Genomic DNA, 288,358 nt, shown 5'->3' with positions numbered 1-288,358 from the left:
GTTATACTACAGCCTGAAGATAATTCTGCATGGGTGTTTGAGGGGAGGAGCCTGGAAGATGGCAACCCCCTGTCTAATCGTAAAACAAATAACAAATTGACAGAGGTCCCTCTGTAATGATAACAGGGAGGAGACAAGTTGAAATGTAAATCACCTGTGGCTTGATAGATACAGTAGCAGAACACTGGCGTATCAAAATCTCGGGTTGAGGTACTAGAAAGAAAAGTATTCAGTGCAACTGTAGAGCCTTTCTCTTATTAGGGCCAGTGATAACAGCAACTACTACAGACTCATTAAGAGCCATTTGGAGTAGAGCATTCTAACATTTAGCTCAAAAGCTTTGAAATCAGGATAAGAATTCTAAGAGCTCACAGGCACACATGACAAATAAGATGGTGGAGATAGGCAAAGTGGACATACTGCTCCTAAATCTGCAAGTTTCATGTCTAACAGGCACTTAATGAGTGGTGACATTCTCATACAGGCTTACCTGGCTGTGATAAAAATAAAACCCAAGCATCAAATGTTTGTCACTGATGAAGAAACACATAAATCAAAAAATGGTGATCATTTTAAACCTTCATTAAGGGCCATATGTCAGCTATTTCACACTAAGTGGACTGAGACTCAATCTCATTAAGAAGAATTCAAACCTGTTAGCTGAAAAACAGCATTTTGTACAATGAATTTTCAGATCGGATGACTGAACTTGAAAGGAGAACTACTGAAACTGATGTAGTGACTACTCACATTCACGTCAACTGGAAGTTCAAGTATAAGCTAAGTATAAGCTATGCATGATTTAGTAATATTGGAGCACGGAGACTACTATGCTGTTATTCAAATCTGAATAAGTTTGGATTAGTAAACTAATATAGTGAGCCTATGCTTAATTGTAGGAGGTTTTATCTCCTTACTGTGGAATGTTCATAGTCCTATTCTGCCATCTTTCCTTCAACAGCAATAATCAGGCTGAGTTTTCACAATGATTGACTGCTGTAATAACGCTGTAATAATGAACTTCATTAGAAGAAATGTAGATTATATAAGATGAAGTATTGATCTTAGTTGCGGGTAAGTATATTTATAGGTTCTTAGCTTAGATCTTAGGATAGCCCCACCAGGAGGAGCAGCCTCACTGCTGCTCAGGCCTTGCTCCAACTGGTACTCTGAACCCCACAGGCACCCCTGCATTCCATTGTATCACCATGCACTCCAACTTTCCACCCAGCACATTCATACTTACTGAGCAGCAAGTAGCAGAGAGAGCATCAGGGAACTTGCAAAGTAAAACACAAGATATAACAGCTGCGAACACTTCAAACCAGGAAGTGTTGGCAGCTATCTTGGGACTCGGCTTGAGCCGAATCCTACAAAAAACGTTAAATGAAAAGAGAAGGGGGCAGGGTAGGACTCTTGGTGGGGTCCCAGAGAAATCCTTCCAGATCAAAAAGAATTAAAAAAATATATAAAGAAAGAGAAGCATGGGCTTCCGCGCTTCTTTATTATTTAGCCCCTGAGAGGGCCAGCTCCCGGGGACATGCAGGGTTAAATGAAAAGTAAGGAGGGGTCACATACCTCCACCTCCCTGGGGCTAATAGAAAAGAAATCTGGGGTTTTGTGGACCCTCATGCCCAGGGGATCACCACCTCCCGGGGCTAATTTATTTGCTATGGGGGGCCTTACAGACCCCCAGGCCCCAGAGACCACCACATCCCGGGGCCAAAAGCATTTTTAAAATAGGTGAGGGGGCACGCTGCCCCCCTCCTGGGCCATTCTCGGCTCCGGGGACTGCCACCTTCCCGGGGCCGGCCCTATTGAGTGAAGTGAGGGGGGCCATGCAGCCCCCTGCTGGAGCTGTAGTTGGACCTTGCAGCTCCTGCTATGTCCCAGGAAACCCACCAGGGGGCATAGGTGTTTGCTGTGGCTTGGCCAGAGCTTTAACCACTCCTGCCACAGCAAATGCTCAGCTTCCAGCAAGCAAGAGCAGTGAAAAAGCTCTCACTTGCTAAAAGCAGAGCATTCGTCTGTTTCGCTACCCGCTGTCAAGTGAGCAGGAAAAAATTATTAATTGCTTTTACACGCAGGGGAGCTTGCATTGCTGGGCCCCGGGGTTGTGGTTTCTGGGGCTGAAATTGGCTCAGCTAAGGGGGCTGTAAGGCCCCCTCCCCCATTTGATAATGGCTGAGCCCTGGGGGATGGAGTCACCAGGACCAAAATCGGCCTGGGCAGGGGGGGCGCGGGTCCCTCCTCCCCCGAAGCGGTTCTTTCTTGTCATTTGCTGCTGAGACCAAAGAACGTGTTTTTAACTTTTATAAACTAGAAGTTTGTAAACCGGCCTACCGGCCCAGCCCCTTAGACTTTGGCGATATGCAACATCTTCCTGCCCTTTACCGAGGATGATAGACAGCTTACTAAAATAACTCTTAAGTGCATTTCCTGCCCATTTTGGAGATGCGTGTCAGGGTTCCGTCCTCGGAGTGCCGCTGTCCGCGCAATGCGTGACAAACGGCACGCCGCTCGGACCGAACTACAGTACCCAGCAGCATTGCGGTGACGTAGCGCAAGGACGTCCCTCACGCACGCACACCAGGAATCAAATGGAGAGGCGGAAGCACAGGAAGACGCCGATAATTCTAGCCGTGAAGGTGCCTTGGTCGGTAAGAGGGTTGGATGCGTGACCGTGAGTACATTACCCCTCGTTGTGTTTTGACTGCCTTGAGTGACGCCCGGCTGGGTGTCGCAGATAGAGAAAACCGGCAGGTTCGGGATACACGCGGATGCGTGTATCGGGTTCAGTATAACGGACTTGGTTATACGGGTAAAGTCTGTGGTTGTTTCCCTGTTGGACGAGATGAGCGGCGGCTCTCTCATGCAGGAAACATAACTTGGAAATCCAGTAAAGGAGACGGCATTAGTCCGTTTCAGCGCCCTATGGTTGGGCACAATTTAGACATTGCTTTTTTGGTTCAGGCGATATCCACAACAAAGGGATTAACTACACCTTGCCTCATTTGTGCAACAGTGTCTAATAATATAAGAAGGCTTCTTGCTTCTTAAACGAACATTGTGTGAAGCAAGACAGGATCGTTGGTGATTTCAACCTACAGTGTCCTCTGTCTTTTCTTTATGTGCACAACCTTTTTTGCCTTCTTTTATCCAGTACAGGAGAGAACATTCCTTGGGGGGTAGTACACAGAGCACATGAGCAGCCCAAGTCAGAACACAGCAGTATGTGGTAGGTTCTGTATGAAAGAGGCTGTGTATGTAACCCTATGGCTATTCTAAATTGCTATATCTTGTTTATTGTTCTTTTATAGTTGGTTGCAGTCCCTGGTAATACCCTACACCTATCTCTCCTGTCTACAACGCCTACATTATTTTCCTTTTCAGGTAGGGGTTAGGTGATAGAAGTGATTTCATACAAATTGGTAGTGTTAGGAATCCACTGAGGTTACGAAGGGGGGGTTTCTTCTAATTGTAGTGTTTTTATCGTTACAGATCTCCCTCCCCGCTGTCCCCTTCCTTTCCCGGGCCCGCGGAATAGTTCCGTGAGTCTGTGTACAAAAACAGGCTCCGGAATTGTTGTGTGGGTGTGGGTTTGGGCTTTTCTGCACAGTCCCGAGGAGTATCGAAGGAGCCTGACAATGCGTTCCTTATGGCTAAGAATTTGATTGCATCTCCACCAAACAGAAGCACTTCTGCAAAGTAAAATTATCCAAGTGTGTTTTCTTTGCTGTTCCACAATTGTAAAGACATCTGGTGAAGACGCTTGAAGGAACAATCACATTGGCAAAGTTACAGACACACAAGATCACAGGAGACATTTTCTCTACATCCTTTATGCAGTTGCAATGTAGGAGATGCACTATACATTTACCCAAACAGGTAGTAGTTACTAATTATCCAGTAGAAAGTACTCCACTTGGGTCGAGGTTTGCACAAAACAGTAGGCTCTTCTTCGATAAATATGCAGGGAAGGATTGATTCTGCATGATGCTCATTCCACAGAAATTAAGCCTCAATGGGAACTACTCACAGAAATAAACAAAGCAGGTGCACGAGAGGACGCTCCACTTCTGTAAAGTACTAATCATCCTAACTTTGTGCGCATGGCCAAGGCAAAGCAAGTATGATTTCTCTGCATTTCCACAGTGAAAAGTTATCTGCAGTCCATGATGGAGGTGTTTGCATCCTTTCTTTTTTCAACCCTAATATATCATGTAGTGACTGTGACAAGGGGATTCTTTCTTGTCATATGCTGCTGGGAGAAGAGTCCATGGATCGCCCTTTTAAATGCCTTAAGTAATGGCCAAAATCCTTAGGACCATTCACACATCCACTTACAGATACACAGGCACTCACACACCAACTCACATATCCACACAGCCACTCATGCGCCCACTCACAGAAACACAGACCCATTCACAGACCCACACAGGCACTCACACAACCACTCACAGACCCATACAGACACTCACACACCCACTCACAGACCCACACAGGCACTTACATACCCACTCATGCCTAAGAATACGATCGCATCTCCACCAAACAGAAGCACTTCTGCAAAGTAAAATTATCCAAGTGTGTTTTCTTTGCAGTTCCCCAATTGTAAAGATATCTGGTGAAGACATTTGAGGAACAATCACATTGGTAACGTTACAGACACACAAGATCACTGAAGACATTTTCTCAGCATCCTTTATGCAATTGTAGTGTAGGAGATTCACTATACATTTACCCAATCAGGTAGCAGTTACTAATTATCCAGTAGAAAATAATCCACTTGAGTTGTTGCACAGAACAGTGAGCTCTTTTTGGATAAATATGCAGGGCAGGATTGAGTCTGCACGATGCTCATTCCACAGAAATGAAACCTCAACAGGAACTACTCACAGATATAAACAAAGCAGGTGCACAAGAAGACGATCCACTTCTGTAAAGTACTAATCATCCTAACTTTGTGCCCAGGGAAAGGCAAAGCAAGTGTGATTTCTCTACATTTCCACAGTGAAAAGCTATCTGCAATCCATGACGAAGGTGTTTGCATCCTTGCTTTTTTCAATTGTAATATATCATGTAGTGACTGTGACCGTGACAAGGCGGTTCTTTCTTGTCATCTACTGCTGAGAGCAGAGTCCATGGATCTCCCTTTTAAATGCCTTAAGTAATGGCTGAAATCCATAGCATCATCCACACACCCACTTACAGACACACAGGCACTCACACCCCCGTTCACAGATCCACAGAGCCACTCATGCGCCCACTCACAGACCCACAGACCCATTCACAGACCCACACAGGCACTCACACAACTACTCACAGACCCACACAGACACTCACACACCTATTCACAGTCCCACACAGGCACTCACATATCCACTCATACTCCCACTCAAAGACCCACTCACACACTCGTAGACCCTCTCACACACTCACAGACTCACGCACCCATCAACAGACCTACTCAGACACTCATGCACTCACTGACACACTCACTGTCAATGGTCAGTGATTATAGTCAAGAGATAAAATACAAAAATCCTTATAAATGTACTTAAAAAAACCAAAGGTTTCAGAGATGTGATAGTTAGGAAACAACATTCATAAAACCTTGGAAATTCACTGAAAAAAACAAAGGTTATAGGGATATTACAGTTAGGCTCCAATTTCACTCGTACAAAGCCATAGAAATTCAGTAGTTATAGTTACCTACGCCCTAATTTACGCCCCACAATGAACTGCTTATGCCCTCACATATTATATCACTCATGACATGACATACCATCCACCGAACATTTAATCCGTTTTAGAGCTATAAGCTATTCTTACAACAAAAAAATCAAGACTGCTAAAGCCGACTTCTTCAGATCCCAACTTAATCAAGCTAACAACCACCCTAAGAAACTTTTTGAACTCATTAAACAACAATCGGACAAGGCACCCAACCGCCATGACCTTGGTGACGGCTCTCCTACATGTGACAATGTAGCTGCCTTCTTCTCCCAGAAAATTAACAGCATCAATTTGGACATTGAATCAAAGAGGGCTCTTCTCCCAATTTATGACATCTCGGCCCCACCTATCCACCTAGTTAAAGCCTCAAAATCAATGCATCCTGGCACACCTTTACTCACCTCAGTGAAAGTGACATTTACAAGACTCTTCTTGCAATCAATCTGTCGAACCTCTTCAGTGACCCTCTTTCACCTCCCATCTTCAAGGAAATAAAAATCTCCATCCTCCCCTTATGGTCCAAGATCATCAATGCTTCACTAGTGCAGGGCATGATCCCCGACTGTCTAAAAACAGCACAGGTTTTCCCCATTCTAAAAAAACACCTCAGATATTAACAACTTCCATCCCATTTCAAACATCCCCACTCAGGCAAAACGTCTTGAAAATGCATGCTAATTCAACTCTGTTTCCACATTGAGAAATTCCAATTGTTGGATCATCATCAATCTGGTTTCAGGAGAGGGCCCTGCACCGAATCTGCACTCACACACATCATGGACGACATCTTAAAGTTTCTAGACTATAATGAATCTTGCTTATTGATCCTCCTTGACTTATCTTCTGCCTTGACACTGTGAACCATAACAATCTACTATCCACTCTAGAACACAGGATGGGCTTATCAGGATCAGTATTAAATAGGCTCACTTTTTTCCTTCAAATAAGTCTCCAAATAATCAAGATGAATCAATCTCTTTCTCAGCCCTATACAGTAACTATGGGGGTTCCACAGGGGTCTGCCCTATCACCCATACTGTTCAATTTATTCTTGGAACCATTAGCAAATTCCTTGAACTCGCGAACATTCTTTTTCACATGTATGCGGATGACACTCAACTTTATCTGAAAATCACCTCCCCAGAAGATATCATCTCACTCAGCTCAATCCTAATAAAAAACTCAAAACTGGCTCACAGACCGCTACCTCATCCTCAACACATCCAAAGCTGAATTCCTTTTCATTGCTCCCCCTAATCACATTCCCAAGATTGACCTTGAAGAACCGGGTCTTCAGAACCCAGCGGCGCCAGGGACACGCCCGATGTCTTCGAGTTCCCCTGTCCTGGCAAACAGAGACACGGAATACTTCTAGGTGGCATCAGAGATCAAATTTATTAGCTGCAGCTAGTAACAGTGAACCAAGCAATACAACACGGTGTACAACTCAGGAGACTGCTCAAATTTGTAGAGCAAGACACCACTTTTTATGCACAATTCAGACAATTACGAATGCACACCCATTGCGGCAAATTCTGACCAATGGAAACACATTTCTATACATTATCACATTCCAAAAAGCTCACTTTACATCGTACCAACCCCACAAGTTAATTATTAGGATTGACCCAAATTCGATTACCAAAAGCCGGACAACCCCATAATTGAAAGCACTACCCATGTAATGAAAAGTCGTAAAGAAAGAAACAATTCAGATGTTGAGTAGGATAAAATATGTGCAAGAAACTAAAAGTTAACAATATCCTGAACATTGATTACTTTTGCAGACAAGATCTGCTAAAGAAACTAGCTTTGTGAAAGGGTCAGTTTCAGGTGAAGGGGTCAGCATCTTGCAGTTCACTCGCAAATCGAAAAGGCCCACGTTAAATGCTTACATGGACAACGAGGCCCATGCAACTTCGTTCGTTCATTTATCCCTATGGCCTACGTGAGGGCAACACAAAATGGCGTCGCAAACAACGTAAAACAAAATGGAGTCCGGTCCCGAAAGCCACGGAACCTCAGACCCTACTTTTGCCATTACGTAGGCAATGACCTAAACTCACGTCAATCTGAATCCAGGTCTATATCTATTCTCATCAGATCATTAAGGTGTTGCTGTAACATCATCTTATTATCCTTCGCTTCTCTCGAGACGGGTCTTCTCACACAGATCGTCGCACAAAGGCCACAAATGGCGGGACCACACTGGATGCATAAGCAACACGAGAAAAGGATCGCTAAAGCCATACCAAAAAACATCAGAATCTTGCATCCCCATTTGGACAGCTGTTCCCAAAACCATCCCATCAACGACCAGTTACCTTCGTCTACATGTATAGATTCAGCAGACATATGCAACTTCTGGATAGCTTGGTACACTGTTGGGGCGTTATCTGGTATGAAAACACAGCAACTAGATCCGATCAATTTACATACCCCACCTCTATCTGCAAGTATAATATCTAAAACAAAGCGGTTCTGTAATGTCATAAGGCGATCCGCTTGAAGCTCAGCTGTAATATTCAGAGCACCTGCAGTCTCATTTATAGTGGCCTCAACCACTCTCGTAAGCTGGTGAATATTCCTACTATTAGCCATAGGACCCCAAAAGGGCAAAAACCCTTAAAGAAGTCTCCAACTTCTTGTGCGACAGTTTCTTTCGCATCAATAACCCCTCTACCATATCTTGTCTTATGGTAGTTGAAAGCAGCTGTATATGTAGGGGTAAGCAAAAACGCTACATAACATGTGCCTGAAAAATCAGTAGGCAACCATGTATATGCTCTATCATAACAAACAAAATACGTGCCTTTAGCTGGCACGAACTGAGGAGATTTCTGGGACGTATAAACGTATGTGTGAACACACACACTCTTACCAAGCTGAGCTCTCGGATTCTGACCATTACCTTGCAGACAAAGATGACCTTGGTGGGGTACAATCCAAATAGGAGGAGACCTTCGCTGTCTCTCTTTCTCCGTCAAGCTAACACTATATGTCGTCTTATTCCAACCGACATATGCTCGTACCTCATCTTTAGGGATAGCGTTATACGCGTCGATATCTCTAATCATATCAACTATTCCCCGTATCAAGGCATTATTACTCGCATTGTCTTTGACAGAACGTACAGAAGAGGCTTCATTCGCATAGATAAACATTGATTGGAGTGCCCAAACTGACCCATTAGGCGAAAAAGGCAAAACCAAATATGGCATTCCCTTATCTGTCGTATGCGGCATAAGACCACAAACCCAACAGTTCATAGTATTTACGACTAACTGATGCTGATGCAACATCCGTATAAACGAATTGTTCACAAATTTTGATCTTCGTGTCTGTTCATGTTCAGGTAACGTATGAAACTCATGTGGAGAAACAGTAGAAAAAGAAAGAGTAGGCTGGGAAGTAGATGTAATCGGATGTTGTGTGACATAGAAAATCCAACCCACACAAGCTAACGTAATATTCAAAAGCATAAGAAAACACAGTATTAAAAAACATTTGCTACGAATCAGTATATACATTTTTACTTTAGGAACAACTTTCCTAACATCTTATCAGACTCAAAAGACTCCATCCTCTAACGTGCTGCTCACGGCTATTACCTTCTTCACTTAAGTGTGTGCCAAGATCACCCTAACGACCCTGAACCACAGACCTTATGTCAATACGCGGCTCACCCCTTAAGGCTGTACCGCGACCCTGCAGCTGAGTTCGGATGGTGATTCGAAAAAGGGAAAAGCAAAAAAGTCTCTTGATCTGACAAGGTGTATTACCTACTGGCGGTCGCCAGTAGGTAGTTATAGTTAGGATTGTTTTCCATAGGGAAATCGCAACATTCTATTGGGAATAACTTTGGCGCCGGTTGAGGAATCTGCCTGAAATTTTCCTTAACTTTGCCTCGCGGCGCTCCGGTCCTTCCCTGAAAGTTTGGGGGGGATTTGTCAAGCGGGGGCCGAGATAAAAGGGGGGGTCCCAAAACGTGTTTTCCCCATGTTAATTTCCATAGGGCGTCGGACTCACTTTTAGCTCGAACGGCTGAATGGATTTTCACCAAACGTGGCAAAATTGTAGGGACTGGTAGCCCGATGTGCCTTTGCTATGTCTCAAGATATGTGCTCCAGAGGATTTTGAGTAATTTAGGTACAAAAAAATTTATATATCTATAGCCGCGCCCCGGTACGCGCACCGGGGAGCGCTCCGGGCGCGCCACGCAACTTGCGCACGGAAAGCTGATTGGCTCTCGGGTGTCTGTAAACATTCGAAACAGTCCGGAGCAGCCGCCATCTTGTGTCTCGGTAGGATCGAGACACAAGAGGTGGTAAAAATAAAGGGGGAAATAATCAAAAGGGGGCAGGGTAGACCCCCCCTGACACCCTAGGCTTGATGTGGGGGCCATAAAAGGGTCCCTCAAGTAAAAAAAATGTTTAATATTTTTTCGATTTTCGCGAGGGGAGCGCCCGGTACGCGCACCGGGGAGCATACCTGGGAGCATAATTTGGTGAAAAATAGTGAAAATAGTAGTGTAAAAAAATCATTTTGAGTGATTAGAGGTAGGGTAGCTCTGAAAAGAGCTTTTGGGTTCTGTGGCTGTTTTAGGTACCTACAAGTACGTCCCACACACATCCATATGCACACAACCCCACACTCCCACACCCACTCACTTCCCAGACACACCTCACACACGCACACCTCCACCCACACCCAAACACCCCACACATCCACACAGACACCTTACACATCCACACCCACACCCACACATCCCACACACCCACACTCACACACACACCTCACCCCCCAACACACACACACACACGCACTCTCAGATACCTCACAGACACACCCCACACATCCCACACACACACCTCCCCCCCCCACACACCTCACAGACACATCCACACATCCCACACATACACACACATCCTACACACATACCCCCCACACCCACACACACCCCACACACACCTCACACCCCCACCTACAACCAAACACCCCACACACCCACACCCACACACACACCTTACACACCCACATCCCCATCCACACCCACATACCCCACACACCTACACACACCTATACACCTCACCCCCCACCAGACACACACACACACACACACACCTCACAGACACACCCCACACATCCCCCACACACACCTCTCCCCCCACACATGGGGAAAACTCAGTGAAACAGTAAAATATTAATGTAAAGTGCTTAAAGGTAGGGTAGCTCTGAATAGAGTTGTTGTGTTATGTGGGTGATTTAAGTACCAACATGTAGGTACCAATGCTGAGTGTTACATTTAATGTACACCGTTTCCTCTGTAGATATCTTGTATGTTGTTACAGAAGTTATTGTGGTATATGGAATCCATATCATAGTCTGTCAGGAAAGCAGAACGAACATGGAGGCAGGAGATGAAAAAGAGATGTCAAATACACATTGGAGATAATAAATTGGGAGAAAGGAAGTAACTATGAGCAAAATTACTATGTAACACAAATAAGTTGCACAGTATACTATAAGTCTCACTTTATATTATAATCATTTTGGTACTATTTCATGAATTACATATCAAAATGAATAATGTCTCAAACAATGTTTGATTATTAAATATAAATTTATTTTTCTGATTGTTTTTCCAAATTTAACAGAACTTCTAACAACACATTGTCGGAAATGTCCTCATTTTCAATCAGCGAATCTACTGCTTCTACACATTGAACTAATTCCTAGTCCCGTGATTCATCCATGAAATCTAAGTCTTCATTATCTACAATAAATTTTTCACCGTTGTTCTCCAGAACAATTTTGAAGGAAATATTCTGCTCTACTTCCATTTTCTTGCTGTAATTTGCATAAAAAATAAATATATCACTAGAGATAGGGCACTGTTGGGTTTAAGTTCAGACAGGTAGTTTTGATTTTTTAACAGTGAAGTTATCTTTGGGCAGTGTATGGTATGAGGCTGGAAGTAGAAATATAAAATAGTGTATATCATAAAGCCTAAGTAAATTCATAGTTATACAAGACAAGCCTAACTCCATCCATAACTATAACAGAGAAGCCTATCTCAATCTATAACTATTACAGAGGGATAGTATATAACTATCAGAAAATGTTTTCCAAATTAACTTAAAGTGCACAACATACTTTAGTTTTCAAAATAACATCTTACCTTTGAAAAAGAAGTTTAAGTTCTCAGTGAAAATCCTTTTGAAATGTACTTTAGGAAGTAGTAGTCAAAATGGCTGTGTTTCCCTCTCTTTCTTTATATATATTCATGTACATAACCAATCAAATGTCATGAAATAATAGTAGAAAATGAAAGTAACATTTTAATTGGTTGTAAATTCTAACACTTCAGATGTGTTTTTGTCAAGTAATTCACCTCAAGATATTTAGAGAGGGCTACAGGCCATATGGCTCAATGGAATTCCACCAAATTTGGGAACATGGTAGGGACTGGTATGTAGTATGGCCTATTCTATATTTGGTGAAAGTGTCTCCAGTGGTTTTTATGTAAATTAACTTTTAAAATGTTTGGGAGCACTTCCCGGTGCGCGCCCCGGTACGCGTACTGGCAGCGCTACGGGAGTCCTCCATTTTGTGTTTCGGTTGATTTGAGACAGAAAATGGAGGAGAAACAACATTGGGAATGGGTATAAGGGGGCATGGTAGGCACTCCCTGACCCTCTAGATTTTCTGAGGGGGTCTTAGGAGGCCCATATAGGCAAAAAAATAATAATTTATTTTTCGCGGGGGGAGCGCCCGGTACGCGCACCGGGAAGCGTACCGGGGAGCGTACTTTGGTGAAAAAAGTTAGAAAAAGATAATCATTTGGAGTGGTCAGAGGTAGGGTAGCCCTGAAAAGAGCTTTTGGGTTCTGTGGCTGATTTAGGTACCTACAAGTAGGTTCCAATGCACAGTCTTATATTCAGGAGGAATATTCTATTCCCCTCATCTGAGAAGTGCACACCATCTGCTCTGTAGATATCTTGCATGTTGTAACGCAAGTTGTTGTTGTATATTGAACCCATTCCATAGTCTCTCATGTAGGCAGAAACAGATTTATTCACATGTTTCCGTGCTTTCTCAAATTGTGGACAAAATTGGTTGGACCACTTCCATTTCTGTCTTTGGCATATATTGAAATATACCAAGGCAGTTTGAGGAAAAAGTGCCATCAATTGATCAAAGGTGTCCTTTAAAAGCATTTCCAGACCTACCCCAGTCAAAGTGCCCAAGTCATTTCCTCCACAGTGCACAATTAAAAGGTCAGGGTGTGGCAAATGCAAAAAGGTTTTTACCAATGGTATCAATTGGTGACATCTCAATCCTCTCTGGCCAATCCATTTAATGTTCACATTTGGTAAATCAAGGTTGTGAAAATTTCTAGTAGCTGCATACCTTTGAGCCCAGTGGATGTAGCTATGTCAAATAATCCAGACAGAATACATGGTGAGAGGAGGTTCTGGTGCAGTCAGATGAAGTGTGGGAATGAAATGGCAGTTGGAACAATAGGAGTTTGCAAAAAAAAACTGTGGAGTTTCAGTGCTCTTCAATCACAAGCAATGATTGGTGGATTCAGATAGTTGAAAACTGGAAGTTAGGGTGCATGGTTCTGTTGTGTGCAAGAAGCAATTGAATGGTTAAGAAAAAGTCATTTAAAGAAAGATTGCAGCGGATAAGCTGGTGTATTGAGAGGTCAAACATCCTTGCTTAGTTCATTTGCAACATTGTAGAATAAACTTTTAACCCTGAGAGCTCACTGAGGAGGGAGTTGCTATGGTAACAGGTAGAAAAGGCTGAGGGGGGGGGGGGGTGTTGGTTTGAAAATAGAGAGGGAAGAGTTTTGATTGGTTACCATGTGCAATATGTGTGTAGAATTAGAGGTTCTCTGTGCCATTCATGGTTGCAGTGCCTGGAGTACATACATTTTGCTCTGCCAAAGAAATATTGGTGTGTGTGTCTGACACTGTTCTCAATCTCCTAAAGCATTTGTAAAGGTGAGTAATGATTCATTTAATATACATAGAGACTTGTATACTCTATGGAGAAGATTTGGAAGCAAATTGTGTTTTTTTAATGTTGCTTTGTGTCATGCTTTTTGATAGTGCTTGGTAAAAAGTTTTTACTGCATAGAGGAATTGTATTTTGTAAAATTGTGAAATTTCAGTAGTGACATGGAATTCTTGTACATAGGACCTGTGCTGTGTTTCTTAAATGTAATGTCAAAAACGATTTTGGGGAAAATGAATGGCTTTTACATTTTTGAGATGGAATAAATAGTGTTTGCATGCTGAAAGAAAGAAATTTGACCTTTTCAGAATGATGTTACCTGAGTTAATTCATTGTAGGAAGCACATTGAGTTTCGTTGCATAGAGGAAATGTATTTTGTAAAATTGTGAAGTTTTATTTGTGACATGGAATGCTTGTACATAGGTGCTGTGCTGTGTTTCTTAAATGTGATGTCAAAAACGATTTTGGGGAAAATGAATGGCTTTTACATTTTTGAGTAGGAATAAATAGTGTCTGCATGCTTAAAGAAATAAATTGACCTTTTCACAATGATGTTACCTGTGTAAACTCAGTGTAGAAAGCACATTGAGTTTCTTTGCATAGAGGGATTGTATTTTGTAAAATAGTGAGGTTTCAGTAATGACATGGAATGCTTCTGCATAGGACCTGTGCTGTGTTTCTTAAATGTGAAGTCAAAAACGATTTTGGGGAAAATGAATGGCTTTTACATTTTTGAGATGGAATAAATAGTGTTTGCATGCTTAAAGAAATAAATGTGCCCCTTTCACAATGATGTCACCTGTGTTACCTCAGATTAGGAAGTAGATTGTGCAGATGAGGTCAGGTATGTCCAGAGGTATAGAGAGAGGTGACGCCTTTGTTCAAGACTGTAGTGGGAGAGAGGGCTTTCCTGGGGAGCATAGGTGGTGAGGCTTGTGTCTAAGAGTGCAGTGGACTAGGCTTCATGAAGCCTATCCCCGACTGCACTCTTAGACACAGGCGTTAATTTGACTCTTTACAATGATGTTACCTGTGTTAACTCAGTGTAGGAAGCACATTGAGTTTGTTTGCATAGAGGAATTGTATTTTGTAAAATAGTGAGGTTTCAGTAATGACATGGAATGCTTGAACATAGGTGCTGTGCTGTGTTTCTTAAATGTGATGTCAAAAACGATTTTGGGGAAAATGAATGGCTTTTACATTTTTGAGTAGGAATAAATAGTGTCTGCATGCTTATAGAAATAAATTTCAACCTTTCACAATAATGTCACCTGTGTTACCTCAGATTAGGAAGTAGATTGTGCAGTTGGGGTGAGGCATGTCCAGAGGGACAGAGGAGGTGAGGTCTGTGTTCAAGACTGTAGTGGCAGAAAGGCCTTTCCTGGGAAGCATAGGTGGTGCGGCCTGTGTGTAAGAGTGCAGTTGACTAGACTTCATGAAGCCTATCCACTAGTGCACTCTTAGACACAGGTCTCATCTTCTTTGTACCTGTGGACAGAGCTGTCTTCCACTACACTCTTCAATACAAGCCTCACATCTTCTGCACCCCTGGAGAATCCTCACCTGATCTGTAACCCTGAATAGACCGTTTGCTTTTTGTCATTGCTTTGTTGTTTGGTAATAGTGATCTATAATGTGCTGTTTTTTTTAACACAGATTGAAATCAAGATTTCAAGAGTAAGCAAAGATGCCCTCGAGGCAAAGGAGAAGAAAACATGATTACCGCAGAAAAACAAAAACAGCAACGGAATTACAGCACTCTTCCACAACAAATACTTCAAAAAACAGGAACAAAGCTCCTGGTAAGACAACTAAGTCTTTCTTACGGAACATATGTAGATCAAAAAAAAATGTTGGAGAGCATGTAGAAAAAGAGAATGAGAGAGTAAATTTGAAAAGGAAGGAGAGACCCTCAAAAAATTCTACAACTGGAGCAGGAGAGAATAATATGTATAGGAATAGAAGGCAGAATCAGTTTAGAGACATTCGTAAACGAATGTTTCGCAATAGGGTGGTTTTAAATTTGTTAAAAAACATTAGGAAAGGTAAACAGAGAGCTGCTTTTTATAAGAAAAAGAAAAGTGTAGAGAAGATTGTTGATCAGGCTTTTGAAGTTAAGAAAAAAATATTTATTTTAATAATCAATAGAATTAGGACACCTAACAAGACAATTGATGTTTTCAAATCAAACAGTAGATGGAAAAGAGTAATTAATCGGACTAATTTTTGTAAAGTTTTTTCAGGAGAATGGATGCACAGTTCAAGTTGTGAGCCATTTTTTAATGAGGAGAGTTATTTCCAGGAGAATGATTTAGTGCATGCAGTTGACACCAGTGGTCTAGCGTATGAAGTGAAAGACGGTTGTCCGATTGAAAAAGAGAAACTTGTGCCTAGAGAACCAGAAGAGGTGTTAACTGATGAAGTTTTAGGGAGACGTACTAAGGGTCCAGTGTACACTTGGAAGTGTAGTCGTATTTGTAGTGTGCGACAGGAATCAATTGATTTGTTTTGTAATTTCTTACATACATATAGTAAGAAAAGTCTAAAGCAGAAAGTGAAGTTGTTGCAAGACTTAGATCCTTGCAGAGTGAGAGAAAACACAGGTTTGCAAGGGCATTCACTGGCTTGTCTTTCTAGAAAAGTCTGTCAGAGTGTTTTTCATCATTTTAGGATGTTAGCAGTGCATCATACCAAAATGAGGAAATTAGTGAGAATATTGTATTATGCAAAAAGTCCAGCACTTAAGCTTAAACAATTAAACAGTGCTCTTTTGCATGGAACTGAATTAGATGTGAAGAAGATTTGTGAAGAAATTGAGATTTGTTATTTTGGTGAAAAAGAGGACAGTGTAGAAATTGACACAACAATTCAAGGTAATGTGGAAGACAATGTACAGATTTCAAGTACAGAAAGGTTTGAGCAGGAAATTACCAGGTTTAAGGTGAAATCAAGTGAAAGGCCGAATTTTACTTGTGTGTGTTGTCGACGAAGTCATTATAAACATCAAACTAGATTAATTGATTTATACGTAAAAAGTGAAAAGATAAATAATTATGAGTGGAAGGATTTTGCAACTTATTTGTGGGTGGAGAATTGTTTTGATTTGAGTTCTGATCAGCGTATTTGTAAATATTGTTATGATAAATTAAATCAAAACAGAATGCCTGCTAGAGCTGTTCATAATAATCTGGAGTTGGTAGACATTCCCCGTGAATTGATGGATTTAAATACATATGAGTCTATTTTGATTCAATGTGTCCATCCTTTTCAGGCAATTGTTCGCATGGAGCCTAAGATAGGGAAATTGCCTCCTACAGATTTGCAGAGAGGATTAAAGGGAAGAGTTGTTTATTTGCCTCTAGATTTCAAAAAAATATTGATACAATTGGTATAGAAAAAGTAGAAGAGGAACCTTTAGTTATTCTAGTTAATGGGGTTCCGACAAAGAGTAAGAAAATCTGGCAAGATTTAGTAAATGTTAGGAAAGTCAAAAAGGCAACGTTGTATTTAGTCAAAAACAATGAGTATTACAAAGATGTATGTGTTGCAGCAGAGGAAACAGCTGCAGATGAAGACAGTGATTGTTCAGGCGGCCAAATTGAAAAAGTTGATATGTCTAGAAGTGAAGAAATATATGAACATTATACTGTTCATCCTTTGCATTCCAAAGAAGTAATGGGGAATGCAATTGAATTGTTTCAAATGAAAGCAGCAAAAGGAAGTCCCATTAGTGTATGGGAAGAAAGTTTGGAAGCTCGTTGTTTTCCACAGCTATTTCCAACAGGTCGAGGTGGACGATATGACGATCGACCACTTCAAATTCCTGCATCTGAATATCGAACTGTAAGATTATATGCTGAAGATCCAAGGTTTCGTCAATGCATTCCCTATTTGTTTCATTTACTGTATGAAAGTGACTTGTCTGGGCTTTCTTATGCAGTAAACCATATACTGAAAAGTGGAGCACATCTGCAAAATGTTTCGGCGAGGGACTTTATGGAGAAAGTGAATCTGCAAGATAATATTTTGGAATCTCATGTAATCAATCTCATGGCATGTCAGCGTGGTACAAACGAGTATTGGTACCGTCGTCATGGGGAATTGAAATGTATGCTAAGAAACTTAGGAACTCCTACATGGTTCCTCACTCTTAGCTGTGCCGAGTTTGCATGGGACGACTTACTTCAATTTCTACGAGAGGCAAATGCAAATATACAAAATACAGAATTCAAAACACCTGGAGAACTGTGTTCTTTGGATCCAGTGTATGTATGCAGATATTTCAATCATAGATTTGAAGCTATGCTGTCTTTTATTACCAACAAAAAAAATCCTCCCCTTGGAGAGGTTTTGGATTTCTTTTGGAGAAAGGAGTATCAAGCGAGAGGTGCTCCTCACATACATATGTTGTTGTGGATTAAAGATGCACCCAAATTTGGAACAGATTCGGATGAGACAGTGATGAGCTTCATTGAAGAGTATTCAACATGTGCTGTTCCGAAAACTACCGAAGAAAACAGTTTAAGGCAACAAGTTTTACGCTTTCAATCCCATCGTTGTGGAAAGTTCTGTCGTCGAAAATTCAAAAACAAGGACAAGTTCTACACAAAATGTCGTTTCGGCTTTCCACGACCAGTGATTTCTAAAGAAAGAGTAAATGATTTGATGTCTTCTCTGCGACATACTGTGACGAGGAAATCACCATAAAATACATACAATTTAAAAAGAAACGAAGAGTCCAAGTACATCAACGACTACAACCCAGTGGTTTTGTCCATGTGGAATGCTAACATGGATATTCAATTCGTTGCTGACAACCCTATTGCTGTGGCTCGATATGTGACGTCTTACATCACAAAAAAAGAAAAGACAGAACTGAAGGAAATGTGGGAGGACATTTCACATGAAAAGAGTCTAAGCAAGAAATTATACAGTTACAGTCTGAAGATGTTGTCGCATCGAGAAATTGGAGCATATGAATGTTCTGATCGATTGTCGTCAGCAAGTCTCTATGCCAAATCTAGAACCATTATTTGGGTGAGTCTAGGTCTTGCTGCAACACGAAATCGAGTTTTGAAATCTGTACAAGAAATAGAGTATTTGGCGGAGAAAGAACCAGAAAGTACAGATATTTTGAAGACAAACATGTTGGATACATACTATCCAAATAGAAGTAGTCATCTTGAGAACAGTTGTTTGTATGAAGTTCTGCAAAACTATATTTATAAGAGAACCATCACAGAAGATATTAACAATGGAATATATGCTATCATTGGGTGTGAAGGATGTCTAGTGAGACAGAAAAAAGGCCATTTGATTAATCATCGAAAATTGAGTTGCGAAAATCCAGAGAAAAGGGAATTTTACTATTTAGCTCTTTTGCAACTCTTTAAGCCATGGCGTACAGAAGAGGAACTGCTTGGAGATTTTCTCTGTTACGAAGATTCTTTTAATGCAACCAAGGATACCATAGAATGTCCTGTTTTTCCAAATTATCAGCAAATGTTGAACGAAGAAATAGAGCAAGAAGCCACAATTGCTGCAGAGATTGCTAGAGACAGTTCTCAAGACAGTCAGAGTTCTGCTTCATTGAGTCAGGATCCACTTGGAGGACCAATTATTCAAGATGAAGCTGCCACTGCCATGGATGAGGTGGAAAGAGCTATGGAACAAGCTCAAGATGATGTAGTTAACTTAGAAGATTTGGTGAAACAACTAAACCTTGAGCAGAAACAGATACATGACGAAGTCACAGATCAGGTTGAACATGTATTCACTCATGAGAAAAAAGAGTGCTCATGTACATCTTTTAAACCAGTCCAACTGTACGTGAGTGGAGAAGCGGGAACTGGAAAAAGTTTTCTGATTAAAGCAATTGCAACTTATCTGCAGAAAAGGACTGAATCACCGCTGTCTTGTGTTGTTACCGCTCCAACTGGGCTGGCTGCACATAACATTAAAGGGATTACTTTACATCGTTTACTGATGCTGCCAGTGGAGCATGATAACAAATTGCAATATCACAAGCTACCTGGAGATGCGTGTTCCGAAGTTTCGAGAGTCCTGAAGAAAATGAAACTTCTTATCATTGATGAAGTAAGCATGGTGTCAAATATAATGCTTGCTTTTGTGCATTTGAGAATGCAAGAAATTCTTAGAACAGACTATGATGTCTTATTTGGAGGAAAACATATTATTGTTTTTGGAGATCTACTGCAGTTGACTCCAGTGAAAGGACAACCTGTGTTCAAAATGCTCACGCATGAAGATACCAGGAAGTGCCTAGGAAGCATTGGAAATGTTAATATATGGTTAAACTTCAAATATGCAGAACTGCTTCAAAATATGCGGCAGGCAAAGGATGAAGATTATAAAAATATTTTACAAGATGTAAGAATCGTAAGTCAGCAAGGGAAAGACGCTTTACATGGACGGTTAATTTCAAATTTGTCCCCAAATGAAAACATTCTTCCAGAGAATATTTTTAAGAAAATTAACGAGAAGAAATCTGGCATATGTTTGATGCCAACTCTGAAAGAATGTTCCATGTTCAACAACAAAATGTTAAAGTTAAAAAATGAAGAGATAGTGAAACTGGAAGCTATAGATAAAATAGAGCATATGGGAGCAACAATTATTTTGTCTGAAAATTTGAAATCAAAATTGGATTCATTAGAGAAGACTATATCTAAAACTGCTGGTTTTGAAAAGACTCTGAATGTGTGTTTGAATTGTCGTATCATTTTGAGAAGGAATTTAAATGTTGAAAGAGGTCTGGTAAATGGAGCAATGGGTCATGTTGTTGGTTTTGTGAATTACAAAAATAGAGATGGAATTGAAATTTAAAAAATTTAATTTGATGGCATTGATGAAATAGAACAAATTTGTCATTGTTCAGCTAGATTTTTGCTTGTGAAAGACTTACATGTTCGCCGAAAACAGTTTCCTATTTGTTTGGCATATGCGGTGACAATTCATAAATCTCAAGGTTTAAGTGTAGATAGCGCTTTGGTGAACATTGGAAGTTATGTGTTTAAAGAGGGTATGGCATATGTGGCATTATCACGAGTTAGAACTTTATCAGGATTGTACTTGATTGAGTGTGATGAAACAAAGATTTGTGCAGATCTACATTGTGTTAAAGAATACAATAGGTTAAGAAGAGAGTATGCTCCACATTTGCCTCAATATCCTCTGATTGAAAAACGTGTGGTAGGCCGAAAAAGAAGAAATGAGAGTAATTGCAGTGAGGTAGTAGCAAAAAGACAAAAAGTAGATGAAACTGTAATTTTAAGCAGAAGGAAAAAGGATTCTGTTGAAGATGTTGTTGGATTTCAGTTTGAAAACAGTTCTGGTGTCAACTGCTATGCTAATGTAGTGGTTAATGTTGTTTTTTTTCTTCAAAATATACAAGAACAGATTGTTGAAAATCGGGATCAAAGATTCTGTTGTTTGTTGAATTCCGTTTTTGAGAAATGTACCAGTGATGGAGCAAAAATAGAAAGTGTTTCAGAAATTCGAAATCTTCTAGACGTATGTTCTGGTGAAAATCAATTTTCACAGAATATTCATCACGATTGTCAGGAATTTTTAATGTATATGTTTGATGTATTGGAAGATGAAGGTGTAGATATAAAAAATCTTTTTAGCCTTTCTTATCAATGGCAGCATGACTGCGACAACTGTACTTTATCAAGTACTACTAGAATAGACACTGAAAGATTTATATATTTGACTTTACCAGACTGCAATTCAGTGCCTTTTAATAATCTAGTTAAAGCAGCGGATCACAATATGGTGTGTACCCAATGTAAGTCTACAATGCTGTCCACATTATTTCTTCAAAATTATGGTCAGTATGTCATTTTAATGTTCCAACGATGTAGACCTGATGGAACTAAATTGACAACTTCTATTAAAAATTTCGTGGCTTATCAGTTATCCATATCAGGAAGAACCTTTGCAACTGTAGCTATTATTTTTCATGACGGTCCTTCTACAACATCAGGGCATTACACATGCTATTTAAAAAGTTGTAAAGGTTGGACCCAATGTAACGACACTCATTTGACTTTCAAACAACGTTTGCCTTCTGGCTTAAAAAATTCATACCTAGTGTTTTTACAACCAAAATTTAGGTAAAGGTAATTGGCCTATGAAGACGGGAGCAGTTAATAAAGGTTATTTTGCTGTTTAAAAATATATTCTGAGTAAAAGTGATCCAGGTAATATAAAAAATTGACTTGTCATATAGGTACTGTAAGTGGATCTCATAGTAAGTGATATTAGTATTATACAAAATGATGAACATGAGTGAGTCAGAGATGGTTTTACAAATACTTAAATATTGTGAAAATGTTGTAGAGCCTTTCTTTCAGAACGTCGGAAAAAAGGTCATTTCAGAGTTTCTTAGAATTAATTTGAAAATATACTCATACATCTGACACTATTTGGCCAAAAGGAAAGGTACAGGAATGAGTAAAGAGTCATGACAGAAAAAAAGGAGTATATGAAAATAATGAAAATATTTCAGATGTTCTTGGAGCTTTTCTTCTAGAAAGTCGATGAAATTGATTTTTTAGTGAACAACAGAGTACTTTGCAACGAGAAAAGGACCTCCATGATATACTATTTGGCCTCAAGGAAAAGTAAGTCAATCAAAGATTAGTGTACATTTGTCATTTATCAGTATCTAAGGTTTTTTTTAAAACACAATCTTTTAGATTGTGGGTTTTTTTCCCGCTGTCATATGATGAGTAATTTGAACTCACTGTTTTAAGTGAAATTCAATATATTCTGAGAACAGCAAAAATAAACTATGTAACATGTTGTACAAGTTATTCTATACTTTGGATTGTGTAAATTAAATTGTATTCCCATTCTCTGACACTCACTTTCCTTTTTCCTCTCTCTTTCAGCTCTCTTTACTCACTCACACTGCCTTTCTCTCACTCTGTTTCACACCCATTCGTTTACTCCACTTCTTTCACAACCCCTCATTCTCATTTCAACTGTCTCCATCCCCTCTTTCCCCTGCATAACTATTCAGCTTTCAGTCTCTCTGCTTTACTTCCCTTTTCCGTCTTTTCCTCCTTTGCTCTTTTAGTAATTCCTCTTTACTCACTGAGCAGTATTGTCGCACTCTATCACTATAACTCATCCACTCTCCCTCGCTTATCTTTGTTTGCTCCTTTCTTTTGACCTCTTCTCTCTATTTTTCGTTCACTACCTCTATGTCCTCAGTGCCTCACTCTCCTTGTGTTATGTTCACTTGTGTTTATCTACCTTCTATCATTTCTTTTACAACAACTTCACTGCTCCTCTCTCATCGTTCTTCATCCCATTTCTTTTACTCTGGTTCCATTACTATCCCTCATTTCCTTTCTTTCAATGTCCTTCTCTTTACTTTCATCACTAAATTATTTTCTCTCAGTACCACTGTTTTAGTCGTCTTCTCCTCTCTTTCCTTTTTTTGCTCCCTTACTCATTTCCTTTTCTTACTTATTGTACTCCACCTCACTCAGTTTTTCTCTTAGTGTGTCTGTCTACTAACTTCCTCACTCCATTTCCCTCAATCGTTGTATATTATCCTCTCTCCCTTCATCCCTTCACTTTGACTGTTCTTCACTTACTCTCAGTTATCTTCTATTTCTCAATCTTCTAAAAGCATCCTTATTAGACTCTTTTCCGTCTCTGTTATTATCTTTTTACTTACTAATGTTTCCTGACTTAGTTTTGCTAACTCACATTGTTTTAATATCTTTCTTACCTTCAGTTCATTTCTCTGTTCTTCTCTTCCTCTGTGTCAGTGAATCTATATGCCTTACTCTTAGTAATTTGCTCTCATTCTATTTCTTTTTTTCTCTTTTTATCCTTCTACCTTACTTTATTTCCCTTTCTGTGTCCTTCACTCTTACTTTATTTCTAAATACACTGTTATGATTTTTAACCTCTTCATTTGTATCTTTTAATTTAAAATACACATTTTACTAATTATAACTTATTTTTTCTTCTCTCTTTCACAGATACAAAGTGTAGTAAAAAATGTAATTAAAGTTACATTTATTATATGGTAAGTATGACTATAAAAATTTATTTTGTCATCACCCTTTGCTTTAAGCTTACTAATATTTTCTCAACCAACCTCACTCCTGTGTCTTTATTCTGCTTCCCTCACATATTCTTATTCTCCATGTTTACTCCAATTTCCCTATTTCCCCTCTCATATTCAACTTCTTTCAATCCCTATTCTTTACTTCACTTACCCTCTGTTCCCTTCCTTTGCTTCTTCACTCATTTTGTTTTTCTTAATTATTTACCTTACTTCTACACACACACCTCATCCCCTTCTCAACGCATACACACACACCTCTAACATACACCCCACATACACCACACACACACCTCATACACACAAAAAATCCCCCCACACACACTCTTCACATACACACACACATTCCATACACACACACATCGCACACATATACACCCCAAACCCATACACTGCTCACACATACTTCACACACCCTCACCTTCACGCACACCAGAACACCCCACACAGCCACACCCACAGACACACCTTACACACCCACACCCCGACCTACACCCACTGACTCCCTATAAGTCACACACACTGCATTACTTATCTTTCTTTGCTGTTTCACTCAAACCCATTCAGGTACTGTTTCCTTTACTCTCTTTATCCTTTCTCTTTGTCAATCCCCATTTCTTTTCCTAATTAAATTTTTCACCCTCTTTCACCCCTCTTTACTTATACTAACTGGTCTTTTCTTACCCTCCCTCACCGTTCTTCATTTATCCCAGTTACGCCACTACCCTTCATTCTCAATTTTTTTCTGTCCCTTCTTTTTCTTTCAACACCCACTCACATTCTCCCACTATCTCTACTTTAGTCTTCTTCCTCTCTCTTCCCTTCTTTCGCTCCTTTACTCATTTTACTTTTCTCACTTTCACCCTATTACACCTTCTCTGTTTTTTACTATGTAATAAACAATCCCTCTGTGTTCATCCTGTAGCTCTCTTTCTCTTAACATTACTCTCTTTGTGTTCTTCCCTCATGCTAACTCCTTCATTAAATTTTTTTTTTCTATTTTTTTGGGGGGCGCGCCCCGGTACGCGTACCCTAAGAAAAAAAAAATTGACAGAGATTCATTAAAAATATAGGTTTATTTTAATAAATACAAGGTAGTTCTAAAAAGAACTGGTTTTTTTCTTCTTTTTGTTGTTTTATATTTTTTTTAATGTTTTTTTGAACATTTTGTACTTTTTTTGGCTTTTCAAAACAGTTTTATATTTTTTTTGTATTTTTTATGGGGAGAAACAAAAAACAGGTAATTGTAAATGGCTCAACAGGAGCAAAAAACAAAAAACGGAAAAAATTACTGTTTTTTGGGGCATTTGTGATTGTCACCAGCAAGGACGACGAGGTTCATGCTCTTTTCACCATAGGCGATGAGCTTGCCACATTCAATACATGTGATTCTAAAATCTGCAAATCGTGGTTGTATACAAGGCATCATCTCTGTTGTTTCTGGTCCCGATGGAGTGGGTTGCTTTCTTTTGGAGGTGGTCCTTGAATACTGGGGGAGGTTACTGGCCAGTTCCCTGACCTCTGCACGAGAATAGTTGTTTGGATGCTTCCGGGTCATATGTCGAATCATGGTATTATTACCAAAGGAATATTTTTTTGTGGATTGCCCCTTGAGAGTTCCATGCCACAGATTCGACAAGTTACCTTGGCCGCATTAACTTTTTTCTTACCATCTGGGAGTGAAAAAAACTCCCGTACAATGTGTGACCTGGGCTTGTATGGGGTATTTTGTTCAGGCAGCCATGTTGTCCCCTCCTCCTCTTCCTCTTCCTCCTCCTCGTCTTCCTGACCACCAATGTACTGTTGTGGTGGTCCTCTTGGTGGTGGTGGTGGTGGTGGTGGTGCAGATGCTCCAGCTGTTGCAGCTACAGTAGCCATTTGAAAGTACAAAATAATTCTGTCTATTGCTGAAACAGGTCTTCCTCAGTGAAAGGACAAAGTCAGAATAAGGAAAAAGAGGTGGGGTCTTTCATCATTTGGAAAAAACAAACTGTCCTGAACCAATGAGAAGTGTTATTTTCATGACCCGGGCTTTACTCATTTGGAAACCAAAACTGTTCTGCACCAATAGAAAGAGTTATTTTCAGGTCACATGACCCGACGCGCTTACGCTACGCGCCCCGGGGCGTGCCCGAGGGCGCGTAGCATAAGCGTGTCAAGACGTTGCGCGATCGTATGCGCACGCGTGCTTCCGGGTGCGCTTACGCTGTGCGTCATATGATGCATCACGCGTCTACGCGATACGTCACGATGTTGTTTTCGTTCGCGAGAATAGCGCTAACGGGACGCTCCCCGGTACGCGCCCCGGGGCGCGCCGTAACATTGCGCTTACCCGTGCGTTCACCGGTACGCGCCCCGGGAGCGCCCCAAGGTTAAACATAATTATACAATATAAAAATCGTTTTAAAATTTATTATTTTTTATACCTATAAAGATTTGCTATTAAAAAACCATTGAAATTCACTGAAAAAAACAAAGGTTTCACACCAGTTATAGTTAGGGATTAGCATTAAAAAAACTATTAAATTCACTGAAGAGTGTGGTAGTGTGTGTGTAGCTGTATATACAAATAAATGGATGTTCAATAGTTTATTTGCATGTGTTAGTATGTGTGTGAGTAACTTTTGGATAACTGTCGGTGTGTAACAGGATGTATAGGTGTATCACTACATATGATGAGTGAGTATATGGAACTGTTGGTGAATGAGTGGATGTGTATATAGATGGTAGAGTTACTGAATTGGTTGTTGTAACTGGTATGGGTATCTCCATTTTTTTGTGAATTTTAGTTTCTATTTTTGAATATGTGTTTCAAGGGTTACATTACACTGAAAAGTGGTCTGTCACTCTGTCACAAGGATGGTGTCATCAGTGATGTCATGAGTGATGTCACTGACCATGTCATGAGTGATGTAATATGTGACGTCATCAGCAGTGCATTGCACGCGCAAGTTATAGTGAGTCCAACTAACTATAACGTGGAAATTTCAATGGTTTTATGCGAGTAAAACTTCCAGCTAACTATAACTGGTGTAAAACCTATGGTTTTTTCAGTGAATTTCACTATATATAAAAAAAAAATCTTTTTATTTGTCCTTAGCAACGGGCTTTCTTGGCCTCAAATCGTAGCGTTTTTTACCAGGTACAGTTGGATCCTTAAATAAAAGTTCCGGATTGGTGGTGTTAATCTTTAGATGAGGAGGCACAGCAGCTTGCAGAACATCATCATCCTCGCGTTCTGACCGTGTCCATGTCAAATGAGCATCACTAAAAGGCACAAATCTAGGAACTCTCTCACATTCGGAGTCAGCTATTCCATCCCTCACCCACTGATCATACGGTAAGGGCAAAGGAACTTTTTTACAGTGGGTGGCATGCACCGAGTTCTTTTTGCCAGCTACTCTAACAGCAGTTCTAATGACCAGAAGAACTAAGTAGGGACCAGTCCATCTCGGTTCCAAATTCTTAGTGCGCTGCAAAGTCTTGGTCAGGATGTAGTTTCCAGGTTGAATCGTATGGCCTGGATCTGCAGTAGCTGTCGGCAAACTGTCATAGACCTGTTGGTGGAGAACACGTAATTTAGCAGTCACGTCATGTAAGTAATCCACCAACATAGGGTACTCAATACTGCTGTATTCTTTTGGACGAGGCACACCCCAAACATTCGCTGGACAACCAAAAACTATTTCATATGGGCTAAGTCCCACACGAGAATGCACTGTCGTCCTTGTTGACAAAAGAGCCAACGGCAAGACATCCGGCCATGTAAGACCAGTGCTCGCTTGTACCTTAGCTAATTTCAGCTTTAAGGTACCATTATAGCATTCAACAAGTCCAGCAGACTGAGGGTGATTCGCTGCGTGGAACTTCTGCCTGATACCCAAACCAGTGCATACTTTCTTCATGATTTGACCCACGAATTCACTCCCATTGTCGCTCCATACAATTCTCGGCAAACCATACCTAGGGAAGTACTCTTTCAGCAAAACCTTGGCTGTAGACAAGGCAGTATTATCCTTTAGGGGGTAGGCCTCGACCCATCTGGAAAAGGCACAAACAACCACAAGGACATACTTCAGATTATTACATCTCTCCATGTGAATATAATCTAGCTGTATCACCTCAAACGGATACGTCGGAGGAGCAAAATGACCAGCTGGAGTTGGAGTTCCCTTACCAGGATTATACATCAGACAAATCATGCAATGTTTTACCACGTTCTCTGCACATTTCGGAATTCCAGCATTCTGCCAAACTGGAGCCAACAACTTGCATATTCCCTTCGAACTGATATGAGCCATTCCATGAGCCATTGTAACCACTGGGAGCACATACGCATCAGGCAACAACCATCGCTGGTGTTCTGACAACTCAACCCAACAACTTGTCGGATCCAACATACCCGTATTCTATTTCCAGACACTCACTTCCTTCTCTGTAGCTTCAGCCTGAATCATTTTCACACTTTCTATTGTGTCTTCACACATTCCACCAGCCATAACCCAATTAGCTGGGCCTGCAACATACATACGGCTCATCATGTCTTTCGCCGTTTCCTTTGCAACTTCATCCGCAAACGCATTCCCTCGACCAACATCGTCCACAACTTTCTTATGCGCACTACACTTCACAATTGCAATCTGCTTCGGGAGAGTGAGTGATTCCAAAAGTTCATTCACCAACTGCCCATGCTGTATTTTCATTCCATGGGAAGTAAGAAACCCTCTTTCTCTCCGCAAACGCCCAAAACTATGGGCAACACCAAACGCATACTGGCTATCAGTGTAAACATTCACTCGCTTTCCTTCTGACAACACACACGCTCTAGTCAGTGCAATCAACTCTGCTGCTTGCGCAGAATTCTGTGGTATGTGTGCTGTCTCAACAACTGTATGTTGCATACGCTGCAGTCGTCTCACCATTCGGAAGCTTAAAACACGAACCATCTACCCATAGGGTACCATCAACATCCGTAAGGGGAGTATCCCTTAAGTCAACTCTAGCTTTCGTTTCTTCCTCTGTACGAAGAAAACAATCATGCTGTTCTTGAACATCCGTCACTGTAGAGATCAGCAACAATGTAGCTGGATTCAACACATTACATCTTCTAATGTGAACATGGCTAGCCAACAGTGTCAACTCATAACCTGAAAGACGTGCAATAGTAAGGTGCTGTGTCTTGGTCCTGTTTAATAAAGTATCCACTGCATATGGGGCCATCACAATCAACGTTTTATCCAATACCAAACCAGCCGACTGTCGGATAGAAACAGCCGCTGCCGCTGTAGCTCTCAAACAACTCGGTAACGCCTTAGCGACTGGGTCTAATGCTGCTGAAAAATACGCACATGGACGCTGCTTGTCCCCAAATGGTTATGTCAACGCTGACAACGCACAACCTTCTCTCTCGTGTACATACAACGTGAAAGGCTTACTATAGTCTGGAGTACCCAACACAGGAGCCGAACACAATGCATCACGTAATTCAGAAAAACTCTTCTGACATTCGTCAGACCAAGGAAGAGGATGCGGAGTATCTTTCAGAGTCAGTGCTAACAGAGGTTTCGCTAACAATGAGAAATTCGGGATCCACTGTCTACAATACGATGTAATACCTAAAAAGGCACGCACTTCTCTCTGTGTGGATGGCACACTCATTGGCGCAATTGCTTGAATTCTTTCTGGGGTCAATCTCCTTCCCTCCTTCAACAAGAGATGACCTAAGTAGGTTACTTCTTGGCGGCAATATTGCAACTTTGAAGGTGACACTTTATGATGAAGGTCAGACAAATACCGCAACAGAGAAAGAGTAGCCTCTTTACAAATCTTTTCGTCATCAGCAGTAATCAACAAATCGTCAACGTACTGAATAAGAGTAGCACCAACAGGCAACACAAAACCATCAAGCTGAGTTTTCAACGCTTGACTATAGATGGAGGGACTTTCACAATAGCCTTGAGGAGCTCTCTTAAACCAGAAGCTTCGGCCTCCTAATGAGAAGCCAAAAATATCCCTACTCTCCTCAGCAATAGGAATACTGAAGAAAGCATTCTTCAAATCGATGACAGAAAACCAGGCTGCCGAAGCAGGAATCAGAGTTAAAAGCAGTAATGTCCGAGACCACAGGAAACTGTGGCACGACAATCTTGTTGACCTCTCGAAGGTCGATCACAAACCGGTACACATGTGGCTGAGAAGCATCAGTACGCTACAGGCAAAACAGGACTGTTACACACATTATCCCATCGTTTCCTCAACTACACCCTTCTCAACCAGATCATAGACAATCGCTAAAAGAGCTCTCTCACCATCGCTCGATATCTTATATTGCGGAATACGAGGCAGTCTAGCATTCGACTTGAGCGTAACAACATACGGTGGAATCTGCAAAAGACCAACATCATTTGGACCTGTAGCCCAAAGCGTATCAGGAAGCGAACGCAATTCCAGTGGCAGACAATCTTTAGGCAAATACATTGGAGAAATCACTTTCTTACCAAGGGTAAGTTGTACTCCCGAAGGAGAACAATGCAACGTCGCATACAATCTTTTCAGCAAGTCCAAACCCAACAGATTCTCACCACAACCAGTCGTTAGAATAAGTGGAGCTTCCAATTCACAAGGGCCAATGGAAAGGGACAAAGGACTAGAAACCGGATTACGAACTGGGGCGCCTGAAAATCCTACTGAAACATTGGTCAAGCCAGACAAAGGTGCGCCAGGAAGTTTAGAGTGCATAATAGAACTCTTCATCGCACCAGTATTCAAAAGAAAAGGTTCTACCACACCTGATGTAATCACTTCAACATAAGGTCCACTCTGATCTACTGGAACTGACACTAATCCCTCACTTTGTCCTTGGCTGTCCTAGTTATCATTATAACCAGACCTCTCACCTTCGACATAGTAATCCTCAGCATAGTACTGGGCAGACTGACCACTCGGAACATTCTGTCTATCAAAATAATTCCCAGAATTCTGTAGGGCAGAGGAACGCTCATTCTGGGGGATCACACCACATCCCCTACCCCTAGGGGCTTGCTGGAAACCACCACAACCTCTCTGACCAGACACACCATTCGCACGCTGTAACAAAGCCGGGCAACTATTCTTGTAATGACCTTCCTCTCTACAATAAGCGCACTGATAAGGGCCAGGAAAGAATCGCTGAACATAAGGCTCAGGCTTCTGTAAAAATCTCTGAAATTGCGGAGGTTGCTGAAACTGAGGCTGATTCTGACGAGGCGGATAAGCTTGCTGCAAAAGAACTTTCGTCTTTAAATCTTTCGTTTTCTTCTCATCTTTATCCCTATTCTCGTAATATTGTGCAGTAGCCAATATCTGAGCCGACGAAGAAACAGCCCATGAACTCTCAGAGTCCTTTAGCTTGTTAGAAAGTTCGGGGAGCAAATTAAAGACAAATTTATCCACGAACAACCTTTGACCACCTTCAGTACTCATGTCCTGACCACTATGATCGATAAACGTCTCTTCAAGTGAAGAAATCAGACACACTCTCGTCTTTCTTTTGCTTACACGCTGCTAATTTATCCCAATTCACTCGTAGAGGAGACATCATAGTCTTCATTAAATTAATAATTCTACCGGGTAAATCTGCAACTAAAGGTTCAGGTTTAGCACCTCCTACCTGTCGACCATCCGCAACTACAATATTCCCCCAAGTATCACCTAATTCTGCAGTATGATTCTCATGACGAATTTTCGCCCACAAAGGTTGGGGAACTACATTACCCATCAACATATCGATGTCAGCTAAATTCATAATACACGTGTCAACTGTCTGGGACAACTCCTTGTAATAACCAGCAGGATTCTTACGAGAGTCAGGTAAGGTCTGCTTAAGAGCCAAGACCTCTGCTCTCTTCCAAGGGACATGTACCCATACTCACTGAAAATGAGCCGGTACAGCATCAATGTTATGAGCGGCATCGGCCGCAATTGCGTCTCTCCATACAGGAGGGACCTCTCTCATAGGATACTGCTTCACTTTCCTCCTAACAAAGGAATCAGGTTCGTACAATGTCTGAGGCGGAAGTCTAGACCTAAAAACAAGTATCGTCTCTACGGCAGCTGTAACATCAGATTCCACTATCGCCCCTTTAGCAAATTCAGACTGAACATCAAGTAATTCCAGCGGAATCAAACCCAACTAATTATTTTCCCATTCCTGACGCAGAAACATACACATTACATCGAAAACATACCTTTGCTTAGGCGGTTCCCATTGAAAGAAAACATCCATAATCGCTTGCAAATTATACCTAGAGGCATTTGAAATCCATCTACAAGCCAACAAAGACAACACTGCCCGTTCCTCGGGACCGGGAAGCTGACTACGACTCTGATTACGTTCCGAAACAGGGGTCATATTCAATGACCCAAGCAATGGAGACAACAAATTAGAAACAGTCTCTGTCATTCATTTTCGAACAGAAGGAGAAGAAGCAGACATAAGAACAGGAGAATAAGTATTTTGAGGCCGAGAAGGTGTAGGGACAAGAACAGTAGGAGTCAAGGATGCAGAAGTAGAAGGCAAAGGAGTTTGAGGCAAGGCTGGTAGCAAAGATGGCGACCCTAGAGCGGGTTGAGCAGGAAGAGGCAAAACCATCTGTGGAGCACCGGGTGGCTGAACAACAGCAGGGGGTTGAACAACAAAGGGTGGAACAACCGGGGGTAATGGAGGTGCAGTAGCACCCTGCACATAAGGAGGTGGCAATCTCAACAAATGAGAGATCAATGGCCATATGTATCATAGTTCCGTTTTGCGAATTCCAAATAGCGAATTTTAAGGAATCGCTATTTGGAATTCACAAAACGGTATGTATGTACAAAATCGCTTTTTAATAGCGATTCCTTACCATTCCTAATTTGCGATTAGCATATTGCTAATCGCAAATTACCCATTCATTTCTATGTGCCAGGAGGCCCATAGGAATGAAGGGGCAATTTGCGATTAGAAATTTGCTAATCGCAAATTAGGAATTTTTTCAAGGGTGCAGGGGTGTCTCAAGAACACCCTGCTGCACCCCTGAAAAAGACATTTGGGGGCGCATATGGCGCACATACATGCCCTAAGGGCATGTATGTGCGTCATATGGCACCTTTGGTTTTTTGGGAAAAAGCTTTTTGAAAAGAATTCGCAACTTACCACCAACTAGAAGTTGGTGGTAATTTGCGAATCCTTAATGGCATTTTTTGCATATTTTTTGTTTGATACATTGCATTTAAGGAATCGCAAAATTTGCGATTCCTTAAGTGCAATCGCAAAATAAGGAATAGCAAATTTTGCTATTTCTTATTTTGCATCAAACATGTTTGATACATACCATTTATCACATTAGCATTCGCAAAGGCCGAAATTCTGCGAATTTCGGCCTTTGCGAATGCTAATTAGCTTGATACATATGGCCCCAAAGGATCTTTTTCAAGATCTTCAATCGCTTTCGGAGGAGAAAGCGGTAAGGCCGGATAACATTTAACAAATGAGAGATCAATGGCCATATGTATCATAGTTCCGTTTTGCGAATTCCAAATAGCGAATTTTAAGGAATCGCTATTTGGAATTCACAAAACTGTATGTATGTACAAAATCGCTTTTTAATAGCGATTCCTTACCATTCCTAATTTGCGATTAGCATATTGCTAATCGCAAATTACCCATTCATTTCTATGTGCCAGGAGGCCCATAGGAATGAAGGGGCAATTTGCGATTAGAAATTTGCTAATCGCAAATTAGGAATTTTTTCAAGGGTGCAGGGGTGTCTCAAGAACACCCTGCTGCACCCCTGAAAAAGACATTTGGGGCGCATATGGCGCACATACATGCCCTAAGGGCATGTATGTGCGTCATATGGCACCTTTGGTTTTTTGGGAAAAAGCTTTTTGAAAAGAATTCGCAACTTACCACCAACTAGAAGTTGGTGGTAATTTGCGAATCCTTAATGGCATTTTTTGCATATTTTTTGTTTGATACATTGCATTTAAGGAATCGCAAAATTTGCGATTCCTTAAGTGCAATCGCAAAATAAGGAATAGCAAATTTTGCTATTTCTTATTTTGCATCAAACATGTTTGATACATACCATTTATCACATTAGCATTCGCAAAGGCCGAAATTCTGCGAATTTCGGCCTTTGCGAATGCTAATTAGCTTGATACATATGGCCCCAAAGGATCTTTTTCAAGATCTTCAATCGCTTTCGGAGGAGAAAGCGGTAAGGCCGGATAACATTTATCTATGGCCATGCAACTCTGCCTATCTAAAACTTCACTCGCTCGCTCTTCTCCATCATCCCTATACTGCCTAGCAGCTTGTAGTACTGACATATCCTTCTCTTTCCTATCTCTCTTTGCTTGTTTAATTTCTCTCTGTTTGGCTTCCTTTCGCCAAAGGCGGAAAGAGTCAAACATTGCCGGCCGGGCTTTCTTCTTGAATAGCGCAACTTCCAGATTATCTAAAATATTTAATTCGAAACTACCATGTAGGGGCCATCGTAAAACACCATCTTTTTTAGTATAGCGGACCCATACTCCATTATAAGTAATAGGACCCACTCCGTGTTTTGAATAGAGCTCATAAATCGGAGTTCCAACCGGAGGTATCGGACACGAGTCCTCCAATCGGGAATCCATGTTACAACCACAACTAAACCATTTCCTAATTTTGCTAAGACCAGGCATCTTATAACTCACTAATCTAGCTTCAAACTTCAAGGGGTTATCAACTATCGATACACTCGCAAATATACGAGCCCCTCGGCTTTGATTGCTGCAGCAGCCGAATCAGACAAAACCAAGAACCCAAAGCAAAGTCGTGGGAGCGACCCACTTATACTTAACCAAAATATCTGTCACGCCACCAGAAGACCGTCTATCGTCTCGCTCTACAAAGCATCTATCGAGGGTCCAAGACAGGGCGACAGTCAGGGCAGCAGTCCTTCGTAGCCATCAGAAAGCGGGAAGCCTCGCAGAATACACCTTCAGTCCACGTCGACATGCAGGGGTCGATGAAGTGGCGGCCTTCCTCCAGAATTTCCTCACGTGGCTCCTCACGATCCTCGGGCTTGGACCGGTACTGCTGAAGTTGCCCCACGTGGGCGCCAACTGAAGAACCGGGTCTTTCAGAACCCAGGGGCCATCAGGGACACGCCCGATGTCTTCGAGTTCCCCTGTCCTGGCAAACAGAGACACGGAAAACTTCTAGGTGGCGTCAGAGATCAAATTTATTAGCTGCAGCTAGTAACAGTGAACCAAGCAATACAACACGGTGTACAACTCAGGAGCCTGCTCAAATTTGTAGAGCAAGACACCACTTTTTATGCACAATTCAGACAATTACGAATGCACACCCATTGCGGCAAATTCTGACCAATGGAAACACATTTCTATACATTATCACATTCCAAAAAGCTCACTTTACATCGTACCAACCCCACAAGTTAATTATTAGGATTGTCCCAAATTCGATTACCAAAAGCCGGACAAACCCATAATTGAAAGCACTACCCATGTAATGAAAAGTCGTAAAGAAAGAAACAATTCAGATGTTGAGTAGGATAAAATATGTGCAAGAAACTAAAAGTTAACGATATCCTGAACATTGATTACTTTTGCAGACAAGATCTGCTAAAGAAACTAGCTTCGTGAAAGGGTCAGTTTCAGGTGAAGGGGTCAGCATCTTGCAGTTCACTCGCAAATCGAAAAGGCCCACGTTAAATGCTTACATGGACAACGAGGCCCATGCAACTTCGTTCGTTCATTTATCCCTATGGCCTACGTGAGGGCAACACAAAATGGCGTCGCAAACAACGTAAAACAAAATGGAGTCCGGTCCCGAAAGCCACCGAACCTCAACCTTTGGATGAAATACCTCACAGCCTTTAACTGCTCCCCCCACATTATTGACTCAGCTAAATCCCTCAGAATCACGCTAGAAATGCACTTGAATTTGAAGAACCACGTCAGTAATGCAACCAAGGGAGCTAAACATCAGTTAAGTTTACTAAGGGATATCAAACCATTCTTTCCACAGAAAGACTTCAAATGGGCAGTACAAGTTCAAGTTTTGCCAAGACTAGACTACGGTAGTCCCACGCAATGTGGTCTCCCCAAACGAAGTCTGGCCCCACTAAGGGCTTCCTTTAATGCTGCATCTAGACTGATTACTGGGACAAAAAGAAAAGAAAGCAAACACAAGGAGGTGATGGATAGAAAGCTGAAACTTCCCAGACATTTACCCCCAGTCACAGATCTGGGTTGAACCCATCATCATTCTTTAGCTCACTTCACCACCTCAGTTCAGACCCAGCTATATGCAAATCAGTCTTTACCCTGTGACTCATGGGAACAGTCCAGCCCGAATTGCCAAGGTAGGTCTTCCCTGAACTGGAAACAAGCATCCTGGGACCGGTTTCTGGGTAACACCCTTCATCAGCCAGGCTAGCTTGAATCCAGTGGCAAAGTGAGCAAGGGACCCACGTCTGGGCATACCCAGCCAACTTAGGATGAACAAAGCAAACACAAGGAGATGATGTACAGAGCGCTGAAACTTTTCAGACACTCACCCCAGTCACAGATCTGCGTTGAATCCATAATCATTCTTTAGCTCACTTCACCACCTCAGTTCAGACCCAGCTATATTCAAATCAGTCTTGACCCTGTGCCTCATGGAAACAGTCATAAAAAGTAAAGGAGGCCCCCTTATCTATCAAGTTTGGGACAGGGGAGTAACATAGAAAAGCAAGAGCGTCCCACAAATTAGCCACAAAGGTGGTAAAGAGTGTACTAGTGGTGCTAGGCTTCTTGTTTTTTAGCAATACCAATCACACAGATATAAAAAGAATTTTTTTTATGCAACTCAATTCACTAGACATAGGCCAACCATTGTGGAGATATATCAAACACCAAATTATACCAGTATAGCACACATGTTATTTATATTCAGTCTAAACTAGAGAAAAAACAGGAAGATTGTTTTGGAAAAATATGTCATTTGTGTATTTATTCAAGAATACAAAATTATCACAATAGTAACGAATAGTTAAAAAATACATGCAGTATATTGTACATTTAATTAAAAACATATAAAAACACAATAATAAACGAAACCAATTTATACAATATGGGTTAAAAAATATTCGCAAGAACAGGGGTCGACGCGGCGTTTCGGTTAAGGAGAAACAATTAACAACCTTCTTCAGGACCAAGTTCTAGAAGGAAACAGACAATTACTTTTTTGTGTTTACAGATTTTTATAGACAAAGCATATTACTAGAAAACATTTCCTGTTGGCTAATACTATATGACATTTTATAACTACTAAGTGGTTGGCGCTAGTCAAAAACTGATTATTGGTAACTTTATTGGTATTGTCAAAATACATGACCTTCTATAGGGGGCACCGCTAGTGAATCCCAAAATCTGTTTATCGGGAAGCTTTTACGATAGTAACATCACCTAATACGTGATGTCAAACAGGGACTTAAGTTACCTGTATTATATTACTGGTTTTCAGATATATCCTAGAGGACCAGGGGCCCGGTTATGCAATCCGGGAAATAACTGTCTTGTATGTTCGCAATGCTTTTGATATAGCATGTGCAGTACTAGGGTCTGAAAATAGTAATAGGATATAGATCAATATGCTGTGTGCTCTGATTATCTAAGCATTTGTAATATTCATAACAGGCATCTACCTTATGCTTGTATTGGGAAGGTTCACGCTCTGGTAGTAGGAGCCACCGATATTGATATTCAGTTTGGCTGTAAGTCAATACACATCTATTACCATATTGCATTCAAAGAAGTGGTTCCCAACTGTCCTGGAGAATTCTATTCTCCACACTTACCCAGGTTTTGATAACTGGCAAATTGATAATACACGAGCTTTTCAATTGGCTTGTGTTGCGGTTAGGCGTTCATATAATGGCGGGGGTTCTCCTGCCACTGTAGATGTAAAAGGAGGAAATTTAATAAAAATTGATACTTGTTTTTGAATTATTAATTGTAGTTTAACATAGGGTATATAATATACACCTCTTTACTGATTTAATACGCACATTCATGGTGCATTGCTTATAGCGTATTAATAATGTCAAATCTACAGGTAATTCAATCTTCCTGTTGGGGCACAGCATCGGTGCATTTGCACCAGTTAGTATAGAGCACGATTTCTCAGATTTTTTTAAAGGTTTTCCTTTCTGTCTTGAATACATTTTCCCGCCTCAAATCTACCGTTAATATTGTTCGGGGTTGTAGCATTTGTCACAACAATGTCTCTACAGGGTGGCTCTTTCACCATATATTGTTAATACAAACATTGCGGGTTTCTTTACTATTATGTTAAGTATAATTGTTTATAGTAATTCATAGCTGATGCACTTTAACTAACTTAAGTTTCTGCGGTGCATAGCGGGTCTTGTAACTAATAGGTTACCGAAAGCGAGAAGGTTACCAAAAGCGAGTTTTGACACTTGTAGATTAACCAAAACGGGTAGATTACCAAAAGCGAGGTTCTATTAAGCGCAATGCGGGTCAAGTGAGAAAGGGGTCAGTCGCGCTCGGCTTACCTAGAAGTTAGAATTCGGCCTCCCTGCTCCTACTCCGTCAGCGTCCCATGGATTCTGTAAGAGTTGAAAGTTTAGAGTGGACGCGGGTTTGGGCCTTTTTATGGTACAGCGCTACTGATTGGGCGAACAGTCATCCGCTCGCTGATTGGTTGGATATATATCACCTGACAGCTCGTTTGTTTACAAACGGGATTGTGTGGCACGCTAGACAGCGTCATTGCCACTGTATAATCTGCTACACACATGGTATATCTTATCGCTTTTTAAAAGGATTAGCGGTAATTTAATATAATGAACGGTAGAAAACTACATTTGTTCAAGACACGATTATAATATGTGAATAGAAAAAAAGGATTCTGTGTCTTCTCATTTAACGGGGAAAAATTATTATAGGTCATGTAATGATTATTATATTAATGTATAATTATTTGTGATCTTTAAATCATATAATGCATATATATGCCTATATTATTGAAACCTTACTATAAGTATCAGTACCTTATGTTAACTAATCCTGGTTATTCCATATCACTACTGTTCCATTCTTTAAATTATCTTTTCCCAATCTTCTCTGCTATTGAGTCCGATGCGGACGCTATTGCACTTGGACATGTAGAATTGTTCGCGTCTTTTTCTTTTTTGGGTAAGATTTCCACCTCTTGTGCTTAGACTGACATGCTCTAAGCAACACCAGCGAAGGTCACTAATCTCATGCTTTGCTGTCTTCCAGTGTTCGGTTAGAGGGGCCCCTATCTTGTTGGTGCGAAGGGCTGATCTATGCTCATTCAGTCGTATTCTGACCTCTCTAGAGGTTTCCCCAACATAAATAAGTTTGCAGGGGCAGCTGATCAGGTAAATTACATTACTTGTCCGACAATTCATGAAGCTAGTCAGTTTAATTACTACATCTTTGATGGTGATAATGTTTCCTCGGATAATATCTTTACAGTTACTGCAACCTGAGCACGGGAAAGTGCCCGTTGGCATGGGCGCATTATCAATACAGGGCTGGTTAACTCTTTTAGTTTCCCTATATGTATGTACCAAACTATTTCGGATTGTCCGGTTCCTCCTGTAGGAGAACATAGGTTTGGGCAATCTATTGTGATGTTTATCATTAACTAGATGCCAATTTCTGTTTATGATATTTTTGAGTTTATTGCTAATTGGGTTATAGTTAGTAACAAAGATTATGGGCTGTGTAATAGACTCTTTCTTCTCTTTGGGCAGAAATAGATTATCACGATTGTAATATTTAGCGCGCTTGTAAGAGTGTCTTATTAGTCGTTTGGGGTATCCGCGTTCTAAAAATTTAGTTTTCAGAACACTGGCATGTTTTTCAAAGTCCTGAGATGTGGTGCAATTTCTCTTAAGTCTCAGAAATTGACCAAATGGGATATTGTTTACTTGGCTAGGAGGATGGTTGCTTTCGTGATGAAGCATGGTGTTTCTGTCAGTCGGTTTTGTAAAAAGTTCTACATTTAAGGTTCCATTAATATGTTTGATAATAAGGTCAAGAAATTCACAACTATTGTTGTCTATGTGAGAGGTGAACTTGAGATTATTATCACCAAGATTCAGCCATGTGATGGACTCTCTTAGTGTCTCTATGGGGCCCGTCCAGATGAAAAAGACGTCGTCTATGTAACAAGACCACACTGAGATATTTTCATAGAACGGTGATACTGTATTGTAGATATGGTGTTCTTCGAAGTTTGATACATACAAACAGGCCAGACTAGGGGCACAGGTGGCCCCCATGCTGGTCCCCTTAGTCTGTCTAAACAGTTGTTTGTTGAATAAGAACAGATTGTTTTTCAATACCAAAGAGATGCAGTCTATAATGAACTGTTCATGAGCTGTATGGTCCCTATCTTCGTTATTTAGCATGGAAGTGATAACTTCAATTGTTGCATTCTGGGGTATATTAGTATATAATGCTTCTATGTCAAGTGTGACAAGAAACTGAGAATGGGGATCAAAGGCTAAACCTTCTATTTTCTGAATAATATCCGTTGTGTCCTTAGTGTATGCCTTTTGGGTGGTTACAAGGGGTTCCAAAAAAACATCTGCGTATTTACTGAGTGGTTCCGTAAGGGACCCAATGCTGGAGACAATGGGCCTCATTGGGGGATTTAAAATGTCCTTATGGACTTTCGGAAGTCCATACAGAGCTGGGATAATAGGATCCTGATTATGGAGGAAAGAATATTCCTCTTCGCAGATGATATCGTCATCTCTAGCCTGTTTCAAGAGAGTAACAATGGATAGTTTCAGGGATGTCCATTCGTCCATGTGTGCTATCATGTAGTGTTCCTTATTCTCTAGTAAGCTCAGCATTCTATTGTTATAATCGGGGGTGTCCATCACCACGATGCCTCATGGAAACAGTCCAGCCCGAACTGCCAAGGCAGATTTTCACTGAACCGGAAACAAGCATCCTGGGACCGGTTTGTGGGTAACACCCTTCATCAACCAGGCTAGCTTGAATCCAGTGGCAAAGTGAGCAAGAGACCCACGTCTGGATTCAAGTTAGCCTGCCTGGTTGATGAAGGGAGTTACCCAGAAACCGGTCTCAAGATGCTTGTTTGCGGTTCAGCGAAAACCTGGCTTGGCAGTTCGGGCTGGACTTTTCCCATGAGGCACAGGGTCAAGACTGATTTGCATATAGCTGGGTCTGAACTGAGGTGGTGAAGTGAGCTAAAGAATGATGATGGATTCAATCCAGATCTGTGACTGGGGGTGAGTGTCTGAAAAGTATCAGCACTCCGTCAATCATCTCCTTGTGTTCTCTTTGTTCGCCCTAAGTTGGCAGGGTATGCCCAGACGTGGGTCTCTTGCTCACTTTGCCACTGGATTCAAGCTAGCCTGGTTGATGATGGGTGTTACCCACAAACTGGTCCCAGGATGCTTGTTTCCGGTTCAGTGAAAATCTGCCTTGGCAGTTCGGGCTGGACTGTTCCCATGAGGCACAGGGTAAAGACTGATTTGCATATAGCTGGGTCTGAACTGAGGTGGTGAAGTGAGCAAAAGAATGATTATGGATTCAACCTAGATCTGTGACTGGGGGTGAGTGTCTGAAAAGTTTCAGCGCTCTGTACATCATCTCCTTGTGTTTGCTTTGTTCGCCCTAAGTTGGCAGGGTATGCCCAGATGTGGGTCCCTTGCTCACTTTGCCACTGGATTGAAGCTAGCCTGGCTGATGAAGGGTGTTACCCAGAAACCGGTCCCAGGATGCTAATTTCCAGTTCAGAGAAGACCTGCCTTGGCAGTTCGGGCTGGACTGTTCCCATGAGGCATAGGGTCAAGACTGATTTGCATATAGCTGTGTCTGAACTGGGGTGGCAAGGTGAGCTAAAGTACGATGATGGATTCAACCCAGATCTGTGAGTGGGGGTGAGTGTCTGAAAAGTTTCAGTGCTCCATCCATCATCACCTTGTGTTTGCACAAACAGAAAAGAAAACATATCCCCAGCCTTAACATCCCTATACTGGTTACCCTACGAGCCCAGAATTCAGGTAGAAATTGCCTGCATGACGCACAAAAACCCTTCATTTCAAGACCCCCATCTAGAACTATCAGGGGGCTGCAGAGCATCACAAAGTGCAGGTACAATGCTCCTGAAACAACAGAATTTCCACAAAAAGAGATTGAGTAATAGAGCTTTTTCTGGCATGGCCCCAAAGATTTGGAACTCTCTTGCTCCGGAAATCCATACAATCTCCTCCACTGCTTCCTTCAAAAAGGAAGAGAAAAAATCCTAATGCTCAAGATCCTGCCCGAATAGGCCTTGGCTACTGGTCTCTATTACTGCCCTCTATTCGGTCATTTTGATTGACTTGTGACATGGTTATATACCTGGGAATAACATTGTTAGCATACATTGTACATACATATGTTGGAATGTTGCTCACCCATAACTGTATCCTTATGTGAGGAGTTCCGATACCTACAGGAGTCTTGTATGCGTCTTGCATAATTATGTAATGTTTATTTTGCCTCCCAATTCTGTATCCCTATTACCCAACATTGTGAAGCTCTCTGATACCCATAAGGGTCAAGTTTGCGCTATACAAAACTTTATAAAAAAAAAAAAATGGGCGATGACATCACTGTTGACATCACTGATGACATCTCAAATGACATCACTGAGCCACTAGAAAGATGATTCAAGAACTCATTTTAGTAGTAATTTAGAATTCAACTTAATGGTAAGGTTAGCTTTTATACTACTGTTCTGAAAATGATGCTTTTAGAAAGTGATCATTTTCCTGCCTAAGCTAAATATTTCTTTCTGCCAGTAGTCGGAGCCAACTAACTATTGAATAGCTCTCCTGTGGTGAGATGTGATTGCGTTGGGGTGTGGATTTTTGTGCCCAGAGAGTAGACAAAAGGCTTCATGTGACGAGGTCGTTTTCCTCTTCATGCAGAGTGGCCTGGGAACTGTGATCAGCCCCTTTCTGAGTTTCAAAGAGTTCCTAACCTTTAACTAGCAGGATATAGCTCCCCCCTAAGCCTGGCTGCCAGTATCTACCTAGTCTGCTTGTCTCCAAACCCTGGGGGGGAGGAGCTGGTTTGAAGTGACCACAGGGGAGGGATTACCCATTTCCATAGCCACACCTCTGGGTGGGTACAGGGAGCTCTGGCCTGGGAAAGTTGGCTGGGTATTTGCCAGAGTTTCCTCCACTCACAGGATGGCACTGGGCATAAATGTGGAAACCCCAGTACCCTTCTCAGAACACCCCTGGACCTCTGAAGAATTAGAAGGACTGCCCTGTTGTCTAAAGAATCTGAAGCAAGATTGGACCTGCTTGCTTTGGATTTTGGACTGCAGATGTGCCTCCAAGAGTCAATTGGCTGACCTCCTGTTTGAGCTACATGGACACAACAAGCTTCCAGACGATTTTCCTGCAACTGCACATCTGACCAGTTCCAAATGGGCCTGTCCTGGACACTGTTGCTGGCCTCTGCTTGACCCCAAGTTTTATCCCTAGGGTCCTGGACCCTTGACTGGTGTCAGGGTGCACAAAAAGTTCCTGAAAGCGGAAATTTTGTAACTTTGGGCCAAATATTTGCTCTGAGAACCGACCAGGAGCCAGGACCAACGTGCCACACTAATCCCACAAGGGTCTATTGTCGCTGGGCCAAAGATTCAAGTTCCTGCGACGTTTTCCTTCTGATGACATGGACCAGTTTTCAGCCACAGCCTGCTGTCTTTGCCCACTGATGATATTTTTAATTTCATTCTACAGACTAAGGGGCAAATTGCAATGTAGGTCGGAAAGGCTCCGAACGGGATTCGGATTCTCCGAATCTGATTTGGAACCTATGTTTCCGGCTGAATCGGATACATTTCTGACCCTCCATTGCGGTTAGCATTAATTTTTGACTGTCCCTGTAAAGCGCAACCAGATGACCGTATCTAGAGCTGAATGCTTTTTGGCTCTATTTTGAGCCATAAGACGAAAAAAAAACATAACTCATGTTCTACATATTGATTTTTTGTCATTTTTTTGTTTAAATCTACTCTTGTTTTCAAAAATTGTTTGGCATTTTTCTTGTGTTGTGTTTTCACTGTAATACTATTTGAGCACGGCATGAATACTTTAAACATTTCCTCTCAATCAAGCCTGACTGCTTTGTGCCAAACTACCGGAGGTTTAAATATATGTTTATTAAGTGGCTTTTGTGGTTCTCACAGATAAGGGATTGAGATTGGGTCTCATACCCCTCAACTAATCGTCCAATTTCTTACTGGCCTCCGACAGAACCAACCACAAGGTTGCATCGATATCCCACCCGCCAGGACTCTAGTAACCTAGTTTTATATGGATATTTAACCTCCATGCCTTCCTTGGCTCTCCTCTGCATATTGGTCGAGCCTTTACTGTAAAATGTTAACCATACAACATAAATTCACACAATACAAAATTCACAAAGTATCAGCACCACAGTTACACTTATAAGTTAATATGACCATGATCACTGTGCTGTAATTGCGAGCATAGGCAACAAAGATAAGTGTACCTAGAAGAAATATTATGACTCCCACTATACTCTTCACCATCACTAACAGTGAACATAGAAATCGACCCTCTGTCTCGACAGGAAAATGGCCATATATCATCGTATAAGAGAGACTCTTAACACCAATCATCATCCACCAACACTGATGAGCCTCAATGTATTGTGTGTGATCTTTTGCTGATCACAATCACTCTTAGCACAGTTGGTGTAGATTGTGAGAACTGCTTAAAGCATTGAATCTCGGTTTTTAACATTCTCTTTACATTTTTTACAGAAGAACTTTGATCATGGAGACCGGTTCATTCTGCTGGTTGCGTACTGGCACCCTGCCTATTTAACATTTACACCTCCGACCTCGATAAGCGCCTCAGGTTAATCCAAGCCGACCCTCCAAAATTGGGAAAAAAAACGATCCCTTGCGTCCAATATGCCGATGACATTGTCCTGCTAGCACAAACTCCTATAGGCCTGCAGAAACTGATTACAGAATTAGGAGACTATGCCATCTTGAACCAACTCACGATTAACCATAAAAAAACAAAAGTTATGTGTTTCTCGAAATCTATTAAAACATCGAAAATGCAAACTTTTTCCTGGAAATTGGGTGAGCATCTATTGACTAGGGTTATGTGCTATAAATACCTAGGCTTCCAGCTAGATTGTAAGCTTAACTTCAAATCACACTTGGACCAAGGTCGCATGAAAGCCAAACAACTGTTGTTCGCTTTTAAAACCCTAAGGAAAAAACTTATAGGATGCTCCACCGCCCACCTGCTTAAAGTGATTGCTGCAAAATTTTTACCTTCCATTTCATACGGCTCAGAAATTCTGAATACTAAAGATGCCACCGTCCTAAATACTGCACAATCCATATTATTTAAAAGACTGTTTTCAATTCCGCTACACACCTCCCAGGCACAAATCCGCTTAGAATATGGTCTAAAAAATCAGATCATGGCCAGACAAGGTGCCCTAGTAAAATACTACTGGAGGATGAGGGAGGCAGAAGACAACACCCTAGCCCACTATTGTTGGGTCGAGATTGAAAACCAAAAGAGCCTAGCCAACTCAAACACAGCAGCCCTGAAGGAATCCTTGTCGGCATTACAGTTAGAGGATCCTTGGCTCTCCCTCACAACGTACTCCGGATTTAAAATCGTAGTCAATAACGCTATCAAACAGACCTCTTTATTAACTGATGAAACGTCATTTGCAAAAAAACATCATGCCTGGGCTGTGGTAAAGGATTACCAGAGGCTGAAGCCGCAACAATACCTGTTGGAACAATTCTCCCATCAGAAAAAACATTATCTGACTTTGATACGCATGGGGTCTTTCCCCTCAAACGATTTGACCCCAAAATGGAAACAAATACGGCCATCCAAGGAGTGTCGTCTCTGTGGTCAAGGGGAAGAGTCACTACTACATTTACTATGTACTTGCTCTTTTTTAGTGGAAGCTCTAAAATCCACCCTCCGGGAGGCTCTAAGGAAGGAACAAATAAGAACATGTAGGGCAGCGGTCATTAAATGTCTCGGAGGGTCGTCAATTCCCCTGTCCTGCAGAGCCATATTACTATGAAAAATCGCAGCAAAAGAACTGGCAAAATGCGACTCTGCCAAGCAGCCAACTAATTACCAGATTTTTCCCCAATGCATTGTTATATTCGTCATTGTTTTTTAAAATAATAAGCATCTCCTTATTGTGACATCGACCTTAAGTCTTTTTAGGTTTTTAAAAATGTATTTTCTAAAGCACTGCGTTTTATGATGGTTGTCCATCCTTATATGATTTTTTTTAATGAATCAAATAAAAGTATATTTTGACTTGACTTAACATTCTGCTGGTTTGTTGGTTGAGTAACGATCTCCATATAACTTAAACTGTGTCTATCTCGCAAAGGTGCTAGCAGCACGGGGCCATCAGCTCAGAAGCCAAGAGCTTGTGGAGGGCAGGCTGGGGTCAGACGCTTTAGAGGAATTGCACTGGAAAAAGCCCACAAGGACAGACACCATAGCTGACCAGCAGGCCAGCCAGCTAGATACTGCACTGTCGGCAGGGGACCCCCTACATGTGACCCAGGCTCTCTTCTACCCGCACGCAGGCTACCAGGACTCCTGCATCCGAAAACTACTGCATTGCAGTCACTAGCCAGGATCCAGTGAGAGGTCAGTGCTGGGGCGCCCTCTTAAGACATGGGAGAGCGGTGTAGGTTCTGTCTTGTCAAAGAAGTATCCAAAGGTGACACTGAGGGCCAATAGAGATCCAGTGAGGGTTTCCCTTACATTAGTGGTGCCTCAAACGTAGATAAAAGGAAACAATGCATGGCAAACACCAGGGACAAAGGGAAAAGGGGTGGGATTAGACAGCTGTGAAACTCACAGTAGTATTTTCATCTCCACAAACACTAAAAAATCTGATCTGACCTGGTCACTCCAAATGTGCAAATCACTCGATGTAGCCAAAAACATTAGCTTATAGAAGAAAAAAAGTCTTTCAGAGTGCAGAGGATTCTGTAATCCACGTATGCGCTTCAGTGCTGCATACGAATTCAGATTCAGAAACACAGCAGAAAAGAAACACACAAGAACGAGATAACATTGGAGTTGAACTTTGAAACCAAAAGCATACCTCGCAGCGGTGACACAGCAAAACGTTCAACTTGAAAGACAAGGAGCGGCCGGGGGAGAGGGGGTGCTCGGAGGACCACAATGACAATGCGGAAGTGAAACGTAGAGGACAAACTTCAGGCAGCTGCCTGACGTCCTTTTAAAAGACGTAAACTCGACTGGATTTACAATTGCTGATCTATAACTCCTTCTCCTGGTACTCCTCTGTCACCCTCATACACACATACAAATAATAATGCAGGCCCTTGTCATAGAGGACAAATAGCTCCAAGCATTCATCAATTCTACTACCCATCGCCTATTGCCAGGAATGTGGACAAGTGACAAACTACCCTTTGAATCATTTCAAGCAGATTAGGATGACCCTGGCCTAAAGACTGCTAGAGAGTCTTCACTGTGGCTGGAATTTATCGTCATCTCTCTTGGAGGTCGAGTCACCAAAATCCATGGGGTAGTGGAACTGATATCATGTGCGGTTTGACCCCCAAATAACATCACAGGAAGAGACATCCTTTAACATGATTACATAGTTGGAAGTGACAATATGTGACCTTTTATCAAAATTGAACAACAGCAAGTCACATTATGGAAGTGGATGAAAAATTACTACCAGAACATCTCACAGCAACAGTGATACATTAAAAACCCTAAACTCATAAAAGTACCATAAATTCTGCTGAAACTCTTCCTACAGACATAGGGGCCAGATGTACGACCATTTGAAATTATGACTTACAAATTGCGCTCGATTGCGAGTCGCAATTTGCGAGTCGTAATTTCAAATGTACAACAGTGTCTCAGACACAGATTGCGATTTCCAATGGGGTCGCAAAATGCGAGCCTCATCAATATTCATGAGGCACTCGCAATTTGCGACCCCATTGGGAATGGCTGGCTCCCCCAGGGATGGTGCCTCCATATCAGGGACTGCTTTAAAGGGCAGGTAGTGAGTGGTCTCTGGGACCACTGCCTACTCCTAACAAATATTTTGCCCAGCATTTGCAAAAGGGAAGAGGTTACCTGGGAACCCCTTCCCATTTGCGACTACATATTACCAATCTCTTGAAGAGGCCGGTAAATTGCGTTCGCCAAACATTCACACATAGATAGGGCTGCGAGTCGCAATGAGGAAAGGACGCCCTTGGAACGCCCCTTCCTAATTGCGAGTCACTAAACACCATTTTGCGAGTTGCAATTTTTTGTGACTCGAAAATAGTGTTTGTACATGGCCCACAGTGATTTTGCATGCGCAAACGGGTCACAAACCTGTTTGCGCATGCAAAATCATATCGTTCATCTGGCTCCAGGTCAGCACCTGAAAATATACTCAAATATAATGTTGCAAGAAAAAAAAAGCCCTCTTAATTTTGAACGATGTACATGGTGTAATGACTTTTATAAAAACTCTACCAATGAGTTTCAGAGATGTCCAATGGAATATTAAGTGAAAATCCATATAATCTTTGCCAGCTCATAAGACACAATTCAGACATGGCTAGATCATCTCTGGCATCCACGGCCAACCAGCATAACAGGATGCAGAAAAATAGAACAGGTAACATTGTCCAAAGCAAGACTCAGGTGTTCATGTTACACCTTTGACTAGAGACCTATTACTGAGCCAGAGGTTAATAGGGAATTTCTGTGCAATCATTTAACTATTTGACTGCACTACATAGAAAGGAAAATGTACAGTGCTCAACTCTGAGAACTGGTACCAATTATTATGCAGAGCAACAATGCAGCGCACAATATAAGTCTGCTAATTTAATAAGCAAGAACATACCCCATCATTGCATATAAATGGAAAGGCCTAATGCCAAGGGATTTAAAGCAACACAAATTGCCTTATTACTACTCCAAGGATCTACGTTTAATTTCTGAAATGGTCAGAGTGAGACCCAGATGTACTTTCATTTTGATAAAAGTGTAGTACAGCAGAAATGTGCATTTATGTGAGACTGTGGGGACTGGAACCATCCTCAGCAAGCCCTCTGGCATGCAATACTTGTAAGTGTCTGCTTACATTATTTCACACATTTACCCTTTTCAGTCTCATCCTTAGTTGAAACAAAATGTAGCTTTCATGCAATGTGAATATACAAAAATTAAATCAGTGAGTTTCATGAATATTGTTAGAGATGTGACTGTGCTCTGAGGTAACTAAACCCAACAATCTCCAATACAGTTTCTGATACATGCACGTGAAAGACAAATTCAACAGTATGACTTTTAGTTCAAAGACATGTGTTTGCTGTAGTCAAGGGCAGCTCAAAAAAGTGCAACCCTTGAAACTGATGTGGATTAGAGATGCCAAGATCTGCATGCATTGCCTGCAGTCAGCACACATCTCCCCTTTGTCCCTCTATGTCGCACTTGAAATCCCACTAACCATTTAAAGTACAGATTGGAAATGTACCTGTAAAGTATGCTGCTTAATTGCCTTAACGTTTAATTCCTGTGCTCCTGTCCGTTTCCATCTTCCCCATGTTCCTACTTACACAGCAAACTAGCAGTCCCAGAGAGGAAAAAGGCGTGACTTGACGCTATGCAAAGAGGAGCCTGAGTATCTAAGCCTTTTCAACACGGCTGAATGGTAAACCAATAATTTCGGTTTACCATTGGAAATTCTATGGTCATAGGAAACATGCCAGCGATCGCAAGCTGATGATTAGGGGTGCAAAAGCACCCTGTGGCGACCCCTGAAGGATGTTCATGCACCTCTCTCCCTTAAAGAAGAACTTTTTGATTACTCAGAAATAACAGGCCTGTTTTTAGGTCGAGCCTGAGCCAGCGCGCATTCGCTGCTCTGCTAGGCTACTTGTAAGCACTTTAAACTTCTCTGTGTGGGTCTGACTCCCCCCACACATTGGGTTGGCTGTTGCCTGTGTCATTTTCTTATTGTAGTCTGCAAATGGCTAAAGGCGGGCGCATGTCCCACCTTTTTGGCAAATGTTCACTCCCACAGCGTACTGCTTGCTGGACGAGCAGCGGCGCGCAGGGCGGCAGCTGCAGTGCCTCCTTGTCTCCCCCACTACTCCTATTGAGCTGTTTGTTTATTTTATCTTGTGCTCCGCAGCCCCGGAAGGACTCTGACGCCTTTCTTCTCTTTGGGGATCACAGATGGACACATTCCTTTTTTCTGGTGCTTATCAGCCCCGGAAGGCCACTGACGCCTTCATTATCTTTAGGGATCACAGATGGATACATTCCTTTTTTCTGGTGCCCCCAACATTATGTATTTGCATTTTTAGCACTGCCGTTTTCATGTTTGTAAGGGTCCCATTGCTTTATGTGTAAGTCATGTAAGCCATTGTTGTACATAAATTTTTTGTTTTATAAAACAAAGATCATGCCTGTTAAGATCCATAAAAAAAATAAAGATCTACGTAAAAAAGTGTGTTTTTCACGATTACAACCCATTTTGGGCACATCTACCAGCGCTATTTTTCTCTCTCACTATGTTCCCATTTCTCTTGGATTAATTGTGATTTTCTCGTAGATGTTTTTTAGCAAGAAACCAGAGGGGGAAATAACTTGAACACTTGCGCTGTTTTATGTGTGCATATTCGCTACGAAGATCTCAGTAGGCAGGCGACCTTTGGTTCTATCTAACTGGTGTCAACATATAACCAGGGCAAGAGATCACATGTGCATGCTGATTAGTCTAAATGCAAAAAAAATTAAACTGAATGTTGAAATCGCGTTAGGCGTGACACTTTTGATACATTTAGTGAATTACGTCGTTGATTCATGGCAGAATTACAGTTGTAGAATGATGGAAGTGCACAATTGCATTTTTCCCCAAGTCTGACCCGTTTACTACCAGTCTTCTAAAGCCATTGGGGGATGTTTGATGAGGCCCAGTTAAAAAGGAAATGTGAGTCCAAATGCAGTGTCCAGCCACTTCCCAGGGAACACCTATTTTACCACCCTAAATCCAACATTTAAGACTGGCCCGCTGGTACAGTATCTGGTTTTCTAGGATGGATATGGGTTAGCATTTCTCACTAATAGATCTGTTGACCAGTTGTGGTTACAATCTACGTTCGCCACTGCTTTTTAGGTCTTGCCTGTCGTTAGCAGCGTGCATGTGCTGCCCTCGCCATGCGAGTGCCTTTTGGAATCTATACGATTCCAGAAGTATACTTGAAGCCCTGCCCCACTTTCCATTGGCTCGCATCATCGTTTATGTTAAACGATGGCGCTTGATTGGAAAGTGGGCTTCTCGGTTACCGCCTTATCCACTTTTAGGACGGCCGATGTGGACAGGCCAACGTAATCTTTGTTTCTGGCACAGCGCACACTGCCATGTGCTCGTAAAGTCAGCCCTCCCTTCCTCTCCACGCCCACCACGTGACTATCCGATCCTCTTCCACAGTACCTCGCCAAGGCCTGGCACAGCGCACACTGCCATGCGCTTGTGAAGTCAGCTCTCCCTTCCTCTCTACGCCCACCCCGTGCCTCTCTGATCCTCCTCCACAGTCCCTCGCTCCGGCCTGGCACAGGGCACACTGCCATGCGCTCGTGAACTCAGCCCTCCCAGGACCGGCAGCCCCATGCACTACGCGCTGGTGAAGTCAGCTCTCCTAGGACCGGTAGCCCCATGCACTACAGCACTCGGACGCCCAGCAGTGAGCCTGCCTTTATGGGCACATGGCAACCCGGTGAGGCCAACCTGCTCTTCAGGATGTCCCAAAGGGGGTGGTGATGGACGGAGCATCTGAATCAATCAAACACTCACACTCAGTCAAAAGATCTGGGTTTAATCCATCACCGTTCTTTAGCCCACTCTGCCACCCCAGTTCAGACATGGCTATATGCAAATCAGTCTGACCCTGTGCCTCATGGGAACTGTCCAGCCCGAACTGCCAAGCCATGTCTTCCCTGGACCGGAAACAAGCTTCCGAGGACCGGTTTCTGGCATTCCAGCTGTCTTCAGCCCGGCTTGCTTGAATCCAGTGGCAAAGTGAGCAAGGGACTCAAGTCTGAGCATACCCTGCCACACTTTTGGCGGCCAAAAGCAGTACAAAAGGGGGTGGTGATGGACGGAGCATCTGAATCAATCAAACACTCACACCCAGTCAAAAGATCTGGGTTTAATCCATCACCGTTCTTTAGCCCACTCTGCCACCCCAGTTCAGACATGGCTATATGCAAATCAGTCTGACCCTGTGCCTCATGGGAACAGTCCAGCCCGAACTGCCAAGCCATGTCTTCCCTGGACCGGAAACAAGCTTCCGAGGACCGGTTTCTGGCATTCCAGCCGTCTTCAGCCCGGCTTGCTTGAATCCAGTGGCAAAGTAAGCAAGGGACTCATGTCTGAGCATACCCTGCCACACTTATGGTGGCGAAAAGCGGTACAAAAGGGGGTGGTGATGGACGGAGCATCTGAATCAATCAAACACTCACACCCAGTCAAAAGATCTGGGTTTAATCCATCACCGTTCTTTAGCCCACTCTGCCACCCCAGTTCAGACATGGCTATATGCAAATCAGTCTGACCCTGTGCCTCATGGGAACAGTCCAGCCCGAACTGCCAAGCCATGTCTTCCCTGGACCGGAAACAAGCTTCCGAGGACCGGTTTCTGGCATTCCAGCCGTCTTCAGCCCGGCTTGCTTGAATCCAGTGGCAAAGTGAGCAAGGGACTCACGTCTGAGCATACCCTGCCACACTTATGGCGGCCAAAAGCGGTACAAAAGGGGGTGGTGATGGACGGAGCATCTGAATCAATCAAACACTCACACCCAGTCAAAAGATCTGGGTTTAATCCATCACCGTTCTTTAGCCCACTCTGCCACCCCAGTTCAGACATGGCTATATGCAAATCAGTCTGACCCTGTGCCTCATGGGAACAGTCCAGCCCGAACTGCCAAGCCATGTCTTCCCTGGACCGTAAACAGGCTTCCGAGGACCGGTTTCTGGCATTCCAGGTATCTGGTGCAACTTTGACTGAAAGCGTGCTAGGTTTCTGCTAACCAGGTCCCCAGCACCAGTGTTCTTTCCCTAAACTGTACGATTAGTCTACAATAGTCACAGATCCCTCACCAAGCTCACACAAATTGTCACTGCAGCCTGCATGTATTGGTGCAGAGAAAACCGAAAAGTCGACATGGCACACATCCCTGTGTCTTATGGAATGGAGCGAAGTTTCCGTCCAATACCAGGTGCACAGCTTCAATTGTGATTCTCACAGGTTTTATTCAACTGCTCCTGCGCTTTTATCACTAATTATATAATGTACTCCAAAGTCTTTTTGAAACTTCATTTATTTTCTTTGCACTCGTGTGACACTTATATGTTTCAACAGCTTCTCGTGCCACAGATATGCCCATCCGAGCCTTTGTCTGGGCATTCCAGAAAACATAAAACATCCTCAGTTGCGAATTGTTGTTACCCAGTGCATTTCGAGCTTAGAATTAGCCCTTCTTCAGGGGTTCACTACAAGTGAATGAAAATATTGCCATTAACAAGTGGCTTCAAACCGCTATGTGCAACATTAAATCTTTTTACATAGACACATTCAAACCATGTTTTCAGATTGACCCTTACATAGCACTTTCCCTCTAAATACAGAGCAAAATTCTACCGCTGTCTCGCTTGAGCACGCAAACGAATACAAGTTGAAAATGGAAATTGGCAACATTTATGAAAATGTTTAGGCGGTGTGCACTGCAATTCTCGGAATTGTAGTACACATCCCTGTGTGCCATGACAGCCAAGCACTGCATGTGTATAGATAAGTCACCCTTACGCAGTCCTTACAGCCCAAAGGCAAGGTGCACTATACCTATGTGTGGCCATATCTACCTGAGCGGATGTGTCCCAGTGATATCTAAGTTCACCTTAGATATTATGAGTGCGAACGGAAGCCATGACAAGTGTATGGGCTGGATACTCGTGATTACAAGTGCCCCAACTATATGATGGCTTTCACAGTACCCCAAGGAGTTTGATACCAAACACCTCGTTTTAATAAACCCACATAGATGCCAGTGCTGGATTTATGAATACATTACCACAGAGGGCACCTTAGAGGTGCCCCCTGAAAACCTATCAACTACTAGTGTGTTGATTGGCTGGTCTTGAGCAGCCAGCCACCATAAATAGGGTTCTGATCTCCTGAGGTGACAGCATTCGCTCTCGGACGGCAGGAACAATGCCTGTTCTGGGTGGAGGTGCCAAACCTTCTCCAAGCAGAATGGGCATTCGAAGGTCCTGCCGCCTCTCAAATGCGACCCCTGGCCTCTCAAGATAGTGGAGATGCCCACCCCCATGTCCTAATCCCACATTTTGGAGGCAAGACAGGAGGGAGAATATGTAAGATTAGGAGGTGAGCCAGCATTTAGACAGCAACACCCATAAGGCGGGCAAGCTAATGTGGACCCCACTTTTCAAATTCCTCCATCTTGCTTTGGAAGGAATTAGCCTTCTAGGGTCAGGGTTATGCCAAATTCCCACAGGAAGCAGTTATATAGAGGGTATAGACACCATAAGGTAGGTAGTCCATTGGCTTCTACCTGTCACTCCCCTAAATTGTACATTTAGGTAGCACCCCTGAACCCAAAACTTGGATTTAATGGATCTACAGAAGAGCAGTTACTGCCTAGCAATGACTGAAGCAGAACTTTGGACTTAGGTGCGAAACCCGGCCGTACTCAGCCCTCTCATGACAATCGCAAAAGAGTGACCAGTCCTGCAAGCTGGAGAACTACCAAAGCCTTGGGTAGTCTGCCAGCACTTCAACAAACCCCAAACGTCTCTCTTGGAGTAGAGGAGCTACTCCCCTGTTGACTGCAGGCACCGAGAAGCACAGTCTAGCCCAACGCCTTGCTGCTTCCAGGCCTGACCGACACTGCAGACGACCAGGAGAAGGTATTTTTAATTTGGATGGTGAGATCTGTCTCCCCACCGAGTGTGATGACACCAGGACCAACTGGAGCCCTGCAGCACCAACCCCTGGGGTACTGGATGCCCTGCACCAAACACCGACTGTGAATGTCCAGTCCAGACTCTCACTGCACTAGGACCAAGCAGCCATCGAGGGACATCAGCATCACTGAGACCCACTTTGAGAGAGGCCCAACTGCCTCGATTTCTCCTCTTCCAACTGTTTGTCCCAGACCGTGTGATGGGTCTATGCACTCCCAGTCCAGCTGAACAATTCCCGCTGCTCCTGAAGCCCCCAGCCCAGGTCCAGATAAACCAGCTGTGCATCCATGCTCCAAGATCCCTTGCAAACTTAACACTTATCTGGGAGCCCTTCTACTTGCCTGTAAGTCCCCATATGCAGCCTCTTCCAGGTGGCCTCTTCTCTGCAACACCAGCTACCAACCTCCTCACCAACCTTCTCCCAATAGAACTTGGGCAGTTCCCGAAGAACTGCTGGTAGTACTTTGAACTTTGGCCCACTACTATTTGGATGCCAAGAGGTGAACCCCTGAAACCGACTGTACCTACCTTTAATCATCTTTTACTTTTCCTCCCATAGGATTGCATTGTGCATAAAAGAGCACAGGTTTAAATATTTTTTTTGGGTGTGTGTGTGTGTGTGTGGGTGGATGTGTGTGTGTGTGTGTGTGTGAGTGCATGTGTGTGTATATATATTGAAACATTTACTGAACTTGATACAAAGTTCTTGAGTTTAAAATATATATAAAAAGAAGTGTTATTTTTCTAAATTGGTTTCAGGTTTATTCTTTGAGTGTATTTTGCCTCTAGTAGTATAACACATTCTTAGCATTACCCTCTGATAGGACTAACTGCTCCTCTAAACAACCACAAAAGAGAGCATTAGTATTAACTACTCTAGCCTCTGTAAACCAACTGGGAAGCCACTTTAATCTCTGCACAGTGTACTATGTTTTAGTACACTATATAGAGAGCAAACTACATTCTCTGTGCTCATTTCATCGAATGCTGGACACATATAACATTATCTGCCACTGCTCTTCGGCTGCTCTGGGCTCCTTTCATGCCAAATACACAGCTCTTCTGGCTCTTCTGTGTGTGTGTTTGTTGGTAGGCAGGTCTGTACACCACCTGCTCTCTTCAGCTCTGCAAATGTAATCTCTTCAAACGTGCGGTGCTGCAGCAACAAAGAAGTGCACAAGATTACTGAGATCACATTGCAGTTGAATGTTTAATAAGTATCCCCTGGGAGTGACTTTGCAAAATCTTTTATCCTGAAAGAAAAGGAGAGAACAATGTATGAGGCTACTTAGAAATCTCACATGTAAAGGTAGCATAGGCAATATTTAGGGGTCACCAAGGATCGCAGCTGCAACTCCTGGCTTGCCCCTTGCGGCCAATGACACTGCCTTTGCAACCCTGGCCTCAGAGGTGGCAAAATCAGTGCAAGGAACACAGGGGCAGCTCGTCCTCATGGATGTCAGTTGTGGCTGCAATTAGTTTTCTGTAATGTTTTTTATTACAATAATAGTGAATAATGTTATATTATTCACTATTAGTGTCATACAGAATGGAGCACAATTACCTGGAATATGACCCTCCTTTACAGCTGAAGTAAGCAAATAAAATATTTTAAATGTATGTTGTATATGTGGTTGTCGGTGAGAGTGTGTTTATGTGAGCGAGAGTGTACGTTTGTGTGAATGAGTGTGTATGCACCAGTAGCGGACACTGGGTTCATGCTTTGACGCCCTTGATCGGAATGCACAGTGACCCATAATAGAAAAAAAAAAAAAAAAAAAAGCCCTGCACATCTGGACTCTCCGTGCGCTGACTGAAGCTGGCAGAGACAACGTGCGTATACTGCTCCGATCCACCAGAGGCCGCTTGTAATGGAGGCTCGGCGGTGATGAAGGAATTGAAGGACACAGGTCTTAATGACGCTCCAGGCTCTGGACAGGTCGCTATAATTATGATAGCAGCCACTAAGTATATGTGCAAAAATGTGCCACACTGCAATATGCCATAATCACATTGGCTGAAGGAAGAGGAGACGCTGGGGGGATATGGTGATACAGGACTTGACCATTCAGTATGATTAGTCTGCCATACATGCACTCAGCGGGAAGGGACGTCTCTGGCAACGACTTCAGGCTATTTGCATTCGCCTGCTTGCGGGTTCATTGTATCGCGCTACTGTGCAGCCTGTGGATCTGATGTCCATCGGGGGGGAGAAATGAGAGCGCACTGCCTATGATCGGCGAACATACTGCAGACAGAATTGCTTGTGCGTGAGTTCCGGTTTGCCCAGGGTGTTTCCGTAGGACGTACTGCTAAGGAGGGCTGCCTCATTACTTCTTGACCCTGCCATAGGTGGAGCTGTCGCGTAGGAGCTCTCTTACAGGAGCTCCAGGGTAGGGGATCACTCCATCGGACAATATCCCTCGTTATTCCCGCCATCCACCCGTTTCCCTCGACCCATAAGCCTCACTACTGTTATTGCTTTATTCGTCTATATCCCCTCATGCACTTATGGTCTCTACTTCTAAATGTTTATATCTAGTGTCAGTTTTTTATATGACTTACCACACAGTGTAGCCTGACGAGGATTGATGCAGAGGTCTGGCCCGGGACCAGGGTTTAAGTCCCGCCCCTGCAATTCTTAATTCTATTTTTGGCACGTTATTAATGTATGCTTGGCTATATTATTTTTATTGCTGTTTTTGTCTGTATCCCTTGCAACTCATAATTCTTTTATTTGCATCTATCCCTTACAATTCTTAATTTCCTATTTGCACTTTTTTAATATATGTTCGGCTATATTATTTTTATTACTGTATTTTGCCTGTATCTCCTGCATTTCACAATTCTTTTATGTGCACCTTATTAATGTTAATTTATATTTAGCTATATTATTGTATCGCTACATCTGTTTTCTATTTGCCTAAACTATTCAATCTAGTCCTCATCACTTCATATTGTATTACTATATTTGTTTTTCAATTTGCCTAAACTATTCATTTTATTGACACTTTATTAATGTATGTTTGACTGTACTCTGTTATTGCTTTATTCATCTATATCTCTGAATCATGCCACCTCTCTCTCTCCCCCCCACCCCTCTCTCTCCCCCCCCCACCCCTCGCTCTCCGCCCCCCGAGACCAAAAACTCACCCATCTCTAAACTTGGCCCTAACTCGTGGTCTATCCTTTACCCCTCCCATCTATCCAAACATGGCAAGAAAACCTTTAAGCACAAACTTCTCTGCCTCCACCCTGAAACCCTATTTGCCGACCATCATAACAGCCTAACCTCCTCACTTATCACCAATTTCATCTTCTTCACCAAACGCCCATCCAAATGAAAAAACCTATTTCTGCGTCACCTCCCTATATCTAATTCGCGCAAGATCCCATACGGCCTGAAACTCTCCACCACGCCATCTCCCTCCTTTCAGAGTGAAATAGATATCTCCATCTTCAAATCTGGAAACATTCTCATTCAAGCATCAGAAAATAACCTTGATATCTTTGAACAACACTTTAGCGCTATCTCCCTATCCCTCACACAATCATTGAATCCTACACCCTCACCGCCTCATTTACACGGCTCATCACCCCCCAACATCTCCTCTGCTCCCTCTTCCCATCTCCCTGATTCACCCCAAATTTTACCACCTTCTTCTCCCCTCATTCCCCCAACCCTCCTTTCACCCCTTCCAGATTTACCCTCCTCCTCTCCTCCCTCCTACCTCATTACCCCCTCCCTCCCTTCGCCCTCTACCACTCACCCCCCGGTAACCCGCCTTTCCAATATTACACTCTCTGCTACGCACCTCCCTTCCTATGACTCCAATACCACCCCATCTCCGATCTCTCCTCGTCCCCTCACCCCACTCTCATGCAACCCCAATACTTCTCTAACTGCTCCCACACCTCCTCAAACTTTACCCCTCTCTCTCACCCCCTTACTATCCTCAAGTACACACAATCTTCCATCTACGCCAATTCCTACTGCCCCCACGACACTTCCACTAAACTGCTCGCCCAATAGTAATACCTCTCCCACATCCACCTCCGATACACTCCCACTCTCCAATAAAGATCCTCCCCCTCAACCTAATCCAATCCACACCTCAACACCCCCTTTCAGCGAACCTCTCCTTTCATCCCTTGTTGCAGAACTCTCCTCAATCAGAAGCACTATCTCTCTCCTAACTAAAGCCATCGCCTCTACTCATACCTTTTCTCCGACCCCCTCACAATACACCCTATCCCCACTCATTTACACCAATCCCATTCCCAACTCTTCAACCCTCTACCCCCTAACGTGATTACTAACACCAACATCAACACTCCTCCGCTCACTAACAGCTCCTCCACCAGTTCCACACCTGATCAACCTTCCTCAATCATTCCAATCCATAATGCCATCAAGCCCCACTATCCTCAACTGGATATGTGCCTAACAACTTCAGAACTTATAACTTCCACGAACTTACCTTCCGCTCCCTGTCCACCCACTTCCACTAAGCCACTTCTTCTTCAATCTACTTCCACTATGCACCCCACTCATCAATCTACTATCCCAGTTCTCCTAGGTACAAGCAGACTCCCCCCTCTCACGAAATCCCCTAGACCTCCCCAACTTCTGAGACCTATCCCCTCTCATCAATCTACTATCCCAGTTCTCCTAGGTACAAGCAGACTCCCCCTTCTCACGAAATCCCCTAGACTTACCCAGCACTTGAGACCTATCCCCCCCCTGTCCCCCAACACAACAACCTGACCCCTCTCCCCTACCTTGCATGTTGATCAACTGCCGATCCGCCTCCTGCCACGCCACTGAGATTGCAGAAACGATTCTCAGCGAAAACATCGACATAGCATTCCTAACTGAAACCTGGCTTACCGCCCACTCCACTCCGATCCTCGACTTGCTTATTCCCCCAGGTTACTCAATCATCAAGAAAGATAGAATCAAGCAAACAGGAGGAGGACTTGCACTAATTTTTAAAACTGAACATAACATCAAGCTTGTCGAGTCACAAGACCCTTCATCCTTTGAATACCTCTGCGCAGATCTCTTTATTCACGACTCCCCCACCACTCGACTGCACACCATCTACCACCCCCTGGAAATTGTATCTCTTTTACTGAAGAGATGTCTGACCTCATTATCCAATCATCTCTATCACACTCTAATAATATCTTCCTTGGTGACTACAACGTCCACTGGAATAAAATTGATGACCCTGCTATCATCACCTTTAAGAATACCATGGACATCACCAACATGACCCAACTCTGCCATTCCCCCACTCACAACAAAGGTTCCACCCTAGATGCTATCATAACTAGCAATGATCTAGCCTCCCTCTCTAATATACTTCCTATCGACTGGTCTGACCATTACCTCGTCCTCTTCAACGTGAACAGACCCACGAATCACCCCACCCCCATCAACACCCTACCTAAGAAACCTACACGCAACCTTCACCTTATCCCTCTTGATGAACTGGAATCCACAATTAAAACCTGCTTACTTCGCCCCCCTCTCTCTGACAGTACTAATGACCTAACCAACCATTATAATATCTCTATTCTCCAAGCCCTTGACGGAATTGCCCCAATTAAACTCAAACAACAAAAAAACAACCCTCCCAAATCCTGGTTCAACTCTGAACTTAATAATGAAAGAAGATCCCTAAGACAATCTGAACGTGTTTGGAGATATTATCCCACCGATGACAATCTTACCCTCCTCAGAACTGCCAGAGCCCAATACAAAAAACACATCTACAATAAAAAAGCTTCCTTTCTCCGGTCACAACTTGACCAAGCTAAAAACCGACCTAGAGAACTCTTTAGCATTGTTAAAAAACAAACCTCCACTGGCCCTCCTAAAATCTCAGCCTCTATTGACAAATGCGAAGAAATCGCCAGCTTTTTTAGTAACAAAGTCAATAAGATAGAACTATCCTTCTCCTCCCTCCCCCCCTCTCTCCAACCCTCCCACATACAACACACCCTCCCCAACACCCCTATGTCTCTTTCGTCAACTCTTCCCACTCTCCTAGACCCATCTCTAACCCTTCTGGCTTTCGCGCATCCAGACCAATCTCCATATGGACTCATAACTAAAAACAATGCTTCTTGGAGTAAATTTAGTCCAGTTTCAGTGTCTTCGATCATTAACATCATGACTAAACTCAAACCTTCCTCCCATTCCAAAGATCCTCTTCCCGCCCATTTGGTCCAAGACCTCAAATCTACCATTGCCCCTATTTGGACCAATATCATAAACTCCTCCCTTGCCACTGGTTGCGTCCCACCCTCCCTTCAGCTTGGTCAAATCTCTCCCATCCTAAAAAACCCCTCTGCAGACCCAAACGACCTTAACAACTTACGCCCTATCTCTAACCTTCCTTTCCTCTCTAAAGCCCTAGAAAAATGTGTCCTATCACAACTTGAGAACCATATCCTTGACTTCAATCTCCTTGATGTTTTTCAATCAGGATTCAGAAAAGGTTGTAGTACAGAAACTGCAATGTTAAATATCACAGATGACATTCATCGCTCCCTTGACAAAGGTGAATTCTCACTACTGATCCTCCTTGACCTCTCAGCGGCATTTGATACTGTCCATCATCCCACCCTTCTAAACACCCTCAAAGTTCGATTCGGCTTGGAAGGCACTGTTCACAAATGGTTCTGCTCATTCCTTCAAAACAGATCACAGCAAATTAAGCTTAGCCACTTCCTTTCTAATCCTCAACCTGTCTCACTCGGGGTCCCTCAAGGATCCATCCTTTCCCCAACCCTTTTCAACCTTTTCATGGAACCACTCACCCTCATTCTCAAACAAGCTAAAATAAGTTACCACCTCTACGCCGATGATACCCAATTATACTACAAGATCAAATCCCACAACGACATCCTTCACCTAAACGACACCCTGACTAAAGTACAAGCCTGGTTCCATCTCAACCATCTCAAACTGAACCCCAAAAAAACAGAAATCATTCTTTTCACCCCCAAAAACAATACCCTTCCCATCCAAAACTGGATCGATGATATCAAAGCTCTCAATTGCTCCCTCTCCACCTCTAACTCTGTTAAATCCCTTGGCATTAGCATCGACCAGAATCTCAACCACATCCCCCACATTAAAACTGCCGCCAAAAGTGCTCTTTTCACCCTTCTCCACCTCAAGAAAATCAAACCTTTCATTCCAGCTGATGATTTCAAAATCGTTGTCCAATCGCTTGTCCTCTCCAGGATTGACTATGGTAACGCCACCCTTGCCGGCACCCCTAAAACCCATCTTGCACCGATTAAATCTGTCCTCAATCTAGCTGCCCGACTTATCTCCGACTGTAAAAGATTTGACCACATATCGCCCGTCCTCAAAAATCTTAATTGGCTCCCAATTGAAGGAAGATCCTCTTACAAGATTGCCTGTATCACCCACAAAGCTCTTCACCAAAACACCCCCGTCTACCTTGCAACAAAATTAGATAAAGCAGGCTGCACCAGGTCCCTGAGAAGCACTGACTCCCTTCTCCTGATCCCACCCAGACTTAAATGTCAAAAAACTCAATCCCGTGCATTCTCTGGTAATGCTCCTACCATTTGGAACTCACTCCCCAAAGACCTTTGCTGCAACCCCTCTTTCTCACTTTTCAAAAAAGAACTCAAACTACTTCTCCACAACAAATATTGGGGTACCTAGCATCCACTCTTTCTACTCTTGTACCCCCACCTTGTCTGAATCCAACATTATCTCCCCTGTTAATTGTCTCGCCTATTTTTAATTTTTATCTGTCTCTCACTCCCCCCTTATCATATACTTATTGCAATACTGTATATTGTTGCTAATTCTGCATATATTGCTATTTTATCTTATTGTGTCTAACTCTGTTGTAAAGCGCTCTGATACTCCAGGGTCCAGCAGCGCTATATAAAACCTTTGAAATAAATAAATATGTTGAAGCATGTGTGTGTGTGAGTAGAGGTCAAATGGCGTCTGATGTCACTTCCTCTACCCCAAGCTTTTTGGTGAATTGCCATTCATGAAAGGTAGAATGGAAATGTATGTGACGGACTGCCGATGTTCATGGATATGAGAATTTGGAATGAAGCTAAAACTGCATTTTAAATTCTAAAAACAGGCCCATTCATACATGTACATGTACACATACCAATACAGGTTCCCAGGCACAGAAGACGATCAGCCTCCACTTCTTGCAAAACCTACTACAAAATCGAATGCCAATAAGACATCAAACGTTTAAAAACGGTATGTTTTTCACAAGAAACCCTCATCACTTAAGCTAAAACTACGGATTGCTTCTACCTGAATCAACACAGAAGCAGAAACCTATTTTTAGCCATTAAATTCTGCATTAATCATGGGAGACGCCACCTTATTTCACTTGATCGTCAAGAGCAATGCCATTAATCAATCCCTTACATAGGAAATCAACAAAATAAGACATGACACCGACACCACTGTAAAGTTGACTACCATCCCTTGAGGTTAGATACCCAATGTATGACATTCAAACCACTCACACCTACTGTCTTCAATGGCATTTTCCATAACCTCATAATCTCCATAACATCCTCATCTCCAAACCTATTTTATCTCTCATCAGAAAACCTCTAATAGTATTCAAGCCATGGTCAATACCACAATAGAAGAAGACATCTTTCAATATGAACTCACAAATTGATAGATCATTGCACTGCTCTAAAACAACAACTTCAACCTTGGCGACCATACCGGATGCTGATCAATCAGACATGTACACATCCTCACAAACATAATAGAAAAAAAAGAAACCATTCGACTAAGGAGCTTATTGAAACCAACTAATTTCTGCATGACTGTAAACAAAGCTTCAAACTAGCCTGCTTGAAAGAAACAATGACTATCCAGGCCACGGATGACACCTACTGATCAGAAACAGCTGTCAGTACCCTTCTCTTGAATGACAGGGTCTATTTTGACAACAACAGGCTGTCTATTTATTTATTCTGCCCACTGAGAAAATGTGGTTTAATGTAATATTACACTTTGTTTTCCATGAAATATCAGGCCATGCATTTCTTAAAACTTCTACAGAGAGTTTGATTATGGTTTTACAGGGAAAAGCGCAAGAAACATGATATTCTCTTAAAGACAAAAACACCTTTTTCTAGACTTCAGAAAAAGCAAAGACTTTAGGATTTAAGAATTCATTGAATTCTTCTGGGAGATGGACATTTAAGTTTATAAACGAAAGTGAATTGTACAGGGTTTGTCATAGTATGTTATATCCAAATTCTCAATCTTTATTTCGGCCGATATGACCATCAAAGATATACAAAAGACATATATAAAACAATGTAAAAACCATCAGAGTAGGGCATCAGCAGATAATATACAATGTACAAGAAAAAGAAAACCATAGATTTAAAATTTTTAGTGTTAAAATTAAATGGGGGACTGCAGCTTTAAAATACGGGTGCGAGTATGCCAAACATTTGTAAGAAATTTAGCCAATGCGAAGACCGTTGGTCCCGAGACATCGGTTTTTAAGATTCTGTACATCGGGAGATACTCCCTACAACCCAAGTTTCTGATGAGTGGTAAAAGCCAATATTTCCTAGCGGTCTTGTACGTTGGACAAAACAAGACCACATGTAGATCAGTTTCCTCATCACAAATGCAAGCCGGGCATTGCTTGGTAGAGGGCGGTGTAGACCAGGAGCTAGTGTAAGACCGCAGAGGCAGTGTGCCATATCTCCATTGGAGAAATAGCTTCCTGGCCAGCACGGGAGTCATGCCATCCAGAACCCTCTCCAGCCTGTATGAGTCCTTGCTTTGCGTGAATACAGATGTTAATGACCCTTCACCCTGGGAATCTAGGACCATAGCTAGTTTCTGCTCGTGGTACGTGTTGGCCAAAGCTCTTCGTGGGATCCTTAGTGAAGCTTTGGCTGGATCGGACCATAGGTCGGGGAGTCCCAGTCTCGCACAGGCCTTTTTTATATATTTTATCCAGGGGATCTGTAAAGCTTTGGGGTGGGTAGTATGTTATATAGAAAGAGTTCAGTCAATGATTGTCCTGGTCTATGTGCATGCTGCTGAGTGTCACTTGAAGCTAACATCGCTAACATTTTATGTTCGACAGCACCGGAAGAAACATTATCTTTCACATTCATCTCATTCTGGTCAGGTTAAGGGAGATTCAGGATAATTAAGATATGAACATTTTTGAAGAAACTCAGATAGGGACTACAAGCAAACTTTTCAGGTCTCCTTCCTAGCTGCCCCTTCCCACACCCTTTCCCCTCACCAGGTCACACTTGAACTCTGATGTGTAATGATGTCGGAGCTGGTGGTGGGCCAACACTGAGCTTTGCATCACTCCTGAGAAAGAGTCTATGCAGATCCATTGAGAGAATCTGTCCCCTTCATTAGTGATGTAACATGAGATAATATTCATGGAAAATCTTCCATAGTACACAGGTAACCCAATTCAACTAATTCTATACAAAACACAAGAGTACATGCCTCCTAAAAAGATGGACTATCTTAGATGATTGAAAAAATTAGAGCCACTGGTACGTTTCCTAACAATACCTCTTAGGCATGCTTTATTAAATCCTTTTTATTATTATTAATTCATGGCAGTGTGGAAAAGTAAATTTTGCCATGTTCTGTGTCCCTACGTGTTCCCCATCTTATGTTATGTGTGCATGATTAATATGCATATGTATTCCCCATGATCGATTAAAGACGCAATTACAGTTGTGTCCATCTCTAGTATGCCTCGTGAAAGCTACGAGTATTAGGCCTATGTAAAGTTATGTTGCCACGTTTCCCAGTGTGCACGTTATTACATTGTAAAGTCTCCGTTTCTAGGCCTCAAAAGGGCCCGGACTCAGATTCAGCTCCTGTCTCCTGAACCCTCGCTGAGGAGCGATACAGCCCCCACCTGTATCCCTGACCCTTCACTTACTTCCTGCTTCACAGTGCCCGGCTCGGCCTGGCTCTGCCTGCCAGTCTGCCAAGAGTATGTTATGATTCCAGTTATCAGTCCAGCTCTCCTTCTCTGCATTCCTAAGCTACTGAATCGCATCAATAGTTTCAGTCATCGTCTAGCCTTTACGTCTCCATGTAAGAGAAATACTGTATTTATGATCATTTAATATTCCTCAACACACACTACATGTAGAATAATGCATGCACCAGTCTTAGTGTCTGTTAGCCTTTGCCCTGATAATTTTTGGATTCTATCAACATGTTCTCTAAACATCAGATACTAGATAGTGTTTAGGTACATCTCGCTCTGACTCTCCAGACTTTCGTCTCTCCTTCTAGCTCAGAAGTCATAGCCCCAGCTTCTCCCTAGTAACACGTCATTGCCAGCTTGCGCGCACCACTAGGTTAGAGGTCCCGGCTCCTCAGGTAGCCCCCTCCATGTTTCCGCCCCATTTGTGACATATTCCGTTACGTTTACATCACATGTCTATGTATACGCCCTGTTCACGCCTCTTGTTACACCTACTTTCACCCTTATCTTTCGCGACTGTTACAGGCCCCACCCACTGTTACGCCTACTGTATGTACTGTAATGCAATTGTTTTAACTATATATACTTGTGTACTGTTACTAAAAGCCAGCGCGCTCATTCCAGCTCCTGCCCGACAGCTGTCGGGGCCCCCCTGTTGGCTAGCCATCCCAGATCTTGCCCGTGCAGGTTGTCCTGTTCCTGTCCTTTATGCTGTATTAAAACCTGCAAACTCCTACTACCTCGAATCTTGACTCTTATTTATTGAGCTATCTGTTATTGTTATGTCCAGTCAAAAATAGAGGTATTATTTATTTATTTACCACATAATGGCGCCCGAACAGGGACTTGCCCTTTCCCCACGCGCCGGAGAAGCCACGCCAGCCCCCTGATCCTCTGCAGCCGTGACGGAGCCATACCGTGCACGTGCAGATATTTCTGCTTCAAGTATCCCTCAGGCCCACGGAGGAGACGGAGGTTGCGGTCCAGCATCCAGACGAGGCGGTGGAGAAACGCGGCGAGTCCCGACCAGAGCCCAAGCCGAGAGTCCAAGGTCCGAGGTATCCGGAGGCCCACCCGTAACAGAAGTCCGAGGTTCGTCTGTCCGGCGTCGTAGCAGTCCAGTCCAGTCCGAGGCCTTCCGTTCTTGCTGCCCGGTGAGTACCATTGCTGGGGTAGTATCTAGACAGGGTCAATTGCATTGTCTCTGGTCCGTGGGTTTGGGTACGCAGATCCAACACGAAGTGTCCACTTAGGTGGATGCGGGTCCTGACGTGTCTCTTTATGAGACCGGTAAGTTTCGTACTGTTTTAGCAGTGCATCTAGTTTCTGTTCTAGTCCGTTCTGTTCTCGAGAAATTCATGTATTCTGTTTTCAGTATTCCAGGTAGTATTTTGTCAAAACTGTTAATTTAAATGTTATTCATGTATTTCAATGTCGTGGTATGAAAGTGGTGTAATTATCGTATTCATTGTGTATTGTATTGTGTCTAGACTACAGTTCAGTCATGCCGCTGCTCTCAAAACTACGTCAGTTAAAAACTAGAAAAGGTCTGTTAGAAGAAGCAGTTCCTGTCCCGCCTAGGGACAGTCCAGGTCATTTTATGTATCAGAAGCATGGCATAAGTGCCATATTATATCTAGATTTATGGGTGGAGTACACCAAACAGTTAGAAGAAAAGTATAGATGGCCCGTATCGGGTACATGGGATGCCGAGTGCATCATGCGAGTAGAAGAAGTATTATGGAAAAAGAAAGCCAGACAGTCACAGAAAGATGCCATCGAGTTATGGCGCAAAGAATCTCATAAAAGAACCGAAAAAGAAATCAGAAAGTCATTATTAAGTAGAGAATCCTTAGAAAGAGCCCAAGAAAGGGAATTAATCGAAATAGGTGAACGAGTTAAAACCGAACAGTCAGACAGACAGAGGAATGCCCTTATTAAGGGTATGTATCCTCTTCTTGCCGAGGGCTTGCCAAAAGCAACCCCGGAGGCATCCAGTAATTTTCCGCCACCCTTAGTCCCGACCAATCTGCGTCACAAACCGACCGCAGCTGATATTTTTCTCTCGTCCTATTTGGACGACACAGTCCCAGAATATGCAAATCCTGTTCCGCCAGCTCCTGTAAATAATGTAAATCCTGCTCCTCCAGTCACCGGGGCACCTGTTGCAGCACCTGTTACGGTACCCCCGGTCCAGCCTACATTACAAGTACCCGCTACACTGGTCACTCTGCCAGCACGAAGAGTATCGGTCGATGATTCCAGTTCAGGGGCCGCGGGAGGAGGTCCTCCTGGTACCCCGCCGCCAAGTAGACGTTTAGGAGCAGTCGAGTTACATGAACGTGCGTTACAGCGTACGCCCAAATATAAGACTATTGCAGAAATCAGGCGACTTCTTACTGAATGCTGTTATGATCCAGTTCCAGGCGAGGATAGTATGGTTATATATTCCGTACGTATAAGACAGGTGTCCGAGTATTTGGTCACCCTACCGAATATGAAAGAAGATCTAGACAGAATGTATCGTTTCATTCGTACAGGAGACAATCCAGAAAGTATTGGTGAAGTCATGTCTCTCAGGAAAGCTGAGATCCAGTTCATGTTATTAAAGTTTCTGATCAATTGTTTAATACGGGAACAAGATTCCCCGACTAAAGATCCGACCGAAATGAGAATTCTGACAAAGTGGAGTGATAATATAGCCGAGGGTAAGCACAAGACACTCAATAGTATAGAGAGTATGTACAAGAAAATACGTAAAGAAATAATAAGGTTACACGAACAACGCAAAGAAGCACAAGTAAGCGAGAAAGAAAATGACTCTTCTACTGAAGAGGTAGACGACGAGACTACCGCCAGAATAGCGTATGTAGGTAAATCTAGACTTCCAGACCGACATTTACGCCTAGAACACAAGAAAGTCTTTCATCTTCCAGCACCGGAACAAGGCTCTCTAGAACAAGTATTTCAAGCTACCGATCAAATTCTGAAATCACGAATCGGTTATAGTGAGTTAAGTACTATGCATGAACAAGAACTAGCCCGCTCAGCAGTCCGATGGATTACTGATTCTACCACTTTTCCAGACGAAATAGTGGCACAAATGTTTCTGAAATTGCCCCCAGCCGAGCAGCGACTGGTGGGTATGTATATGATCCAACACCTCATTACACTGTATGAGGGTCAACATTCTGATCCAGGTCCGTTACATGATGTCCTGAACGAGTTACTCCAGTATAGATGGAAAGGTTTAGGTACTGATTTAATTAGTGTCATTCTAGAACAGCGCCACAAATACAGAACGTTTTTGAACCCGCATTTTGTTCATGTCTCACCTCCAGAAAGTAAACCGTTTTATATAGATAGACAGCATCCGTTACGAGAAGTACACCCAGTTAGGACACCAGATGGTGAAATGCAACGAGTATTTGTTTACACCCCAGTTACCAAGATGGAACTCTTAGAGATGAAGAAATTAATTCCCTGTCACGACAAAGATCCAGCAGGGTTCCACCGAGAATTAAAAGACATGCTCCGTATGGGAGAATACACGTATCCAGATATTATTAAAATGTTAAAAGTCCTGTTGCCTGCAGGCATATATGAAAAACTCAAGGAAAAGGATTGGGAGGTGGGAGAGAAAAAGATCGATTGGACAGCTCTAGAAGCTGAAGATAAGATACGAGTACCAGGTACCGGTCTTGGAGACAAATGTAAAGAATTACCAGAATTATTAATACAAGTTTTACCTAGATTATTAGCCACTAAAAAGGAAGACTGGGATGCAATCTCAGCCTGTAAACAGAAACAAGACGAAGACACTAGTGATTTTTATTCCAGATTTGCGAAATGTTTTATAATAAACAGTGGTTTGAAGACGAGTAGCGAGTCATACCCTCATCTTTTTGTTACTAAACTAGTCGAGAATTCAAGTCCACAAGTTAAAAATAGAGTTCTGAAAGTCGAAAGTACATGGCAAGCTAGTACCCCGTCCCAGATGTTACAGATGCTCCAGTATCACCAGAATAGAATCAGAGAAGAGCAAGAACACGAGAGAAGACGTATGAAAGACACGAAAATGAAAGTACTAGTTGCACAATCTGTTCCTCAAGACAGTCAGAAGAGAGGTCCGAATCAAGCCAGTCATCCTGCAGCTCCCGTTAAAGGGACATGCAATTATTGTAAACAGCCAGGTCATTTTATAAACGAGTGTGCAGTTCTGAAACACAACATAGCCACTGGTAAAACTAAAGAACGACCACGTCCGCCTAGACAAGAACAAGTTTCACAGACTTCTCAGCCACAGAATGCACAACAGACAGTTCCAGCACCGCAGCCTATCGCTGCAACACAGCATGTTACACAGCAGATGTACCAGTATGCACAGACAGAGTATCCAGAGTATCAAGCGTATTCATGAAACAGCCTAGAGAGGGAGGTAGGCTTGCCTCTCATCGAGATTCCTGTAGATCAAGAAGGTCCCTATGTTCACAGTCAAGTATTAGGGAAAGACAGAAAGTTTCTGATTGATACAGGGGCAAGTAGGACTACCATTAGTCACGACGAGGTTCCAGGGGCTCCGCTCTCAGGCTCTAGAAATGTTTCCCTTGGATTTTCAGGAAAGCCAATTGTTAACGAGATTTCCAAACCAGTTACTCTAGAAGTGGGTCCATTGTCCCGAACTACTGATCTATTGCTTACGAAGTCATGTCCAGAAAATTTGTTAGGCATTAAGACACTGAAAGAATTAGGTGCAGTTATTTCCTGTTCCCCAGAGGGAATACGTTTGTTTTTACGTGACTTCAAGGGTCACTATGTTTTACGAGATTTTGATCCGAGATTGTCTAATGTTCCGCAGCATCTATGGGCGCAAGGTCCAACTGATGTTGGCTTCATGCAAATCACACCCCATCATGTGACTCTCAAGCAAGGTATAGTCTTGCCACGAATCAGACAGTACAGATTGCCACCTGAGGCTGTAGCAGCCTTATCCAAAATTATTGACGAGCTCATTGCTCAAGGAGTAGTTGTAGAAACTGACTCCAATGTATGTAATTCTCCTATCATTCCAGTCATGAAACGTACTGATCCAAATGCACCCCCAGTATATCGATTAGTGATTGATCTTCGAGAACTCAATAAATGTATCATTCCCCAGTATCCAGTTGTTCCAGATATCTCATCCCTATTGACAGCCATTGATTCTGAGGCAATATTTTTTACAGTAATAGACCTCAAGAATGCATTTTTCAGTGTCCCCATTCATCCAGACAGCCAGTACCTTTTCGGTTTTTGTTTAAATGGAAGGAGCTATAAATTCACACGAGCTCCTCAAGGTTTCACAGAAAGTCCTAGTATTTACAGTCAAGCACTTAAGAGACAACTAGACAACATTCACATGCCAACTGACACTGCCCTGCTCCAGTATGTCGATGATCTACTGATCACAGCCCGTTCTGAACATGCTTGCGAGCGAGCATCGCTTACAGTCCTGTATTTCCTAGCCGAGATGGGGCACAAGGTGTCTCCTTCAAAGCTTCAATTCTGTGTCCAGCAAGTGATCTACTTAGGCCACTTACTGTCCAAGTGGGGTAGGCAGTTGACACCTGACCGTATCCAGTTAATAGCGAGTCTTCCACAGCCCAAGACACAGAAGGAGGTACGTGCTTTTATCGGCCTTACTTCTTATTGCAGACAATGGATTCCTCAGTATGCATTTCTAGCCAAGCCACTGATACAGTTAACGACACAGGAGGCAGCCGTATCGACTGTCCTCCCTTGGACATCTGAACATACACTTAGTTTCAATGAGTTAAAGAAAGCTTTATGCCAAGCTCCTGTTCTAGCTACACCGAACTACAGTAAGCCTTTTACACTTTTTGTCACAGAACGTGATGGTACTGCTTTATCTGTTCTCACACAAGATCAAGCAGGACAGTACAAGCCCTGTGCTTATTTTTCGAGCACCCTAGATCCAGTAGCCCAGGCTCTGCCTGCGTGCCTCAAGTCAGTTGCAGCCACAGCACTAGCTATCAGACAAAGTGATTCCATAGTATTAGGACATTCCTTGACAGTACAAGTTCCACACTCTGTGGAAGTTCTTTTAAACCGAACACAGACTCAGCACTTGACAATTGCACGTTTAACAGGTTATGAACTGACACTGTTCCAGCCACACATAGAAATCAGACGCTGCAACGTTCTAAATCCTGCTACACTGTTACCGTCAGTTACTTCAAATCCTGCCACACATGACTGTGTGGAAGTTGTTAACACTATGACTAAACCAAGACAAGACCTGACAGATATTCCATTACCAGACCCCGACCTGACACTTTATGTGGATGGTTCATGTATGAGAACAAGTACAGGAGAACTAGTAGCCGCGTATGCAGTGACTACTGACACTGAAGTTATTGAAACACACCGTATTGACACCCTGTCTGCTCAAGCAGCAGAGCTAGTTGCTCTGACTCAAGCCTGCATACACGCCAAGAACCTGACAGTTAATATTTACACAGATTCACGCTACGCATTCGGAGTTGTACACGACTTTGGAGTGCTCTGGCAAGAGAGAGGTTTCATGACTTCTCATGGAACCAAGATTCAGCATGGTCTCCTCATTCAAGCTCTGTTAGATGCAATACATTTACCGACATCTATCGCTATCATGAAGTGCAAGGCACATACGAAAGTTACTGACATTATTTCCCAAGGAAATGATCTAGCAGATCGAACAGCCAAGCTTACAGCACAGACACCAGACATACCAGTTAACAAGACACCGACATCCACTCTAGAACAGACTACTTGTATGACAGTTAAGGACCCTACTCAAGATGTCATAGATATCCAGTTACATGCTACTCCCGAAGAAATCAAGAAATGGTCCGAACAAGGAGGGGTCCAGACAGATCAGGGATGGTTGACGAAGGGTAGAGCCACATGGTTTCTCCCCGACTCAATGGTTCAAGTCATTATCAATACCGCACATAGTCCTGCACACTTAGGAGAAAAAGCCATGTTAGACAGTATCCAGAACATTTGGTTTAACAAACATTTACGAGCTGCAGCCAAGCAGAAAGTCCGTACTTGTATGATATGTTGTCAATTCAATCCAGGTAAAAGTGTCCCGGTGGAACAAGGTGGATTCCAGCCCCCTGACCACCCTTTTGAAGTCCTCCAGATGGATTATATTCAGATGGAGCGATGTCGAGGTTTCAAGTATGTCCTTGTAGTTGTATGCGCTTTGTCCAGGTGGACAGAAGCATATCCAGTCCCAGATTACACAGCCGCGACCACTGCCAAGCAGCTGGTTCGTGAATTCTTCCCCCGTTATGGACTCCCTAGGGTCGTGTATTCTGATAACGGCCAGCCATTCTCATCTGAACTCATGAAGCATGTTTCCCTTTTACTAGGGTACCAGTGGAAGTTCCATTGTGTACGCCATCCAGAAGCAGCCGGTCTCGTAGAGAGACATAATCAAACCTTGAAAATCCGCATTGCCAAAATCTGTCAAGAAAAAGGTGTAGACTGGTTAGTTGCCCTGCCAGTCGCTCTGTTTTATATGCGCATGATCGCACATTCCAGATCAGGTCTGTCTCCTTATGAGGTCGTATTCGGCCGCCCCCCGAATGTATGGGGTACACCTAGACCCCGAAGTATTACAGATGTTTCCAGTAATATGCTGACAGATTACCTAGCTTCCTTGATGTCTGCCCTACACTCTTGTCGTTCACAGGTTGCCGCCGCATTTCCAGACAATACCGAGGTGAAACCGCATGAAATCGTTCCAGGAAGCTTGGTTCTCGTCCGGAATTTTGATCGTTCAAGTCCGCTGGAGCCTCGCTGGAAGGAGCCGAAGTTAGTCCTTCTAACCACCCGTACTGCCGTCAAGTTGGAAGGCAGGAAGGGGTGGGTGCATCTGTCACACGTCAAGAAATTTCACGGACTAAAAGCTGTTTCCAAGAACATTTCCAAGGATTGTCAAGATTTTAAGGACTGCCGAGATACTATTCTTAAGGACTGTCCCGCAAATGACATTGATTCAAAGCCCTCCCTGTTAGAGGAAACTCCGCAGCAGGAGTATAAAAAGATGCTTCGGTCTAGTAAAATAAGTCAGCCAGTTTAATTGTCTAAGTCCTCCCCTAGGTGAAACGGTTAGACAGGTATCTGACATGTATGAAATAGACCCCCATAGTGAGAGAGTTAGTCAAAACTCAATCCGATGTATCGTTTTTCTAAGTTTTATATTGTTTTTAAGCTTAATGGTTACCTGCACGGGTTATGCATTTCATTTATGTTTTCCAATTTCTCATGTAAATATGTTTTCTAATGCTACAGTAGAACACACGTTTAGTGATCTGCCTCCTCATGAACTATCCTATCGTCTTGCTATGCGCAACAATACATTTATCCGTATGTTGCATTATTCACACCAGACCAGCAATGCCACTAATTGTTGGGTGTGTGGTCGACTCCCCCCTTTCCAGACACCGAAGGGAGTTCTGCCACTGTTTCCTTATCCGTTCTCACATAATGGCTCATGTGGAGCCTGGTCCATGTTAACGTCATCCTCAACTGATATGTCCCTTCTGAACAGTACATGTTTTCCAGACAAGCAAGGTCTTCCCCACAGAACAGGGTTAGATCTAGAAAATGAAGTTTATAATTTGGGTAATTATTCTTCGAATTTTATGGTCCTGAATGTTCAGTCTGATCCTACTCCAGACTTACCTGCTATTTCAGTACTACCAGTCAAAGGCGAATTATGTGTCAGAAATAATGGTTCCGTACATGTAGGACATAGTGATTGCACTACTATTGTCAAGTATAGTGACAGTGGGAAATCCATTTTCAAATCTTCACGTCATTCTTATTTTGTTTGTGGTCAGACCGCATATGTTCGTCTGCCCCTCGATTGGGAGGGAACCTGTTACATTGCCTTCCTACTGCCACCAGTTTTCCTAGCCCCACCTGATTATCACAGAAACACACATCTAGTACACATTAGACATAGAAGGGAGATCGAGTCCCCGATTGTCGACCAAACTGAAACTGCTCTAGAACAGTATACAGATTTCAATAGAGGATTATTTTTCTTTATAGGACCTATCCAGAATAGTAAGTTAATACGTAGATTAACCAGAACCCTTGAAGCAGTAGTTAATGAGACTGCTTCTGCCCTAGGTAACTCAACCGAAGAACAATCTGCTATGAGATTTGTCGTGCTCCAAAATCGTCTCGTTCTTGACGTCATACTGGCCGATAGAGGAGGAGCATGTAGAGTCATCGGATCTAGTTGCTGCATTTTCATTCCAAATAACGCGCCGTCTGTTTATTCAGCTATAACCAGACTTCATAAAATTGCCCATCAGTTACACCAGAATCCAGGCACCTGGACATGGTCCGGTTGGTTTTGGAGTATTATTTCTGCCTGGGGATGGAAAGTATTGTCATTTCTAGGTATTGCAGTAGCGATCATATTCAGTTGCTGCCTCTGTATACAATGTGGCCCTGCCATTTGCGGCATTTGTGCTACCTCTTGTATTCCTAGTCCCAAGTCCCGTCCTAGATCCCGTTCCAAGACAATTCGAGACGAGCAAATGATACTGTATGAAATGATAGATGGTATCATGAATATTGATGTTTCCTGATGGAAACGTAGTGACAAGGAGGGAATGTGGAAAAGTAAATTTTGCCATGTTCTGTGTCCCTACGTGTTCCCCATCTTATGTTATGTGTGCATGATTAATATGCATATGTATTCCCCATGATCGATTAAAGACGCAATTACAGTTGTGTCCATCTCTAGTATGCCTCGTGAAAGCTACGAGTATTAGGCCTATGTAAAGTTATGTTGCCACGTTTCCCAGTGTGCACGTTATTACATTGTAAAGTCTCCGTTTCTAGGCCTCAAAAGGGCCCGGACTCAGATTCAGCTCCTGTCTCCTGAACCCTCGCTGAGGAGCGATACAGCCCCCACCTGTATCCCTGACCCTTCACTTACTTCCTGCTTCACAGTGCCCGGCTCGGCCTGGCTCTGCCTGCCAGTCTGCCAAGAGTATGTTATGATTCCAGTTATCAGTCCAGCTCTCCTTCTCTGCATTCCTAAGCTACTGAATCGCATCAATAGTTTCAGTCATCGTCTAGCCTTTACGTCTCCATGTAAGAGAAATACTGTATTTATGATCATTTAATATTCCTCAACACACACTACATGTAGAATAATGCATGCACCAGTCTTAGTGTCTGTTAGCCTTTGCCCTGATAACTTTTGGATTCTATCAACATGTTCTCTAAACATCAGATACTAGATAGTGTTTAGGTACATGTCGCTCTGACTCTCCAGACTTTCGTCTCTCCTTCTAGCTCAGAAGTCATAGCCCCCAGCTTCTCCCTAGTAACACGTCATTGCCAGCTTGCGCGCACCACTAGGTTAGAGGACCCGGCTCCTCAGGTAGCCCCCTCCATGTTTCCGCCCCATTTGTGACATATTCCGTTACGTTTACATCACATGTCTATGTATACGCCCTGTTCACGCCTCTTGTTACACCTACTTTCACCCTTATCTTTCGCGACTGTTACAGGCCCCACTCACTGTTACGCCTACTGTATGTACTGTAATGCAATTGTTTTAACTATATATACTTGTGTACTGTTACTAAAAGCCAGCGCGCTCATTCCAGCTCCTGCCCGACAGCTGTCGGGGCCCCCCTGTTGGCTAGCCATCCCAGATCTTGCCCGTGCAGGTTGTCCTGTTCCTGTCCTTTATGCTGTATTAAAACCTGCAAACTCCTACTACCTCGAATCTTGACTCTTATTTATTGAGCTATCTGTTATTGTTATGTCCAGTCAAAAATAGAGGTATTATTTATTTATTTACCACAGCAGCCATACTGTCACAATTATTTTTCAACAAATATCCAGTTACTCGGAAATATATTTTTCAATGGTAGCATTCATGCTGTGATCTCAAGTTATCCAACAACTATGCACAGGGAAGGACTCAAACAATTGATGACTTAACCAAAAGTTAGTGGTGACTAGCTACCTACAACCAAGATGAATTTCTCTGCAGGAATTCAATAATGGCACATTCTCATCAGCACTTGTCAGAAATGGGGCTTCGGTTGGCAGAGATATGCACCCTGTCCAAGCAGGAGCCACCACTCTAGTCATGGTAAGCGGCTAGATACACACTATCAGGTAACCTGTGCTCAACATCTGGAAGCTTGGCACAGAGCAGTCAGGCTTATCGAAAGAAGCAATGTGAAAAGTATTTCTATAGCACACACACACACAGTAACACAGTGGAAGCACCACAAAAATTCTCCACATAGGGTTAGATTTTCTATTTTTATGAAAAAAACAAGGCAAAAATTACAAAACTCCAATGAGTGGAACCGACCTTATGAATTTTGAAAGAATAAATGAAACTGTAGTGCTTGGAGTCTTAAAGCGTCAACCTGGAATATCTGGTCACAATGGACTGGGGTAAATCCATAGTTGAGGCAGACATGATTGTAGGGCCGGCCAGCCATAGGAGTCATGCAGGTCCCATTGAAAAAGTACCTTGGATGTAGGGAGAGTTAACTTCGAGGACTCGATGTGAGGAACAGAGTAGGCGATGCATCGTCTTTGATCCCGGGCTGAAGGCAATGCATTTGTTCTAATCTGCACAGTCGATGAAGGAGTCTTCTGCGAAACCCTTTACAATGCAGGCAATGTATCATCGTTGAGCCACACAGTCAGTTTTCATTGAGCCGGGCAGTCCGTCGAAGCAATGTCCTCAAGAAGCAAATGTGGTAGCATCAAAGAAAATGCATCAGTTCCGATCGGCGCAAAGTCATTGATGCATCAGTTTTGTTGGATCAGCACAGCAATAGCACACTTTCAAAGGCCCAGGACTGAATTGGCATCACTTGATAGGGCAGGTGCTGTTGCAGGGTTGAAGGAAGTCTTTGATATACTCAAGACTTCAGAACAGGAGGCAAGCTCTTGGAGTCACTCTGGGTTGAAGTGAGATGGGTCCAGTCCTTTTCCTCAGTGGGGCACAAGTTAGCATAAAGCAGGCAACAGGTAGCACATCAAAGTATAAAGCAGTTCTTCCAGAATAGCTGCCCTACAGAATGGCAGCCCTTATAGCAGCACAGCAGTCCTTCTTCTTAGCAGAGTTCTTCACAGGTTCAGAAGTTTACTGTCTTGGTAGGGGTCAGAGACCCAGTACTTATACCCAGTTGTGCCTTTGAGGTGGGGGTGACCGCAAAGAAGGGTCTCTGAAGTGCACATTGGTCCTTACTTCCCAGCCCTGGCTCCAGACTTTCAGTAGGGGGTATTCAGCCCTTTGTGTGGGAAACAGAACACTGCCTATTCAGGTGTATCAGCTCCCCCCGGGAAACATCCTATACAACGCAACTTTTACCACGCAGTGCTTTTACATCGCAACTTTTACAACGCAAACCATTACAACGCATTGCGCTGGGGGGCGCTCTAGGATAGGGAATAGATTTAATTTACTATCCAACACCTTCCCTACTATCCACGGAGACTGGAGTTGGAATAGTAAATTAAACTATTCACTATCCAGCACCGCTCAACACTATGCGTTGTAAAGGCATGCGTTGTAAAAGTTGCGATGTAAAAGCATGCGTGGTAAAAGCATGCGTTGTAATGTCATACATCCGCTCCCCCCTCTCTTCAGGCCCAGGAAGAGCTGTCAGACTGAGGATGAGTTCTCTGTCACACCTACCCTTCTTGTATTTATGGCAGTCTATAGGTAATGCACAAAGTGTAGCTGTCACCCACTCCAGAGGTGTATTGGAGACACCCTGCAAATCACACTGAACAATAAGTGCAGAGAAATGCCTTCTTCCTAAAAGTAGCATTTCTAAAACACTAATGTTAAATCCAACTTCACCAGTAAAGAGGATTTATATTTACCATTCCAAAAATATAAAACCTGAAGCAACTACTCCTTTCTGATAAGGATTCATAGATTAAAAGTGTATTAAGAAATTCCAAATGTTAACCTATGAGAGGAGTAGGCCTCACAGTTGTGAAAAACGAATTTAGTTGTTTGTCAATACCAGGGCATGCAACACCTAAACGTATATGTTCTACCTTTTACTTACACAGCACACTGCCATATGGGCTACCATGGGCCTGTCTTGGGGGTAATTTATGTGTAATAAAAGGGGAGTTTAAAGCTTGGCAAAGGGTTTTAAATGCCAAGTCGAAGTGGCAGTAAACTGCACTTACAGGTCTTGCAGTGGCCGACTTGAGACAGGTTTGAAAGGTTACAATAAGTGCAGCAGGCCCGCTAGTAGCATTTAGATTACAGGCCTTGCGTATGTGGTATACCACCACTTTACAAGGGATTTAGAGTACACTACATATGCCAATTGTGTATACACCAATGTTACCATGTTTAGGGTTGAAGCACATGCACCTTAACACTGGTCAACAGTGGTAAAGTGCTCAGAGTCCTAATGTGAAATGTAAATGTAAATGCCAGCATTTGTAAAGCGCACCGCTACCTCCGACGGAGGTGTCCCAGCACTGGGGGCTGTCGGGAAGATTAAGCAAGCTATTGCCCAGAGTCACATGGTGCTGGGCTAACCTACCTCCAGAGCCGGGGATACAACCGTGAACCCTGTGGTCCGGAGTCAGGCACACTGCCGCTGCACCACACCTCTTCCACAAACAAACAGAATCGGCAAAACACTTGGGGTAAGACCAGCCTAAGAATGACTGATCTAACAGTGCCTATCTGCAGTTAATGTTGTTATGTAAGGTGCTCAGCTTCTGAGCTAATTAAATGTACGCACTTGTCAGAATCACCAGGACATATTGTGGGTTTGTGTACTAGATTTTCCTGTAGTGGGCCAAATAAATAAGTTACTTACCTTCGGTAACAATGGATACTCCATCTAACCACAGATTCTTCACCCTGTGAATATTACCCAGCGATCAGGTCAGTACAGCAAAAGTTTAAAGCCATTTTCCTGCATGTCTGTTGATGATGTGGTGTGACTCTACACCAACATCCTTACGCTCTTGAAGTGACAAGTGGTGCTGCTTTTAAGCACCAACCACGGCTGACATCAGTTGCTTTCTTAGGCACTCCAAGCCCTCAGACTTGGAGCCCCATCACAGATTAGCATGACCAGTGTGCAGATCTCTAACATTGGTACCTTTTTAAATTGAAAAGGGTCCTTTTCCCAGAACTGAGAGGAGGGGGAGTTGGTGAGAAATCTGTAATTAAATAGAGTATCTACCCGAAAGTTCATTACGGAATGTAAGTAACTTGTTCTTCTGATGGATATGTCTAACTGCAGATTCCTCACCTTATGAATAGATACAATAGCAGTATCTCCCAAGATGTAGATCCTGTGAACTGGCTCATACCAAAAAGCCTTGTAGGACTGAGTGTGCAAAATGCTACTCTCGATTAGGAGTGGGTGATAAATTTCGCTCTGCCAGTGGAGTTTTGGCATTACGTGTAATGCTTGTAATGCAGAGTTGAGGCCAAACTCCGCCAACCACTGTGTGGCATAGTTTATTCGTACCAACGATAAGTTCACAAGTGAGAATTGTCATCATTTCCTGGTGCAAAGAAGGCACGAGCCAGATTTCTGAACGCAGACCTTTGTGACCGTACACGGTGATAAAGCTGGAGCTCTAGTGGAAAATCTACTTGAGCAGCAGCAAAGAAGCAGCACCTCTGGTGTGCTGTGTAGTGCTGTTCACGTTGATTTTGCATTGTGGAACAAACTCCCGGCAATAGAAATCTACGGGAGCAGCACAATGTGCCTTCTCCGCCCACTCGCAGAACTGTGCGAATATGTCCAGCTGTGGTAGCAGCTTTAGCCCTGGTGGAGTGAGCCCGCAAGCCTTCCAGTTCCTAGCAGATCTTGATACAAAGAACAATTCATCAAGAGATAGGCTTTTTTGCATGACCTTGCCCTTCATTGCTCCGGAGTACCCTACAAAAAGTTGATTGTCAACTTGATTGTCAATTTTACAATAGATATAAAAGCTTACTGCCCTCATAGTGTCCAAACAATGAAGTCTCTCGTCCTCTTTAGATGGTCGAGGTGGAGCAAAGAATGTTGGTAGCATGATAGCCATCTGACATGAACCAGAATGACCACAGGGTGCCCCACCACCTCACAAACCTAAATACTATCCAAACGGCATAGAAAGTGAAAACATACTCAGTGCTGTTCAGCCGTTACTTCCACCGTAATACATTAAATGCCTTGCACACAAATTTGAATAGAAATATGCGGAACGAGCACAGTAATACCTAATTACTAGACATATCGAGAGGAGCAATGCAATTAAAATGAACGTACTACCTCACCTTCTTTACCTCTTTCAGGGTCTCCCTATCCAAACAGACAGGACACTCTTCCCCGAACTTAAAACCTTGCTACTCAAATTTTTGTGGCAAGGGCATTGTGTACGGCTTTACTACCATTTTCTACCGAGGACATGGCTGAAAGGTGGCCTGGCCATGCCAGACTTCCTGACCTATTATAGGGCGGCCCAATTAAGAGTACTGAGCAAATGGTCGCTACGAGAATCTGACAAATTATGGCTCCATATAGACAGACAGGTGACGGGAAGGACGATTTTGGACTTACCTTAGCGGGCCAAAGATGACAGATCTCCCAATGCTTACCTTAGTGTCCCTACAGCCACCACCCTCCATGCGTGGGATGCAGTAACCAAATTGCTACCATTGACTACATTCCCATCCCCTTATACCCCCATACACTTCTCCATGAACTTCCCTCCTGCACACCTAGAGGGGACTTTTGATTTATGGAGGGAGGGGGGGTGCCTCACGATCTCTGATCTCTTTCAAGGCACCAAGATACGGTCCTTCCATGATCGTATAAACCAGTTTAGCCTTCCAATTACTGAACACTACCACTATACACAACTAATACACTGGGTCCAGCAGCCACAGATATGCCAAGCCGCCACCAGAGACTATTTCCCAATAGAGAAATTTGTACAGACGGGCACCACAAGCAAAGGATGCATTTCCTTCCAATATAATCTACTCCTCACACTATCGCTACAACGTACCCAATGCCATAGAGTCTTTTGGGGAGATATGCTCCAGACACCGCCCTCGGATATGCAACGGAAATCCCTATATAGGGACATAGTCAAATTCATTTGATCCGTGCACCTCAGGAAAGCCCATTACAAAACGCTATATGACTGGTATCTTCACCCCCACAAACTACACCACATTTTCCCAAGCACCTCCGATCGTTGTTGGTGGAGTTGTGGGTCACTGGGTGATTTTAAACTTATCTGGTGGGACTGTCCGGTCATTAAAATCTTTTTGAAGGAAATTCTATCCCAAATTAGAATCATACTAGGCTATCCAATTGGTGACTCCATGGAACAAGTTCTACTAGGTCTGCACGACCTACTGCTCAAATACCAAACACCCGTTGATAGATCTATTTTGTGGGTCTGCCTGGGAGCCGCGAAGATGGCCATAGCAGCAGCCTGGAAAAACCTGAGGCCCCCTTTCTCACCCAATGGCATGCTTGACTGTGGAAGGCAATAGCAATGGAACGACTCACTGACATAGCAGAAGATTCCAGGAAGGGATTTGACTATATCTGGTCCCCCCTGGTTAGCTACCTTTCAGAGGGCCTTCCCCTTTTTGCGTGTAGTCCTAGATTGCGGGCACTTCAATTTTTTCTGATTTAGTTGGGTGCTGCCCCTCCTCGAGACAGCAGCACTGATGATATAGTCCTGACGGCGACAACGGCCTGTTCGGATGATGGGGGGCCCTCCTCGGGGCTTGGCCTTCCCCCTCCTTTCCCCCCTTTCACAGCCCATACTGCCACAGCACTAACTTCCCTGGATATCACTGTCATTTGACTGTTTTTTGTTCCCTTTTTTTCCGATTATTCTACTCTTACTTTTCTTTTGTTCTCGCTCTATGTTCTACGCTTTATTACAAGCCGGAGGCTGCTTGCAGCAGGCATCCAGCCAGTGCCGGACTGGCCATAGCGGGCAACGGGCGTTTCCCCGGTAGGCCGCTAGGGTGGGGGCCGTTTTTCAGCTGCACTGCCCCTCACCCCAGGGTGGGCCAGCTGAGCAGTTTGTCAGGGCCGGTTTCTGTTCCCAGTCCGGCCCTGCATCCAGCACGTTTGCATTGGATGCACATTATTCATCTCTCAAGGGCGTATACCTGTATTGGTGCTATATGTAGAACTGGGCCCGGCAACTCCGGGAGGTACAGGGCGGGAAACATCCTTTACAACGCAACTTTTACCACGCAGTGCCTTTACGACGGATCTTTTACAACGCAAACCATTACAACGCATTGCGCTGGGGGGCGTTCTAGGATAGGGAATAAGTTTAATTTACTATCCAACACCTTCCCTAGTGTCCACGGGGACTGGAGTTGGAATAGTAAATGAAACTATTCACTATCCAGCACCCCAAAGCGCTATGCGTTGTAAAGGTTTGCGTTGTAAAAACCACGTTGTAAAGGCATGCGTGGTAAAAGCATGCGTTGTAATGTCATACATCCCTACAGGGCCTTTGGTTGATCACTCTTGTTATAATGCGCTGATTCCTGAGATGCTATGGCGTGGGACGAGCTTACCCAGTTAAATAGAAACTGTTCTCTTCACTTTAGCTACCTATAGCAAGGTATTTGTACCCGTGGAATCTTTTGAAACACATTGTGAGATGTAATCATTAAGCACTGTTTGTTGTTTGTGATAAATATTTCAATAAACAAATTTTGACAAAAAAAAGTGTTGCCAAGCCGCATCATCACTTCATATAAAACCTCCAACATGCCAATGTATGTCTCAGAATATATATTATTTCTGTTAATTTTGTGGATAGTTTGCCCACTAAGGCTATACGTTTTCCCTACAAAACTGGAATGCAAAACATTGAGTATGGGAGCTCATGCTGATGATTTTATTGATTTATGAAATGGGAAAATAATACGAAGTTGTGGTAATTTCTGCAGATTGTTATACGTGCTCTAGTTGCTTATTTGCATTAAACTGTGAGGAATTGAGGAAATTGATGAGCAGCTGATACATGCTTTTAATTTACTTTGTATAATTTTCTTTGTAAATTTTTGTATTGGATAATACAGAGTTTATGCACACGGGGCTTTAACCCGATTGAGAACACTATTGTGTATGATATCTACAGGAATACAATGCAACTCAGTCCTTTTTGTGGATTCATGATTATGATACATGCTGTGCTACTTAACTCTGCAGATTACGTCGGATGCAGCCTCATTGACTATATTTAAACTGGGAACCTGTCAAAACGAGATGACTTGTCAAACACTGCCGTAGCAATGGAAATATGTACGAAATGACATGATTCCAAACCGATCCATTGTCTCTTTACTTCAGTGGTAGACCTTCATGCAGTCTCATGGATATGCACAAATCACATATAATGGACGGACAACAACGGACTGATGTGGGAATTCTAGAAATAAAATATGCAGTGAAAAATGAAGCAATATTTCGACCTTTAAAGGTTATATGTTAATGTATATGTAGCAATCTGATTTACATTGAGTTGCTTAAACTATTTCTGTAAGACTGACACCTATTGCAAGTTGCCAACATGACTATTACACCCTCTCTTTTGATTTCATTGTATATTGGTCCTTTCACTGTGTTCTTTAACTGTACATACACTTATATTTGTTGCACTGCCTTATCATGATCAAAACCGTTATTTGATGGAGTCGTTTTCTCAATAATCTTACCGGCCTGAGAAGTTTGTCTTTAATCTGGAAGTAATATGTGTGTGTGTGCATATGTGTGTGTGTGACCGCGCATGTGTGTGTATGTGTGTGTGCGTGTATATTGAGGATACGTAGATGCAGAGTTAAGAATATGAATCTACACATATCTATATGCACCTACCTTAATGATGTTTTGTGCTCTATATATAGGCATTGATATTTTAGTCCCACACTAGTATTTCCTCAAATTTTTGACCTACAAACTCTTGCAAACCTAAACCCAAAGGAACCAACGTATATATGGAAATATTTCTGTGACAAAGTTTGTATAACTTTCTTCAATAAGTTAATTTTGTGATTAGTGGTATTTTCAATAAATTCCAACATTTCTTGATTCATCCATTCAAGTTTTTCGTATCTATGGCTATTCGGATAATGTCTTTCAAACATATCTCATTTTCTACTACCTCAGAAGGTATCACTCTTTCTTGAGGATGTTAATTAATATTGTAAAATAACAGTGGCTGAAGTTGTAAGCATAGTTGCTTACGATTATGTCTGTCGGGAATGATTATTGGTTTGTTGCACACAATCAGATCCACTGGGGTTCCATTTTCATGAAAGCTCCTGTAGAGTTATTCATTTTACTTTAAATTCAGAAACCTTATGGCGTCATCCAGTATGTCTGTCATCCTCTTCAGCTCATAATTTTCAATACAGATGGTGCAAAGAGCATTCACTGATCAAGGTCACCTATAATCACTCTTAGAGATTGGTGTACAGTAGTGTGGGCCTGTTGGAATAAGGGCATCAGACTGCCCGCCCTATTCACAGCCCTTTATAAGGCGAACAGTCTGACATGCATGATGAGGATTCAAGAACTAGTGAGTTGACTGCTCGCCCTCACTACCTGAAGGTCAAGTGAAGAGAGAGTACACTTGACCCAGTTTGCACAGCCATAGTAGGAAACCAGTGGCAAACAACCTCATCTACCATGGTTGTGGCCAAGTAACATCCGTATGCTGTATGTCCCCGAATGGGGTATGCACGGCACAATAGCCCTCAGAACCTCAGTTATGGGCTGCGGGTAGACACACATTTTGAAAATGGCTGATTGCTTCAAAGCCTTTATTCTCAATGAATATGCTTTCTTCTTGCTGAATGACATGTTAGAGCTTCCGCCTGTTGAGGAATCAAGATTATCTTCACTTTTCCCATTAGTTATTGCTGTTCCCTCATCCTACTACACCTTTTAAGGAATCAATATTATCTTCACTTTTCCTATTAGTTATTGCTGTTCTCTCATCCTACTGATTGCTAGTTGTTGATTATGCGTAGGTTTTCTGCCTGATTGTTGAAGTTCACTGAAGTTCATTGTTAACATGTTGCTGAATTCCCACATTTAATATTGAACTTCATGGAGTTTTGTCATTTCTCGTTTTACATCTCACTATCCTTTTGTCTCATACTGTCAATTTAAGGATGTCTTGTCCAAGGTGTCAGAACCATTTGTGCATCTCATACTGTCTTCCATTAAGTCTTGATTTTTCTCGGAGCAGTTTAGGAAATCTTCATTACTGGTATCTCTGAAGGTGTATGGCAACAGGAAGTTTGGTCTCTGGTTGAAATCATTTTGCTGCAATTATGCAGTTTTAGGAAAGTAAGATGACTATTAGAGCTGTCAGTGAAAATAAGTCTAACTGGATACCTCATATGCCTATGTATTTTACCCATTAAGAATAAGTTCTTTGCTGCCTGTTTACATTGCAGAAATGGCAGCCGCAACATTGATTACCTAAAAGTAAAATACTTTTCTAAATGACATATTTAAGCATACACCCAACACTAACCAGTTTATTCCCTCGTATCAAGTTTGACCACAACCTGCTGGTCAACACAAGCACCAAATCCCCCGATATAACACTGGACCTTTGATAGAGCACTCCTCTACAATGAAGAATATATCGAACATATGAGGAACTGGATCCCTAGGTTGATAGCGGAGAATAGGGGAAGCACGAGGTTGGATGTGGTTTGAGATGCCCAAAAACAGGAGTGAGGGGGGAAACATCAAGCTATGGTTGGACATCCCAGAGGAAGGAAAAACAGCATGTGCAGGAGTTGTATAGGACGTTACTAGAAGCAGAAACACAGCTGGTGGGGTTAATCACAAATAGGGGAGACATTGATCAGGCACAAACAAGAGTGGCTTTAATAAAGTCGACAATATTTGATATCTCGGCGAAAAAAGCTGCAGGGAAATATATATGGCCTGGCGTACTAAAATGTACGAATGTAACGAGAGAGTTGGACATCTTCTCGCGCTGTGCTCAAGACAGCGGGAAATTCAGGGGGAAATTGAGGATCCCCTGATTGGCTCCATTTCTGAACCTACGGATATACGGCTGCATTCCAACGATTTTAGCAGCAGCTATATACTGAAGAAACCAACCTTAGGGGGACAGAAATAGAGGATTATCTGGCGGGATTACCAGAGGAGAGTTTATCATTGGCAGAAAGGGAAGCGCTAGAGGCTCCTATCATGGAGGAAGAAGTAAGAGGTGTGATCCAGTTGATCCCGATAGGGAAGGCGGTAGAAACAGACTTCATTCCTGGGGAATTTTAAAGGAAGCATGCTCCCTCCCTACAAGAAATATTGAAGGAAGTTATTTTAGAGGCTCAAGCAGGTAAGGGGGGTACCTGACTCATGGAGATCGGCTAATATCGTCGTATTTTCCAAAAAGGGTAAGCTGGTAAAGGAGCTGGGTTCCTATCGCTCAATCACGCTAATAAATAGCATTGTAGAGGTGTATGCTAAAATTCTAGCCAAGCCACTTGCGAGGCTAATAAAGAAATTGGTTTCCCTGGTTCAACATGGGTTTGTCCCGGGTCACAGCACCATCGATCATTTTCAACGGGCTATTCCGCTCTTTGAGGCCACAGGGATTGCCGGAGGCCCTAAGGCACGAATTTTGCTGGATGGATGCAGAGAAAGCTTTCAATAGGGTCTCCTGGCCTTTTCTATAGGCAACTTTAGAGAGCAAAGGGCTAGGAAAGGGCTTTATCAATACCATGGCAATGATGTAAGCAACCCAGTGGCCAGAGTAGCGATAATGGAGGAGATGTCTGACCCAGTTTTGATCAGCCGGGGAACTCGACTGGGCTGTCCCTGCTCCCCCCTACTGTTTCTTTTATACATTGACCCGCTAATCAGAAAGATTGAAGGGAATAATAACATCTCAGCAATACACAGTAATCGGGGTGAGGGAACAGCATTTACAACGCAACTTTTACAACGCAGTACCTTTACCACGCAACTTTTACAACACAAGTTGTTACAACGACCTGCGCTGGGGGGCGCTCTAGGATAGGGAATAGTTAATTTACTATCCAAAACCTTCCCTACTATCCACGGGGACTGGAGTTGGAATAGTAAATTAAACTATTCACTATCCAGCACCCCCCAACGCAAGTTGTTGTAACGACTTGCGTTGTGAAAGTTGCGTGGTAAAGGCATGCGTTGTAAAAGCATGCGTGGTAATGACATACATCCAATGGGGGGATGCAAAGATTTTGGCTTATGCCGACGATCTAGAGATTATCACTTCTAACCTTGAGGGCGAGCTAGGGGAAATTGAAAAGGAAGTCGATGTCTTTGGGCATATCTCTGGCTACCAAAATTGTGATAAGTAATGGGCTACAGCTGATCGATCCGAGGGAAGTCCAGAAAGCGATGTATCTTGCGGTGGAAATTATGCCAGACATGACGAAAATTGTCGAAACAAATATGGGCCCCCTACTCCCAAAATAAAAAACAGATCATGCCTGGTTGGACAACCTGAAGCTTACATTGGTTGAGAGAAGCAATATCATTAAAATGTTATTTTTGCCCAAAGTTTTGTATTTTTTTAGGGCTATCCATTGATCATAGACAATTGGTGGTTTAAGACCTTAAACCAGCTGGCTTCTAGATTGCACTGGGCTAATTGTCGCCCTTGGAGAGCGTCAACATTTTTAACTCTCCCAAGGGATAGAGGTGGGTGTGCTGTCCCTAATTTCCAGCTATACCACTGGGCTTCGATACTACAGAGAATGACCATATTACTGAATGGGAAAACGGCACGTATAGAAGGGGCGGCTCCCGCCTCAATATATGAGCTGATACTGGGAAATGACGCTAGCGGGTGTCTCCTAGGCCACACTGAATTGAACTATTACAAAAGGGTTACGTTTAAGAGTTTGATATGTGCAATTAAGGTTTGGACTGCGGTTCGGAAAAACTTGGGCTGGGCCACCTGAATGCCTATATCCCCATGTACAATAATGAGTCACTCCCTGGTATTTTTAATGACGGACATATTAAATGCTGGTATGGAAAAGGAGTGAGGATGATTGGTGATGTTAGGGATGAGGCGGGGATAGTACCGTTCGATCTGATCAAGGATAGGACTAAGGTGGAGAACAGGCAATTTTTCAAAAATCTTTAGATAAAAGCTTTCTTGGTGAGAAAGACTGGGAGTAGCTGCGGCTTCGCCAGGGTGATACTGGTGGTGGAGGTGCTACTGAAAGGGGCTACGTTGCTTGGTCTGATATAAAAAATGTTAAATGAGACAATGCCGGATGATTTAATCAAGCATTAAGATCGCAGGCATGAACTCCTACAGGTGTGATCTGGAGAAGTCGAAGATTCGCTACACTTAGCCCAGACATCGTTCATAGCGGCCAACTTACAGCTGCAATGCTTTAAAACATGGTTTACCTGTACATTACTCCGGCTAAGATTGCTAAGTGGGGAAGATCGGCTGAGTCATTTTGCCCTCGTTGTGGCTGCCAAGCAGCTGATAGTGTGCATATGTTCACATATTACCCCAGCCTTGATACTTTTAAAAGATTGGTCTGCGCTATTCTGGAATGCAATTGGGGCATCAAATAGATACGTCACTGCAGCTGATTATGCTAGGGGTGGGCGATACTGCACTATCCAGACAGGCACAGGTATTCTTATACATTGCTATGACGGTATTTAGACTCTTCTTAGCCCCCCACTGGCTGGATTCAGTCCCGCCAACTAGTCAACAGTGAATGGGCAGATTCTTTGCAGTATATCGGCTGGAAGAAGCGGTATATGCACGGAGAGGGAACAGAGTACAGAAAAGAGGGATGGAAATGTGGGAGCCACTGAGAAGGTGGGTCCGCGAGGGGGAGGAGCAGGGAATTAATGAGACAGACGGTGTATAGGGCACGGTGGCATTCTCTGTACAACAAGAATGGATTGGAGGACCTCCCCCGAGAATAGGTGCAGTATCTTTCAAGAGGGTGTAATATTATTATTATAAATATATTATAAATTATAACTGTCTGACTAATGATATGAATATGCAATGAAGCTCTAATTGTAATTGTTGATAAAATGTAATTATATTATGGTTAATTCCACACTCTTATCAAAGGAAGAACTAGTTTATTTCTGTTGGTAACCTGGACCAACAACATTAACCAGTTTGAAGTTGTGGCAAGGAAGTCATCGAATTCTATTGACATCAATGCATTATTAGAGCATGTGTTGATCTTTTCAATTGCACTCAGTTTTCTAATATTTGTATTCAGCATTTAGTTGTATGTTATTTTGCCTTCTGGATTTGAGTAATCAATTCCATCTCAAGCCCCAGCCTCCTAGAAGGTGTAGGCAGTAGTGCAATGCCTTTTACATTTTCTACTGCGTGTAAGGTAACTTCTGATTGTCTTGATAAATGCTTAGTGGGGTAAAACATGTGGATATGCTGATCATTTTCTATTGTGTATGATGTACACTTCTATGTGCACTAAAGCTTTGAACAGTAGGGTGAGGTCTATATGACATTATCCTCCATTTTTAAAAAAAATATCTTTATTGGTTTTTGGTTACATTGTTCCTCACAATCTAACCTCTTTCCCACTTTGCAGTCTGCAGGATAACACAAATTAGTTAACATACAAAAACAGCATGTATATCTGAGGATTACAATCATACTGCATCTGTGCATAGGTTGTTGCTTCACATTACACTGGCCCAGGTATTACATGTCGCAACGTTCATTTCCTAAATACAGCATGATTCAGGCTATGCAACGGCATGTTCTCATGTTCAAATGTTACAGCATTCTTTCTAGTAAGCAGTTATAATTGCTAGTACCATGTTTCATCATTGTTGATTTCAAACAATATAATTATATACATCTTTAACGCCGTCAGAAGACGCTGTGGAAGTCTGTGTACAGTTGGTTAGAACCTCTTTGATAACACTCCACTATAGTAGGGAGGATATAGGATGGAGATACACCTATAAGACATTTACTTTCCAATAATCGTTTTCTAACAATCTATTGAAACAGAGAAATGAAAATAAAAGAAAAAAGAAAAGAAAGGTGCTGTCAGTGAATGAGAATCATAATATTCTTCTCTGGGTTGCGTGTAGGGCTGTGCGGTACCGTCTCCACTGTGGGGGAGTGTATAAGAACAAGGCTCTAGGTTGTGAAGATGTCTGGGAGGCAGTGGAGCATCAGTGAGCGGCCTGCTAGACAAGGGGGGTATGTGATCCGCTACCCCCGAGGACCGCTATGATACAGCCCCCGGCAGGCGGTAAGTCTTTCCCGCCAATGACACTTCTCCCAGGAACTATGGCTGAGGACATGTATATTATGTATTAACCTGATGCGTGTCCCCCGCGCCGTCAGTGTTAGTACCACTAAGCATGGAAAGTATATTATCCCAGTATTGAGCAATGGGGAATTTACGTAGCCCTGCCATTTCTTCCCTATGCAATGCTGTGCTCTCCACTTGGGCCCAGTTCACGAGAGATCGTTTCCAACTGATCAGCGCTGGAGGGTCGGAATGTTTCCATCTCTTTGTTAGCAGGCGCTTTGCAACTATCAGCCCCATATCCTTAAATCGTGACGTTACTTTGTTTTTCTTGGTTCTCACATAAATCCCCAGTATACAAACCTCCCAGGTCAGCGGCAAGGCTGTGTCTGTGTAGATCGCTAGGGATGTGGTGACCTCGCGCCAATAGTCTTGGAGGAGGTCGCAACACTACAACATATGCAGAAGATCGGCATCCGACTGCCCGCAGCATGGGCACACAGAGGTGGTAATGTTAAAATATCTGTTAATTTTATCTGGAGAGAGATACGCCCAATGTAGGATGTAGGTTTGTATTAACTTGAATATGGAATTTCTCGGTATATTTCTGGGGCTAGCCAAGATATTTTCCCACTCCTTTTCGGCCCAGGGTCGACCGTGGTCGGTCTCCCAATGGGTACGGAGAAATGTCATCGGCTTCAACGTGTGTGTTAGTCGGGCTGTCACCAGCCAATGTACTATGTGCGACCCCACCCCCATGACATACAGATACTGAATTAATAAATGCATTGGGGGATCTGTTGTTATATCTACCCAAAGAGTCGACAGGGCTCTCACTAAGGAGGCGTGTAATAAGAATTGTCCTACAGGTAAGTCTGTGTCATCCGATAGTGCCTCGAACGGCAATAGAGCTAAATCTCTGTAAAGGTCTTCTAATGTGTCGACGCCTGCCGCGCACCAGTAGTGTGACACGACTCATAACATTTAGCGGGAGTGTTTTCCAAAATTGCACTTGGGCTCGCACTGCTGCGATCGCCCTCATCAAGTTACCGTCCAGCAAATCCTCAGGCGACGGATAAATAAATAACCCTAAATATCAGTAGGAGGTAGGGTTCCACGGAAGGCGCGAACCATTGATGACCACATCCGACTCTACCATGCGCGCGTCAAAGGGGTACACTCCAGATTTAGCCCAGTTTACCCGGAGGCTTGACATTGCCTCAAAGGTCCTCAATACGTCTTCTATGGACTCAGGGAGGGCGGCAATATCGAGAACATATAACAATAAATCATCGGCATACAGGGACACCACATGTGTCCCATCCCCAAGCGGGATGCCCCAATTCACCCCAGTGCTACGAAGCAGTATCGCCAGTGGTTCCATAGCCAGGGCAAATAGCAGTGGGGACATCGGGCAACCCTGGCGCGTACCTCGCCTCACTCTAACAGGGCCTGATAAGAGCCTGCCAGTACGGACCCGGACGGTAGGGTGCTGATACAGCAATTGGATCATACTGAGATAATGGTCTCAAAGTTGGTATGTATCTAGCACTGCCGCCAGGTAGGGCCACTCCAATGAATCAAAGGCCTTTTCCAGATCAAGCACCAGGCAACCAGTGGCCATCTATGCAGTGCATAGTGCTGTACCCGAAAAAACCGACGGAGGTTCAGTGAGGTGTTCCTGGTCAGAACGAAACCATTCTGATCTGGATGTACCAACGTTTTCACCAATGGTGATAGCCGTCTAGCTAGCAGTGACGCAAAGATTTTATAATCGGTGTTAAGTAGCGCCAGCGGCCGATGGGATCCTAGGGATTCAGGGTTTTTGTCAGGTTTCAGGAGAGAGACCAATAATGCCTCATTCTGCATGTCCGCAAGAGTAGACAAATCGAGGGCAGCCCCGTATATTCTCAGCAGTTGCAGCACTAGGATATGCGTATATGCTTTATAAAATTCGGCTGATAAGCCGTCTGGGCCCGGTGACTTCCCATTAGACAATGAGAATATGCTCTCTTGTATTTCTTCCTCAGAGAGTAGAGCATTCAGGTCTACTATCTGCGCCGGTGCGGGGTGTGGCAACACTATCTGTTCCAGATAAGATTGCCACTCCAAGGGTGTGGCTCGTGTCCGAGATCTGTAGAGGCCCTGATAATGAGTCAAAAACGTGACGTGAATATCACGATGTGAATATGCTATGCTTTCCAACGCTGTTTGCACAGACGTTATAGGAGACAGCAAATCTTCTTGACGGACAGGCCCCGTTAACAATTTTCCCACTTTATCCCCAATATGATGTACTCGGGTGGAATGTGCCGCATAATTGAGGCACTTTAACCTCTCTAGTAATTGCGCATGCTTCGCCTTCCAATGGTCCAACTGTCCCTGGGTCCCGGCTATGTCCTCTTTTTCACGCTCTGCCAGTTGGTTCTCTAATGCAGTAAGGTCTTTCTCCAACTGTACTCTGAAGCCCGCCTGCGTGCCCAAGCAATGAGCCCTGACCACTACCTTGAGGGCATCCCACTCCACTAACCGCGACGAGGCGGTGCCCGTGTTGTCGTCAAAATATTGATCCACATTTGCGGCCAGAGAATCCCAGAATGGCGCATCCAGTAGTACATCCGGCTGTAACCACCACATGGGAATGGGTGGTGCCTCGTCTTCCCGACCAATCTCAACTATATGAGGATTATGGTCTCAGTGTGTCCGCCCCATATAAGATGTTCTTAAAATGCCCGGTAAAAGATGAGTGGATACCATAAATCGGTCGAGACGCACATGAAGTCTGTGTGCCCCCGAGTAATACGAATATACCTTGTCGTGCGGGTTATGGTGCCGCCATGCATCTGACAGGCGCCAAAGTGCCACCCAATGATTTAATACCCTTGCAGCGGCGTGTGTGGACTTGCCTGGTAGAGGAGGGAAAGACCTATCTAGCGATGTGTCGAGTACACTATTGTAATCACCCCCCAGAATCCATGGGGTGTCATGCCATCCTATTAATTTAAGGGAGATCACATCTAGGAAGCCAGCTTGCTCTGTGTTGGGCGCATAGAGCGAAGCCAATATTATTTGCCTCCCATCTAAAACACCCTTAACTATGACATATCTGCCTTCTGTGTCAATACGGGAGTCTAGTACCCGAAAAGGGGTTCCGGGCCTTACCCATACCAACTCCCCTCGCGCAAATGCCGAGTAACCAGTTGCATACAGTTGGCCCCTCCAGCGCCTACGCAGCCTTAGCAGTTCTGACTTGTGTAAGTGTGTTTCCTGTAGTAGTGCTATCTGGAGGCGGTGGCGAGGTATCGGCGGGACAGAGTATGAATCCTCCTAACATTCCAGATCCTTATCGTGATGGGCGCCATGTCATCAGTAGGTTAGTCGCATACGTAATCTTGCCAGCCCCAGTCATGGAAGGGGAGAGTGAGATGAACAACCTGCCAGTCCCAAAAAACAGTCCTATACACTTGATCTCAATACTTCCATCACAACCCAGCTGTCGTAGTATGTCCTGACAATTCAAAAGAAACACATTAAAATCAACAATGAATAATGAAATAAACATTCCATGCAAGCCATCGTACTTATGACATTTGCACAAAAGAAAAAAATAGAATACCAAAAGGGCGATGATGCAACAGGCAATCGTCCAAACCATGTGGGAAAGCAGCAAACTGCCTAAGTCAGTGGGGGTGCACTGTGCCCAATTATCTGAATGTGACAAGGCAGGAAAAGAGACACCTCTGGGCTTCCCCGTCTCCGACCAGTCATGGAAGTTGTTGCCCTAAAGCTATCAACTAACAGAAAATCCACAGTGAGGGGGTGCCCAGCCCTACCCAAGGATAAGTCTCTACTAAGACTGTCTATAAAGAATTGAATGAATAGTCTCGGGAGGTCTATATGATATGCATGAAATGTCCTTGCCTTAAATCACAAAAATATCAGGATAACACTTAACAATTACGATAATGAGCAAGGTTCAATATAAACGTTTCATGTCTAATAATGCATTACATTACACGGCATACAAATATATATTTGCGTGCATGGGTTTGATACACATACGAGTCCAAACAGCTGGAGGCGGTAGTGTTCATCAGACAATGTTATCAGCCGTCTGCCGAGTGACATCCGGCAACTCGTATGAGTCCTGCATGGCGAGAGGATCTTCCGATAAGTCATCAGTTTCTGCTTTGCTGACTCGATCTTGCAAACTGGTGACAGACACATTGTCTTCCGTCTGCGTTCCGCTGATGTTTGCTAATGCCTGTAGTGCGCCCTGTTGACCCTGTAGTACCTGTTCCAAATTCGGGCTTATCTTCTGCGAGGGCGCTGAGTTTCTCTGCCTCCTCCCCTTGGGGAGGTGGCGGCGAGGTACCTCGCCTGCTGTCCCATCGCATTCCTGATTGGTCGCAGACATTGTTTCCGATGGAGAGTATCTGTCAAGCCAATCCGCAGCCTCTTCGGAAGTGGAGTAAAAATGTGTTCTCCCATTCGCCACTACTCTTAGACACGCTGGAAATAATAAAGAATATTTCAAATCGTGGAAGGTGTAGTCCGGGAAAAACATCACTTTATGATTCTCTACTTGGACGTCGTCTAGTTTCCTAGTCTCCTGCAAGATTGTGTCTCTATCCCTATAGTTCAACAGCCGGATCAGTAGAAGTCTGGGGGTTACTTCATACGCGGATGACACTCAGCTTGTGCTGGCCATCAACGGGAATGGAGACAAGGTAGCGGAAAATTTCCAAGAGGGCATGCGGGCGATCGGTGAGTGGATGGCCTCTAACTGCCTAAAGTTAAATGCTGAAAAAACGGAGGTTGTCATATTTGGACATCTCTCCCCCGGATGGTCAAACACCTGGTGGCCCCCTACGCACGGAACACCACCTACACCAGCCATCGCCGTCAGAAATCTGGGGGTGATTTTTGACGATAAACTAAATTTCATGGCCCACTCAAATAAAATTGCAGCAACAGCCCATTATAAACTCAGGCTGATCAAGAAAATCATGCCATTTCTACCAACCTCAGCAGGTAAGACGCTGGTAAGCGCCCTCGTGTTGTCATCGCTTGACTATTGTAACGGCTTATTCACCAACGCCCAAGCAAGAGTGACCAACAAAATGCAGACCATCCAGAATGCTGCAGCCCGTCTCCTGTCTGGAATCCCAAAGTTCTCACCAATCTCTGATACTATAAGGGACCTGCATTGGCTCAAGATTCGTAACAGGATCAAGTTTAAAGCGCTGTGCATACTCTATAAAGCATTGCACAACTGTGGTCCACATTTCCTGAAATCCCAACTCAGATACCAGTCCTCCATAAGATCGCTCCGATCTAACAACCTTAAATTCCTACAAATACCACGAACAAAAACTGTCAACTGGGGCGATAGACGCTTCCTAGTGGCAGCTCCCAGATTGTGGAACTCCCTGCCAGCTTCCATCAAAGACAGCCCATCCCTGATGCATTTCCGCAGAAAGATAAAGACCTGGCTGTTTGATCAAGAATAGTTACCAGCCTAACCTTGGGAACACATCCACTGTTTCTAGCGCCGAGACGCCTACGGGCAATTGTACGCGCTGTACAAATCTCAAAAGTAAATAAATAAATAAATAGATCCTCTCGGCAAAAGACGAGCTGGCAGGAGGTCACGCAGCCTCGATTCCACGTATGCAACTGGGTTCCTCCCTTCGGTTCCTTCCGGCAATCCCACTACTCGCACGTTATTGCGGCGGGCCCGCCCTTCTGCGTCTTCTGCCCTGTCTTCGAGGAAATCCACTCTATTGAGGATTTGTTGGATATGCTTTTCTGCTTCTGCCACACGGGCGCCATCTCTGTCACCGAGACTTCGAGCGCCTCCGTATGGTCCGTCAACTTGCGATGATCGGCATGTAGCAGCGTCAGATCTATGATCGCCTTGTCGATTTTACTCTCCAGGGTTGTGCGGGTGTGGTTCAGGGTTTCCCCCAGTTTCTACACTGCGGCCAGGACGGCATCTAGCTTACAGGACATATTGACTTGAGATTCTGTTCCCGCCATCTTTCCCGTTTGGGCTCGCGTTTGCGGCGGTGGGGCCGATGCATCAGGCACGTTTGTGGTGAGTCGTCTGCCCCGCGACATCTCAGGGTGACGTCACTCTGGACCAGGTACCTCCCCGTCTGATATCCAGTTCGTTAAATGTTTCAGAGAGCGGTTCTCTCACCACTGCACGAAGATCCCTCCCGAAGAAGACACGTGTGAAAGCCACTCCAGGGATCCTAAATCCATAGCATCTCTCTGCAGCCAGATAGAAACGAGAAGTCAGTTCTTCGACAGGACCAGAGCGCAGGGATGGCGTCCTTACTAACAGCAGGTTCTATTTCAGGACTATACAGCTGAGACCAGACTTTGAGGGCTCCTCCAGATCCAGGATAGGCACAGGTCCATCTAGCAGGCAGATGTGGGAGGGTTACTCTTTTGTAGCTGTCCCAGTGGCCCCATGGGCTTCTCCAGGTATGCAGCCAGTTCAGGGTCTCCTCGCCATCACAAGCACCGACTTCACCGTCTCCTTAAAGCACAGTCACTGGAAGTTCTAATGCAGGTCTGCCAGATAATCCCATTGGCCCCCAGAGCACCAGGGCTGCTCAGTTGCTGTGGACTTAAACCAGGTACATATCCCTGGTTTGAGTGCTCTGCATGTGGGGCCCAGACCAGCAGTGGCTCCAATCTGCTGTCCTCATCCAGTCGGTACAAAAGGGGGTGGTAATGGACGGAGCATCTGAACCAATCAAACACTCACGGCCAGTCAAAAGATCTGGGTTTAATCCATCACCGTTCTTTAGCCCACTCTGCCACCCCAGTTCAGACATGGCTATATGCAAATCAGTCTGACCCTGTGCCTCATGGGAACAGTCCAGCCCGAACTGCCAAGCCATGCCTTCCCTGGACCGGAAACAAGCTTCCGAGGACCGGTTTCTGGCATTACAGCCGTCTTCAGCCCGGCTTGCTTGAATCCAGTGGCAAAGTGAGCAAGGGACTCACATCTGAGCATACCCTGCCACACTTGTGGCGGACAAAAGCGGTACAAAAGGGGGTGGTAATGGACGGAGCATCTGAACCAATCAAACACTCACACCCAGTCAAAAGATCTGGGTTTAATCCATCACCGTTCTTTTGCCCACTCTGCCACCCCAGTTCAGACATGGCTATATGCAAATCAGTCTGACCCTGTGCCTCATGGGAACAGTCCAGCCCGAATTGCCAAGCCATGCCTTCCCTGGACCGGAAACTAGCTTCCGAGGACCGGTTTCTGGCATTACAGCCGCCTTCAGCCCGGCTTGCTTGAATCCAGTGGCAAAGTGAGCAAGGGACTCACGTCTGAGCATACCCTGCCAAACTTATGGCGGCCAAAAGCGGTACAAAAGGGGATGGTAATGGACGGAGCATCTGAACCAATCAAACACTCACACCCAGTCAAAAGATCTGGGTTTAATCCATCACCGTTCTTTAGCCCACTCTGCCACCCCAGTTCAGACATGGCTATATGCAAATCATTCTGACCCTGTGCCTCATGGGAACAGTCCAGCCCGAACTGCCAAGCCATGCCTTCCCTGGACCGGAAACAAGCTTCCGAGGACCGGTTTCTGGCATTACAGCCGTCTTCAGCCCGGCTTGCTTGAATCCAGTGGCAAAGTGAGCAAGGGACTCCGTCCATCACCACCCCCTTTTGTACCGCTTTTGGCCGCCATAAGTGTGGCAGGGTATGCTCAGATGTGAGTCCCTTGCTCACTTTGCCACTGGATTCAAGCAAGCCGGGCTGAAGACGGCTGGAATGCCAGAAACCGGTCCTCGGAAGCTTGTTTCCGGTCCAGGGAAGACATGGCTTGGCAGTTCGGGCTGGACTGTTCCCATGAGGCACAGGGTCAGACTGATTTGCATATAGCCATGTCTGAACTGGGGTGGCAGAGTGGGCTAAAGAACGGTGATGGATTAAACCCAGATCTTTTGACTGGGTGTGAGTGTTTGATTGATTCAGATGCTCCGTCCATCACCACCCCCTTTTGTACCGTCCTCATCCAGTCAGCAGCCCAACCAGGGACACACTGGAATCACCCGTCAGTGTCCCTGTCATGTTTATAGGAGGTGCGGGATCTCTGCACTATATATATAGATTGCTGGCACTGTGTGTGTGAATCGCGTCTCCCCCTGCAGCCTGGTCTCACAGCCACCACCCCCAACAGGGCCGTCAGCTCTCGTTCATTACTCTCCTCTCCCACACTCCCAACATCCACAGCAGGAGTCCGGAGCAGTCGCCGCAGGGCACCGGGCAGGGACGCACTCCGTCAGTACTGGGTGACCCAACCGCACCTCCCGTATGCAGATCCGCTGACACAAGCCGCCTGTGTGCTCCAACAGTGTGCAGGACACAGCTGAGTAGCTATGCTGTCTCGGGGCTCCCGCGGTGCAGCTCAGTCGCCCGCAGCTCAACGATGGCCCTACTCAAGGTGAGCACCTCACACACTCACCATATCGCCGGAGGGCTTCAATTACCAGCAGTGTCTTCCCCGCAATTCCGCTGTGACACAGTAGACGGGCCCTATGGGCGGAGCCAAGCCCGGGCTTTCCTGCACCTCTTCCTCTGCCCACAGCTGCCCCGATCTGCCTGCCACACAGTCGAGGGCCCCAGCTCACCGCTCCTTCACCGAGTCAGGCAAGGCATGCCTCGGGGCTACAAAGGGTGCTCCGGAGCTTTGTCACCAAGCTCCATGTGTCCCGGATACTTGAACACGGAGATATGTGGTCAGAACGGGGAGCCCCTGACGGAGCTCTACCCCACTACGTCCGCTGCCCTTGCAGGCCAAGCCACGCCCCCATGACAATATCCTCCATTTCCATATACTCCTTGGTGGCCATCAATTAGCACAAAAATGTACGATCCCAAAAAATGATTGGGATTAACCCAAGCCCTTCTACCCAAACATGGATTTAAACATCTAGCAATGAAATTAGTAATATAAATAGCAATAAAGTAAGACATTTACTGCCTATTTCTTCCTGATGTATATTAATAAAGATAGTTGGGATCCAATTAACTAATGATATTCTGGAGGGGGTTTCAAACCAAACAAAATCGCTTGAATGTGATGATACCGTATGTGTGATGTAACCACTGTAGGAGAAAACAAGATAGTACAGGATAGACCTTGGTAAACATGGTCTCTGGGAGTCCCTATTGTTTTGATGAATTTTTATAAAACACTTGTGTAATTGTAGGACAGAGCCAGCCTTTATATGACAAACCTCAAGTGATGCCAATACTGATAATTGGTTACATAACAGGATATTACCTCTATTATTGGAATCCAATATCCGTGTCTTCATTAAACAATGATTTGTTCCTGCAAATATTAATTTTTCCTTGTGTCTACATCATCTTTTATTAAAAAGAGACACTTTACAATACTGAAGTGATATAATGGAAATTTTAGGGTGTAACGGCAAACTACAGATACTTGTAACAGTAACAGATAGGTTTCAAGAGAACCACTTACAAAATTAGAACTGAATGAATCAACAAGCAATCTGTGAATGTTTGGTTTGGATATTTCCCTACCAAGGAACTCTTTTTGCTGGCCACATCAACTTCCATCATTCTAAATAAATACAAAGAAAACTGAGAATGAACAGATACATTTTGCAAGATCTCCAATCAGATTAATATAAGTTGTATGAATGTAGTATCTCTGGTTAATAATGTGCATTCCTCTGTTGTCAGGCATTAAAATTTCAAACATTTCAAAAGCACTCACTACTTTTTTTCAACGTCTATTGCAAATATGGCTTTATTTCACTTCTCAAAAGGTTATGAGATGTCAGTACTTGATTATGAAAAGGAATAGTAGAGAAAAATCCATTCAGTTTACAGGATCATACACACAACAGGGTATTTCAGGATTTCTTGGTTCTAACACACAATATCTGCCGAGCACCACCACCAACTGTTAGATGGAATAGCGACTTTCAACCGAGCACCATCGTGATTAAAGTGAAAATATGCAACATCCAATGGAAGAACATGGATAAATGTAAGAGGCTTAATCATAGCAGTGATCTCTCTAAAGACCATAGTCAAACACGGTATGCACCTGTTACAACGCATTCGTTACTCCGCACTACCATTACAACGCGACGTTTATAACGCATACCATTACAACGCATTGCGCTGGGGGGCGCTATAGGATAGGGAATGGTATAATTTACTATCCAACACCTTCCCTAGGGTCCACGGGGACTGGAGTTAGAATAGTAAATTATACTTACCACTATCCAGCACCCCAAAGCGCTATGCGTTGTAATGGTATGCGTTGTAATGGTCGCGTTGTAATGGTAGGTAGTTGTAACGGTATGCGGAGTAACGTCATACATCCGTCAAACACATCAGGAGTCTCATCAGAAGCCAATAGTGCAAAGAAACCTTTCGAGGTTTCTGCACCTAAGGAGGTCGCCTTCACAGCTGGATCCTGCTTCATCAATTCAATCCAGGAATTGATCTTTGGGCACTCTTCAGACCACTGTGAAGACACGTAAAAAGAAAGAGTTTAAAGGGGGCAGAAAGTGTACAGGTGAAAAGTGCACATGCAAAATCAATGGTTACAAACATGCTTTATAACCGTGCATTTTGCTGTTTTGGGGTGTCCGATGCGTTCACATTATTATGCAAATATTATAGGAAAATTATGTGAACATATGCAAAATTAGGAGATATATAGTTCCATCATTAAGCATTATATCTTAGCGTAAAAAGTGTTTGAGCGTCGATTTTGACACAAGGATGCATTCCATGCTACAAAATAGCATGAAAAACAAAATTACAGTGAACAACACCTGCTCATGTTAGGGTTGTTTGCCTTCCCCTGTATACTTTTGCATACTTACATTATGTGGCATAATTTCATCAATTTCACGTAACAAGCGTAACATCTAAATCCTCAAGTAATTTTGCCTGGACCTACATTTAATGAGAAGCACTGCCTACTGTGTCATGAGACCCATTTTTCTGATTACGCTTATTGCGATCACCTCCTCACAGTACATATTAATTATGTCTGCATCTTCCAAAAGGGTCACAGAACTCTAGGGGGTATATTCACAAGAACGCATGATAACTACCGCAAGAGTAGGGTAACGCAACTTTCAACATCGCAGCCTATCGCAAGAAAACAACTCTATGACAACGTGGAATTCAAAACACGGTGGTAGTATGCGATAGTGTGCCTAAACCGCAGCCAATGTCGGCGATACAACCACCTCGAAGGAGACAAAAAAACAAACCACAATACCAAAAAACCTGCGATGGGCCAAAGCGCGATGAGGAAATCAGCGATAAGCAGCGCCAGGTCTGCAACACACACCTGGCAGGCAGGAAAATCCCCATAAAAGTAGAAAAATCACCTAAACACAAACTGACCAACACCCAAGTACCATGGAGGCAGCCGGAGCAGCGGACGAGCACAACCCCACAAGCACCCCGGATGACCATCCCGGGACCTCGGGGACAGGGAAGGGCAAGGACAAGAAGAGGAATACGAAGTCCAGTCCGCAGGCAAACAAGATCATAGTCACAGAGGTGATGGAACACCATCAACAACTGTTCGTCACCTCCAACATGTCATTGGGCACCAAAATGGGATATGGCCGGACATTGTGGACAAGGTGAATGCCGTCAGTGAGCATAAGAGGACAATTGATGAGGTCAAGAGGCAATGGAATGACATCAATCGGCGGACCATGGAGAAACTCTCCGCCAACCAGATGGCAGCAACGCAGACTGGAGGTGGGGGCCCAGTGCCACAGCTCGAGCTGGATGACATGGAGGAGCTGGTGCCGACAGTCATCAGTGTGGAGACTGTGGCCGGTGTTGGGGGAGCGGACACTGCTCGACACGAAACAAAACAACCACAACAGGGTGAGTGATCACCAGGTACTGGGAGGACGGGTGGAGAAGGGTACAATGGCACACATGCACAATCAAGCAGAGCACAGTGCACACCCACAATGACTCTGGGTCCTCGCCCACATCCACAGACTGTCACAATGTACAATCCCATGCTGTCTGAATGTCAGCATGTACCATGCGGCTGCATACATGTGGACACATTGTAATACACCATCTCCACTCCACATCGCAGGGGCACCGTCAACAGATACTGCAGAGCAGTCCCAGCCACTCTTCACTGATGATGAGGAGGACAACACAAGCATCGACACCCAAACCATCCAGGACATCATTGACCTCATCCGCTACACACCTCCAGGATCAGGGCAGACCAGCTACATGGAGGGGACCCCACCCACTACCCAAAGCACCCAGCAGGAGGCACCCACAGCCCTGGCAGTCCCCCAAGACCCCCAGGAACAACACATGGCCTTCCAACGCAAAGTGCTGGAGTGCCAGAGGGAGACCGCAGAGCAGGTGTGGTTGGGCTTCGGCATCATGGCAACCAAACTTGAAGCCATCCTTGGGTGTGTAGGCCCAATCCATGGTCTCCAACGAGCCCTGACTGACATCCCTGGAGTCATGAAGCAGAGAGAAGAACACCATCCCGCTCAAAGTGGCTCCAGCGATACCAGCCGTGAGCTGGCACACATGCAGAGGATGATGGCGGCCATGGTGCGGACAGAGGCGGAAAGGATGGCAGCCACTGCTGCACATCATCGGAATGTAGCTGGGATCTAGCAAGCCCTGCAGATCCTCATCATAGCATTGCTGCCCCAAGGCGTGGTAATGATGAATGCTGCTGCCCCCACACCATCCACATCCACGCCCACTTGTGTGTCTCTGCCTCCCAGTGTGGCAGGTCTAACCACTCCGGCACCTGATGTGTCAGTGGCACAGAGTGAGGCCGACAATCCACCTCCAGCCCCTGATGTGTCAGTGGCACACAGTGCTGAGGCCAGAACAACAACACGCACAGGTGGGGCAGAGCACACATCCGAGGATGAGGATGTTGATGTGCATGTGATCAGAAGGACTCAGTGGCATTCATTTCAGCCACCTGGCCTGTTTCAGCTTGGTCCCGCACATGGCCTCATGACCTTCCACTGACTCCCGATTCACTCAGATGCACTCACCTTGGACAGCCACATGGACTGCCCCATCCTGTTTGATGACCAATGACATGGCGACCAGACTGCGGACTGTACCCTTCCTCTTCCACATGACTTGTCATCCCCGGATGGACTATGGCTGGCCCTCCATGGGCCTATATTGTGGAGTGTGCTCGGCATTGCCCTGTACCGCTCCAGCTGCACAACTGCACTGGATGTGCAATAAACATCCAGTGACGCACTGCTGTGTCATGTCTTTCATCATTCATGTATGTATGTGTGGATGAATGTAGGGACAGTGATTTCCCTAGCATCAATGATGCTCATCCTGTGGGATGCCAGTCAGAGGGTGCTACTTAGCAATTTGTGTAACGGGTCCCGTGGACACCACAACAGGGATACATGCATCAGCCACTTCCTTTTCCGAACATGGACTGAACCACACCCAGTGCCCACGAGTCATTTCTGCGAGCCCTAATCTGTTCCGGCGTACGGCAGGCCAGACCACTCAGCTAATGCTCCGAGGGGGTGGCCTCATTGCAACCAGTCTCAGGCATACTTGCAGGTGGGGTGCAGGTCACTGGTCTAGTTGTCAGCATGCCACAGCCACTCCCTGATGGCAGGTTTGCACCCACACCACACCCATCCGGCACAGGCGTCACAGGCCATGTGACCCCGCAAAAATATAAGGGGCTGACAACGTCACATACCCCTCTTCTGGTGGGGACTGGATGACGGACCCGAGGCCTTGAGGCTGGCATGGGCCTACCACCACGTGGTGCTGACTGCGGTTGAACAGGGTTTTTGGCACAAGCTGCATTGCGACCGGCACAGGCACCCCGCCACGGGATGCAGACAGGGGTTGAGAAGGGTTTGTGGCACACGCTGCATTGCGGCCAGCACAGGCACCCCACCACGGGATGCTAACTTGGGGTGAACAGGGTTTGTGGCACACGCTGCATTGCTGCTGGCACAGGCACCCCGCCATGGTACGGTGACTTTAGGTGCACTGGGTCATTGGCAGCTTAAGCTGCTGAGCGGATGTGCAGCCTGCGATGATGCTCCATCCCGGCGGTCCGGACGGCTCAGGATTTGTGTGCCTTGCTGGAACGCAGTGTAGGCCGAGCCAGTGGGCTGCGCGGGCCTACTGCCATGTGGCCTCGCTTCCAGGATCACAGAGTTAGTGGCACCCATTGGGCTGAGCGGGTTTGCAGTCTGCGATGGTGCCAGGTGTCCTGGTGTGTCCTCTGCCATGGAGTAATCAAGACCCAGCACCAGACATGAGACCTGGTGGCCTGTGCAGTGTGGCTGCATGGTGTGGAGGGTGCCATGTCCGTGGGCAACGGGCTTGTGGCATGCAGTGGCACGTGGTGGAACATTCTGTCTACACGCCGGAGGCAGAAGATGAGAAGTGAGTCCCGGTTGTGCATGGGCGGGCATTCTCCTATGTGCGGCGGGAGGGACTGGGGTGCCTCTGCCTGGGTGTGCATGTGTGGGTGATCTTGTCTTGTGGAAGTGTGTTTACTGTGCTGGTCATGTATCTGGTCTCTGTTTCAGATGACGGCTCTGACTCTGATGTGTGACCTGGTGTACTGCTATACTTACCGGCAAGTGGTAGGAGACACACCGGTGGCAGCAGGTGAGCAGTGTGGCCTGGGTGCGCCAGGGCGGCACTCTCTCTCTCCCCCTCTCTTCTTCACTCTCTCTCTCTCTCTACCCCTCTCTTCTTCTCTCTCTCTTTCCCCCTCTCTTCTTCTCTCTTTCTCTCCCCCTCTCTTCTTCTCTCTCTCTCTCCCATCTCTTCTTCTCTCTTTCTCTCCCCCTCTCTTCTTCTCTCTCTCTCTCACTCCCCCTCTCTTCTTCTCTCTCTCTCCCCCTCTCTTCTTCGCTCTCTCTCCTTCGCTCTCTCTCTGTCCTTTGATGTGCGCAGGACACACCTTCTCATCATGTTTTTTGTCTTGCAGGCTGTGACCTACGGATTTCGTTGAGGGGAGCCGCCATGTGTCTTCATTTCATTTTTGTGTTAATTTCAATAACGTTTCATTGTTTGCTTCAAAAGTGAATGTGTGATGCTCACTTCTGTGACGACACATGCATGTCACCTGTTGTGATTGTGCGACATCAGGCGGAATATTTCGTACATGTTTAGGTGGCATGTCTTTGGTCGGGGATGACAGGGAGGGGTGGTCCTGGGGCTGGTGTTGGTGGGTGTTGTGGCCCTCTTGGGTGTTTGTGCTGCATGTTCAGTTGCTCCATGGCATCTGTTTGTCTTCAGGTTTGGCTGTGGGCTGGGTTCCCTTTTGTGGTGCAGGCAGTGGGCCTACTTTACACCAGGTCAGAGCAGGTGTTAATTTCCTGGGGCTAACGCGCCTTTTCGCGTGTTTTGTGTTCTTATCGCAGATCTGGCTGGTCGTTGTGAATGTTGAGGTGTGATATTTTCGCGATTTTTGGCACGGGAACGCCTGCTCTGCATCTCATTACCGTAAGTTGAGGGGGTCCACTGTGGCGATGTTTTTTGAGGCCGCTATCACGGGTAAACTGGTGCTGTGGGCTGTTAGCACCAGCTTGTGAATGAGAAGGTACATTTATCACGACTTTGGCTGCGATAAAGTGCCATTAATGCAGCAATAGCTCCTTGTGAATATGCCCCTAGGTTTCTGTTTTCTCTGCTTTTGATCAAGATTTTTAGCTCCTACCCAACATGAAGCGGCAGATCCCTTCCAGTTCAGTGCAGCCACACAAGCTTTAAGGTGTCTAAGGCACTTTTGTCTAAGGCACTTGTGTATGTGATTTAAAAATCTTTAAGAAGCCACACCTTGAGCTGGTGTGTTACATTACAGGTAAGTAAACAGGAATAATCTACTTTTTAGGATTCCAACCATGGCAGAAATTCTCTTTCAAGAAGGGTGGCCTGCCACTCCGCAATAAGGGCATGATGTACAAAAGCTCTTTTTTCACTCAGAAAGGAAGATTCACAAAATCACAGGCTTTGTGACTGCAGAAATCTATATTGCCCTCTACAAAAGTAACCTCAGGAGTCGAAAAATATTTTCGATTTAAGAAGTAACTTTTATGGACATCGCACATTTTGAACTGCAGGGGTGTTAGAGGGGCATTCCCTCCTGTTTGTGAGTTGTAATCTACTGTATGACTAGTTTGAGATCTTCAGTGACTTTGCGGTTGTAAATTATTAGGTGTGGGAAAGCAATATCCTTGGGACAGCTGCACCTTTGGCAATTATGGCAAGCAACCCTGGGTAAGCAGAGATTATTGCATGTTTTCTCCATTTTAATTCCTTAGAAGTAAACATTTCTTTTGAAAGTAGCCATGCACTTCTAAGGGACAGGGCTGCTTTAAAATGCTTACTTAGAAGGAACACAATTGCAATGATCGAGTTGTGCTGTCTCTTTAATGTCTCCATCTCCGTATTCACCGGGTTTCACACGGGGCCGCAAAATGACACCTGCCTCATTATTATTCATCAGGCAGGAGGCTTTGCAACTTAGTGCAAATGTACATTTTGTGATGTGACTGATTAGTCGAGCTGTTGCATCACAAAATGAAGCAGTGATCAGAAATCAATGGGAGTACAATTATCAAAACGGGAAGTCCCATATCCTAAAGGTGCAACTGTCCCAAATGGCTGCAGAGCTTTTAAATATTAAGCTCTCTGAGAGCAATCGCATGTGACTCTTGTCAAACCTATGAGTTTTAGCATCATTAATTAAAGTAATCTTACCCCTGGCCACCAAAGAACTCTATTTGTTCAAACCAGGGCCACATCATGTAATCGATCATAGACACAAACTCTCCGCCAAAATAAGGAGCATTTTTGTTTTCAAGAATCTAATACACAAATAAACACAGAGAATATTAGTGTTGGAAAATAGCACAATTAAAACAAAAAGAAAACAACTATTTGCAAATACCATCAATAACGAGCCAACTTCCGGAATAAGATCAGCAGAAACATATTCAAACACAATCATAGAAAGACTGAAAATTAATATTTCCTGTATTTAATTCCTGTACTCACAAAACATCAGTATAAATGTGAAAGACAGAGGATCACTATAGATTAATTTTTTTAAAAACATACATATAAGCACGAGGCATCTAAATACTTAGGACAATGTATACCAAAGAATGAAAGACTAACCCGAAAGCACAATATTTCAACAAATTAAATAAAAAATCAATGTATTTAACTGAATGGTAAATAAAGGGCCCAATGGCCCCAGATATTAGCGTGAGACTCCCCTCTACTTACAATCCTTCCAACTTAACCCATGAGGTTGTGCTGTAAACTTCAGTTTGGGGTGAGGGCACACTAAGTTTGATCTTCTGAGACTCAGGAGGAGTAGCTTGTCACATTGTCCTCGTAGTATTATCGGGCAGTCAGCTCTGCCAGAAAAACTCTTACCTTCAGGTGATTATTTGTTCATGCATGAACCTCCACCTTGGTCAATAAAAGCATTAGACAAACACAGTTTTTAGAATTTTATAAAAAGAGGCTATTTGTTTTACACACTCTGAACATAAATAGTATGTATCAGAATTATGGAAATGATTACAGTAATCTCAACAGTTATTATACAAAATAAACTATATATTAGAAAAACCAAAAAGCATTTTACATCACACATCCCTAATACCTGCCATAAATGAGTCTTACCCCTACCTGTTGCTTATGTATCTATGTTCTCAGTCTCATGGTAATTGTATTGGCTGAAGAGTAAGTAATCTCCCTATCTTTTCTATGTCAACCCATGTAACCAACCCTGCATACTTCAGAAAGCTGTGGGGCCAGCGGTCGGATAATGGCACTCCTACATTTCTCTCAAGCAATGAATCTTTGTGTTTGCACTTCCCAATTTCCTAGCTCTTTTTATATCCCTTACTCCAATAAGTCTCTATGGAGAGGGAGGAAGAGAGTGTGCACCGAATCAGATGTGCACTTTAACGACCAAATAATGTACCTGCCAGAGAAAACAAAGTAATTTTACGCAATGTTTCATCCTTGCAGGATTGTTTCATGTGAAGCCGGATGGTCTTGAAGTGCTAATCACTCTGCAGACAGCAAACTGGAAGAACCTTCTCCATTGCTCCATTGCTACCAGTTATTTTTGTGAGTGAAGCTACTAAAATATTATGATAAACTTGCACTCTTTCAATTAACATCACCAGTCAGAATATTAGTTTTCTAGACTCTGAGCCAACATATATATGCACTAGTGCCTCTCATGTTTAGCATACAATTATCCCTGATTTGTATGTGACATGTATGCATTACCAGGTAAGTCCTGCAACATACATCAGTGCTCCCTTTTGTCAGTCTAGTCATGAAGTATTTAATCTCCCTTAAGGAAACATACACATACAATATAGGTTTGAAGAGAGACAGACTCTTCTTAGCTTAAAGAGAACAAAAACATCGCTATTAAGCCAATGAATAATGGTGTTGGGATGGTGGTCCAGGATACCATATTCAACATCAATGAAATACATTGAAAACAGTGAGAAATCCCCTCACAGAAACACAAGTTTGGATATTGGAACTGACCTCTAAAGCAAAGAAATTTGCATTTTACTTAAGAACAGGATCACGAGAATGCCTGTTCGCTATACTTTACGTAAGGTACGCAAAAACATCTTCAGTCATCCCCACAAACCAGATCTGTTGTGTTTCAGATCTACTCTTGAATAACTGAGTCGCTATGTCGACTTCTTTATTAAAGACTTTGGGCCAGATGTAGGTCGCCAATTACCGGTCGGTAACGGACGAAAATCGGTAAATTCGGCCGTTACCGACCGGTATCCATGAAATGAGATGTAGGAGCCCAAAATTTACCGATTCGGAAAAAACGAGTCGGTATAATTCCGACTCGGTAAATATGAGTCGGTATAATTCCGACTCGGTAAATATGAGTCGTATAATTACCGAGGCGGAATATACCGAATCCATATCTACCGAATTCTTATTTTCCGATTCGGTAAATAAGAAACGGTAAAAAATGGCCATGGAGATGTAGGAAAGCCCAAAAATACCGATTTAGCGGAAATTCGGTATTTATGAGTCGGTATTTACCATGGATTGAATGCAGGTGGTAACCAGGGGAGGTCCAAAAAAAGAGTCCCAAAATGCATCTGTGGAACCATAATGGCGGCTTTCTACGTCATAGCAAGGCGGCAAAGACTACAGGCAGCAGAAGAGAGAGAATGGCAAAGGGAGGAACAAGTGTACAGGCAGAGGATAACACTGTTCCAACTGACAGAGCCAGAAATACTCCAGAGGTACAGGCTACACCCCGACACCATCAAGGACTTGATCAGGGACCTACACCTACTCCTGGAGCACCCAACACCCAGGGCCCACGCCATCCCACCCCATGTCCAGGTGCTATGTAGCTTACACCTGCTGGCCTCTGGGAGCTACCAGAGTGTGCTAGCTGCAGTGGGTGGTGTGTCCCAGGGCTGCCTGTCCTGCTTCTTCAGGAGGTTTCTTGACGCCATGATGCAGAGGATGGAGCATTACATTTCATTCCCTGCTACACCAGCAGAACTAGCAAAAACCAAGACAGACTTCTATCACCTGGCACACTTCCCTCACGTCACAGGCTGCATCGATGGTACCCACGTACCACTCTGTCCACCTACAGCCACAGAGCACATATACAGAAACCGCAAGTCAACACACTCCATCAACGTACAGGTCATATGTAATGCAGGGAACCTCATCACAGACATTGTTGCGAAGTTCCCCGGAAGTACCCATGATTCTTACATATTCCAGAATAGTGGAATATACACACGCCTACTTGCCGGAGAATTTGGAAATGGATACCGGCTAGGTAAATCACATTGACACACCATGACACTCACAGCAGATCTACGTCTCATGTACATGCAATTAATGTCATTCTTTCTCCCCCTAGGCGACAGTGCATATGCCCTGCTGTCCTTTGTGCTCACCCCTTACCTCAACCCATCCACCAGGAGTGAAAGGCGATACAATGTAGCTCACAGATCTACACGAAACGCTGTGGAGCGCACATTTGGACTCCTTAAGAGCAGGCTTCACTGCCTGCACAAGAGTGGAGGGGCACGGCAGTACACCCCAATCATCTGCTGCAAAATCATAGCGACCTGTGCAATGTTACATAATCTCGCTACAAAGGAAGGCACAGAGGTGGAGATCACACATCATGAGGACATTGATGACGACAGAGAGGAGGCAGAGCCCCATGGTACAGTGGCAGCAGCAGCTACAGATGGGAGACTGAGACGGGAAGAGGTCACTCAGCTATATTTCTGAGTGAGTAATGAGACACAGGCAGGCAAAGTTATTGGTGTACGTAGTTTATTATTCACTACGCTACTGCATTGATAGCACACATTGGGCACACAATATCAAACTGTCCATGACTGTGTTGTCACGGTTAACACCACCGTGACCTCTTTCTTGGGTGGAGGGCAAAGTCAATGTTTGTGGCCACGGACCACAGGGCGGGACTGCTGTGGCTGTGTGTCAATGTTCTCGGTGTGGCCTGTCTCACTTCCCCGATGCCTGCCGCTCCTACGTAAGTCTTGCACAGGAGTGCTTGCGCCACTCCTGCTGGTGGACCCTTCACTTTCCAACACACAAGTGTCGCCTCCAGCGCCAGTCTGTTGAGCGAGCACGAGCTATATTGCAGAGGTCATCCTGGCCATTCCTACAGATAAATTGGTGCAGCACTGCACAATGGCATCCTGCATCGCCACTGACCGTCTGCACAGCACGGTGGTAGCAGTAGCAAACCTGTTCAGGGCTTTTGTCTGCTGCCGCACATCAACACGATCCTTGCGTCTCTCCAAATGGTCCCTGTCCAACCTGTCACACAGGACAGTCATGCACTGTGTTATGTCAGAAATGCCAGACGCCATTGACTGCATGCTCTCTGATATTACCCTATGCCCTTGCCTACTGCATCAAGCTTGTTGTTTGTTGTGCGTGCCTGCCTCTGAACCCCCATCATTGCTTTTGCCTGCAGGTGCTGTACTTTGACCATGGTGGCCTCCAGTCCGCAGGAGACCCCCTGAACCTGACGCACATCCTCTGCCTCACGTGGCCTTCGCCCTCGGGCACTGGCCCGCAAAACTCTGGGAGTGGCCAGCTGCTCGGTGTTGGCTGTTTCCTGTGTGTCACCCTCCACCTCCTCCTCCTCCTCCGATGTTTCCAGTATTCTGCGAGGGGGCACATCAAGGCGCCTTGCCCTTCCCAGCACTGGGGATGGTGTTGTGGGGGTGGGGGACTGTGCAGCCGCTCCTGTCTCCTGACTCCCAAATAACAGAGGGGACTATGGATATGGTGCTGTTGGCTCCTCAGGTGACTGGGCTGCCTGCTCTTGGTCCTTCCCTCCGTGTGATGTGCTTGGTCCAGCTCCTTCCCTCCTCTTCTCTCTATCCTCTGCTGTGCTGCGCATTGACTCTCCTGTGGACAGACATGGACATTGTGTCAGTGGAGTTGTTCACCTGTGTCTCATGATAAAACACACTACTATTGCACTTTTGCCTGTCTCTCAATTTGCCTATGCTAGTTGTCTGTTGCTCCCCTTGCTACAAGGCATGCTGACTGCTCAGAGGTATCTACCCATGACTACATTTCTCAGGATGCATTGCAGGACATTAGTAAAACCTGTTCTGGAGTATGATTTGGGCACACAGAGTGTGTGAGGGGAATAGGTAAATGGGTTAATGACAATGTACTTGCATCTTACCTTGTTTCTTTGCGCCTCTTGCTGAGCTGTAAGCGTCCCCGATGCCGTGGATGCATTCCTGCTCAAGGGTGGATGCCACCATCTCCTCGATGTCGCTGAGTCGTGGGGCTCGGTTTCTTCCTCCCCCTGTTACAGCACATTCCTTGCGGTGGGCAGCAAGTTTTTTCTTCGTGATGATGCGGATGTCATACCACCGTTTAAGATCTTCAAGGTCACGGTGGGTGACACCAATGTCATTTACCTTGCCTTGTATTTCTATCCAGGTGCTGCGCTTGATGGATTCTGCTACATGCAGTGATTGCTTCCCAAATATCTTGCTGTAATTTCTTGCCACCTCTGCTACAAGCACCTGCAGTTCTTCTTGGCTGAACTTCTGCGTCCTTTTGCGCTCTGCAGCATCCCTCTGTGCATCGTGACTCTCCATGGCGCTGTGTTGGTTAGCTCAGGGAAGCCTTCTCCACACTCTGTCCTCCTGCTCTCCTGACTGTTGGTTTCTGCACCTGCACGGGCGTGGCCAGTCCCAGGTACTGGGGAGGGGTGCTTGAATCTGATTGGTTGATTCCCCAGTGCCATTGGAATTGGGTGTGGTTGGAGTTCCTGATTGGTTCACAGGCTCACATGTTTGTCAGTTTAAAATTTCCGATTCGGAATTTACCGATTCGGTATTTACCGACTCGGTATATTCCGATTCAGTACTACCCATTCATTCCTATGGGCCATGGACCCGTTGGTATGTATGGGTTTTACCGATTCGGATTTTACCGAGTAGGTAAATACCGAATCGGTAAATACCGATTTCTGATACCGAGTGATTCCAAATCGGTAATTTTTACCGATTTTTTATCTACATCTCATTTTCCGATTCTGAAATACCGATTCGATATGACTCGGTATTTTAGAATCGGTAAATTAGATTTACCTACATCTGGCCCTTTGTTCCCCATCCAAAAACATTTTAGGGATCGTTCTCCTGTGATTGCATTTTGAGGTCAACTCTGAGCTGCTGGTGACACAAACATATCACAGGCTGAAGACTTAAGAGTGTAGGTAAAATCTTGAACACCAGACAAGCATCCTTCCTCATAATTTCACTTTGGAAATTGCCCTTACAAACGTTTTTTTGTTTGACAGTCAATATTGCTTTCAACATAAGTGGACTTTTATAAGAGTCATTTTTGCTCCTAATTGTGTGAATCTTTTTGTAGATGATTTTAAATCTCAATAAGTCATTTGCAGTAACAGTTCCTGCCGTTCCTGAACATTTGGTTCTGGGCAAATTGTACTTCCTAAACTATTAGTAGTAATACAATAGTAAAACTCACACTACAAAACACTATTCATTAACTTCCATGTGGAGACCTTCGTCTCTCCTATCTATTCTATGCATAGATCTCCATCCAGATTGCAGAGATGTCCACACATGTAAGTCTATGTTTTAGTCGTAAATGTGAGTGGGACAAGGGGAAATGGCTGGAAAATGGGGGATGCACACTACAAAATGGGAGGGATTAAGGGAGGAGTAAAGAGGTGGATTAGAGAGGACTAAGGAGGAGATTAGGCAGGGAAAAAACACAAAAACACCCATCCACAAAAGAGTATGCCCCTTGCTATGCACTAATTGCACTTCTAAAACTACTACAGCCAAAAAGGTCTCAAAACATTAAGAAAAGTATTCCATGTAAGACCTAGAGTAAGACCAGCACTACATATGGTCAACCACTGGTACTGCAGCACTCTTCCATAGAAAAATATACACAAATACTTAAAATAAAAATCTATAGGAAATAATTGTAAAATAAAGTAACTTTTTTACTTAAAAAAACACATTTTACTTAATGTTAACAATAATAGTTTGTTGCAATACATTTTCTAAAATGTAAAAATACATCTAATCGAATTTATTGTAACACAAATAAAACTAAATAAGATGCATTTTATATATATATATACACACATTTTAGTACTGTTTAAAACATATAAAACAAAAATAAACATTTTACTATAGTTGTAATACTTTTTTAATGAATCTTGAAATAAATAGTTATACATTATGGAAATATATATAAATTACTTTCATTCGGAATACATTTAAAATAGTTTTCTAGCCTTTTTATTTGTTCTAGGTTTAAGATATCTCTAAAATTACACTACATTAATATTTAATACTAGCTGTACCCGGCCACGCGTTACTGTGGCTCAGTCTGATTAACTCCTCCCCCTTCCCTCCACCCACTTCCCCGTCTGCCATCCTGACACCAAATGTCCATCCTAATTTATGTAGACTATTGTCTCTATGCGTCCCTTGTAGTTGTTGCGCAGCAAAAAAAACAATAGGGTCTGTTCAGCCTTTCGTTTAAAAACATGTGTGTATTGGACACGCGCATATTAGAATCCAACGTTGTGTACATATAAACACGTGCTTAATCGAATCCAACGTTGTGACATTCTTATGTGTCTGTTCGGGCTTTCGAATAAAAACACGCGCATATGCGACACACCCGTATTCAAATCCAAAGTTGTGTATATAAAAACATGCGCATATTAGAATCCAATGTTGTGTCAAAATGTCAAAGCAATCGGTGAATAACTTTCGGAGATTTACGATTTTGAACAAACTTTTTATGTGTCTGTTCGGTCTTTCGATTAAAAACACGCGCGTATTCGACACGCGTATTCAAATCCAACGTTGTGTATATAAAAACACGCGTGTATTCGAATCCAACGTTGTGTCAAAATTTTCAAGCAATCGGTGAAGAACTTTTCGGAGATTTACGATTTTGAACAAACAAACATTTACATTTTTATTTATATAGATTAAAACATTTTACTACATTTTTCAAATTTTAAGAAACATTCCCACATTTCCATATGCTTTACGAAAGGCAAATATCCTCCCGGGTAAAACCTTAAACTATTTAATGCCACCTTTCTCTAAACTCTAAAAACCTTTACTATCCTGTATTACTACCTTTGATTGACCATAAAGGACCCTACTACCTCTTAACTCTACCCTTCCTTGAACCCTAAAAACCTCTTTCTATCCTTTAATGCAGAGCTTCCCCATACTACCCCGTAGTATAGACCTTTCTGGAAACCTAAAAATCCCTGACTACCCTTAATGCTATCCTTCCATGAAACCAAAACAAATCTTTCTATTCTTAAACCTTACCCTTCCTTGAACCTAAAAACAGCTAACTTCCCCTTATTGCTATCTTTCTGAACACTGAAACCCATTTCTACCCCTTAACTCCACCCATCGCTAAAATTGAAAACCTTCAAACCCTTTTATGCCACCAATGCCTGAATGCTACCCGTTCCTGAATTCTTAAAAAGGCCTTAATAGTTCCTCCAGTCCCTTCACAACCTCACTGTAAATGGTTATCTCTACTTTAGCAGGAGGATGATCCCTGCTCCAACTAGAATTATCTTTGCTGTGAAGGCACAACATTTATAATTTTTTTAGTAGTCACAACTTTTTTTTTTATTCTGTTGTTGCAGTACAACATTTTCGACACAACTTTCATTCAGTGTACTTTTTTGTTCCCCACAACATTTTTACTGCAAACCATATACATGATTTGGACTGCCACTAAAGAAGCCCTATCTGAGCTTGTGCCATGGCTAAATAATCCTCAGAATAATTTCCGATTTACACATACTAGTAAGAACTATTTTCACGCATTTGTAAAACACTTCTCATGTAATCTACTAAAAAAATACACTACTAAAATATCAGAGCTAGCACCCATGAGACATGGTCTCCCTTTTGGACACTTCCTTGGGCTCAGCAGTAATTTCAGATTTAACCCCTTCCACGCTCATGACGAGCTCAGCTCGTCATGCAGTACACCTCTTGTACAATCATGACGAGCTGAGCTCGTCAAGAACTGCGTTTTTTTTAATTTTCCAGCGCACAGCGGGAAAATGCACCGCATGGATGCGGTTAAAGAGCATTATTTTACCCGAAGCCAGGACACTGATGGAAAATCTGCAAGTGAAGAGTTACCGTCATAAATTGGTGAAGAGAGCCATGGAAAGGCTCTGGTTCTCTCTGAGAGGAAACCTGATGACACCAGGACTTGAACATAACACTGGGAAACTTGTCTCTGTTCTAACATTTTGCCCAGAGACAAATGTTAATGTTAACTAGACTTATACAGCGCACAGCTGCCTCAGTGAAGGGGCGTTGAAGCAGTGTAGCATAGAGGCTAAGAGCTAGGCGTCCCGGCACTGAAAGTAGTGAACATAGAGGGTAGAAACTAGGCCACGGGGAACAGGTAGGTCTTAATGGCTTTTTCGAAAGGCCAGCAGGCTATCCAGACTGCAAGTCTGAAGGGGCAGGGAGTTCCACAATTTGGCTGCCAGACATCAGAAGGACCGTCCCCCAGCACGGAGACGGTTCACTCGAGGGACAACAACCAAGTATTGCCCCAAAGAGCGCAGCTGGCGCATAGGAACATAAGGTACCAGCAAGTAGGCCAGAAGCCCGGAGACACAAGCTTCAGAATTTTAAAGGACAAGCAGAGAGCTTTGAATTCGATCCGCTTGGCCATAGGCAACCAGTGTAACCGCTGGATTGCACCGGCTGTTGAGCAGCTTCGCGGGAGTCCCAACAGGGCCCTGGCTGCTGCATTTTGAACTCGCTGCAGGTGCACTACCTCTGTCTGATTAGCCCCTAAGAGGAGCGAGCAGGCATAATCCATTCTAGATAAGATAGCCGCTTGAACAATCAACTGACGGGTGAGTGGATCAAAAAACCCCAGCAGGGGCCTAAGTTCCCGGAGGAGGCCGAAATAAGTGCCGGCCACTTTCTTGGTGTGATCCTGGAAGCTGAGTGCAGAGCCCATCCATACCCCTAGGTTTTATTTACCACCGCCTTACGGGTGGGTGCACTACCAAGGGTGATGGGCCACCATAGCTCACTCCATAGTCCCTTGTTTCTCCCCACCAGCAACACCTCAGAATTATTGGCGTTAAGCTGGAGGCAGTTGGTGGTCATACACTCCGCGACTGCCACTGGGCCACTCCTGAATTTGGAGGCATCCTGCATGGAGTCGTCAGAGAGGGCCACCACCAGCTGCGTGTTGTCAGCACACAAGACCATGGTAAGACCTTTGTCCCTAGCCACCGTAGCAAGAGGTTGCACGTACAGATTAAATAGTACAGGACTCAGAGCAGAGCCCTGAGGCACACCCTGCCCGATGGAATGGACACGGGAGAGAAAAGGGGGGCAGTCACTTGGAATGTTCTCTCTGTCAGGAAAGATCTGAATCATTCTAGAGCTAGGCCAATGACACCAGCCTCCTCCAGACGATGTAAAATAATTTTGTGGGAGACCATGTCAAATGCGGCACTGAGGTCAAGCAGTATCAGTGCCGCAGTGTGCCCTGCATCGAGAATGGTCCGCAGATGTTCGGTCATTGCCAAGAGAGCAGTCTCCGTACTGTGACCTGGGCGGAAGCCATTCTGCGAGGGGTCCAAGGTGCCAGTAATATTCAAGAACCCCGTTAATATGTTGTTCGTGTGAGCCTCAGCAATCTTGGCTAATCATGGTAGGAGAGATATAGGATAACAGTTTTCCAACTTAGCCTAAGTTTGTAATTATCATAAAGAAGCTTTAGAATGTTCTAAAAGCTGGAAGACGTGCACTAAACCTCCATTTGGGCTGTGTCATACATTCTGGTGACTGTAGCACCACTGGTAAAAACTCTACAATAGTAACTTAGGGCCTACTTCATGTGCTAGGGCATTTCAAGTGCGGCAGCAGCAGCACAATATGTCTGTTTACACAAACCACCAAATTTTCAAGTGCAACAAGGTGACACAGAATCTAAAGGTGTTTTCTAATTGCAACTCCTCTTTAGTAATCTATCTCATCTGGAGTCCTTGTAACTTTATCTATTTTAGTCAAACCACCCAACTAGTCAAGATGAATATAGGCCAGTAATGGACCAAGATTTCATTCAAGTTTGCCACTGCCTTTCTCGTACCACATAAATACAGAAAGGACATAATGAAGACAACATTCACAGGCAAGTGGTACAGGTTGTAGCTACATCATCAAGAGGCGGCGAAGTGCAGGAGATCCTTTATGGTCAAGAATGCAAATTGATTCATTGGTTTTAGTCTATTGAAGGATTGCCATCCATAGAGAGCTATTATTAATAACAATTTGGAGACCTTCCTTTGATACTTCTGTCCATGTGAATTATACACTCTCCGTCACTTCCAAGGACACATTGATGGAACTATGGGAGACTGTCACTCTGTTGAGACAAAGACCGATGATGTATGTCAAATATTATATTTTCCCATTACAAATATAATCTTAAAGCATAGTGAGCAATTACGTTTGTTTTCCATTTTTCATTTTCTACAGTGTGCACCTTCTAAATTTACTCCTAAGTTTAGACTTCTCTAGTATTATGTGTTTTAAACTACCATTGCTTATATCTGGCATCCCAATTAAGAGGGAACAATCTAATAGTCTATGCCTTTGCGGACATAAAGAGTGCTGAAGTATACATATTGTTAAACCTGGCATTCTTGGTGTGGTTTCCTTTCTCTTTTGCCTTATGATCTTCTGTTTTTGCTGACTTCGTTTTTGCTGGTGTTGGGATTCTGGCCAGTTTACCAATGCTAACCAATGCTCAAGTGCATGTTCTCTGTACTCTAACTATGATAACTTTAATTTAGCCACCACTGGCATCTTTGATTTACTTATAAGTCCCTAGTAAAGTGCACTACATGTGCCTGGGCCTAGAAATTAAATGCTACTAGTGGGCCTGCAGCACAGATTGTGCCACCCAATTAGGTAGCAGTTTCAACATGGCTCAGGCGTGTCCCTCCAGAGCTTCTGTGAGCAGTTTTAAACAGCCATTTCGACCTGGCAAGTTAAACTACTTGCAAAGCCCACACCTACTTTTTTATTACAAATAGGTAACACCTAAGGTATTCCCATGACAGCCTCAGGGAAGGGTGCAATGTATTTAAAAAGCAGGAAATGTATGTTTTAGTTTTACATGTCGTGGTAGTGAAATACTCTTAAATTCGTTTTTCACTATTGCAAGACCTATCTCTCCCGTAGGATAACACCGGGGCTGCCTTATGGCATTTATACCTGCGTGGTTCGTGTATCTGACCAGTGCTTCATCGAGGTCGGTCTGAACTTTCGGATTTACCCCGGTCCAGCTTGACCTCAAGTAACCCCTGTGCGCTATTTGCTTTTAAGCACTATTTTGCACTTTAATCTTTAGAAAGGCATACCTCAAGTTAAACTTATTGGATTTCTGACATTTTGGTCTTTTTTTACTCATAAAAATGTAGTTTGTATTTTTCTGAACTGCTGTAGAGTCTTTTTGTTGTGTTTCCACTGTGTTACTGTAATTAAAGTGTAGCACAAAAAATGTACACATTGTCTCTTAAGGTAAGCCTGCCTGCTATGTGCCAAGCTACCAGAGGATGAGCAGCAGTTAATTTTTGCTGTGTATCATACTTACCCTGACAAAGATTGTGGTTCCTGCTTGGACATGGTGCGTACTCCACCAACCAGAAATCACATTTCTAACAAATATCATGAAATAACACTGTCAGTTCTATCTTAATGGTATAACATATTGTCTAACTTATATTTTTAGCTGCCTTCAATTGCCATTGTGCCCTTAATCTTTCTCTTAAGTATTTTTTTAATACTCCATAAATTTCCTAAATTCCTGATCTATAATTCAATTAATTTAGTTTTCACTATAATTTGGTTCTCCCTCGAGGTGCTTTGTGCCTTTGTTTTCATTCCATTGCTGCTTCCCGCACTGCTTTAGTCGGTTGTTGCAGCACCATTTTTTTAAATGGGCGTACAATTGCAGCAGATGCCTTGTACCTAGGCTTTCAACTATTTTTGTGCTGTAGTTGACTTTTCCGCTTTTTAATTTAGGTAAGTCTATACGTTTTAAGTAATTGCTCCATTTTGTGGATATATATTTGGAACACCATTCAGCAGTTTTTTTCTTTCATTACGCAGTGCAGTTCAAAAATATGATGCAAATCTATTTCTGGTGAGTAATACTTAAGTTTTAACTAGGTTTTGGTGAAATTCTCCTTTCCACTTAATTTTTCACTGCTCCCTACACCAGATATTGTCCTTAGAATGACTAATCTATAGGGCTGAAACACTGACACCTTAACAAACAGACATGGTCTTCCCTTAATTACTGGCTAGGTATAAGGAGTAATTACAATTGAATGTCCAGTTTTCTTATCCGCAACAAGGTCATTGACTTTGTATATACACATTCAGTTTTATTGTGTGATCACTGGGGGTATAGAGTGCTTGATTCACCATCCAGCTGAATACATTGGTCCATGTTTGAGTTATTAAAATATGTTTGCTTCCAGGCTAGTCTTATATGTTCTGCATTCTGTCCATCACCTGTTGTTTTTGCCTTTGTCGCCCCGAGTGGGATGGGTATGCTCAGACGTGAGTCCCATGCTCTCCACACCACTGGAGTCAAGCTATCCAGGCTGATGACGGCTGATAGCCAGAAACCGGTCCTTGGATGCTTGATTCCGGTCCAGGAAAGACATGGCTTGGCAGTTCGGGCTGGAATGTTCCCATGAGGCACAGGGTCAAGGCTGATTTGCATATTGCCATGTCTGACCTGGGGTGGTGTGGAGTGCAAAAAAACGATGGATTTAGGCCCAGATCTCTGTACTGGGGTGAATGTATGACAATGTTCTGCATTCTGTCCATCACCTTATGTTTTTGCCTTTGTCGCCCCAAGTGGGATGGGTATCTTCAGACGTGAGTCCCATGCTCTCCACACCACTGGAGTCAAGCTATCCAGGCTGATGACGGCTGATAGCCAGAAACCGGTCCTTGGATGCTTGATTCCGGTCCAGGAAAGACATGGCTTGGCAGTTCGGGCTGGACTGTTCCCATGAGGCATATGGCCATGTCTGACCTGGGGTGGTGTGGAGTGCAAAAAAACGATGGATTTAGGCCCAGATCTCTGTAATGGGGTGAATGTATGACAATGTTCGTCATTCTGTCCATCACCTGTTGTTTTTGCCTTTGTCGCCCCGAGTAGGATGGGTATGCTCAGACGTGAGTCCCATGCTCTCCACACCACTGGAGTCAAGCTATCCAGGCTGATGACGGCTGATAGCCAGAAACCGGTCCTTGGATGCTTGATTCCGGTCCAGGAAAGACATGGCTTGGCAGTTCGGGCTGGACTGTTCCCATGAGGCACAGGGTCAAGGCTGATTTGCATATGGCCATGTCTGACCTGGGGTGGTGTGGAGTGCAAAAAAACGATGGATTTAGGCCCAGATCTCTGTACTGGGGTGAATGTATGACAATGTTCTGCATTCTGGCCATCACCTGTTGTTTTTGCCTCTGTCGCCCCGAGTGGGATGGGTATCTTCAGACGTGAGTCCCATGCTCTCCATATCACTGGAGTCAAGCTATCCAGGATGATGACGGCTGATAGCCAGAAACCGGTCCTTGGATGCTTGATTCCGGTCCAGGAAAGACATGGCTATGCAGTTCGGGCTGGACTGTTCCCATGAGGCACAGGGTCAAGGCTGATTTGCATATGGCCATGTCTGACCTGGGGTGGTGTGGAGTCCAAAAAAAACGATGGATTTAGGCCCAGATCTCTGTACTGGGGTGAATGTATGACAATGTTCTGCATTCTGTCCATCACCTGTTGTTTTTGGCTTTGTCGCCCCGAGTGGGATGGGTATGCTCAGACGTGAGTTCCATGCTCTCCACACCACTGGAGTCAAGCTATCCAGGCTGATGATGGCTGATAGCCAGAAACCGGTCCTTGGATGCTTGATTCCGGTCCAGGAAAGACATGGCTTGGCAGTTCGGGCTGGACTGCTCCCATGAGGCACAGGGTCAAGGCTGATTTGCATATGGCCATGTCTGACCTGGGGTAGTGTGGAGTGCAAAAAAACACGATGGATTTAGGCCAAGATCTCTGTTCTGGGGTGAATGTATGACAATGTTCTGCATTCTGCCCATCACCTGTTGTTTTTGCCTTTGTCGCCCCGAGTGGGATGGGTATGCTCAGACGTGAGTCCCATGCTCTCCACACCACTGGAGTCAAGCTATCGAGGCTGATGACGGCTAATAGCCAGAAACCGGTCCTTGGATGCTTGATTCCGGTACAGGAAACACATGGCTTGGCAGTTCGGGCTGGACTGTTCCCATGAGGCACAGGGTCAAGGCTGATTTGCATATGGCCATGTCTGACCTGGGGTGGTGTGGAGTGCAAAAAAACAATGGATTTAGGCCCAGATCTCTGTACTGGGGTGAATGTATGACAATGTTCTGCATTCTGTCCATCACCTGTTGTTTTTGCCTTTGTAGCCCCAAGTGGGATGGGTATCTTCAGACGTGAGTCCCATGCTCTCCACACCACTGGAGTCAAGCTATCCAGGCTGATGACGGCTGATAGCCAGAAACCGGTCCTTGGATGCTTGATTCCGGTCCAGGAAAGACATGGCTTGGCAGTTCGGGCTGGACTGTTCCCATGAGGCACAGGGTCAAGGCTGATTTGCATATGGCCATGTCTGATCTGGGGTGGTGTGGAGTGCAAAAAAACAATGGATTTAGGCCCGGATCTCTGTACTGGGGTGAATGTATGACAATGTTCTGCATTCTGTCCATCACCTGTTGTTTTTGCCTTTGTCGCCCCGAGTGGGATGGGTATCTTCAGACGTGAGTCCCATGCTCTCCACATCACTGGAGTCAAGCTATCCAGGCTGATGACGGCTGATAGCCAGAAACTGGTCCTTGGATGCTTGATTCCGGTCCAGGAAAGACATGGCTTGGCAGTTCGGGCTGGACTGTTCCCATGAGGCACAGGGTCAAGGCTGATTTGCATATGGCCATGTCTGACCTGGGGTGGTGTGGAGTGCAAAAAAAAGGTGGAAATTTGGCCCAGATCTCTGTACTGGGGTGAATGTATGACAATGTTCTGCATTCTGTCCATCACCTGTTGTTTTTGCCTTTGTCGCCCGAGTGGGATGGGTATGCTCAGACGTGAGTCCCATGCTCTCCACACCACTGGAGTCAAGGTATCCAGGCTGATGACGGCTGATAGCCAGAAACCGGTCCTTGGATGCTTGATTCCGGTCCAGGAAAGACATGACTTGGCAGTTCGGGCTGGACTGTTCCCATGAGGCACAGGGTCAAGGCTGATTTGCATATGGCCATGTCTGACCTGGGGTGGTGTGGAGTGCAAAAAAACAATGGATTTAGGCCCAGATCTCTGTACTGGGGTGAATGTATGACAATGTTCTGCATTCTGTCCATCACCTGTTGTTTTTGCCTTTGTAGCCCCAAGTGGGATGGGTATCTTCAGACGTGAGTCCCATGCTATCCACACCACTGGAGTCAAGCTATCCAGGCTGATGACGGCTGATAGCCAGAAACCGGTCCTTGGATGCTTGATTCCGGTCCAGGAAAGACATGGCTTGGCAGTTCGGGCTGGACTGTTCCCATGAGGCACAGGGTCAAGGCTGATTTGCATATGGCCATGTCTGATCTGGGGTGGTGTGGAGTGCAAAAAAACAATGGATTTAGGCCCGGATCTCTGTACTGAGGTGAATGTATGACAATGTTCTGCATTCTGTCCATCACCTGTTGTTTTTGCCTTTGTCGCCCCGAGTGGGATGGGTATCTTCAGACGTGAGTCCCATGCTCTCCACATCACTGGAGTCAAGCTATCCAGGCTGATGACGGCTGATAGCCAGAAACTGGTCCTTGGATGCTTGATTCCGGTCCAGGAAAGACATGGCTTGGCAGTTCGGGCTGGACTGTTCCCATGAGGCACAGGGTCAAGGCTGATTTGCATATGGCCATGTCTGACCTGGGGTGGTGTGGAGTGCAAAAAAAAAGGTGGAAATTTGGCCCAGATCTCTGTACTGGGGTGAATGTATGACAATGTTCTGCATTCTGTCCATCACCTGTTGTTTTTGCCTTTGTCGCCCGAGTGGGATGGGTATGCTCAGACGTGAGTCCCATGCTCTCCACACCACTGGAGTCAAGGTATCCAGGCTGATGACGGCTGATAGCCAGAAACCGGTCCTTGGATGCTTGATTCCGGTCCAGGAAAGACATGGCTTGGCAGTTCGGGCTGGACTGTTCCCATGAGGCACAGGGTCAAGGCTGATTTGCATATGGCCATGTCTGATCTGGGGTGGTGTGGAGTGCAAAAAAACAATGGATTTAGGCCCGGATCTCTGTACTGGGGTGAATGTATGACAATGTTCTGCATTCTGTCCATCACCTGTTGTTTTTGCCTTTGTCGCCCCGAGTGGGATGGGTATCTTCAGACGTGAGTCCCATGCTCTCCACATCACTGGAGTCAAGCTATCCAGGCTGATGACGGCTGATAGCCAGAAACTGGTCCTTGGATGCTTGATTCCGGTCCAGGAAAGACATGGCTTGGCAGTTCGGGCTGGACTGTTCCCATGAGGCACAGGGTCAAGGCTGATTTGCATATGGCCATGTCTGACCTGGGGTGGTGTGGAGTGCAAAAAAAAGGTGGAAATTTGGCCCAGATCTCTGTACTGGGGTGAATGTATGACAATGTTCTGCATTCTGTCCATCACCTGTTGTTTTTGCCTTTGTCGCCCGAGTGGGATGGGTATGCTCAGACGTGAGTCCCATGCTCTCCACACCACTGGAGTCAAGGTATCCAGGCTGATGACGGCTGATAGCCAGAAACCGGTCCTTGGATGCTTGATTCCGGTCCAGGAAAGACATGACTTGGCAGTTCGGGCTGGACTGTTCCCATGAGGCACAGGGTCAAGGCTGATTTGCATATGGCCATGTCTGACAGGGGTGGTGTGGAGTGCAAAAAAACGATGGATTTAGGCCGAGATCTCTGTTCTGGGGTGAATGTATGACAATGTTCTGCATTCTGTCCATCACCTGTTGTTTTTGCCTTTGTCGCCCCGAGTGGGATGGGTATGCTCAGACGTGAGCACCATGCTCTCCACACCACTGGAGTCAAGCTATCCAGGCTGATGACGGCTAATAGCCAGAAATCGGTCCTTGGATGCTTGATTCCGGTACAGGAAAGACATGGCTTGGCAGTTCGGGCTGGACTGTTCCCATGAGGCACAGGGTCAAGGCTGATTTGCATATGGCCATGTCTGACCTGGGGTGGTGTGGAGTGCAAAAAAACAATGGATTTAGGCCCAGATCTCTGTACTGGGGTGAATGTATGACAATGTTCTGCATTCTGTCCATCACCTGTTGTTTTTGCCTTAGTCTTATATTCCTCGATATTTATTGTTTAAAGGAACTAAAGTTACTTATAAGTTTTTAATGTGTATATAGTGAGCCACTTTTTGTTCCTACAGGTATGAGCACAGGTTCCTATTAGGCATATTGAATTATCGTTCCCTATAACTATCTCACAAAGCATCAGGGTATCATAAACAGAACAAGGAACAAACATATCACTCCTATAAACCCATGAACACACGGACGTAATAAGCAAAAATAAAGTGTAAAATACAACAGATCGTCTTCTTCTGTGTTTGGTATCACTTATTTTCTTAGTTCTCCGGGATGGTGTAGTTAAGCATCGCGTTATGTACTTGTGAGCTGGAAGAGAGCCATCACAAATGATAACCGTGCCTGGACGGGGCACTTCACCAGCTCCATAATACTTGAGAGCACCAGGATACTTCGGTGCTTATCCCTTAACGGCGTGTAAGACTAGGATATCTAGGGAAGCTTTGGATTTTCACCTTCAATTTCGGGTTGGAATTATCACCGGACCAAGGGTTTTGATTATTGACGGAACAGCCCTGAAGAAGTTGCTGGTTCATCCCTGTGAACGACGAAACACGTGTTGGCTAGGATTGAAAGACTAGGATGCTTAACTACACCATCCAAGGGAACTATGAAAATAAAGTGATGCCAAACACAGAAGAAGACGATCTGTTGTATTTTACACTGTATTTTTGCTTATGACATCAGTGTGTGCATGGATTTATAGGTATCATTTGTTTGTGGTCATTTGACCACATTTTACGGAATTAGGTGGTCTTTCCCTGCCCCATTTCACAGCACCTGATTTCATCTGACTGTAGCAAAATATGTGTGGACTTCCATGAGTGACACTCACTTATAACTCACCACCTAACATACAGTAAACTAGAACCAGGAACATGTTTGACATTTGTTTTTGAGCTGAGGGAATCCATAGTCAAGCCACACTTCTTTGTATTACTAAGTAGCAAGACACAACTGCACGCAAAACGGGCAAATAAATCAGCTTTTCTTCTTGCAGTGGATACTGGCATGGCACACCACTATTTAAACTCATACCCGATGTAACACTGCTTTTCTATTTAATAATGCTCATCAAAGTTCATGCCTTTCCCTCTTTCTGAAGTTGTTGACCAACGTGTAGGTCTGTAAGTATTTATGCATGTATGTATGTATGTAGTTTTAGCAGCATGAATCTGGCGGAAAGAAAGCAGGACAACTAATAGGGTCAAGGGCAAAAATGCAGCCTTGGGCCCCCTCCCAGTACATTGCCTTTTTCAGTGAAAATATCTCCTCAGTTGAGAGGATTGTTGCTTTTACCAGGTTACACCAAAAACATATTACCCTTCCACTCCTTCTGCGTGGCAGCGATAAATGTAACTAGATTGTCATTGTTTTTGCTGTGTTGAGCATTAAACACCATGGGCCATCCAGCGAAGAAGGGGTTGAGACAACGGGCACCTGTTTTTTCGAACTGGGGATCAGAAAAACGTAAAGAAAAGAAGACACGAATGTCTCAGAAAAAAGGTGATGGGATAAGCCCAAACGTAAATCAGATCCTGTAGAGCAGAGGTCTTCAAACTTTTGTCGGCTGAGCCCCCCCATCTAAAACTTTTTACACGTCGAGCCCCCCCACCATCACCACCACCTGACAAAAAAGTTCTGGAAGCTGGTACTCTACATCATTGATGGCCCTTCCCTCCTGCAGAGCCCAGGTCGTATAGGGCAAATAATATTAAATAAATTAGGAGTGTTTAGTAAACTGAAGTTTTTTTAGTGCTTGTGCTTATTCTAAAGTTCAAATGAAAAGTCTCCAAGAAAAAATTAGCACAAAAATGTACATTGGTGCTTTATTTTTCACATAAAACACAAAATTTAGGATAGATTAGCAAAAACACTCCCAAAACACAGGTGTGGGGTGTGGCTGTTTTTCTCCACAGAGACAGTCAATGTGTGGATGGAATCTTGCTTCTGCCATGCTTTGGTTGTGCTCCACTTCCAGTCTTGAGCAGTATCTGGAAATGGGAGTGATCACAAAATGTTGTAATATATTTATTTAAGTTTTATATAATGCGAACATGACCCAAGGGTATTAGAGTGCTTACAGGAGCATCTTTTACATTACACAAGCACAAATTCATTTTTTGTAAGCACAGGGAGATTAAGTGATTTGCCCAGAATCACAGGATTTTGAGCAGACACCAAGAATTGAACCTGGTTCCCCAGCTCTACAGTAATCCGCACTGGCTGTTGCGCCACATCTTTACCCCTAAACAAGATATCAAAAAAAGGGGTGCCACAAAACATGGTTTCTGACACGATTGAAAACTCCATGATTATGTGGAGTATGGCCAGGTGTTGCCATGTCAGTAGGAGGCCAGCCACAGTTTTCCAAGAAGGCCAAGGGGAGACTTACATCATGCACATGTGATATAAGTGATTCAAGAGGATATATACATATTTATTCTCTAGCAGCATCAAGAGTCAATTTGTTGGCATAGTTGGCTTATAAAGAATATTGCCTTCCAAAGATTCAGAAATAGCTGCACAATATATTTATTTTTTTTGGTCTACGAAAGAAGTGAGGACAGATGGTAGGCATACTTCACAATATTTATTATATCAGGCTTGTGGACTCAGCTCTAGGGATTAGAACATGTCATACAAGCATCAGCATCTTTAATCAAGGTCAAATTCATTTTTCGTAAGTCACTGGTAAATTAAGTGATTTTGCCCAAAATCACATGATGTTGAGCTGATACCAGGACTCAGACCGGGGTGCCCAGAACCAAAGTCAGCACCTATGGCATTAATGCCAAATCCGCTCCACCTTGAAACATACAACATTCCCACTAGTAGTGGGATGAAGGCTTTAAAACTTTTTACAAAAAGCTTTTTCACTCTTACCTGCCAGAGAATGGAATCTTCAGGAAGGATACAAGATTGTAAATTCCTTGCAGTGAAATGTACTTCCGACGTGAGAAGCAACATGGGATGCATCTAGACGTGAACTTTCGGGGGGGGGGGGGGCTAAGACTCCCAGCCAGGGCTGGCCCTAACACTGATCGCACACCTGAGGGGGACAGGTGAGTGAAGTGTCACCTGAGCAGGGTGTTTAGTGTGCTTGTGTGACTGCAGGGTGCGGTACAGGGTGAACTAGTGTGACTGCAGGGTGAGGTACAGGGTGAACAGCGTAAGAGCATTGTGCGTGCAGGGTGCAGAGTGATCACTGAGAGTGCGGTGTGTGGTGTGCTCAAGTGACCACAAGTAAGTTGAGGGAGAACGGTGTGAGTTCATGGTGAGTGGCATAAGTGCAGTGTGGTCACTGTGAGAGCAGGGTGAGCGAGTGGTATGAGTGCATGATGATCAGTGTGAGTACATTGTGATCCCTGTGAGTGCAGGGTGAGTGTGAAAAAGAAGGGCGAGAATGAGGAGTGAGTTGTCTGAATGCAGGGTGCATTCCCAGACACAGTTAAAATTACTCTGCATGTTATTGAGGCTTGCCATAAGGGTTGGGATATAAGTTAAACTATTGCATTTTATGGCATTATTCAGGCTCCAGGGATCGAGGGTGGAGGAAATAAATATTGTGCTTATCCTGCACCAAACTTCCAGTCTTGCGATTAACATTGCCACCTCTTCATATTGATGCCCCAGATGGTACAAAAATAAGCAGTCACCTAAAGCCTATTTTCAGCACTTATCTGTGCATACTTGGAACAGCAAAAATAAATAGAAATCATTTTTAATTGTGTTCTAAGGCTGCCTGAATGATCCATGACTGAAAATTAAAGGGAACAAAGATTGAAAAGTCACATTACAAATGAATACATACTATTTTATTTATAACCCTATTTAGTGTCAAGACAAGGCCTTTGCAGGGTCTTTAAACACATGGCTGGCATTTTTCTTCTGGGATCCCTACTTTATATTCCTATTCATAAAAAGTATTCTCACACTAAGGCAGTAAAATCCAAATGCAAGGAATAGTCAGAGTAGGGTCCCAGGGGGTACTGGAGCCAGAAAACAAACCTGTGTAATCAGTTTACAAAGGTATGTAAATATACACATGGTCTTTAAGAGGCGTGCAAAGTCCATAGGGCTCAGAGGGTTTGAGCCACCACTCCCCCCCCATCCTTAAGTTTCTATGACTTGTGAGATATGTTATGGACAGGGATTTCATCATCATGTTAGAGCGGACAGTATCTGAATCGGTGGTGGCAGCCATGTCAAATGCCTTAAAAAATACAGGACCTCCTGTCTGACCGGTTTGGACTAGCAAAGTGTCTCAGTACGGACACACTCTCTCTGGGTGCAGGAGGGTCCCCAAAGTGTGGATCAGAGATAAGAGATAATTGGAGCAAAGGCATACTCTTGACAAGTTACAGTTGCGAAAACACCCTCCAAATACTCCCACTTGTATTTCCATTTTTGTTTAATATAGGCCACCATTACTAATATGGGGTCAGTCCGCCGCTCCATGTGTATAGTTGCATATTTGCCAATTGCTGCACCCTCCTGTTTGTTCCAGCCTTCCGCAAGGTAATAAAATAGCATTGAGCCTTTATCTATGTTGGTTCTGTTGAAGTAAATTTTGCACAGGCCGGCTAACGAGGCCTGCAGTCACGGTCCAGCTCACCGCCACTGCAGGAGCACACTACCTGCTCCACCCCTCTGAAGAGCCTGGGTCACAGTGCTGTGCCTGCTTCCAATTCGAGGGACACCGGCACAGTGAGTCCGACTACTTCACTACATGCAGCATAGAACAGACAGGAGAGCATAATTAACATGATCTGCTTTTATTATTTACTGTTGAACTCTACCCAAAGGTATTGGCATTTTACAAGAGCACCAGTAACAGACATGCAGGCAATATTTTCTTGGCAGGCACGGGAAAATTGTGATTTGCATATGAGCCGAAGCCGAGTCTCAAACCCCACCTCCATAGTCGGCACAGATGTAAGGGTAGTGACGTAGTGTAAGACATAAATCTACATTGCTGTGTTTTTGTTGCTGGCATGCCACAAAAACACGGCAATGTAGTTTTCATTTTTCATTTCTTGCAGAGATGTAAGCACAGTGACGTAGTGCAAGAAATGAAATCATCATCGCTGTGTTTTTGTTGTTGGTATGCCACAAAAACACGTAGTTTTAATTTCTTGCAGACTTTTTTTTAACAGTAGGCAGGATTGTGTCCATGGAATGCGGATGTACTACACACAGAGAAGAGAAGCCATTGAGAAAGAGGCTATTGAGAAAGAAGCTACTTGCTCTTTCTGGTGGATTCAAATTTAACTGCTGATTCCTCACCTTTAGATGGCACTGCTTGGCTTTCATCGCACCCCCCCCCACCCCTCATCCTGTGTCAGCCCAGGCTGAGACAGCTTCCAGGCACACACACAGACAGTTTCTGAGCTTCACAGGTCTTTAAAACGCCTTTCACTCGTTAACGAGGCTTTGTTGTTTTTTCACCTCTTAGCGCCCCTGCATCTCCACTCTGACTATGGCCAGGCTGAGACACACAAGGTTGAGGCGCCTGAATGCAACAGTAGACGGTGAAGTGGTGGTGTGGAGTGCGCGCCCCCCCTGAGGGGATGCTGCGCCCCACCAGGGGGGCGCGACCCACAGTTTGAAGACCTATGCTGTAGAGTGATGTGGTTTAAAGAATGAAGGAAATGGAACCGAAGAGTAAGACAGGTTCTTGATGATGCCCACAAGAAGTAGGGTCACCGTGAAGTATGAGGAGTACCGTAACATGCAGCTGAGCACTCTTCTAGGGAGACTTCACACCAAGACTGTGTTGGGCCTATCAGGTAAAAAAATACTTACCTGTAAGTAAATGCTGAGAATGAAATGGGATGAAAATGAGTAAGACTGGGTTGTTAATGGCTGGGGAATGGATTTGAAGAAGGGGATGACAGACCCCCTCAGTGCAGGGCAGAGTTTGGGAACCTTACTCAATAGCTTGTTGGCAGGTAGAGGGTGAATGCATCCAAAACTAATCCTTAATAAGCAATAAACGTGGAGAAGGTAAGAGGCAGGCGATAAGGTGTTTGCTATCAAGGATACAGAGGTCTCGCAGTGGAATATTAGGTGATGGAAAGGTAAAGACCTAAAGATCTTCTTCTAGTGAATGCACTTTATAGGTCTGTCCCTCATAGGTTACAAATATCTGACCAGTTAACATCATTTTCATACAATATTTTGCATGTATTGCACTTACGTTCAACAGTTGTCACCTGTTATGAACACCATGTTGTTTTAACCGCACTAGTGGATCTATTTTTTTTTAGATTACTACAATTCATTTTAATCCTGTTGTTTTGAGCTTGGCTGATATTACATATTCTGAAGCCTCTAGTCTGTTGCATCTTTTTGGATTGGTGTGATATGATAGCTTATTCATGCAATAAACTTTCTTTGCCAGGTTGCCATGAGCAAACTAGTTGCCTTAGTGTTCTTCCTGAGGATGTATTATATTTTTTCAACATCTGCAATAGGTCCTAGGCCCTCTTGAATGGTTTGCAATGTTTTGTTGGCTTTGAATGGGTTGTTGGGTTGGGGTTGATACTGGTTGGTTTGGAGTGTGTTCCTTTGTATGTGCCTTGAACCGAAAGCTCTTTGACACTGCTATTCCCATTACAAATAACAACTGTGGCTGGCTGAATAGCCACAATATGTGGAGTCTGCAAAGACAGAGAGACGTGGAATAATTTCAGTAGAGACAGGATCTGAGTGGGTGAATTAGAGGTTGACTAGCACAAGGATGGGGTGAGCACAGGAGGGTAGAGAGGTGAATTTTGTTGAGAAGAGCAAGAAAGGTCCATGACATAAGAAGGGGGATGTGCTAGATACTGGAATGGTTTGGTATTGTTGATGGGATAAAGGGTACTGAATAGTTATGCAGAATCAAATCGGAGGGAGGAGACGAGTGTTTGGAATTGCAAGGATATGGATAAAGAAGAGGGAGGTTGGAAGCAATTTTCATCAAGTTTAAAGTTTCACGATTATTTGACATTTGCAAACACGAGGTTTCATTTGGGTAAAAAGGTGTAAATGGCAAGTGTGATCCAATGGTGAACATAGGATATGTGGTTGTGCCAAAGGTGTAGGGAGGGGGTAAAATATTGAAGGTGGAGTGGAGAAACCCATAATACGAAGTAAATGAGTCAGCGTTTAGAGAATTGGGATAGGAAGGGATAAAGCAAAGTGCCTTGAACCTGTTTGTGGGAACGCTGGCCTAGGTGGTGCCTAACAGTTGCCTGTATCCACCTCACATTGACTCCAACATTTGGTACTAAGGCACCAACCATAATAGGGGGAGGACTGACAAGAATCAGTCGCGTCTCACCTTCGAGTCACGACGGGCCCCCAACTCCGCAGAAAGCTGCTTCTGACTCGGAGGCATATGTGCAAACGGACGGACCTCCCACATTAGAATACACATTGGTGGCCATGCAACGGACTCTGCAATCTATCGAAGGTGCAATGGCCGTGGTGAACCATCGGCTTGACCACATGTCCTCACAACTTGAGAAACAAAGTGCTCGCATTGGGGAGGTGGAACAGAGGGTCTCTGCAGTGAAGGATGGCCTGTGTACAGTTTCAGACAAAACCTTAAACATGGAAAAAGTCCTCTCAGTCATCCAGGCAAAGAACGAGGACTTAGAAGCACGGTCCTGGCGCAATAATATACGTATTACTGGGCTGCTGGAATCGACAAATGTGGGGAAGATGGAGACCTACTTAGAATACCTAATCACGGACATCTTCGGTACTGAACATTTGTCCAGCATGTTCATTGTGAAGCGGGCCCATCGGTCTCTGGCTGCGCGACCAGTCCCAGGGGTTCCCCCCTGCCCTATCACAGCCAGTGTCTTGAACTATAGGGACCGGGACACAATTTGGCACCTGGCTAGGGAGAAGTACACTATTGTACATAAGGGCAGCACATTGGCCTTCTTTACGGATTTTACGGTTGCCGTCCAGGCTGCTAGGAGGGAATTTGGCACTGTGTAACAGTTTTTGAGGAATGAGGGGGTCCCGTACGCTATGTTATATCCAGCCCGGCTCCACATAGGTGCCGCAGAAGACAACAAGATCTTCTCTTCACCGAAGGCCGCAATGGAACATGCTAAAAACTGAAACGCAAGAAACGGAACTCTGCAGCAGCACCTGACGAGGAGGAGTAGGGGGGCACTTCGCAATCTGTATTACTATTATGGACGTTTCTGGATTTCTTCTCATAGTCCCTTGCTCATGATGTGATTTCTGTAGGGACCCATTGTTTTATGCTCATGTACTGTTTATGCTTCTGGTGCATTTCACTGCAGGTGGCGAAAAGTTAGTATACCTGTCGCAGATAGACAGGTTTTTGTGGCCTCTTTCATTGGTTAGTTGACTCAGCTGCCTCGTTCCTCATAGTCAACGATATTACTTACTGCACAGAGTTCCACCCCTCATCTATATCCTATTGTACATTACCATAGCTGTATATAGCTCTAGTGGTCTTTTCTACTTTACAGCAAGTTTATTTTTTGCCTATGGAATGATGGGTTATTAGATATGGGATGCGTTGTACTGACATTGCTTGCTTGGTCAACTCCTACTCTGTGGGAGGGTTGCACAACTGTGCCCCCACATATGGTTGTACCCCGAGTTTGGTTGACTACTGTAGGGGAGAGAGCGGGGGTTGGGATGGGTGTTGGGATGGTTTTGGCATGATTGGGGTGCTGAAGTGGGTGGGGGGTTGGGGTTGTTCAAGGTGGGGATGGGGGAATGTTTCTTGTTCTTTCCCAGGCACAGAAGAAATGTGTATGGCATTAGCCAATGCTTGTTGTTGCTCTGTTTGCGGCCAATTATCAAGTATCTACATTTATTGCAACGCTGTAATGAGTAGCAGTATTAAGTTCTTTACATGGAATATACGCGGGCTTGACACGCCAAGGAAAATCAGGATGATGTTCGCAAGTTAAGATCGCATGGGAGTGCATGTTGCCCTTCTTCAGGAAACTCACTTCACCGTTGCTTCGGCAAAAAAGATAGGTGCGCACTGGGTGAAGGTGAGAGCATCTTCCTCCTACTCCTCTTATGCTAGGGGGGTGTTGACCTTAGTGAAAAAGGGGGTCACCTTTACGGAGATTAGAACGGAAGTGGATGCCAGCCGCTGGCTTGTGGTTGTACAAGTAGGGAGGTGTGTTGCTGGTAAATATTTATGGGCCTAATATCGATGAACCCTCATTTTTCTCTGATGTGTTGCGCAGGATATCATCATTTCTCCCTGCTGCAATTCTTTGAGGAGGGGATTTCAATCTATGTTTAGATGTCACTAAGGACAGGCATGGAGTTAGTGAGGTCCGGTCCAACGGGCGGCGGGTATGCTGTGGGGGCCCATAGATGCTGGTCATGTGCACGATGTGTGGCGTCTGTGCCATTCAGCTGCTCGCGAGAGCACGTTCGCTTCGTTGGTGCAAGGTTCTTGGTCCTGCATTTATTTTTGGTTGGCCTCGGTGGCCGTCTGTACCTGGACAACGAATGTTTCGCACGAGGCCCGCTCCTTATCGGACCACTCGCCTTTACTCCTGGAGCTAAGACTTCCGAAATATCAGACGCCACCCTTTGCGTGGAGGCTCCAACCTTAGGAGCTTAAAGATCCGGTATTCAGGCAGACCATAGCGGAAGCAATCAGGAATTATTTCATAGAAAATGAAGGCACTGTAGAGAGCGCGGGTGTCCTCTGGGAGGCCTTTAAGGTCACCATCCGAGGAGCCTGTATTCGGGTACAATCCGGCGTCCTGAGGGATATCCGACGTAGGATACGGAAGCTGGCGGCCGACATATTAACCTTGGAGTGCGCATTTGACACTGATCCCTCTGCCGACAAGTTAGCAGAAATAAAGGAGCTGGTCATCGAGCATAATGAAACGGTGGACCAGGAGTTATGGCACTGCTCGCGGCGCAGCATAGCCAGGTATTATGGTGAGGGTGGACGGCCTAGTCGCTCTCTTGCACAGAAACTCGCAGAGCCCCAAAGCCAGAAACCTATCACTGAGCTCATTGACGACAATGGTGAGCCTTGTCACTCGACGGAGGAACTCTGTGACATTGTGCTAAAGTTTTTTAAGGATCTAAATGCCAATAGGGACTCCCCTTCCACCGAGGAGACACATGATTATCTTGATGACGTATCTTTGGGATGGCTGTCCAATGCACATCATGAATATTTGGTACAGCCCTTTGATGAGGAGGATGTGATGGAAGCCATTATGGCCCTGCCGACCTGTAGAGCTGCTGGGCCGGATGGTTTACCGAGCGAATTTTATAAAGCGTGCGCGGCAACCCTAGCTCCAAGATTATCAGAAGTCCTACGCAGAGGCTTACAACACTGGAATTTTGCCACCCTCTCTTCGGGAAGCCCTTCTAGTCACACTGCTAAAGCCTGACAAACCCCCCCCAATAAGTGTGGATCGTACCGTCCTCTTTCAATCATTAACATTGACAAGAAGATATTGGTGAAAATGATAGCCACCGGGCTACAGCCTTTGATACCCCTATTAGTGCTGCCAGATCAGTCTGGATTCGTTACAGAACGCTCCACAACACATAATCTGCGCACGCTGTTCTCCACACTGCACTATTTTGAACCGGATTTTCTGGCTGTTGCTGTGCTGCTTGATGCAGCAAAAGCCTTCGACTCAGTGCACTGGTCCTACATGTTCACGGTTTTGAGCAGGATGGGCTTTCCTCCTTTCTTTGTGCAATGGCTTAGGGTCCTCTACAGTGGGCCGGTTGCCCGAGTGCGAGTCAATGGCAGGGTGTCATCATTATTTCCTATAGAGAGGGCCATGAGACAGGGCTGCCCCCTGTCACCCATGCTCTTTTCCCTAGTACTAGAGCCTCTTGCATGTAAGCTACGTCAGAAGCATTCGGCTGCTGCATTAAGGTTTCGACAACGTCCGTTGATTGTCTCCCTATACGCGGACGACATTATGCTCTACATCCGAGAGCCCTCTGTATACCTGTCTCCGCTACTCAGGAAATGTGTTCAATTTGAACGATTTTCGGGACTCAGTATTAATTGATCCAAATCAGTGGTCTTTCCACTGACTACATATACAAAAGAAATATACCTTGAATTTCCACTGCTCTGGACCACAGACCCCGTGAAATACCTGGGGGTGTGGATACACCGAGACCGGTGGTGCTAACGGAGAATTTTGGGCCATCCATTATGTGCATAACTGAGCAGGCTGAACGATGGTCGCATCTCCCTCTATCGTTGGTGATAGGATAGCTGTTGTAAAAATGGTTTTCTTGCCCAAGATGCTATACTTCTTCATCAACATACCCATAAAACTGAATATAGTGCTGTTCCGCACACTACAATCGGCGCTTTTGACCTTGGTTTGGGGGGGGAAACAGCCCAGATGTAGATGGGATTTATTAGTGCAGCCCTTTGATTGGGGGGGTTTTGAGGCTCCGGATTTTCGCCTTATTATCTGTGTGTACAGGTGCACTTCGCCCATTACTGGCACTTCCCACAGCGCTTCCAACCTCATGTGGCTCTCGAAACAGATGCGGTTCTCCCAGTTCTGTTGCAGTCCCTAAGGACTTTTGGGCCCCTATCACATCCTATTTGATGTCTCACCCTGACATGTTCATAATGTGCTGTTCTATGCGCTGGAGTTTTTCTTATTGAATTGTGACATCCCGGAATCCGAAGGCTTTGCACTGTTATTTCGACTGGTTTCCTGGTTATTAGGCAGGTGCCTCTGAGATTGTTTTTGCTGGTTGGTATTTCTATGAGGTGCAAAAAACGAAAATGTAGTATTGCATCACGGCGATAATGTACATCTGATGCCTGGGAGGGGATGGGGGCGGTATGGGGGGAATTCTTGGGTAGCATGTGCTTGATTTGTCATGTATGGTTTTACATTCTTGCATGTATGCTTTGTCTTGAAAGTAATCATTAATTTTTTATTTATTTTTTTAACGTTAAAATGTATTTTCTCAACGGTACACAGCAACCTTGTATTCTTGTATTCACCACCAATGTATTCTTGACAATGCATGGACCACTTCTAGAGATAATGACTGTGGGAAGGACCGTAACCTGCGGTCCCCGGATATCCAATGTGATGTGTGGACCTTTTCATTATTATTAAGAAGTCTTCACAGGTAATTTCCTTAAAAACTTAAAAACTTTCTCTAATTTCGTTAACTGAGTCCATGTCCCACTTGGACTGTCCCCCTTGAACGTCACCTTATCCGGCTTCCCCTCTTCCATTTCAGCCGAGCGCCTAACACTCGACCGCCCTCACCTTTCAGGGCCCTAGAAATCGTAATTCAGGGTAAGTCGCCAATGCCTTAACCGACAAGCCCCTTAACACACCCCATAGTAACCGGTTCACATTGAATGACCAAACACGGTTGCATGCTCAATTGCATGATCGCGCGCTTACGTATTTTTCACAAATTCTAGGATATTCATGCTGATTCTCTAGCCAAAATGTACGTTATTATACATCCGTTATGCCAAGCATCAATTGTCGATGTGTTTCAAATTTTCACTAGTCACAGACACACCGGTCGTCGATTGCCCTTCCTCTCACAGATGTGACACATTGTATAAAGCACTTTTAAGTCGAATCCGAGTACATGTCATGTACACCCCAAGCGTATTAAGACTCTCAGGGGCTCATACTTATTATTTAATTTTTACTTTATTTTCATTATTTACTTGTTATTTAAGTTATCTACTTTTCTCTCCCCTTTCCTCCTTCCACCCTTACAGGCGGTTGTTCAATTGTAATAACTTAATCTGGCAGGCAAATGCTTTAACTATGTCAGTCCTGATGATGGTCCCGTTTAACTGAGCATAAGGGATCGAAACGTCGACTATATACAGTGCTTTCACAACCTAACTATTATGTTTTATCCTGTTGTGTCTGGCACTTATTTGGCATAACTTTAATGTGACACTGATTGAAAAGTGGCCAATATATGCTCATTTTTTGCCTGTTTTAACACTTCTGAACCTCTCTATGAACCTGTGTTTGTTCTTTTCAAACTTTGGTACAGGATTGTGCCTTGTTATTAGTTTAGAACTACATTTCTTACAATGTTCAAAATAAATATCCTGTCCGGCAGGGCAGTGATTGAATATAGTTTCCTATTATGGCCTATATTTTATTCTTCTGTTTGATTCTGGAAAGCTAAGGACCTTTGTCTTCAATAGTTGTCTTGAAAGTAATCATTAATTTTTTTTTTTTTTTTATGTTAAAATGTATTTTCTCAACGGTACACAGCAACCTAACTTCTTGTATTCACCACCAATGTATTCTTGTCAATGCATGGACCACTTCAAGAGAGAATGACTGTGGGAAGGACCGTAACCTGCTCTTCTCCCAAACAGGAACAGGAAAATATGGTTCTCCTAGGAAAAGCAAAACATGTAATGCTTTTCAGTGCTTACTTCACAATGGTCCCGTAAGTCCTTAGACTCATAGAGGCATAGATTGACACTACCAATGGTAATGTTGGACTTGGGAGGAGGGTGCCAGGCCATGTCCATGTTGAGATGGAGGGAAAATAGTAGACCTCACGCCCAGAGTGGTATTAGTGGTTAGGCCTTGCTCCTCTATGGAAAAAGAGGAAAGATCAGACACGACATACAAGCAGCATCCTGGGGCTTCTGAACTTGTTATACTGTCCACTGTTCGGCAAAAAGTTCCCTTGGGAAGACATTGCCTGGAATTTCTGCTGCTGGTAGAATGGCACCTTCATATACAGGAGCAAGGGTGTAGGGCCTAAATTAAGGGGAATTTTTGCAGTCTTTATAATTTAATGAAAGCATAATTGAAGAATGCTGTTGGTGTGGTAAAAGTGAGACAGTACACAAAACAGCCAGGAGGATCTTTTCTGCAAATATGTTGGAAAACCAGATTTAATTTGTGATTTAAGTGAGAGTTCCTCATCAAGAACTTTCAAGGATTTAACCACGGCAGTAAGTATAAGAGGACCCCTAACACCTAAAGGTGAAATGGTCTATGCCTAACATTTGTGTTCACCTCTAAGCATTAGTCTTGAGGTAGCAGATTCCCTTGATAATTCACAGGGTCAGCCCCATTCTTGCCACCACATATATAAACCAACTAAAATTCCATTCCTGGATCTAGAGGGTCTCGTTTTCCAGTGGTACATCTGGATTCTCTTTGTGTAGACCTCATAGAGCGTATTTTGATTGTTGCTACTCACTCTACATGGTGAGGAACAAGGGTTTGTCCTGTTTCTCTATTAGAAATCGGATTAATAATTTGAGAGAAAATGACCTGGAAGTAGAGTCCCAGATTAGAAATATCCCTCTTTGCTTTAGTTCTCAATCTACTTTTTCTCAACTGCTACTGAACTTTTCCTGTCTGCACGGGTTATTTCTAACATTCCCGTGGGAAGTGGTGATAAAATGGCAGGTTTTAGTTGACCTCCCTTTAAATGAGCTCCTCAGTAACCCCTCTCACTAGTCACCAATGATCTTAAAGAGGCCTAATAATCAGGGTGTGAATTTTGTCAATTACCCTAAGAGGATGTAGCCTTACGGCTAGAGCAGTCAACCTCGACGCTGGGGAACCATGTTCAAGTCTCGGCAACCACGCTCAACATCCTGTGATACTGGGCAAATCACCTAATCTCCCTGTGCCTAACAAAAATGAATGTGTCCATCTGTAACGAAACTGGTGCTCATGTAAAGCGCTCTGATACCCGATGTCTCGGGTCTAGTTTGCGCTATATAAAACTTTAAACAAAAATAATAATAAGATAGAGAGAAATGTAGAGGTTAACCTTATTATATGCCCAATGTAGGAAGTAGGAGGAGCCAGATGACGTCATTATGATGCCTCAGCCAAGAGGCTACAAGTGCTATAGGAATGCAGGAGAGTTGATTAGTTTGATATGAAGTGTTTCTACGAGTCCACAAAAGGTACTCACCAGCATGGGTTTAGTGTCTTTACGTACTAGCACCGATGTGACAGATATACCTACAGTTCCTTTAAAGTCATTTGGTACTTCTTTAAACCAACTGAAATAGCCTGTTGTACTTAAGGCACAGTTCATGTATCAACCAGAGGCACCAGAATCTAGGAGAGAATGGAGAGTAACTGGACCCTTGGAGTGGTTAGGGTACATGGAGGAAAACATGAGATCATGGTGAGACAGGTGGTTTATATCACAAACGCTCACCCTAGGTCTGCCTACCTGGGAAAAGCAGAATTGTTTCTCAACAGATGATGACACTGTTGCATAAGTTGCATTGGTTCTTCACCTTTCAATTCCTCTTTTGCATCTGTCAGAATGGGAGTGTGCCACAGGTAGCAAGTACACCCTCTCTTCTTTTGCTTGCATCATTTGCGCATCAGTCTGTAATATCAAGTCTGTCAGTGTTGTGGTCACAGTTTGGAGGTTCTCCACTAAAGAGCGATTATCCTTTAATTCCTCTTTGAGCCCTTGATAAAATACAGAAGGTGCTGTTTCATCAGCCTACACAGCCTCAATCACAAGCTATTGACACTGGTATAGGGCATGAGGTCTTCATTTCCTTGTTTTAACATAAAGAGTCCAGAATGGCTTGACTACAAGCTTGCTGTTTGCCAAATGCTGCCTTATATTGTAGCATAAACAGGCCATAAGTTGAAAGCCGGGCTCTTTGAACTAATCAAAGGAGTCATCCATGCATTAGTGTCTTTTGTGAGTTACAACAAAATAAAGGTGACCTTAGCTACAGTCCTAGAAAAATAGATAGGTCTTGATAAAAATGCAAATGCCACTAGGCCAGAAACGATTGAAACTGTAAAGGGTTTCTGGGGTATTTTTGTGAGGGTGCTCATAGGAATGAGGGAGTCCCAAACCCTGTGGAGACTGAAGGGGCCACCACTAAGTATGATTTACAGAATTGGTTTGGAGTCTGTGACTACTGTGGAACTCTTCGAAGTTGGAGGAGGTGACCAATACATATTATAGTAGAATTTAGCTGGAACTGCTTCTCTTTACTTGCTGTTACAAGTTCATGCTAAATCTTATAAATGGCCTGAACCATTTTCTAAGCAGGCTCCATATCTGTTAAAAGGGCCTGGAAAACTGTCAAGCTTTTGCTAGACAGGTTGATTCGCTAAGAATCTCAACTTTACCCATGTCTCTCTAGAAGTGAGCACTTGCAGCTGGAGAATGGTGTTGGTAAGAGATGCATTGTTCTGGTGTTATGGTTAGGCTTGTATCCTGTCTGACTCTGATGGACTGGATTCAGAGTAAGAATAGTACATACCAGAAAGTTAGTGTATATGCAAGCATCTTATGCTTATACATTGTAAAGCTCAGAGTGTATCTTCTATCCTGCTCCAAGGCAGATGTTGACCAGCATACAAGCACTTATCTCCCAGACACAAAGAGCAGCGTGTTCTTCACACAGTAGTAGGAAGATGGAACACAAACAGACAATAGAGAAAAGTCATAAGCACACAGGCAAAGTCTAGCCTGAAAGGGGAATCAGAAATGGAGAAAACAAGAACAGAGAGTGCGGTGCAGTTAAATATGCTCTTTTTATTTTGACCCGAAAGTGGAACCCCACATTAGGAAGTTCCTTTCAATGAAGATTAGCAGTCTAGTGGTTCTCGGATACCACTGTCCCATCTTCCAAAGTTTCCAGCCGTTTCCCTATCTACGATTCTGTGGGAAGCATTGATACACCGGCAGGTGTTAGCAGCTCTCCCTTCAAGTGAGCACATCTGTAACCCTTCCGACTCACTTCAGTGCTGCCCTGGACATCCTTGCAGTCATATAAATGTGTAAAATGTGTTTTTGGTGTAAATATATACTGCAGCTCACTTATGATATATAAACGCTCATGCCATTGGTGCATTTCTGCGCCATCTACTATGACCTTGTAGAAAGGTAAAGAGACCCATTGGGTGACACCAATTTTGCTAATACCATTATAGGGCCATGGCAGTGAATAGTAGTGTCACGGTGCACAGAGTCCTAATACCAGCAACATTATGGCCCAAAAACAAATAACAAATCTGGAGTAACCATACAGGAAAGGGAAATGTACTACTCCCCCCCTACTCATAGTCCCCATTTTAAAGATTTCCCTTAAAACTGTGAGAAGCTGATGCCACCTGTGCAATCTGAAGAGCACCCCTGACAGGATGTTACGTATGCTACCAATGCTAACTTTTGGCTGTATCCATTGCTTCGCAATTCTTATAGTACAAGATCAGCCTCACTTACTGTGGAGCCACACATCTCTAGCCTTAAGAGCATCACATTATCTTGAGAGGCCTCTGAAGTTCTAGGGTGGAAGCCGGTCTCGAAGGTCTTTTACCAGTGTGAGCTCCTCAACGTAACACTCCAGCTCCTAGCTCACTTCCAATTCTCCAACTGTCCACAGCTCCAGTTGGGGGAAAAACGGATCTGTGCGAGGTACAAAGGCTATCAGAAGGATAGCTTGCCTAAAGCCCCATGGATACAGGGCCGGCTTTAGCGCTAGCGGCGTCCTGTGCGACAATCATTTTTGGCGCCCCCCACACCCATGACTGCCTCCTCGGATTCTCTAACCACCACCGGGCAAAAGTGCCCTCATTTCTCCAATTATAAGGTATGGCTAAACAAAGTACCTCCACTTCCCCCAGGTCAGCGCCCCCTCCACAGGTCAGTGCCCAGTGCGGCCACACCGGTCGCACTGCCCTAAAGCCGGCCCTGCATGGATATGTGACTTCTAGAAGACTGGAATCCCATGCCCCATTCTACTATTGCTAAATAGTTGGTTTGCAATCTTCGGTGTCAAACTACTCAATAAAGATAAAAACTAAATAAAAGTATCACAGAGCTTACCTTCCCTACAAATCGTTTGTAGGCATATTTTACCTTTACACTTTCAGTACTTTTTACTAAGTCTACAGCTTTAGGGAGCATTTGTAAATCATAGATCCCAAGTCCTATTTTCAACAATAGGCTTTTTCAGTTCCCCTACGTATTCTTTAAATTCCCTGAGGTGGATCTCAATATACATTTGCACCTTTTACTCACATATCCCTATGGGGTCCGAATAATAAGACACCCACCACAAAATGAACAAGAAAAGAAATTCAGCATCTGTGACATGGCATCATTAAGACTGTTCTTCACATTTGGAAAGGCAGGCCTTACCTCCTCAAACTCAAGGACCTTTGAGGTGAACTCTGCCCTTATTCCAGATGCCTCCTCTCCCTTTTTTATTGCCGAGAAAACCTTATATGTGAGTGGGTATAGCTGCAAGCAAAAAGAGCCATGTTATTTTGAAGCATGCCACAGAACACAGGCGATATGCTGTAAAAGACACATGGCTAAATGATTAAAGCACGTTGGGGCATATTATCAAGGGGGGTTATCTCCGCTTTTTTGGCTTTAAAAGCCAATAAAGCGGAGATAAAATTATCTCCCTATTAACTAGCTGTCGCTAACACCAGTTAGCGACAGCTAGTAGGAGATAGCGACCATCTTGGGCCAAACTTTGCATGTCAGTGATATTTATCACTAATGATATGCAAAGTGGGCATGCCAAGATGTTAGCGACTGGAAACAGTCGCTAACATCGCTATCTCCTATTACCAACTTTTGGAGATATTCGCGCTAAGCGCGAATATCTCCAAAAGCTAACACCTGCCCTGAGCAGTTCTTAGCCATGTTATCCAATGGGAGGTGGATAACATGGCTATGAGCATTAGCTCGGTAATGCATGAATATCGCTGACTTTTCAGCGATATTCATGCATTGCGGCCGTTTTTTATCGCATTTGCGATAAACCTTGGTAATACCAAGGTTTATCTGCGATAAAAATCGCCGCACCTGAGCGGTAAAATTATATCTCTAACCAAGCAATAGCGATAATTATCACTATTGCTTGGTAATATGCCCCGTAGTCCCTTTCACTCCACAGTCCAGCAGATATCGAGAACATCGAATATATTTTTCATTTTTAAGTGTGGCAACATGATGAACAATATTAAAACAATACAGTTGTTGACTTACACCCTTTGCCATCAATCCACAAAGAAAATACCCAAAATGATTAACAATAAAGATAATTATTGCTCTCATAACACAAATGCTTCCAAAATTAAACCTATGCTTGTAAACATACAGACCAGTGCTCACATCTGCAGAGAGTACCTACCTGGCCTTTTTATATGTTATTACATTGTGTCCTAAATGCTGTTAACAAAACCATTGTAACTTTGGGTGTAGGCAGACTTCTACGAGATTTAACCGGGCAATCTGTTTGATTTTGATGGTAAGGACACATTTCTATCAGACTGTATTTTGAATATGACATTTTGGGACCATGTCACCTGGTACCCAAACCTTAGCTATGTTATGTTATGTTATGTTAAATGTGACTTGTAAAGCGCACTGACACCGAAGCTTCCTGGCGCTGATAGACAGAACAGAGGAGGGGGAGCATAGGAGACAAAATTCTAACCAAGAATGGGGTAAAGGTGGGTTTTTAACATTTTTCTGAAATTCAGAAGGGAAGGAGCGGATTTAATTGGGAGGGAAAGGAGGTTCCAAAGCACAGGGGCTAGATAAGAGAGACGACGACCGCCGAATCTCTTAGTTTTAGTCTTGGGGGTGACTAGCAAATCACGGTGAGCTGATCGGAGATTGCGTATAGGACAGTGAGGACGAATGAGAGATTTGAGGAAGACAGGGCCAGAGCAATGAAGTGCCTTGAAGGTGAGGCATGCCACCTTAAAGGCGGCCCTTCGATCGACTGGAAGCCAATGCAGACTAATGAGCAGAGGCTTAGCTGATTGCCATCTGGGGGTTCCATGAATCAAGCGGGCTGCTTGATTCTGGACAACTTGGAGACGCTGTATCAGAAATAGTGGGAGACCGTGATAGATGGCGTTAGAAAAATCCAGACGGGAGAGTACCAGTGACATAACAATCTGGGTGAGTGTTGCCGAGGGGAGAAGGTGGCGAACTTTGCGGATCCTCCGAAGTTGGTACATACAAGAGGAAACCACTGCTCCAACTTGGGCCCTAAGAGAGAGCTCAGTGTCAATGATGACACCTAGGCTCTTCACTGTTTTTACTGGAGTAGGGGGGGGTAGCCAAACTCTGGAGGCCAGAACTGCGGACCCCAGTAGATGTGACTAAGTCCGGGAAGAAGGAGCTCGGTTTTACCGGGGTTCAACTTCAATTGGTTCTGGTTCATCCAGAGTTGGATGTGAAGCATGGCTCCATGAAAGGTTTTGATGGCATGTGGTGAATTGAGGGAGAAAATAATTTGTAAGTCGTCAGCGTAATTATACGTGACGATGTCCCATTTCGAAAGTGACTGAATGAGTGGCCGGAGATATAAAATAAAAAGGAGCGGGGAGAGGGACGAACCTTGGGGAACACCACAGGACGTGGGGATTTTTTTGGCAGTGTAGGGACCCAGGCGGACCGCCTGTGTTCTTCCCGTTAGGGAGGATTTGATCCACTCAAGTGCAACGCCCTGGATGCCTGCCTGCCCGACACGGTGGAGAAGGATGTTATGGTCCAGCGTGTCGAATGCGGCAGAAAGATCCAGTAGGACGAGGGCCTGGGGGATTCCCGCGTCCGCGTTACTCCTGAGTGTGTCAAGAATTGCCAAGATGACGACCTCTGTTGAGTGGGCAGGTCTAAAGCCCGCCTGGGTCGGCTCAAGATAGCAGGAAGATTCTATAAAGCTTGACAGGCATCGGGTGACATGGGCCTCCATAAGTTTAGAAAAGTAAGGGAGAAGGGAAATGGGGCGATAATCGACGGCTCCACCATGTCAGCGCCAGGTTTTTTTAAAAGAGGTACCAGAATGGCCTCCTTGAAGGAGGTAGGACAGATGCCACTACTAAGAGATCTGTTGATTAAATGTAAGATACAATCTGGTAAGTTGAGACATATGCTCCGCAGTACAGATGGTGGACAGTAGTCATTTGGAGAGCCAGATTTCACGCGATTGGCTAGTTCCGCCAATGAGGTGTTATCTAGGGCAGGGAAGGTAGTGAAGGTCAAAGGGTTATTACAGGAATTGTCCAGTGATAGCGGCTGGGGGAGTGGGGGAATAGATTTTTTAATTATTGAAATTTTTTCTTGAAAAAAGGAATTAAAGGTATCACAGGCTTCCTGAGTGGGGGTCTTAGCTGGGAGGGTTCTGTTGTCTGTAGTTAGCTCATTCATGACTCTGAACACTTCCTTAGATTTATCGTCTGCCGAGGAGATCCTGTTGGAAAAGTGTTTCATTTTGGCTGACCGGATGGCCGCTTTAAGATCCTTACGTGCGGCCAAATAGGGCTGTTTGGCTGAGTCCGAGTAGTAACGTCTCCAGATACGTTCTAGCTGACGCGTTTTCAGTTTCCGAGCTTTGAGGTCGTCGGAAAACCACCTATGGGAGTTCCGGTGTCTAGTGCAGGGGAATTTGACTAGGGGGGCAAACAGGTCACTGGCCGACTCTAGCCAGGAGGCAATGTCTAGTTCTAATCCATCGATGTCGTTGGAATCATGAGCAACTGGGCAAGAGTCTGCCAGGGTAGTGAGGAAGCCCAGGGAGTCATATGAGCTCCATTTTCGGGAGAGGCCACCAGCCATCAGGGGGGCAGGAATTTGACCAGCAATTGTGATGGTAGTGTCCACCAGATGGTGATCAGACCAGGCGCACGGAAGTATGTCTGGTGGGGACAGCGACAAGTTGCAGGTCCAAATCTGATCCAAAATATGTCCCTTAATATGAGTGGATTGAGAGACATGTTGAGCGAGGTTCAGATTTTTTAGCGTCTCGAAAAGCTCGGTGGCATGGGGGCCGGCATTTGCATCACCAAACCAGTAATTTAGGTCGCCGAAAATAGCAAAACAGGAGTGCAGTGTAAGAAGGGAGGACAATTGTTCGCTCAAGGTGGTGGGGAAAAACGGCATAGAATGTGGAGGCCGATATAAGAGGAGAAAAGTGAAAGGGCCGGTGTCCGTTTGCACATTAATGAGTAGATTCTCCACCTCCGGAAGGGGGAGAGAGTAGGAAGAAATGGGATTCAGACGTTTAGATATAATGGCTGCTACCCCGCCCCCGGGCCGATCGCCAGGACGGTCGGCATGGAGGATGTAATAGTCGGGGGGGAGGGCCGCCAAAATATCTGGCAGAGATTCTGATGTGAGCCACGTTTCTGTAAGTAGAAGCATATCAGGATTAGAACTAGATAATAGAATAAAGATGTCCTCAGAGTGTTTCACAAGCGAACGAGTGTTCAAATAGGACACCCTAATGGACGTGGTGTTCCTAGACAGCATGACTGAAGAAAGATCACTGCCTAGAAGAGATTGATCGGGGCGCGTGAGACCGGCAGAAGAGATACGCTCCCTAGCCGTGAGAGATGGTAATGTGGCGGTGTTCTGGAAGTCTCTAAGTGCTTGGGGCGAATATCTGACGAGATGGTCAGCGTGGCATGCCCTCAGGCCCGTCCTGGCGCGGACGGGCGCAGACGGGCTTTCCTTTGGCGCGCCTTCGGCCTTCCTTTGGCTTTTTGTGTGCTTCATAACAATTTGCTCTTGAGCAAATTTCAAATTTATGGAGCATCTCCGATGTATACCATTCTTATTCTATACTTATGAAACCCTGCATGGGCTACATCTTGAGACACCTAGGGATTCTTCAAGAAGTGAATAAGAAAGCGTTTATGATTTTTATTTGTACATGTGCATTTCGTGGTTTACTCGAATCTGTGTGAGTGAACTAAGCCCTCTGAGATTATTTTTAATGTCAACTAATGGTGTCATAAAGTAAAAGTGCTGGACTATCTTGGAGGAAAGAGCTGGATACTTTGAATATAGATGACAAAGTTGCACCTGTAAATGTTCCTTATTTAGCATCTGAAAGGTATACAGGAAAGTGTCACAGCTAACACGATGTGAAGCGGAAATTAAATCTTATATCAAAGGCATCCTGCATATATAACAATAGTAAAAAAATAGAATAACAAATACTCGCATATAGAGACATTGTGTTAATGCTTTGTCATCAATAGCACTGGAAAAAATCCATTTTGTTTGCTTAACATTCAATTTATTCTTTATTTTTTGCATCCTGCACACAGCAAAAATAAATATTTCAAATTCTTATTTGGGAACTTGTATCTTCTAGATGTTTCGTGTCCTGGGTCATTTCTATATGATCCATATATTTTGGCATTATGTGATTTGAAGGAAATATAATTCATGGTATAATTAAAAACTCTTCTTCATAATTTTAGCAAATATGTATATTTCAAGCAGATCAACCATTTTTCAATATGCTGTTAAAGTGGACCACAGCTCACTGCAAAAATATTTTTTTCCTGTTTAATTGTTATGCTTTTCTTTATTATTACAGTTCCTTGTGATGTTATAGGCAAACGATTCCAAACCCAAATAATGTGTTATTATTTGATTGATTAAAATCATCAACAATACAAAGAGCAGAAATCAAACCAATATAGAGAAAGCTAAAATATTACAATTAAAAGATCCAAACTATTGTCTTAAAACCATGTAAAATACACATTTAACAGGAGGTATTTTCATGCAGCCAGTTCCAACTACAGATTTACTGATGAAACAATGCGCATTTGTAAAGGGCAGTTTCAGAACTCATCAAAAAATTTCGACATTAAAATAAAATCGACAGCAATGCACACAGGGCCTTAAAGTTAATGTCGCTTTTTTTAATGTCGTTTGTTTACGACTTGTCACAAAGATTCAATCATCTGAAAATTTTGTCTTAAATTGCTCTTATGGTTAATAAAACCCATTGCATGTACAAAAAGGAACACAGTAAAAGGTTGATTACTGTCAAAGAACGTCTTAAAATTCAAGTCAGTAGGTATTATCATGCGACCAATACGACAAAAAATTTACTCATAAAACCTGAGGTGCTTCTAAAAGATTTCTTAAGGAGCTCATCGGAAAGTATTAACATAAAAGTAAGGACGACGACAATAAACAAGCGGGGCATTGAAAAACCTTTAGTTGGGTTTGTTGCAATTTTTTATGACCTGTCTTACAAATTTGTTTTTCTGCAGATTTTGTCTTATATTGCCCCCATTAAAACAGGCTATAACCTCTTGTCAATAGGTCCGCCCTCCCAGTATATTACAGGATTGCCGTAAAAATTGTCTTAGCTCTGCTAATAAGCTGGGAAAATACACATTATGTGCGTAATTGTTTCAAGAACTTGAGTGCAGTCTTACTGGATTTACTGATTCCTTTAACAAGCCATTTCGAACAGAGGTCTGAAGTTGGGGAATTGCCCAAGCGCAGATGCATTATTTCCATTTTTTGTGTAGTGGATAAGTGGAGCTTAGGTCTTCTTTATGTGCTAAAGGCTTATAGAACTGAATGGTCATTCATGAGTGAGCACGCTTTGAGAAGTTATTTTTTTCCTCCAATAGTAAAAGCTCATGTGTGATTTTGTTAACATGTTTCCTAAAGGCTTGAAATGAGATTAGGAGTTCCCACAAATCGTTTATTTGTTACGACTCAATGCTCTCACTGTTAGGGCCCTTGTTTATAGTAATTCAATCAAGAGTCTTTGGTCTAGTGAGTCTTCCTGTGCTGCTCTCAGCTTGTGGCAGAATTTAACAAAAGCTGTCTTACATATTTTTACCTTACAAGTCCAACTCATCCTGATGTGAGCCGGAAAGACATTCAGGTTAGTCAGTTGAGCTGCCTGTAAGTGTTAAAGCTTAGCTACTTGAGCCCTTGCACAAACTACAGAGGGATACATTTTCTATCAACCTCAGGAAAAGTGTTCAACAGAGTCATCCTGAACAGAATGAAGGAACAAGTCGACAATCAATTACGAGAGCAGCAAGCTGGCTTCCAGTAAGATAGATATTGCACACAACCAATTGCAACACTGCAAATCATCATTGAGCAGTCGATGAAATGGAACTCCCCCCTCTATGTCAACTACAGTTACAATGAGATGGCATTCAACAGCATGGACAGAGAGACCTTTCGGGAACTCCTCTACCAATACGGGATGCCAAATAAACTCATAAGAATCATCGGGAACTTTAACGAGGTAAAGGCCTGCAAGATAGTTTATGGAGGACAACTCATGGAAGCCTTTGTAGTGAGGACCAAAATCTGCCAGGGTTGTTTGCTCTCTCTGTTTCTCTTCCTGTTGGGCATAGACTGGCTCATGAATACATCGAATGCAAAGAAAAGAATGGAATCCAGTGGACTCATTGGATGCAGCTCGATTACCTGGACTTTGCATATGACCTGGCCCTACTGTTCCATACCCATCTGCAGATGCAAGAGAACACCGGCAAAGTGGCAGCAACATCAGCACAGCTTGGCCTTACCATCCATAGGAAAAACAAAGATCCGGAATGCTAACACGGCTAGCAATACTGTCACTCTTGCAGGCGATGCACTGGAAGAGGCTGAGGCATTCACCTATGTGGGCAGTGTCACAGACAAGCAGGGCAGCACAGACACCGAGGTCAAGGCAAGAATCAGCAAAGCAGAGGCTACCTTTATTCAGTTAAAGAAGATCTGGAGCTCATGGGACCTAATGCTCCAAACCAAGATCAGGCTTGTTAACACCAACGTAAAATCGGTCCTTTTGTATGGAGCAGAAACTCAGAGGACAACAGTGACCGCCACAAACAAAGTCCAGACCTTCATCAACACCAGAGGAAAATACTCCAGATCGGATAGCCAAACACCATCACCAATAATGACCTATGGCAGCAGACTTTCCAAATCCCTGCTCCTGAAGAAATCATGAAAAGACGCTGGTGCTGGGTAGGTCACTCCCTCCGCAAACCTGTATCAAACACCACCTTCCAAGCCCTCAACTTGAACCTTCAAGGGAAAAGAGGAAGGCAAAGAAATGCTGGCACTGAGGCCTTGAGGCTGACAGCAAGGAGATGGGTTAAACCTGGAGTCAGATTGAAAGAAAAGCCCTGGGCAGAGATAGCTGGAGAGCCCTGGCTAATGGCTTATGCAACAGGAGGGGTGGTAGGCATAAGGAAGAATCGAGCCATTCTGATTTACAATTGCAATGTGCTTTGCAACCATAATCTATGGTGGGGGTAGCTCTGTCCTCCTAACCTCAAGGTTGAGGAGGAGCAAATTACATCAATCCTCTTCTGAAGGAACAGAAAGTTAGCCATCAGAGACTCTGCCCTCACTTTCATCTGTTCCTTATCCTTATGGATTGCAGAATGCTCAGTACTGTGCTAATTTGTCTACAAGAGGAGAGCATGAGAAGTCCTTTGGATCAACATTGACCAGCCTTGTTGACGCAAATGAAGGGTGTAGTAGTGTTTCTGGTTTAGCATCAATTCCAGTGACATACAATGCCAGCATGTTTAGTAGATCCACCTGAATTGCTTTTTAGGAGTGAAAGTAAAGGGCTTCCACTGCGGCATGGGCCATGGGTAAGATGGATAACCAAGAGTCTTCCTTTATATCCTTGTCAGTGTTGGAATTATGAGTACTGGTGAGTGTGCCATCTGACTCTTCTTTCTGCCTGGGGCCTCTTTTTGCCCCTTATTACACAGCTCATCATCACAAACCTCACTGTGCTTTAACAAACCTCCCACTTGCCCTGTGTCACAGGAGGCTACATTTATTACATTGATTACCCAATCCCCAAGCCCGTACCATAGTGACCTTCCTGCTGGTTCTGCATTGTCTGGACCCCTGCTGTCCTTTTCTGGGCTGTGTTGATTCTGATCTTTTAGTCCCCAGCTGGTAAATAGTGTTGAGGTACTGTGCCATACTCCAGCTTTTCCACCGATGCCGAGATGTTCCTCGGCCTTAGATTGTATGGATGAATAAGGTCATATTTTGTCTCCTTGGGTTTCTCCCTTGCTTTGGCTGGGTTTTGGGGACAAACAGGCACATAGTTTCTAAAGGCATAGGAACTAATGGGTGGATAATAAGGTTCCAGGCTCTTGCTTGGAGTTGGTTTACAATTAATTAGCTGGGAGACGTTGTTTGGGGAGATAGAGGGGTCCGATGAAACAATGTGCATAGGAGAAAGCATGGATGACTTTTCATGTGTTTCATGCATTTCAATGCTTGCAAGGCTAAGTCTCCGGCTTTACCTGGAGGAGTGGGAAACCAGCCCTCCTGGGATTCATTACCAATTTGGAATGGCATGGACTTGAGCCCCCTTTGGGAGGTTTTTAACAAATACTCCTGAAATTGATTTTGGGTTTCTAACCACTTGCGTTTTCTTTTGGAAGCACCTTGAAATCCTGTCTTAATTTCCTTGTTTGCCTTAGTATCTTTCTTTTTTTTTCATGCATTGCCGTTAGCTTCAAATATCCAATTGCGCCTGCCCACCTTTAAAGCCTCCAATATTTTTTTGACTGAGAGGCATTTGTAAACTCCCTAGTGGGTGATAATGGTGCAGATGGTTCTTTTAACTCGATGCCTTGTGTGTTTATGGTGCTTGTTGGCTTGCCTGGGTCTCTCCACACTTGCACACACTCTCGCCTGCTGTCCTGGTTGCTTTGCACTAGAGCAGTTTAACCATCGTGGCCGACTCAACAGCTACAGCCCATGACAGGGCTCAGATCAAGAGGGAGGAGGAGGCCTGGGGAAAACGTCTATGTGCCAGATGTTGAGGCCACAGGACACAGCTTAGGAGTGAGTACGGAGCAAGCAGAGGATGCAGAGAGCCTACCAGACAGGCATGTAGATTGTTGAGCACTCCTGTGGCCTTCTGGATTAAATCAAACAACTGCAAAAGGAAATGGAGGAGCCAGGAGCCCTTAATTTAACAATTTTGAAAGCATTGTTAAAGACAGGGGGGCTTATTAATTGGGATTATCTTGGCAAAGTTTGTAGAACTGACTGTTGATTGCGAAGAGTTTGTTTTGATAAAATGGGCCTACTTAGGGATATTGTGGTTTTCAATGTTAAGGCCTGCAGGCACATCATTTATACCTATCAGATAATGTCAAGTGACTAGATTTATTGTGCTAGTTCTTACCTGTGATACATCTTTAGAGTAGGTGCTTTGTATCTTGGTTATCTGCAAGCCCTCTTTAGGACGGGCTATAAATTGTTATTCGCAATGTTATTGTGTTTATCATTTTGTATGCTAACTTTCTTTCCTTCTTTATTTAGTCCCAATTTAATATGAAGAGTTTGGCTTTTTTTTTTTGTTGCAATTTTTATGCAAGGAGTAAACAAGCATTACAAATACATAAAAAGAAGAAAAATAGATAAAGCACATTTACATGGGGTCAGAAAAAAATTTGTGTATATCTGACAACAACAAGAGAAGAGAGAAAAAAAAACCAAAAAAACCACAGGAATCATGTGGCTTGAATCCATTCTGTCACAGGGGCCCACAACCTTGCCCCAAAAAGACTCTTCCTACTCCCCTTAGTCTTATAAATGGCAGTTTCCAAATTGTACATCGCCAGCAGTCTTGCCCGCCAAGAAAGAAATGTGGGAGAGTCGGAAGAAATCCATTCCTTCGTGATACAGGCTTGTAGAATTGCCGTACAAATAAATACAAAAGCAATTGTTGATTTGGATGTAGATAAAACAGGTTCTATCTGAACTCCTGTCAGCATTATCTCCCCAGTAATACAAATTGGTATGCGAATTAACAATGCCAGAAAATGTTCAATAGCCGTAATGAAATCCAACAATTTAGGGCACGAAAAAAACATATTAAGCGCCTCTGCAGCAAAGGCCCCACATCTGCTACATTTGGTTCCAGCGCCAGTACCCCATTTTGAAATGTTACCAGGAGTATAATACATATCATAAACAGACATATAGTGCTGTGCCCGCATCCTCCCTGTCAATAAAACTTGGTTTGCTAATAGTATAGAATTAGTTAACTCTATCCCTTCTATATTTAGCTTGCTTGCCCACTTCTCTTGGCATTGCTCTAGATCTGATGGAAATAGCTTTATCAAATTGGAATACAATAACCCAATAGGAGTTTGTTTCTCCAAAAGATCTATCAAGGGGAAATTTCCAATTTGGGCATCTAAGTCCGGTCCTAGCATATTCAAAACGCTTCGGACTTGCAGGTATTTTAAAAAGTCCTGTCTTGGCAAACAAAATTGAGTTTGGAGATCTGCAAAAGCTGGTAAAATACCTTGAGGACAAATATCTCCTAAGCGACGGATTCCCTTCTGATGCCACCGATATACAGTTTGGTCTCTAAAGATAAGAGGGAGAGCCCCGACAGTTTCTAAGGGGGTGTAAGCATTCAAATTCATAAGGCCTATGTGTCGCTTCACATGTTTCCAAACCAAAAATGCGGCTTTTAAAATTTAAAATTTAGTTTTTTTATAATAGCTTGGTTCCAAAACTTTGACCAGACAAGAGTTAGTTCCTCCCCCCAACCCAAACTCATAAATTGAGGGGGAATGACAAGGCAAAATAATAGCTCTATCCCCGACTTTCATAGGGGAAATAAACTGTAGGACAGCCGACCAATAATAAAACAAAAAATATGGAATACCCCAGCTCTCATCAGATCTAGGCAAAGCCATCTTCTTATATGCCCTTCTATGCCTTTTATATCCCCAGAGGAATCTAGAGCAAGTGTTTTCAAGTTTTTTGAAGCAAGGTGCTGGAAATTCGAGCGGAATAGTTCTGAAAAAATAAAGAAATTTGGGTAACACAAGCATTTTTAAAACATTAAATCTACCATGCAATGATAAGTGAAGATGATCTATTCGTTGTAACATAGAATTCACCTTGTTTATTACCGGATTCATATTCAGCTCTGGAATCTTATTGATTGATGAGGAAAGCTTAACCCCTAAATAAGTAAGTTCTACAACAGTGGATATGCCCTCTGGAGGGGTACCACCAATACATAAGATCTGTGTTTTTGTATGATTGAGCTTATACCCGGAAAAGAGCCCGAACTCTAAAGCCAGTTCTTCAATTGTTGGCAGTGTGGAAACTAAATCTGTAGTGACAACAACGATGTCATCCGCATAGGCCATAGCTCTATATTCTATATCATGAATCCTAACTGGTTTGATATCATCAGAATAATTTAATTTGGCCAAAAATAAATAAATATAAAGAGCAAACAATAAAGGCTAACACGGACAACCTTGTCGCGTACCCCGGCTGACTGAAACCGGGCCCGATTCTCTGCCATTTAAACGAATACAAGCGGTGGAGAGATGATATAAAGAATGTAAGGCTTGCGCCATAACCGGACCAAACCCCTTCATATGGAGCACTTCCCACAGATATGGCCAGGCCACCCTGTCGAATGCCTTCTCGGCATCCAACAGGGTGATTTCGATCATATTATCTGTGGCTTATGCCCAATCCATCATTGCTATCAAGCGCCGGACATGATCAGCAGTATCGCGCCCAGGGATAAACCCATGCTGGAATTTTGATAGTAAAGTTGAGATAATTCTAGATAGACGCCCGGCCAAGATTTTAGAATAGATTTTATTATCGGCATTAATTAGTGAAATTGGTCTGTAAGAGGAGGGTGAAAGAGGAGATTTACCCTTTTTTTAAAAGACCAAAATGGTGGAATTCCGCCAAGACATCGGGGAGGAGCCACTTTGTGAACATAAGAACATTTCCAACATTTGTTCTTTCAAAACTGGAAAAAAGTTCTAAAAAATTCAAGGAGTATCTCATCTCGTCCCACTGCCTTTCCGTCAGCGAGCGATGTTAGTGCTGCCTCAAGTTCTTCATACGTAATGTTAGCATCCATCTCTTCTTTTTGTTGACAGGAGACTTTAGAAAATTCTCTCTCCCCCCAGAAATCTACTAATTTCCCTGCTGCCGGCATGTGGTCATCACCCGTATAGAGCTGAGTATAGAATTTGCGAAAAATCTCAAGCACTTTTGCCGGATTCTCATGCAGTACCCCCTGTTCATCCTGAATAGAATTAATCCTGTTAGCGGCCTCCTTCTGCCCACACCATCACCACTGAAGCAGAACCAGAATGGAATTGGAAAAAGTCTGCTATCCATTTATTCATCCGCTCACAATAACCCGGATCAAATAAAAGCTGTCGCTCAAATGTCCAAGGTTTTCATGCACTCTTCTACCAATCTCCTATTTCTAATTCCAACGTAATTGGATTGTGGTCCGAAATAATTTTGGGGTATATCTCAAACCTAGCATTCGTAGACATTGCCGTGGTCACAAATAAATAATCTAGTCAGACATGCTTATGATGGGGGGTAGAAAAATAAGTACTTCCGGGAGCACCTTGTCCTCTCAGCCACCCAACATCTACCAGACCAAAATCAATTAATAAGCCATTGGTGGCTTTAAAGACTTTACTCTTTTTGCCCTTATATCTATAATTACCCCGGATGTCTACATCTCCCGGCAGATAGATGTTAAAGTCCCCGCAAAGAATTAATGCAGATGGCCAATTAGCCAACTCAATACTAAGGTCATTCAAAAGAGCAGGATCATCAGAATTAGACCCATACAATGAACAGATCGTAATGGCCAATCCCTCTATCCTTAATTCGGCAATCGCCCACCAACCATATAGATCCACCTTAACCCGGTTGCATTCCCCCATCCATATGTTTTTAAATAGCAACCCCTCTAGTGGTCGTGCCTTGTCTAGTACAGCAAACAATTTCTAATCCTAAATCTTTTAACCATGCCCTATTGTTCCAGGCTATGTGGGTTTCCTGTACATAGAGCAGTTCTATTCTCATTGTTTTAAGGATCTGGGCCATAATGCTTCTTTTTTTCCTATTATTTAAGCCACAGATATTCCAAGAGCAAATAGTGAGCTTACCCATCATAGAAAAACAAGAATTTTATCAAAATATCAAAAGCAAACCACCCAAATCTTCCCCCAGACCCTGATATACAACAATATTTATAGCCATAAAAGCGAAAAAACACATCAAAGCTGAAGCAAATTTATTCAACCAGATTTTACTTGATTTATATGACCCCTGCTTGCAACTCCTTGCCCCTCCACCCCCATGCCCCATCTTCCCACTGCACTCCCAATCCCCTCCCTACATCCCCCAAACCCACCTAACTGGAGCAACGGGACTGAACAGTCCCGATTGGTGATGGAGAGAGGATTAAGTGCCCAACCCCGCCCACCCCCAGTCCTCCACTTAGACAGTAAAGAAGAACAGAAGAAAAAAAGGAATGTGAAGAAAAAAGCTTTAGAAGATCTATAGGCCCTAGAAAATCAAGTCCTCACTACAATGTTCCCAGATATTCCTTTGCTAGTATCTCTGAAGTGAAAAAAGATGTTTTCTCCTTATAAATGATCTTCAGCTTAGCGGGATTAAGCAGAAAGGCTTGCGACCCCTTCGCCTGGAACTGCGGAATAAGCTGACGCAGATGCCACCTTTGCTGCACCGTAGCCTGACAATAGTCAGGACGAACGAAGAAATCGCAGCCCTTTGCCTTCCTTTTGCGGTTTGGGCGAGCTAGATCATATAGCTTTTCACGCAGCAAAAAATTATTCAAGCAGATCATGATAGCCCTAGGTTTAGCCAAAGCCCCACTGTTACCACCCCGTAGCTGAAACGGAAATCAGTGAACTCTTTGCAGCTCAATATCCCACTTTCACTGAGTCAGTTCCGGGAAAGCCTCGGTACAGAGATCAATGACGAACTGATGAATGTCTTTCCCCTCAAGTTCCTCCGGAATGCCTAGTATACGTAGATTGTTCCTGCGAGCTCTGTTTTCCATATCAGAGTTTCCAATTGATATCATCTCGAGTCGATTGGAGGGTAGAAAGATCAGCTTTCTGCAGAACCGAGTCATCTTCTATAGCCGAGATTCTGCCTTCAGCTTCCCCCACTCCTACTGAGAGCTCAGTACACGACTGGGCCGTGTTCTGTAGTTTCCTAACTGCGCCTTGAACCCGAAGACTTTCAGCCTTAGTCTCTTCTCTATGCGCCATAATGGCCTGGTAGATAGTAGTAAGGGTAATATTGTTACAAAAACCTGCCATGTTAGGTTCTGACACCCCTTTACTATCATTCAACCCAACGGATTGGGGGAGAATAGTAAGATCCAGAGAGGGAGAGCCATCACCACTCATCGCTCTCTCCAACAAGGTCCACTCTAATTTTCGTGCATCGCTGGAGTCTCCAAAAGTCAACACACTATTCTCCTCTTCTTCAAACGGTGCTGACCCACTGAGACTCCTATCTTCAGCCCAATCTCCTTCCAGGCTTTCTTCTGCCTCTGAGGTAGCGGACACATCAGACATAGAGTAAAGAGTTCAGCTTTATGTGCATTAATGTACTTTTCCTTCTTAAAAGTAATAATACTTATTGGTCAATGATGTATGGAATGTTAATATGTGCATTACCTAGTTTTCACTTTCCAACACATGACATCTCCCCGAGGGATGCTCTGGATGCTCTCCTGTCACTACTTTGTCGGCCAGTGTGGCCACGTTTGGCAGCTAATGTCTCATAAATGGGTGTCCAACTTAGGGTCAGAAGTGCTGTGTCCATGCCAGATTTTCAGTGTTACGAATAGCTATGCAAATTAATTATATTTTAATATATCTTATGTCAAAACAGAGCCACAGGGTGTGTATAGCCAGACGTACCTTGGAAAAATGCTCCAGAAGCATCTTCTGTTTTGCTTTCTGTAATGGATCTATAGGGGTCAGCTTCTTGCCCGGATATGCTTCATCTAGATAGTCACATGTGATTGAGACTCATAAATGATGTCACCGTTACATGTCTCCAATACTGGCACAAGGCCATAGGGAGCTTTCTTTAAGAACCATTCTGGTTTACTTCTTAGATTTATATTGATAGTTTCACACCAAAGGAGGAGAGAGAACATAATAAAATTACTATTAATAATAAAATGCTACTGGCCACAGGAAATGTTTTTTTTTCTTATGATCAAAGGTGTTTAGCTTCTATCTCACGAAACACAGTGTCAATAAAGCAAGCCGATTTCAGTTTTGGGACACACAAAATGGATCTCATGCGTACTGGTAGAGTTCCCTGGAGAAAAAACGTTATTGTTCAGAAGTACAGCTCTCCCCTACATACACAATGCGATCACACAATGTCATTAGAAGGCTAGAGCTGCCCAAATCACCTTTAGACAGGAGCAAGAAAAGCTATATTAGCCCTGGCTACATAAACGGTCAAGCTTGTTTGGAGCTGCCATACTGCCGGGCAGCCTTCCAGCTCATGTCATTGTAGAGCTTTTCCCCAACAAAAAGCCTCAGTATAGGACCATAGTAGGCCCGGGCTTCCCAGGACCCATTGTATCTACACGAGGAAGATGTGCATTTCGAGCCCTCGTATCAGTCGGGCTTCAGACACTCTTCTGTACAATCCGGCACCCACCCTTACCCCACTTCATTTTCAGAACTAAAAAGTAAAGGGCTAATTGAAAGCATGCAATTACTCACTCAGAAGCATGTATCCTGGAAATTATGTTTAATTTGCTACCTTTCTTTTCACATTTCCACATATTTCTTTTCATGTTTCTTGTGTGTTTGCACATCAATGTTTATTGTTTTAGCTACATTTACTTTTAGGGTTCGCCTGCGCAAGGCTTGTGAAATCTCTTGTATTTGAATATATATTAATAAGGGACTCTCATCAGTTCCCACTGCCGAATTACTGTATTCATTCATTTTTGTGTGAAACCTTTTTTTGTTGTTAACTTCTCCTGGCTGCATGCATTTTGATACTTCTACTAAAGCTGTTCACACTATTTAAGCCCCATTCACTGTCAATATAAGATCTCTTCCCACAGAAGAGGCAGACAGCCTCTAACAGTATGCTGGAATGCTTGCTTTGTACTACTTAGTTGTGTAAAGCAAATGCTTTAGACTTAGAACAATTGTGGAATCTCCTATTGATGCCTCAGTACCTTTCTTTGCACTTTGTAGACATTATCTGATTGATCTTTTTCAGCTTGATCTTTTTCGTCAATATGATCAAATTATAAATGTTGTAACAAACATTGAACGTTAAAAATAAAGTGAATATACAAGAGCTGTGCTATATGTTACTACAAACATGGCAGCCACAAGTGTCGTTACCTAGAATTTAAAAGGGCCTGGATTTGAATGGTGCAGAAAGTGCAGTGGCACTGGGGCCAAAACCTCTAGGGACCCTACCAAACCCAGATTACTCCTAAAATCTGAAGCTAAACAGGCAGTCACAAGTGCAGTTACCTTGCAGACAACAGGGTTATGATTTCAATGGTGCAGCAGGTAAAGTGACACCAGGACCAAAAGATCTAGACACCCCACTGAACAACTAAAAGTGCTATATTGTACTACTAAACAGGGAGTCACAAGTGCAGTTATATTTCAGGCACTAGGGTCATGATTTGAATGGTGCAGCAGGTGCATTGGCACCAGGGCCAAAACTTGTCACAACTCCACTAAACACCAAATATTTATACATTTTACTGCTACACATGTAGTCACAAGTGCAGTTATCTTGCAGACAACAGGGTCATTATTTGAATGTTGCAGAAGGTGTAATGGCGCCAGGCTCAAAAGTTGTCAGAACTCCTCTGAACACCTAATATTGCTATATTTTAAAACTAAACAGGCACTCATAAATGCACTTTTCTAGCAAGCACTATGGTCATGATTTCAATAGTGCAGCAGGTGCAATGGCACCAGGGCCAAAAGCTCCAGGGACCCCACTAAACACTTAATATTGCTATATGTTATTCCTAAACAGGCACCAACAACTGCAGTTACTTTGCAGACACCAGCGCCATGATTTGAATGGTGCAGCAGGTAGAGTAGCACTGGGTCCAAAAGTTGTCAGAGCTTGTCTAAAAACATATTGTTATATTTTACTCTGAGGTTCCGTGGTTTTCGACTTCGTTCCGTATCTAGCCGCCATTTTGTGATAGCCGCCATATTGTGTTGCCTTTACTCAGGCTACACGGCGAACATAGTGTTTTTGCATTTCCAGCTGCTATGCGTCTCCTCTGTTAAAAAGTAACCACTGGTCCTTGTTTACGAAACCGATGTCAGGGCCTGCCCGAGTTAGTTAATCCATATCTAGACTGATTGATCCTTGTCTTAGTTGACTGTTCGGGTCCCACCATTCTTCGCTTTCTTTATCTTATTTGTCTGGCCTTCGCTATTCTCTCCTTGTATTCTCTTATTACACAACTATCCTTTGAAACACGCAAATACGTCCTGCCACCTGCAAATTGAATTACATGCACTAGCATTGATTAACTTGAGGGGAGGGGAGAACACGGGGTCTGAAAGGAGGGCGTATTCAAGATACTTGATAGCTTGTTTTCAAACTCTTCCTATTTGTCAGTCTTGTATGTGTTGGGAGTAGGCATTGTAAATATGTATACTATAAAAGATTGTGCGCCACAGAATTAAGTGGCAGTCTCCTGAGAATCTACCACTGGTGTACTTCTAGGACCACTGTGTTCAGCTGCAGCTAATAAACCTGATTTTCTACGCCTAACCGAGTGTCTTGTGTCTCTGTCTGACAAGGCAGGTGAACCCGGAGATTTTAGGCGTGCCCTGCGCCGCTGGACCCATAAGGCCCAGTTCTCCAATTGGCGTCCCAATGTGTGGGCGGCTTCAGTGGTAGCGGTTCAGCCTGAGGATCGTGAGGAGCTTCGTAAGAAAATTCTGGAGGAATCGTGAACCACATTGTTGGAAAGGCGACCCCAGGGGAGACAGAAGGTGTCTGACTGTCCGCCCCGAGACCCACCTCTCTGTATGGAATAGGCCGAGCGCCGTAGGGAGGCCTCCTTGGCGAGGCTCCTCTCCTACAATCGTAACAGCTGAGCAATCACACTACTTACAGATGAACACCACACAGGAGGAATATTCACAAGAATCTTTATATAAGCAATTAAGGCAAGTTCTTGGCAGGTTAGCCGGCAAGGATCGAGGGATCCGTAAAGTCTTGGTTTCGGGGATAGGGGGTAGCGGGACAGTCTTGGCACCAACTGGTGCGTGGATAGTTCAAGGGGTCAGGCCACGACAGCGTCAGCAGGGCCTCGAGGATAGTTCAGCTTGGTCAGGCCGCGACAGCGTCAGCAGGGCCTCGAAGATGGTTCAGCTCGGTCAGGCCGCGACAGCGTCAGCAGGGCCTCGAAGATGGTTCAGTTCGGTCAGGCCGCGACAGCGTCAGCAGGGCCTCGAAGGTGGTTCAGCTTAGTCAGGCCGCGACAGCGTCAGCAGGGCCTCGAAGGTGGTTCAGCTTGGTCAGGCCGCGACAGCGTCAGCAGGGCCTCGGAGGTGGTTCAGCTTAGTCAGGCCGCGACAGCGTCAGCAGGGCCTCGAAGGTGGTTCAGCTTGGTCAGGCCGCAACAGCGTCAGCAGGGCCTCGGAGGTGGTTCAGCTTGGTCAGGCCGCGACAGCATCAGCAGGGCCTCGAAGGTGGTTCAGCTTGGTCAGGCAGCGACAGCGTCAGCAGGGCCTCGAAGGTTCCAGGTGCAAGAGTTCGGATCAGGATCAGCCGCGACAAGGTCAGCAGGGCTTCGACTCCCAGATACAACTGAAGTCCTAATCCAGGGCTGGCCCAGATGTAGGACTGGAGTCCTTTGATGTCCGGACCCTCGCGCCTGGGGTTCAGAGGGGCCGGAATGAAGGTGTCCAGACACCCAGCAGGGGGGTGGAGCCAGCGCCCAGGGAGGCTGGAGGGCGATCGATACCAGGCATCCGGGGACGGCTGGCGGCCCATCGAAACTTCCCGCCTCCGGGATCCGTCAAGTGGCCACTCTACCACCTGGGAGGATCTTGGTGCCTCGATGTCGGGGCTTCGCTGAGGCCGGGGCCAGGGATGGCTGCGGCCACGTGCTCGGGACGTGATGGGCCCAAGATGGAGTCGGGCCGGAAATGGTGGCCTGGCAGGGTCGCCAGACCGGCGGTGTTGGCGAGCAGGGTCCGCCGGGGTCCCAGGGGGGAGAGCCGTGGGTTGCCAGGGGGGCTGCTCTCGTCGATGGTTCGTGTTCAGGGGGGTCGACAGCGGGTTGACGGAGGGCCGATGTCATCTCAGGCCCGCCATGCTGGAGGGGTAGGACCACGCCATGAGGCCGAGTTCAACACACGTCCCCTCCAGCTGAAGGCGGGGAGAGTCACCCATCTTCCTGGGGATTCTCCTCGTCGAGGCGGAAGAATCGGGACAGGCCGTCAGCATTGGCGTGGTCGTCGCCAGGGCGATGCTCCACCGTGAAGTCAATCCCTTGGAGGGAGATGGACCAGCGCAGCAGCTTTGGGTTTTCGCCACGCATCTGCATCAGCCACCGCAGGGGCCGGTGGTCAGTCTGGACCCGGAAGTGGGTGCCCAAGAGGTAGGGCCTGAGTTTCTTGAGGGCCCATACGACGGCGAAGGCCTCTCTTTCAATGGTGCTCCATTGCTGCTCTCTGGCCAGCAGCCGCCGGCTGATGAAGGCCACAGGATGGTCAATCCCCTCGGGGTCAATCTGGGATAGGACCGCCCCGATGCCGTGCTCCGAGGCGTCGGTCTGGACTACAAACTCCCGGCTGTAGTCAGGGGCTTAGAGCACAGGGGCGGTGCACATGGCTGTTTTCAAAGTCTCGAAGGCCACCTGACACGTGGGTGTCCATTGTACTTTTTGTGGCCGGTTCTTCGAGGTCAGTTCAGTGAGGGGCCCCACAATGCTCCCATAGTTCTTGATGAATCGCCGATAATATCCAGTGAGCCCCAGGAAGGCCCGGACGGCTGTCTGGGTGACCGGGGGCTCCCAGGCCACGATGGCGTCAATCTTGGGTTGGAGGGGAGCCACGTGGCCGCTCCCCACTTGGTGTCCCAGGTAGGTCACGGATCCTTGACCTATCTGGCACTTGCTGGCTTTCACAGTTAGTCCTGCCCGGCGGAGGGCCGTCAGGACCTCCCAGAGGTGCGTCAGGTGCTCGGCCCAGTGGATGCTGTACACTGCAATGTCGTCTAGATAGGCGGCGCTGAATTCTTCTAGCCCCGCCAGCACTTTGTTCACCAGTCTCTGGAAGGTGGCTGGGGCGTTTTTCATGCCGAAGGGCATCACCTTGAATTGGAAGTGGCCATCGGGTGTGGAGAATGCCGACCGCTCCTGGGCGCCTGGAGTGAGGCCGATCTGCCAGTACCCGGCTGTGAGGTCGAAGGTACTGAGGTACTTGGCGGCTCCCAGGCGGTCGATTAGTTCATCGGCTCGGGGGATGGGATGTGCGTCGGTTCTGGTAACAGCATTCAGTCCCCGGTAGTCGACACAAAACCTGAGTTCTGGAGGGGTGCCAGATGCGGCGGCTTTGGGGACCAGGACCACTGGGCTGGCCCAGGGACTGTCGGAGGGTTCGACCACCCCCAGGGCCAGCATCTTGGTAACTTCTGTCTGGATGCAGGCCCGAACTCGGTCGGGAACTCGGTAGGCCCGGTGTCTCACTGGCTGGCTGTCCCCGGTGTCGACATCGTGGACACACCACTGGGTCACCCCGGGGGTGAGGGAGAACAGGTCCGTAAACCGCCCCAACAGTTCTTGGCAGTCTCGGCGTTGCGCTGGGGTCCGGTCGGAGGAGAGAGAGATACCCTCGACGGAGCCGTCTTTCTCAGCGCACCTTAGGAGGTCGGGCAGGGGCTCGGAGTCGTCTTCGGCCCCATCGTCGGTAGCTAGCAGCAGGCTCAGTTCTGTGCGGGCAAAATGAGGCTTGAGCCGGTTGGCGTGCAGAACCCGTAGGGGGTTTCGGGGGGACTCCATGTCCACGAGATAGGTGACAGGGCTCTTGCGCTCGATCACTTTGAAGGGGCCCGACCATTTGTCCTGGAGGGCACAAGGTTCGACCGGGGACATGACCTAGACCCGCTGGCCCGGCTCGAACTCGATGGATGAAGAGTTCTGGTCATACCAGCGTTTCATGTCCTCCTGACTGGCCTCAAGATTGGCCTCGGCAAGGGCCCGGAACTTCCGAGTCTGGCTTCGGAGGGTCAGGAGGTACCGGTAGACATCCGGCGGTGCGTCTTGGACTGTAGTTTCCCAGCCTTCTTTGACCAGGCTGAGGGGACCTCGGACAGGGTGCCCGTACAAGAGTTCAAAGGGGCTGAAGCCCAGGGATTTCTGTGGTACCTCCCGATAGGCGAACAAGAGGCAGGGCAGCAGGACGTCCCATTTGCGGCGGAGGGGCTCTTCTAGGCCCTGGATCATCCCCTTGAGTGTCCGGTTAAACCGCTCCACAAGTCCATTCCCTTGGGGGTGATACGGGGTGGTGAATTTATACGTGACCCCGCACTGTTGCCACAGGGACCGCATATACCTTGATATAAAGTTTGTGCCCCGATCGCTCACGACTTCTCGGGGGAACCCCACTCTGGAGAAGATCTCCATCAGTGCTCGGCCCACCACGGGAGCCGTTATGGTTCGTAGGGGGATGGCTTCGGGATAGCGGGTGGCATGGTCCACCAGGACGAGGATGAAGCGATGCCCTTGCGAGGTTCGGGGGTCCAGGGGCCCCACGATGTCTATCCCCACTCGTTCGAAGGGAGTGGTCAATACTGGAAAGGGTTGGAGCGGGGCCTTCACCTTCCCTCCGCTCTTTCCGCTGGCTTGGCATGTCGGGCAGGTGCGGCAGTGGTTATGCACATCGTTGCGCATCTTCGGCCAGTAGAAATGGGTCACCAGGCGGCTGTAAGTTTTGTCCTGCCCCAGGTGCCCGGCGAGGGGCACATTGTGTGCCAGGTTCATAAGGAAGTCTCTGAATCGTAGGGGGACCACTAACACTCGGCTGGCCCCTAGCTCGGCAATTTTCTGTTTACTGTATAGGAGGCCGTGGTCCCAGTAGACCCAGTGGGACCCCGAGGTGTCCCCGGCAGCTTGGGCGGTGGCTTGCTGTCGGGTCCCCTCGAGGGAGGGGCAGGCCTTCTGTTCCTGCCGGAATTGTTCTCGGGTGGGACCACCCTCTTGGCGCCATTGGGCTAGTTCGGGGATGTCGCTGAGTTCGGCGCTGCCTTCTTGGTCATGCTCCGATGGCTCGGGCTCGGGGTCGGATTCTTCATTGACTGCGGCCGGTGGGGGCGCGGGCCACTCTGGCTCTTCAGTCGGGGTGGCCTCGGGTACCGCCAGGGCCCGGGCAGTCATGGATCGGGTTGTCGCGCAGACCCACTCTGGTAGTCCCATCATTCCTAGATGCTTTCTCCGTTCGACTTGGGCCCAGGGAGAGCTCTCGAGGTCGTTTCCAAGGAGGCAGTCCACGGGGGCGTCGTCCCGGACGGTCACTTTGAGGGTGCCCGACAACCCCCCGCCCCCCTCGAAGGGGATTCGGGCCATCTGACACAGAGTTTCGGAGTTGTCGGCGGCCCTCACGGGGCATCACACGTTTGGTATGATCTGTTCGGGGGTCACCAAGTGGCAGCGGATGGCCGTCACACTGGCTCCCGTGTCTCGGAGTGCTTCGGTCCGTCGTCCATTGATGTGGACCCACTGACGGTACTTTTGAGTGTTCCTCGGTAGCGGGGCCTGGGGGACCATGTCTCTTTCGCCCAGGCAGGCTAGGGCCATGGCGGCCGGTTCATACTCGGTCTGATCTTCGTTGTATACCTCTTCGTCTTCTTCTCCCCCTTCCCCCAGGGCTGCAGCAGCGAACTGGCGGGTCGGAGGCCCGGTGGTGCCGGGGCGCTGGTTCATGGGGCAGAGGGGGTCACTGGCATAGTGACCGGTCCGCTGGCATCTGTGGCAAGTAATGTTCGGGTGGGGCCCCGGTCGTGCTGGTGGGGGCCCTCTTCTGGACAGGGATGGCGAAGTGTTCTTCTGGGGGGACCCCCGAGGCGGACTCCGGCCCGGGGCCGACGGGAAGTCTCGGCTCCTGTTCTGGCCTCCTCCGCCGCCACGCTGGCGGGGGTGCCCCTGGCCGTTCCGTCCCATTTCTCCTATCGGGGGACCCGGGTGCTCACCCATCGATCAGCCTCGACGGCGAGTTTTCGGGGCTCGGTCAGCTTACTGTTGAGGAGATGCTGCCTGAGCTCGACAAAGCAGTTGTTGGAGAGGTGCTCCCAAACGATGAGGTCGAACAGCTGCTCGTAGGTGGACACTTTGCTGCCCTTTATCCATCCTTCCAGGGCCCGGCTATAAAAGTTTACGTACTCCACCCACGTGGTACCGGGAATCTTTTTGCAGTCTCTGAACCTCTGTCGGTACATCTCGGGGGTGAGGCCATACCGGGTGAGCAGGGCGTCCTTCATGTGGTCATAGGAGGACATCACGTCCTCGGCCAGCTCCAGCAGGGTGTCTCTTCCTTCGCTGACAAACCTCCCCCATAAGCCGGCACCCCAATCTTTTCGCGGGATGCGGTGCGCGGTCATGGCAACTTCATACGCCTTGAACCATTGCTGGATATCGTCATTTTTGTAGTATTCCTTGACGATATCCTTGGGAATGTGGACCTTCGGGTCGGCAGGAGGTGGAGGGTTCCGGATTACAGCGGCGCCAGCCTCTTCGATCTTGGCTTTGATCTCTAGTTCTTTGAGGCTACGCTCGTGTTCGTACGTGAGCTTTTTTCCATCCAATTCTCTTTGCCTCCGCCTCTCTTCCAGATCTCCCTCTAATCGTAGTTGTTCAATGGCCATTTTCTTTGCTGCTAATTGAAGCTCTCCATCCAGCCGGAGTCGGGCGAGCTCTAGTTCATGGAGCCGACTCCTCTCTCGCTCCCGGGCGTCTTCGTGGGAGAGGCCCGGTTCTTTGTTGGCGGTTCTTTCTTCCACCTGGGCTACGACTGTACTCAGGGGTACTTCTAGGACAATGTCCTCGTTGGCTTGGGGTGGGGTCGCTCCGGTCTCCACCCATGTTTGTAATGCGTCTTTAAAATCGTCTTTTGTGCTTTGTCCGGTGGTAGCGATACCTAGGGCTTTGCAGAATTGTTTGAGTTCTTTATGGGTGTACTCCTCTAATAGTTCTTTCTGGAATTCTGCGGTTGTTCCAGCTTCTTTAGTAGTCATCGTGGTTGTGGGTCTCTGTTAGTAGTGGCGAGTTACTCGCTGTACGATTTGCGCTGGCTCGGATCCCGTCGCTTGCCACCAATGTTGGAAAGGCGACCCCAGGGGAGACAGAAGGTGTCTGACTGTCCGCCCCGAGACCCACCTCTCTGTATGGAATAGGCCGAGCGCCGTAGGGAGGCCTCCTTGGCGAGGCTCCTCTCCTACAATCGTAACAGCTGAGCAATCACACTACTTATAGATGGACACCACACAGGAGGAATATTCACAAGAATCTTTATATAAGCAATTAAGGCAAGTTCTTGGCAGGTTAGCCGGCAAGGATCGAGGGATCCGTAAAGTCTTGGTTTCGGGGATAGGGGGTAGCGGGACAGTCTTGGCACCAACTGGTGCGTGGATAGTTCAAGGGGTCAGGCCGCGGCAGCGTCAGCAGGGCCTCGAGGATAGTTCAGCTTGGTCAGGCCGCGACAGCGTCAGCAGGGCCTCGAAGATGGTTCAGCTCGGTCAGGCCGCGACAGCGTCAGCAGGGCCTCGAAGATGGTTCAGTTCGGTCAGGCCGCGACAGCGTCAGCAGGGCCTCGAAGGTGGTTCAGCTTAGTCAGGCCGCGACAGCGTCAGCAGGGCCTCGAAGGTGGTTCAGCTTGGTCAGGCCACGACAGCGTCAGCAGGGCCTCGGAGGTGGTTCAGCTTAGTCAGGCCGCGACAGCGTCAGCAGGGCCTCGAAGGTAGTTCAGCTTGGTCAGGCCGCGACAGCGTCAGCAGGGCCTCGGAGGTGGTTCAGCTTGGTCAGGCCGCGACAGCGTCAGCAGGGCCTCGAAGGTGGTTCAGCTTGGTCAGGCCGCGACAGCGTCAGCAGGGCCTCGAAGGTTCCAGGTGCAGGAGTTCGGATCAGGATCAGCCGCGACAAGGTCAGCAGGGCTTCGACTCCCAGATACAACTGAAGTCCTAATCCAGGGCTGGCCCAGATATAGGACTGGAGTCCTTTGATGTCCGGACCCTCGCGCCTGGGGTTCAGAGGGGCCGGAATGAAGGTGTCCAGACACCCAGCAGGGGGGTGGAGCCAGTGCCCAGGGAGGCTGGAGGGCGATCGATACCAGGCATCCGGGGACGGCTGGCGGCCCATCGAAACTTCCCGCCTCCGGGATCTGTCAAGTGGCCACTCTACCACCTGGGAGGATCTTGGTGCCTCGATGTCGGGGCTTCGCTGAGGCCGGGGCCAGGGATGGCTGCGGCCACGTGCTCGGGACGTGATGGGCCCAAGATGGAGTCAGGCCGGAAATGGTGGCCTGGCAGGGTCGCCAGACCGGCGGTGTTGGCGAGCAGGGTCCGCCGGGGTCCCAGGGGGGAGAGCCGTGGGTTGCCAGGGGGGCTGCTCTCGTCGATGGTTCGTGTTCAGGGGGGTCGACAGCGGGTTGACGGAGGGCCGATGTCGTCCCAGGCCCGCCATGCGGGAGGGGTAGGACCACGCCATGAGGCCGAGTCCAACACACATCAAGCGACCCCTGTATGTCGAAGTGGACCAAAGGTCTATTGTAGTGCGGCTACTCCTTTCCGACGGCTGCTGACGACTGCTGCCCTGACTGCCACCCTGCCTTGGCGCTCTGGTGTGATTGGTATCGCGAGACGTTAGACGGACACCTGTTGGCGTACGAAAACATTTAGTTAAGTATTCGTGGGTATCGCCCACTCATTTGTCTTGTTTTTGTTATTCGACAAATGCATTAGTCGAAGCCAAGGGGTAAGTACGTTTGTACTGTGACCATTGCTTTTAACCCCCTTGAAGTTTGTACACAGTCCAGTTCGTTACGAAATGCCTGGGCTTAGTAAGTTTAGGAAATTCTGCTGTTTTGACTGTACTAGGGATTCCCGGCTAGAGGATTCTTGTCCGATTCCTCCGGTTGAAACATGGTCTTGGTCCCATTATTTTTAATGACACATGGATTCAATATACAAAGAAAGATGGTGTTTTGCAGTGGCCACAAAATGGTAGCTTTGAGCCTGATATCTTAGATAACTTAGAATCAATTTTATGTAAGAGAAAAGCCCGGCTGGCAATGTTTGACTCTTTCCGACTATGGCGTAAGGAAGCCAAACAAAAAGAAATTAAACAGGCAAAAAGAGGTAAAAAAAACGCAAGACATGACAATCTTACAGGCTGCCCAACAGTTTAAGACTAATGAGACTGATCAGTTGATTGAGGTCTCGGAAAGACAGCATCGTATGGCAATAGAAAGGTGTTATCCTGTGTTGCCTACTTCCCCACATGCTAAAGATCTTGACAAAGATCCCTTAATGTCTCATCTGTTGAGATTACCTCCACCTTATGTATTAGGTGCTAACGCACCCCCATTACAACTTATTGTTCAGCCACCTGTTGCTCAACCGGTTGCTCCGTATCTTCCACAATTGCCTCTTCCAGTAATTCCACCTCCTTTGCCGCCGACTTCTGTGCCTCCAGTCTCCTCTACCGTCAGTTTCTCTTCTAACTACTAGCCCTTCTCCTGCCGCGCCTAATATATTGTCTCCTGTTTTATTGTCAGATTCTCCTACAGCTCATAAACGACTAGTCGATACTGTTTCTGGTCTTTTAATACCTTTCTTTGGGTCTCTTACTTTTACTCCTGCTTTGTCCCGAAGACAATCTCGTAGTCAAATTCCTGATTCCGACGAACGAGTTAGGTTGGACTTTCTAGCTCATAATTGGATCATGAAGGGTCCGCAGTATAATGTGCGTGATATTCTGGATACCTTCCTTCAATGGAATGCGCCCACGCAGAGATATGTTTTTGATGTTATGTATGACATTCTTGTCAAAGGATGGGAGGATATGGATGTGGGTTCAGCTCCCCAGGGTCTGTTAGATGTACTTTTTTTTTTTTTTTTAAAGTTTCAAGACCTTTATTCTCTGTATGTACGCGTGTTACACAGCTTTGCGCCCACAACCCTGTATGGGCCGGCAGCAACCTGGTGGCACATAGTGAAATTAAACAGTAGTGTTGCGTGACAGTCGTTAAAGTACACAGCAAGTCGCGTACAACCACAGTGGGCCGGCCTCGTTGAAAATAGTCATTGCTCTCAATTTTGCAGTTTTAATTAAGTAACATACATTTAACAAAACCTGATCAGCCCGCTACCGCATTCCCACTCCAGCTCCACCATGTAATGATTCTAGATATGTGAAGTCGCCATCCAGTGATCCCTGTGCTAGGCATCATCTATGGTTAGTGTCGTCAACCAGACTTTACTCCGCTACTTGTGTGTCTAGGTATGTCGTTAAATAAATCCAGTAATCTTTAGGTCTAGATCTCGGAGTAAGAGATTCTTCGTATGTCCTAAGAGTATCTTGGCAGTATGTCATGTCTTTCATCCAGTGTGTGACTTGGGGTGTATGCGAGCTGTCCCAGTTCATAGAAAGTCTGCGTTTGGCCAGCAACAATGCTATAACGCAAAATTTGCGCCTTGTCGCCTTTACGTTATGAAGGAGGCCCAGTAGGCATACTGTAATTGTGCATGTGATCTGTATTCCTGTCATTTCGGTCAGCTTTTCCACCACCGCTACCCAGTAGGCTTGTATCTTCCCACAGTTCCACGCCAGGTGTATAAAGTCTGCTTGGTCATGTCCACATCTTTTACATCTTGCTTCCTCACGCAGACCATATCTGTATAATTGGGCTGGGGTGTAGTATACCTGGTGTAGGTATTTGTAGTGGATAATTCTTAGGTTACCATTCGGTGTGAGTAGTTTCGTGAGCGTGCACGTGTTTTCCCAGTCCTTATCCGTCAGTGGTGCGTCTAGCAGCGCATTCCATTTGTCTTGTGCCCTGGTTGCCCTATGGTCTAGTTCTGTCTGAGCTTGAGTGTAAAGTCGCGAGACCAGATGTGATGTGGCCGTGGTGGTGATCAACATTTGTAGGGTGTCCATTATCTGGGGTTCCTGTGGGAAAGAGGGAAAGAGCTGTTTTAGCGCTTCTTTTAGTCTGTGGAATGTGAACCGAAAGAGTAGTGTCAGGTTTTGAATAAAGGCTAAGTCTTGTTCCGTAATGAAAGCCCCTTCTTTATAGATGTCGCCCATAGTTTCTAGACCCACCTGTTTCAATAGATTCATGCCCACTTCTTCGCCAGTGACTGACAGGTGTAGGTGGTGATGCAGAGGTAGAGCAGGAGCGTAAAGTGGGAGTTTGTGCATCATTTGGCCTAGGGTTTTCCAAGCAGCGTTAGTGGTGTCGATTGTGTTAATGTCCTTATTGTGTAACGGGGGTCGTGTATGCATTATTATTGCATCTAATGGGACTGGTGCTGCATCTCCTTCCTCCACCGCTACATGGGTCAGGTATGGTGTTTTATGGTACCAATGTGTAGCAAATTGAGCCTGTGCGCACAAGTAGTACAACCAAAAATCTGGTAGTCCCCAACCCCCACTATTGATAGGCAGCGTTAGCATGTCTAGTTTTATGCGTGCAGTTTTCCCTGCCCATATCAGCTTCAGTACCATCGTTTTAATGCGTTTGAAGACCTCTTTTGGGGGCTGTATTGGAATGTTATTGAAGAGATAAAGTAGTTTGGGGAGGACTACCATCTTTACTATTGCCATCCTATCAGCCAGGGATAGTGGGAGTTGGATCCATCTCGTGACTTTGTCTTCTAATGTAACTATCGCTCTGCCGTAATTGGTCCTGATAACTACCTCTGGGTCGCGATGGAACCAAATGCCTAGATATCGTATAGGGTCTGTCTGCCACTCTAGTGGATATTCTGTTGCATGTCTTTGTGTAGAGTCAGTCAGTGGAAATATGGATGATTTGTCCCAATTAATTTGTAGTCCTGAGTATCCTCCGAATTTAATATATGTTCGCAGGAGCGGATCTAGGTTAATGGCTGGGTCCCTAACATACAGCAACATATCGTCTGCGTATAGGGATATGTGCAACGGTCTGCTGGGGAATTGGAGCGCGAGATGGTGGTGTTTCTGTCTCACAATGCAGGCCAGCGGTTCCAGTGCTAGTGCAAAGAGCAGAGGGGACAGGGGGCAACCCTGTCTCGTCCCTCTCCCTATAGCGATCGGTTCTGACACATAGCCATTGATCTTAACCCTGGCCACTGGTTTGGTGTAAAGCAGCTGTACCCATTGGATGAATACCTTAGGGAAGCCCATTCTATCAAATATGACCATTCGATGGAGTCGAACGCCTTAGCTGCGTCTAGCAGGATGGCTGCCGCTTTGGTATCTGGCGTAAGGTAATGTGCCGTAGCAAAGAGCGTTCTGGTGTTGTGCGTGGTGTTTCTGGATGGGATGAATCCCGATTGGTCAGGGAGGACTAGTGCTGACATTAGTGGTTGCAATCTGGTGGCGAGCGCTTTAGCTAATATTTTGGAGTCCACATTTATCAGCGACAGAGGGCGGTATGAATGGCATAGTTCAGGGTCTTTATCTGGTTTTAGTAGCGCTATGATCACAGCCTCTCGCAGTGTTGGCGGCAGGATCTGCGCCTCAAGTGCCTCTCCAAACATATCCACTAGGTGGGGAGTTAGTAATTCACTATATGTTTTATAGACTTCACAAGTGAATCCATCGGGCCCTGGTGCTTTCCCGTTTGGTAATGACGTTATAACGTCGGCTATTTCCTCCCTTGTTAACGGCTGGGCTAAGTACTGCCTCTGATTATCTGACAGCCAGCCAATAGCAACATCGTCCAGGTATCGTAGGGTTTCGGATTGTGATGCAGTTGGTTGTGAATTATATAACTCTTGGTAGGAGTGGACGAAGCTCTGCAGGATACCCGCTTGGTCAGCGTGCGTTAGCCCATCATCCCCAATAGTCTTCGTAATAATGTGCTTTTTGTGACCGGTACATATATTAGCTGCTAGAGCCCTACCCGGCCTGCCTCCCTCCCCCTATGATCTAGCCACGTGTCTTTTGCTTAGATATTTAATTTCATCGGCTGCAAAGGTTTGGTGTTCAGTGATCGTTTTCCGAATGTCACTCAGGATACTCTGAGTTGGGGTTAACTCATATTGTCGCTCTAGTGTACGGAGTGTGGATTCACATCGCGATATCTGCTGTCTGATGTCTTTTAGTATGCCTACTGTTGTGCTTATACACACCCCCCGTATTGTTGCCTTAAATGCTTCCCATAGAAGTCCCGTGTCTTCCGTGGTGTCTTCATTAAGACGGAAGTAATCTTTTATAGCTTTTCCAATGGTATCAACGTAAAGTGGGTCTGTGAGAGCGTTTGAGTTGAAACGCCAACTAAACGGAGGGGGTGCGTGATTTGGGATATATAATGTTAACTTGACAGGGTTGTGATCGGATAGTGTTTTGGGCATGTGTGTTACGGCGTGTGTCCACAGCAAAATGTCGGGTGTTCCCAACCAGTAGTCTATCCTTGACCAGCTAGCATGAGGTGCGGATGTGTGTGTTGCTTCTGTGACCCCGGGGTTCTGCGCTCTCCAGACGTCTGTCAGGGATAAATCTCGCATAATGGCTAATAGTTCGGGTTTAGCATGTGTATGGTGTTCCATCGTGTTCCCTGATCTATCTAGCGCATCGTCTAGTGCAATATTGAAGTCACCTCCCCATAGGATTATTTGGTCCGGATCAGTGTTTAAGTGTTGCCCAATTTCTCGGAAGAAGTCTGGTGCGTCCGTGTTTGGTCCGTATGTGTTCACTAGTGTGATCTGCCTGCCCCGTATGTTGCCTTTCACTATGACATACCTCCCTCCGGCGTCTAATGTCGTTGTGTGTACTCTAAAGTCCGTGCCTTTTTTGATCAATATTGAAACACCCCTAGCATAGGACGAATATCTTGCACAATACATCGATTCAGCCCACCTTCTCCCCACTTGAGCATGTGAGTGTGGGAATTCGTGTGTTTCCTGAAACATAACAATGTCAATGTTCCACCTATCTAGACATGCGAATATTTGGCGAATTTTCTTGGGATTGGTGTAACCTCTAATATTCCATGATAGGACACTTAATGCTCTAGGCTGAGATATATGACTAGTCATAGTGATAGTTTTGTACAGGTATACTTGTCTCCCCTACCTCGTCTAGGGAGGACCACAAAATAGTGTAGTGACAACATGGATGGTTCACACGTTTACAGTGATATAAGTGGCATTTCTGGTTGCAGGCAATGCATCTCAAGAAGTCTGATCTAAACATAACAACTTTAGTCCCTCCTCCCACCCTCCACCCCACAACAGCAGCCCAATCCTGCTGAGGCCATACCCTTAACGAACATCCCATTTGCATTTAAACTTTGTCGGGGAACACCCAGATGGGGGTCCGCCTGGACTGCACTTCTCCATCCGAGTAAACGGATGTGGACGGTTACGTAGTTACATAAAGCCACAAGATCTCTGCTATGTATATTATAACTATGTATATAATACTCCCAGTATCAGGCAGTCAAAAAGTGTATAACAGCTGTCTATTATGATCTCTCCCATACCGGAGTGGGTAAGGAAATAGAACATGCATATGACATTTTTTGAACATTGTAAGGAACCAGCATGACAGCAACGATGTGCTATTTGTGCGTCGATGTCCTATATTGACACACTGCCAATCGACTATGGGGTACTGTAACATCCGCAGAGGAACTGTGTCTACGTAAAGGATAGGGATCCGCTACAGCTAACATACCCCACCCGGGTTGTCAAGTAGGAAGTATTGTTCGGTAGCCGACAGCATACAATATATAGCATATTTTACATCCATCCTTGACAGTGTGCGCTTCATCCTCTTACATCCATAAGTAGGAGGCTGTTAAGCCTAAGTATTCTATTGTGTAGCAGATTACCACCATATACCTAGGTAAAGTTTGTGTGCAGTATTCTACTATGCCTACACATGTAACGTACACAATGAGGAAATTGAAGTCCCAGCAAGTGTCTGGAATTGTAAGCAGTTCGTACCCTGTGTGTTGAGCAATATCCGGTCAATGTACAAAACAGAGTACGCTGCCCAGCGTGTCTCGTGAAGGGTATAAATCCCACAACAACAGGCATAAACGTGATATAGTCAATCCTCACCTATCGGGAAAGTATTCAGGCCAACCCTTGTGCAGGGGAATAGTATCGCCTTCGTTACCTGCATTTGGATTGTGAACCTCAGCAATCTCGACAGATAGGGCGAGTCACATCACCTACTTTCAGTCTTCATCTTTATCCTGCTGACGTCGCTGGTTGTTCTTGCGGTGGTTCGTGATCTTCTTTATAAAGTCATTTGCCGCTTTAGGAGAGGTGAGGATTGTAGGTGTACCTTCCCAAGTTACTTTGAACCTCGCAGGGTATAGCATTGCGTATTCCACTTGAAGCTCCCGCAGCTTTGATTTTGCACCATTGAATTCCCTCCTAGCTTGTTGGACCGCTTGCGTGTAGTCCGGGTAGAATTCCAATTTGTTGGATTGATATTGAATGTCTTTCAGCTCCCGTGCCATGCGTAAGATTGCATCCCTATCCCGGTAATTTAGTATGCGGGCTACTATTGGTCTTGGAGTTGCTCCCGGTGGTGGACGAGGTGCTAGCGTTCTGTGCGCTCTTTCCACAATGAAAACGTGGGATAGTTTGTCTTTGCCAAAGATGGAAAGGCACATGTCTTCCACATATTTTTCCATGTTGCCCACGTTTGTCGATTCCGGCACGCCCGCTATTCGTACGTTGTTACGGCGTGATCTGGCTTCCAAATCCTCGGACTTGGACCTGATAACTTCCAGAATCTTGTCAAACCCCGCACATTTAGAGGTGCTCGCTCATGATTCATCTTCTACTGCAGATAATCTGGCCTCCGCCTCTTCCAGTCTCTCCCCATGCTGATCCACTTTGGCAGCCATGGTATCCATGAGTGATGTGAGGTTATCCATTTTACCATGCATATCTTGTAGGCTGTCTTGTATGGCTTTCAACATCGTCTCCATGCCTTTGGAGGAGGTGCGCTCCGATTCAGCTTCAGTGTCTGAATGTGGGTGTGATCCTCTAGCAGGTCGCCTTTGCTGTTCAAAGTTCAGTTTCGGTTGCTGCCTGTCGGTTTTCCCATGTCGTGGGTTGAGTGCGTCCTGTAGGTTTGGGTTGACAGTGTATTTCGCCACTTCCTACCTTTGTATTTGGCGTTTCAGGCTACGGCGTCGGCTGACGTTATTGTGCCAGTTTCGTTCTTGGCGCCAGAAGCGTCGATTGGTTCATAGGGATGAGTGTTGGAAGGCAGTTCGGTGGTACAACATCGCAGACAGCGTCTCACTTAAGCAACATGTACGGTGACAGTGAGAGAGCAATTGGTGCGCTTGTCTTCGTTGTCGCTCCCTACGATTAGTTAAGGCAAAAGTATTATCAATTATGGAGCTCCAGTTATGTGTGCACTCGTTTCAGTCGTGTACTATAAACGACCTGCATCTATCGCAGCCAGTGATGACCCGTGTGTGGTTTGTAGTAGAGGCGGGACACTATAGCGCGGTTAGGTATAGCAGGAACCTTGCATATCTTTTGGGTGATCTGTGTTACATATTACAGCTAATTACGAGGATCAGTGCGTGGCAGAACAGTTCCTGTGTCCGACGCATGTCAGTGCATATGGCGCTTATCTATTGCATTTGCGTGTATTGTTCGTTGATCTGCGCTACTGTGGACAGGCGCCTACCAGTGTTGACGTATTGTGCAGTTTGCAGCACCTACCATCCCATCTCATAAAATTCCAGTACGAGACATCATGTCTCATGTGTAGGGTACTCTTGCAACATTTCCCATGCCTGGTTCACCATTACAGATATGTCAGTGGTCTGTCCACATATCTCAATGCTGCTCGCAACGCTTGTAGTCTTACGTGTATGGGCTATAGGGGTATGCTGGTCGCACTCGCACTTATGTGTCATTCGCGCTCACAGTCTGTTCGTCCCGGTCATAGATCGGCGTACCGTTAGTAGCATCAGATACTGGGCGCCGCCATTTTGCCGCTCCTAATTCGCGCCTTTTTTGTGCCACTGTTTGCCGTTACTTGGTAGTTGTATCAGCGCTAAAACAACAGGTCTGTGGCTTACAATGCGGTGTCTCTTAGCGGTGAGCCGTATGCATTTGAGCAAGCGCTGGTGCGCTCCCGTAGCGCTGACATATGCATTCCCAAGTCGAGTTAAAGTCTTTATCCAAACTCCTCCAACCCCACGGACAATGCTGCAACCAGCAGAAGTCGTTTACTTTTTATTTGGCTGCCAATATCGCTTTCCGCCGCCACAGGTACTCACGATTAGCTAGGGAGCGCCGAGTATTTCACTCAACGTGCTGTCCAGACTCTCACTTCTCATATCGCTCCCATAGCACCTGAGCAGTCGCCATCTTGCCGGTGTCAGTCTCTGTGCCCGGCAGTTCTCTCGAGTTGGAATTTTGCCATAAAGGGAGGAGTGTGTCGGTATTTAAGCACACCGCCGTGTGCTGGTCACCTTCCGCTGTCAGCTGTTCATTCCTGCATCGAAATCCGTGACTTTATTTGCGTTTTTCAGCTAAGACATGAAGCCGTCCGGCGGAGCTGTCTAGGTAGCCAGCCTTTCCGCCGTGCGCCCTCTAGCGCCCCCCTGTTAGATGTACAGGCTAAATTTGATAAAGGACTTATTGTGGGTCCCGATGTTGAGGATGCCGTCCAGACACTTGTCAATTTTAGGTCTTCACTTTTCTCTCAAATTTCTCTTGAACATGATCCTGCAGTACGACAAAAAGTCAAACACTATCCTATGCAAGAAGTTCCTCCAATATGGAGAGATGCAGTTCCAGGTGCTAATCCGCCTGTCCCTGCTAATTTCCAGCGTATATGGGTACATGTCCCTTGGAAAAGATCTGAAGTTTTAGCACTTAAACAGTCCTTACCGGACCCTCGTAAGAATCCTGCTGGGTATTATAAAGAGCTGTCCCAGACTGTTTATGCGTGCATTATGAATCTAGCAGACATTGATTTGCTGATGGGAAATGTAGTTCCTCAAGCATTATGGGCTCGGATTCGTAGGGAACATCACAATCAGGCTTTGGGTGGTAATTGGGCTGCTATTACTCCCGCTGATGCAGCACAAGTAGGTGGTGCTAAACCTGATGCTTTGATTACAGAATTGCCTGGTAGAATCATCACTCTAATGAAACGATGATGCCTGCCTTACGTGTTAATTGGGATAAGTTAGCTGCGTGTAAACAGAAGAAAGATGAGAGTGTCTCCAATTTCTTTACCCGTTTCGAGGAGACGTTCATTGACCATAGTGGTCAAGATATGAGTACTGAAGGTGGACAGCGATTATTTGTGGATAAATTTGTGTTTAATTTACTTCCAGAATTATCGCATAAATTGAAAGATTCTGAGAGTGCGTGGGCCGTTTCTTCCTCCGCCCAGATATTAGCTACTGTTCAGTACTACGAGAATAGGGACAAGGAAGAAAAAAGATAGAGCAGAGAAAAAGACTAAAGAACTGAAAACGAAGGTTCTTCTGCAACAAGCTTATCCCCCTCGTTCTGCTCAGCGTCAATCGCAACAGCCTCTACAGTTTCAAAGATTGTTGCAGAAACCTACACCTTTTGTGCCGCGACCTTTGCTGGGTCCTAATCAATGTGCCTATTGTAAAGAGGAAGGTCATTTTAAGAGTAGTTGTCCGATTTTATTGCAGCGAAATGGTGGACTGCCAGGGCTACGAGGCCGTGGTGGTTTTCAGTCAGCACCTAGGGGTAGAGGGCGAGGTGCGTTGTCTTCAGGAACAGCGTTCCCTTCCCCCTCAAAACACTATGAATTATTTCGATCAGCAAAATTCTCAGTTTGCACAATATTACAATGACGATTATTATACAGAAAGTGACACTCCTGATTTTCAATCTAGCTAGGACAGCCATGGACAAAGCAAGGGAGTGGTATCAGTTCCAGTTGATCAGAATGGTCCTTATGTTAACGTTGTTGCATTGGGTGTTTCAGAGCCATTTCTTTTGGATACTGGTGCAATGATGAGTTCTATTATTCACTCCAAACTTCCTGGGGCACCTTTGTCTGGCTTAACAAATGTTTCTGTAGGATTCTCTGGCGCCCCAGTTCGCAACCTGGTTTCTTGCCCTCTGCCTATTTCCATTGGTCCTTATGATTTGGAAGCCCCGCTCATTTTAACGACTGGTTGTGGTGAGAATTTGTTGGGTTTGGATTTATTGAAACGTCTACATGCCACATTGTATTGTTCCCCCTCTGGTGTACATCTTACTTTGGGTGATAAATTGGTTTCTCCTATGTATTTGTCTAATGATCAGCTGCTGCTTGAATTGCGTTCACTTCCTGCTACGCTTTGGGCCACGGGTCCGAATGATGTTGGCTTGCTCAAAATTCCACCTTATGTGATCACTGTCAAGCCTGATGTTAAATTGCCTTGTATTCCTCAGTATAAGATTTCTAACGATGGCGAAAGAGCTTTGTTGGCTATTGTTCATGATTTAGTCCAGAAGGGTGTGGTTGAGGAAACAAGCGTACATTTTTGCAATAGTCCTGTTTTACCTGTTCTTAAACGTACTGATCCTTCTAAGCCTCCTGTATACCGTTTTGTGATTGATCTTCGAGAAGTCAACAAAATTGTTGTCCCTCAGTTTCCTGTTGTCCCAGATATTACTACCTTGCTTACAATGATCCCTGCTTTGGCTGTTTGGTTCTCAGTTATTGATCTCAAAAATGCTTTCTTTAGCATTCCTATTGCTGAGGAGAGTAGAGATCTCTTTGGCTTCTCTCTCGGAGGCCGAAGTTTTCGATTTAAGCGTGCACCTCAAGGCTATTGTGAGAGTCCCTCCATTTATAGTCAAGCTTTGAAATCCCAGCTTGACGCTTTCTCTTTGCCCCCCGGTGCTACTCTTATTCAGTATGTGGACCATCTGTTAGTGGCTGCCGATTCAGAGGATGTCTGTAAAAATGAGACTGTTTCGCTTTTGTACCACTTATCTGAGTTACATCATAAGGTGTCACCTTCTAAATTACAATATTGCCGCCAAGAGGTTACCTATTTAGATCATCTCTTGTCGAAGGAGGGAAGGCGATTGACCCCAGAACGTATTCATGCAATTGCGCGAATGTCTGCACCATCCACACAAAGGGAGGTGCGTGCCTTTTTGGGCATTACCTCTTATTGTAGACAGTGGATACCGAAGGTTTCTTTGTTGGCTAAACCCTTGTTGGCACTTACTCTGAAAGACACACCCCAACCTCTTCCATGGACTGATGAATGTCAGAAGAGTTTTTCAGATTTACGTATTGCTTTGTGTTCTGCTCCTGTGTTGGGTACTCCTGATTATAGTAAGCCTTTCACACTCTACGTTCATGAAAGAGAAGGTTGTGCGTTGTAAGTCTTGACACAGCAATTTGGAGATAAACAAAGGCCGTGTGCCTATTTTTCGGCTACATTGGATCCTGTAGCCAAGGCATTGCCTAGTTGTCTCAGAGCAACAGCAGCAGCAGCAATCTCCATTCGCCAATCTGCTGGTTTGGTATTGGATCACACTCTTGTTGTTATGGTACCACATGCAGTGGATACTCTCTTGAACAGAACGAAAACGCAACATCTCACGAGTGCTCGTTTGTCTGGGTATGAGTTGACGCTTCTGGCTAGTCACATACATATCAAGCGATGTAATGTTTTAAATCCAGCAACATTGTTACCTATTCCAGAAGAGAAAGATGCACAAGAACAGCATGATTGTTTTCTTCGTACAGAGGAGGAAACTAAAGGCAGAAGAGATTTGAAAGATACACCACTCGTGGACCCGGATGGGATCCTATGGGTGGATGGGTCTTGTTTCAAACTTCCTAATGGTGAGACTACTGCAGCTTATGCTGTTACTACTTTGTATACAGTAGTAGAAACTGCACGCATTACACAGAATTCAGCGCAAGCAGCTGAGTTGATTGCACTGACGAGAGCGTGTGTGTTGTCTAAGGAAAAGAGAGTGACTGTTTACACCGATAGCCAATACGCCTTTGGCGTGGCTCATAGTTTTGGTCGTTTGTGGAAGGAAAGAGGATTCTTTACTTCCCATGGGACCAAAATACAGCATGGTCAGTTGGTGACTGACCTTCTCGAAGCACTTGCCTTGCCTATTCAAATAGCGATTGTGAAGTGCAGTGCACATAAAAAGATCACTGATGATGTGGGTAGTGGGAATGCTTTTCCAGACGAGGTAGTGAAAGCAACAGCGAAAGATGTCAATAGTCGTATGTATGTTGCAGGTCCTGCAAGATGGGTCAGAGAAGTAGGTATGTGTGAGGACACAGTAGAAAGTGTAAAAATTATCCAAGAAGAAGCAACAGAGAAGGAATTGAGTAAGTGGAGAGAGTACAGGAATGTTGGACACGACAGGATGTTGGACGGAGTTGTCAGAACACCAACGTTGGTTGTTACCAGATGCCTATGTACTACCTGTAGTTACTATGGCTCATGGTCCAGCTCATATCAGTGCGAAAGGGATATGTAAACTTTTGGCTCCAGTATGGCAGAATGAGGGTATCCCCAAATGTGCGGAGAATGTGGTAAAGCACTGCATTGTTTGTTTGATGCATAATCCAGGAAAGGGAACCCAAACTCTGGCAGGTCATTTTGCTCCCCCTACGTATCCTTTTGAGGTATTACAAATTGATTACATCCATATGGAACGTTCCAACAATCTCAAGTATGTCCTGGTGGTGGTTTGTGTCTTTTCCAGATGGATAGAGGCCTACCCCCTAAAGGATAATACTGCTTTGTCCACTGCCAAAGTCCTTTGGAAGGAATTCTTCCCGAGGTTTGGTTTGCCGCGCATTGTCTGGAGTGACAATGGAAGTGAATTTGTTGGTCAAATTATGCAGAAGGTGTGTGCGGGTCTTGGTATTAGGCAGAAATTCCATGCAGCAAACCATCCTCAGTCAGCGAGTTTGGTAGAGTGCTATAATGGCACTCTCAAGCTCAAATAAGCAAAGATTCAGGCCAGCACGGGCCTCACTTGGCCCGATGCCTTACCTTTGGCACTTCTCTCTACAAGAACAACTGTACATTCTCGTTTAGGACTTAGCCCTTATGAGGTCGTTTTTGGGCGTCCAGCCAATGTCTGGGGAGTCCCTCGACCTAAAAAGTATTCTGATATTCCATACCCATTGTTGATTGATTACTTACATGACCTCACCACTAAATTACGTGTTATTCATCAACAGGTCCAAAACGCTTTGCCAGAGGATTCCTCAGATCCAGGTCATTCCATCCAACCTGGCGACTACGTCTGCGCCAAAAACTTCCAGAGGAAACAGAATCTGGAACCTCGTTGGGGGCCACCGCGACAAGTGCTTTTGACGACACGTACAGCTGTAAAGGTCGTCGGGAAGAAAAACTGGGTTCACGGCGTGCACTGTAAGAGGGTACCATCACCTTTACCTTACGACCAGTGGGTCCAAGAAGGCATAGCTGACAGTGAATGTGAGAAAGTACCCAGATTTGTACCTTTTAGTAGTGCACGCCTGGACTGGACAAGTTCTGAGAAAGAAGACGATGACGTGTTGCAAGAGGCTGTGCCATCACACAAGAGACTGAACACCACGAATCCAGAAACTTTGTTTCGAGACCAAACAATACCTGGCAAGACACGGTACAACCTAAGACCTAGGTTGCTGAAAAACAATTGAACTTTGTTTTCTTTTTCTTTGATTATTCTTTTTGAAAGACATTTCCTTTTCCACTATCCATCAAGTTGCAGGGTCACGGTATGAGTCTTAGGCTGTGACCTGAATAGTGACTAGGTCAACAGGACTTGCAGTGTTATAGGACGGCTAATAATCACTGCTAAGTGATCCAGGAAGATTACAGTGAGCAACGCCTTTAGAGAAATGGATACTAAATGGGAAGGGAATGATGTTAAGATTGTAAAGAGAAATGAGTACAAGAAGTTATTGTTTAATAGATGTGGCATAGCTTTATGTATTGTAGTATGTTTATGTATTTCATTAGCCTGTGTGGGTTGGGTTGCCCACACTATGCTGCAAACACCTGCTCCAACTTCTGTTTCCTTGTCTTTTCCTACTACTACCTCCCCGCATAAGTTCTATACACTCCCAGATCATGAGCAAATTAGGCGAACAGAATACTTCAACAATTCATTCATCCAGTTGTTACATCAGCATCAACTGGTAGTCAAAACTACTGACTGTTGGGTTTGTGGGCTCATGCCCCATAATGCTGAGAAAGGGATGCCATATTTAGTCCTTCCATTTTCCTATGAAGGTTCTGCTTGGGCTTATTTGGCCAGGTTTTCTAATGCATACCAGAATCAACTTCAATATCCTCCTGATGGTCCATATAATGGTGGAGCAGATTTTAGTCATAGTCCTTTGATAAAAGGAATAGTGACTATGGCTAAAATTGCCGACATTGGTAAGATTCCTGTAGATGAGAAGCGAGCATATGATGGTTGGAATGTGACTCGTTACGTTACTAGCCTTACTGATAAGGCTAGACAAAGAAGATCTCTGCCAATTTGGACCGTACCTCATAAAGGTAACTTATGTCTACAGATAAATGGTCAGAATAATAAGAACAAACAGGAAAGGAGTGTTTGTTCCCATACATACATTTATTCACCCTTTGTTTCTTCACCGCTAGTACCATCTCAAGGTACATATTTTGTTTGTCATGACAGAGCCTATACATGGCTTCCTGCCTATTTTTCAGGAACATGTGACATGGCTTTCCTCCTTCCTCCGACATATACTGCTCCTTCAGGTCATCACAGAAAAAGATATGGCAGAGGGGTTATTGATTCTGGAGACACAGCTGGACAAGAGGGAGGAGACTTTATTAAAGGGTTTCTTCCCTTTTGGGGCCCAATGGTCAATAGCAGAAACATTAGACAGCTAGTTCGTGTTGTTGAGGCTACAATAAATGTAACTTCCGGAGCCTTGAGTAATTTGACAGCCGAACTTCAGGCGGATCGCCTTATGACTTTGCAAAACTGAATGGTTTTAGACATTGTCCTTGCAGATAGAGGAGGAGTCTGTAAATTGATTGGGTCTAGTTGCTGCATTTACATTCCTGATAACGCCCCTACAGTACACCAAGCCATTTCTAAGTTACACGTGATTTTCGAGTCTATTCATCAGGACACAGGAGATTGGTCGGTGATGGGATGGTTTTGGGGACTACTGTCCACATGGGGATGAAAAGTGTTAACGTTCCTTGGAATGATTCTGGCCATCATTTTCTCTTGCTGTCTTTGTTTGCAGTGTGGCCCCGCCATCTGTGGTCTTTGTGCCACCTTGTGTGTCCCAAAGCCTGTGTCACAGCAAACAGAGAACATCAAAATGATGTTGCAGCAGCAGCTCAATGACCTCATGACTATTGACATTGACTCAGACTAACTTGAGTCCTTTGTGTTTTGCCTGAGTAATGGCAAAAGGAGGGTCTGAGGTTCCGTGGTTTTCGACTTCGTTCCGTATCTAGCCGCCATTTTGTGATAGCCACCATTTTGTGTTGCCTTTACTCAGGCTACGCGGCCAACATAGTGTTTTTGCATTTCCAGCTGCTATGCGTCTCCTCTGTTAAAAAGTAACCCCTGGTCCTTGTTTACGAAACCAATGTCAGGGCCTGCCCGAGTTAGTTAATCCATGTCTAGACTGATTGATCCTTGTCTTAGTTGACTGTTTGGGTCCCACCATTCTTCGCTCTCTTTATCTTATTTGACTAGCCTTCGCTATTCTCTCCTTGTATTCTCTTATTACACAACTATCCTTTGAAACACGCAAATACATCCTGCCACCTGCAAATTGAATTACATGCACTAGCATTGATTAACTTGAGGGGAGGGGTGAAGAAATTAAATCTTCATTCTCAGGGAATACTTACTAATAGAAAAAAGAACTTGGCACAGAAGCTGAAAATATGAAAAGACATCTTTATTAATTTTAATAAGTGAGGCCACGTCACACAGAAGCCGTAGCAACTGAATGAGGTAGTCTGAAGAGTACAGATACAGAGGCCTTTTATATGCTTAGGGTTACAAACTTCAGCATACAAGTAAGGGGCAGTCCTAGCTTTTGCAAGCATGCAAAATGCCTAACATTCCTTCTTACACAAACCGGACAAACCCATAATAAAAGGACCACAACCCATATCATAAACAGACCATAAAAGAAGGAACAGAAAACAGATAAGAAGCAGGTTAAGGGGTGTGTGTGTGCATACCAAACTCTACAATGTCCTGTGCTTTGATCCTCAATCTTGATAAGCTAAAGGGCAGGAACTGGTTTAACAAGGTCAGCTTCAGGCAACAGGGTCAGTTCACTCAGGTCAAACAGGAGTCAGCATGAACTCGAGCTAAGGTGTACATGTCCTTAAAAGACTAGTTCAGCCACAATCATTGGCCTATGTGAGAGCAACCACAAAATGGCTGCCATACACAAAATGGAACCCACGAGTTCAGAATTCACAGAACCTCAGGCCCTCCTTTAGCCCTTACATAGGCAATCACTCAGTCTGTGTCTGAATCGATGTCAATATTATCCGTTATTCCCTTCACTAAGGCATTATTACTCGAGTTATCTTTCATGGAACGCAAGGGATAGACTTTGTTGGCATAAATAAACATCGTCTGATATGCCCATACAGACCCATTGTAACTAAATGACAGAACCAAATAGGGAATACCTCTATCTGTAGTATGTGGCATAAGACCACACACCCAACAATTAGTGGTGTTCATTACTAACTGGTGTTGATGCAGAAGCTGTACAAAGGAATTATTAGTAAACTCTGACCTCCTAACCAGTTCATGTTCAGGTAAAGTATGGAAAGAATGCGAGGAAGTAGTAGTAGGAAGAGACATAGGTTGGGAGGTGGGTACAGATGTCAATTGGGTAGCAAAAACAATCCAACCCACAAAAGACAATGTCATGCTTAAAAATACTAGAAAACATGTTATTAAGAACATATGGACAACAGGAGAAAGTAATGACCACTATTACAAACAAAAGTATAACTTTTCACAACTCTAAGCAGAAAGCAAATCCTAAAATTATCTAGTAAATTTTTTTTATGGCTCCTATGCATTTCAGTAACTTATTATATGTTCGGGTGAAACAGTGGTGATCCTTATTAATGCTCTCAGATGAAAAGGGATACTCTTTAACCCTGGGCGTCCGATTCGGCTACGCCCACGGAGTAGGCGTAGTGTTGCCTTCTACGCATTTTGCGTAGACAGCGTAGCCGGCAACACTACGCCCACTCCGTGTGCGTAGCCGAGTCGGCCGCCACCCGCCTCCCTCCCGCCCTCCCCTAGATACATTATTCAAGCAAACTACCCTGAAAAATACAATTATAAAGCACTTACCTTGTCCGGGGCTCGTCCGGGGCTCCCTCTTTGAATAGCGTCCTTTACTGGATACCAATGCGCATGCGCGGGCGGCCGCGCATGCGCATTTCTCGGGAGAAATGCGCATGCGCGGCCGCCCGCGCATGCGCATTGGTATCCAGGAAAGGACGCTATTCAAAGAGGGAGCCCCGGACGAGCCCCGGACAAGGTAAGTGCTTTATAATTGTATTTTTCAGGGTAGTTGCTTAAATAATGTATCTAGGGGAGAGCGGTAGGGAGGTGTGTAGTGGGGCTACGCGGAGTGCGGGAGTGGGCGTAGCTTCTCGCCCCCTCCGCGTAGCTCCGCGGAGCCCCACTACGCCCACTACGCCCAGGCTTAATACTCCTCCACAGAGAATGGACTTTATTCCGCTTTTACTAAACAGAATACTACTTTAAAACAATGCCAGCAAAACAGCAAAAATGTGTCTCCTAAAACCCATTTTATGCAATCGCACGGGAAATACCCAGAGTCCATCCAAGCCTCTCCGGCAGGCTTCTATTGTTCATCAAATCCTTTTCTGTTGTTTTCCTCCGCATGGGCCTCTTCGTTCAGGCCTTTCATGAAAATGGTCCTACTCAGTATCCGTTGGAGTGCCCTCCTGGCAAACACTCGCAGCTTATTTGAAAGTCTCAATGTCTCAAGGCAGTGCACCAATATCTCTCCTCTGCGGCAGGCACTACAGATAGTGTGCTCTCCATTGATCATGGGCACAGATCATCTCATGCAAACCCAAGTACTATTAATTAGGAAAGAGCAACAGGCTTTCATACTCAGCAACACTTTCAGACACCAACACTCGCTTTTCAGTGTCAGAGGATGCTTGGGCTGCTCTTCCATTTAATCATAGGTACCACAATGTAGTGCCTTTTTCCAATCCTGGATCCTCTGGTGCTCTGCCTTTCCGTTGGAGCAAAGAAAAGGGGGTGTGTGGCCAAAACTCAGGCCAAGGGGCTCAAGGGACTGCACACTGTCAGAGGTTGCCAGCACATGACAGGTCGCTCTTTTGCACTGAAACTCTGGTTCTGTGGCAAAACCAGCTCCTCCTTATTTTCTGATGTTCAACGCCTTCTGATGAAGCAAGTACAATACGTTGGAGATATCACTGATGACACGCTGGCGATCACTGTCTGGGTGCTGGGACTGTCACTGATGGGAATTAGCTTTTCATCAAAGGTCCGCAGGTTATTGTGACTTAATCCCGCAGAACCTAGTGACGTAGGAAATGGGACACATTTATTAGTTACCTTTAATTTAGTACAACAAAAAAAACAGTTTGTCTTTAACAAGAGGATTGCAAGCAGGTGGTCTGCAATCTGCGAGGGAGTGGCCATACGCCATGAGACAATTCTGGTCTAGAACACACTGTCATTCTCATAGAGTACAAAGACAAAGGCAATAAGCAAAACGGTGCCTCTAATTTCTTCAATTGGGTTTCCATGTGAGAGCATATCCTCTACCATCTAAGGGTAGATAACTATATGAGAATTTTATCTAAATGGATGTCCTCACACATAGTGACATCGTCTAATGGGGTAAACACATTTTTTCTCTCGATGATTAAGTCTAGGTGTTCCTAAATTCCTTATCTAGACCATCTCAAAAGAGAAATCACATGATACAGATTATCAGGGACATGTAGATACGTCCCTTTTAATAACTGTGCATCAAGTGCACTATGCAATACACAGGCTAATGATCAAAATGTGGAAACTTGTCTTATAATAGCATTGAGTCAGTTAACCAGTCCATCATTACCATGACGGTCAGACTGGAAAACATCGAGGTAGGCCTAAAGGAAATTCTTAAAAACCAGTCTACTTATACAAAAGGGATTTATACATACTATGGGGGTCTCTGGTACATTACTGCAATCTGGAAGTGTGAACCTAATACAATAATAATAATAAAAGAAGGCTAACTGGTGAAAGGAATATGGAAAAGGGAAAATGGGACTAGGACACAGCTAAAATCCCCAATTACTAGGTACAATGCGACATCGGTCAGGGGAGAAGCGACAAAAGAAAAATCTATAGGAAGAACAAGAAATTACTTGGGTGATAGTCAGGCATGTGACACAACACCAAGAGTGGGGGTGATACATAAAAATCAAAATAGTTCATGAACGTTAGCTCTACCGCTGGCCGCTACACCATATACGGTAATCTCAGCTAATGTTCCAGTTCCTTTTTCAGGGAAAAAAAATTTAAACCTTGTTTCCTTGATGGTACAAGGCCATACACTATTCAGGAAGCAGAACAAAACTGACTAATGTAATATAAAAATTAGGTCACCATGCACAAAAGTCACAGATCTATCATTTATCCTTACGTCCAATTCAGGATACATAAATTTAGGGCTGCCTGTTCCTTACAGGAAAGGGGGCAGTAATGTGACTGTAGGTGAAACCTTGTTTCCTGTATATCTTTTTTATTTTTGTTCAAATACCATTATAGCCAAATTTGATATGCACTGGTGAAGTGTTGTCTGTCTTGCTCACAGGATGAAAAAATATCATATCTGTGAAATTTAGCGCAAATTCACCCAGCTGTTGTACATGATACACATCGTCATGTATATCCCTTCACAACACAGGTAAACTTGTAATAGTATCATAAGCAGCAACATAAAACAAAAGACATGCAAAACAACGCACAAAACGGACATGTCAAGCCATCAGATATACTCGCTGTATATCAAGCACAAAAAGCATAGACGAAACAATAGCATATATAAATGAGCGGTGACGCATTACACCGTGTCAGGTTTAAAATCCTTACCCTCCTTTTTGACAGTAGATCACCAATTAGTGGATATCTGCTGTCAAATACAACTTTCAGACATACAGAACCAGCAAGAACAATTCATGATAGAACCAAATACACAAACATGAAAAACGCATGGACATTTCTTTCCAAAGGAGTTACGCAAAAACACATCTCATTTCAACCAACCAAACTCACGTGTCTTGTCAGCCTTAAAATCACCCAGAGCAATCCATGGATGATCTGTGGGCAGAAGCAAAAAAAAACTACACAACACACAAAAGAGAGACATTTCTCATAACAAACAGACATCCATTATAACTTTTAATCAGAAGACAAAACATAATACACATGAACAGACACAAAAATAAATTTCCATTACTTAACTGTTACCATCTTGTCAGTCAGCTTGCAACATTAAGCCATTTTAACTTTCCAAAAGTAAAATTCTTTCATTGACACTCCATGTTATCTTTGGGCCACAATTCGTTCTCACTTAGGTATGTAGCCTTCAAAATTTCAATAAAAAGCTTTGTCTTATTTTCTGTCTAAGACTTAATGCAATGCTTCATTTCCGGTCAAATGAAAGCAACTAGCAGACATTATTTTTTTTAGAGGCAGAGATACAAATATATAATTTCTGCAGAGCATTTAGCATGTGTTGGGACTTTCAAAGAAACCTTTTTCATATTTTCCCAGAAACCCTTCCTTTTAGAGGCCTGTTTAGCAAGGTCATTCTGCATTTCACAGAGACAAGGCCTTAATTTACGAGGTCACAGATGTCGACATGGCAGCCTCCCTTCATTGTTTACAAGGAAACTAAAGAAAACACCTCAGCGCGATTTGAGCAAGCCTCTGCAGTTCTACTAGCCCCCACCCTCTGCTCATTCTGAGGCTGACAAAGGCAAAAGGCCTTCCTAATTCCTCCTAACCTGCAATAATTCACTCTATTTTGAAAAATAATGTCTCCTTTTTAGGCGCTAAAAAATGATCTCTGTTTCCAGATTATTAAACAACATTTACTGTGAATAATTCACAGAACCTAATAACACACATACCAGTTTCAGAACAAATGCTTGTTGCAATGGTACTTATTTCATCAACCTTAAAATGGATCTCACTGGGCCATTTAAAAGCAAACCCCAAATGAGGACAGCCTGCAAATTTGTATTATACCTAAATGTATGCATTCACTGAAGCCTAAAAGCACTTTAAAGCTATTATAAATGGCAAAAATACCCAAATTCGACTTTGATATTTGGGGCACTTAAAAATAGATATCCTATAAGTATGTTACATATTAATCATCCTCAGAATGTTCTTTACACATTACAGATATTAGACATTAGACATATCTCGTGTAAATCCTTAGAAATATAAGTTTTTACGCCTGCGCTAAGTGAGATGTCATATGCGAATGTCCTCATTATGCAGTGCAACACAACTCAAATTAAATTATAATGCTAGGAGGTCACAGTATGTGCATTAAGCTTCATGAATAGTAAAAAACGAATTTTGTAGCACTTATTTTTAATAATTATTGTTCATAATTTTATAATTATTTTTAATAAACCCAATAATTTTTGATAATACCACATATAAAAGCAAGCTGCATCCCTTATTTCAGACATAAACAGAAAGGGGTGAAACACTCAGGACACACAATACGGCGCGCTTTAGCCATGCATTTCATAAATAGCGCTAACGCTATTCACTTACAGAAATTGCACTAATGGGAAAACCACATAGACATTTAAACACACATTTTACCCACAAACCAATACTCAGAACAAAAACAAGGGACAGCCCACAGACTGTACTTAAACCAAACCATTTGCAAATACTAGTTGTAAGTCATATTTACAAGAAAAGCTTCTCAATTGTGTTTCAAAAGACTGCAAAAACAGCCCAACAGACTGATGTATGTCCAAGAAGCGAAAATACACTCAATTCACTAGCTTTGGCTAGCAGAACACCAAAAGAAATCGCTCTGCATATCTTCCTTTATAACATTGCGCAGGACAAAGGATCCTTATATGTATTATGTCATATTTTAATTCCCTAGGGATACAAAATCACCAAGGAAGAAATATGTTTGTAAATCTAAACCTATTTAGATATTCCCTCTAGGGAAGCCGGCTAATTTACTTCACATCACACTATGGTACCTTCCAAATAAAACCACACATTCTTCGTATGTGAGCTTTTAAACAGGCATGCCAAAAAATATTGCAAAATATACAATATTATAATCAATGTAGTGCTTAATGTACTTTTCGTACGTGCACCGTTCAACTAAACCAAATAGAGAAAATTCTCCTCATTACCTGTTTTACACAAATTGCAATTCGCATATACAAACCTATACAAATCCAAAGTTGGCCAACACAAATTCCAAAGTTCCAAAGTTACAGTCCTAAATTTGCTAAGACCAGGCATCTTATAGCGCACTAATCTAGCTTCAAACTTCAAGGGGTTATCAAAAACAATATACTCGCAAATATACGAGACCCTCGGCTTTGGTAATTGCAATAACCAAATCAAAGCCAAGAAACCAAACAAAGTCGTGGGAGCGACCCACTTGTACTTCTTATTCTTACTAATCAAAAGGTTATCCAAATTCTAACTGTCAAGTTCTACATGACCTAACGGTCTTTTTTAGAATACTCACGCCAAAAAGGTTCTCAGTCAGTAGTGACATCATGTGGAGGATCAAAATCAGGAAGAGCAGAAATATACTGGGCTGCAAAGACGAAGAATCTCAAGAATTCCTGTGCACAGAGTAGTAGAGTCCCGTCCTGTCCTCAGTAGATTTCAGTCTTCTGACAAGATCACTCCCACAGAAAGTCACTTCTCTGGTGAAGCCCCACGCGGGCGCCATTTGAAGAAATGAAATCTTCATTCTCAGGGAATACTTACTAATAGAAAAAAGAACTTGGCACAGAAGCTGAAAATATGAAAAGACATCTTTATTAAATGTAATAAGTGAGGCCACGTCACACAGAAGCCGTAGCAACTGAATGAGGTAGTCTGAAGAGTACAGAAAACAGAGGCCTTTTATATGCTTATGGTTACAAACTTCAGCATACAAGTAAGGGGCAGTCATAGCTTTTTGCAAGCATGCAAAATGCCTAACATTCCTTCTTACACAAGCCGGACAAACCCGTAATAAAAGGACCACAACCCATATCATAAACAGACCATAAAAGAAGGAACAGAAAACAGATAAGAAGCAGGATAAGGGGTGTGTGTGTGCATACCAAACTCTACAATGTCCTGTGCTTTGATCCTCAATCTTGATCAGCTAAAGGGCAGGAACTGGTTTAACAATGTCAGCTTCAGGCAACAGGGCCAGTTCACTCAGGTCAAACAGGAGTCAGCATGAACTCGAGTTAAGGTGTACATGTCCTTAAAAGACTAGTTCAGCCACAATCATTGGCCTATGTGAGGGCAACCACAAAATGGCTGCCATACACAAAATGGAACCCACGGGTTCAGAATTCACAGAACCTCAGGGGAGAACACGGGGTCTGAAAGGAGGGCGTGTTCAAGATACTTGATAGCTTGTTTTCAAACTCTTCCTATTTGTCAGTCTTGTATGTTTTGGGAGTAGGCATTGTAAATATGTATACTATAAAAGATTGTGCGCCACGGAATTAAGTGGCAGTCTCCTGAGAATCTACCACTGGTGTACTTCTAGGACCACTGTGCTTAGCTGCAGCTAATAAACCTGATTTTCTACCCCTAACCGAGTGTCTCGTGTCTCTGTCTGACAAGGCAAGTGAACCCGGAGATTTTAGGCGTGCCATGCACCGCTGGACCCATAAGGCCCAGTTCTCCAACTCCTAACAAGACAGTCACAGTGCATTTATCCAGCAGGCAATGGGTCATGATTTGAATGGTGCAGCAGATGCAGTAGCACCAGGAAAAAAAGCTTGAGGTACCCCACTAAGCATCTAATATTGCTATATTTTACTACTAAACAGGCTGTCACAAGTGAAGTTACCTTGTAGATAACACGGTCATGATGTCATAACACTTTAACAGACTTTCTGTAACTTATACTGTACAGCTACTCAGCAAGCTACAACTTAAAACAAAAAACTGCTTATTATAAATAACATAGACGAATCCTAATGCATTCACCAATGATTGTTACTGATTTAACTTTACTTGCTTTATTCAACTTTGTTTCCATTTTTCTGGAGTATTCTTCTGCAGAAGGTAGTTTCTGGATCATGTTTTAATTCTCCTAAGGATATATAAAGGATATATAAAGAATGAACTTTAGCCCTGTCCAGTAGGATATTACCATCTCACCTTATACTATTGGCTGTTTGAATGCATCATTCCCTCTGCCATTGGAATGCATAATGAGATATTTTACATCTAGAGCGCCCTCTATTGCCAAACATTTACTTTGTTATTTCATAAATGCATTGTAAATCTAAAGCAATCACTTTTTGATACAGAATCAAAAGCAGGATTTGTAATATTACAAACAGACCAATCAGCCTTGCCATTCCTTGTTATATTCTTGCATTCTGGGACATAATTAAGGACGCACATTGAACTTACTAAAAGGAAATCTTTATGTGTTCACCTAAAAGGACTGTATGTCCCAGAATGCAAGAGCAGTGAAGCTAATTGAATAACGCCCACTGAGGCCTCTGCATTAATAAAACATTATGAAAATCAAAGTAAGGTGAGGCGTCAATGTTTGTTCTGCAAAGCCCAGGAGGAAGCCTCGAAACGCGTCGGCAGGGTCTAATTTACATGGGGACTGCAATGCGAGCTGGTGAGGCAACAGACCGGATGGTGGGGGTGCCGTTGTGTGCCCTCTCGCTGTCATGGGCAAATTGTTGATTAATATTAATTGTCCTATGCACCTCATTTCTGGGCCAAAGCTGATGACTTTTTCTGCATGCTGGCCAGGACTTCTTGTGGCACATTTAGAGGGCCCACACAGCTGTGATTATTCAGCCAATAAAATGTAACCATCACAAGTAATCCTTTACTAGGTGTAATGTTCTCTGGTGTTTTCTATTTTAAAAAACTGAAGTTTTACACTATAGCTAGTAAGGCCAGACTTAGCTTTGTTGGAGCCTTAGCCAACTTAAATACTCCTCTTACTGCATCAACCTCTAACTGCATCATTCTATATCTGGGTAGACCGCCCAGACCACAGTAAGGTTCAGTTATTATTAGACTATTTATCTGTTATAGATCACAATGTGTGCCTGACCCCACATACACTGTGGGGCACATGATAGATTTTATTTTCTCCCCACTTTCCCATCTGAATTCAGTTAAGAATTTTCTTCCACTACCATGAACTGACAATGAAGCCAATCCTTTTTTGTTTCAAAATCTTTTTACTGAATTGTATATCAATACAAGAAAAACATGGCTGACATATCCAGAACAACAACCAGAGCAAGTTTTACAAAAGGCTACCAGGTATACACAGCTTGTTAATGAGGACTCGGCCCAATGAGTGACTGCGCTTCTAGGTCCCAATCTAAACCTTCCGCATCGCCCAGTGGTTCCCTTGTTCAACTGCCCTGTTGCAGGACCTCTGCTAAGGTGTATTGAAGAGTCTTTCCCAAACTGTGAGCCCAACATCGGGCTTCAAGAGAAGACAAATAGAAAATCAGAAATGAATAGCAGAACGAGAATGAGAAAAAGAAGAAAACAAAAGACTAAGAACTAATCCTTTTTACTGAAGTTTTGGATCGTGCCTACCCTCTTTAGTGCTACTGAGTAAAGCTCCAAAACAGCTTACAGTAATATCCATACTGCCTACCAAATTTGAGAATATAGCATGTCTCTCTTGGATAAAACGCCTGTTTGCTTTTAGCAAATTTATAAATAGATCAACCCTACCCCCAAAACATTGTTCCTTAATATCATCCACCTTTAACTGGTGCTATTGGTCTGCTCCTCACTAGTCCCCGATGCTTGCTTCCAGGAGAACCGCTCATAACAGGATTGAATGCGGGAGCTGAAAATACTGTAAGCCTGTCAATAAATCTGCTCATCTGGTTCACCTCTCTACTTACAAAAACTCATCTTTCTCAGATGTAGGACATATTCCATGGGATCACATTTGTTCCGCTCCCAGAGCCACCAAAAGAGTTTTTTTTTAAATCTGTAAACTTAGTAACCTCATTTACTGAAAATCTGCTATGCCCCCCCTTTTATTAAAATAGCTTGATGAAAAGCCTTCTTAGATCTTCCATTCAAAAATTGCCACTACTCTGGATTCTTCTTTCACCACTTGTCTGCCATACCCTCATTCAATCTCCCAGGATACTACTGAACCTATCTCCATATTTAATGACGTTAATCCACTTTCACAACTGCCCAGAGTATCTATCATATGAAATCTGGTTCTACTTTCGACCTGTGTTCTCTGAGACAGCTCAGGAAAGCCAGGGCGGTCATTGCTCAGGTCAACTATCACTACCTTGATTGGTCCTTGACCAATACAAGCAAAACACTGTTGTCTTAAGCATACTGCAGTGATTATTTTCTTTAACATGGTGGATGACCCCAAGTAGGTTAAGACATTTTGCCCAGCTGTTCTTCTCTCTTTGAAGGCCAACTTTATTGAAAAGTCGAAACATCTTAAACAGTCATAACTTTTAAAAATCTGCTTTTATCATTTTCTTTTCACTCCGGCTTTTTCCCATTGAAGTGAAACTATCCTGCCGGCAGTTCCGGATGACATTCTGATGGCCTTGGACAGAGGGGGTGTCACTGCCTTGATCTATTTGAATCTCTTAGCAGAACTTTGTCATAGTTGATTAAACTGGATTAATCCATAAAATCCACAGAATGGGTGTTACAGCTGTAGCCCTCAAAACTCTTCCATTCTGGTAGGACACAAGTAGTATTTTTATCCCCTAGACCATTCTGGGCCATGTAGTGTGGTGACCCACAGGGCCAATCTCTTAGTCCTATCCCTTCTAATGCTTCAGTAGCACTCCGTGCTTCTCTATTTAGAACCTACCGTTAATGCTGATGAGACCCAAATCCTAATCGTTCTTGCAAATCATAAAGCACGCTTCACCTTAAATTTACCATCTTACATGATGGCAGTCACCACATGGAAGTTTGGGATTGTGAGTGGTGGTCACATCAACTTCTTGCAAGAGTTCTCCATCTCTTACTCATTGAATAAGCTAAGTTGCCTCTACATGCCTTTTCTTCCTTAAACCTAACAACAATGATAGAATATGGGATACTAAGCTAACATTTTCTCTCACTTGGATTACTGTAACAGTCCATTTAGAACTTTCCAAATTCCATCTTTCTAGGTTGTAAATCATTCAGAAATTGGCAGTTAATCTACTGATGTCCAGATATTACACATTCCTCTTTCTAAGCTGCTCTGGCAACGGATGCATAAGACAAAAGCATTCAAATATCTTAGCTTATCCTTCATGTCTTTCTTTTCTTGACCGAAAATGTTTGTATAGCATTGCTCATTTCATATGGTCCCACTTGCATTCTTTGATCTGCCATTAATGCTCCTGTGACTATTTCTTGACTCCATAGTGGCGGACACTGCTTGGAATGCTCTTCCTCCAATACTCATTTGGATCTCAGTCCATCTTCTGTAATTCAAGAAAATGTGATATTGAGGTATCTGTTTACTTGTTTGCTGAGACATCGAGAGTCTATTGTGCAAATCATCCAGTTCCTCAGGAAATATGTGCTCTAAAATGTGCCTTATTGCTCCACCTTGTGAATTATCTACAGCATAAAACATTGTTTTAATAAGGTGCCTGCACATGTTTTCACATTTTATATCTCTCAGTACCCGCTTAATTTGTTTGACGTGGTGCCAGATGGAAAAAGAGTGCTTGTGTTTACATGTTCAGTGGAGCAAAAGGCATTGAAAAGAGACATCGAGCTCTGTAATGGTTTCATTGTCCTGAAATGGGTGTCCCTGAGGGACAGCTCCAGAGAAGGCCTTAGTTTACCAGAATATCCACTTCAGAAATAGACTGAGGGATGCACTGACAACAAATTGCAACACGCACAAGGAGAGTGAGATGTGCTGTCAAGCTGAAATGCTACACCAAATATCTACTGGGCCAGGATATTTCAACTGATCAATATTTGCCGGAGGGACCTTTTCAACTTTCCTGGTACCTGCCACATGGCTGAATATAACTCACTGCTTATTACCAGGAGGTATCTACTTTAGATAGCATATTCAAAGACATTGAGTTTTGAGGCAGGGAGCACCACCTGTGTGACTAAAGTGACGTGTTCTTCCCCCACATCCCTGCCACAACACTGTTGCTTTGCTTTCTATGTGATGGTAGTGGAGGTCCAGCATCATCCTCAAAAAGCAGGGAAATTGGGACAATGTTTGACCCAGAGCAGGCATTCAGCATTAATGGAACAGCAACAAAATGTTCTGAACTTGGACAATACTGGAAGACTGGAGGGTAGTGCCAAGGGGCACAACAGTTCCCTTAGGATGGGGCTGTGTGGCACCCAAGAAGATACTGGCCATTGTGGAGACCTCGGAATAACAGTCACTGCAGATACCCTTAGAAGTACCAGATTTACATCCATGCTAGTTAAGAACTTGGCCTAAGACAGTGTTTCCAAAATTGGGGGTCACGTTCCATTGTTGGCTGATGAGCTGATTTTTGGAGTGGGCAGCGAAAGTTCAAGCAATAAATATGTCTTTAAATGAATCTATTTTTTTGTTCACATTTGTACGGTTCAAAGACAGAGGTCAAATGTCAGATGATGTCTTCTGACAAATTGCTGCTTATTTTTTAACATGGTGATTGGTGTTTACAAACTCCACTCACTTTGCAGTCAGAGAATGAAAAGTAATGTGAATTATGTAACAATCTTGTTGGAGTAAAAAAAGTGTGAACGGAAAGGCTATATGATGTCATTCTTTGTAACACTTAACAAAATTAAAAATACCTGCACATAAACTGTACACATTCAGCAGTTAGGAAAGCAACAATGTAGCACATTATTTTGTAATTTTGAAGTGTGATTGAAACAAAGACTTTAATAGGATTAAAACAAAAGAAGAGGAGAGAGACAATATCCATTGGACATTTAAAACGTGCTGGATGCCTGTACATTGTAGTTCTGTTTGCTGATCTCGAAATTGTGAGGGTGGAATATGGTGAAAATAAATTTGCTGTACCCCGGCTGAGACAACCAAGTTGTTCATGTCTTCTATTCAAGCCAAGAAACAGTGCGACACATGTCACACATGGAGAGCTTGGCATGAATTTGTCTGGTGGGCTGCAGCCTGCTCGTTTTCTCTTTAGGACTCATGACCTCATGGGGATTGTCTTCTGGAAGAGATGAGGGGATGAGTGAGGAGCAGGTCCATCTGGAGGTACACAACATGTTTATTCCATGCTTCTTTGCTCCTCCTCCTTAGTTGCATTCCTCTATATATGTCAATGCCTGGCCAGCCAAGTTTATTTTCTGTTCTTTTTCTTCTATAACAGCACAAAAGGTTTGATTTACAGCTTTGTCATATATGTTTGGATCTAAGCTTGAATAAGGTTTGTAGTTTAGATGGAAAATGTTTGCTAATGACTGTGTCATTTCCCTAATATAAAGTTTTTTTACAACTCCAACACATGCATACATGCAGCTAATTTATTATTGTTTGTTGCAATGTAAGCATTACACACATTTTACATATTGAAAGGTTTCGATATTTTGTAGAAATATATATGATAAATGTCCTTTGGGCAAATGGGCAGAACCTCATACTGTAGATGCGGATCAGACCTTCTGGGACTGGACAAGGAGCAGCGCTCCCTAGAACAAAAGATCAGGTTAAAGAGAACATGGTGATAAACTACACTTCTCTTTTGTGTGCCAAGATGACAGACTAAAAGTAATATTTTGTGAACATGTTTAAGAGCGACTTTAAAAGCATAACACATGCCAATCTCTTTAAGAGTCCAACAAGAACTCTATATAGGGCTAACTGGTGACACAAAGTGGGATGCACCTTGAACTGCCCAAGCATTACACATTGCTAACTTGGAAACATACAGCTGAAAAGCACACCCATGCCATAGGCTAACGGTTCATCCAATCCTGGTGTTTTAGTCAACAAAGTTGTATTGTGATATTTGTATTTCTGTTATTCATATTGGAAGTATGGGTTTAAATATCTTGTACAATGTGATCTCGGCAAAAGTATAATAACTAACAGTACAAAATGAGGCCACTCAGCTGCACATGGTGAAAGGTCATAGTTACAGATCAATTAGAGGACCCATTCACAAAGAATAAATCAGGGAGGAATGACACAGTATAATAAGTTTGCGCTGCTGCCAGGCACAGACACGTCTTTGCCGGAACATAGCATTGCAAACTAGCTGGTAGCTTCCTTGTGCAATCAATCAATATTTGTTTCTTTGAGACATTATTTCTTAAACAGTAATATAATCAAGAACACAACCAGTAATCACATATAATACACCAATGTCATAATGGTTCAACAGCAGATCATTTTATATAATACTCATACTTTGATCCACTAACAGCACAACTTAGTCAAACTGGCAAATAATTCAGCTGCAGTTCTTTAAATAGTACCTACAATACACTATCATTTATGGACATGAAACATCATGTTACATTCATGAATTGCATTCTCATTCAAAAAAAGAAATGGCACTGATCAAAATCTGATATTATAGTTAAAAAAATAGGCTTTAAAATGTCCTGTTGCATTTAAAAGGTTACAGAAATCTAAAAGTGTGTTTGCCTTCTCCAATGCATCTGTAGCCCACATTCACATAATCCTTCATTGTTCTTAAAAGAGCACACCACAGAAGGGTGTGCATGGAGTTGGTGTAACCCTATTCTAAATGTGAAAAAGTGTGTCACATCTGAGAATTTGGTAAACTAGACAGATAAGGAAATGGAATGTTCACTTCCCAACTTTCACACAGTTGTACAGCTGAGGACTTAGTTCTTAAATATTGTAAATCTCTTTCTGTTGATTCTAACTCACCCATCATCAATAATTCCTTCTTAGAATGTGTTAGTCTGAGTACCACATTATAATTCCTAATCCTCACTAAATCTGCCGTCACCTTCAGCTGTTTCCTCGTTTTATAAGCCCTGTTAGGACTGCTTCAAATAATTCCATCCCCACACTGGGTGACTATCTTAGGTTGGTCAGATGGTAATAATTTGCTCTAAAAACGTAATGCTTGTGTAACTACAGTTATAGAGCATTTGATTGGAGCTCATCCTCCACTCTAATGGGCAATGCCTTTGTACATTTGTAGAATGATAGCAGATTTCTCAGGCAACAGCAATCTTGTCTAGGTCCAGCACTTCTACTCCATATAGGACTTTAGGAGGGAAAGCTGCTTTAGAAGCTACTGTTTGGTGGGAGAGCTCCTATAATCATGTTCAAATGTATGTAAGTCACAATGGTCGATAGTGCTTTTGCCTTTGTGACTCGATATGGGAAGAACAGGTCAATGAGTTATTAAAAAGCATACCTAAATATATTCTATTCTGACGTTTCCTCAATTTTCGACTGCTCATTAGACTATACAAAGCTATGCTCCTTCTTCCCAAAGGTCATAATTTTGTTTTTGTCAACGTTGAATGACTGGCTTTTAAAGCAGTAATTTCTGAATTGCACCAATTTTCTTTGTAGGCCAACTGGGGTTCGTCCCTAGTGACAAGGTTGTCCGCATAATACAGACACGATATATGTGAGCCTCCCATTTTGGGAGTAAAGGGTGTGTATCTAAAAGAGTTTTTGGGAGGTCAGTTAGAAACAGGGCAAAGAGAGTTGGAGCAACCCATTTTTGATGCTGATCTTCTGGAATAGGCTACCATTGGCATCCAACTTCACTTGAGCTCAGTTCCTAAAATGGAGCTCTTTTAAAATCCCCACAAGGGTACCCAGAATTTCCATGATTTCCAACTTGGCACAGAGAATATCATGTTCCACCAAATAAAAGTTGGCCTAGAGAACTACAAAACAGGTACTAAAAGAACCCCCAGTATCAATGGACGTTTGGGCTGTAGACCAAACACAAAAAGCTGTGGTCAATTATGGAATACCCAGGCTTAGAGTCACGTTGTTCTAGTTGAATCAGATTAATCTCTTAACACCATAACACCAGTAAGGGCCTGAAGTAAAATGTATTCCATTTTTGGTCCTACACTTATTATTCTAATTAGCCTGTAGTTTATGGGTCAGTTGAACCATCCTTTTCATAAATAGGTTTAATTGTTGCATAGGTTTTAGCAGATGCAAATTGCTTGAACAGATCTGTGTAGAATTTTGACCACCATTTTAAATTATTCTTTATTATGAGAGCCTGCAGAACTAGTTAACTTTGTCCATGTGATTATGTCTTTAATTTCAGATTTGGAATATACCATGAGAAATCTGGCATCAATGGGATAAACGGTGTCATCTACAACACAGTCTATCCCTGCATATAGTGTTTTTAGCATTAGGTGATAAACCCAACCCTCTACCGACACCATACTTCCTGTACCTGTATCCCTGCAACAAACTCATAGCCTCACCAATTTCCAAAATGTCAACACATCATTGGTGGAAATTACAGCCAGCATTTCATCCCAATTTCTTTTATGTGCTGCCATTTTATTAATCTTCATCCTACCTTGATATTTCTTACACATTTCAAGGTAGGACCAACCATCCATTAATGGAATGTTAGCCTGTTTTATATTCCTTAGCTTCCTAGCATTGGGCGTTAATCCATGGAGTCTTTTTTCCCAATTGTGGACACAAAACAGAGGGCTTAGGGAGCAATACAATTATCTTCCTTTTCAAACAGTTGACCAAGGCTTTAATTGTTAATTCATAATTATCAATGGAGTTGCTGCCTGCAAAGAGCAAACTATCTAGGTCAATATGATTTTGCACATCAAGTAAGATTTGGATATGCTAAGCAAAACAATTCACTGTACGGTATCTAGGAAGATTTGTTTCGAGGGGGAGACCTCTATCTTTAGACAGTATTTCCAATTTTACTTGGACCCTTAGGGGAACATGGTCACTTCCCTTCAATGTAAGTAGCTGAAAGTCCCGAACTAGGGGAATATGCCACCCCTGTACAAAGATATAGTCAACAGGACCTTTCGACTTCCTAAGTTTATAAGTCTCATTAGATAGACAGTCCATTCGAAATCTCCCATTCAGACAAATAAAATTCCGCTTTTTAAAATGTTTTTACATTGACAAAGCAATCCTTGAACGTATACGCTTAGAGAAACATGTCAATGCAATTAAATAAGACTCCCTTAATTCACCAAAATTAATATCCTCATGGAAAGGGACCAGGTGCTTATTGAAGTTGCCCATGATTGTTATCATGACTTAGGTGAAGCCTGAACAGACCTAGTCCAAGTCTCACAAAATCAGTGAAAGTCGTTGGAAATTATAGACACTTTCTCTGAGATCTACATACACATTTATAATGCTAATGCTCTCTATTGCTGATTTATTCAGAAATAAGATCAACTTACAAGCATGCAGCCAGTTACTTTTTGAAAATAACTGAAAAACCTCTTTTTCAATCCGGGTTGAGACCAAAGTAATTAGCCCACTCGAGTTGTGCCCAGAAGTATTTGTAGCTGTATCTGAATTTTTTTTCATAAAACAAGGTAGTGTTATTTTCAGGGGCGGCTCCTCCGCTGAGGTCAAGGAGCATAGCTCCACTGCTCTTTGAGCAGGAAAAATTAAAATGTTAATACATAGATAATATCATTTTATTTTTTGCAGGTTTGGGGGCTTGGTTAGGGCGGCTAGTGGTACATGGGGAGGAGGGGGTTGCACACTCCAAGGGCGCATGACTGCTTGACCGGCTGTCTTGGGCCGGCCAAACAGTCATGCGTACATAACCTGGCCCCCAGTCCCCATCTGACCGCTGATACACAGCACTCATACCATTCACAACGATGCATTGCAGAATTAAGATTGGCTATGGGAAGCCTGGGTGCTTTCTGGTTCCGGGACTTGCCGGAAAAGCAGAGTAGAGAAGCAGCTGGCGAAAGAGGTAAGTGGTATTTTTTTTGTCCCCCTGCCCCCACCACCCCCGCCTCTCCACCCTCATCCCCTGCAAGCCTCTACTGGCTATTTTAGCCCCCCCCCCCAGAGTCAAGTTTCCTGAAAACATAAAAGTTTATTTTCCTCCCACAATTTTTCAACTATTTCCAGATGTACCAGATGTTTTAATCCATGTATGCTCCAAATCACATAGGAAAAATTCTCAAGGGGGATGTATCCTAATCGAGATGGCTTAGACCATTAGGCTCGAACCACAAGGCACCCTCCTTATTCAAACATTCATCTTTATTGCTATCTCTCACCGCAACATCCATATGCAGTTTATCTTCATCCTGCTCTACTACCCTATGTTGTTGATTACCGCCTCGCTCACCCATGGGGACAAATCTCCATGGGTGCACCGTTCTGCAGTCAGCCGGTGACTGACTGCAGAACGGGGCCTAATCCTAATTCCTTGGAAGGCTAACTCGTTTCATGCTACTATGGTGATACTCTTAATCGCATCAGAGAGGAGTGTGACTTTAGATATTTCTCTGCCCACTCCCACTCTGTAAATCCTTCTTGCTGTAAGTCACTATAATCAAAGTCTTTTAGGGAGGAGTACAATTTAAATGTCTCCAGTAACTTGGATCTATTTAATGGCTTCATCTTCCTCCCAATGCAAGTAGACAACTAGACATCCATCTAGTGCTTTTGATCCATCACTGAAGCTAACCATATTTTGAGGAGACCATGTCTTAGGTTTAACCCTTATTTCCTTGGGATTATTTTGACAATTGCATATAAACACCCTTTTCCCCTGGTTCTGTAAGTAAAGCTAAGGGAAGCTGGCATATAACACTACCAGAGGCGGAATGCCCTTTAGCATTAACTGTTAAGCCATCAAGGGTTTGCAAACCATGAGAGCAACCCTCTAGTTCCTTGGGGTTATCAATATTTTGCTGCATAGAGCGGTTTACATTTTTTGAAGGGGGCAACCAGCTTTGGATCGCCTTATAATTTGGAGTTCTTAGTGATTATTCCACCCCTACCTGCTCTTTAGATAGAGGACGTTTGTTTGTAAAATACATAACCACCCCTTTTTTTTTTTACAAACCTAAGGATTTTAGAAATATAGACATCAGAGGCTGGTTGTGACCCATTGGCCTAGGGCAGTGGTCTTCAAACTTCTTAATGCTGCGCCCCCTCATGTAAAAAAAATAAAATCCTCAGGCTCCCCTCAATGTTTTCACAAATATACTGCTAAATTGGCAATGTTTAAATATGTCTAAACATATTTAAAAATTGCAGTCAAGCTCTGTTACCCCTTTTTACACATACTCCCAGTCAGGAAATAAATGACAAACTGTTAGTGATGGCCCATTACAAGGTGGCTTACTGCTGCTCTTGCTTTTAACACTGAAAACACAATATGATGCTTCTCTTGGCCAGAGACTGGCGCCCCCACCTGAGATCACTGAAGGCCCCTGCCCCTAGTTTGAAGACCTCTGGCCTAGGGAATGGCACAAGATCCTATTTTGTCAGTGACAATCAAAATCTCAACAGGGCGAACTAAGGACGGCATACATGTAATAATTGCTTTTAGCTCCTCTAAAATACTTCTTAGCAGTCCTGTAAGTTTTTTACATTTGTCATTGTTTAACATCACTGATTCAAAAATCCCTTATAGAATTTTCAGTAAGAATAATAACACGTCCAACAAACTTGGTTACCACACACTTTGCCTCACTGTCACTCTTTCGCCCTTTTACACCTCAGCCTGGCAACAGAGATGTCCTGGCTGCAATAGTGTTGCTGTTGTCATCATGTGTAGGTCTCCTGCGAGTCTCGGTAACCAGCAGATTCTACCTCTGAGACAGACATGATTGTAGCAGCTATTCAGCAGCACCTTTATATATTCCTCTAGCGTGCTACCCGTATGAGTACCGGTACTCTCATTGGCCAAAGAGAAGTGCTGGTACTCAAGGGGTGAAAAATCAGAAGTGCAGGTACTCAATAACGGTGAGTACCGGCCCATTTAAAGCACGGTACAAGAGGCAGTTGTATTTTAAACTGAAAGTGTGAGCACATTTCCCCTCATGGTGAGTAGAAATCATGGGCATGGCATTTTATCATTTGAATACTGATTTCCAAACAATGTGAAAATAAAGGCGCTCGGGCAGCTCACTGTTAAACTGACGCTTTCCTACAGTATGTTTGGTTCAGAATACCGTTTCCCAAGAGAATGAACACTTTTCTGACAACTATATTTTATAGTAATGCACATGGATTTCCATGTGACGTTCCACAAAGCTAGTTTTGGTTTTGTGGAACTTCAAATCACAGGCTCATACAGTCGTTGCATTTTTTCCAAAGCTACTTCTGTCACATTTTTATAGCTGAAAGTTCAAACATGGCAGCCGCATCCTTTCTTTTCTTGTTTTTCGCTGATGTGTCATTTCAAAAGGGGGAGTGGGGGCGAAGGGTGAGGGAGGCATGCACGTGATACTTTGTTACTTCAAGAAGATACTTTAGGCAGGAGTGCACCACATAAAGTAACAAAGTATCGTATTATCCAGCAGAGGCTGCGCTGGGATTACTGCTACCCCGAACCCCACCACCTCCCTTCCCGGTATCATTATCGGAGTGAAATGTGTATTTTCAGTGCCTTGCTCAGGGTTCTCTCCTCCTCCACAGGGTGTGATGTGACAGCCAGATTAAGCCTTAGCAACAATACATGGGTGCCTGCATTAAGAGTGGCTATGGGGTTAAACTGTAAACGTGTGAGAAAACAGGTAATTTATTACAGGTGACCTCACTGCTTAATTTGAGTCGGTGATTGCAGGTGGGGCACACCTGCACTGATCTTTGCTACAGCACGCATTTTATCTCATCAGCAGTGGTGACCTGTGCAGGTAACTACTTGTCGATGCGTAGAGTGCAAGGTAAGTGGTTGTATTTATTTATTTATTTTACCATCTCTATCTCGTCGTTTGTCACTTTAGCCGCAGCCATTGTGCCCCGACCTCACCCAACCGCGCTTATCTGTACCGGCAGCCACTGCTCATCAGACTGACAGAGCAAGAGAATGAAACAAGCATTTACAATGCAATGGTCTCGGCATTATTAAAGGTAGAGCTATTGCCATTGCTCATGCCATTTTTTTTTTAAACCTTAAAAAAATGGCATTGTCATTTACATTGCCAATAGCTTAATCGTTAAATAAATGGCATTGTCATTTACAATGCCAATAGCTTAATCGCACGCAAATGCATGACCTATTGCATTTACACCCACACAGAGCCACACACGCAAAGCCACCCACTCACACATACAGAGCCACCCACACAGAGCCACCCACACAGTCATTCACATAGAGCCACCCACACACACAGAGCCACCCTCACACAGACAGAGCCACCCACACATAGAGAGACCTACAAAAAAGCTATCCACACAGAGCCACACACACACAGAGCTACACACACACACAGAGCCACACACACACACACACACACACACAGCCATACACACATACAGAGCCACCCACACACACACAGAGCCACCCACACACACACAGAGCAACCCCCACACACACAGAGCCACTCACACATAGAGTCTCACCTATAACTGAGTCTGCTTCTTGGAAAGTGGGGAAGAGGCAACCCTTTGATTCCGACTCCAGCAGTTGGTGTCCGTAAGGGTCAGATCCCACATTCCTTTCCATGCACTCACACTTATAACTGCTCCTAAATGTCTGTGGAGGACATGCCTGGTGGAGGGATGTAGAGGGAAATGTTGCCTTCCTGGTGGCATTGGCCCCTTTCTGAAATGGATTCCTAGTGGTTCCCAGACACTTAACAGCTGCTGACCTATTCACATGTCTACAGTCTGCAAATATGCGCTCCCTCCTTGCTGAGACAGAAACTGCTACATTTGGGGACAGACACTGTTGCTGAGGGACTGGTGCAAGCGTAGGGAGACAGGCAGACTCTTACTGGTGTAAGGACGGACATGGTGTTGGGGCAGACCTCAGTGGTGAGGATGGGCACTGGTGGTGCGAGACATACACAAGTGTTGGTGGCGACGGATGTATGGGAGGGACATGTATGTGGATAGACACTGGTATGAGGGACAGATACTGGGGGAGGGGTGGACACTAAGCGACAGACACTGGTGAAGTGGAACAGACACTGGCGACAGGAGCCAGACACAAGTGTAGGTGGCGATGGATGTATAGGGAGGGACATGTATGGGGATAGAGACTGGTATGAGGGAAAGATAACTGGTGTTAGGGCAGATATTGGGGAGGGGTGGACACTAAGCGACAGACACTGGTGAAGGGGAACAGACACTTGTGAAGGGGAACAGACACTTGTGAAGGGGAACAGACACTTTTGAAGGTGAACAGACACTGGTGAAGGCGAACTGACACTGGTGAAGGGGAACAGACACTTGTGAAGGGGAACAGACACTTTTGAAGGGGAACAGACACTGGTGAAGGCGAACTGACACTGGTTAAAGGGCAACAGACACTGGTGAAGGGAAGCCGACAGTGGTTAAAGGGAGCAGACAGCGGTTAATGGGAGCAGACAGTAGTTAAAGGGAGCAGACAGTGGTTAAAGGGAGCAGACAGTGGTTAAAGGGAGCAGACAGTGGTTAAAGGGAACAGACAGTGGTTAAAGGGAACATACAGTGGTTAAAAGGAACAGACAGTGGTTAAAGGGAACAGACAGTGGTTAAAGGGAACAGACGCTGGTGAAGGGGAACAGACGCTGGTGAAGGGGAACAGACACTGGTGAAGGGGAACAGACGCTGGTGAAGGGGAACGGAAACTGCTGCAGAGGGACTGGTACTAGTGTATGGGAACAGGCGCTGTGTGAGGACAGACACTGGTGTTGGGGCAGACATCAGTGGTGAGGGTGGACACTGGTGGCGGGAGACAGAAATGAGTGTAGGTGGCAACAGATGTACGGGGAGGGACATGCATAGGGATAGACACTGGTATGAGGGACAGATATTGGGGGAGGGGTGGACACTAAGAAACAAACGCTGGTGAGGGGGAACAGACTGGTGAATGGGGTCCTGTACTGTTTAACAAAGAGAGAAAGAGGTGAGCCGTGGGACAGGTGTGGGAGCGAGTGAGATAAGGGAGATGAGATATGGGACAGGTGCTTCTGTGGGGAGAGAGCGGTGAGGTTTGCGGACAGGGACTGGGGAAAGGAGAGCTAAGATGTGGGGTAGATAATCGGGTGGAATACATGAGATGTGGGTGAAGGTACTGGGGATGAGAAATAAGTGGGTGCAGGTGGGGAGGGAGAGTTGATATGGGTGCTTGTACTGGGGGAGTAAGAGATGAGATGTGGGGTGGAGATAGGTGAGGTGTGAGAGATAACGTGTGGGACAATTACTGGTGATGGGACAGAAACGTGGGTGGTGAGTGCAGGTACTGCTGACGGGGCTTTCAGTGAGCAGAGTCCATCCTGTCCTCAGACCCGCTAGTAATAAGAAATGGACATTGAAACGGGTCCCTATTGGGCCCTAGATCATTGTCTTTAGCATTACTGCTAAACAAATTGAGCAATATCTGAACAATGAACGTGAACAACTTTAAGGTAATCCATTTCAATTTGTATTTCATCTATTTCATTTAATGCTGTATTCCCTAAAATTGTTATCTATTTCCAGCATTTTGTTAACATTTTTTATCTTAAACAGCTAGCAATTATTGACAAAGCCAATACTCTTGGCTGGTGTTGGGTGTATTCCACTTGAGTTATATATCTGGATGCAATAACTGAAAACTCATAGAAGTACCAACATACTGGTTCGATGACACACTATGGGAATCACAAAAATGTAGTTTAGGTGTTTAATCCACACTCTTATTTAAGTATGCCACACCCCTTTTAGAGACCACCCACTGTTTTTTACCCCTGCTTAAAGCACTTGGTATTGGGGTGGGGAAGCATTATGGTGTAGGGCCAGGTACTGGTGGAGTGAAAGAGCTGATGTGTGGGTCTGGTACCGGTGGAGTGAATAGATGACGTGTGGGCTTGGTACCATGGAGTGAATAGGTGAGGTGTGGGCTTGGTACCGTGGAGTGAACAGATGTGAAAGAGCTGAGGTGTGGGGTTGGTACCCTGGATTGAATAGATGAGGTGTGGGGTTGGTACCGGTGGAGTGAACAGATGAGGTGTGCGGTTGGTACCGGTGGAGTGCATAGATGAGTTGTGGGGTTGGTACCATGGAGTGAATAGATGAGGTGTGGGGTTGGTACCGTGGAGTGAATAGATGAGGTGTGGGGTTGGTACAGTGGAGTGAATAGATGAGGTGTGGGACAGGTACTGGTGGAGTGAAAGAGCTGAGGAGTGGGGTTGCTACCGGTGGAGTGAATAGATGATGTGTGCGGTTGGTACCATGGAGTGAATAGATGAGGTGTGTGGTTGGTACCATGGAGTATATAAATGAGGTGTGGGACAGGTACTGGTGGGTGAGTGAGATTAAGTCTTTGGCCTGGTGCTCTTGGAGTGAAGGGGGGACATGAGGTATGGGTTCAGTTTCCTGGCTGGAGGTGAGATGGTATGGGGAGGGGAGAGCAGAGGTGCATGGCGGGGCAGGTACTGGTGGGGTTAGTGAGATGCAGTGCGAGTGCTGACACTCAAGCAGTGAGGGAGATTAGGTGTAGGGAAGACCTCAGGGTGGGAAGTGAACAGGTGCGGGCGGGGCAGGTAGTGGAGGTGTGAGTGTGAAACTGTGAGGACTGGTACTCTCTGAGTGAAGGAGAGGAGTGGGGCAGGTATGAGGGAGGGAGGGAGAGAGATGGGGCAGTGTGGGGTTGGTACTGGGTGTGTTAGTCAGATGATATGTGAGGACTGATACTCAGAGAGAGGGAGAAAAGATGTGGTGCAGACATTGGGGTGGGGAGAGAACAGGTGTGGGGCAGATATCAGGCCGGAAGGGAGAGGAGGTATGGGGCAGGTATCAGAAAGGGAGGGAGATGAGGGGCGGTGTGGGGTAGGTATTGGTAGAGTAAGATGAAGTGTCAGGGCTGGTACTCTCAGAGTAAGGGAGATGAGGTAAGGGGCAGGTATCAGGGAGGGAGGGAGATGAGGTATGGGGCAGGTATTGGAGGGGTGAGTGAGATATATAGTGTGAAGGCTGCTACTCCCGGAGTGAGGTAGGAGAGGTGTAGGGGGCAGGGATAGGGAGGGCAGGTACTCCCGGAGTGAGGTAGGAGAGGTGTAGGGGGCAGGGATAGGGAGGGCAGGTACTCCCGGAGTAAGGTAGGAGAGGTGCAGGTGGCATGTGTGCGGAGATGCACCACGGGTCACGCGCCGGCTCTGGTTCTTGCTTCCTCCCCTCGCTGAGGTGCGCAGTTCCTGCAGGGAGCGCGGCGCGCGGGCTCCCGAAGGTGTCCCACCTGCAGCCTTGTTTACTCCCTTTGCTATCCCTAGCACCCAAACCGCAATCGCTCAGCATTCGTTCCTTGCTCTGCCTTACCTGCCTACACCACCATCAACGCACCCTATTCTGCACCCCAGTGACCTTGCCCGCACCCGATCCCCTGGCCTCCAGTCTGGCACCTTCCCCAGGGGCGCGCCAACCCTCTCTGGACCAAGGAACCCACATAGCCTCACGGGTGATACTTTCACCCCCTCCCCCGTCAGCTAATCAACCCCTCCACTTTGCACTTAGCCCCCTTGCGGCCTTTATCCTACTTGTTGCCTACTGCTGGCCAAACCACTTGCGCGGGCGTAACCTGGGCTAGACCACGGGTGCAGGACGGGCACTTCCCCACACATCTCCTGCCGAGGGGGGAGCACGCACACTGTCCCGCACGCCTCACTCCTGCAGCCCTCTAACCCCTGAGAGAATCCCGCAGACGGGCTCCCACCTCCGTTCGACACCCACATTCGGCCCGCTCCCTCCAACGCCATACAACCCCCACAAAGCACTACATCCCCAGTACTCCATGTATAGTCGGGAGGGGGAGGCTGCGTTCACCATCCAGCACAACCTGGAGCATTTGCGCACCTGGCTTCCCCGGAGTCCGGCCACCCGCTAATAGGCAGTGCCTCACTTCACCACCATCATCTCTAATTGGCGCCCAAGCTGCCCTCGCCTAGCACTCTTTCGTGGCACCTCCCGACCTGCATCGCCACCCCCCCAACGCACCCTATTCTGCCACCCATGTCCCTGCCGGCCTCTTGGCCCTCAGCCCGCCCCACGCTTCACACTGCAACGAATCCTGCATCTGCCCTCTCATCTCCCTCCCCACCTGCACCTCGCCGCCCAGAATCCGCTCCCCACTAGCGCCCTGCCTGACAAACCACGGTCCCACGCAAGCAAACCATCTGTTCCCAAGGTTTCACAAATACATAGTTTGGCATCTGCAGAGCCAGCGCAAATAATGGGGGGCAGCGGGAGACGGGTGGGGGCGGAGACAGGCGACAGGGCTCCCCGGCCTACTGAGGGGGTGGGAGACCGTGAGGAGGCGACAGAGTGAGACATGAAGAGGGGAGGGTGCGCGGGAGAGAGAAGGGAAAGGAGATTGAAGAGAAAAGAGGGAAGGCCAGGAAAGAGTGGAAAGAAGTGAGCGGAGAAAACATGAGCGAGAGGAAGAGACACAGATAAAGGATGCAAGAACAGGAACCTTAAGAAAAATGGGAGAAGTTAAAATGAGGGCGAAAGAGGAACAGCAAGAGAATGAGAGAAATGGAAAAATGCAGAGAAAAGGAATGAGGCAGTAACAAGGATAACAAGAAAAAAATAAAAACTTACCTGGAATGGCAGCGGGGCTGTTCCTGACAAGTGCTGCATGCATGGTAGGTACAACTTCCATTTAACTTGCGCAGACGCCCTCCACAGGCTGCTTCAGCACACGCACCAGCCGCCTGCACGCACCCCAGCCCCTGCCAGCACAACTCCCAGCCCCTACATGCATAACCCCAGCCCCTCCCTGCACAGCCCCCAGTCCCTGCCTGCACAGCCCCCAGTCCCTGCCTGCACAGACCACCACTCCCTGTCTGCACAGACCACCACTCCATGCCTGCACAGCTGTCTTCCTGGACACGCTGTCAGTTTTCCGTGGCTTCTCCTGCGCCCTGAAGCGGGGGTAGGGGAGGGCTGCGGGGGTCGGGAGGGCTGGGGGCCCCTTACCTTGGCCCGGGAGAAGCAGCTTTCTGTGTTTATTCAGCTTCACCCCATGATTTGGTCATTCATTGTGATATGTGGAGCATGATTATCACCTAATGATGTATTGAACCAATGGTCTTTTGTTGTGTCTATGTTTGGACTTTGATACATAGTACAGTGAGGCCGTTTGGCTGGTGTTTTATATTGTCACTATCCCATACCCACACTACCTTGCACTATATCACTTCCCTTCCTACCAGGGGCACTATGAATAATGTGTGATTTTGTATTTAAACTGATGATAATTAGCATATACCTACATTGTGAATAAATAACAATGCAGGCTAATTGAGTTTTCCTTTTATTATTATCTAATTGTTTGAAACATCTTTTAACTCATTGCTGGGACCCCTTTCCTCAGTACTTCCTGGACACGCTGTCAGTTTTCCGTGGCTTCTCCTGCGCCCTGAAGCGGGGGTCGGGGAGGGCTGCGGGGGTCGGGGAGGGCAGGGGGCCCCTTACCTTGGCCCGGGAGAAGCAGGACCAGATGAAGTCCAGGAGCGGCATGATGCGGCGAGGGGTGCGTCCTCGGACCCCGGTCAGTACGGGGGCGACCCTCGCTCAGCCGGACAGACCCCCCTGCCGGACAGCGCCATGATCCCTCTCACAGCTGGAGTGAGGCGCCCGGCGCGGGTGGTGAGGTTCTGTGAATTCTGAACCCGTGGGTTCCATTTTGTGTATGGCAGCCATTTTGTGGTTGCCCTCACATAGGCCGATGACTGTGGCTGAACTAGTCTTTTAAGGACATGTACACCTTAGCTCGAGTTCGTGCTGACTCCTGTTTCACCTGAGTGAACGGACCCTGTTGCCTGAAGCTGACCTTGTTAAACCAGTTCCTGCCCTTTAGCTGATCAAGATTAAGGATCAGAGCACAGGACATCATAAAGTTTTACTGCACACAAACATGTCTTATCCTACTTCTATCTGTTTCTGTTTCTTCTCTTATGGTCTATTTACGATATGGGTTGTGGTCCTTTTTATTATGGGTTTGTCCGGCTTGTCTAAAGAAGAATGTTGGGTTTGTTCAATGATTGATTATGGGCCGGACAACTGTAAAATGGGTTTGTCGTCATGCAATACTTTTGTTGTGGAAACATGTGATTGGTTAAACTGTAAACAAGGAATGTTTGCCTGAAGCATAATGTTTGGCATAAAAAGGAATGACTTGCTTTGTAAAGTTGAGCAGTCTCCTGAGAACTCAAACCGCGTTGACTTCTAGGACTTCTGTTACTGGCTGCAGCCAATAAATTTGATCTTTGACGCCACTCGGAAGTATCCCGTGTCTCTGTATTCTAAGACAGGTGAACCCGAAGACTTTGGGCGTGCCCCTGGCGCCGCTGGGTTCTAAAACCCGGTTCTTCAGTGGAAGGAGGGACCGGAGGGTGAGAGGAGGAGCAGGCAGTTCAAACTGCGCACCATTACTCTGTTGGCTGGAAACGAGCCCCGCAAATTCCCCAAACATTACGAAAGTCCACGCAGCAGAGACTTCCCTTTCCTGTCCCTGGAGAGGCGCAGCCTGCACCGGCTGTGGCGGAGAGCGAAAGCAAAAGAGGAGAGAGGCAGACACGGGCCGGCCAGAGAGAAACTATAGAAACAGGACCAGGAGAAACGGGCAGGGAGGAAAAGGAGAGAGTGAGGGAGAAAGATAACACAGCGCTAAGGAGAGAATGAGTCACCACTGGAAGTAGAACAAGAAAAAACGGCACAATCAGGGTCAGAAGAAACCTTACCTTCAGTGGCAGCAAGGCTGTTCCGGCCAACAATGGCGGCTGCAATCCTCCGAAATTTTCGGAATCGGGGCGTGTTTTTTGCGCTCTGAGTGACAGATGACATCACAGGGCTAAAGAACGCAAAAAACACAACCCCGAATCCGAAAGAGACGGGGCTTTATTGGAGTGACTCCCTTCTCCTCCAATGGCTGGCCTCCGTTTAGGAAGCCAGCCAATGGAGGAGAATGGAGGAGAGAGGTGGGTTCAAGGCCCCATACTCCAAAACAAAATAATTCTTCGGGACTCCGCCCACTGCTTCGCAGTGCGACGGTCCCTCGACCTAAAAACACAAAAGTGAGAAAGGAGGAGCCAGGGGAAGCCGGAAGAGCTGTGACAAAGAAAGCAAGCAGGGATGAAAAAGAGCCTGCAAGGGTGAGATAAAGTGGCACGGTGTGTCTGGTGGTAGATGAAAGACGTGAGATCAAACGTAGTCTTGGTATTCGGTACACCAACATTTTATATCATTGGCCAAGGGTTCTGAGCAAAACTTGAGGCACGGGCAGTACAGTTTCCCTTGTGCTTATTAGTTTGTTTGTGTTAGAAACATGGTGATGCCAGAAGCACTTGCAGCTTCGGGCAGATTAATTAATAATTCAAGCAACACGATGCAACTAGGAAAGTTGCTGCACTGAGTTGCATGAATGGGAGGGAGCAGAAATGTGCATTATCTACTAAGATATGGTGCACTTCCGATCTCTCCCAGCGTTGTTGCACTGTGTGCTGCCCATTGGAAATGCAGGCAGCCTTACATCAAGATGGCTTTCTTCAGCACAGGCTGAAAGAGGAAATAATGTGGAGAAATAAAGATCTTTCTCTTTGTTACGCCTCTGTTGGGTACACGCACCCTTTTCGCATAAACCCAGATTTAGAATTCTTTGTAAATCAGAGTTTGCATCAAAATACATTTTTGGATGGACGGAATGCCCAAGTAGTGCCTATGTGCTGCATTGCTTTACCTTGTATTTACTAAACCACTCAAAGCCACACAAAGTGACTTTGTGTGGCTTAGAAAATGCCAAAAATGATTTTGCATTTGGAATGTGCCACATAGTAAACCTGGCCCTCAATATTTTATAGATATGCATCCCTTGTTCTGATAATTATGATGCATCCTGTCCAGCCCACACATTCCAAAAGGAAGGATGTTTTAACACAGAGGTATATTACAGTGAAGTTCAATTTGAGGTGAACGGTTTGGTGGTCAATTAAAGGCAAATGAGAAAGCTACTTCATTTTAGAACCCTGGCCATATGAATGGAGTTTTACCTCACTAACTTTCATCCTGGTTGTTAGCAATGGGGTCTCTAGTTGGCAGTGATTTGCACCCTGTCCAAGTAGGGACCTCCAACCTATTCAGGGTTACACCCTCAGAATAACCAGTGCTCACTACCTTGGTAGCTTGGCAAGAGCAGTCAGATTTATCTCGCAGGCAATTTGTAAAGTATTTGTACACACACACACACACAGAGTAACACAGTGAAAACACTACAAAAGGAGTTCACACCAGTTTAGAAAAAAAGCCAATATTTATCTGACAAAGACCAAAACAACAGAAATCCAACATACAAAAGTAAAAATATCTCTTTTAAAAGATTAATGCAAGTTTAGTCCTAAAGAAATTATTCAATGCGCTTGATTAGGAAAAAGTACCTTAGATTCATCAAAAATCAAGGATGATGCAAGGTGCAGGGAAGGTAAAGCATTAAAAAAGCAGGTGATGCATCGGTTCCTTACTGCTAGGCAGGGGACGTGATGCGTCGGTTCCTTACTGTTGCACGGGAGGAGATTTGTCGGTTGCGGACATGATGCCTCAGTTTCTTAGTGCTGTATGGTGTAGAAGAAATTGGCGCCCAGGGACGATGCATTTAAAAAACAGCTGCGCTGCGTCAATTCTAACGCAATGTAGCAGGTGCTCCGTCAGAGTCAGGGAGCTGCGTCACAAACTTTGGTGATGCTTTGCTTGAAACTCAAGGAGCAGTGGTTCTTCTAATGGGCTGCGACGGAAAGCTGGGGCCTGCGTTGTAAGCCACGGTCGAGGCATCAAGTGCGGACCATGCTCCGGAGCTGGTAGCGACGATGAGTCGCATTTTACAGCGATGCGCTGGTTCGGAATGACCACTAGCTCACCAGATTTGACATCACTTGAAAAGACAGGACTCTCAGATGCCCTTGGAGAACATGGGAAGCAGGATGTAGAAAGCAAAGTCAAGTCCTTTCACTTCCAGGAGAGAAGCAGCATGCCAACACAGCAAAGCAAACATCAACGTGGTGTCCCGCCTGGCAGCTTATCCAGCTCTTCTTCCTGGCAGTATGTCCTCAATCCAGAAGTGTTCTCAGCATATGGTGTCAGAGGTACAGTACTTATACCTTTTTAGGTCTCGCCTAGGCAGCATGCATGCATGGGGAGAACTTTGTTGTCGGTTCATGGTTTGTGGGCATTCTTGGAGTAGCAGCTGCAGGAAAAGCGGACAGGGGCTGAGCAAATAACCCCTGTACAAGACTTTTCGGCAACCTCTCGCGTTTCCCGCTTTGCGGGAAACGCTCGCCTTCACTAACATCAAGGGAGAAGCCTGCGGGGAAACTACAGCGCCCACAAGGCAGTGGGGCCTCCAGACACGCCCAGCACACAGTGGACCAGGTGTATTTAATCACCACGGGACCCGCGCACCGCGGGAGAACTTTGTCGTTGGTTCGCGGTTTGTGGGCATTCTTGGAGCAGCAGCAGCAGGAAAAGCGGACAGGGGCTGAGCAAATAACCCCTCTACAAGACTTTTCGCCAACCTCTCGCATTTCCCGCTTTGCAGGAAACGCTCGCCTTCACTAACATCAAGGGAGAAGCCTGCGGGGAAACTACAGCGCCCACAAGGCAGTGGGGCCTCCAGACACGCCCAGCACACAGTGGACCAGGTGTATTTAATCACCACGGGACCCGCGCACCACGGGAGAACTTTGTTGTCGGTTCGCGGTTGGTGGGCATTCTTGGAGTAGCAGCAGCAGGAAAAGCGGACAGGGGCTGACCAAATAACCCCTCTACAAGACTTTTCGGCAATCTCTCGCGGGAAACGCTCGCCTTCACTAACATCAAGGGAGAAGCCTGCGGGGAAACTACAGCGCCCACAAGGCAGTGGGGCCTCCAGACACGCCCAGCACACAGTGGACCAGGTGTATTTAATCACCACGGGACCCGTGCACCGCTGGAGAACTTTGTTGTCGGTTCGCGGTTTGTGGGCATTCTTGGAGTAGCAGCAGCAGGAAAAGCGGACAGGGGCTGAGCAAATAACCCCTCTACAAGACTTTTCGGCAACCTCTCGCGTTTCCCGCTTTCCGCTTCGCGGGAAACGCTCGCCTTCACTAACATCAAGGGAGAAGCCTGTGGGGGAACTACAGCACCCACAAGGCAGTGGGGCCTCCAGACATGCCCAGCACACAGTGGACCAGGTGTATTTAATCACCACGGGACCCGTGCACCGCGGGACGCGCGCGGGACGTGACGGGCGAAGCCCGGGCAAAGTGCGGGCCCTCTGTGGCCCTCAGAGGCATGTGGATGCTGGGCTGGGCCATTCCCCTTTCTTTGCGCCTCCTGTAACTGTGATTAAGGTGACTTTTATTTATCCATACTCTATACTTTTGTTTCAGTACTTGGTATCTGGACTTTCTTTTTGGCGCAAGTTGACACTCTGTGTCTGCATGATAGCTCTAACTAAGGGGGGCACGGTATAGTAAACTTTCAGCCGTACCAAGGTATTATAACATGAATTAGTCTAGAAATACACCTATGTCGACTAGATCTACCTCAAGGAAAAAGGCGCAAGTTACCACACCACTCCCAAGTCTTACCGCAATAGACAGAATGCTCCAAAAGACCATAGGAGTTGTGGTCACTGCGATAGAGAGCACGGAGAGGTGCCTTTTCTTACCCCTAAGTATGTGCTTAATCAACCAGTCAACCCAGGGCATTATTATGAATGCTAACACCTCTACTACAACAGCGTACTCACAGGACTCTATCCTCATGCAATCATTTGCAGGTTTTCCAGGCATAGATAGTAATCAGATAATCTCACTAGATCAAACTTTACCACCTGACTTTGACAACAGGGAAAGTAGGTTGTCTCTGACCCCTAGCATGCAGATAAATGTAGAACCCCCCAAACTCATCAATGTGCTAGATGGAGCAGAAGGGATGGATGTCTGCATCACTAACGAAGTTAGTATACTATCTGATAAAGAGAGCCCCTCAAATAAGTGCTTGAGAGGGAAAGGGCACACAGGCAATTTGTGATCTAGAAGAACTGTGAGGGTTGTTAACAAACCCAGGGCAAAATCAAAGGATGTAAGGCATAAATCTAGACCCGGGCAGAGGAGAAACTCGAGCCATACACAGAGGATCACTCATAGGGCAGCACAACCTATCACACCAGTAGTCCAAACTCAGACAATAGCCACTCAGGGAGTCACAGGACATGACATTATTGAACTAACTAAACAGGCGTGTGATAACACCACTTGTGTGGGGACCCTCATGCTAAAAATGGAACACCTAATGAGGTCTCTCATGCTCCCCATTCATGAAAGGGTGAAAGCGATAGGGGAGAAATTGGAGAAAATAGAAGAAGCGCAACAGCAAAATAATGAAATTCTGACAAAATTTCTTAAATTCCACGATCCACAGACTCAACATAAATCTAATGATAAACCAGCAAATTCGTTAAACAACAAAAATATCCAAGAATTTGTAACAGTCACATGTAAGTCGGCCAAACAGCTACAGCTACCGACACCTCCAGATAAAAGGCATAAGGAGCCATCTAAGGAGTCTCAAAAGAAGCCAGGCGGGAGTATGGAGGCGACGCCCCCTCTTATTGTTCAGCCTATAGATGTAGTATCGGAAAATGTAAATGGGAGGGAGGGGAGTGAGTGGGCGGCAGAGGGCCGTAACAATATTGATAGCAATAGCCAGCCAGAGCAACCTAAAAGATCAAGGCCTGCTAATAAGAATGTATGTATCGACTTGCCACCTGAATCCCACACTTTCACCGTGATCATGATAAGTGTACCAACACTAGGAGTGGGGAAGACAGAAAACCATGGTGAATTAAAAAATAAGGTTAGCCATTGGCTAACCAGATATAGGCCTATTCCCTCATACCTAAACGGCCAAATACTTCATGTCAGAAGGGTAAACTGGGTGGGACAGAGGAAAAAGGTCCTAGAAGGCGACTGCATCATTATAAATTTTAAAGACAGGCGCGTGGTAAATTTTATCAGCGGTTGGAGGGAAGGTGACTTAGAAAGTAGAATCCAAAGGGTTGAACTCAGTTACTTCTATCCACCACCCCACATGGCCCAAAGAAATATGTTTTCAAATTACACAAAGGGAAGTAGGCTCTACGATCATTATGATAACCAATACATGACCCACGGTAACACACACTCAAATTATATCCATGAAAATAGGTACTATGATCACTATGATAACCAATATAGGGTTCCTATTTTTAACCGATTTGATGCCTTCCAGTCTCAGGGAGGGCTTGAGGGAGTGGATTGACTTTGTGTAAAGACTCCGCTCTCAGCAAGATATAACTCCCCTGAATCACGAAGTGGGATAGCTAACAGGGAACAGGTGCAGGCAGCTCTGGACCCCTTAACTGCCGCATGGGACAAATCAAATTTATTAGCAGTTGATATAGTTAGGGTAACAGATGTGGCCGAGCTTCATTCAGGGCAACTGGTGGTAGATAACGAACTACTGAATCATAAAGGTCTAGATAAAGTCCACCCCTTAGAAATCTGTGAACCTACTCAAGTGCTAATAACTGTTCAGAGAGATGACACTAAATTAAATATAGTCGCAGGGGATAGTATTGAAGCCAGTCCCGTGGCTCCCCCAGGTAAAGACAAAGAAGTACGAGTGCCGGCTCCTATTGAATTGATGACCCCTAGATTCAATGTAATCTCTTGGAATATCGCTGGGTTAGCAGGCAAAACTAGTGACCCGACCTGGTTAGAATTGATAAGATCCTTTCCAGTGATATGCCTTCAAGAGACATGGCTGGTAGGGAACAATGTATTTATAGAAGGGTATAAACGTTTCTTTGTACCGGCTGAGCCGTCATGTAGCGGTAGAGCCAAAGGGGGATTGGCTGTGTACATCAGTTTAGCACTAACATGCACAGTCAAAAGGTATTCATTTTGCAACACTGACATTCAAGTGCTGTTGGTCAAGAAAGGGAAAGAATCATTAACCCTGATCAACTTCTATAATGCTGTAAACCATTACGGTGAGTGTAGGCTTGTGGATTTAGGTAATTTTCTAAGGAATAATCTGGAGAGCCTCCCACATCACATTCTTATTGCAGGGGACCTTAATGTACATCCCTGTGGGAACCCAGGGAATACTGTAACGGGATTACTGGGTTGCCACAGACAGAGAGGTTTCCATTTTGTTCACACTCGCCGGGGCAACTTGCTGAATGATCTTTTGAATTAATTTAACCTAATCTCGGCCATGTCTGTGGTGGCTGATCACACCCTTCATGATGTACCCACATATAAAGGCAACCCGGGGGGCTCCTACATTGACCATATACTTCTCTCTGGTGCCCTTGGTACTTCTATATTGGATTTTAAAATACAGGAGAACCAACTCAGTGATCACAATCCAGTCTGTATTCAACTGGGTGGTTTGATACTAGAACCTCGTAAGAAGAGGTTAGATGGTGGGGTCCTAAAGTGCGCTGATGGTAAACGACGCCTAAAGTGGGCAATGGTAAACTCGAGCCACTTGTATGAATTAATTAATAACACGTGTGGCACCGAGCTGTCTCTCTGTGTGTCCTTGGCACCTGCACCCCAGGAGATCTTGTCAGCTTTTGATGGTATTGTATCAAAAGTTGGGGCAATGTTGACTGTGTCTACTACGGGGCAGGCTCGTAGTGGTCCAAAGCGGTTTGATCACTCTTGCTCTAAAGCAAGTCGTGATTTAAAGGCGGCACTAAAGGCCAGACCCAGAGACCTGGCATGAATTAGAGCATCTCGCCTCTACTATAAAAAGGCTCTAGCTAAACGTAAAACAGAAGTGAAGGCCTCTATTTGGGAAAATCTGTTAGATCCCAAAATCCTTGGAAATAGTGCAAAGTTTTGGGAAATTATAAATAAACCGCTTTTTGAATCATCAGGCAATTCCGATTTGGGCACTATCATACCAGAGGAAGAGTGGGTCTCTTATTTTAGCTCTATTTTTAATAGTAAAATGCCACAAGCAGAATTTAAAAAAGGTGTTTTAGAAGATAACCCTCTGTGCTTTTCCATTTGCGAGGTTGAAAAGGGAATCAAGGGTTTATCAAGTAACAAAGCTCCAGGGCCCGACGGTCTGCCCCCGGACCTTTTTAAATCACACGTATCACTATGGGCTCCTGTTCTTACTGCTGTGTTTAACGCAGCCGTTGTACATGGATGCCCTAGGTCGTGGGGGGTCTCTACGATAGTCCCAGTGTTTAAGAAAGGGTACCGCAACAGCACGTCCTGCTACAGACCAATATCATTAATTGACTCTGTGGTCAAAGTAGCGGGGGGGTAATTTTGAACAGATTAACAGCCTGGGCGGAAGAGCACAATATAATCTCCCCGATCCAATACGGCTTTGGGCCAGGCCACTCCACGATTTCACAGTGTCTCAACTTGTATATTGTCCTGGGAAAATACACATTGGCACGTCAGGGTACAATTCGGGAAACATCACTTACAACGAAACTTTTACAACGCACTACCGTTACAACGCAACCATTACAACGCAAACTATTACAACGCATTGCTCTGGGGGGCGCTATAGGATAGGGAATAGGTTAATTTACTATCCAATAACCTTCCCTAGTGTCCACGGGGACTGGAGTTGGAATAGTAAATTAAACTATTCACTATCCAGCACCCAGCAGCACTATGCGTTGTAATGGTATGCGATGTAAAAGCCGCGTTGTAACAGCATGCGTGGTAAAAGCATGCGTTGTAACGTCATACATCCTACAATTCATATGGCCTTTATGGACCTCTCATCAGCCTTCGACTGTGTTAATCGGGCTAAGCTTTGGGAGGCCATGGGCCACATGAGCGTGGTGCAAAATCTTGTTAATCTGCTGGCGGACCTACACCAGGACACAAGGGCTAATGTACGTTACTCCCAGGAGCTAAAGGTAACAAGGGATTTTGGAGTGCACCGAGGAGTCCGACAGGGCTGCATTTTTGCCCCGTTTCTTTTTAATTTATATATTAATAATTTGGAGGAGAACCTTTTAAACACTGGTGCAGATTACCCCTATGTTGGACGCAAAGGGCTACCCGTTTTACTTTATGCGGATGACGCCGTTCTGTTGGCAAGGACCGCAAAAGGGCTTCAATTGCTACTTGACTCCTTTTACAGTTTTATTAAATCCCGAGATCTCGCCATTAACAACACAAAATCTTTTGTAATGAACGTAGGGAAGGGCTATAAGAAAACGTTCTTATTTTATGTTAATGGGGAGAAGATCCCTACTACAAAAACCTTTTCGTACCTGGGTTTCCTGTTTGATAATCAGTTGAAATGGGGCCCCGCAGTTGAGAGGAAAAGGGGGGAGATAACTCGGGCTAATGCGGCCATTTTTAACTTTGCTAGGAAAATGGGCAACCGCCCAATTGCTGCATTGTTAAAAATCTACCAGGCCGAGAGTGTGGCGTTAGGCTGCTACGGAAGCGAGTTATGGGGGCATACGGTAGCCATTGACCTTGTGGTAGCAGAAAATAATTTCCTGAAAAAGTTGGTGGGGGTCCTAAGGGGAACGGCTAGTTTTATAGTGCATGAAGAATCAGGCATTCCCTTCTTAAGTGATACCATAGCACTACGGCCATTAATGTGCTGGTTAAAATGTTGGCTAAACAAAGATCTGCCACTTAATCACCAACTTCTGAGAGAAGCCCTATCATGGGATAACATGCATAAAATCCCGTGGCTAAAATATTTGAAAGACCGCTTCTCAGAATTGGGGCGACCGGAGCTCTTTATAAATCCAGATTCTATTAGCAGAGCTGATGTTGCGTATGTGAGGAAAACCTTTTCCCTCTCTCGGTATCTGCATCGTGAAGAGGTGGAACTGAACAAAAGCAGTGTCCGGAAATATGTTGTTATAAAATCTACACCAAGTATGGAACCTTACTTGTCTTGGCCAATGTCGGGCTTTGATAGTTTTTTGTTAACTAGGTTCCGTTTGGATCTTTTCCACCTATTGCTTGCCATTCCAAAGGGGAGCCACCGAGGTCAAGTGCTACCGTCCTGCGGCTGTGACAACGTGTCTCCGCAGGACTTGGTGCACTTTTTATTTATTTTTCCTTATTATGATTTACCTCGGAGGTTTTACTTAAAGCCTCTTTTTAAAAAAACTGAACTTTACCCAGGTCAGACCTGCACTTTGTTACTTACAGCTGCTAACCCACGATTGCACTTTATTTGTAACTGGATTTTTAAAACTAGCACTAAAATTTAGAAATACCATAGAGAGATAATTGTTTTGATTTTAACATTGTACTGTACATGATCAATTGTGATTGTTAACTCTGGAAGTGGTTTTTAGAACGATTCAATTTTAACTTTGTTTAACCCCTACCGCGCTACCGCGTTTTCCCGCTGTACGCGGGAATTTCAAAAATGGCTTGATCATGACAAAGCCAGCTCGTCATCCGCGCAGCGCAGGTAACGTTGATGACGAGCTGGCTTTGTCATCAGCACCGAAGGGGTTAATGAACTGTACTTTTATGGTTGTTTGTACGAATAACCGAATAAAGATTCTTGAATTGAATTGAATTGCATGCGCTGCTCTAGGAGATGACCTTTAGAAATCGGTCTGCTCTTTTTCAAGCACACTCATGCTTGTGCTGGCATCCACTTTGCGGGAGCGAGCAGCGGCGCGTGCTAATTGAAAACATATGGCCTGCGCGCTGCTGCTCGCTGTCGTGGATGCCAGCACAAGCACAAGTGCAAGCATTAGCATGCCAAATGCAGTGGGGCTCATTTATGAGCCCTTCGTCACTTTTACGCCGCCGCTGCGTCACTTTTTGTGACACACCACAATGTGCCTCGTTCAACCATATTTACAAAGTGATGCATCTAGGTAGATGCGTCACTTTGTAAACCCCTGCGCTACATTATACCAGCGCCAGGTATAATGTATGCAAGGGGGCGTTTTGACGCAGGAAAGGGTCATGGAAGTGACGCCGTGAAATCTATATGATTTCACTGCGCCATTTCTTGGCCGCTAATGCGTCAAAATCTTACGCCTGCTTCATGGCAGGCGTAAGACTGACGCAGGCACTAACAACATGGGACTTGCCCATGTGAAAATACACATTGCTGGAGTTGCGCCACTTTTGTGACACACTCCAGCAATGCGTCACTTTTGTGCCTACAGAGACGTCAGAAATACTGACGTAGCTGTAACTCCTTGCGACATGATGCGTCATATTATAAATATGACGCATCAATCATGACGCAAGGAGTGCACAATGAAAAGTGACGCATCGCTGTTTTCACGCAGCGATGCGTCACTTTTCATAAATGAGGCCCAGCGTGTTTATACCGATGCTTGCAATATCAAAAGTGGCCATATGATGGCATCAGAACATCATGCATTGTATGTTTTGAAGCTGAAAGTGACTGAGCTCGACTTAATGGGAAGAGGCTAGCAGATTTCTTTCCGCGATATGACAAGCCATGAACTTAGTAGTATTGTTTGATGCTTTTTGAGCCCATACTTACGCATGCATCTATACTGCCCTTGTTTTTTTTTTTTGTTTTTTTTTAAAGTTCCCCAAGATTGTTGGTGACAATATTGGCAACAATGGATGAATGCATGTGTTTACTTCCCATGAATAATTTTTGGCACCATTTGTTCTCGTGCCTTCCCTTGACTCCCAGTAGGAAACCACACATTGTCAATGATCATTGCAATCATAATGATGCCCTGTCATTGTCACAATTTCTGTCTATTTCAGCGCAAGTTCGGATATGTGTCATTATAATGAGCCTTTCACTGCCTAATACACCTCTTACAGAGCCCGATTATTATTAGAAAAAACAATTTACTCTTTTTGGTTTTCCATTACTTTCAGAGTAAATTTACAGATTTTTGGAATGCAGAAGGTATTCCAGGCTTACACCTGGGAACCTGTGGCTGCTGCTGCCGTTTCCAACACAGTGCAAAATCTACATGAAATTTGCAATAGGGCCATTACTGGTGCAAGCATGAGTTAAGAAACAACTTTGAAAATCATAACAATGTAGCATGAAACTCAACAAATTAATTCTGCATGATATTCCAATAAAGTGGAATTGATAATTCTGATAGCTGAACCCATCGCATAAGGGCAGGATTGTAAGGGTCTCCTGTACCTTTTCAAGTCAAATGTCTCCAGCATCTAAGAGACAGCCATCAAGGTTGCCTAGTCAGACAAGCATTGGCATAGCCAATAGGTCTCGCCTTTGGGATCTTATAAGTATTTAGTTATGCAGCACAATATCCTTGGTGATCAACTGTTGCATGGCTAAACACTTATAATGTCCCAAAAGGCTCTAGCTAAACGTAAAACAGAAGTGAAGGCCTCTATTTGGGAAAATCTGTTAGATCCCAAAATCCTTGGAAATAGTGCGAAGTTTTGGGAAATTATAAATAAACCGCTTTTTGAATCATCAGGCAATTCCGATTTGGGCACTAACATACCAGAGGAAGAGTGGGTCTCGTATTTTAGCTCTATTTTTAATAGTAAAATGCCACAAGCAGAATTTAAAAAAGGTGTTTTAGAAGATAACCCTCTGTGCTTTTCCATTTGCGAGGTTGAAAAGGGAATCAAAGGTTTATCAAGTAACTAAGCTCCAGGGCCCGACGGTCTGCCCCCGGACCTTTTTAAATCACATGTATCACTATGGGCGCCTGTTCTTACTGCTGTGTTTAACGCAGCCGTTGTACATGGATGCCCTAGGTCGTGGGGGTCTCGATAGTCCCAGTGTTTAAGAAAGGGGACCGCAACAGCACGTCCTGCTACAGACCAATATCATTAATTGACTCTGTGGTCAAAGTAGCGGGGGGGGGTCATTTTGAACAGATTAACAGCCTGGGCGGAAGAGCACAATATAATCTCCCCGATCCAATACGGCTTTGGGCCAGGCCACTCCACGATTTCACAGTGTCTCAACTTGTATATGGTCCTGGGAAAATACACATTGGCACGTCAGGGTACAATTCGGGAAACATCACTTACAACGAAACGTTTACAACGCACTACCGTTACAACGCAACCATTACAACGCAAAATATTACAACGCATTGCTCTGGGGGGCGCTATAGGATAGGGAATAGGTTAATTTACTATCCAATAACCTTCCCTAGTGTCCACGGGGACTGGAGTTGGAATAGTAAATTAAACTATTCACTATCCAGCACCCAGAAGCACTATGCGTTGTAATGGTATGCGATGTAAAAACCGCGTTGTAGCAGCATGCGTGGTAAAAGCATGCATTGTAACGTCATACATCCTACAATTCATATGGCCTTTATGGACCTCTCATCAGCCTTCGACTGTGTTAATCGGGCTAAGCTTTGGGAGGCCATGGGCCACATGAGCGTGGTGCAAAATCTTGTTAATCTGCTGGCGGACCTACACCAGGACACAAGGGCTAATGTACGTTACTCCCAGGAGCTAAAGGTAACAAGGGATTTTGGAGTGCACCGAGGAGTCCGACAGGGATGCATTTTTGCCCCGTTTCTTTTTAATTTATATATTAATAATTTGGAGGAGAACCTTTTAAACACTGGTGCAGATTACCCCTATGTTGGGCGCAAAGGGCTACCCGTTTTACTTTATGCGGATGTAAATGTACAGGAATTTATATAGCGCAAATCACCGAGCGGTTTCTAAGCGCTTGCTTAGGGAACCCGTCCTGGTATTCCCCTGTGAGATAACCCCGGCAGGGTATCCGCAAGGTGAAAGCCAGGCATCCCGCTGCGAGGGGCCGTTGTGGAGATTAAGCAAGCTATTGCCCAGAGTCACAGAGTGTGAACCCGTGAATTGAGTAGGCACCGGAGCGAGAATTGTCGAGTCCATGGACATTTTAGGACTCAAGACCCCGCCGAGCCAGGAATTGAACCCTGGTCCCGGACTGACCTCTGCTTCCAGGTCTGCCTCCTCTAACCAGTGAGCCACACTTCTCCACTTCTCCGGATGACGCTGTTCTGTTGACAAGGACCGCAAAAGGGCTTCAATTGCTACTTGACTCCTTTTACAGTTTTAGGAAATCCCGAGATCTCGCCATTAACAACACAAAATCTTTTGTAATGAACGTAGGGAAGGGCTATAAGAAAACGTTCTTATTTTATGTTAATGGGGAGAAGATCCCTTCTACAAAAACCTTTTCGTACCTGGGTGTCCTGTTTGATAATCAGTTGAAATGGGGCCCCGCAGTTGAGAGGAAAAGGGGGGAGATAACTCGGGCTAACGGGGCCATTTTTAACTTTGCTAGGAAAATGGGCAACCGCACAATTGCTGCATTGTTAAAAATCTACCAGGCCGAGAGTGTGGCGTTAGGCTGCTACGGAAGCGAGTTATGGGGGCATACGGTAGCCAATGACCTTGTGGTAGCAGAAAATAATTTCCTGAAAAAGCTGGTGGGGGTCCTAAGATGAACGGCTAGTTTTATAGTGCATGAAGAATCAGGCATTCCCTTCTTAAGTGGTACCATAGCACTACGGCCATTAATGTGCTGGTTAAAATGTTGGCTAAACAAAGATCTGCCACTTAATCACCAACTTCTGAGAGAAGCCCTATCATGGGATAACATGCATAAAATCCCGTGGCTAAAATATTTGAAAGACCGCTTCTCAGAATTAGGGCGACCGGAGCTCTTTATAAATCCAGATTCTATTAGCAGAGCTGATGTTGCGTATGTGAGGAAAACCTTTTCCCTCTCTCGTTATCTGCATCGTGAAGAGGTGGAACTGAACAAAAGCAGTGTCCGGAAATATGTTGTTATAAAATCTACACCAAGTATGGAACCTTACTTGTCTTGGCCAATGTCGGGCTTTGATAGTTTTTTGTTAACTAGGTTCCGTTTGGATCTTTTCCACCTATTGCTTGCCGTTCCAAAGGGGAGCCACCGAGGTCAAGTGCTACCGTCCTGCGGCTGTGACAACGTGTCTCCGCAGGACTTGGTGCACTTTTTATTTATTTGTCCTTATTATGATTTACCTCGGAGGTTTTACTTAAAGCCTCTTCTTAAAAAACGGAACTTTACCCAGGTCAGACCTGCACTTTGTTATTTACAGCTGCTAACCCACGATTGCACTTTATTTGTAACTGGATTTTTAAAACTAGCACTAAAATTTAGAAATAACATGAAGGGATAATTGTTTTGATTTTAACATTGTACTGTACATGATCAATTGTGATTGTTAACTCTGGAAGCGGTTTTTAGAACGATTCAATTTTAACTTTGTTTGACCCCTACCGCGCTACCGCGTTTTCCCGCTGTACGCGGGAATTTAAAAAATGGCTTGATCATGACAAAGCCAGCTCGTCATCCGCGCAGCGCAGGTAACGTTGATGACGAGCTGGCTTTGTCATCAGCACCGAAGGGGTTAATGAACTGTACTTTTATGGTTGTTTGTACGAATAACCGAATAAAGATTCTTGAATTGAATTGAATTGCATGCGCTGCTCTAGGAGATGACCTTTAGAAATCGGTCTGCTCTTTTTCAAGCACACTCATGCTTGTGCTGGCATCCACTTTGCGGGAGCGAGCAGCGGCGCATGCTAATTGAAAACATATGGCCTGCGCGCTGCTGCTCGCTGTCGTGGATGCCAGCACAAGCACAAGTGCAAGCATTAGCATGCCAAATGCAGTGGCGCTCATTTATGAGCCCTTCGTCACTTTTACGCTGCCGCTGCGTTACTTTTTGTGACACACCACAATGTGCCTTGTTCCACCATATTTACAAAGTGATGCATCTAGGTAGATGCGTCACTTTGTAAACCCCTGCGCTACATTATACCTGCGCCAGGTATAATGTATGCAAGGGGGCGTTTTGATGCAGGAAAGGGTCATGGAAGTGACGCCGTGAAATCTATATGATTTCACTGCGCCATTTCTTGGCCGCTAATGCGTCAAAATCTTACGCCTGCTTCATGGCAGGCGTAAGACTGACGCAGGCACTAACAACATGGGACTTGCCCATGTGAAAATACACATTGCTGGAGTTGCGTCACTTTTGTGACACACTCCAGCAATGCGTCACTTTTGTGCCTACAGAGACGTCAGAAATACTGACGTAGCTGTAACTCCTTGCGACATGATGCGTCATATTATAAATATGACGCATCAATCATGACGCAAGGAGTGCACAATGAAAAGTGACGCATCGCTGTTTTCACGCAGCGATGCGTCACTTTTCATAAATGAGGCCCAGCGTGTTTATACCGATGCCTGCAATATCAAAAGTGGCCATATGATGGCATCAGAACATCATGCATTGTATGTTTTGAAGCTGACTGAGCTCGACTTAATGGGAAGAGGCTAGCAGATTTCTTTCCGCGATATGACAAGCCATGAACTTAGTAGTATTGTTTGATGCTTTTTGAGCCCATACTTACGCATGCATCTATACTGCCCTTGTTTTTTTGTTTTTTTTAAAGTTCCCCAAGATTGTTGGTGACAATATTGGCAACAATGGATGAATGCATGTGTTTACTTCCCATGAATTATTTTTGGCACTATTTGTTCTCGTGCCTTCCCTTGACTCCCAGTAGGAAACCACACATTGTCAATGATCACTGCAATCATAATGATGCCCTGTCATTGTCACAATTTCTGTCTATTTCAGCGCAAGTTCGGATATGTGTCATTATAATGAGCCTTTCACTGCCTAATACACCTCTTACAGAGCCCGATTATTATTAGAAAAAACAATTTAATCTTTTTGGTTTTCCATTATTTTCAGAGTAAATTTACAGATTTTTGGAATGCAGCAGGTATTCCAGGCTTACACCTGGGAACCTGTGGCTGCTGCTGCCGTTTCCAACACAGTGCAAAATCTACATAGAAATTTGCAATAGGGCCATTACTGGTGCAAGCATGAGTTAAGAAACAACTTTGAAAATCCTAACAATGTAGCATGAAACTCAACAAATTAATTCTGCATGATATTCCAATAAAGTGGAATTGATAATTCTGATAGCTGAACCCATCGCATAAGGGCAGGATTGTAAGGGTCTCCTGTCCCTTTTCAAGTCAAATGTCTCCAGCATCTAAGAGACAGCTATCAAGGTTGCCTAGTCAGACAAGCATTGGCATAGCCAATAGGTCTCGCCTTTGGGATCTTATAAGTATTTAGTTATGCAGCACAATATCCTTGGTGATCAACTGTTGCATGGCTAAACACTTATAATGTCCCAAAGGAGAGACCTATTGGCTATGCCAATGCTTTTTAGCCTTTGAAGTAGGCAAACATCAAAGGAAAATATTTGGAGTGTACAATGCCCTGCCTTTCACTGGCCTGGCTCCAGACACACTACAGGAGGTGGAGACTTGTTTGTGTAACGACAGGCAATGCCCTATTCAGCCTTGTGATGGGCCATCAGGATATGCAGGGCACACCACAGCTCCCTTTGTTTGACTGTCTAGAATGAATGCACAAACAGACCAACTGTCATCCTTACCATGACGTGTATTCAGAGGCAGGCAAAGGCACACAATGGTTAAAGTAAGAAGTTGCCAACTTTCTAAAAGTGGCATTTTCAGACCTGCAATTTAAAAACCAACTTCCCGAAAAGATGTAATTTTAATTTGTGAGTCCACAGACCCCAAACTCTAATTTTCTATCAGCTCCCAATTGGAAGATACACTGATGTCGGAAGACAGCTCCAATGCTAATCTATGGGAGAGACAGTTGCAGCTCCTCTGCTAAGGTGGAGGAGCACTGCCCCACTGCTTTTCACAGTGAAAAAGAAGGAAAATTAAATGATAATGTTATTGTCATTTTATTTGTTCCTGCTGTGGTCTCCTGGCAGGGTGAGTGGATCTGCTCTGCTCTCAGCAGGGGGAGGAGTGGTGAGCACTATATAAGTGCACATGAATTTTTGGCCGGGCCTCACGGGTGGCCCAACATTCATGCGCACTTTGCATGTTCTCTATCCAGGCTGCATTACAGCACGGGTGGAGAACATGCCCAGGCTCCTACTCCTTGGATGAACGCCAAAGCACGGTGCTCAGACCAATCACAACACTGCATTGCAGCATTGTGATTGGCTATAGGGAGCCTGGGAGCCCGGGTGGTTCCTGCTTCCTGTTTGCAGAGAGGAGATAGCAGGTAAGTGATATTTTTATTACCCCCCCCCCCTCCGCCAAGCCCTACTGCTGCTTCCCAGGAGCAGCTGCCACTCGGAAGAGATAGGCCTCGTTGTAGTGAAAAAAACAAAATTAGCAGTATTTTAGTACTAGAACATGGAAAGCACACCAGTACATGTCCTACTGTTTAAATACACTGCACCCTGCCCAAGGGGCTACCTTGGGCCTACCTTAGGGGTGCCTTGCATGTGGTAAAAGGAAAGGTTTGTGCCTGACAAGTGGGTGCACCCGCTAGGTCAAAATAGCAGTTTAAAACTGCACACACAGATACTGCAGTGGCAGGTCTGAGACATGTTTGCAAGGCTACTCTTGTGGGTGTCACAATCAGTGCTGCAGGGCCACTAGTAGAATTTGATTTACAGGCCCTGGGCACACACAGTACATCATACTAGGGACTTACTAGTAAATCAAATAATCAATCATGGAGATTACCATTACATTTTAGGCATGAAGCGCTGGACTTTAGCACTGGTCAGTAGTGGTAAAGTGCCCAGAATTCTAAAGCCAGCAAACATTAAATGCAGCACACAGTCAAAACCAGGTCAGAGGCAAAAATACAGGGTAAACCACACCAAAAGTTGCCATGTCTAACACATGCCCTCCCCCTGGCTAAAAGTGGGAAGAGATACCCAACCTCTTGAGAGTTCTCATCAATTAGGCAGAACATTCGGGAAAGACCATCAGCGTTGGCATGTTCTGTTCTAGGGCAGTGTTCCACCATAAAGTCCATTCTCTGTAAGGAGATGAACCACCCCAACAGTTTAGAATTATCATCCCTCATCTGCATAAACCATCTGAGGGGCCTGTGGTCTGTCTGAGCCTGGAAGTGAATCCCAAACAAGTAGGGTCTTAGCTTCCTCAGCACCGAGACCACAGCAAAATCGTCCCTTTCTATCGTGCCCCAACTCTGTTCCCAGGGAAGTAACCTCCTACTAATGAAGGCTACAGGTTGATCTAAGCCCTCTTCATTTAGCTGTGAAAGCATGGCTCCCACACCATGCTCTGAGGCATCAATCTACACCACAAATTCCTTGGAGAAATTTGGAGCCAGGACCTCTGCCCAATCTGGCACTTATTGACCTTGATAGTGAGGCCTGCTCTCTGCAGGGCCTTCACAACCTCCTGAAGGTGTGACAAGTGGTCATTCATACTGGAGCTGAAGACTGCAATGTTGTCAAGGTAGGCGGCACTGAAGTTCTCGAGCCCAGCCAGGACCTGGTTGACCAACCTTTGGAATGTGGCAAGGGAGTTCTTCAACACAAAAGGCATAACCCAGAACAGGTGGTGCCCCTCTGGTGCTGAGAATGCTAACCTCTGTTGTGCCCCCTTGGTCAAGGCAATCTGCCAGTACACAGATGTTTGATCAAACATGCTAATAAACTTGGCCGTTCCAAACCGGTTAATGAGCTCACCAGCTTGGATGATGGGGTGTGAGTCAGTCTTAGTGATGGCATTGAGCTCACAGTAGTCAACACAGAACTGCGGTTCATGGGTGACACTGGGTGGAACAGACTTGGGGATTAAAACCACTGGGCTGGACCAAGGACTGTAGGAGGGCTCAATCACCCCTAGCTCCAGCATCTTAGAGGTCTCCTCCTTGATGCTGATTCTCACTCTATCAGACAACCTATAAGACTTCTGCTTTAACAGGCAGGCTTTCCCCAGGAAAATCTCGTGGGTGCACCATTGGGTGGCTCAAGGTATAAGTGAGAACAGAGAGGAAAACTGTCCCAGCAACTGGCAACAGTCTGTCTACTGTTCTAGTGTCAGTGTACAGGAGAGGATCATACCCTCTACTAACCCATCCTGTTCTTTGGAGGCTAGGAGGTCAGGGAGAGGTTCACTCTCCTCTTCCAACTCATCATCTGTGGCCATGGTCAACTTAGACCTTTCAAAATTTGGTTTGAGGCGGGTCACGTGTAGGACTCTCAAAGGGTACCTAGGAGTCTGCATATCTACTAGGTAGGTGACATCACTCTTGTGCTCCGTCACCTCAAATGGCCCAGACCAGCAGTCTTGGAGAGCACGGGGCTCTACTGGAGACACCGCCCACACTTTCTGGCCAGCCTGAAGCGAAATCAGAGTGGTATTTTGGTCATACCAGCATTTCACATCCTACTGACTAGCTTCTAGGTTTTCTTGGGTGAGTTTCCTGAAGCGGGCTATCTGGTTGCGGAAGGCCAGCATGTAACTGAATACATCATGGGGAGGGATTCCTAGGAGTTTGCTCCCAGCCCTTCTTTACCAAACTGAGAGGTCCTGTCACAGGGTGCCCATACAGAAGTTCAAATGGGCTGGAGCCAACCCTCTTCTGTACCTCCCTGTAGGTGAACAGAAGGCATGGTAAGAGGACGTCCCACTTATGCCTCATGGGTTTTGAAAAACCTGCATTCATGCCCTTCAGGGTTCAGTTGAACATTTCAACTAACCCATTGCTCTCGGGATGGGACGGGGTGGTGAACTAGTAGGTAACAACACATGCCTTCCGCATAGCCTTCATGTACAAAGACATGAAGTTGGTACCCCAGTCAGAAACCATCTTCTTGGGGAAACCCACACTGTTAAAGATCCCATCAGTGCCCTGGCCATGGTGGGTGCAGTCACCGTCCTCAGAGGGACAGCTTCCAGGTACCTGGTGGCATGGTCCACCAAGACCAGGATGAACATATTGCCCATGGCTGTATTGGGATCCAGAGGCCCCCACAATATCAATGCCAACCTATTAAAAAGGGGTGCTCACGACAGGAAATGGTTGGAAAGGAGCCTTGCACCTCTTCTCAGATTTGCCACTCACCTGGCAGGTAGGACAGGTCCTGCAGAATGCATCTGAGGCCTTCCTCATTTGGGGCCAATAAAAGTGGGTGAAAAGCCTGTCAAATGACTTGTCCTGCCCCAGATGACCTGCCAGAGACACGTCATGAGCGAAACCCAGTAGGAAGGCTCTGAAGTACTGGGATACCACCAGCACATGTGCTGCCCTAGGCTCAGCAAACTTAGGCTCACTGTATGGGAGATCATTCTCCCACTAAATCAGGTGAGATCCTGAGGCATTACCAGTTGCCTGGTCCTCGTCCTGCCACCAAAGACCCCTAAGAGTCTTTCTGCACCGCACAGAATTCCTCCTTGGTGGTGCCTCCTTCCTGCTGCCAACATATGTGTTGGACTTGGCCTTCAAATCCAGCTCCTTCAAGCCCAGCTCTTGAGCTAACATCATTTTTCACTCTTCCATGGCCAACTTATCCTTCTCCATGGACAATTTATCTTTTTCTGCCTCTCTTTTGAGTTTAGCTAGCTTCTTCTTGTGCTCCTGTTTGAGCTTCTCCAGCTCCAACTTGTGCTTACTAGCTTCCTGCCTGTCATCCAGCTCCTTGGGGACAGACCTTTGGAGGACATACTGCTGCTGGCCCTGGAGGGTGCTCTACTCTCAGGAAAATCCTGATCCACAAATTCCCCATGCAGGCTCTATTCCTCCATATCCACATTATCAGTCCCACCCTCTGGGTGTTCACCACGCTCCCTGGCTGTCAAACAGGCCCTCAGCAACTTTTGTAGCTCCTCCTTCCTAGTGAGGCCTTTAAAAGGACATTTGAGCTCTCTCCAGAATTTTTTGAGTTGAAGCACTGTATGGGTTTCCAGCTTCTCCTCCTCAATCAATACATCTGCAGCAACAGCTGAAGGCTTACCAGACTGAGACATGATTGGGGCAAAAACTCAAGAACCTCAAAAAAAGAGAGAAGCAAAAACAGAATGTTGGGGTGTAATAGCCTGCGATATGGAAGTAGTGTACACCAATCACTGTATGTAAAGTACAAACACATGTCCTATCCTCACCGCTGATCACCAATGTTAGAAATTGTGTCTCTAGTTGGCAGTAGTTTGCACCCAGTCCATGTCGGGACCCTCACTTTAGTCAGGGTAAGCAAGTTCAACCTCAGAATAACCCATTCTCACCCCGTTGGTAGCTTGGCAAAAGCAGTCAGGCTTATTTCAGAGGCAATGTGCAAAGTATTTCTACACACACACACACACACACACACGCACACGCGCAGTGAAAACACTACAAAAGGAGTACACACCAGTTTAGAAAAATAGACAATATTTATCTGAATCAAACCAAACAAAACAACAAGACTCCAACATACACAAGTAAGAATATCACTTTGAAATGATTATAGCGAGTTCAGTCCATATAAATCAATGGATGCGCTTGATCAGGGCAAAGTATCTGAGATGCGTCAAAAATCAAGGATGATGTGAGGTGCTGAGGAGGTGAAGGGTCAAGAAAGCAGATGATGTGTCAGTTCCTTACTGCTAAGCAGAGGAGGTGATGAGTCAGTTCCTTACTGTTGCAGGGGAGGTAATGTGCTGGTTGCTGACATGATGTGTCATTTCCTTACTGCTGTGCTGCGATGATGAAGAAACTGGTGCCCAGAAATGATGCATTCAAAATCCAGCCACGCTGCATCAATTCCACAGTGATGAAGCATGTGCTGCTTTGGAGTCAGAGCAGTGTATCACTGACTTCGGTGATGCGATGCTCGAACCTCATGCAGCAGAGGTTCTTCTAAAGTGCTGCCACGGAAAGCTGGGGCCTGCATTGTAAGCCATGGTCGATGCATCAAGCAGGGACCATGCTCTGGTGTTGGCAGCGGTGAGGCATCCAGTTCTGCAGTGGTGTGCTGGTACTGAATGATGCTGGAAGTCGATGCGTGGGTTTTCTTCTTGAAATCACTAGAACTCACTTCCAAAGGCCCAGGAACTGGATTTGGCACCACTTGACAAGACAGGACTCCCCGCAGAAGAGCCCAGGTAATTGTAGGTGAAGTCTTTGATGGCCCTGAAACTTCTTAACAGGAGGTAAGCTTAACTCAAGCCCTTGGAGAAACTTGGAAATAGGATGTAGAAAGCAAAGTCCAGTCCTTTCACTCCTAGGACAGTAGCAGCAAGCAGCAGGCCAACACAGGAAAGCAAACAGCAAAGTGGCAGTCCTCCTGACAGCTTATCCAGCTCTTCTTCCTGGAAAAATGTCCTCAATCCAGAAGTGCTCTGAGTATATGGTGTCAGTGGTTCAGTACTTATACCCTTTTAGCCTTTGAAGTAGGCCAACCTCAAAGGAAAGTCTTTGTAGAGCACAAGACCCTGCCCTGATGCCCTGGCTCCAGACACACTACAGAGGGTGGAGACTTGTTTGTGTGAGGACAGGCACAGGCCTATTTAGGTGTCAGTGTCAACTCCTCCCACCGCTCTAGCTCAGGAGGGAAACATCCTTTACATTGCAGTGGTTACACCGTGATGCAGTTGCAACGCAGCCGTTACAACGCAAGTCGTTACATCGACATGCACTGGATGGCGCTATAACCTAAGGAATAGTAAGATATACTATTCCAACACCTTCCCTACTGTATGTAGACTGGTGTTGGAATAGTAAATCTTATTATTCCTAAGTCCAGCGCCCTCCAGCGAAAGTCGTTGTAACGACTTACGTTGTAAGGACTGCGATGAAACATACCGCGATCATTTTGATCGTGTTGTTACATCACATATTCGCTCAGGAAGACCCATCAGCCTGGTGATGAGCCATCACGATATGCAGGGCACACCTCAGCTCCCTTTGTGTGACTGTCTAGAGTGAAAGCACAAATAGCATAACTGTCATCATAACCGAGACATGCATGCGGAAACAAGAAGAGGTAAAGAATGGTTAAAATAAGAAAACGCGAATTTTTTAAAAGCGGCATTTTCAGACCTATTTAAACCAATTTCCCTAAAAGATGTATTTTAAAAATGTGAGTCCAGAGACCCCAAACTCCAATTTTCTATCAGCTCCCAATATGAAGATACACTTATATGATGTTATAAGGCAGGTCCAATGCTAACCTATTGGGTAGATAGGCTTTGCTGTAGTGAAAATCGAAATTAGCAGTATTTCACTACCAGAACATGTAAAACACAAAAGTACATGCCCTACCTTTTAAATACACTGCACCCTGCCCATGAGGCTCCATTGGGCCCACCTTATGGTTGCCATACATGTAGTAAAAGAGAAGGTTTGGGCCTGGTAAGTGGGTGCACTTGCCAGGTCGAAATGGCAGTTTTAGATTGCACACACAGATACTGTAGTGGCAGGTCTGAGACATGTTTGCAAGGCTACTCTTGTGGGTGGCACAATCAGTGTTGGAGACCCACTAGTAGCATTTTATTTACAGGCCCGGGCACACACATTGCACTGTACGTGGAAGAGGTGTGGCGCCGCTGCCAGGGCGACTGACTCTGGAATCTGGGGATCACAGTACGATCCCCGGCTCCGGCAGCAGATTAGCCCAGCACCATGTGACTCTGGGCAATAGCTTGCTTAATCTTCCCGACGGCCCCCAGCGCCTAGAGACCCTTACGGGTGATTGTGCGCTTTACAAATGTGGATTATTATTACTAGGGACGTACTAGTAAATCAAATAAGCCAATCGTGGAGAAACCAATTACGAATATATTTTAGACAGAGATCACTTGCACTTTAGCACTGGTCAGCAGTGGTAAAGTGCCCAGATACCTAAAGACAGCAAAAACAAAATACAGTACACAGTCAAAGACAGGGGAAACTACACCAAAAGATGGCAGGCCTAACAGTGGTGGTTCTATTTTTGGGTTTTTTCTCTTTTCTGAGCCACCTTGGGAGTTTAAATTTCGTTTAAACAATCCTTCAGTTATATTTTAGCAGAAAATCGAAATCTACACTTTAAATTACCACACTAGAAGTTCCATGTTAAATACGAGTGCAAGTTACAAGTCTTTAAAGAGCACTGATGGCATATACAACCAGAAAACTTCAAGTGGAAATTTAAAATATAATTATGTTAAGTCCTATGTGATGTAGTTCTACAGCGTAGCAATATAGAAAACTTCTCCCTTAACTCTTTCTTTCCACTATCAGTGCCAAAGTCACTGCTGATTTATTGAAGGTGGCACTATAATTGAGCGGTTACGAAAGTGGCTAAATTGTAATAGGTTCTAAAGAAGAACATATGCCGTTGTTAGGTCTCGTGTGGTGTACTGCGCACATGTGCAGTCAAGCTCGCGAGATTTTATGTTTTTAGGAGTACTTCACTAGCGAGGGTTAAGCCCAGCCCCTCTTCTCCATTGGCTGGCCTCCTAAACGGTGGCAAGCCATTGGAGAAGAGGTCCTAGTGATGTTCTCTTTTCTCTTTTAGTCCCGTCCTTTTCAGATTGGGTTCCTTGACCTACTGGTGGCGTAAAAGGTTTCGCCCCATAAAGAAGATAAGGAACCTTTTACGCCACCAGTAAGTCATGCTTAGCCCGTCTGAAAAGGACGGGGCTTAAAGAGTGCCCACCCCGCCAGGGACTTTGTGCCATTTTCATAACCCTGTAAAGAAAAAGTGTACCTGCACACCTTCCGTTGTGTGAATCTTAAGAACCCGAAATGCATTGGGATCTTTTTTGTACACATTTTACTTTTTGTATATTGAACTGAATGGATCAAATGTTTTTCCATCATGATAATGTACAATCTAGGATTTGTTATAGACTTATAAGAAGTATTGCAATCAACTGATTTTCGTTTGCATTTATGAATATTTTTTGAAACACAGTATTTGTGATAAACAACAAAGACTAAAAAAGTTGATGACATTATAATGCTTTTGAGCTATTTTCTTCTTTGAATACTTTGCTTAACTTTACTGAGACAGCAGTAAGTTGTCCAATTGCAGTGCTCCACTTAGGCTGTGGTTTTCCTCAGTCCTCTATAGATTGTTTAAACGCAAAGGGAGACAGTTGGGTCGTATCTCTCTGTTCAGTGGTAGCACGCTTACGGGGTTTAAAAACTGTTTTACTTCTGGTCTAGCAAATATTAGCTTAAGATTCACACAACGGGAGGTGTGCAGGTACACTTTTTCTTTACATGATTTATCTCTTCATGCCCCATAGTGACCTGCACCCGTACTCTTAAAATTTCCTTGAAAGACATAGCTGACTTGACTACTAATCAAGCAGAAACAAAGGTGTACACTACAGATGAGGTGGAGACAATATACGCATTAGTTAGAGACGTTCGTGATTATGGTTCTTCCACAGGCAACACAGCACAACAATTGAGACAGCTAGAGTACTTACTTAAAAAGGAGATTAATCAACGCCTCCATGCGACAACTTTAATTGAATATCATAAAGTAAAGAGAATCCCGAGAGGATTGCGCATTGCTCTAAAACCTATGTTATTCAAGTTCAACAAAGCGTTCATGTCCAGGTGGTATGCTATATTGAACAAATGTTCTCTTGATTTGATTCTTTTGATAATAGAAGAAATTTCAGTGTTACTCACAGAACTATCTTATGATATTAGTAAATTGAAGGATGACATTGCACAAAAAATGGATACTGAGGATTAGAATAAAATATTAGAAGATATAAAGAAGAATTTAGACAAACTTGCAAAAGAGGTCCATGAACGTAAGATTTGCAAGTTCCGCAGGGACACAATTGATTATAAATAAGACGAGGTATACACTTGGGCAGAGAGTTACGCACAAAAACTTTTTTTTAAAAACCTAATGCCAACTCGTCTGAAGAAAGTCTGGTTCCTGACCAAGATTTGACAACGCAACGTCCTAAGCCTGTTCTAGTACAACTGCAGAAAGAAACTCCCACAGAAGGAACAGCTTCCACATCAAAGAAAAAGCCGTGTTTTTTAGCGGAAGGTCAGACGTCAACAGCCCCACCAGACACAAGTCCATCAACAAAGGACGCCCCACCAGAAAGGGCAAAAACAAAAAAGTTCCAGAGTCGGGCAGACCACAGAGGAACCTCAAGAAATAGAATCTCTGGTTATGAATATTTCCAAAAGATCTTTGAGTAGGGATGAAATGAAGGTTTTAAATAAAAGAATCTCCTTTGTTCCTACATACTCATCGAATGATCTGGACACAGAGATTTCATTATTCAAGTTCATGCGCAAAATGCGCCTCAAGTGGTTCTTTTCTACATTACCAAAGAGTGATGAAAAACATACAGAACCAAGAAGATTTCGTCCAAAAAGTAAATTTATGGCACCCATAACACATAAATCTCTGGATACTTTTGAGCACCTCGTCAAGAAAGATTTGAAGACAATTGGATACAACAAGACATCACGTTCTAACCTGACACCAAAGGAACAAAATATTTTGAATTCACTCAGACAAGACACATCTATCATCTTTCAACCCGCTGACAAAGGGGGAGCTCTGGTTGTTTTAGACAGAGACTTTTATGACAGAAATGTGGATCAACATGTCTTAGATCCAGACACATACATTCGATTGGACACTGATCCTGCTAAGGAATTGATGACTCTTTTAAACAGCATTGTGACAAAAGCGGTCAACGAGGGCATTATTGATCAAAGCACTGGCACATTTTTAATCAATGAAACACCAAGCATGCCTCATATCTATATGCTTCCTAAAATACATAAAAACGACTTGAAACCACCATTTCGGCCAATTGTGGCTGGATGCAACTCACTTCATGAATCAGTTGGGCACTACTTGGATTACCTTTTACAGCCTCTGGTCCAAGCATGGACTATGTACATCAAGGACACTACTGACTGTCTGTTGAAACTGGAAGCCGTTTGGCAAATATTCAATGAGGATGTCTTAATGTGCACCATTGACGTCACATCGTTATATACATCTATAGCCCATAATGAAGGGCTAGAAGCTGTCAAATGGAGGTTACTTGATTCATCTCTGGATTCTGATCAAGCTATATTTTTACTTGAGTTGTTGCATTTTTCTTTGTACCACAGTTACTTTATTTGGAAAGATCATTTTTATTTACAGAAAACCGGAACATCTATGGGCTTTCCTGGAGCCCCTTCCTATGCTAATATTTTCATGGCCCATTTTGAACACAACCACAGTCTAACTGATCCACTATGGCAACAACATGCAGCGATATTTCTCAGGTACATAGATGAAACATCAATGCGCCCTTTGCAATTAAAGGGCGACTCTCTGGGCGCAGCTCAAATTGGAATCGCCACTGCGATATTAAAGTTTGTAAATAGTAATCCAAATTTGTTTGATAATGTATTCTCCACAAATTAATTTGTCATTTCAAAACTTCTTTTTATTCATATCATTCCATTACAAATTGTAATGTTGTATATCACATTCAACTTAGTTCGTTATTCAATGATCACAGGCTCCCAATGCATTTCGTGCCATGCGGCACTTCATCAGGGGAGTCTAGAATTAAAAAAATTATATGAGGACCCACACTTGTATAATCAATATAACAGTAAATCATAACAATGATATATCTATCATGATGAGAATTTATATCACTTTGAAATATATGCGTTGACTAACAAGAAACATATATAAAACACAAGTGCTTGGTAATTATATGCATGTGCGCATTTATCTTAATTGTGCCCTTCTACACTAAACGAAATCTTCTGGCAACCACTGATAAATTAAAGTGAATGCTAAATGTCTAAAAAAATCCCAATTTCACATGAATGTCGGCTCATACTGGTACTCTACAAAGAGGAATAAAGTCAATATCACTCTCTGTTTGTTACGCGCATTGTATCAATCAAAAAACGTACTCTAATCTTACAATGTATTGCCACATGTCTAGTAACTAACTGTTGGACATTGCGCTGTATCCCTGCTTACCGGATTCTCCACGAGTCTGTTTCGTGATGTGAATTCACGAACTGTTACACACAAAGCGTGTTATCGGTTGTCTGCCATTAGTAAAAGCATGGCTAACGCGCGTTTGGAAACAAACGATGTCCCGTTGACAAAATGAGAAACCTCCGTATAAACGGCTGCCATCTTAGAGTGTATGAATTACTCTATACTTAGTGAATGATATAAGTTGTTAATGACCCCATAATTCTCTGCAAAAGTAGGATAACCATAAACTCAACGAGCATCTCGCACCTGATCCAACTGGACAATATCTCATTCTGAATACTTAACGTGCATTCTAGTTGAAATAGATTGTATTGTTCGATAAAGTCTGAACCTACATGGCGGCCATCTTTAAGAAGTATAGGTTACTATAAACAATTGTGAAAAATATACCAAATATGGATATACGATTAATCACATGTGAATATGGTAAAAGAAGCATAACCAAAACAACAACAGGTGCATCATACATAATTCAAAAATAAAGATAAGTGAAAAACATATCGCATATACTTCAACAGTGCATGACCTCTGAACAAGGTCCCTTCACATACAAGTTCATTCTGCAGTCATTTTATATTAATCACAGGTAGCACGAGAATTCCGTTCGGTCATTCAGCCCATGAGGCTTTAAAGCATCCAGCTTAAAAATCCATTCATTTTCTTTCTGTAGTAGTTTCCGATTCAAATCAATGTATTCAATGTTATCCAGTGTCTCTAGCATCATAAATTTAAGTTGTGAGATGTTGTGTCTGCGTTCATTAAAGTGTACTGCCACAGTGGATTTTTCATCATTCCTTCTGATACTGCTCTTATGTTCAACTAGCCTCATTTTGATTTTTCTGATAGTTTTCCCCTACATAAACGAGGCCACAAGGGCATTTCAATGAGTACACAAAATTTTTGGAATCACAAGTGGCCGTGACTTTCAACTCCAAAGCTTTCCCACTCCGTGGGTGATTAACCGTTGTTCCTTTTATGATGGCATTACAATTGTTGCAATTATGACACGGTAGGGTCCCTTTGTGTTACATAGGCGCCGTTGTTTTATTGGTAGTCTTTACTATATCCAGAATATTCTTGCTCCTGGTATAAGCAAATCTTGGATTCTCTTGAAAAATGTTCTTAAAGTCTGGTTCCAATGCCAAAATCTGCCAATGTTTAAGTATGAAGCGTTTGAAACTGTAACTTTTGGTTGAGTACTTTGAAACTACTACCATGCGTTTGGTTTCCACTTTCTGAACTTTTTGTCATAAATCAGAACGTGTCTTTTCTGAGCATTTAGTCTCTGCTTTTTTGAGAATTTCAGGGGGGTATCCCCGTTCATGGAATCTTTCCAACATCATTTTCATTTGTTTCTCAGATTCTTCAGGCTTTGAAACTATCCTTTTCGTCCTGTAGAGTTGACTGATTGGAAGATTGTTTCTCAAAGATAGTTGGTGGAAACTATTGTAGTGTAGCAGGTTATTGCGGTCAGTTGATTTTTTGTATAATGTTGTAGTAATTTTGTTGTGTTCAATCTTCAATGAAACATCTAGATATGCTATGGTTGTGTTATCCACCGAATAAGTGAATTGTATCCGGTTGTTGATGTTGTTAAGATTATTCAGTTCTTGTAACAAAATGTCATGCGGGCCCTGCCAAAGTACAAAAATGTCATCAATGAATCATAAGTAGATTTGTGCATGTTTTTGCCACTGTTCCCTGCTTAGAATATGTTCTCTTTCAAAGTTGGTCATAAAGATATTTGCGTAGCTGGGAGCTGCAAAATTACCCATTGAGGTTCCAGTGAGTTGTAGGTAAAAGTCATTTTTCCATTTGAAATACCTTTGATAAAGAGAAAAGTTCAAAAGTTGGATAAGAAACACTTGGAAATCATGGTCAAGTTCTGACTGTAATAACATTGATTCAGGTACATAGATGACGTACTAGTTATCTGGAGAGGCAGTAAAACCACTCTGAGGAATGCATTGTAAAAATTGAACAGCAAAAATCCTAGGATTCAATTCACACATGACATACAAAGTTAAAGGATGCATTTCCTTGACATCGAAATCATCGAAACCCCCAAGGGTTTGATGACATCAGTTTACAAAAAACCTACAGATGTGAACAATGCTTTACATTTCACAAGTGCACATCCCATATCACTTAAGCAACACATTCCTGTTTCACAATTCACAAGAATCAAGAGGATTACATCGGATACCAACATTTGCACTAACCAAATTAAAGATCAAGCTGAGAGATACAAAGCCAGAGGATATCCTACTCAGATATTGCTTAAAGCTGAACAACAAATTGCTTTAAGATCCAGAGAGGAATTGTTACAACCGAGTGTAAAATTAGAACAAAAAGAGAAGTCTTTGTACTCAAGTATTCTACTCTAGCCTCTCAGATCAAATCGATTATAAGGAAAAGATGGGAGATAATTACTCACGAACCTGACTTTGCAAATCTCTTTCATGGACCACCATTATTTGCGCATAACCATTCAAGGAACCTAAGGGAACTTTTAAAACCAAAAGACACGGTTTTCACAGCTATTCACAAAGGCATGAGAAAATGCCACAAATGTGGCCAGTGCAGTAATGTAATCCTAGGGAATGTGTTTACACATCCGCACACAGGGAAGCAGCTTAAATTACAACATACATCAGATTGAAATACACAACAAGTTATCTATGCGATTAAATGTCCTTGTGGTTTGGTATACGTGGGGAGAACTAGCCGAAAAATTAAAACTCAGATAGTAAAGCATAAAAGCCGAATCCGTAATCTAAATACTACATCTCCTCTTGCATCACATTGGGCAGAGGCCTCGCACACTATTCCACAACTGCGCTTTACCATTCTGGAACAGATCACCACACTTTCAGAAATAGATGTTAACATTGCATTAGCTTGTAGAGAGACATATTGGATCAAGAAACTAGGAACAGTGACTCCGGGCGGGCTTAATGACCGTCATGAAATGCTTTGTTTTCTTTAAGATTTATGTTATTTATGACATTTGACCCTGTAAAAGAATTTGCACTTGCACTTATCTTCTTTTCACTCTTTTTCATTCCTACTTTGTTTGCAATCCATGAGTTATTACCTCACTCTAGATGTCTTCCTTTCATTTCCTAGCGATAGATGCGGTTTTTACATCATGAGGATGCTTACTTTAAGAAGAAAACAACAGCTCTCCACATTACAACTCTATGTCTGTGTCTAGGCAACCGCGTATCAACTATGGTATATTTCTTTACTAATGGCTTTATAAGGATACACCCCATCACTTGAGAGTAGGATGCCTCAGTGCTCTGGAAGATACATTTTGCCTTTCGAACTCTGTACTTTTGGTACAATAGCTCCATATATATTTTCATCTCCATGGAATTATTTTATTGTATCTTTAAATGATCGATTCTGAGCAATCGTTTAAACTGTTAAGTTCCTTTGCATGTTATTGAATAGATTTTCAATAAAGTTTTTCATCGTTTTTTCACTCATTTTTTTGTATACAGAGATATTTCTAATTTTTTTCCTTTTAATATAACAGCAGTGATTACCAATTGTAAACCTTTCTTGTAAGTGTGGGCACCCATTTTATAGCACATAATGGGAGACGATATTCGTCTCAGTTTGTAAACATTGGTAATCGCGAGTGGCTCCTTTAAATGCACGGAGCTCGCTGGGTACGTTCACTGAATCACACACGGAAGCGAGAGAGAGTAGGAGCGTTCACCGACTGGTTTTTCTTGGATCACATTCCTATCGGTAAGCGATAGCATGTCGCTTTCTGCAAACATTACCTCTAACTTAACATTCACTTCAGAACAACAATGTTTTGTATTTCACTTCAGGGACCGGCACCTTTACTCGGGCATTACAGCAATACTTACGGAAACAGGAAGGGGATCCACAGTACACAATTCCTCCGGTAAGCACATTGAGTATATGACCAAACTAGCAGCTTTCACTCTCTCAGATAGTACCAAGACGAGTAACATCATTATTTTTCACAGACGGTCGAACACCCTAAGGCGTTTTTCGTACTTGGTGATTCCACTGCTACACAACACGTGAGGATTAGAGGTAAGGAAATAGTACACTCAGGCATGCCTAGACCACATACAGAGACGTGTTCGTTGATTAGTTTTACGAGGCATTTGTTTTTATCTAGGGGGATTCATCTGAATCTACTGCTCCTGTTAACTACAGGGTGCACTTTGCACCTTTAAGGGTAAGGACCCGGTTTTTGTTCACTTGCGCATTACATTACACCAGAAGAAGGAGTGTTAATGAGCAAATTTTGGCAGCATCTTTGGTTTGATGTTTTTGAATACTACTGTTACTTTGGAGTACCTTATCTAACTTCAGGGTTGCACTTTTGGCACATTAAGACAGGATCCACCTTTTAACATCCACAAGTTATGTTTACAGTTCTATTGCACCTTATTTTATTTTAGTTTCTCACATCTTCTTCTTAAAACCACTGAGAGTGCAAATTCTTAACTTACTCATGTATATTGCATTAAGGGAAATCTTTAAGCTTTGCATCCAAATGTTACTTATTGTGTTGTAGGTTTCCTGTGGTGTTCACTATAATTGAAACAATTGGATACTCTTTGAACTTCATATTCATCACCTGACGAAGGGTTCGATTCAGGAACCCGAAATGCATTGGGATCTTTTTTGTACACATTTTACTCTTTGTAAATTGAACTGAATGGATCAAATGTTTTTCCATCAGGATAATGTACAATCTAGGATTTGTTATAGACTCATAAGAAGTATTGCAATCAACTGATTTTCGTTTGCATTTATGAATATTTTTTGAAACACAGTATTTGTGATAAACAACAAAGACTAAAAAATTTGATGAAATTATAATGCCTTTGAGCTATTTTCTTCTTTGATTACTTTGCTTAACTTTACTGAGACAGCAGTAAGTTGTCCAATTGCAGTGCTCCACTTAGGCTGTGGTTTTCCTCAGCCCTCCATAGATTTTCATAACCCTAGCAGGTGCCCACCCCACCAGGGGCTTTGTATTTAAACGGGTGCCCACCCCGCATTGAGGGAAGAAAAAAGGAAAAGAGAAGCCCAAGCCGTGCCTGACGGTGGGCAGGGCCACCCGAGACAAGAGAGGAGCCTCGCGGGCTCCATTTCCACTTCCCCCGGGTGGCCGAAAAGTGTCCAGAACATCGTGGAATCAGACAAGCTTCAATATTTTGTTTTATGCCGACTCCATTGCCATTGCCATTTCAATCCTTTCAGCTCTGCCTCCTATTGCCCAGTTCCTCCCTTCTCTTTTGATGGTCTCAGATAACACCTCGGGAGCGCTAGTCCTTCCAGTTTAGGGTTAACTTGTGGAAGAACAAGTTATTCTTGAAGCGAGCCACGCAAAAGAACACTGTATGCTTTACATGCTTTAAGTTCGTTCTGCTGCGGATCAGGACATCCTTTTACTAGGAGAAATCCTTATACGGAGCATGAAGAAATGTGTTCTTTCGCAGCTGCAGATCCTAGATACCATATCTAATCCAACATCCTTCACACCCACAAACTGTGCACTCCTGGGCAAATGTCTTAGCTTCCTTCCTTGAATCCCCGTCATAATTATAAGTGCTTGGCAGCCATCAAAAGTATACATATTCCCTCTTGTTTACATGCTTGTCCTTCTGTGTTTCAACCCCCCTCTTCCGGGATATGTGCTTCCTTTCTTCCCTGGCCCGTCTCTCCCAGCAGGATGGCCCGCGGTGGGGGTGCAGCATTGGGCGGTGTCATTCCCTAGAAGGAGGTGCAGCCAGGGCAGGAAGAAGTAGCAGTGCTGCCCGCAGCTGGGTGGACAGTGAGGAGAAGGCCGGGTGCACCCCTGGCAGGGACAGCGTGCAGGGACAGCATCCTCCCCCAGCCCGTGTGTGTATTTGTGGGAGGTTATCTGTCCGGGAGGCACATTGCTTCCTCAGTTGCCATGGGGACAGCCGCCTCTGGCTCCCTGTGATAGGCGGAGGGCGGGGGCAGGCTGGGGGTCGGCCCGGGGCGGCGCGAGCCTGTCTGAACTCAGCTCGGAGGATCCTCTGGCTCAGCAGGTTCTCCCTCTTTTGTCTGCTTCTGCACCCCGGGTCTCGACGGAGAACGTGTGCTGCCCTGTCTGTGGCTGGGGGGCGGCTACTGCGACCCCCAGAGGTGAGTGAGGCCTAAACAGCTCAGTCTGTACCAGTGGGTGTTGCAGTGTTGTAGCAGTGGGTGTTGCTTGGTGTAGCATTGGCTGTGGGTGGGTTGTGGGTGTGGGTGCTGTGTTGTACCAGTGTGTGTTGTTGTGTTGTACCAGTGGGTGTTGCTGTGGTGTTGTAGCAGTGGGCGTTGTGTTGTTGTAGTGGTTGATGCTGTATTGTAGCAGTGGGTGTTGCTTGGTGTTGCACTGACTGTGGGTGGGTTGTAGGTGTGGATACTGTGTAGTACCAGTGGGTGTTGCAGTCCAAACGAGCTATTGCTAAAAATGTACAAATGAGTAATGCCGAAGTAATGAAAATTATGATGATTGATATTGACGATGAACATCCGGATTATTTCCATTATGAGGTAGCTTCAGCTAAACGCTAAAAGGGCCGTCTGTCGTAATTTGGCAGTACCTGAGTTAGCGTTTAGCTCAGCTACACGAGATTTTACTGTTAACTTGACCAAACGTGCGGGGCCATTTTTTATTTGGTGGCTTCCATTTTGTATGAACATGCGGCCTCGTGGTCAGCGTGCCCTTTCGTCCTTCCTCCATGCCAATGAATCTTTCCCTGCCCAGCAACAGGCTATTTTTAGCAATGGTCAGTCTCGCGCATGCGTACACCTGATCTCTGGACTAACGAGTGGTCAGTCCTTAGGAATGTTCCCCAAACTGACCAGTGGTATTAAGCCCACATACTGGCTGTGTTCCAAAAATGTCCTTATATGTACCTAAAACTGTTCAAATGTATACCGCCTACCTTTTTATTGCTGTTAAACTGTATAAAAGAGGTCATCACCGATGTTCGGTGTGATACTTCTTGCATTGCCGAAGGGTGCTGTAGGAATGTACCACCACCCCATGGGGTCCTAATAAACTTGTCTTTTGCATTTTCCAGTTTCCGTGCCAATTTCCATTATATGGTGTTCGAGAGTTTTTGCAGAGTATGTAGGCCTGACAGAACCCGATACCTCAATTGGCGACCACGAAGGGACTCATCGGCGACTCGGATGCCCGAAGGAGAGGTCACGACGAAGGATTGGAAACTCGCTATGGACGTGTACGCTGCCACTGAGTGACCCGAGTCTTGGCACCCAAGGTGTTTTTTCCTTTCCTTCTGATCTGACCTTCCAGGTGGCGTCGGTCTTTGACTGAGATCCTGATCGTTTGGCTTGTCGTGTAGTGCCCGTTTGGCTGATTCGGTTACGGAACTTGGCAGTTGGAATCTGGACACTTTTGAAAATATTTGGTAAGCTTATGTTTGGTAAGGTAGTCTACTGACACATACTGTGGCTTTTTGAATTTGAATTTGAATTTGAATTTGTATGAGTTAGCTAACGTTTGGACCTATGATTTGAATTATATGTGGAGTGCACCTCACATAGGCAGGCATGTAGGGATATTTCTCTGATTTTGAATTTGTTTGAACGGCACATCGTGCGTAAAGTACATTTAAGTGCCATTTGTTGTAATATCGCGTTTTTGTGATATTTTGAACATGCCTGTTTTCAGCACACTCCGAGGAATGTGCTGCTTTGGAAATGGTACCAATTATCGATTAAATGAATCTCAGCCGGCTCCCCCAGAGGGAACTCCTAATCGCGAAATGTACATTAAATTTGGCCTTCCTCCCATAATGTATAGCACATTATGGCACAAATACACCAAAACTGATCGTGAATTGCAATGGCCACTACATGGGTCATTTGACTTGCGAAAAGTTCAGTATGTGGAACAATGTTTGTTTCAGCGCAGGTCTAGACAGGATATGTTCGATTGTGTGCGTATGTGGGAGAAAGCGGTGCGTGAATGAATGAAGCGTGCAGAAGCCTTGGCGGACAAAGAGCAGCGAAAGGCTGCTCGGGATAAAGCTTTACAGCTGCAGGAGACGGAATTGCAGGAACAGAAAGAGAAAGAGAGTCGAGAACGTAATTTACAAGTTAATGGTCAGTTTCCTATTCGACGTCCTCTTTATCCTGTCCTTACTAATGAATTAGATGATTTTGCATTGTTAGATCGTTGTCCGCCTCCGTATGTTCAGCCTACGGCTCCGGATGAGGAATCGGACGAGGATAATCAGGATAAACAGCGTACCAGGTTACATACCGAGCGTATGACGGAATTGCGTTCGTTGCTCGTAAACTTAATGTCAATGCTATAACTGTTTCAGGGGTTGATGATCTTATGAGTAAGTGGTCTGACAAGGAACGGTTGTATTTTTTAGATCATTTTGCAGGTGAAGTTGTTGAGCGATTTAGGAAGCAATCTCCTGAGTTGGAACCTAAAGATATATCAGTTGGTCGTGAGAATTGTCGTAAAGGAATTTTTGTTCTTTCAGAGGCGGATTAATTTTTTCGACGGTTGATTCTGTTACGGGATGAGGCGACACGATTGCGAGCGGCGAAAAAGGCATCGGATCCATCAGCTTCTGGATCGACGGAGAATTCCAGAGAGTGCCCTATCTATGGATCAGATAAGAGTGTTGCGGTTAATGTTATGCCTATGCGGGAAGCTGCGCCTTTGTATGTCCCTCCTAAAGGGGATGGTACGGATGATGATAAGACGTCTAAAGATGCAAAGGGCTATTTTGTGTATAATTGGGTTTATACGCCATGGAATAGAGCAGATGTTATGGCACTTAAGAATGCTTTGCCTGACCCCCGTAAAAATCCAGCAGCTTTCTATGAAGGTGTGGAGGGCGCTATTTCTTCGTGCATTATGACATTAGTCGATATTGATCTTTTCTTTGGATTGATATTGCCTCCTGATATGTGGAGGGCGATTCGTAAATTTGATGATCGAGCGATTTTAGGTGCAGAATGGAAGGACATAGCTAGAGCTGATTTAGATAGGGAACCTGCATGTAAGCCGTGTCAATTGATTTTGGATCTACCGACGGCTATTTTGAATAAATTAAAAACGCTTGTTCCCCCTAAGAAAATTGATTGGACAGTATTGGCGTCTTGTAAACAGAAGTCGGACGAATCGGTCTCTGATTTCTTTTCCCGTTTTGAGGAAGCATTCCATGATTACAGTGGTCAATTATTAACAGAGGACACGGGCAGGCACTTGTTCGTAGACAAGTATGTGGCTAATCTCCTACCGGAGATTGCAAAACGGTTAAAGGCTAGCGAAAGTTCATGGACCACTGCAACGCCCGCTTCCTTATTAACTATGGCTCAGTATTATGAACGACAGGAATTGGAGGCTAAAGAAAGTAGTGATAAGAAAACGAAAGACTTAAAGACGAAGGTGATGTTGGCTCAGGTTTATGCTACGCAATCGAGAGGGAATGATAGGGGTAGACGAGGATCGTATGTTGCGTCTCCCCCTCGTTCTGACATTTCTGAGGATCAGTGTGCATACTGTAAGCAGTTTGGACATTGGGTTGCAGATTGTCCGGTACTTCGTGAACAGCGTAGTCAGAGGGGTCGAGGAAGTGGAAGGTCACGGAATAGTTATTCAGGACCGAGAGGTGGAGCGAATGATCGTGGTAGGTTTGAAGAGAGGGGTCGTGGTCAGGTTGAACATAATACTTTTGATCGACGAAATCAATATCAGATAGCTGAAGGAGAGAATACTGAGTCTCAGGATAATAGATATGCATAGGATTGCGTAGGATGGGGTGTGGAATCGGTTGAAGTACCAGTCGATCAAAGGGGTCCATATATATCAGCACATGTTTTGGGTTCTACTGATCAGTTTCTGGTCGACACAGGAGCTACTCGTAGCGCTCTGTCCAAACACTTGGTTCCAAGGGCTCCCCTGTCTGGCGAAACAATTACTGCAATAGGGTTCGATGGAACACCTTCTCTAAGCCCATTGTCTCAACCTCTTACATTTCACGTTGATAAGTTCATTGCCCCATGTCCGTTTCTATTATCTCCAAATACACCAGATAATATTATGGGACTTGATATGCTAAAGCATTTTCGTACAACCATACGCTGTGCCCCTTAAGGGGTGCGGGTTATTTTAAATGAGAACTACCCAGAAGTTGAAAGATCGTGCCTTATGCAGGAAACGGATGCGTTAGCTTCCCTTCCTAACACGTTATGGGCTACTTCTGATACTGATGTGGGTCAAATGATTATTCCTCCTGTACGCATTACTGTAAAGGAGGGAGCGACTTTGCCTCGTGTTCCTCAGTACAAGATCTCCAGAGACGGCGAAATAGCTTTAACACATATTGTGAATGATTTGATAATGGCAGGGGTGGTAGAGGAAGTTCCCTACAATGTTTGCAACAGTCCAATTCTTCCGATCCTAAAGAAAGATACAGATACTAAGATCTATCGTTTCATTATTGATTTGAGGGAAATTAATAAGATAGTTGTACCGCAGTATCCAGTAGTGTCTGACATTACCACCTTACTTACCTTGGTTCCACCCACATCTACTACATTTACAGTGATCGATTTGAAAAATGCTTTCTTTTCGATCCCCATTCATCCTGACAGCCGATACTTGTTCGGTTTTACACTAAATAATAAATCTTATAGATTTTGTCGAGTTCCTCAAGGTTACACGGAAAGTCCTAGCATTTATAGCCAGGCTTTGAAAAGACAGCTTGATTCTTTTGATTTGCAGTCTGGGGTGGCTCTTATCCAATATGTCGCCGACATTTTGCTCGCGGCAGACACACAGGAGCAATGCGAGGAGAGTACACTCTCCTTACTTTCTTTCCTTGCTAAAAACAATCACAAGGTTTCACGGAAAAAGTTACAATATTGTAGACCAAAGGTGACCTACCTTGGTCATCTTTTGTCTAAGGAGGGACGTGCGTTGACATCAGATCGAATTCAAGCAATTTTAGATACACCAGTCCCTTGCACTCAGAAGGATGTTCGTGCTTTCATAGGTTTGACGTCCTTTTGTAGGCAATGGATATTAGGGTTTTCGCATATTATAAAACCTTTGTTAGCATTGCTGCCCAAAACTGCACCAATTCCCCTTGAATGGACGGATGAATGTCAGAATGCTTTTGAGCAATTGAGACAAGCTCTTTGTTCAGCACCAGTGTTAGGTACACCAGATTATACAAAGCTCTTTACACTGAATGTATATGAGAAGGATGGGTGCGCATTGTCAGTCTTAGTACAGTTACACGGAGACAAACAGAGGCCTTGCGCATACTTTTCAGCGTTACTCGATCCTGTGGCTCGAGGACTGCCTGGATGCTTTCGAGCAGTTGCAGCAACAGCAGTAGCTATACGGCAGAGTGAGGGAATAGTCTTGTCGCACAAATTGTTGGTTTTAGTTCCCCATGCGGTAGATGCGCTATTGAACCAAACAAAAATGCAGCATCTAACCAGTGCCCGTTTAACGGGATACGAGTTAACATTATTGGCGCCACACATTACATTGAAGAGGTCCGCCACTTTGAACCCTGCTACTTTATTGCCGTATCCTGTTACTGAGACCCAGGAGGAAGAACAACATGATTGTGTTTTTCTGACTGACGAACAAACAAAGGGTCGTGTCGATTTACAGGACACGCCACTTTCAAATGTAGACGGGGAACTGTGGGTTGATGGATCGTGTGTGAGATTGCCAGATGGTACGGCTTCCGCAGCCTATGCGATCACGACACTTAAGACAGTGGTAGAAACAGCACGAATACCGCAAAAATCTGCCCAAGCAGCTGAACTGATAGACTTAACGAAAGCATGTGAGTTAAGTGCTGGTCTATGTGTGAATATCTATACTGATAGCCGTTACGCTTTTGGAGTAGTGCACGATTTTGGCCTACTCTGGAAGGAACGAGGGTTTATGACCTCACACGGAACACACATCATGCATGGAGAGTTGGTATGTGACCTTCTGAATGCACTATTATGTCCAAAGAAGGTTGCGATAATTAAATGTAGTGCACATAAGAAAGTGACAGACAAAATAGGGCAAGGAAATGCTTTTGCAGACCACATAGCCATGTTGCAAAATGACTCCCCTATGTATGTGGTGAGATCACAAGCTGAGCGATGGCATGATGCTAGAGAAGAAATCTTAGAAATACAGAAGTCAGCATCTGAAGCAGAACTCACAAACTGGGCAACAGAGGGAGTACTGGATGATGAGGGTTGTTGGAGAAGCAAAGACATGGAGAAATGGAAATTGCCTGCTGCTTACTTGCAAGCAATGGTTCAAATGACACATGGGCTGGCACATGTTGGAGCTCTTGCAATTACTAAATTGCTTACACGAGTTTGGGAGCATCCTGAGATTGCCAACACGGCTAGGAGAGTAGTGCAGACCTGTCTGATATGCCTACAGTACAATCCTGCTAAAGGGACCTATACTCCTAAAGGAGGGTTCGTTCCACCTACTGCACCATTTGAAGTACTGCAAATGGATTACATCCAGCTTGAGCGCTGTAATAACCTCAAATATGTCCTAGTGGTGGTGTGTGCCTTCAGTAAATGGATTGAGGCCTACCCTACGAAGGATAATACAGCATTGACAACAGCTAAGGTGTTACTCAAAGAGTACTTCCCGCGTTATGGTGTTTGTAAATTTTTGTGGAATGATAATGGTCCTCATTTCGTTGGGAAAGTAGTGTAGCATGTCCTGAAAGGATTGGGAATTAAGCAAAAATGTCATGCTGTATTCCATCCGCAGTCAGCAGGTCTGGTAGAGAGGTACAATGCGACTCTGAAGCTGAAGTTAGCGAAGATCGTGGCATCCACGTCTTTGAAATGGCCGGACGCTTTGCCTTTGGCATTGCTGTCAATTAGATCAGTGCCACATTCCCGATCTGGCCTCACACCCTATGAAGTGGTGTTCGGAAGGCCCATGAATATTTGGGGAGTTCCAAAGCCTCGTTTGATACATGATGTGCCTTGTATAATGATGAACGATTATTTGGCACGATTAACAAATGATTTACTTTCTATTCATCAACAGGTTCGAGAAGCGCTCCCCGACAATTCCATTGGAGAGGCTCACAATCTTCGTCCTGGCGATCATGTCATGATCCGAGTGTTTGAGAGATCCAGCAGTTTGGAGCCAAGGTGGCGTGGCCCTGAACAGGTACTGCTGGCAACACGAACGGCTGTGCGCGTCACGAATAAGAAGCGGTGGATACATTCAACGCACTGCCGACGTGTCTCTCCAGGTCTGGTGAATCCTACTGTGTTGTCTGACTACCGAGACATCTTGGACGCGGAGAGGAGCCCAGCTGTTACGCCTCACGAGTCGGAGGGAGCCTTCCCGGACCACACTGTTTCTGGTGGAGTGAAGTACAATCTGCGGCCAAGGAAATAATTTATTTTTTTGTATTTTTTGTGACTGGTTAGTAACCGTTCCGAGGTTTGTGAAAACGGAAGCCGGGAATATCAAGGGGGGGGATCAGTTCTGCCCAGTGTAGCGACACCCGTCTTGAATCTCGGAAAAGAAACCAGCGGCAGCCTCGGTTCTCAGCACTATATTTTTATTTTTTAGTTTGGTCTTTAGGACTTTGTTCTTTGTACTATGGCACCTATGACGTCGAGAAATAGAAGAATTTTGGGTGCAGTTCTTTTTGCTATGACAATAGTGGTAATCGCAGTAATAGCTTGGACTATAGAAAGACTGTTTCCTGCACGGGAATATTTACTGCCTACCACTCCAATTCCATCCGAACATTTCCATTTTACTTTGCCCTATCATGAAGAGAGACATAGACAGACTTACTTGAATAACAGTTTCATTCAAATTCTACACCATACACACAATATGACAACTACCTCCAATTGTTGGGTATGTGGGATGTTGCCTGGACATCAGAAGAAAGGAGGAACTCTGCTTATTCCTCTTCCTTTTTCTCACAATGGTTCGTGTAATGCTTGGTACACTCTTCTCTTTACCTTAAGATGGCCAACAAAAGGAGGACTACTTTTCCGATTGAACAAGGTCTGTTGCAACGATCGAGATGGCTATCCACAAGCAGAAGGAACTAAATTCGAGTGGGAAGAATATCGACGGGACAATGTATCTACACCTCGTATCTTCACAAATCAGAGACTTACAAATATGTCTAGTTTGCATGTGATTATGGTTATTGATACAAAAGCAGATCTTTGTATTAGAAATAAAGGAACAATTCCGGTAGGGAGGAGTGAATGCAATTCTACTCTCACATTTGATACACCCAATGGTATTTCTTTTGTGGCCTCACGAAACACTTATTTTATTTGTGGTAATAAAGGTTATCATCGTCTTCCTCTTGGATGGTTAGGCACATGTTATATATCCTTTGTATTGCCCCCTGTGTTTATTGCCCCGCCTATGTACCATAATGATTTTGTATTGTATCATGATTTTTTATTGAATAGAGTTAAGAGAACATTGGACATTGATGATGTTGACCAAACTGATACCTCACTACAACAATATGTGGATTTTAATTTAGGCCTGTTCTCTTTTGTTGGTGCTCCTTTAAACAGCAGGAAAATAAGGCAGCTAACACGTGTTGTGGAAGCAGTTGCTAATGAAACTGCCTCTGCTTTAGGGAATATAACTGAAGAACTCCAGATTACGAGAATAGTTACGCTTCAGAACCGAATGGTTCTGGACGTGGTGTTAGCTGATCGTGGGGGTGCATGCCGCATCATCGGAAGTAGTTGTTGTGTTTATGTCCCTGATAATTCGCCATCTGTGTATGATGCCATTTCTAAATTGCACAAAATAGCTGCTGAAATTCACCCTGACAATGGTACTTGGACCTTTTCTGGTTGGTTTTGGACTCTGCTCAGTACATGGGGTTGGAAACTGTTAACGGTTCTATGCGTGACTATTGGGATATTCTTCCTCTGTTGTTTATGTATTCAATGTGGTCCTACTTTATGCTCTGTATGTATTACAGCCTGTATTCCATCCAAACGAGCTATTGCTAAAAATGTACAAATGAGTAATGCCGAAGTAATGAAAATTATGATGATTGATATTGACGATGAACATCCGGATTATTTCCATTATGAGGTAGCTTCAGCTAAACGCTAAAAGGGCCGTCTGTCGTAATTTGGCAGTACCTGAGTTAGCGTTTAGCTCAGCTACACGAGCTTTTACTGTTAACTTGACCAAACGTGCGGGGGCCATTTTTTATTTGGTGGCTTCCATTTTGTATGAACATGCGGCCTCGTGGTCAGCGTGCCCTTTCGTCCTTCCTCCATGCCAATGAATCTTTCCCTGCCCAGCAACAGGCTATTTTTAGCAATGGTCTGTCTCGCGCATGCGTACACCTGATCTCTGGACTAATGAGTGGTCAGTCCTTAGGAATGTTCCCCAAACTGACCAGTGGTATTAAGCCCCTCCCACATACTGGCTGTGTTCCAAAAATGTCCTTATATGTACCTAAAACTGTTCAAATGTATACCGCCTACCTTTTTATTGCTGTTAAACTGTATAAAAGAGGTCGCGCACCGATGTTCGGTGTGATACTCCTTGCATTGCCGAAGGGTTCTGTAGGAATGTACCACCACCCCATGGGGTCCTAATAAACTTGTTTTTTGCATTTTCCAGTTTCCGTGCCAATTTCCATTATATGGTGTTCGAGAGTTTTTGCAGAGTATGTAGTCCTGACAGAACCCGATACCTCAGCAGTATTGTAGCAGTGAGTGTTGCTTGGTGTAGCACTGGCTGTGGGCGGGAGAGTACTCGTGTTGCCCAAGAATGCTCATTGCTCTTTGTTTCGGTGTGATAGATAGCTCGGGTTAATGCGCCTGCTGCCGAGCGTGTGAAGGAGACGCAGATAGAGTTAGTGTGTGTGTGCATGTATGTGGCACCGAGTGGTCCCATACAACTTTTTGACAGGAAGTACGTTTCGTCATATGTTGGCACGCCCGGCGTGCTGTTTATGTTTTCTCTAACTGCTGCATGACAGTTTACTACTGTCAGGCAGTAGTGGGGAACCCGTATGCAGAGGTAGCTTGGGGGTGTTGCGTCTGAGGGCATGGTTCTTTCCCGAACAACATGTGATGCAGAACATGGACTCTCCATGGCCCCGGTATCTTTGTGATCTTGGGCTCACAAGTTTCACCCAGTGACCTTGAATGGGGTGGAGGTGCAGGCGGGACAACCAAGCCCCTCTCCCCAGGAGTGTGAACTCTGTCACAAACAGTTACGGTGCACATCACACAAAGTACCTCCTCTAGGACCACAGGAACCACACAAAGTACCTCCTCTAGGACCACAGGAACCAAAGGTCCAACTATAGTAACAATCCCCAGCCAAGCATCTACATCGGCGCATATTCCTTCATCTGACGTCGTTGTGGTAACAACATCCACTACCACCCCTTGTAATAATCTGAAAACAGTTATACCAGCTGCAATTAAAAATAAGCCTATAAGTACTTCATCTGCACCTAAACATCACCCCAATCCCAAATCAACTCAGACTAAAACACCAGCACCAGTACTAGCTGCCACCCTGAATCGTATTCCGGATACTGTGGTTGACAATAACTTGGTAAGGGAATTGGGTAACTCATTTAATGGGCAGCTAAGAATGGAGGCGGATGAAGCAAGATATACAAGAGGAGCCCTAGGCAGGAGGCCATCTACAGAACTCCCGCCAGAAGCCGTACCGTATGTGGTGGTACTCACCGGGGTACCTGAACTAGCTGGAAACAAGCGGGAAGGTTTCTTTCAACTTAAGAATAAGATCATGCACTGGCTATCTTCACATAGACCAAAAGCCAGTAATATTAATGGTGAAATAATACACATTCGATGTTTGCCCTGGTTAGGTGGAAGACCTAAGGACATTGGGGGTGATGTGGTTGTGGTAAATTTTAGAGACAAAAACGCAGTACAATACATACTGTCCTGGCCACATGGCAATGAGATCAATTGTATTATACCGCGACCTCTAACCTATTTTTATCCAAGATCAATAGTACTTCCACACCAACTGGCAACTAGTAAAGCCCTCTTTGACAATTATTTTTCCAATATGGAGCAAGCTAGGAACCCTGTTCATATGTACCAACCAGCTCCAACCTCTGTTTCATCTGGGTGGAACACCGTACCCCCGAGACACATCACAAGTGAATACAGAGGAATGGCTCACCTATTACCATTCACGCCGCTGGAAACATCGAATAGGTTTGATGTATTCAGTGGTCTGGAGGAATGTGATTGAAGTTTATTGAACAGGGGAGGAGGTGGCGGATGTGTAACTAACTGTAACACTGATGGAGTCAAGGAGGTAGAAGGAAGTAGTTCACTGATGGCGGAAAACACCGTTGTTGCAATTGAGGTTGGGGCTAACAGCAGCCCGTCTTCTTTTATACGAGTGGGCAATCGTGGGTCAAACGCTACTTTAGCTACATTAGTTTCATGGAACGTAGCGGGGGTGCGTGCAAAACTATGTGATCCTGATTGGAATAATTATGTGAACACCTTTGACATTTGTATGTTACAGGAGACATGGGCTACGGACCCGGTCCATAGAGTGGGATACAAAACATACCAAATTGAGGCTGTGCCTTCAACTAGAGGTCGAGCCTCAGGAGGCCTACTAATATGGATCAGTGTATCTATTAACATTGGTATAAAAATTTTAAATACCAATTCTTTAGATATCCTTGGTCTGGAAATAATTACTGAGGACAAAAGGGTAATTAACCTCATAAATGTCTATAATAGTCCTCATTCATCCCACAAGGTGTCGCCATGCATTGAAAAATTGGAGTTTTTTTTGGACACCTTAGAGTCAGATGCAAGTGTAATCCTATGTGGGGACCTGAATTGTAATTATGAACCTATCACGGGTATGGTCAACTTGTTTGAAGACGAGGACATGGCCAATAAGATACCTCTCCTGATTGAAAACGGAACTGTAGCTGGGACTACACTAGCCCTTCAAATCACTAGGTTATTAACAAATCATGGTCTGAGGGCTTGCAATGGGCGTATGCCATCTGACAGCCCAAAAGTTCCCACCTTCAAGAGGCGAGATTACAAAAGTAATTTAGATTATGTCATTATTTCTTCTGATTTGTGGCCATATACAATTGATTTAAAAGTCAAGGAGAGATTTGACAGCGACCACAACCCTCTGGAAACTAGTTTTCTCAAAAGCTTACTAAAGGGGATGGGTAATATAGAGGAAGGTGATACACAAGTTCAGATGCCTATATTAGATAACATCATAGTCAGTAATAATCGAAGGGCTGTCAAATGGGCATATGTATTGTAAAAAGAGGATCTCTTATCCAACATTTATCTTACTCTTGTAAACACATTTGAATCTTATTGCCCATTAAGATGTGAACCTGGGAAATGTATCAACTTACACAAGCTCCTCTACAGTCAATTGTTAGACCTTTTAACAAAAAACCAAAAAAAGGGACTGGTATAATAAATGCGAAACCAGTCGGGAAACCATGGTATAAAAAGAAATGCCGTGCTGCCAAAACAGCTTTGATTGAGGCAGTTAAAAGAAAAAGTCCAGAGGAAATTAAAGACAAAAGGAAATTATATAATAGTTTATTGGTAAAAGCAAAATCCTCCTGGGATGAGGAACTATGGTCCAGCATGCTACAAGCAGCCAAAACTAAGGACCAGAGGCACTTCTGGGAATTAGTGGCTAAGGGGAACAAACGTGAGAAGGGTTCCAGAGAGGTCTTCTTGGACGAAGCCACATGGGTAAAACACTTCACAACGTTGTATGAAGCTAAAATCACTGACGTGACTTCACTGGGAGAACCGACCCTAATGCAGCCAGTGAATTCATACCCATTGGTAGTCTTTGACCTACATGAAACGGAACAAGCACTTGCTTCAATTAAACAAGGAAAGGCACCCGGTCTTGATAAAGTCCCAGGCGATCTGTTTTTGCATAACACTGATGTCTGGGCTCCATATTTAAACCGTTTATTCAATGCTATTGCGGCTGGTGACCAAATCCCAGATACCTGGGAAGGAGCAGAAATTATCACTATTTTTAAAAAGGGGGATAGAGGCGATCCAGCAAACTATCGCCCTATCAGTCTTTTAGATATAACCCAAAAGATATATGCCAGGCATATCTTAAATCGTATAAATACGTGGTTAGACGAAGAATTAGTTTTATCAAAATATCAGGCGGGGTTTAGGGAAAAAACTGGGACAATAGACCAGGTATTAAGGCTATGTTGCTTGTATTGGAAATATGTTATTATCCGCAGAGGCCACTTGTATGTGAACTTTGTGGATTTACGAGCAGCATTTGACCTGATACCCCGTGACTTACTTTGGAAATCCTTGGAAAGGCAGGGACTCCCTGGGGAACTCCTAAAACTGGTGATGGGCCTACACCAGGAGAATTATGCTAAGGTTAGGTGGGGCCCAAATGGGGAACTTACAGACCCAATCCCAATAAAAAGAGGAGTACGCCAGGGATGCGTACTGGCTCCCACACTTTTTTCCCTATTTGTTAATGATATTGCGGATTATATGGAGAATTGTGATAATGATTCGCCTCGATTGGGAGGGGAACGTGTACCGTCCCTCCTCTTCGCGGACGACACGATTCTCATATCACAAACGCCACGGGGCCTTCAGATTTTATTAGATAGGTTCCAGCAATATTGTACTTCAAAAGGGTTAGAAATTAATATAAAAAAAAACAAATACATGGCTTTAAACCCGCACAAAAGTTTTAAAAAAAATTTAACGTTGAATGGTCACAAGCTCGACTATGAACAGAGCTTTACATATTATGGGGTACTATTAGACTCGTCAATGGGATGGAGACCACAGCTAGAAAAATCAAAAATAGTGTTTAAACAAAACTGTCTTCCAATATTAAAAAGATATGACAAATGTGTGAACAAGGCAGTTACCCCAGCAATAGAGATCTTTAGGTACAAGGTTCAATCTGCTGTTCTGTACAGAGCTGAATTATGGGGACCAGTATGTAGGGATACCTTTGGAATACTGGAAAACAAGTTTATTAGGGGATTACTAAAAGTTCCCATTAATACTCCATTGGTACCTTTATTTTTAGATCTAAATATTAAGCACACTGATCACCACGCCATGTTGAGACCACTATTATTATGGGTTAGACTATGGACAACCCCTGAACTGATTGATTACAAAAATGGGTTGAAAGAGGTATTGGACCTAGACAGTGGTAACCAAATTTATTGGTTTAAACACGTAAGAGTTTGGTTATCCAAACTAGGTTTAACCCATTTCTGGAGTGAGCCGGAGTTTTTAACTACGGCCTCCAAGAAAATTGTTAAATTGTCATTCTGGTCTCACGTGAGCAATGATTCCGTGTATGTTAAAACACACGGTCCCTTGACCGAAAATTTTTTAATGGTCAAAAACGTGGCTTGTTTTGAATCATTTTTTGACGAGGTTCAGCCGCCATTGGCCAAAATCCTGTACTTAAAATATAGATACGGAACACTGAGAACCAAGGTAACAGAGAAAAGCTGGGGGAAGACTAATAGTGACCATTGCACTTTATGTCCTAATAATATGAGGGAAGACATTTTACACATACTGTTTTTTTGTCCCAGTTACGGTAAAGCCAGTAAAAAATGGATAGCGCCTCTGTGTCGCATCATTGGCTTTAGATCCCACAATGAAGCAGGTAGAATCCTAAAAATGGATACCAGTCAAGTAATTGTGTTGGGAATTAGTAGATTTCTTCTGGCTGTATACTTTCTTAGAGTGAAACTGTCCCTCCCATTTTAAAACAGTATACTATGTGTATTTGATCAAACCACGGATTAAGTTCTTCTTGTTAATTTTAAATCTTATGCCTAGGCTGTTATAAACTTCATTTAATGCCTTTTTAAATTTTGTAATAATGTATTTTAAATTATTTATTAACTTGTGATAACCTCAAACTATAATAGACTGTCCCAAAGTGATGACGCGTAGCATTGATTACATGTTTCTTGTATAATGGTTTTTATCATTGTATTACTGTATATCTTTTATGTTGCAAAAGCAACGAAATAAAGATTTTTGAATTGAATTGCACATCACCAGGCGCCTCCCACAACCCCCCTGCACTCTTGTATCTGTCTGGGCCTAGCTCTGTGTGCGTGAACCGGGTCCTAGTCCTGTACATCACACCTGCTGACCACCCTTACTGTGCCCTCTGACCCCACCCATGGGTGACAGTGGACCAGGCCATCTACGTAATAATGGGCTGTCCGCCCGTGTAAGAGTTATTCTTACCCGCGTTCTCTGACCTCAGCCCCCTAGTATAAGGTGCCAGTAATTCCTGCGTTCTCTGTGCCTGGTCCCCTTGGAATGGATGACAGCTGTCCCTCCCCCCCCCCCCCAAGTCATCTGAACCCAGCACCCTTCTAATTAGACGCCCTCCGATGTTACCCCCTTAGATTAGAGTGCTAGTCCTTCGTGCCCATCTGACGCTATGTCCTTGAGATGTGGGTCCGGAATGCTACCTGCGCCCCCTGGCCTCATCTCCCTTATAATTGTGGCCAGTCTCCTGTGCCCTCTGACCCCGTCTGACATCCATATGCTAGTGCACAGGCCTTCCTGACCTCCCTTCACTCATCCTTCCTGCACCCTCCAACCCCTGCTTTCTTTGAAAGTTGGGCTAGTCGTTTTGGTGCCCTCTGACCCCAGCCCCCTTTGGATGGCCTTCCAATCCTTTCATGCGCCCTATGTCACCATCCCACTTGGGTTATTTATTAATTGGTGATTTTTTTGTAGACTCGTGCCGCTTGTGAGCTGCTACGGTTAGTGAGCCGCCCTAACCTTGCTCTGACACATCATCCACGCACTTGTTTTGTTTATTTTGTGATTTCTTTCTTGGACTTGGCTTGAAAGCCCTTCCAGTTGGTGGACTAGGCCTTCCTGTGCCTTTTGACCGGTCACCAGACCTTCCTTAAGAGAGTAGGCCATCTCTACATGGTGTCATCTGAACTACATGCCCTGCCATTGTTAAACATATCCCAGTTCCAGCTCTCCAGGAGGATGCTGTACAGCTCTACATTCTCCCCCTAACACATAGTGAGCCAGCCGGTGAACCCTCTAGCATGACTCATGAGTATGATTGACCCCTCCCCTTCCCGTGAAGGGGAGAACCATTCTTCCTAAACCAGCTATCACACACACCTCAAAATAGAGCTTTTACGTTTTCAGTATGCATATGCGATATTTTTATGTTACTGTCTGGGTACGCGTTACATTTGCTTGTCTCGTGTGGCACTTTGTAGGACACTCAATCGCAAGCAGCTGAATAAATAAAACGGGTGCAGAGCATAATGTTTGATTCTCGTTTTATTTTTGGAACAAAGGATCTTCAGTGTTTAACATTGTGAGCTGTCCAACTACAAGTGCCAGAACTAAGAGGAAGAAAAATGATTACATTAACTACTCCCACCTAATTTAGGATCTTCCTGAATCACCACAGTTGTCCCAGTCTAGGCCGCAGCCTACTTTACGCGTTGAGGCTCAGTTCACAGTCAGGGAGGAAACCTCACTCCATGTCATTACTGTCACTTTCCAGGACTGGGCTTGTGTGTGACAACCTAAAGCATTCTGGGTATTGTCATTGGACCTTTTTTATACATAACTCTTGATAGCCGTTATTTTAGTGTGAGTAGCACAGAACTAGAAACAGAGATTTTAGGGCTGCACAGGATTTTGTGTTGTGTCTGTGTGGATACATCCCTGAGTGAACATCAAAAAATAACCTGTTTTTGTATAGTACTTCATAAAGAGTATCTCCAGTTTCTAAGCACTTCAATAACAAGTATCATTATTAACCTAATGTTAGGACTCACTTTACTGACTTCAAAAAGACGTAAGGCTGAACTGGTGTCTCTAGAATATAAACTGGCAACTTGTTGAGCACTACACATCATATGTTTAACCTACGAATCCATATTGCTGCAAAGAAGGCTTTTGCTGTATCAGACTATATGTTTGCATCTAGAGAAACTGCAAGAACACTTAAATCTGCCACAAACCCGCTCTGGGTATCAAGTGCAATCACGCGTAAGCTCGCAGAACATCTGCACCACAAAGACAGCCACCTGAAATCTCACAACCCGAGAACCACAAGAGGTATTGTCTCAGACCCACAGCATCGCTTACTTAAAGAACGGTCACGCATTCGCCACAATCTCAATCAAAGGCCAGAAGCAGCCACCTCACATTATCCCTCCATCAAGAGTGGTTACTTACCTGTGGACAGCAGCCCCCCTTTCACCACAAAAGCAGTTACTGTGGTCCTGGATCACATGAAAAGCCATGTCAGACCCCACAGCACTGCTAGGACACAAGAAAAATCTTCTCAAACCTTGCAAAGCCCATAGACTACAACAGCATTCACCCAAAGCTCACAGTATCCCGTCAGACCACAAGAGGGGTCACGTGATACACACTGCCTCCTTCGACCAATGTGTGCGCTTCAAACATCGCTTTTAACCAATTTTCACTTTGTCAATGTATGTTGGTTTTTGTAAAACTTTATTGTTTGGGACAACAGTTACCTTAAACCCTTTCCATGGCGCCCCACTGAGAACAAATGCTCTTTTCATCTGGTTAGAGCAGTTGTGTAAGGCTAAATGAGAAGAGTTAATATAACACCCAGGATAATGTGCTGGATAATGTGCTGCATGGCTAAATACTTTAAAGTTTCCTAAAGGCGAGACCGTTGCATTGCAAATGCTTGTTAATTGAGTACCAAACAGCAATGATCTTCTGCATGGAGTACTGGTAGTTCGTCAAAACATAATGGCAAAACGGTGAATTATTGGGCATTATAACCTGCCATAATTATACAAAGAGTTGAAAAAAAAATATATATATAGTATTTCACTTGCCCAAGCATTTTTCCTCAGTTATGTATTCCATTTTATTTCGTTTTCCCATACTATCCACTCCAAGTGCATCATCACTTATATGATATAGATAGCAATCCACTTAAAAGTGAATGGTGTGAAAGACATATACATCAGACAGCAGTAGATTTAATGTAATAAAAACCTTTACATAGTTGATGGACTTCCACATAAGCCACTTCATTGACAGCCACTGCAGCAAATGCCATCAAGGACCAAGAACACTTTATCAACAGATCTCCTGAACTTACCACAAGTTAAACATGTTTTTAATGCAACTGGCTTATCAGTGTCTGTATAGACACACATTTTGCAACGGAGTCTTGCTTTTAATTTTTCATTAATTAATTCAGTGCCATCAAAATAAAGCTCCACTGTGCAGCACAGATACAAAGTAGGAAAAGCTTTGCATCTTGTCTAGGCATGGTACTTTGCACAGGAAGGGTACCCTTCCTGTACAAAACCTTTGCTGATTGACACACACACTCACACACCCTAGAGCTATAGCGCTAACGTGTGTGTGTGGCGCACAGCAGCTGTAATCAGCGCCGGTGCAAGGGAAAGGGGAGGAGAGAGCCATATCTTTGAAGATATGGCGCTCTCCTGCTTCCTCCCTGTCACGAGATGCAGCGCAGCCTCACAGGCGGCTGCACTGCATTGCGTGACTTTTTAGTAAATCTCCCCTTTATATGATAAATCTAATGCTGCTCTGGACGTCAAACTGGAACTGGTATGTGGATGGTTGGCTGCAATTGAATTTAAGCTTAAAAATTGTATTTTACCTACGCAGTCCTCAGGTGCCTTTGTTCCATCCCCGCACTGATGCTGGTAACTCAATCTGTTGCCCTCCTGGCATCTCTATCCATAGTTGGAGGGGTCATTGATTTGTTAACAGCAGGTGGAAACAATAGCCATATTTCATTGCGTCCTCAACCTGTCTTTGTAGAGCAAGGTAATCCTGTTAATTGGAATTTGGTGGCAAGGCCTACAGCAGTGGCCCACGGTGGCACAGTGGTCTCCGCCAATGGTGGTGTTAGGTCTTTGGCCACGCCACATGGCTCAATGGTAGAAGCTTTGAATACTACCCCTATCAATGGGGCAAGAATGTCCTCTTCTTTTAATCCTGTTACCATCAATTTACCCCCGGAAGCTGCTTTCTATGTTGTTGTTTTGGACAATGTGCATGCTTTGAAGAATGGCTCTGTAGAAAGTCATGACCAACTGAAAAACAAGGTCACTAATTGGATGGGTATGCATTCCTCCTTGGGGTCTTATGTTTGTGATTGGATTAATCTGGTAAAAAGGGTTAACTATATTGGTAAGACACCCAAAAACTCTTGGAGGGGACTGTGTGATTGTAAATGTTAATAGGCCTCTTGCTGCTGGTAGTGTACTTGCTTCTATTAGTCACGCAAGAGGTAGGAGCCCTTTGACCTCCATAGTAGCACTTCCCTTGGGCTTTTTCTATAGACTCATTACAGCAGACTTTTCTTCACAACTCCAGCAGACACAGAATTCTAGGCATCTAGTCTCAGAGCGGGCAAATGAGTTCCCAGCCCATAATCCAGTGGATGTTTCCAATAGATATGCTCCTTTGGCCTCTCTTGATGCTTGTGGCTGACCTGCCGGATGGGATCCCTTTGGGGGCACTCTAGAACTGGTTCCTGAGCAACACATAGAGAGCTCATCTGAACCTAATTTTAAGGTATTTGATCTAATTCGTTGGAACATCTCTGAGCTTGCATCCAAGTTTGAGGCCTATATTGAAGCGGAAGAACTTTACTCAAGTTCAACCAGCCCTTCTGTATCTTTAAATGATTTGGATGACATCGTTTTGAACATAGTCAGCTTTCCGAAAGCTGTGGTGAGACTGAGAAATAGCTGTGAACTCAAACTTACTATGGTGAGAAATGATTTTATCTAGATTTGTTTTTGTTTATTATGTCACAATTTATTTCCTGATGCACTACTGCAGTTTTTAACTTTTAAAGTATGCATAGATTTTTATGTGCCGACTCTCAGAATCTCCACTCATGCACACATCTGCAAAGGACTCTTAAACATCATCAAGGAGTTCACCCAACCCACCAGTGAGTCCACCGACATCCCTCCCTCAAAAGACCTCTGCGACAAACTCAACACCTTTTTCCACCACAAAAGCAAGAGCAACTACGACAACTTCGACGAAGACAACCAACACACTGAACCCTCACCAACCACCCCGACACCCTGAAGCCAGCGATCGACAACTGAACAGCCCTCACCACCGAAGACACACTGAAGACGATAAAGTCAATCCACTCCAGGGCCCCCACAGACCCCTTCCCCCACCACATTTTCAACAGAGTCGCCGACACCATCGCACCCAATCTCTGCCACACCATCAACCGCTCCCTGGCAACCGCCTCATTCCCTGATGACTGGAAACAAGCTGAGATCAACCCCCTCCTGAAGAAACCCTCGGCGGACCCCACCGACCTCAAAAACTACAGCCCCATCTCCCTGTTCCCGTTCCCAGCGAAAGTCATCGAGAAAGCCATCAACAGCCAACTCGCCACATCCATCGAAGAGCACAACATCCTCGACTCCTCCCAACCCAGCTTCAGAAAAACCCACTATACGGAAACAGCCGCCCTTGCCGCAACAGACGACATCCGTACCTTACTGGACAAAGAAGAAACAGCAGCCCTCATACTCCTCGACCTCTCAGCGGCGTTCGACACAGTCTCTCACCGCACCAGACTCCACGACGCAGGGATCCAAGACAAGACCCTCGACTGGATCCGCTCCTTCCTCTCTGGCAGAACGCAGCGGGCCAGACTCCCCCCTTTCCTCTCAGACCCTACACCTAACACCTGCGGAGTCCCCCAGGGGTCCTCCCTCAGCCCTACGCTCTTCAATGTCTACATAGCTCCGCTCGCCTCCATCGTCAGAACCTACGGACTCAGCATTGTGTCATACGCAGAAGACACCCAAATCATCCTCTCCCTATCCAACGAACCCAACACCGACAGACACAACTTTCGAGAAGGCATGAAAGCAGTTGACAAATGGATGGAAAACAGCTGCCTACAACTAAACCCCCAAAAAACGGAAGTACTAATTATGGGCACAGACGCCTGGAACGCCACCTGGTGGCCGCCCGCCCTCGGAAGCCCGCCTACCCCCACAGACCGCACACAACCTGGGAATCATCCTGGACTCAGAGCTCAAAATGGACAGCCAGATCAACTCCGTCTCATCCTCTTGCTTCCACACCCTCCGCCTCCTAATGGATCCCCCTTGAACACAGAAAGACCGTTATTCACGCCCTGGTCACCAGCAGGCTCGACTATGGCAACACACTCTATGCCAGAATAAACAAAAACCTCACCCGCAAGCTACAGAACATCCAAAACGCCGCTGCAGAACTGGTCCTCAACCTGCCAAGCCACGGCCGCATCTCCCAGTCAAATGTAAAGGAATTTATTTCTAAAGTCCTGTATATTGTTGAATAGGATTTTATAATGCTGCTTTTATGGTTTGTTAAAAAACCGAGTAAGGTAAATTTTGATTGATTGACAAGAATATCGTTTTTTGAGGTAGGTAAATTGCTTTAAATAATATTGATACTGTTATTTTCGTTTTCAATAATATACAGGCACATGCATCAAGCGTTTAAGAAGTCGGTAAAATTGCGAATCGCAAAAATATGGCATTTGCGATCGCAATTTGAAGTGTTAATATGCATGAACCTTAATTTAGCGAAAATCTGTAAATTTTCGCTAAATTAAGGAATCGCAAAAAAAATCTGCGAAAATCATTGTGATTTTCCGTTTGCTATTCGCAAGTAAAGAATCGCAAACAAGGAATCGCAATCCAAATGCATGAAAAATCGCAATTAGCGATTTACTGAAAATTCGCAAAATTGCAATCGCAATTTAAGAAGGTACACAAACAGGTGGTAAAAATGAGTCCAAATCAGAAACAGCGGAAGACCAACAGAAACATATATAAACACACCCACAATGAGGTCCCAGTTTCCAAAATGGCTGCTCTGTACCTGATGGCGAGGAGGATGAGGCTGCAAGCTGCTCAACAGAGAGGGAGGCAAATAAATGAGCGCATCTTCAGAATCCGCGTAACTTTGCTTGGTCAGGAGGATGATGAAATATATGATAAGTATAGGCTGAATGGCCAAATGATACATGATTTAATCCATGAATTGGACCCTATCCTGCAACGACAGACTCATAGGACCAATGCAATCCCAACGCATGTGCAGGTATTATGTTGCCTACATCTACTGGCGTCAGGCACTTTTCAGGGAGTCATAGCAGTAGCAGGAGGTGTGTCTCAAAGTGCAATGTCACGAATATTGGCAGATTTCCTTGATGCTATGATGGTACGGATACACAACCACATAAGGTTTCCTACCACAGCCCATGAAATAGCTAGGACCAAGCAGGAGTTTTATCAAATTGCTGGCTTCCCCCAAGTACTGGGTTGTATTGATTGCACACATGTGGCGATATGTCCCCCTGCAGCTCAAGAATATATGTATCGCAATAGGGAAAGCTATCATTCCCTGAATATTCAGGTAGTCTGCAACGCAAAGAACATCATAACGGACATCGTGTCACAATTCCCTGGCAGTGCACATGATTCGTATATCTTCAGGCAAAGTGGCATTCATACCCGTCTAGCAAGGGGAGAGTTTGGAGAGGGACATTTGCTAGGTAATTATGTGCAATACATCTTTGCAATCCTTGTACAAATGTAAAACTCAAACAACCACTGACAGCCTTTCTTCCCTCATACGTAGGTGACAGCGCATACGCCTTGCGGAATTACCTGCTGACACCATAACTAAATCCAGCCACAGCCGCACAAAGGAGATACAATGCAGCACATATCTCTACAAGGAATGTGATTGAGCGCACATTTGGACTACTCAAGAGCAGATTCAGACGCCGTCATAAGACCGGAGGCGCAATGAAATACAGTCCCGGCCAATGCTGCAAGATAGTGGCAGCATGTGCCATGCTGCACAACATAGCGACAAAGGGAGGTTTGGAACTGGAGCTGTCCGACAATGACTCTGATGGAAACCAACAAGTGCCACGCCACCCTGCCCAGCAAGGCACAGGCGCAGCAGAAGGCCGCAGGCGCAGATTGGAGATTACACAGAATTACTTCTGAGGTGAGTAATGAAGACACAAACACATTAAATGTAATGCAAAGTATACTTTATGTAAATGTTTTGTGACCAGGGAAATGAAATAAACAGCCAAAGTGACTAATGTCACAATACTCATTGGAATTTACAAAAGAAAAATCAAAATCAAATCAAATGTACTTGAGAGTCAGTGATTAGGTCACAGCGTGTCAATGGTTAAATCACCATTTCAATCAAAATGCCTGGATGGGAGACTAGAGTTTTTTCCCTCGAACACCCAGATGTCTGTCTGCCGCAGCATCTTCTTGCCTTTCGTTGGTAGTGGATAGGGTAGCGCTGCGAGTAGTGCGTCTCACTGCACTTGCAACAGGCAGAGTGGTGCTGCTCATGCTTGAGGCACACTCACTGCTGTCATCCTGTGCAGTCATGTGCACTTGACCACCGGATGCATTCATCATGTCTACTGCATTGGTCACTTGATGTAGTGCTTTGGCAACATCTCCACTACAGTGACACATTTCCGTCTGCAAAGTCACTGATCTACGCGCCAGCAGTGTCGTGGATGTGGCCAGCCTATTGTTGGTGTTTCCTTGGTGTTTCAGTTGCTGCATCAGTTGGCGGTGCTGTCTGTTGCGCGTTGCTTGCCCCTCCTGCATGACTTTTGTGAGTTCCTGTACACTACTGGCAAGTAATGCAATGTTGCCTGACATCTTGGAAATTTCATCCTTCACTAACCGAGTGTTCTTGCTCTGCAGGCGATGTGAACGGAGCATCTGTCCCTCCAAGCCACCCCATACTGGATTTCTCGCCTTCACCTGCTGTGGTCTGCGGGCTCTGCGTCTTCTCCTTTGCAATCTACTATGCCCTCTCCGGGTCTGTGTTGGTGTGGGTGTTGAGATGACTGTTTGCCGTACATTGACTGAAGGTGCAGCATTTCCCTCATCATCGGAAGCCATGGGACGCAGTGTTGGGACAGGTGACCTACATGAATGAGGCACACGTGACTGGGGAGTTGGCAGAGCTGGAGTGTCCTCATGTTCGGATGCGCTGCTGTGGTGCATTTCCGGAACATCAATGTCAAGGGCCTCATTGAGTTCTGCATCTGTGAGGTTAAACAGTGCAAAACTACATCAGTGTATGCTTGTGAGGTCATGTCACAGTTCACAATTAATAAATTACTTTTTTTTAGACATCTGCTACACTATTTCTGACATTTTTTCCTAAATCTGTGTGTGTGTCAATGTCAGTACTTAGCCTGACTACAACTCCCATGATGCACTTTCCTCAGTAATGTAATAGTATACAGGCTTTACAGTGTGTGCTTATGCTGTGCTCTGCTGACATCCTGACTTATGTACTTGGGGAAATGTAAACATGCATTTCTCTTACCTTCAGAGGTGTGTGCAGCTCCAGAGGTGTCCAGCTGCGTGACTCCAACAACTGCTTCAGGCTGGATGGTAGACTCCTCCAAGTCCTCCATGGGAGTGTTTCCTGTGTCTGGTGGTGTGCCCCCTCCTGTCTTCTGTGCCTCCTTCATACGGTCTGCAATGTGCGACTTGGCACAACTGCGTAAATCGTACCATCTCTTTTTAAGTTCCTCTGTTGAATGGTGTGTGACCCCAATGGCATTTACTTAGTTTTGAATCCGGATCCATATTTTGCGTTTTTCCTGCTCTGGAACCTTCAGTGAGGCTTTCCCAAACAGCTTGTCATTGCTGTGCACTACACCCTCAATTAGAGTCTCTAGTTCTTTTTCTGAGAATTTAAGTTTTCTCTTCCTTGAACTTTGGCTGTCCTGTGCTTGATTGTCAGCTTCCATTTTGCAGTTCTTTCCAGGTGAACACAGTCTCTCTCCCTCTCACTCTCCTCTGCTCCCAGAGCCAGCTCCCTCCTCCCCCTGAGCCTCAGCAATGAAAATGAGGCTTGGACAGCACATTTCCTGGTTGTGATGTCATCAACATGCATCAATGCGCGACCTCGCAATTTGCGAGTTCGCAAATAAGGAAATCGCAATTTATTCAGCGATTTTTCCGATTCCTTAAACATTTGCAATTTTTTTCATGCATTCGGTTTTGCGATTCCTTATTTGCGATTCCTTAAAAATCGCAAATAAGGAATCGCAAAACATTTCAATGATGCATGTACCTGATAGTGTAGTATAGTGGTTAAAAATATTGTTTTTTAAGTATTTGAATGTGTTTTAGTTGAGATATAAATGTTGGGTCATTATTGCTTATATAAAGGTATTATATTATAAATATAAATATATATTGTAATTTGAAGTGATTTAGAATGTTTTGTTTAATTTTCTATAGTAGTTTAGAGTGTTGTAGTGGGTTGTTGGACTTATAGGGAAATAGGGTGGGAAGTTAATAAAGAAATAATTAATTATTTAATTGATTTTAATTATGCAATTTATGGAATACTAATTTATTTTAATTATATTTTTGTTGCGCACTGGTAGGTTTGTAGGAGTCTAAGGTGGGAAGATAATTAGGTAATAATTAACTAATAATTTATTATTGTTAATACATTTTTTACATTTTTTTTTACTTATGTAAAATATGAAATACTTATTTTTAAGTAGCATTTTAGGTGTTCGTTGCTAGATTTCTAAGGGTATAGAGAGGGAATATGGTTAGTTAATAATTGAATATTAAATATGTATTAATTGATAGTTCATTTTGTTATTGAATAGTAACTATGTGAATTGATTGTTTCCCATTTTTATTACATTTTTTTTATTCTGATTAATTATTTTTATAATATGACTTTAATATTTTTCTACATCCACGGTGTTACTTAAATATGTAATTTGTTTGAATTGAAGTACTTGCCCTACTCTTGTTTAGACTGCAGTAGGAATAGTAGAATTAACCTCTTTGTAATACAACACTTTCCCTACTGTCGTGCTGTTTGGAGTGGGAATAATAAATCTCACTCTTCTGAAATCCAACGCTTTCCCTACTGTTTCACAGACTGGCGTGGTAATACTAAATTTCAAAATGCGATGCAGGGCGCGCTACGAAATTAGTTTTATTTATTAAATTGTTTACTCACCTCCAATTATCCATATTCTGGTTTTTAGCAACCCCCACCCTGCCCCTCCCCCGCCTCCCTGCCCCACGGAACTCCCTTCACGGGATGCGGATGAATAACATATTAATATATATTAACATATTAATATGGGTTTATGTGTTTATATATCTATATATGTATATATAGTATTACATATTAGTGGGATATATTTAATTTACATTATATTAAAATTATATATTAGTTTATTTAACGTTTACATTTTTAAACTCTATTTATATCTAAAAAGTCTATCTTTTTGTCTATTTTTGGACAATATTAGTGTCAACGATATTTTATTGCTGATATTTTTGTACTCATTATTTTAAGTATGGGCTCATGATATTGTGGTTACCATTATTAGAATGGGATCACGACATTGTGGCAAACGATATTTTTGAAATTATATTTTTGTCGACAATATTGTTTACCCCGATATGGTCTCAGTGACCGAATTCTACGTTTACAATCTAAACGTCCTGTGGATCGTTATATGTGGGGACCATAGTTCAATCAATCAAACACAGCAAAATGGAATTAATACAATAGTAATGGTAGGGCAGGGACTGAATAATTACCAACAGGCAGGAACTTCAATCATCAGGGCCATAAACCAACCAAATGGGATGGCAGTTTCTAGAAGGTGTACCAGAAATGCCAAAAGGACGAGATCTAGAGAAATATTTTACACATACATACATATTGCGTATTGAGCTTCACTGTGTAAATGTAAGTAGCTTAAATGAGGGAAATGCCAACTTTTTTTAAGTTGTATAATCATGAGTTTAGAAAATTGAAATGTTGAGCTAAAATGAATATGAGCAACAGAATTCAAATATTGTGAAATTGAAATCTGATGACTGCATAATGGCTGATTGTTATGGGCGGATTTTATGAACAGTATTTGATTGTGGAAAACACATTTCTGTAATTCTAAACTTGAGTGTCTTGGAGTAAAATGGCATCTTAAAAGCCAGTTATTATAAACTACAATAAGCATTAAAAAGACTCAGATAACACAATTACTGCATGTTTATTGTTGTTGCAACTTGGCTGGAGGTTTAATATAAGAACAATGACACTTTGACAACTTATTGTGAACTTGAGAGTCTGAAAGTAAATTGGAATCTTAAATGCCAGTTATTAAGGACTACAATCAACATGAAAAAAAAATGTAGATCATGCAGTCACCACCTGATCAATGATCTAGTTGCTACATGGTTGGAGGTTTAAAGTAAGAACAATGTGACTAATTTTTTTTACAACATATGGAGTTAAGAGGGATGGTTGTCCAATTTTAGAGCACTCAATGATACTGAAGAGTTGTGGTAAGCAACACAAGTTAACCAGTTGTTTGCTATATATATATATTGTTGTAAGGATGATATTTGAAATGTGATATAACTGTTAGTGTGTTTTGTTTTTCATATAGAGCTCAGAACTGTTTGGACATATTAATTAATCTTGATGAAGGAGCAATGTCCGAAAAAGCATTTATAAATGATCTTTATCACACTGTTCAAGGCAAATGAAGAATAAAGAATTGTGATGGAAACCCGTATTTTTTTTTAGAACATAATTTTATTGATTTTATAATAGAGGACAACGCCCAAATACAGTCATGCTAATCACTGGGAACCGTGCAATGTAAATGCTTGCAGTGCTAACCAGTGCATCATAGTCGTAGAAGATATGTCTGTACAGTTTACCAGGAAGAAAGATGTAGCCATATATTAAACAGTGCAAATAGTAGGCAATGTTGGATCAACATGAAGCACAGGATAACAGCATATACTGAAAGTAGCAATCGTGGCGTAAACAAGGATAAACTATACATTGTCACAACATGTCTAATCCTCAATAAACAAAAGATATAAAGATAAACCAAGCCCCCCACCCACCCCCCTGTTCTCTGGTTCCAAATACTGTCTGAGATTCCAAACTCCTATGAGGCCATCCCTTGTACACAGATAGAACATGATACATAATAGTGCCTAAGAAAAAAACACATTGAACCACAGCCTAGGCAGCTAAACACAGGACTGTTGTACACGTGTACACCATTATTTTTAAGAAGGGAAACATTTTTAAAATAAAAAAAATTAAAAAGAATTGTCGGTGTACAAGTGGGTGACAAGTTATTCATTCAATTATTAATGGGGTGAGTCAAAGCTATCGGTGATGTCAGAGGTGTAAAAGAATCTATAATTTTGTAGACTTCCAACATTTGGTCCCATTCCAATGAGATAGGAATCTTAAGCAGACCCCGGAATTCCTCCTGTCGGATTATAGTACTTTCAGCAAGGCCCCATCGTGTCAATTCCATATGCCAGTTTAGTGGCATTGGAGGAGAGGGAGACTTCCACCTCATTGTAATCGCTTGCTTAGCAATAAGGAGTGCCAAGCCTGCAAATTTGAGTTGTATCTTCTGCCCCTTAGGGCGTCTATGGAGGCCCAAAAGGCAAGCTTCAGGAGCTAGCCAGTCACAGGTGTTAGTGTGTAGTGCAGTTCCTATATTCCCAATAGGCTCTGCGCATTGGAATAAAATATCCTATAGATTAGACGTAGGACTGAGGTCGACTAGGTCTCTATCGAATATACTAGACTTAATTGTGTGTGCCAGCTAGCTCAGAGGTCACTAGAAACCTTCTCGAATTCACAAGAAGGGATTAGTCTCTGACAACCGCATAAATATGAAAACTTTGTTTCCCCAAGATAAAACTTATCTTCAGAGTCGTGGAAATAATAGATAGATATTTCACTCAGTCAATCGTGCATGCTTAGTTTCACTAGAGGTGCAGAGAAAGTAGAAAGACGGGCGCTTTCAATAAAAAGGTTTTATTGAACTGTCTTCTTTCTCAAGCATAAGAAATGAACTGCTACAATCGTAATACAGTTTGTAAAATATAATGCGTACAGTATAAATAGTATATTAAAATAATACTGTAAGAGCATTGTATAGTTCCTAAACCATATAGAAGTACATACGTAAATAACAGAGGCTAAAAGTACTCAACTGGTGCTTCTAAAAAACGTCTACCCCGGTGTACCTAACCTAAGCTTAGTACAAGGGAGGAAGTAAGTGAGGTGTAGCATAATGTAGTATTCTTTTGCCAAGAATCTGCTCAAGATTTCTCTAAAGGTCTAATCAGCTCCGTACCTTAGTTTAGAATGGAGAAGGCTGGTCTCGGGACTCGATTTCCCAACAACCCGCAAGGGTAGCTTGGAAACACTGGAGCTGGATTTCTCGGCAGGAGAAAAGACAGCGTCTCTCTCAGTGCGTCTGCTGGAGGTCGGCTTCCTTTGGCACTTGCTGTAGCAGGGCGCATCGGGGAAGTAGATAGTCAAACTGCTCCAAACCACTGTGTGTTTGCCTGGGCGAGTGTGGGCATATTTATACCTCGAAGGTGCCGACTTTGACGTACGGTTGGACATAATAACGTCATCAAAGAGTCTCAGTTCTTTGAAAACTCCATGAGTTCTTGGACAAATCAATATTCAAGCAAGGGGAAGTCCCCGGCTGCTGACGCTGAGTTTTCCAAGAAATCGTTGTGGATTTTCGGAACTAGTGGAAGTAGCCCTGCCGTATTTGGACTGCATGAGCTATGCCTAAATATGGTTATGATTTCTATGCCTACATAAGGATTTGGTGATTTATACCTATATAAGGGCATGAATCGGGAAACTTACAATAGGGTCCTAAAATGATACATAACAAGTGACTTGTTGAATGGTATGAGTGACGGCATGCCAAAAGAAATGCAGTCTAGGACAAGCCCAGAGCATATGGATAAGAGTTTCATCTGCCTCCTGGCATCTAGGACAGGAGAGTTGGGCATCCGGATACATACTATTAGGTCGGTGTGGTGTGAGGTGTGCTCTGAGTAAAATCATCGATTGGATATATTTAAATCAGGCATTACGGGAACCTTTCTTAGGGAATCCCTAATTCTTTGTCTGTAAATTCCCTGTTGAGATCCAATGACCATCGGGTGCGGAGTAGGAGTAAGGGTGTGCTGGAATGAGTTTGCATACCCATATACAGCCATCGTATAAGGTGTTGGCCCCTCCCCATTAAGTGTATTGCATGGATAAGAGCATGTGTAGAAGGTTCGGACCCATCAGGGGCCCAATGTTGTTTAATATAATGGACAAGCACTGTGTGTAAGAGAAATAAAGGGTATACACCCATTACAACGCATTTTTTACAACGCACTACCATTACAACGGAACTTTTACAACGCAAATACTATTACAACGCATTTATTTACAACGCATGTTTTTACAACGCAGGTACTTTTACAACGCATACCATTACAACGTAAGTATTGGTAAGTATATAATTATATTTAAAATGTTATATGTTAGTTTTTTTTTAAAGGGGTATTTTTAGGGTTTAGGGTCAGTTTTCAGTTTTTGGGTAAAGGGGTATTTTTAGGGTTTAGGGTCAGTTTTCAGTTTTTGGATAAAGGGGTATTTTTAGGGTTCAGGGTCAGTTTTCAGTTTTTGGATAAAGGGGTATTTTTAGGGTTTAGGGTCAGTTTTGGGTTTTTGGGTAAAGGGGTATTTTTTGGGTTCAGGGTCAGTTTTGGGTTTTTGGGTAAAAGGGTATTTTTAGGGTTCAAGGTCAGCTTTGGGTTTTTGGGTAAAGGGGTATTTTTAGGGTTCAGGGTCAGTTTTGGGTTTTTGGGTAAAGGGGTACAAAGTAAAAATAAAATAAAATTAAATTTAAATTAAATTAATTAAATGAAATTAAATGAAATTAAATTAAATTAAATACAATTACATTAAATTATATTAATTTTAAATAATATACAATTAAAAAAATTATATATACTTACCAATACTTACGTTGTAATGGTATGCGTTGTAAAGGTACCTGCGTTGTAAAAAAATGCGTTGTAAATACATGCGTTGTAATAGTATTTGCGTTGTAAAAGTCCCGTTGTAACGGTATGCGTTGTAAAAGTATGCGTTTTAACGTCATACATCCGAAATAAAGTCGCGAGGAGTCCATGAGTACGTTGAAAATTGTCATGATCAGTCAGGGTTGCATCGATGAAGAACACACCCACAGTCGAAACCCCTTCAGTCGTCCATAAGGACAACCTGTTAGCAGTGACTATTCCGTAAGCAGTTGGCATTCCCAATAGTGGTATGTTATCGGAATATGGAATGGCTTTTTTGGTATATTTAAGTGTTTGTAAATTGTTTCCAATAAAGGAGAGCCGCAGTGAGTAATGAAGGAAGCATAGGTGGAAGCCTACCGGTGGGTAAGAGAATGTTGTGTAGAGTGCCCTGATGCAAAAGTCGAGGGGTATATTCTATTTCCTGCAGTTGACGACCCCCCAACCAATATGAAAGCCATTGCAATTGTCTAGCTAGGCAATAAGCCCTAAAATCAGGTGCTCCTAGAACGCCATCCTCCAGTCTCAATTCTAATTTTGACAATGCAATCCGTCTACGGCCATTGCCCCAAATCAGTTCAGTCAATAATGTATTCAGAGTTTTAAAAATGGAAGAAGGGATCACATCAGGCAAGTTAGCAAAAAAATACAATAATCGAGGAAGCATCACCATTTTGGAGAGCGCGATTCTTCCCATCACTGATAGTGGTAAAGAGACCCAGAAGCAGACTTGCTTTCGGAGGGAATCAAGTCCTGTGGGGATCGATAGATTTGAATACCTAAGTATTTAAACTTGTCGGGCACTGTCAGTAATGTGAGTTCCCCAAATAAAATAGGTTCTGGATGTTCCCGATATCGCATAAAAAAGGCGGAAGACTTGGTAGCATTAATTGCCAAGCCGTAAACCAATTCAAAGCGTATAAAAATAGAGGGAATGGGGTCTAGGTTAGGGTCAAGGTTGTTAAGAAAAAGGATCAGGCAGAAACAATGTGTGATGCGTTATTTAGCTGAGACCCAAGCCTAATGCCTCCCTTCAAAGTTTAAGAAGGAGAGGTTCCAACGCCAATACGAATAGCAGAGGCGACAGGGGGTAACCCTGCCGAGTGCCTCTAGTTATGGCATGGCATAGGCTGCAGAAATGTGTGCCCCAGTAGGGGCACGTGCTGTTGGCGCGCTGTACAGGAGCTGTACCCACTGCAGGTCTCCTTTAGGAATGACAAACCGTTCCAGGGCGGCCCACATGTACTGCCAGGAAAGGGTTTCGAAGGCTTGTTGCATGTCCATGGAAATACACCCAGCCATGGGGGACGTTACCGCCGCTGCCTCCATAACATAATGAAGCCGCCATGTATTGAGTGAGGTGCTGCGGCCCGGAATGAAGCCTCATTGGTCTATATTGACTTAGAGCAGGAGTAGGGGCAGTTAGGGGGTCCCAGGTCAGCTCTAGTATCAGCCATGCTGGAATGGAGCAGGGGAAGAGGACACAGGGAGTGAGGATGATGTGGAGAAGAAGGATTGCAGAGCATCCATGCAACCCAGCCGGGGGAAAATGGAATTGGATTGGGAAGTACAACTAAAAGCGTTGGTGGCGACAAGACACAACAGGGGGGTAGTAGAGCGGTCGTGGCAGATGTTGGGCCACAGCACAAGAGACCTGTCATCATTATTGCAGGTACAGGAGCGGCGCAGATGTCTGCACTCGGTATAACTGGGAACAGCTTGCAGACACCGACGGGAAGAGACGTTGAGGCCTGTGCGGTTCACCTTATCTTGGCGAGGCAGCCTGTTGTGGTGGACAGAAGAAGGTCTGGAATGGCCTGGTTAGCCCCACCGGCTGGTAGGTCACTCACGAACTCCAGCGCTCACAATGTGGCAGACATGCAAGTAGTGTCGGCGGAGCAGGTGGGTGGGGTTATTTCGATCCTCCTGGTTGCACGTCTTCCTACTATTGCGAGGCATGTACCGGTTACCAGATAGGACGTGGATGCGGGCCCCGCTAGGGGGGTCACAATCTTGAACTTTGACACTGAGAGCCTGGAGGAAGGTGAAATATGGGATGAGGACACTAGGAGTGAGATGGGAGGGTTCTACTAATGTATTGTCCAGTGTGTTGCAGCAAAGCACAGAATTGCTGATTAGGTAGTGGGTGGTGCAGAGGCCCATGACGCGGAGGCAAGCAACACTACGGGTACCATCCTTGGAGCCAGGTAAGGCCAAGGCCAATGCAGTAGGCCCAGTTATGGTATCCACGGGAGCGGATGCAGGCAGGTTTCAAGTGGGGGGGTGAGAGGGGCTGCGTAAGGGGAGATACATATCTGATGTAAGTGTCAGCCCTGAGGACCCCAGGGAAGGGGCACAGGCCCAGAGGGCAACAGAAGTAAAGGGAGTAATTAGTGGTGCAGGTTCTGGCAATGGGGAAGGGGCAGGAGACAAAGGGGAAAATAAGGAAGTGCTGAGAGCAAAGAGCTTAAGATAAAAAGGTTACCTTATACGGGGGTCACAAAGCCCTTAGGAGCCAATCTCATGCTGGCCATCAAGGAACGAATTTGAAAAGGGAGTATGTCTAAATATTAAAATTGCTGCATAGGGAGGTGAGAGCTAAAGAGGGTTCAAAGGAAGAGGAATATGAGCTGGCAAAATGGAAAAAAATTACCTCTGACAATTGAAAATTGAACTGTGGCATTTCTAATTTATGCCAGCGTTTACTGTGAAAAGTATCTGGAGCACTGCCTGGCCATCATTTTTAAGTACATGGACGCCATGCAGAATACTCAGATTACAGGGAGAGGTTTGCATGGGCAGAATATAATGAGGATTTTTGAGTGCGCTTGGCATCGGACCCTGAGGCGAAGTGGGGATAATCGGACTCCGATATGTGGCAGCACACTATGGGGGCTGGCAAGTTGGAAAAACTTTTTTACAGTGAGCAGTCCACAGATTGTGTATTGTCCCTTTCAAGTATGCCTCACCCAGGGCAGGGTGGGTGTCACAGCAAAAGGTCAAGCGGGGGCAAGGGCCACCTGTTAGACTTTAATAAGGGGTGTGCACTTGCAAATACTGTAAGTTTTGCCATAAGTACTCCAAGTGCTCGGGTCGCAACCCCTCACCAACTGTTTCGTGGCAGGCACTGGCTACCAGGAACAGGGCACAAGTCAATGGCTGAAGTGTGGGGAGGGTCAGGGGCACATCAGCAGCAGCAGTTTTCGGGCAACCGGGGAGGAAGGGGGGCACAGGGATCTGGTGCAAAAGGCCCATACTCAGATTAAACTCTATAGGCTGGAGTACTGGCTAGGTTTTTATGAGCATAGGGAGGAAGCAAACATACTACGGGAAGGGTTCAGATGGGGTTTTGTTTGAAGGCACTCGGTTGTGGCGGTGGGCTGACAATTTGTGGTCTGCAAAAGAGCATAAAACAGTGGTCCAAGAAAAATGTACTAAAAATGTCTTTGAGGGCAGGATGGCGGGCCCCTTTCATGATTGGCAAATGGCAGATCTGATTATTTCCCCAATAGGGGTGGTGCCCAAAAAGGAGCCGGATCAGTTTCACCTGATTCAGCACTTGTCATGGCCAGAAGGGGAGTTGGTGAATGATTTCATTGCAGAAGATGTGGCATTGGTGTCATATTCTTCCGTGGATGTGGCCATGTCACTGGTGGTGACGGTTGGCCAGGGAGCATTGATGGCAAAGTGCGATGAGACGTCAGCTTTTCGGCTGCTTCCCGTGCATCCCTATGACTTTCAGCTCTTGGGAATACAATTTGAGGGACGCTGGAATGTGGATAAGGGCTTTCCCCTGGATTGCTCCATATCATGCACACTATTTGAATGATTCAGCTCTTTTTTGTAGTGGCTCTTGACATGACAGACATGCCATCAGTTGGTAACCCACTACTTGGACGATTTCTTTTTTTTGGGGGGCACCCAGCTCGGTGGACTGCCAATTACTGCTGGCAAGGTTCCAGGAGTTTATGGGTGATCTGGAAGAGCCTTTAGCACCGGAAAAAGCAGTGGGTCCACAAACAGTGTTGCCCTTTTGGGCATTGAAATTGACTCTGGGGGCATGGAAGCTCGATTGCCACAGGATAAAAAAGAGAAGATGCTAAGTTTGTTGGAGTGCATGCTCGTTCGGGAGAAAGTGAAGGATGTTCAAGTACTATTAGGTCACCTGAACTTTGCATGTAGGGTGGTAAGGGCAGGTAGGATTTTTTGCAGAATGCTGGGGCTATTGTTATCGGGTCTCTCCTTACCTCATCATCATGTAAGGCTCTCAGCAGGGCTCAAGGAGGATCTACAGATGTGGTGTTTATTCTTGCACTGATTTAATGGAATTCCGCTAGCACGTGAGGGTGATTTGAGCTGGGATGTGCGGGCATTCTCTGACACAGTGGGAGGTCTGGGTTTTGCTCTTTTTTTTTGTCAAGGCAGGTGGTGCACAGAATCATGGCCAGAACAGTGGGCAAATGGGGGCAGGAGCATTGCTTTCTTGGGGTTGTTTCCCTTGGTGGTGGAAATGACTTTGTGGGGAGCAGCGTTAGCACACAGGAGGGGGCTTTTCAGAGTTGACAACATGTCTGTAGTGGAAGTGGTGAATAGGTAGTCAGCCAGGGAAGCACAGGTTCTAAAATTGCTGCGTGTATTTGTTTTGGGATGCTTATGTCATGATATTGCTTTTCGAGTGCAGCATTTGCCAGGAGTGAACAATGACATTGCAGATGCTTTGTCTCATTCAAAGTGGAGATTTTGTGGGTTGGCCAAGGATGCCAACAGAGACCCAACGCCCATGCCAGAGAAGTTGTAGTTAGTAGGCAATGCAGGATTGTAGAACTGGTGGTAGGGTCCCTTGCAGAGTCCACTTGGAGAGGTTACGGTCAGGCAAGGTTGGAGTTCTTGGCTTCGGGGGCACAATGCAGTGAGGAAGTCTGGTTGCAGGTGGAGGGTGTCATTCAGTTTATACTGGACTTGATTGTGAAAGGCCTGTCTTTGGTTACAATCACAAGCAAACTGGCAGGAGTAGCGTTCAAGGGCAAACTGTTGTGGGGTTATGCACCATCGGTGGGAGAGTTGGGCGCAGGATGCTGGAAGGGTGGGCAAGAGAACTGGGGAGTGGGGGACAGACCAGGAGACCGATAACTTGGCAGTTACTATGCAAAGTGTTGGGGCAGTTGCCGTGGGTGTGCAGGACAGCGTTGGAACTTTGCTTGTTTTCGGCCCTTACGTCGTTGATATTTGTTGCCACCTTCCAGTTGTCAGAGTTGTTGGGAAGCAGGAGGCATGGATGGGTACTGTGGGAGCATGTCTCTTGGTGGCTAGATAGATGGGAGATCTGGCTTCATAGTTCCAAAACAGACCAAAGAGCACAGGGTAGGAGCATAGTATTGCACACAGTGAGATCCCCAGGGCAATGCCCAGATGTGCGGGAGGAGTGTTGGGCCATATGCTGTGCATCTGAAATTGGTTTGATTTTCAGACACAGGTCCGGGAAGAAGGTCACTGCTTTCCAGCTGCTATCGGTATTGCAAAAAGCTCTGGACTGGATGCTCGAGGATCATCATGCGCATGGGTCGTTGGTCTTCAGATTGCTACAGGTGCTATGTGTGGGTATTGGAGCAGGAGGATAGGGTGGAGGCCCTGTCTTTTTGGATTTCTACTGCTATTTTGTTTCCTTCCAGGTTCTGTTGCAGGTCTGGCGGTGGAGGATGTCACCATTTAGTAGATGGGCCACTCGTTCATCAAGTGGGAGGAAGTGCAAGCTCATCAGAGAGATTTTGGGAGCAATTTGAGTTTTAATAAACAATTGTTTCTGATTACGCAGAAGGGAAAAGGCAGGATGTGTTGGGGGGACTTGATGCAGTGTCTAAATGGTATGTTAGAGGGAGGCAGGTGCCCGGATTTGTTGATCATCCAAATAGGAAAGAATGACCTGCTGCAAGAGAAGGTGGTGGTTTGATGAGGGCCATGAAAAGGGCTTGCTACAAATTAAGATGAATTGGTCAGGCTGCTTGTCCTTATGGACAGAGTTCATCACAAGAGGGTCTTGGAGGGGGGCGACCAAGCCCACCGCCATTTACAGGGTGCATAGTAGGTTAAATTGGGAAATGGCCCATTTCTGCAAAGAAATTGGTCTTGGTAGAATTTGTCATTCAGATATAAAATTTAAGGATAGGGAGTTTTTCTGTGGTGAAGGCATGCATCTGTTGCGTGTCCGCATGGACCTGTACTTATTGGAAATGAGGGAGGTCTTGCCCAGAATTCTGAACATCAGGTGATGAGACACTTCGAAAAGGGGCAAGAGGGAGTTTGGGGGGCAGAAAAAAATATTTTTCTGGGTGGCAGTGGTCTCAAATG

General features: G+C 44.4%; 1 pseudogene; it reads right to left on the bottom strand.

Moving 5' to 3' along the window:
- Positions 1-86,346: 86,346 nt before the first annotated feature.
- LOC144752595 (glutathione S-transferase omega-1-like) lies at positions 86,347-236,037 on the bottom strand (annotated as a pseudogene).
- Between the last annotated feature and the right edge of the window lie 52,321 nt (positions 236,038-288,358).

The sequence above is a fragment of the Lissotriton helveticus genome, chromosome 5_1, assembly GCF_964261635.1.
Source record: "Lissotriton helveticus chromosome 5_1, aLisHel1.1, whole genome shotgun sequence".
Classification (NCBI taxonomy): Eukaryota; Metazoa; Chordata; class Amphibia; order Caudata; family Salamandridae; genus Lissotriton; species Lissotriton helveticus.
This window is presented reverse-complemented; position numbering and strand designations above follow the sequence as displayed.